Raw genomic sequence first — 209,888 nt, forward strand, 5'->3', positions numbered from 1 at the left:
CAGGCAGGGCCGAGAGTGAGGTCAGACTAGGGAGGCCCAGTGAGGGCCAGGTGTGGCAGGCGCCTGCTCTGCCTGAGTGAGGAAAGGCCTGTCTGGAGGAGCTGTGCACCAGGTGTTCCATCTGGCCATGTCCACCTCGGGATGGCCACTTGACCATCCCTTGTTTCCCCAGGGGAGGGTGCAGAGAGACTTATGAGATGAGCAACTCGGGAACTATGAGGAATATGGGGGAGCAGTTCCCCAAAGGGAGAGGAACACCATGCTGGAAGAAGCAGGGAAGGGACAATGCCTGGCAGACAGACCAGCCAAAGAGATGGGGGACACCTCATGAGATACCTGTATTAGTCCCTTTCCATACTGTTATAAAGAACAAGGGTGGCTGGGCACAGTGGCTCACATCTGTAATCCTGGCACTTTGGAAGGCCGAGGTGGGCAGATCACTTGAAGTCAGGAGTTCAAGACCAGCCTGGTCAACATGGTTAAACCCTGTCTCTACTAAAAATGCAAAAATTAGCCAGGCATGGTGGCTCACGCCTGTGATCCCAGCACTTTGGGAGGCCAAGGCAGGCGGATCACTGGAGGTCAGGAGTTCAAGACCAGCCTGGCCAACATGGTAAAACCCTGTTTCTTCTAAAAATACAAAAATTAGCCGGGCTTGGTGGCGGGCACCTGTAACCCCAGCTACTCAGGAGGCTGAGGTGGGAGAATCACAAACCTGGGAGGCGGAGGTTGCAGTGAGCCAAGATCACACCACTGCACTCCAGACTGGGTAACAGAACAAGACTCCGTCTCAAAAAAAAAGATAATGGTGATAATGCAAGTACCAGTGAATCAGAAGAAAACGGCAGAACTTGCACTTGTGTGGCACAGAGGAGCCTAGTGGCCACAGCACAGGTCTTGCTGATGAAATTGAACAAGAAGTCGAAAACACACAGCCCTGAAAATATCAGGAAGACTCTGAACATGGACTGACTTCCATGCTCATTAGTGCTGAGCTTTGAGCTTCGCTGTAAGTACGCTGCGCTTGGAAGTATTAGCTAATGTTGGTTTGCATATTTCAGTTTAAGAAAATATTCTCATTGGAAGTATGAGATGAACAATTTGTATTGATGGGTGTGCAAGATGGAAGGACGTTGCATCCTCCTCTCTAGAAAGTGAACTGGAGGGGCCGGAGGCGGTGGCTCACGCCTGTAATCCCAGCACTTTGGGAGGCCGAGACAGGTGGATCACGAGGTCAGGAGATCAAGACCAGCCTGGCCAACATGGTGAAACCCCATCTCTACTAAAAACTCAAAAATTAGCTAGATGCGGTGGCACGTACCTGTAATTCCAGCCACTCGGGAGGCTGAGGCAGGAGAATCTCTTGAACCCGGGAGGTGGAGCTTGCAGTGAGCTGAGATCATGCCACTCCACTCCAGCCTGGGGACAGAACGAGACTCCATCTCAAAGAAAAAAAAAAAAGTTAACTGGAGGAAACTGGACTGGCACAGGGAGAGAAGGAGCTGGGGTCCCCACAGCCATCCAGGGGCAAGGTGACAGTGGTGGTGAGATAGAGGCATTGAGGGGTTGGGTTGACAAGGACAGCTGCCAGATGGGAGGAGGTGAGTGAGTGTGAGGGCTACCTTTTGCCTCTAAGGACCAGGGAGGTATACAGCAAGCAACTGGATTCGTGGTCTGGAGATTTATTTATTTTATTTTATTTTTATTTATTTGTTTTTTAGAGACAGGGTGTCACTCTGTCACTTAGGCTGGAGTACAGTGGCATGAGATCATGGCTCACTGCAACCTTGACCTCCAAGACTCAAGTAATCCTCCTGCCTCAGTCGTCCAAAGGGCTAGGATTACAGTCATAAGCTACTGAGCCTGGCCATGGAGATTTATTTATTTTAGAAACAGAATCTTGCTCTGTTGCCCAGGCTGGAGTGCAGTGGTGTGATCATAGTTCACTGTAGCCTGGAACTCTTGGGTTGCAGCAAACTTGTAGCTGGGTCCACAAGTGTGCACCACCACGCCCAGCTAATTATTATTATTTTCTTTTTTTCAAGACAGAGCCTCACTCTGTCGCCCAGGCCAGAGTGCAGTGGCGCAATCTTGGCACACTGCAATCTCTGGCTCCTAGGTTCAAGTAATTCTCCTGCCTCAGCCTCCCGAGTAGCTGGGATTACAGGCGCCCCCCCGCCACCACACCCGGCTCATTTTTGTATTTTTAGTAGAGACAGGGTTTCACTGTGTTGGCCAAGCTGGTCTCAAACTCGTGACCTTGTGATCTGCCTGCCTTGGCCTCCCAAAGTGCTGGGATTACAGGCGTGAGCCACCACACCTGTCCTAATTTTTTATTTTATTTTTTATGTTTTATTTATTTTATTTTTTTCAGATGGAGTCTTACTCTGTCACCCAGGCTGGAGTGCAGTGGTGCGATCTTGGCTCACTGCAAACTCTGCCTCCCAGTTCACGCCATTCTCCTGCCTCAGCCTCCTGAGTAGCTGGGACTGCAGGCACCCGACACCACACCCAGCTAATTTTTTGTATTTTTAGTAGAGAAGGGATTTCACTGTGTTAGCCAGGATGGTCTCGATCTCCTGATCTCGTGATCTGCCCGCCTTGGCCTCCCAAAGTCCTGGGATTACAGGCGTGAGCCACCGCACCAGGCCTAATTTTTTATTTTTTATTTTATTTTATTTTATTTTTTTTTTGAGATGGAGTCTCGCTCTGTCACCCAGGCTGAAGTGCAGTGGCGTGATCTCGGCTCACTGCAAGCTCCACCTCCCAGGTTTACGCCATTCTCCTGCCTCAGCCTCCCGAGTAGCTGGGACTACAGGCGCCCGCCATCTCGCCCGGCTAGTTTTTTTGTATTTTTTAATAGAGACGGGGTTTCACTGTGTAGGCCAGGATGGTCTCGATATCCTGACCTCGTGATCCGCCCGTCTCGGCCTCCCAAAGTGCTGGGATTACAGGCTTGAGCCACCACGCCCGGCCATATTTTTAAATTTTTTGTGGAGACAAGGACTCCCTATATTGCCCAGGCTGGTCTCAAACCCTGGGTCTCAATGGATACCCCTGCCTCAGCCTCCCAAAGTGCTGGGATCATAGGCATGAGCTGCCACACTCTGCCAGTCTGCAGATTTAGATGTGAGGGTCTTGGGCATTCAAAGTGGTGGAGACCTGGTGTTCGTTTAGCCTTTGAGGCCAGGCGGATCCAGCTCTTTTACACTGGCTTTCACGTGACTGGCTGCGTGACCTTGGTGCATGACCTCACTCCCGAACCTTAGTTTACTTCTCTGTAAAGTGAGGGATAATAATACGACCTACCTCAGAGGGTTGTAAAGGATTCAATGAGAGGCTGTAAAATCACACAGCACCTGACTCCTAGTAAACACCCAGCCCTAGGAGGTGAAAGTTACTGTGGATGGTGGGTGAGGCCAGGAGAGAAGGAGATAGCTCCAGAGGAAGGGAGTGTGGAAGGAAGTCCAGAGTCCACACACAGCCCCAGGGAGGAGCTCACTGTACACTGGTGAGGAAAGCAGGCAACGGAAGTCAATGGGAAAGTGGGAAGCGGAGGGGAGAGCCAGGCTCGGGGGTGCGGCCCATCTCCCCGCATGTCGAGATTAGCCAAGCTGTTCCCTGAAGGTTGTTCAAGGTCAGAGCCAGGAGGGTGGAGCAGTGCAGCTAGGATGGAGGACTAAGGCTGTCTGGTTCCAAAGCTGATTCCAGCAGAGGCGCTGTGGAGCTCCACAATGTGGGCTCAGCAGAAAAGTGGGTATTAAGGGCCACAGGGCCTGGGCTTGGTCCTCAAGTCCATATTTACTGGTTATGTGTCCTTAAGCTACTGGGTTTTTTTTTTTTTTTTGAGACAGAGTCTCACTCTGTCGCCCAGGCTGGAGTGCAGTGGCAGTGATCTTGGCTCCCTGCAACCTACGTCTCCCAGGTTCAAGTGATTCTCCTGCCTCAGCCCTCTGAGTAGCTGGGACTACAGGCACATGCCACCATGCCCAGCTAATTTTTGTATTTTTAGTAGAGATGGGGCTTTACCATGTTGGCCAGGCTGGTCTCGAATTCCCGACCTCATGATCTGCCTGCCTCAGCCTTGCAAAGTGCTGGGATTACAGGCGTGAGCCACCACGCCTGGCACTTAAACTACTTTTTAATTTTGTTTTTATTTTTATTTTCAGAGACAGGGTCTCGCTCTGTTACCCAGGCTGGAGTACAGTGGCACAATCATGGGTCACTGCAGCCTTAAACTTCTGGCCTCTCACGATCTTCCCGTATTGGCCTCCTAAAGCGCTAGGATTACAGGCACACACCTGGCTCCTTAAACTACTTAACCTCTCCGAGTCATTTTATCATCTGTAAAATGTGATCCTATTTCATTCCTAAGGTTAGAGGAGGTTTAAATAAAGTGGTACTTGGGAAGGAAACTGAAGCTCAGAGGGTAAGAAGCCTGCCACACCCACTGAGCTGAGTGAGATACAAGCACCAGCCCGGGTCAGCAGAAAGTAGAAGAGGCACCCAGGCCAGGCACAGTGGCTCACACCTGTAATCCCAGCACTTTGGGAGGCCCAGGCAGGTGGATCACTTGAGGTCAGGAGTTCAAGACCAGTCTGGCCATCATGGCAAAACATTGACTCTACAACAAATACAAAAATTAGCCAGGCATGATGGCGCCCACCTATAATCCCAGCTACTTGGGAAGCTGAGGCAGGAGAATTGCTTGACCCGGGAGGGAGAGGTTGCAGTGAGCCGAGATCACGCCACTGCACTCCAGCCTGGGTGACAGAACGAGACTCTATCTCAAAAACAAAACAAAGCAATAATTAGCCAGGCATGGTGGTGTGCGCCTGAAGTCCCAGCTACTTGGGAGGCTGAGGCAGGAGTACTTGGAAGGCTGAGGCAGGAGAATCGCTTGAACCCGGGAGGCAGAGGTTGCAGTGAGCCAAGATTGTGCCACTGCACTCTAGCTTGGGCAACAGAGCGAGACTCAAAAAAAAAAAAAAAAAAAGAAGAGGAGGGCACCCAAAGGGACAGGAGATTGGACAGGGGCACAGAGCTGAAGAGCTGGTCCCGAGAGCCTGCAGAATGCATGATAGTGGGCCACCAAGGAACTCGAGCTCTGTTTGGAGTGATGTTAGCTCCTTATTTTTTTTTGAGACAGAATCTCACTCTGTCTTCTAGGCTGGAATGCGGTGGCGCAATCTCAGCTCACTGCAACCTCCACCTCCTGGGTTCAAGCAATTCTCCTGCCTCAGCCTCCAGAGTAGTTAGAATTACAGGCACCTACCACCACACGTGGCTAATTTTTGTATTTTTAGTAGAGACGGGGTTTCACCATGTTGGCCAGGCTGGTCTTGAACTCATGACTTAAGGTGATCTGCCTGCCTTGGTCTCCCAAAGTGCTGGGATTACAGTTGTGAGCCACCGCGCCCAGCCCAGCTCCCTTTTTTTTTGTTTTGTTTTTTTGAGACAGAGTCTCACTCTGTCACCCAGGCTGGAGTGCAGTGGCACGATCTCGGCTCACTGCAAGCTCCACCTCCCGGGTTCACACCATTCTCCTGCCTCAGCCTCCCGAGTAGTTGGGACTACAGGCGCCTGCCACCATGTCTGGCTAATTTTTTGTATTTTTTTTCGTAGAGATGGGGTTTCACTGTGTTAGCCAGGATGGTCTCAATCTCTTGACCTCGTGATCCGTAGGCCCAGCTCCTTTTAAATAAAACTTGTAGCCATTGGTTTGTACTGAGTTCCTGTGCTAGACCCAGTAAACCAAACCAAAATGGAGTCACTCTTGCTCAAGTTCCACACCACCAAGCTGAAACTAAGTTGTTTATCTGACCTGCCAAGAAATCGAGAGAGAGAGAGAGATAACAGCCAAATCCCCAAACAGGCCAGTTTTAGCCAGTGTGATAAGGAAGTCCCCTCTGTGTTAACCTTACAAGGAAAATCACTTTGAAACCATCCATCTGGGCAGGGCGCAGTGGCTCACACTTGTAATCCCAGCACTTTGGGAGGCCGAGGAGGGCAGATTACGAGGTCAGGAATTCAAGACCAGCCTGGTCAACATAGTGAAACCCTGTCTCTACTAAAATACAAAAATTAACTGGCTGTGGTGGCGTGTGCCTGTAATCCCAGCTACTCAGGAGGCTGAGGCAAGAGAATGGCTTGAACCTGGGAGGCAGAGATTGCAGCGAGCCAAGATCGTGCCACTGCACTCCAGCCTGGCAACAGAGCATGACTCCGTCTCAAAAAAAAACAAAACAAAAAACACCCACGTGCTTTCTGTTCTCTGTGTCTGTTTCCCTCGCCCCTTTTCTGTCTACAAAACCAGGCTCCTCTGCTCGGCTCATGAGAACATTCATTCTATTTTATATAATTCTATTTTATAGAATGAGATGTTGCCTTATTCTAGAATCACAAGTAAAGGTCAGTGAAGATCTTTTTTTTTTTTTTTTTTTTTTTGAGACGGAGTCTCGCTCTGTCACCCAGGCTGGAGTGCAGTGGCACGATCTCGGCTCACTGCAAGCTCCGCCTCCCGGGTTCAGGCCATTCTCCTGCCTCAGCCTCCCGAGTAGCTGGGACTACAGGTGCCCGCCACCGCACCCGACTAATTTTTTGTATTTTTAGTAGAGACGGGGTTTCACCGTGGTCTCGATCTCCTGACCTTGTGATCCGCCCGCCTCGGCCTCCCAAAGTGCTGGGATTACAGGCGTGAGCCACCGCGCCCGGCCACTTTTTTTTTTTTTAAACAGAGTCTTGCTCTGTCACCCAGGCTGAAGTGCACTGGTGTGATCTTGGCTCACTGTAACCTCCGCCTCCTGGATTCAAGTGATTCTTCTGCCTCAGCCTCCTGAGTAGCTGGGATTACAGGTGCACACCACCATACTGGCTCATTTTTGTATTTCTTTTTTTTTTTTTTTTTTTGAGACAGAATCTCAATCTGTCGCCCAGACTGGAGTGCAGTGGTGCAATCTCGGCTCACTGCAAACTCCGCCTCCCAGGTTCATGGCATTCTCCTGCCTCAGCCTCCTGAGTAGCTGGGATTACAGGTACCCGCCACCACGCCCGGCTAATTTTTTGTATTTTTAGTAGAGATGGGGTTTCACTGTGTTAGCCAGAATGGTCTCGATCTCCTGACCTCGTGATCTGCCTGCCTCGGCCTCCCAAAGTGCTGGGATTACAGACATGAGCCACCGCACCAGGCCGATTTTTGTATTTTTAGTAGAGTCGGGGTTTCACCATGTTGGTCAGGCTGGTCTTGAACTCCTGACCTCAGATGATCTGTCCACCTCAGCCTCCCAAAGTGCTGGGATTACAGGCCTGAGCCACCATGCCCAGCCTGCCAGCGAAGATCTTTTAACTAAATGTGTTACAATTTTTTTGACACTTCTCTCACATCCATTCTCCATCTGGGTCTTTGGAGCCAGACTGCCTGAGCTGGCATCCCAGCTCTGACACTCCCTAGCTGTATGCCTCCATGGTATCATCAGTAGAATGAATATCCTGATAGCATCTTCCTCTTACAGTGCTCTCAGGATTAAATAAATTCACAGAAAAGTGCTTAGATCCTGGCTAACATGGTGAAATGCCGTCTCTACTAAAAATACAAAAAATTAGCCAGGCGTGGTGGCAGGCGCCTGTAGTCCCAGCTACTCGGGAGGCTGAGGCAGGAGAATGGCATGAACCCGAGAGGCAGAGCTTGCAGTGAGCCGGGATCATGGCACTGCACTCCAGCCTGGCAACAGAGCGAGACTCTGTCTAAAAAGAAAAGAAAAGTGCTTAGAACATGATGCCTGGAGCATAAGAAGCTCTGAGGTGCTAGCTATCTGCTACTATTATTGTCGTTGTTTGTCCACGGCAAAACAGTGAACTCTCTGGCCGGGTGTGGGGGCTTACACCTGTAATCCCAGCACTTTGGGAGGCTGAGAGGGGCACATCATGAGGTCAGGAGAGCAAGATCATCCTGGCTAACATGGTGAAACCACGTCTCTACTAAAAATACAAACAATTAGCTGGGCATGGTGGCATGCGCTTGTAGTCCCAGCTACTTGGGAGGCTGAGTCAGGAGAATCGCTTGAACCGGGGAGGCAGAGGTTGCAGTGAGCTGAGATCACCCCACTGCACTCCAGACTGGGCGACAGAGTGAGACTACGTAAAAAAAAAAAAAACAAAAAAAAACAAAAAACAAACAAACAAAAACAGTGAGCTCTTTCTCTATGCTATCTTAATTTTTTTGTTTTTTGTGGTTTTGGTTTTTTTTTTTTTTGAGACGGAGTCTGGCTCTGTCGCCCTGGCTGGAGTGCAGTGGCACAATCTTGGCTCACTGCTACCTCTGCCTCCTGGGTTCAAGCTGTTCTCCTGCCTGAGCCTCCCAAGTAGCTGGGACTATAGGCGAATGCCACCACTCCCGGCTAATTTTTATATTTTTAGTAGAGACAGGGTTTCACCATGTTAGTCAGGATGGTCTCAATCTCCTGACCTCATGATCCGCCCGCCTCAGACTCCCAAAGTGCTGGGATTACAGGCAAGAGCCACCGCACCCAGCCTGGTTTTTGTTTTTGAGACAGGGTCTTGCTCTCTTGCCCAGGCTGGAGTGCCGTAGCACAATCACTGCTCTCTGCAGCCTCCATCTCCCAGACTCAAGTGATACTCACCTCAGCCTCCCACCTCAGCCTCCCAAGTAGTTGGGACTACAGGCATGTGCCACCATGCTCAGCTAATAATTTTTTTTTTTTTTTTTTTGAGATGGAGTCTCACTCTGTCACTGAGGCTGGGGTGCAGTGGCGCAATCTCTGCTCACTGCAACCTCTGCCTCCCGGGTTTGAGCACTTCTCCTGCCTCAGCCTCCTGAGTAGCTGGGTGTGGGCGGCAAGCCACCCAGGTGCCAAGGCAAGAGACCGAGGGCCAAGCTGTTCCAATGTAATAAAATACATAAAATAAGAATAGTTCTACTAGATATAGATCATAGATATGACTACATATGAATATCATTAATCATTAGTTTGTAGCAATTACTCCTTTTTTTTTTTTTGAGACGGAGTCTTGCTCTGTCGTCCAGGCTGGAGTGCAGTGGCCGGATCTCAGCTCACTGCAAGCTCCGCCTCCCGGGTTTACGCCATTCTTCTGCCTCAGCCTCCCGAGTAGCTGGGACTACAGGCGCCCGCCACCTCGCCCGGCTAGTTTTTTGTATTTTTAGTAGAGACGGGGTTTCACCGGGTTAGCCAGGATGGTCTCGATCTCCTGACCTCGTGATCCGCCCACCTCAGCCTCCCAAAGTGCTGGGATTACAGGCTTGAGCCACCGCGCCCGGCCAGCAATTACTCTTTATTCCAAAATTATAATAATCCTCGCTCTATAATCACACCCTAGGAAAAACCAGTCCATACAGAGATAGGAGCTGAGGGGACATAGTGAGAAGTCACCAGAAGATGTGTGAGCCGTCTGTTATGCCTAGACAGGGCCACCAGAGGGCTCCTTGGTCTAGTGGTAACGCCAGCATCTGGGAAGATGCCCTTTACCAAGTGGACCGTGGTCTAGAGGTAGCGTCACTGCCAAGGAAAAACACCCGCTACTTAGCAGACTGGCAAAGGGAGTCCCCCTTTCCCCAGGGGAGTTTAGAGAGGACTCTACTCTTCCACTTCTTGTGGAGGGCCTGACATCAGTCAGGCCCACCCACAGTTTTTTTTTTTGTTATTTGTTTTTTTTTTTTTTTGAGATGGAGTCTCGCTCTGTCACCCAGGCTGGAGTGCTGTGGCCGGATCTCAGCTCACTGCAAGCTCCGCCTCCCGGGTTCACGCCATTCTCCTGCCTCAGCCTCCCGGGTAGCTGGGACTACAGGCACCGCCACCTCGCCCGGCTAGTTTTTTGTATTTTTAGTAGAGACAGGGTTTCACCATGTTAGCCAGGATGGTCTCGATCTCCTGACCTCGTGATCCGCCCGTCTCGGCCTCCCAAAGCTCTGGGATTACAGGCTTGAGCCACTGCGCCCGGCCTACCCACCCACAGTTATCTAAAGGCCTAGCCGTCTCCCTGTGATGCTGTGCTTCAGTGGTCACGCTCCTGGTCCGCTTTCATGTTCGTCCTGTACACCTGGCTCTGTCTTTTAGATAACAGTAGCAAAGGCCGGGCGCGGTGGCTCAAGCCTGTAATCCCAGCACTTTGGGAGGCCGAGACGGGCGAATCACGAGGTCAGGAGATCGAGACCATCCTGGCTAACACGGTGAAACCCCGTCTCTACTAAAAAATAACAAAAAACTAGCCGGGCGAGGTGGCGGGCGCCTGTAGTCCCAGCTACTGGGGAGGCTGAGGCAGGAGAATGGCGTAAACCCGGGAGGCGGAGCTTGCAGTGAGCTGAGATCCGGCCACTGCACTCCAGCCCGGGCGACAGAGCGAGACTCCATCTCAAAAAAAAAAAAAAAAAAAAAGTAGCAAAATTAGCGAGAGTACTAAAAGTCGCTGATATGCAGAAATAATGGCATAAGCTGTCTCTCTGTCTCCCTCTCTCTGTCCGCCTCAGCTGCCAGGCAGGAAAGGGCCCCCTGTGCAGTGGACATGTGACTCACATGACCTTGTCAATCATTGGAGATGGCTCACACTCCTTACCCTGCCCCTTTTGCCTTGTATCCAATAAATAACAGTGCAGCCTGGCATTCGGGGCCACTACCGGTCTGCACGTCTTGGTGGTAGTGGTCGCCCAGGTCCACTTGGCTTTTCTTTTATCTCTTTGTCTTGTGTCTTTATTTCTATAATCCCTCGTTTCTGCACACGGGGAGTAAAACCCACCGACACTGTGGGGCTGGACCCTACAGCTGGGATTACAGGCATGAGCCACCACACCCGGCTAATTTTTGTATTTTTAATAGAGATGGGGTTTTACCATGTTGGCCAGGCCGGTCTCGAACTCCTGACCTCAAGTGATCCACCCACCTCGGTCTCCCAAGTGCTGGGATTACAGACATGAGCCACTGCGCCTGGCCTCCAGCTAATTTTTGAAAATTTTTTGTAGACACGGGGTCTTGCTCTGTTGCTCTGGATGGTCTGGAACTCCCGGATCAAGTAATCCTCAGCCTCTCAAAGTGCTGAGATTACATTTGTGAGCCACCATGCCCAGCCCACTGTGTTATCTGTGCTATAAGATACAAATCAGGCTGGGCATGGTAGCTCATGCCTGTAGTCCAGCACTTTGGGAGGCCAAGGTGGGTAGATCACAAGGTCAGGAGTTTGAGAACAGCCTAGCCTACATGGTGAAACCCCATCTCTACTAAAAATGCAAAATTAGCCGGGCGTGGTGGTGTGCACCTGTATTCCTAGCTGCTTAGGAGGCTGAGGTAGGAGAATTGCTTGAACCCAGGAGGTGGAGGTTGCAGCGAGCCGAGATTGCACCACTGCACTCCAGCCTGGGCAACAGAGCAAGACTCCGTCTCAAAAGAAAAAAAAATATACAAACCAACAGTGCACAAGTCATAGAAGACTCAGCAAATCCCCACAAACTGAACAAACAGCATCACCCATACCTCAGAGCTTCCTTTGTGTCCCCTTTGAGTCACTACTGACCCTGGGGGGACCACTCTGTAGATCACTTTGCCTGTTTTTTTTTTTTTTTTTTTTTTTGAGACGGAGTCTTGCTCTGCCTCCCAGGCTGGAGTGCAGTGGCCGGATCTCTGCTCACTGCAAGCTCCACCTCCCGGGTTCACGCCATTCTCCTGCCTCAGCCTCCCGAGTAGCTGGGACTACAGGCGCCCGCCACCTCGCCCGGCTAGTTTTTTTGTATTTTTTAGTAGAGACGGGGTTTCACTGTGTTAGCCAGGATGGTCTTGATCTCCTGACCTCGTGATCCGCCCGTCTCGGCCTCCCAAAGTGCTGGGATTACAGGCTTGAGCCACCGTGCCCGGCCCCACTTTGCCTGTTTTTGTACTTTATGTAAATAGAATGCAGTGGATACTCTTTCATGCCTGGCTTCCTTCACTCACCACTATGCTTGCAAGATTATCCATGTTGTTGCTGACAGCTGTAGACAGTTCTCAATGCTATGTACTAATCCGCCGGGTGAATACCTCACCCCTGTTCTGCTTCTTGCAGGAGAAACGAGTGCTCAGAATATCATTGTCCTTTGCCCCAGCACAGCTGGCAGTGGGGGAGTACAGCTTGCAGACATCTACAGGCTGAGGTTACCCGTGAGCTCGTAGTCCTTGGAACAGCTGCCTCCCTCTCCAGAAGGCTGCCTCCTTGAGCATGTAGACTGCAAAGGCCAGATCACTGTCAACTTGTTGCTCAAACCAGGCCTCTGGGCTGTGAACAGCCCTCTCAGGCAATGTGGGTGCTGGCAACAGCTACAACGAGGTCTGAGACTGGTTCTAGGAGGTATGCAGAGAGATGGGCGTAAGGCAGGTGTGGGCTGACAAGAGCGTTCTGAGGGAAAGTGCCGCAGTCTGGAATGTCACCTCCCCTGCTCCGTGCTGGGTGCTGCTCCTGGTGAGGAAAGGCCACAGCAAGCCGGTCAGCGGGGACATGGGGGTATGGAGGTCCCTGTGGGGCAGGTCACAGGCCTCACCTGGATGACTCATCTGATTCCATCGTGGGTCCCCTGAACCTGCCCCTGCACAGCTGCCTGGCCCCAAAGCCCTCAAGTAGCCGCACAAATCCTGCCCAGGTTTAACAGTCTAATCATCAAGAAACAGTCCTGACCGGGCGAGGTGGGTCACACCTGTAATCCCACCACTTTGGGAGGCCAAGTTGGGCAGATCACTTGAGGCCAGGCCTTCAAGACCAGCCTGGGCAACATGGTGAAACCCCGTCTCTACTAAACATACAAAACTAGCAGGGCATGGTGGTGCACGCCTGTAATCCCAGTTATAGGCTGAGGTGGGAGGATCACTTGAACCTGGGAGGTAGAGGTTGCAGTGAGCCGAGATCGCGCCACTGCACTCCAGCCTGGGCAACAGAGCGAGACTCCGTCTCAAAAAAGAAACAGACCTGCTCACACTGAATAGAGAGATGGGGAAGGATGAGAAAAGAGTGGTCTCAGAAAAGGAAGCAAAGTGGCTCTAAGAGCAGGAGAGCTGCTTATTTTCACAGAGAAATGAACTTAAAGAGGCACTGAGTTTATTTTTATTTTATTTTAATTAATTAATTAATTTTTGGGGGGATGGAGTCTTGCTCTATTGCCCAGGCTGGAGTGCAGTGGTGCAATCTTGGCTCACTGTAAGCTCTGCCTTCCAGGTTCACGCCATTCTCCTGCCTTAGCCTCCTGAGTAACTGGGACTATAGGCACCCACCACCACACCCGGCTAATTTTCGTATTTTTAATAGAGACAGGGTTTCACCCTGTTAGCCAGGATGGTCTCCATCTCCTGACCTCGTGATCCGCCCGCCTCAGCCTCCCAAAGTGCTGGGATTACAGGCATGAGCAACCGCACCCGGTCTATTTTTATTTAATTAATTTATTTATTTTATTTTTATTTTTTATTTTTTGGAGTCTCGCTCAGTTGCCCAGGCTGGAGTGCAGTGGCATGATCTCAGCTCATTGCAAGCTCCACCTCCTGGGTTCACACCATTCTCCTGCCTCAGCCTCCCAAGTAGCTGGGACTACAGGTGCCCACCACTACGCCCGACTAATTTTTTTGTATTTTTAGTAGAAACGGGGTTTCACCATGTTAGCCAGGATTGTCTCAATCTCCTGACCTCGTGATCCGCCAGTCTTGGCCTCCCAAAGTGCTGGGATTACAAGCGTGAGCCACCATACCCAGCCTTTATTTTATTTTTTAAAATTATTTTTTATTGATACATATTAGATGTACTTATTTGGAGGGTACATGTGATAATTTGATATATTCATATAATCAAAATTGGGGTATCTGTCACGTTATTTTTCTTTTCTTTCTTTTTTTTTTTAGGCTGAGTCTCCACTGTCGCCCAGGCTGGAGTGCAGTGGTGCGATCTCGGCTCACTGCAAGCTCTGCCTCCCAGGTTCACGCCATTCTCCTGTCTCAGCCTCCTGAGTAGCTGGGACTACGGGCACCTGCCAACATGCCCAGCTAATGTTTTGTATTTTTAGTAGAGACAGGGTTTCATCATGTTAGCCAGGATGGTCTCTATCTCTTGACCTCCCAAAGTGCTGGGATTATAGGCGTGAGCCACCACACCTGGCTATTTTTCTTTTTTTAATACTAGGAATATTTGAATCATTTTCTGTTGGGGTGATCAGACCCAACACCAGGTCATGGGAGTCACAAAGTCCATCAGAGTCAAAGGAATGAGAAAAAGACAGTTTGAGAGAGAAAGTGGGACCAGGGGGCCATCGCGATTGTGGAGGCTGCAAAGGCCTCTTACCTCTGGGAGCCCAGGCTATTTATTGGTGCTCAAATAAAGAAACCGGTGGTGAGGATGTGGGGGTTGAAAGGAAACAGTGTATCAAGTGAACAAGAAACATATGGCTACTTGAGATAATGGGAGTGCTAGAAGCAAGGAGCTCAAGTCTAGCAGACATGCAAGCCCTGTCTCAGCTTCTCTCCCAAAACTCAGCTTTTCTCCCAAGAGTTCTCTTCTAGCTACTTGGAAATGTACAATGGATTAATGTTATCTATAGTCATCCTACTGATCTATTGAACACTAGATCTTATTTCTTCAAAGCGGCACTGAAATTTTGTCATGTTTCAGAGTGTTGGAAAAGAATGGTGGTCTCCCCAGTTGTGGTGGTGGTAATATAAATCGGCACAACCTTTGTGGAGAAAAATTTGGAAACCTCAAAATTGCAAATGCATGTGCCCTATGGTGCAGCAATTCTACTCATAGTTGATTCTACGCAGATGCTGGCGAAATTCTATTCCAATATTGGCTGTAACTTAAGCAAAAGATGAGACGAAGGCAGGATCTACTTTTTTTTTTTTTTTTGAGAGGAAATCTTGCTCTGTCACCTAGGCTGGAGTAGGGTGGAACAATCTCAGCTCACTGCAATCTCTGCCTCCTGGGTTCAAGCGATTCTCTTGCCTCAGCCTCCTGAGTAGCTGGGGTTACAGGCATGAGCTACCACACCTAGCTAATTTTTGTATTTTTAGTAGAGATGGGGTGTCACCATGTTGGCCAGGCTGATCTTGAACTGCTGACATCAGGTGATCCACCTACCTCGGCCTCCCAAAGTGCTGGGATTACAGGTGTGAGCCACCTCGCTTGGTCAGGATCCACTTTAGATATAAAAACCTATCAATAAGGAATTGGTTCAACCATGGTGCATTTATTTGCAAGGAAGAGAGGGAGGAGAGAAGGGAGGAAGGCATGCTGGCTTTTTATGGTATTATTATGAAATCACCAGGTTACATCGTTAAGTGAAAAAGGCAAAGTGGAGACCCCTGAGCTACATAAGCTGCCACGTATGCTAAATGGGAAAAATATATTTGCTTTTCTCTGCATGGAAAGGTTTTTTTTTTTTTTTTTTTTTGAGACAGAGCTTGCTCTGTTGCCCAGGCTGGAGTGCAGTGGTGTGATCTCAGCTTACTGTAAGCTCTGCCTCCTGGGTTCACGGCATTCTTCTGCCTCAGTCTCTCCATAGTAGCTGGGACTACAGGCACCCACCACCACACCCTGCTAATTTTTTTGTATTTTTAGTAGAGACGGGGTTTCACTGTGTTAGCCAGGATGGTCTCGATCTTCTGACCTCGTGATCTGCCCACCTCGGCCTCCCAAAGTGCTAGGATTACAGACGTGAGCCACCACTCCTGGCCAGCATGGAAAGTTTTGCAAGGAAATATAGAAATGGGTAACCTCAGGGGAACACTGAGTACGCTGAGGGTCAGGAATGGGAGACTTTTATCTCGTGATGCTTGGATGTTTGAATGATGTGAATGTATTACCTGTTTTAAAAATAGGTATTTTAAAAACACACACATTGGGGCAATCAGGAATTTATGGGGTGTGGTTCTGTTCCATAACTCCAAGGATGTAGACAGGCATGTTTTACACCAGTTCAAGATGTACATTTATGGTTTATCCACTTTTCGGTAAATTGTATTTATTCCACGATTGAAAAGAACAAAAACCCTAACGACTCATGGAGTGCTGCCATGTGCCAGGGTGGGCCTGGTCACAGACCCCTGGAACCCCCAGAAGGAAGAGGTCCAGACAGGTTCTCTGGGCCCTTCCCTGCTGGGCAAGCACTGAAGTGGGAGTGGAGCATGGGTCCCCCTCAATCTGGCACGGTGCCAGGCTGGCCTGGCTGGCAGCGCCTCCTGGTGGCACGGTTGCCCTGTCCGCAGCTGCAGCGTCTCCTGTTTCCTGGGAGCCTCTGCTCCATTGTTGGCCGAGGGGGTCAGGACCCGCCGCCTTCTGCATTATTGATGGTCCTGTAAGGCGGGCACCCTGGGGAGTAGGAGGAGCCTGTAGCCCCTGCGAGAGCAGAGCCGAGGTAGTACACTGCACAGAGGGTCACCGCGGTCGGGCAGATCCCCAGGGAGGGGCGAGGACCCGGGCGTCGCGAAGCCCGTTTCCTCCGGGCCAGCCATGGGCAGGAACCAGGGCAAAACGCCCCAGCGCCTGGCGAGGCCCGGGAGGCCGGCCTCAGGGGAGCAGGAGTCGGGGTCGGCAAGCGCGGACGGCGCGCCCAGTCAGGAACGACGATCCGATCGCGGCCAGGCGGTCAGGGCGAGACCGGCCGCCGAGCCCGCCACCGCCGGGGGCCAGGGGACCGCTGGTGGCCGCAGGAAGCCCACCGCAGAGGAGAACGGCGGCTGCAGACGCCCAGGGGCTGGGTCGCCCCCAGAGGCCCAGGAGAGGCAAGGCAGCGCTCGGCGTCAGGGACGCGGGCCCAGGGGCGGCCGCAGGGGGCGCCTGGAAGGCAGCCTCTCCCGAGGAGAAGGGCGGGGCGGCCGCCGTAGGAGGAAGGGGAAAGATCGGGGGCCCTCGGCTCAGCGAGGCCGCCGGGCGCCCCGGAGCCTCGATGGGGACACGTCGGGTGGGAACGGAGGCAGCTCCTGTCCGGACAGCGAAGCCCGCGAGGCCCAGGAGAGCGGCAGCCAGCGCGGCGGAGCCCGGGAGCTGCGGCCCACCCTGGAGCCTACAGTCACGGGCTCGGAAGGGACAAAAACCGGGCCGGAGTCAGCGCTGGAGCCAAGCAGCGACGGCCTGGACAGCGACTGGCCCCGCGCAGATTCCTGGGGCCGGGAAAGGTCGTCGGGGACGGGGCCTCTTGGAGCCAGCGAGCATTCCGCTGGGGACTCCGACTCGAGTCTGCTGGAGACCGGACCTGGACGGGGCACCCGGGCAGCTATGGCCTCCAGGACCTTCGAGGGCAGCTCGGGGGCTCCTCGGGACACCGAGCCGGCCCAGGACGCGAGCGACAACCGGGCGCAGCGGGGCACCAAGCCAGAAACAATGCAGGCTTTGACGGCCCGGGATCCGCGCCACCCGGTTGGAAAGGCGGCGGGGCGGGTGCCAGCGGCGGCAGGGGAGGGCGAAGCAGGAGCCCCAGCGGGAGCGGGGCCGGAGGACCCAGCCCCGCTGGCGGCCCTCCTGGTGGTCCGCAGGCTCTTCGCGAGGTCCCCGCCAGGAGCCACTTCCCAGGCCGTGGGCCCCAGCCGCGCTGGCCTCAAGGAGCGGCTCCTAAATGTAGCGCGAGCCCTGGGCCTCTTGCGCTGGCTGCGGCGGCGGCTTCGGCTGCGGCCTCGGCCGCCAGAGGGCAAGGGGCAGGGGGCGGGGCCACGGGCGAGCGAGGGGTGGGGCCGCGGAAAAGCGTTCGAGGGGCGGGGCCGCGGGAAAGCGGACGACGGGCTGGGTCACGGGAGAGGAAGCGAGGAGCGGGGCCGCGGGACAGCGGATGAAGGGCGGGGCCACAAGCGAGGGGACGAGGGGCGGTGCCGCGGGAAAGAGGACGAGGGGCGGGGCCGCGAGAGAGCGGACGAGGGGCGGGACCGCGAGAGAGCGGACGAGGGGCGGGGCGGCGAGAGAGCAGACGAGGGGCGGTGCCCTGAGTACGGACTGCGGCACCGTGTAGCGTTGCGCCTGGCCGGCTTAGCAGGGCTGGGGGGTAGGCCGAGGGCTCCTCCTGGCGTCCTCTCGCGCCCCCCGCAGGTCCAGACAAGCCCAGTCCCCGACGACCCTTTCGATCAGGAGGACGGGACTCCAGATCCCAGGTTCGCAGTCGTGTTCCCCAGGATCCACAAGGCAGGGCGGGCGTCGAGCAGCCCCAGCTCTGAAGAAGCGTCCACAGATGCCCCCACGGGGGAAGGCCGAGGTTGGCCTCGTGCAGGGGCAGGGGGGCACAGTGAGGGGCGCAGGGCGAGTGGGGAAGGGGTGTCCGGGCTTCGTCGCGGCTCCCTCCTCGCCCCGCCTGCCCCCGACGGGCCCTCGCTCGACGAGAGCGGCTCCAGCAGTGAGACGGAGTCGGAGACCCTGGACGACGAGCCCCTGGTGCACTGGGCGCAGGGCTCCGGTCCCCGCAAGGGTCCTAGGCTTGGCGTCGCCGTGCTGCTGCCCCGACTCGCCCTGGAGACCCGCCTGCAGCAGGAGGGAGACCCGGGCCTCCGCGGGTCGCTGAGGGAGCGGTGGGAACCCGAGGATGAGGACGAGGCGGTGCTGGAGAGAGACCTGGAGCTAAGCCTTGGGCCGGGCCTGGAGGTGCCGCCCTTCCCGGGTGGCGAGGGCAGGAGCCTCGGAGACGGCCTAGAAGACATGGAGGACCTGGCCCGCCTGCGGTGAGCGGGCTCGGTGCCAAAGCTGCCATCCCCGGCTCACAGCTCCTCATAGCCACCCTGCCCTCATCTTTGTGAATTGCGTGTAGACCCTTATTGAATCCTTAGAAGGATGGGCTTGAACCCTCCTGGCAAGAAGGGGCAGGTGAGGGGCGACAGATGCTACCTCCCCAGGACTGCCTTTCTAATTAGTACAAAGCTTCCTTCTGGGTTAGCGCCAGCCCTACTTGTAGCCTCCCCATTACTTGACAGCCCAGCCCTCATTTTATGGATCAGGCTCTGGGAGGTTGAATGACTTGCCCGAAGTGTCCCTGTAGTGGGTAGCAGAACTAACTCACAACGTCCTGCAGCCACAATTTGTCATCCCTCCACCCTGTTGTCCCCACAGGCTGATGTGTGACAGCTCTGTGCTGCTGTGCCTCAAGAAGAGATTTCACCTGGGCCGAATCTATGTATGGGGAGCCACGGGGAGGGACAGTGGGCCGGGATCCCCTTTCCTCTGGGGACAGAGGGCTCCCCAGCACCCCTGGAGGTTCTCTTTCCTTTTCCTCCCCGGGCTGGGCGCTGAACCCTCTCTGGAGCCCTGCAGAGCAGGACTGGGGGGCTGGGCTCTGTTTACATTCCCCCTGCTCCCTCCACACTCTGATGACAGCTTGTTTTCCTCCCCAGACTTTTGGGGGGCCCCTCTTGCTTGTTTTGAACCCCCACCGGCCCTTGCCTCTCTTCTCACCTGAGGTCCGAGCAAGCTACCATCCCGGGAAGGCCCTCAGCACTACCCCGTATGTGACTCTGCCCCACTGACCCTCTGCTCACCTGCCAGGCAGCCCAGTCCCTGCATGTCCCCTTGACTGAGGTCCCAGGGCCTGTGAGTACCTCTGCTACACCTCGGAGGGTCCCAGGTCCCCATGTCTGGCAACCTTCTCATCTCCCTCAGACACATCTTTGCCATCGTGGCATCAGCCTATGACCTGGCTCAGCATACTGGGCAGGACACATGCATCCTCCTGCGGTGAGTGGTGGCCAACCTGCATGGCTGAACCCACGGGCCACGCTGAGGCTTGATGGGGTGGGGCCTGAGGTCTTCCCTGGAAGCCACTGGTCTGCTCCATTGCTGGGCTACAGTTCTGGACTCCACAGAGCCGAGCTCCCAGCTAAAATCATTGCATGAGCCCCTGGAATGTGGCATCTTGGGGACTTTTCTTTCTGTTGGGTCTGTCCATGCCCTGGGACTATCTTTCCACATTTCTGAGGGTCTCTCCAGGCTAGCTGTCACTTCTGGGTGGCACATCCCACTTCCTGGGTTCAGTGGGGTGGTCCTACGTGCCCCTCCCAGGAGACCCTACCAACCAACACATCCTTAGCTCCTCTCGCTGCAGTGGGCACAGTGGCTCAGGGAAGACAGAAGCCTCCAAAAAGATCGTGCAATTCCTAAGCAGACTGGAGCAGGATCAGACGGGGAACCGAGGGTGTCAGGTGAGGGCCAGGCTGGAGGCACCTCATGGGCCGAGCTGGCCCTCTGTCTCCCTCCAGGGACAGCTGACCATGTCTGAGGGATTATCTTTCTCCTTTCAGCCAGGAGATGGGTGGTCTCCAGGCCTCTGGCGTCTCCTGGGGTCAGCTGAAGGCACTGCCCTTTCTGATGGGACTGACGCCTCCCTGGACCTGCCCCTAGCTGGGATGCCTGCTGGTGGGGGCTACTGCTGCCCAGGGATGCTTAAAGAGCCCTCCTTGTACAGGTGGAGGATGTGCTGCCCATACTCAACAGCTTTGGCCATGCCAAGACCATCCTCAATGCCAATGCCAGCCGCTTCGGCCAGGTCTTCTGCCTCTACCTACAGCAGTGAGTGGCAGGGTTACAGGGGGCACCTACAATCACTTACCCTTGCTGGGTCCTTGGGCTGCTTCCCTGGGGTCCAGACCCTGGTAGGGCTTCTTGTGCACGGGGCCCCTGGGTGGTCTGCATCCTGGGCACTCACACCCATCTTCTGTGCCCACAGAGGGGTCGTTGTGGGAGCCTCTGTGTCTCATTATCTACTTGAGACCTCCAGGGTGGTGTTTCAGGTAAGGGCGGCCCTTCTATCCACCCTCCCCAGTTCCCAGAGTAGGAAGGGCAGAGGGTGCCACTGTGAGGGTGTGGCCTTTGAGTCCCTAGGGCACTGAGCCCTTAAGCCAGTCCTGCCCCCAAGGCCCAGGCTGAGCGGAGCTTCCATGTTTTTTACGAGCTGCTGGCAGGGCTGGACTCCATAGAGCGGGAGCGGCTCTCCCTGCAGGGACCGGAGACTTACTACTACCTCAACCAGGTATGGGGAGCCCTTGTGGTGCGGTGGGGAGAAGTCCTGCCCAGAGGAGGATCTTGGTTCAGGGGTCTGAGAAGTAGCAGGAGGCTATGGGGTGGCAGGCCCCGCCCCCTCACCCCTGCTGTGCCCTACAGGGCCAGGCTTGCAGGCTCCAAGGCAAGGAGGATGCCCAGGACTTTGAGGGGCTGGTGAAGGCACTGCAGGGGCTGGGCTTGTGCCCGGAGGAGTTGAATGCCATCTGGGCTGTGCTGGCCGCCGTCCTGCAGCTGGGCAACATCTGCTTCTCGTCCTCAGAGGTGGGCTTCCCGTGGGCAGGGGCCATCCAGGGTGCTAGGTCTGCAGAATCAGGGCAGCGGTAATGACGCCAAATGCTTGTGTGTAGGAGACTACAGAGCGCTGGGCTGCCCTGAAAAGCAGGTAGAGCCCCACTGTGTAGATGAGAAAGCTGAGACCTAGAGCTTCTCCACTCTCCCGATGTCTGTGCCTCTAAGCTGCCACCCCTAAGATGGCATTAGATGAACAGCTATGGTCAGGCATGGTGGGTCACTCCTGTGATCCCAGCACTTTGGCAGGCCAAGGCAGGAGGATCGTGTGAAGCCAGGAGTTTGAGACCAGCCTAGGCAACATAGAGAGACCCCATCTCTATTTATTTATTTATTTATTTTTTTTTTTGAGGCGGAGTCTCGCTTTGTCTCCCGGACTGGAGTGCAGTGGCTGGATCTCAGCTCACTGCAAGCTCCACCTCCCGGGTTTACGCCATTCTCCTGCCTCAGCCTCCCAAGTAGCTGGGACTACAGGCGCCCGCCACCTCGCCCGGCTAGTTTTTGTATTTTTAGTAGAGACGGGGTTTCACCATGTTAGCCAGGATGGTCTCGATCTCCTGACCTCGTGATCCACCTGTCTCGGCCTCCCAAAGTGCTGGGATTACAGGCTTGAGCCACTGCGCCCGGCCCCCATCTCTATTTTAAAAAAAAAAAAAAAAAAAAGCTGGCCGTGGTGGCTCACGCCTGTAATCCTGGCACTTTGGGAGGCCGAGGTGGGTGGATCACTTGAGCTCAGGAATTCTAGAGCAGCCTGGGCAACATGGCAAAACCTTGTCTCTACAAAAAATATCAAAAGATTAGGCCAGGCACAGTGGCTCATACCTATAATCCCAGCACTTTGGGAGGCCAAGGTGGGCAGATCACTTGAAGTCAGGAGTTCGAGACCAGCCTGGCCAATATGCTGAAACCCTGTCTCTACTAAAAATACAAAAATTAGCTGGGTGTGGTGGCACTTGCCTGTAGTCCCAGCTACTTAGGGAAGCTGAGGCAGGAGAATTACTTGAACCAGGGAGGCGGAGATGGCAGTGACCCAAGATCGTGCCACTGCACTCCAGCCTGGGTGACAGAGCAAGACTCCATCTCAAAAAAAAAAAAAAAATCAGACCGGACGTGGTGGCTCATGCCTGTAATCCCAGCACATTGGGAGTTCGAGATGGGCAGATCACTTGAGGTCGGGAGTTTGAGACCAGCCTGAGCAATATGGTGAAACCCTATCTCTGCTAAAAATACAAAATTAATCGGCCGTGGTGGCACATGCCTATAATTCCAGCTACTTGGGAGGCTGAGGCAGGAGAATTGCTTGAACGTGGGAGGCGGAGGTTGCAGTGAGCCGAGATCGCGCCATTGCGTTCCAGCCTGAGCATCAAGAGTGAGACTCGGTCTTGGAAGAAAAAAAAAAAAGATTAGCAGGGCATGGTGGCATGCGCCTGTAATCCCAGTTACTGGGGAGGCTGAGATGGAAGAATTACCTGAACCCGGGAGGTGGAGGCTGCGGTGAGCTGTGATCGTGCCACTGCACTCAAGCCTGGGTGACAGAGTGAGACCCTGTCTCAAAAAAAAAAAAAAAAAAAAAGAAGTGGGCCGGGCGCGGTGGCTCAAGCCTGTAATCCCAGCACTTTGGGAGGCCGAGATGGGCGGATCACGAGGTCAGGAGATCGAGACCATCCTGGCTAACACGGTGAAACCCCATCTCTACTAAAAAAATACAAAAATTAGCCGGGCGAGATGGCGGGCGCCTGTAGTCCCAGCTACTCGGGAGGCTGAGGCGAAAGAATGGCGTAAACCCGGGAGGCGGAGCTTGCAGTGAGCTGAGATCCGGCCACTGCACTCCAGCCTGGGCGACAGAGCAAGACTCTGTCTCAAAAAAAAAAAAAAAAAAAAAGAAGTGAACAAGCAGCTATTATGTACCCAGCACTGTGTAGATCACTTTGCATTTGTTTTCTAATTTAGTTTGTGAGACAACCCTCTAGCAAAGGTTACTGCTTCGCCTTTAGCAGTGAGGCCATGGGAGTGCAGGAAGGAAGGAGCCTGGCCAGAGCGGTCTGCCAGCGAAGCGGGAAAGTAGGACTCAAACTCAGGGCCCTGAGAACCACAGCCTGGCTCCTAACGGCCCAGATCTCCTCATGTGACATATCTCCCCTTTGGGTGACAGGGCCACTTGCCGGGCAAAGCCTGGCCTGCCCTGCCTGGGGAGTGTGTGCATTCCTGAAGCAGAGCTCTCCCTGTCCCTCCCTCTCTGTGTAGCGGGAGTCCCAGGAGGTGGCTGCTGTGTCTAGCTGGGCGGAGATCCACACAACAGCCCGGCTGCTGCGGGTACCACCAGAGTGCCTGGAGGGGGCTGTCACCAAGAGGGTCACGGTGAGCCCAAGGGTCCTGGGGAGAGGGGCCTGGCCTGGCCGACCCGCAGGCACCTTGAGAGCACCTTGAGAGCTGCGGGCCTGACATACTAGCTGTGCCTCCTCTGCCCTCCAGGAGACGCCCTATGGCCAGGTCTCACGATCCCTGCCTGTGGAAGGCGCCATTGATGCCAGGTGACCCTAGAGACGGGTGAGAGTCAGAGCAGGGCCCGGGGCACGGCTCTACGTGGCTCACCCTCCCGCCATGCCTACAGGGACGCCCTGGCCAAGGCCCTGTATTCGCGCCTCTTCCACCGGCTTCTGAGGCGGACCAATGCACGGCTGGCACCACCAGGGGAGGGAGGCAGCACTGGCACCATCACTGTCGTGGATGCCTACGGCTTTGAGGTCACCCCTTGGGGTGGGGCCCAGGAAAGGGGGCACGCATATAATTCTGATGGATTTCTGGGACCCCCACAGCTCCAGCTCTCCCTGGGGATGCTCGAGAGGTGCTTGCCTGTCTGGCAGGGCGCCTTCAGGGCTCCTTCTGCATCTGCTGGGCTGAGCCTGCTGGGGTGGGGTGCAGGGATGGAGAGGAAAAGGAGCAGGGCTGCCTCTGGAGATTTAGAGTCTTTTGAGGACTCCGACTGGCTGCGCACCTTGGAGTTCTTGCTTCCATTCACCTCCAGAGGACAGTGCCCCCCGCCCCACACCCACGTTCATCCAAGCATGGCCTCTGCTCCCTTCTCTGGTGTTGGGCTGGGCAGCCTGGGCTGGGAGCGCTCTTGGCTTCTCTGGGATGGCTAGAACCCACCACAAGCCCCAGCCTGGCCCGTGCTGTCCTCCTGCTGGGAGGAGTTGCTTAGTGCAGCAGACAGAGCAGAGGTTCGGAGTGGTCCTGCCACTCACTAGCTGTGTGGCCTTGGGCAAGTGAATGAACCTCTCTGAGGTCCAGCATTCCCATCTATAAAGTAGAAATCCCAGCAGGACCTACCTGGTGACTTTCAGAGGCTTAATAGAGATGGTCCATGAGAGAGCTGTGTGCTCCGGGGCAGCTGTTCTGTCCCACTCTGGCCGGTCCTGCCTTCAGCATGGACTGTCCTCCCTGGCCTTGCAGAGACACAGGAGCCTCAAAGGCAGTGGAAGACAGAGGCCCCAGGGTGGGCCCGCCCGCAACCCCACTTCCCACACGCTAGGAGGAAAGGGAAGAGGGAGAGTCCCCCATCTGTCTGAGTTGGCAGAGACTCTACATCCCTTTACAGAGGATTCTGCCGCCTCGGGACAGCCAGGAGGGGGCTGGAGGGAGAGGAGGTGGCCCCTGCCCTCAGTCTCTGGACGGGCACTATTCATGGCCCCCTGTTCTGTCCCACACTCTAGTGTGTCCTTGTGACCGTGCCCTCCCTGAGGCTGGTGGTGACGGTGGCCTGTGTGTGCAGCCCAGCTCCTGTGTGTGTGTTTCAAGGGTGCACAAAGCTGCATGAAGCTTCCTAGGAGAGTGCTGAGGGAGCACAGAGGAAGGCACCTGTAGTCCCTATAGGAGAAAGCCTGGAAGGCTTCCTGGAGGCAGCAGCCTGGAGTCCTGCTCATGAGGATGCGGGACTCTGATAGCCAGCCTGCTAGTTAGTAGGGAAAGGTGCCTTCCAAGCCACAGGATGGCCGTGACAGGAGGCCTGAAGGCTCGCAGGAGTGCTGCAGCAGAGGGCAGGGGTGTGGGCAACTAGAGGGACCTGTGGCTGGGCTAGGCGGGGCTGAGGTAGCCCATGTGCTGTGCTGGAGCCTTTGGACATGAGCCTGTTGGCTACACAGCACCAGCCCTGGGCATTACTCATCCCTGCGCCCTGGCCAGAATGAAGGAAGCCTCTGGGGTGGTGGGAAGGGCGCAGGCCTGTGTGCTGGCCCCTGCCAGCCCCATGTGCCCACCTCACTGCCGCATGCCCCCAGGCCCTGCGGGTGAATGGCCTGGAGCAACTGTGCAACAACCTCGCCAGCGAGCGCCTGCAGCTCTTCTCCAGCCAGATGCTGCTGGCGCAGGAAGAGGTAAGGGGATTGGGCGTGAACGTGTCAGGTGCCGCTTAGGCATTGCCCAGGCAGAAGCCATCCTTGGTGAAGGAAATTCAGGAACTGAGAGCTCTGCCTGGAAGACCCCTTTCCATGAGGCGTCTCAGTCTTCTGAGCCTCAATGTACTATTCCATAAGATAGGAGGGTTATCCCTGCTCCTGTGAAATGGCCAAATGCCGGCTATTCCCAGGAGGAGTGTCGGCGGGAATTGCTGTCGTGGGTGCCTGTCCGTCAGCCTCCGAGGGAGTCCTGCCTGGACCTCCTGGTAGACCAGCCCCACAGCCTCCTGAGTATCCTGGATGCCCAGACAAGGCTGTCCCAGGTGAGGCCCAGGGTGGTGACCCCCCATCCAGTGTCGGGAAGAAGGAGTGGTGGCCCTGGGTGTCCAGGCTATAGCTGGCAGAGCCTCCCAGAGGGGACCTGGTTATGGGATCCAGAGACCCTGCCCACAGTTCCTCAGCACAGCCTGGGACAACAGCAGTGAAGGGGAAGAACCCTGGGCTCCCGCAGAGCTGGATTCACATCTTGTCTCGGGTGATCTTGACCATGACATCTGTCCTCTGAGGTTCCTCGTGTACTTGCCACAGAAGGGGGACAATAGTGCCCGATGGGCAAGGTGGTGGGGACTGCACGGGGCTCATGAAGGGCCTCTGCGGGTCCCTCACAATTGTGGCCAGGTGGCTACTGAGGCTTCTGAGCAGTCCGGGACAAGCCCCAGGGCATCATGCCCCCCATTCCACAGAAGCTTCCTGACTGCCTCCTGCCTGCTCAGACTTAAATAGCAGGCTCGTCCCTGTTTCACGTTTTAGCGCGCATCCACATGCAGTCACAGCGTCCATTCATTCACTGACTCCTTCCCACACTAGACTGGGCTCCACAAGGGTGGGTGCCTGTCTGAAAGGTTTGAGCTCTATTTGCAGCAGGTGTTAAGGAAATAATGAATGAATGAATAACTGTGCCAGGAACTGTGCTAAGGATAAAAAGTGAACAAAATTAGACCCAGTCTCTCCCTTCTTACAGCCTGCAGTGCAGCAGGAGATAAATGTTAATTTTAAAAAACAGGCCTTGGCCAAGCTCGGTGGCTCACGCGTGTAATCCCAGAACTTTGGGAGGCCAAGGTGGGTGAATCCCTTGAGCCCACGAGTTTGAGACCAACATGACAAAACCCTGTCTCTACAGAAAATATAAAAATCAGCCTGGTGTGGTGGTGCGAGCCTATAGTTAGAGCTACTTGGGAGGCTGAGGTGGATGGATGGCTTGAGCCCAGGAAGTCAAGGATGCAGTGAGCCATGCTCATGCCACTACACTCCAGCCTGGGTGACAGAGTGAGACCTTGTTTCAAAAAAAATAATTAATTATGTGTATATATAAAAAAAGCACGCAGAGCCAAATACAAAATCACCCCTGCGCAGTTCTGTGGGTGGGTTTGTGGGACAGGGAGAGCTGGGGGGTCATGAACCTCTAGGAGCTGTGGCTGGAATGTGGTGCAGGGGTTTCTGTGGAAGCTCAATATAACTTCCACAGATCCTGAACACGGGGCGACCCTCCCACATTTTCCCAATTAGTGGTTGAGAATGAAAGGTGAGCCAGGCGCAGGAGGCTGAGGCAGGAGAATTACGTGAACCCGGGAGGCAGAGGTTGCAGTCACGCCTGTAATCCCAGCACTTTGGGAGGCTGAGGCGGGCAGATCACGAGGTCAGGAGATCGAGACCATCCTGGCTAACATGGTGAAACCCCGTCTGTACTAAAAAATACAAAAAATTGGCCGGGCGCGGTGGCTCAAGCCTGTAATCCCAGCACTTTGGGAGGCCGAGACGGGTGGATCACGAGGTCAGGAGATCGAGACCATCCTGGCTAACACGGTGAAACCCCGTCTCTACTAAAAAATACAAAAAACTAGCCGGGCGAGGTGGCGAGCGCCTGTAGTCCCAGCTACTCCGGAGGCTGAGGCAGGAGAATGGCGTAAACCCGGGAGGCGGAGCTTGCAGTGAGCTGAGATCCGGCCACTGCACTCCAGCCCCGGCTAGAGCAAGACTCCGTCTCAAAAAAAAAAAAAAAAAAAAAAAAAAAAAAAAAAAAAAAAAAATACAAAAAATTAGCCAGGCGTGGTGGCGGGCACCTGTGGTCCCAGCTACTTGGGAGGCTGAGACAGGAGAATGGCATGAACCTGGGAGGTGGAGGTTGCAATTAGCCGAGGTCGCGCCACTGCACTCCAGCCTGGGCAACAGAGTGAGACTCTGTCTCAAAAAAAACAAAAAACAAAAAATTAGCCGGGCATAGTGGTGGGCGCCTGTAGTCCCAGCTACTGGGAAGGCTGAGGCAGGAGAATGGCATGAGCCTGGGCGACAGAGCGAGACTCCGGGTCTCAAAAAAAAAAAAAAAAAAGAAAATGAAAGGTGAAAAATAATGGTAAAGTCGTGAAATATGTTATTTTAATAGTTCATTGATCCCTGTCATATTAATGTAATACATGTCTTCATGTATAATATAGCAGGTCACATTAATATATAATATATAATGTTCATTTATTAATACTTATACATATGTAAAATCTTGTAGTAAATAATTAAGAGCATGTTAATTTATAAATGATGTTTCTCCCAGTTCACATTTCATAACATTTTGTTAAAACTTGTCATGAGTGTCTTTGAGGTCCCACCACTTTTGGAATCCTCCAGCATGGTTTTCCAAGGCTCAGCAATATCACTTAGGTCTATCTTATGTGACATGTACCATTTTCTGAGTCTGAGGTGGGTGCTGAGCCTGGAATTGTTACCCTAAACTCAAGTTCTCATTTACGTAACATTAGGCAAGTCCCCCCATGCACTTGCTATTTTATGTTCACTAGCTCAGTAAAATAACGTCCAACCAAGCCACTTTTTAGTTTTATTTTTATATTTTAAAAAATAGAGGTGGAGTCTCGCTACGTTGCCCAGGCTGTTTTCAACCTTCTGGGCATAAGCAATCCTCCCACCTTTGCCTCTCAAAGTGCTGGGATTACAGGCCTGAGCTACTGCACCTGCCCTTGAGTTACTGTGTGTGTTTGTGTATGTGTGTTTTAACTGACTCTTACTGTCATTCCCAACTGAGTTACTTTTTGAAGGTGATTTTTTGTTGTTGTTGTTGAGACCGAGTCTCGCTGTTGCCCAGGCTGGAGTGCAGTGGCATGATCTCGGCTCACTGCAAGCTCCGCCTCCCGCGTTCACGCCATTCTCTTGCCTCAGCCTCCCAAGTAGCTGGGACTACAGGCACCCGCCACCATGCTCGTCTAATTTTTTTTTTTTTTTTGAGACGGAGTCTGGCTCTGTCGCCCAGGCTGGAGTGCAGTGGCCGGATCTCAGCTCACTGCAAGCTCCCCCTCCGGGTTTACGCCATTCTCCTGCCTCAGCCTCCCAAGTAGCTGGGACTACAGGCGCCCGCCTCGTCGCCCGGCTAGTTTTTTGTATTCTTTAGTAGAGACGGGGTTTCACCGTATTAGCCAGGGTGGTCTCGATCTCCTGACCTTGTGATCCACCCGTCTCGGCCTCCCAAAGTGCTGGGATTACAGGCTTGAGCCACCGCGCCCGGCCGTTTTTTTGTATTTTTCATAGAGACGGGGTTTCACCATGTTAGCCAGGATGGTCTCGATTTCCTGATCTCGTGATCCGCCCGCCTCGGCCTCCCAAAGTGCTGGGATTACAGGCGTGAGCCAATGCGCCCGGCCTCTTTTCTTTTCTTTTTTTTTTTGTACTTATTTATTTATTTATTTTAGAAATGGGGTCTTACTCTCACCCAGGCTGGAGTGCAGCGACACCACCATAGCTCACTGCAGCCTCAAGCTCCCGGTCTCAATCATTCCTTCCTCCCAGCTAATTTTACTTTTTTCTTTTCTCTTCTTTTTTTGAGACGGAGTTTGGTTCTTGTTGCCCAGGCTGGAGTGCAATGGTGCGGTCTCGGTTCACTGCAACCTCCACCTCCCAGGTTCAAACGATTCTCCTGCCTCAGACTCCTGAGTAGCTGGGATTACAGGCATAAGCTACCATGCCCAGCTAATTTTTTTGTATTTTTAGTAGAGACGGGGTTTCACTACGTTGGCCACGCTGGTCATGAACTCCTCACCTCAGGTCATCCACCTGCCTTGACCTCCCAAAGTGCTGGGATTACAGGCATGAGCCACCACGCCTGCCCCACCCAGCTAATTCTTTTTTTTTTTTTTTTTTTTTTTTTTGAGTTGAGTCTCGCACTGTCGCCCGGGCTGGAGTGCAATGGCACCATCTCGGGTCACTGCAACCTCCACCTCCCGGGTTCAATTGCTTCTCCTACCTCAGTCACCTGAGTGGCTGGGATTTACAGGCGCCTGCCACCATGCCCAGTTAATTTTTTTGTATTTTTAGTAGAGATGGAGTTTCACTATGTTGACCAGGCTGGTCTCAAACTCCTGACCTTGTGATCTGCCTGCCTCGGCCTCCCAAAGTGCTGGGATTACATGCGTGAGCCACCGTGCCTGGCCCAATTTTTAAATTTTTTGTAGAGACAGGATCTCACTATGTTGCCCAGGCTGATCTCAAACCCCTAACTTCAAATGATCCGACCACTTCAGCCTCCAAAGCTACTATAAGGGTAGCCAAACCTATCCTTATAGTCAGTGTAGGCAGTACTCGTGCTCACCGGGAGAGGGCACCATCCAGGCAAGGACAGCTTGTGCAGAGGCGTGAAGGGAGCGCGTCGCTCCTCTCCTAGGCCACGGACCACACCTTTCTCCAGAAGAGCCACTATCACCATGGTGACCACCCCAGCTATGCCAAGCCCCGGCTGCCCCTCCCCGTGTTCACCGTGCAGCATTATGCAGGGACTGTCACCTACCAGGTACCTGGCCTCAGGGACAGACCAGGGTGAATCAGCGAGGGCAGTGTCCCCTCCCATGCTGAGTCACCCAACAGCGGAGAGGAGTGGGTGTGGGGAGGCCCCTTGCAAGGCTTGGACACCTGCCCCTACCTGAGCCATGGGCCCTGCCCAGTTCTGAGCGTGGTTTACTGAGTTCTAGGTGACAATTATGGGGTCAGGGAGTGGAAGCCTTGGGGCCCTCCAGACAAGTGGGCAGAGCACAAGCATGGGACCTGATGACCTTGGCAGTTTACTTCACCTTCTGAGCCTCCATTTCCTCACCTGTGAAATGGGCATGGAGACCTAAGCTCTGGCATTGCTGTGAGGGTTAGATGTACTAATGTGGAGATGGCCTGGCAGGTGCCTGGCACATGGTAGGTGCTCACTAAATGAACCTCCCTTCCCCCTTCTGAGTTCTATGCCTACCAAGAAGCTGCACGCATGCCTACCCCAGGAGGAGAGGCACTGGGGATGGGGGAGTGGGGGCTGGAACAAAGGGAAGGACAATAGGGAGAATCAGTTCTCCCTGAAGGAGATGGCACACTTTGCTTGGAGAAGAAAAACTACAAACTACCCAGGAGTTGCCCCCCAAAAAAGAAATACAAGGAGTTCAAGAAAGCTAGAAAAATGTAGATCAAAAAAGTTTTAACATGGAGAGACAGGCAACGTTCTTGTCTAGTGAACCTATTGACTAGCATAGGTTAAAGCCCCAGTTGGGAGAGCGTGGTATTGCTGGGGACTGAACCTTTCCATGGAGTGGAATGGGAAGTCCAGTGACATTCCATGGCTAGCTAAAGGACTGGAAAATCACCAAGGCAGCCTTTCAGGTCACTTGGGGAGGGGGTGGATTCTTCTCCTCCATACCCAGCCTCCCCTCCTTGGTTCCTGCTCCCCTCCCTTTCTCCACTTCCCTCCCCACCTGTATGGTCTCTTGCAGGTTCACAAGTTTTTACACAGAAACCGGGATCAGCTGGACCCTGCCGTGGTGGAGATGCTTGGCCAGAGCCAGCTCCAGGTGCCCATCTGCCCTTCTAGGTCCCCACCTGCTCCATACTCTGTCCCCCAATTCTGTCTTTTTCCCCCTGGGTGCTCTTGCCCAAGGGTTGGCCCTCAAGCCTGCGGCACCCTTGCCAGGGCTGAGCTTGCCAGGGTCTGGATGCTGAGGGCTGGCCCATTCTGGCTCTCCTGGGCTGCAGGGTGGATGGGCAGGCCCCAGCAGCCAGCTGGCTCAGCTCTTCACTCCCACAGCTGGTGGGCAGCCTGTTCCAGGAGGCAGAGCCCCAGTCCAGGGGAGGGCGAGGCAGACCCACACTGGCCTCTCGCTTCCAGCAGGCCCTGGGGGACCTCATAGCCCGGCTGGGCAGGTGAGAACAGCGGCAGCCACACCAGACCCCGGGGAGTTATATGGGGCGCTGGTCTGTGCCCAAGTGACCCCCCTTTCCCTCATCAGGAGCCATGTCTATTTCATCCAATGCCTCAACCCTAACCCTGGAAAGGTGAGCTCCCCAGCAACTGGCCTCAGGGCCCTCCCCCGCCCTGCACCTGCCTCCCCACAGCTCCAGGCCCCTTGATTCCAGCTGTCTTTGGCTCTGTCTTGTGGCCACAGCTTCCAGGCCTCTTTGACGTGGGACATGTGACAGAGCAACTGCACCAGGCAGCCATACTGGAGGCCGTGGGCACCCGCAGTGCCAACTTCCCCGTGCGTGTGCCCTTTGAGGCCTTCCTGGCCAGGTGGGGCCCAGCACCTCAGGGCAGGACTGACAAGGAGGCCCCGGGAGTGACCGGCAACCCTGGGGGTCCTTCCGATTGGAGGTGGACTCACTTTGCCCAGGACTGGGCCTAGCACCCAACCCTCCCTGTATCTCCTCGTCCTCTCATCCTCTTTCTCTCTCTCTCCATCTCGCTCTCTTCTACCATTCACCATCCCTCCATGCCTTCATCATTTCTCCTCCTCTCTGCAAACCTTTCCTGTGCTGACGCCCCGGCACCAGAGATGAGGTGGAGCAGTACCTGCCCTGGGCGGGGCTCACAGTCTAGTACCCACAGCAGCTGTCCAGGAAATGCAGGCTGAAGCAGTGAGATGGGAGGGGGGACGGAGTGAGAAAAGAGCTTTTCAAAAGGGCAGGAGGGGCGGGGTGGCACACGGAGCTGCCAGAAATCCCGGAGGCGGCTTTGTTCCCGGAGTTCAGAAACCTCGAGAAAAGCTGGTGACATTGTCCGTTTTGTTGTTTGCCTATCTGGCCTTTGGCTATTGACTGGATGACCTCTTGGGAATCCTCTGAAGGGCTGGAGTTTCCCCCAAGGACAGGGACAGAGTGGGCAGGTGGAGTCACTTCTCGTTGATTCCAGCCAAGCTGGGCTGGCGGCTGCCCAGAAGGGAGGGGCAGTTGCTAGGAGCAGCTTCTCCCCAGGGCTCTGCGGACGTCCTTAGCCTGTGATGGCCTTGGCAATGAGGATGGCCTGGTTGGGGGACTGAGCCGAAGGCAGGCAGTAGGGATGGGTGTGCCCAGCCTTGAGTCAGACCCTGAGAGGCTCCAGGGCGGAGCATGTTCAGTCTCTGCCATCTGGAAACCTACCAGCTACGGCAATTGTCACCTCCAACAAGAAGTCCTGAGCCTGGAAGCTGGGTGAGAGGAACCTCGAGGTACAACTCTCCACCCAGCACAGACCAGGTCTGCTGATCTGTGCCATTCCCGGATGCACTGTGGCATCCCGTGACCACAGACTGTCACCCACGTGTCCCCAGAACCTGCAGAGTGCTTGCTTGGTACGGACTAACTACTGAGTGTCCATTGAGCCAAACTGGTACCATGATCTGGACCTGTGAAGTGTCCTTCAACACTCCCCCATCCACCCCTTCCTGTCATGCCCCTCCCTCCCTTCCACACCCCTCCCTCCCTTCCACATCCCTCCCTCCTTCCCACAAACTTGTCTTGAGACCCACTGTGTTGGGTGGCAAGGAGACTAAGGCCTTGGGAACCACATTCCTGTTGCTCCCGTGGCCCAGAACCAGCCCTCATGCCTCCTGGGCACACCGTGTTCACCTGGTTTCCCCCTGAGCTCCAGCACAGAGGCCCTCCCTGCCCAAGTTCACTGCACTGTCTCGGTGCCCAGCTGAGCACCTGGCATAGAGCAGGCACCTTCCAATTTTTTTAAAGATCTAGAAATTGAATAAATACCAAGGGACTCAGGGTGTCGCACAGCAAGTGTGAAAGGACTGGGCACGGTGGCTCACGCCTGTAATCCCGGAAATTTGGGATGCCGAGGCAGGCAGATCACCTGAGATCGGGAGATCAAGACCAGCCTGACCAATATGGAGAAACCCCATCTCTACCAAAAATACAAAATTAGCCGGGCATGGTGGCACATGCCAGTAATCCCAGCTACTCAGGAAGCTGAGGCAGGAGAATCACTTGAACCTGGGAGGTGGAGGTTGTGGTGAGCCGAGATCGCACCATTGCACTCCAGCCTGGGCAACAAGAGCGAAACTCTGTCTCAAAAAAAAAAAAAAAAAGTGTAAAAGGAGGTTCTGGCTGTTCTGACCTCAGCTTCATCCTTGGAGCAGGTTCCAGGCCCTGGGGTCGGAAGGGCAGGAAGACCTCTCTGACCGGGAGAAGTGTGGTTCCATCCTGAGCCAGGTGCTGGGGGCCGAATCAGCTCTCTGTCACCTCGGAGCCACCAAGGTGGGTGTGTGTATATCCCTGTGTGCAGAGGGCAGCATGAATGGGAAAGGAGAGATGCATTCTGGGCCCAAAGGGACAAACCCAGGATTTGGGGATCCATCCAAGTGGTGGGAGACAGAAGGACTGGGCGGCAGGCTGGCCCCAGCACCCCAGAAGAAGAAATGGTTTGGCTGGAAGGGAAGAGGCTGAGACCAGAGAAGGAGAGCAGGCGGGGCTGGCACCTGGCTCCTGCCTACAGCCTGCACCTCTGCCCACAGGTCCTGCTGCAGGAGCAGGGCTGGCAGCGGCTGGAGGAGCTCCGGGACCAGCAGCGCTCCCAGGCCCTAGTCAACTTGCACCGTAGCTTCCACACCTGCATCTCCCACCAGCGCGTCCTGCCCCGGATGCAGGCTCGCATGCGTGGGTTCCAGGCCAGGTCTGCAAGCACTGGAGCCAGGGCTGAAGTGGGTGGGGTGAGGCTGTGGGCTCATCCTCCAGGTGGTGGGGCAGGGTTGGGGAAACATAGTGCCTCAAGGCAAGTCATCCTGCCCCAGTGCCATCCCATCGGCATGTGACTGTCCTTGACGGCATTCCCCCCATACCCATGCAGCCTCTGCTTGAATACCCCAGTCACGAGAAACTCATTACCTGCTGAGGCCACCTGAACCTATGGTCCTGACTCCTTTATCATTCTCTTTTCTAGTCTGTTTTCCACACTGTGGGAACAATCTTTTTTCTTTTCTTTTCTTTTTTTTTGAGATGGAGTTTTGCTCTTGTTGCCCTGGCTGGAGTGCAATGGCACAATCTCAGCTCACTGCAACCTCTGCCTCCCGGCTTCAAGCCTCCCAAGTAGCTGAGATTTTTTTTTTTTTCTTTTCTTTGAGACGGAGTCTCGCTCTGTCGCCCAGGCTAGAGTGCAGTGGCCAGATCTCAGCTCACTGCAAGCTCTGCCTCCCGGGTTCATGCCATTCTCCTGCCTCAGCCTCCTGAGTAGCTGGGACTACAGGCACCCGCCACTTCACCCGGCTAGTTTTTTTAATTTTTTTTTCTTTTTTTTTAGTAGAGATGGGGTTTCACCGTGTTAACCAGGATGGTCTCGATCTCCTGACCTCGTGATCCGCCGGTCTCGGCCTCCCAAAGTGCTGGGATTATAGGCGTGAGCCACCACGCCTGGCCTTTTTTGAGTTTTTGTAGAGACGGGGTTTCACCATGTTGGCCAGGCTGGTCTCTAGCTCCTGGTCTCAAGTGATCCTCCCACTTCAGCCTCCCAGGTACAGGGATTACAGGTATATGAGCCACTGCATCCGGCCAATGATGTTACTTTTTAATAAGTTCTGCTTTTTTTTTTTTTTTTTTTACAAGACAGGGTCTGGCTCTGTCACCCAGGCTAAAGAGCAGTGACCCAATCATAGATCTTACTCAGCCTCCCAAGTAGCTAGAACTACAAGGACACGCCATCATGCCTGGCTAATTTTAAAAATCTTTTTTCTAGAGATGAGGTCTTGCTATGTTGCCCAGGCTGGTCTTGAACTCCTGGTCTCAAGCAATTCCCCTTCCTCAGCCTCCTACAGTGCTGAGACTACAGGCATGAGCTACCATGCCAAGCTAAGGGAAATGATTTTTTTTTTTTTTTTTTCTGAGATGGAGTCTCGCTCTATCGCCCAGGCTGGAGTGCAGTGGCCGGATCTCAGCTCACTGCAAGCTCCGCCTCCCGGGTTCATGCCATTCTCCTGCCTCAGCCTCCTGAGTAGCTGGGACTACAGGCACCCGCCACTTCACCCGGCTAGTTTTTTTAATTTTTTTTTCTTTTTTTTTAGTAGAGATGGGGTTTCACCGTGTTAACCAGGATGGTCTCGATCTCCTGACCTCGTGATCCGCCGGTCTCGGCCTCCCAAAGTGCTGGGATTATAGGCGTGAGCCACCACGCCTGGCCTTTTTTGAGTTTTTGTAGAGACGGGGTTTCACCATGTTGGCCAGGCTGGTCTCTAGCTCCTGGTCTCAAGTGATCCTCCCACTTCAGCCTCCCAAGGTACAGGGATTACAGGTATATGAGCCACTGCATCCGGCCAATGATGTTACTTTTTAATAGTTCTGCTTTTTTTTTTTTTTTTTTTTTACAAGACAGGGTCTGGCTCTGTCACCCAGGCTAAAGAGCAGTGACCCAATCATAGATCTTACTCAGCCTCCCAAGTAGCTAGAACTACAAGGACACGCCATCATGCCTGGCTAATTTTAAAAATCTTTTTTCTAGAGATGAGGTCTTGCTATGTTGCCCAGGCTGGTCTTGAACTCCTGGTCTCAAGCAATTCCCCTTCCTCAGCCTCCTACAGTGCTGAGACTACAGGCATGAGCTACCATGCCAGCTAAGGGAAATGATTTTTTTTTTTTTTTTTCTGAGATGGAGTCTCGCTCTATCGCCCAGGCTGGAGTGCAGTGGCCGGATCTCAGCTCACTGCAAGCTCCGCCTCCCGGGTTCGCGCCATTCTTCTGCCTCAGCCTCCCGAGTAACTGGGACTACAGGCGCCCGCCATCTCGCTCGGCTAATTTTTTGTATTTTTAGTAGAGATGGGGTTTCACCGTGTTAGCCAGGATGGTCTCGATCTCCTGACCTCGTGATCCGCCCATCTCGGCCTCCCAAAGTGCTGGGATTACAGGCTTGAGCCACTGTGCCCGGCCAGAAATGATTTTTTTTTTTTTGGTCAGTGTGCATACGGGGAACTGATCTGAACCCAGGTAGTCTAGGCCCAGAGTCAAAGTCAGATCTTAATCCCTCAGGCTAAACAGTCTCTCAATTTACTTGTTCTCCTCCCTCCCTCCCTCTCTCCTCCCTCCTCCTCTCTCTCTCTCTTTCCTTCCTTCCTTCCTTTTTTCTTTTTCTTTTTCTTTCTCTTTCTTTCTTTCTTTTTTCTTTCTCTTTCTTTTTCTCTTTTCTTTTCTTTCTCTTTCTTCCTCTTTCTTTCTTTCTCCCTCCCTTCCTCCCTTCCTTCATTCCTTCCTGACTGAGTCTTGCTGTCACCCAGCCTGGAGCACAATGGCGCAATCTAGGCTCACTTGAATCTCTGCCTCCCAGGTTCAAGCAATTCTCATGCCTCAGCCTCCTGAGGAGCTGGGATTACAGGTGTGCTGTAATTTTTGTATTTTTAGTAGAGACAGGGTTTTGCCATGTTGGCCAGGCTGGTCTTAAACTCCTGACCTCAAGTGATCCACTCGCCTCGGCCTCCCAAAGTGCTGCGATTACAGGCATGAGCCACTGCACCCGGCCCTTGCTCTTCTTTTGAAGTATCCTATTCTTTTCCTGTTGTTTCTGTGAAGCACCCAGGGTTTCTCTGGTCCAAAGTCAGTTTTTACATGAATGTCCAGGCTTAGGGGATTCCAGTGCCAGGCAGGAAGCATAAGTTTAGACTCTTCATTTCGCCCCCGCCCTCTCCCGGCCTCCAGGAAGCGGTGCCTCCGGCGGCGGGCAGCTCTGGGACAGCTGAACACCGTCTTGCTGGTGGCCCAGCCCCTGCTCCGGAGGCGGCAGAGACTGCAGGTACAGGGGCTTGGCGGGGGGCAGCTCAGGGTAGAAGCCAGGCTGCCTGAGCTGGCCGCACTGGCCAAATCCCAGCAGCATCGACCCTCTCAGCCCAGCATCTCAAGGACTGTGGCTTTGGACACAGTGCTCCTTGAACTCATCCCTTTTCCCTCCGGCCGGGGTAGGCTGGGGCCTTTGGAAGGTGCTGTCTTCTTCCATTCCTGCCCACTCTCCCCAGGGCCTGGCTCTTCCCTCTTGCCTAGGGCTCCCATCCCCTCCAGGCTTCCCCTGGGCCCCTTCCGCTCCCCTCTTTTGCCTGATAACTCTGATCTAAGGTCTATAAAGCAGCTCAAAGGTCAATGCCCATGTGCTACCCCCTCTCTGACCCCTCCCTGGCTGGACTTTGTCCCCTGGGACCATTTCTTCCCTTCTTCCTGCCCTCTTCCCGGTACCCTGGCAGATGGGCACGGACGCCCACAGCGCTAAGGCTGGTGAGGGCCCTGGAGGGCCAGGGGTGACCCCTCCTGATCTGTTCTCGCTCCTTTGCTGAGAACCTCCCGGGGCAGGAGGGGACAGCGGAACTTCAGAGCTGGGAAGGTGCCCCCAGGTGACTCACATGGGAGGCATCAGCTCTTTCCACTTCTCCTCCAACAGCTTGGGCACTGGCAGGGCTGGCACAGCAGCGAAAGGGCCGTGGAGAGAGTGCCAAGCATGGTAGGTGGCCTGGAAGGTGGGGGGTTCTACATGGGACTATGAACCTGCTGAGACTGGGACGGCTGAGAGGGCTGCCAGGGTGCTACTATGGGGTCCCGTCCCTCAGGGCCATACACTGCACCTCCTGAGAAGAGGACCGGGGTGCCCTTGGCTCTTGGTTTCCCTCAGAGGGTCCTTGGGGCTCTGTTTGTTTGAGTGTCCAGGGTCAGAATCCTTGGTCTTTGCCTGGGCGTGGTGGCTCATACCCGTAATCCCAGCACTTTGAGGCCGAGGTGAAAGGATTGCTTGAGCCCAGGAATTTGAGACCAGCCTGGGTAACATCTCTACAAAAACAATACAAGTTAGCTGGACACAGTAGCACATACCTGTAGTCTCAGCTACTCAAGAGGTTGAGGTGGGAGGGTCGCTTGAGCTTGAGCCTTGGAAGTCAAGGCTGCACTGGGCCATGATCGCACCACTGCACTCTAGCCTGGGTGACAGAGTGAGACCCTGTCTCAAAAAAAAAAAAAAAAAAACTTGGTCTCTGGAGGGGATGTTTATAATCTTGGGGGTGAGGGCATGGGGATGGACACTGGTCCCTAGGCCCCTCCTGTGGATCCTGGGTAAATGGGCCCCCTGTGCCAGGAGCTGGGGCGCTTGGAGATTCCGGCTGAGCTGGCCGTCATGCTGAAGACGGTGGAAGGTGAGTCTTGTTGGTGTCCTCTTGTTAGGACCCCCTCTCCAGTCCCTTTACTGTGGGATGTGTCTGTCCCTTGTGGTTCCTCCTTCTGATGCTCCAGGCTCCCCTGAGCTCACTGCTCGGGTCCCTGTGGACAGGGGCTGATGGCTCGTGGGGAGGGGTGGAGGTGGTCCCAGGGCCAGGTACCACACCTGGGTGTTCCTGGGCTGCCTCCCGGTGCTTGTTCCCAGGCCGTCAGGATGCCCTGGCTGGGAGCATCACAGAGTGCCTGCCCCCTGAGGTTCCTGCCCGGCCCAGCCTGACTCTTCCACCAGACATTGACCGATTCCCTTTCTCCAGCTTCGTCTCCATCGGCTTTCAGGTGGGCGCCCAGGCCTAAGCTCTTCCCACTGGCCTCACCGTTCTGAGTTAGCACCTGCCTGGCAGAAGCTGCGTTTTTTCCCCCACTTTCAGCTATTTCCCTCCTCCATCCCCAGCCTTTAGGGCTGTGAATAGCGCTGAATTGCTCTGAAAATAACCGTTGAATGTAAATGTCTCACCATAGAGTGTTATCAGTGTTATTGGATGGGAGAAGTTATTTAGATCCACAATGCCACACCTTTGTTGTACCTGCAGTAGTGCCCTGCTTTTGAAGTCATGACCTTAAATAATGTTTATTGACAAGGGAACCTGTCCAGACTTCAGCAGTAAATACAAATGCAGGATTCAAAACTGCACATACAGTCCGGGCATTGTGGCTCATGCTTGTAATCCCAGCACTTTGGGAGGCCGAGGTGGGTGGATCACCTGAGGTCAGGAGTTTGAGACCAGCCTGGCCAACATGGTGAAACCCAGTCTCTACTAAAAGTACAAAAATTAGCTGGGCATGATGGCAGGTGCCTGTAATCCCAGTTACTCAGGAGGCTGAGACAGGAGAATCACTTGAACCTGGGAGGTGGAGGCTGCAGTGAGCTGCATGATGGCAGGTGCCTGTAATCCCAGTTACTCAGGAGGCTGAGACAGGAGAATCACTTGAACCTGGGAGGTGGAGGCTGCAGGGAGCTGCATGATAGCAGGTGCCTGTAATCCCAGTTACTCAGGAGGCTGAGACAGGAGAATCACTTCAACCTGGGAGGTGGAGGCTGCAGTGAGCTGAGATTGTGCCACTGCACTCCAGCCTGGGTGACAGAGCAAGACTCTTGCCTCAAAAGAAAAAAAAAACAACCAGCATTAAGATGCATTTCTGTCCAGCCCTCTGCCTCTCCCGAAGTGCCTGCTCCGGTGGGGCTCCCCTGGGTCTGTCTGACAGCTGGTAGGCGTGGACTAGCCCTCCTTCCTTGCAGGAGCCATCCCTGCCCAGGCCAGGGCAGCCACTGGCGAAGCCCCTAACCCAGCTGGACGGAGAGAACCCTCAGCATGCCCTGGACATCAACAAAGTGGTGAGTGACACATTGGAGAAGGGACAGGATGGGCGCCTGGGAGCCCTGCACGTCTTGTCCTTACCCAGCTGTGTCGGCAGATGCTGCGGCTCCTGGGGGACGGATCCCTGGAGTCCTGGCAGAGGCAGACCATGGGCACATACCTGGTGCGGCAGGGGCAGTGCCGGCCAGGGCTGCGGAATGAGCTCTTCAGCCAGCTGGTGGCCCAGCTATGGCAGAACCCAGACGAACAGCAGAGCCAGCGGGGCTGGGTCCTCATGGCTGTTCTGCTCAGCGCCTTTCCCCCACTGCCTGTCCTGCAGAAGCCGCTGCTCAAGTAAGGGGCCTGGAAGGTGGGGACCTGGCAGGTGGGGTCGCTGGATCACCCTGCCTCCACTGCAGCCTGTGCCTGCCCTGCAGGTTCGTGTCTGACCAGGCCCCCAGGGGCATGGCAGCACTGTGCCAGCACAAGCTGCTGGGGGCCTTGGAGCAGTCGCAGTTGGCCCCAGGGAACACTCGGGCCCACCCTCCAACCCAGCTGGAGTGGATGGCCGGATGGCGGCGGGGCCGCATGGCGCTGGACGTGTTCACCTTCAGCGGTGAGGGCTGCCTCTGGCTGACGCCTCCCAGGCCTGAAGTGGGGCCAGCCCTACCCCTTTGCCCTCCCTGGAACCCCTTCCTGCCCCAGTCTTCCTGCTGCCCTGTCCTCAGTGACCCTGTTCTCTCTCCCCTCTGTCCTGCTTTTGAAACCCTCATGGGGACAGCAGCCCCTTCCTGTCAGGGTGGACCCTGCTGTCCCTCACTCTTGCCCCCGACCCCCGCGCCCTTATAGAGGAGTGCTACTCAGCCGAGGTGGAGTCCTGGACCACCGGGGAGCAGCTGGCTGGGTGGATCCTGCAGAGCAGGTATGGCGACCGGGGATGGGGGACAGTGTGGCCAAAGTGATCATTGTGCCCCCAGTCTCGGGGGGCAGGGAGGGGAGGTGCCCCGGGGTGGGCAGGGGCCAGACTGCAGATGGCGATGGGGAGCTAGGAGCAGATTAGAAATGAGGGGCATGGGAGCTCCCACGGCCCAGATTCTAACTCAGTAGGTCAGAAAATAAATGCCCACACTGAAGCCCTTGTGGAAATGGAGGGCCGCGAGGTGAGGAGTAGTCCCTGCTGCCAAGACAACCTGGGTCCCAGACCAGGTGGTTCCAGGGCCACCCTCCCTTCCCCAGTCCTCCGCCTTGTGGTCCTTGCCCCTTCTGGATGGCTGCCTGCCTCACTGACTGCTCCTCTCCCACCCAGAGGCCTGGAGGTGCCTCCCCGGGGCTGGTCCGTGTCACTGCATTCCAGGGACACATGGCAGGACTTGGCTGGCTGCGACTTTGTGCTGGACCTGATCAGCCAGACTGAGGACCTGGGGGACCCAGCTGCTCCCCACAGCTACCCCATCACTCCTCTTGGCTCGTAGGTGCCACCCAGCACCCCTCTCCCTGGCCTGCTCCTGCTGGGGAACCCCACAGCCACCCTGCCACACCCAGGGGTTTATAGGAGCTGCCACAGGCCCAGCCCTCCCACCCAGCCTCCTCCCAACCCTGGGGCGACCCCCACAGCCGCTTCTACCTCTTGCCCCAGCCTGGGTGACCCTCAGCTTTGGCCATCCCCTTAACTAGATCCTGTTTCCTGCAGAGCCGAGGCCATTCCCCCTGCTCCTAGCATCCAGGCCCCCTCACTGCCCCCAGGACCCCCTCCAGGTCCAGCTCCAACGCTGCCCAGTAGGGACCACACAGGTAAGGCTGGCATGGGCACATGGAGGTTGTCAGAGCATGGGAAGCCCCACGCCCCGGGCCATGGCACCAACCCTCTCCCTGCCCTACAGGGGAGGTCCAGAGACCAGGGAGCCTGGACGGCTTCCTGGACCAGATCTTCCAGCCAGTGATGTCCTCTGGCCTCAGTGTGAGTCCAGTACAGCCCCTGCATACCCCTGCCCCAACCCCCCGGGGTCTCTGCTGCCCCTTCCATTTTTCTCAGGGCTCTTGCTCTGACCTGTGACCATTGTCCCTTCAGGATCTGGAACAAAGCTGGGCTCTGAGCAGCCGCATGAAGGGAGGGGGCGCCATCGGGCCCCCGCAGCAGGGCTACCCCATGGGTGAGTGAGGAGCTGCTTCCTCACCCAGGGCCTCCGGGCCCGGCAGCATGGCAGGCATGGCCTGGGACCTCTCTGGCAGTGGCGATCGGTGCCCTGGCCAGCTCCCTGGTGCCTGATGCTCTTCTCTGTGCCTGGGGCTGGAGGGAGGTGGCATGTGGGTCCAGGCAGGGACTGACGGGGTGGGCGTGTTCCCTCAGTGTACCCAGGAATGATTCAGATGCCTGGATACCAGCCAGGCATGGTCCCTGCACCCATGCCCATGATGCCAGCAATGGGCACGGTCCCTGCCATGCCAGGTAAGGCTGGGCTGGGGGCACCACAGTCCCTTCTCAGGAGAGCAGTCACCAGCTCTGGGACTGGAGGAGGGAGGGTCCTGCTAGGAGTTGTGAGTGCACAGTGGGAGGAGAGCTTTTGGCCATGGTGCCCACCGCTCTGGCCACCTGCCGCCCTCACAGCCATGGTGGTGCCGCCACAGCTGCCGCTTCCCAGCCTAGACTCAGGGCAGCTGGCCATCCAGCAGCAGACCTTCATCAACCAGCAGGCACTGATCCTGGTGAGCGCTGGCCGGGCCCTGGGGCTACCTGGTGGAGGGAGGTCTATGGTTCGGGGATGAGGGTCTGAACCAGCTGCTCCTCCTGCTTCAGGCCCAGCAGATGACAGCTCAGGCCATGACCCTGTCCCTGGAGCAGCAGACACAGCAGCGGCAGCAGCAGGCTCGGGCCTCGGAGGCTGCGTCCCAGGCCTCACCCTCAGCCATCACCTCCAAGCCCAGGAAGCCCCCCACACCCCTGGAGAAGCCACAGCATGACCTGGAATCAGAGGGTGGCTGCCTGAGGGTGAGGAGGTGACCGTGTCCTCAGGAAGGGGTGTGGGGTGGGGGCTGCAGGGGCAGGGGACATGGGCAGGGTGAGTAGGCAAGCGCAGGGAAGAGGCTGCTGGCCCAGGACTGGAGACCCGAGGGGTGTGGCGAGTGTGGCACCCAGGCTGGCTGAGCTGCCGCTCACTTCTGCTCCTGCCAGGAGACCTCCGAGGAGGCTGAAGACAGGCCCTGTCGGCCCAAGAGCTTCCAGCAGAAACGGAACTATTTCCAGAAGATGGGTGAGGGCACTTGGGGCGGCAGGCCCCTGTAGAAACACGGCCAGTGCCCCTAGCCTGGGCCAGGGAGGGTGAGGTGTGCTCTGCTCCCCGGAGTTGGTGCGGCCCATCCAGGAGCCCAGCTGGGCTAGTGTGGTAACTTGGAAGGCCATCTGGACACTTGCAGGACAGCCGCAGATCACAGTGAGGACAGTGAAGCCTCCCGCCAAGGTCCAGATCCCCCAGGGGGAGGCGCAGGAGGAGGAGGAGGAGGAGCAGGAGGAGGAGGAGGAGGAGCAGGAGGAGCAAGAAGTGGAAACAAGAGCAGGTTGTGGGGAGCTGGGCAGGGCCTGGGGCTCCTGTGGCTGTGCACAGTGTTTAACGGTCTTTCCTGTTTTCTTGGTCAGTGCCGTCCCCTCCTCCTCCCCCCATCATGAAGAAGTCATTGAAGCAAGGTGGGGCCAAAGCTGCAAAAGAGGCTGAGGCTGAGCCAGTCAAGGAGACAGCGGCCAAGGGCTGTGGCCAAGGGCCAGCCCAAGGCAGGGGGATCGTGGTGCGCAGCTCAGACCCCAAGTCCAAGCGGCCACAACCCAGCAGGGAAATTGCCAACATCATCCGCATGTACCAGAGCCGCCCAGGCCCCGTGCCTGTGCCTGTGCAGCCATCCAGGTGGGCTCCCAGGGGGAGGTGGCCAGGGCTGTCCTGCTCCTCGGGGAATCACCCTATGAACTTAGTGACCTCTCGCTTCTCCCACGAGGCCTCCCAAAGCTTTCCTGAAGAAAATCAGCCCCAAGGACGAGGCTCTGGCCAAGCTGGGTATCAACGGCGCCCACTCGTCCCCGCCGGTGAGCACCCCAGCCCGTCCGCCCGAGAGTGTGCGCTGCTGCACTGGGGCGCCCAAGGCTCTCTGGGGTGAACTTGGCCTAGTGCTGTGAATCAGCCCGTGTGCTTTCTCTATATCCCCCCAGATGCTGTTCCCCAGCCCAGGAAAGGGCCCCCCGCCAGCTGTGGCTCCTCGACCCAAGGCCCCACTACAGCTTGGGCTCTCTAGCTCCATCAAGGAAAAGCAGGGGCCCCTTCTGGACCTGTTTGGCCAGAAGCTGCCCACTGCCCAGACACCCCCACCTCCACCAGCGCCACCACTGCCTCTGCCCGAGGACCCAGGGACCCTGTCAGCTGAGCGTCGTTGTAAGGAGCCACACTTCCCCTGCGCCGTGGGCTTCACTGGGGCAGAGGCAGGGTTCGCACAGACTCTCGGTGCCCAGGGCTGAAGGCATTTTGGTGTGGCTGAGGCCAGCTGTTCGGGCTTCTGGACTTTGGAGCCATATGTAGCTGAGGAGTCCCAGCTTCCGTGTTCCCACCCAGGGCAGGGCCTGGGCATCTTTGGGGCTGTCATTGAGAGGTTGTCACACACAGGGTGTTGTCCTTGACACATACCTGACAGCTCTGTGGAGGAGTCAGTGGCATCACACACAGGGTGTTACCCCTGACACATACCCGACAGCTCTGTGAGGAAGTTAGTGGCCTGGCTGACGTGGTCATAGAGGGCCCACGAGTCTCAGGGACTCCAGGGAAAGTTTAGGGCCAGAAATGGAGGCAGGAGATGGTGCCGTGGAAGGAGTAAGGCAGCTGGAGGCTGAGAGAGCCGGGCCCTTGGCGGGTTCTTGGGGACAAAGGTCTTCCCTCTCGTGCCCCCATCACTCTGGCTCTGAAGCCCCTCGCTGAGGCTCCTCACCCCTTCTTCTCTGCCAGGCTTGACACAGCCCATGGAGGACCAGGGGGTTTCCACCCAGCTACTCGCACCTTCTGGCAGCGTGTGCTTCTCCTACACTGGCAAGCCCTGGAAGTTGTTCCTACGCAAGGAGGTGGGCATGAGGGTGGGGCCTTGGCCTGGCCTCTTTGGGCTGGCAGGGAGGTGGCAGGCTTTGTGTGTCCCAGTGTGGGACCCCAGCATCCCCTCCCCACAGCCCACCATCTCAAGGCTGATTTTCCAGGCCTGGGAGGGCAGAGGCTGGCTAGGCAGAGGCACCAGACCCACCAATCTTTGCCGTTCTGTGCCCTCCTCCAGGTGTTCTACCCACGGGAGAACTTGAGCCATCCCTACTACCTGCGGCTGCTCTGTGAGCAGGTGAGAGCTGGCCCACCTGCCAGCCTGAGACATCTGCAGAGACAGCGTCCCTGGTGCTCTTTGTCTAATGGCTGGGCCAGGTTAACACCATGTAGGGCATGTTGGCAGCCAGCACTCGGGGGCACTTCTGTGTGCCCAGCCCTGCCTTCATTGAATCTTCACAACATCCCTAAGAAGTAGGGACCATGGCCAGGCGCGGTGCTCACGCCTGTAATCCCAGCACTTTGGGAGGCCAAGGCAGGTGGATCACGAGGTCAGGAGTTCGGTACCAGCCTGGCCAACATGGTGAAACTCCGTCTCTACTAAAAATATAAAAATTAGGCATGATGGTGCACACCTGTAATCCCAGCTACTTGGGAGGCTGAGGCAGAATTGCTTGAACCCGGGAGACAGAGGTTGTAGTGAACCGAGATTGTGCCACTGCACTCCAGCCTGGGTGACAGAGCGAGACTGTGTCTCAACAACAACAACAACAACAACAAGTAGGGACCATTATTCACATAGTTTTATAGATAAAGATTAAAAGCAAAGTGTGTACAGTGCACAACACAGGCTCTAGCACACAGTAGGTACTTAATAAATGGTTGTGACTTTGCCACCTCTGAACGCTCCCAGAAGTGAACCTCTGTTCCCCCAAATTCTGCAGTAGCAGCCGCTCCCTGCTCCGAACAATCATACACCTGGGCTGACCCAGGGGCAGTTACCATGGGGTCTCTGGGCAGTGGGTAAAAAGGGAGGGCTGGCAGTTGCAGGGGAGGGGACATGTGAGACGTGTGAATGGAGGTGGCCCAAGCCCTCCGTCCCTCCCTGCCCCACCTAGGCCTTCTGCTTAGCATACAGGCCGCGGGGGCCAGGGCGCCCTCCATCGGCCTCCCCAGCTTTTCCTTTATGCATGTTGATGGCTGCTCTGGGGGTGGGCTCTGTCTCAGGACCCAGTGGTGACTACCTAGCTCTGCCCCCAGATCCTGCGGGACACCTTCTCCGAGTCCTGTATCCGGATTTCCCAGGATGAGCGGCGGAAAATGAAAGACCTGCTGGGTATGGGTCCAGGGACCGTGGAGTTGGGAGCTTCAGTGCTGGGGGCTGCGCCTGCCCTGAAGGAGGGAGCAGCATGGCAGCAAACTCTAGAGCCCCCTCTGTGTGAGCAGAGGACAGCCCGGGTCCCTCCTGCCCACAGGAGACTTGGAGGTGGACCTGGATTCTCTCACCACCACTGAAGACGGCATCAAGAAGCGCATCGTGGTGGCTGCTCGGGACAACTGGGCCAATTACTTCTCCCGCTTCTTTCCTGTCTCGGTCAGTGGTGCTGGGATAGGGAGTTGGGATGCCAGGCCCCCAGCCTGGATCCTGGGGTGCATGGGCACAGACCCTCCACAAGCAGGAGAGCTGGGGGGCAGGCGCCTGGGGAAGCACAAAGCCCAGCCACCGGCCCTGGGCAGCTCCAGGGCATCTGGGGCAGTAGCAGGACCCAGGAGCCTGCCTGAGACCCACCACCTTCCTATAGGGTGAGAGTGGCAGCGACATGCAGCTGCTAGCCGTGTCCCACCGCGGGCTGCGACTGCTCAAGGTAACCCAAGCCTCCAGCCTCCACCCCGACCAGCTGAAGATTCTCTGCTCATACAGGTGCGCTGGCCCAGGACCCTGGGCTAGAGGTAGGGGCAGGTGGCAAGGTGACCCCAGCTCATGCCCGACTCCTGCGCAGCTTCGCGGAGGTGCTGGGTGTGGAGTGCCGGGGCAGCTCCACCCTGCAGCTGTCACTGAAGAGCGAGCAGCTGGTGTTGCACACAGCCCGGGCAAGGGCCATCGAGGCGCTGGTTAAACTGTTCCTCAGTGAGCTTAAGAAGGCAAGTGTGGGGTGCAGGTTGGGAGGCCGGGCAGGCAGCCCTCGCCAATGCTGCATCTCCTCATGTCCGTCTTCCCTGTGGGGGCAGGGGCTGGGAGTTTGGGCTAAATCCCTGGAAGTCTGGGGTGGTAGGTGGAGGGGGAGGCCAGCAGGGGGAGCAGGTGGGAAGGCAGGACAGGGAGGCGCAGGCAGGCTCCCTGCTCCAGGCCCTCACCCACTTGTCCGCAGGACTCTGGCTATGTCATCGCCCTGCGCAGCTACATCACTGACAACTGCAGCCTCCTCAGCTTCCACCGTGGGGACCTCATCAAGCTGCTGCCGGTGGCCAACCTGGAGCCAGGTATCGCCAGAGGCCGGCAGGGGCTCACACAGGGAGGGCATCCACTTGGCAGAGGCTGCCTGGGGCGGAGGGTCCGGTGGGTGAGCCACATCTCTGGGTGCCTTCCAGGCTGGCAGTTTGGCTCTGCTGGGGGCCGTTCCGGACTCTTTCCTGCCGACATAGTGCAGCCAGCTGCCGCTCCCGACTTTTCCTTCTCCAAGGAGCAGAGGAGTGGCTGGCACAAGGGTCAGCTGTCCAATGGGGAACCAGGGCTGGCTCGGTGGGACAGGGCCTCAGAGGTGAGGAAGATAGCAGAAGGAGAATCACAGGCAAGGCCTGCCTGAGACTGAGGAAGAAAAGGGGTTTGACCGCCCCCGAGGCTGCCATGCAGTGGGACCACCCTGCTGTCCGTCTCCTGTGGCTGCCCCTCTGCCCCCTCCTGATGGCTCGCCTTGTCTCTCCAGCAAAACTGTGCACTCCTTACAGGCAGGGCAGGGCAGGGCTGGGCTTGGCGCTGCTCTTGGGTCCCGTGTGGCACTTAGTTCAATGCTGCCCTAGCAGATGCTTAATAAACAGCTCTTCACTTTCCTGGCTTCTGGTCTTGCTCCTTTGGTGTCTGGCTGAGGAGGGATGGGGCTGGGGCAGGACCCCTGGGACAGGGCACTGGACACTCAGGTGGCACCAGGTTTCTTGTGCTCCCAGCGCCCTGCCCACCCTTGGAGCCAGGCACACAGTGACGACTCAGAGGCCACCAGCCTGCCCTCTTCTGCGTCCTATGCCTCTCTGTCCACCGACTCCCACAACTACACCATGCGGGAATTTGCCCTGCGTTACTTCCGGAAGTCTCAGGCCTTGTGAGTGCGCTGGGCAGACCCCTGTGGCTGTCTACCCTCAGTCTTCCCAAGAGGGAGCGCCCTGCTCTGAACCACTGGGCTGTGCTCTTAGCACTCTCCCTACCTGGCTGGCTGGGATGAGGGCAGGAGAGCCAAACAAGCTGGGCTGTCTCCCCCTGCCCCCCACAGGCTGGGCCAGACAGATGGAGTTGCCACAGGGAAGGACACAGACAGCCTGGTGCAGTACACCAAGGTGGGGGAGAGGCAAGGAGGGATCTGGCCCGTGGATCTGCCCTCTGACCCCCGCATCCCCCACACCCATGGCCTCCTCTCTTTGGCCACAGGCTCCCATTCAGGAGTCGCTCCTCAGCCTCAGTGATGACGTGAACAAGCTGGCTGTGGCCAGCTTCCTGGGTGAGTGGCCATGGGCATCCTGGGTCCCCATGTCTGCAGTGCCATGGACCTGGGTGTCTGGTCCCTTTATCTCCTTGAGCTCTGCCTGGCTCCATCCCAGTCTGCCAACTCCGGGAAGCTCACTGGTGGTTCCTGGACTCCAGGGCCCTCACCACCTACTACTCCCACCCAAGGGTTGTGGGTCGTGTGGAGTCTGGGGTTGGAAGGCAGTCCATGGTCCAGAGGATGCTATGTGCTGCTTGGGGCCTTGGGTACCCAGGAGCCTCAGTTTCCCCATGAGTCGAGCTGCAACCAGCTGCCCTGGCTGGCATCCATGCATTTTGAGAGTGAGGCATCAGATGGCAGGTGAAGGCCCTGCACAGCAACAGCATGAGCTGGGGCCAGCCCCAGCACAGCCCCAGCTCTGTGCCCTGCTTCTTATCCTGCTTGCAGCCCTGATGCGGTTTATGGGGGACCAGTCCAAGCCCCGGGGCAAGAATGAGATGGATCTGCTCTATGAACTGCTAAAGGTAAGCCTGGGCTGTGTGACCCCCAGCACCTGTGCCTGTCTTCCTGTCTGGGCCTGAAGGAGATCCCCTTCTCTTGGTCACTGTCCTTCAAATCATTCCAAAGTATTTACTGAGCACCCACTGCGTGCAGGGGGCGTGGCTGTGAAGCCAGCAGGCTAAGTCTCTGCAGTGCTTACGATAACTTATGTGTCTGGGAGTGACAGGTCACTGGAGAGTAAGAATGCAGGGAAGGGGCTGCTGGAGTGGAGAAGGCTTTGTGGCAGGAGCCCTCCTACAGGGAGGGAAGGAGTGAGCACGGGGTGACACAGAAGGGCAGGCAACAGTTCAGATGTGGTGGGAAGCCTCGGCATCATCACGCACCAGCAAGGCCAGTGTGGCTGAGCCTAGTGAGCAGCACAGAGAACAAAGGATGAGGACAGGGAGCAGACGGTGGGTCCAGGCCACCACAGGCCTTGTAGCCATCATTGGCTTCTGATTTTTGGAAAGATGGGAAACCACCAAGAGGATTCTGGAGAGAGACTCGGCTTACATTTCACAGGGTCACTCGGCTGTTGTTTGAGATTCTGGGGGTCTAAGTTTAAAAGCAAAAGGAAGTTATCACAGTGGTCCCAGGTGAGGGATGGTGCTGACAGCAAGGGAGAAGCAGAAGATTCAGACCCAGCAGAATGTGCTGATCAATCGCATGTGGGCTACGGGAAGGAGGACAACTACTGTCTTCAAGGAGCAGGTCTTGGCTGGTGGAGGAATCTGTTTTGAACACGTGAAGTCTGAAATCCCAGACTTCCCAGTGGAGGAGTCCGGGGTTCAAGAGAGAAGGCTGGAGGCAGGCACCTCATCAGATGGGAGCAGCTGAGGCCACAGGAGAAGGGCAGACAGAGAGAGGTTCAAGGGCACGGCACTGCTCAGAGGTCAAGGAATTAAGGTGAAGCCAGCAGAGATGACTAAGAGATCAGAGAAGCAGGGGCTGGACATGTGGCTCACGCCTGTAATCCCAGCACTCTGGGAGGCCAAGGTGGGTGGATCACCTGAGGTAGTTCTAGATCAACCTGGCCAACATGGTGAAACCCCGTCTCTACCAAAAACACAAAAATTAGCTGGGCGTGGTGGAGCACTCTTGTAATACTCAGAAGGTTGAGGCAGGAGAATTGCTTGAACCCAGGAGGGTGGAGGTTGCAGTGAGCCGAGATGGCACCACTGCACTCCAGCCTGGGCGACAGAGCAAGACTGTCTCAAAAAATAAAATAAATAAATGAAAAGGCCGGGCACGAAGGCTCACACCTGTAACCCCAGCACTTTGGAGGCCAAGGCGGGCGGATCATCTGAGGTCAGAGATTAAACCTGGCCAACATAGTGAAACCCCACCTCTGCTAAAAATACAAAAATTAGCCAGGTGTGGTGGCGCGCGCCTATAGTACTCAGGAGACTGAGGCAGGGGAATTGCTTGAACCTGGGAAACAGATTGCAGTGAGCCGAGATCACGCCATCGCATTCCAGCCTGCGTGACAGAGGGAGACAGGGAAGCAGCAAAGAAAGTGACTGAGTAGCCAGTGCAGTGATGCTCTTAAGCTGAGGGAGACATCTTGACCCAGCCCCCGCCCATGGCCTAGCAGGATTTCTCCAGGGCTTCAGACCCCAGGCTCACCGCTCCCATCCCTCACCCCACCTGCCCTTCCTATCCCCACAGCTGTGCCAGGAGGAGAAGCTGAGGGATGAGATTTACTGCCAGGTTATCAAGCAGGTCACAGGACACCCCCGGCCGTGAGTGGGGACCGGTGGGGTGGAGAGGCTTCTGGGGGCAGCTGGGCACCGTGGCCTGGCCAGCCTGAAGCCCGAGCTCTCTGCCCTGCAGGGAACACTGCGCTCGAGGCTGGAGTTTCCTCAGCCTTCTCACAGGCTGCTTCTCTCCGTCGACCAGGCTGATGCCCTACCTGACCAAGTTCCTGCAGGATTCAGGCCCCAGCCAAGGTGCCCATGGGAGGGGGAGATGGAGGAGGGGCAGGGGTTTCTAGGACTGGGAACTTGGAGGGCTTGGGGAGGCCTGGCCACCTCATAACCCCAGCCTGGCTCCTCTGCAGAGCTGGCCCGGAGCAGCCAGGAGCACCTCCAGCGCACAGTCAAATATGGGGGGCGCCGGCGGATGCCCCCACCGGGTGAAATGAAGGCTTTCCTGGTACTGGGGGTGGCGGATGGGCATTGTGGGACACCCTGGGGTGGGGGGTGTCCCCCACAGGAGACCACTGGCCAACTGACCACTGGCCGACTGACCCTGCAACCTGCCTTGGCAGAAAGGACAAGCCACTCGCCAGCTTCTTATTCACCTGCCAGGGGGTGTGGATTACAGGACGAATATCCATACTTTCACGGTGAGCTTGGGAGCCACCGAGGGAGGCGGCCTTGGGCATCAGTTCTGGGCCCCCCAGCGTCCCTCCCCCTCATCACAGCCTGTCCACATGCCCAGGTGGCAGCAGACGTGCAGGAGGAGCTATGCCAGCAAATGGGCATCACAGAGCCTCAGGAAGTGCAGGAATTCGCCCTCTTCCTCATCAAAGAGAAGGGTGAGCTTGGGGACGGAGCCTCACTGTGGGGCCACTCCTCCGCCCGGGGTGAGGTGGTTTGGTTTCTGCTGGGGTGGCAGGGTGGGGTGTGCGTGGTCTGAGCCGTGGTGGACCTAGGCTCTCCATGCAGGCAAGCTGGTGCGGCCCCTGCGGCCTGCTGAATACCTCAACAGTGTGGCAGTGGCCCAGGACGTGAGCCTGCACAGCCGGCGGCTCGGCTGGGAGACACCACTGCACTTCGATAACTCCACCTACATCAGCACCCACTACAGCCAGGTCAGCCTGCCTGCCTCCGAGCCGCTGCTGCAGTTTGAGGGCGCGGCTTCCTGCCTGGGCGACTTCCAAGCCCCCCTCCCCACAAGGGTGTGGGTCTGTGGTGGCTGGGGGGTGACGGTGGCAAAACTAGGCTTGAGCCCCTAGAGCCACCAACTGATGGGGGCTTTGGGCCACCACTGCCCTCCTCACCATGCTCCCCACACAGGTGCTGCGGGACTACCTCCAGGGGAAGCTGCCGGTCAGCGCCAAGGCGGACACGCAGCTCGCCAGGCTGGCCGCCCTGCAGCACCTCAGCAAGGCCAACAGGAACACTCCCTCAGAGTGAGTGGGGGCACCTCCCGCCCCTAAGCCCCTCCCCTTCTCCAAGGTCAAGGCCATTTGACTGGTACCCTTCCTGGCCCTAACTGGACTGGCCCAGAGCAGCGGGGCCTGGTGGACATCTGTCCTCTCCACCCCACCGGGAGCTCCTCTGGTTCAGGGCCCTCACCTCATTTATGTGTATGGATCCCTAGTCTTGCCCACAATAGGCACTGTTTCAGTTATTTGGCACATGCTGTATGCCCAGCCCTGTACCAGGTGGTCAGGGGCCAAACTGACCCTGGCCCCGCATCCTAGGCAGGACCTGCTAGCTTATGTGCCACAGCAGCTGCAACGGCAGGTGAACACGGCCTCCATCAAGAACCTGATGGATCAGGAGCTGAGACAGCTGGGAGGACACAGCCCCCAGGAAGCACAGATCAGCTTCATTGGTGGGTCTGGGGCTAGGGACCGCTGGGGTGGGGGCTGGAGGCCAAGAGGGAAGGAATGCAGGTAGAGGGGCGAGGAGGGGTCTGCACCTGCCCTGTCCCTCTCAGCTGACCTGAGGGGCCAAGCAGCGCAGGTTCCAGGGCCCTAGCAGTCAGAATTCCTGCCTGCGCCCTCTCCACCTGCAGAGGCCGTGAGCCAGCTGCCCCTCTTCGGCTATACCGTCTACATAGTGCTGAGAGTGAGCATGCAGGCCCTGTCGGGACCCGCTCTCCTGGGGCTCAGTCGCCAGCATCTCATCCTCATGGATCCCAGCTCCCAGGTGGGCAGCGCTCTTGTCCCAGCTCTGGCCTAGGGACCCTTGGGCCATTCCATCACCCACAGTGACCCCTCCCTGGAGAGGAGACCAGCCCTGCTCTCTGCTGCCCCCAGAATCTGTACTGTCGCATTGCCCTGAGGAGCCTGCAGCGGCTCCACCTGCTAAGCCCACTGGAGGAGAAGGGGCCCCCTGGCCTGGAAGTCAACTATGGCTCAGCTGACAACCCCCAGACCATCTGGTTTGAGCTGCCACAGGTGAGCGGCCAGGCCTCTGGCCACCTTGGGAAGGTGGATGTGAGGGCCTCGCCCCGGCATGGCATGCAGTAGGAGCCCAGGCCCAGGCCGATGCCCACTGCTCCGGAGTGCTGTGGGCTGGGGCAGAGGCGAGGGGCTGGTTGGGGAGCCCTCTTGTCACAGGCCTTTCTCTGGGCAGGCCCAGGAGCTGCTATACACCACTGTCTTCCTGATAGACAGCAGTGCCTCTTGCACTGAGTGGCCCAGCGTCAACTGAGAGGAGTGTAGGCCAGGGAGAGACGAGGGTGAGGCCTCCCCTGGCCCAAGTCTCACCCAGATGGTCTGCCTTGGATGCTATCAGATCACTGTTCCAGAACCTGCCACAGCACAGCACAGCCGGCCCACATGCAGGCCATGAGGCAGGGGCTGCTATCATGTCACCAACAGGCAAAGAAAACAGCCAGACCCCCTCCAGGATGGCCTGGGCCCAAAGAGGGCTGCAGGAACTCGCCTGGGGAATCTGAGGTTGCCCAGTCTGAGGGAGATGCCCACCGGCCCCAGGCTCCGCCCAGGCCCCACATTAGCACAATCCCAGGCATGGGAGAAACAGCTGCTGAGGAAATAAAACTCCCTGGAGAAAAGGGCTGTGTGCACGAGTGCATGCGCCACCACACGACTTTATTCCTCTCCCAAACACCTCGTCAGGCCTGGCCTTCCTGAGCAGGAGCTGAGCAGAAACGGGGCCTGGCTGCAAGGAGAGCTGTGCAGAGCTCTCCTTGCACAGCTCTGACCTGGGCAAGGCTGGAAGCTGGCATCGTAATGGATGGGGAGTGGGTGGAGGACCTGAGATTCCCCTGAATAGGTCCCAATACCTTGGACAGGTGGGCCTTGTCCTGACTTAAAACTCGGGGAGGGGCCACTCTTCCTTCGCCGCCTTCTGGCAGCAGCTCCACCATTCTCCACCTTGTCCCGGACATGTGTCCTAGAAAACCCAGCCATGAGGGCCAGGAGAGGCAGGGAGGCTCTGAGGAGGGTCTATAGGCTTTGCAAGCAGAAAGAAAGGTGGGCTGACCTCTGACCTGGATTCAGGGGGTGTCTGGGGTCATCCCCAAAGCCAAGTATGGTTGGAAGGGAGGACTGAGAAAAGGCGATGGCACTGGCATCAGCAGGCGAGGCCCAGGCTGGCCCATGCTAGAATCTGGTGGAGGACGCGGGCCTTGCCCAGCCACCACTTGGTCATCTCTGGGGGTCACACAGGCTGTGCCAGTCAGTTTCACTCTCACACCGAGCCCGGCCATGGAAGAAGTGCCTGATGAGGTTCTGGGCCTCTTCTTCCACTACAGATTCAGGGTGGGGGCATGAGGTGAGTGTCAGCCTCCTCCCTGTAGACCACCCTCCCGAGTACCTCCTGGCCCCGGCAATGCCAGCGCTCACCGCTCCTTCCAGGAGAGGTCTTCTGAGTCAGCAAGTGTGAGAGGTGGCGGGCAAAGCCTTTAAACAACTCCTGGAAGGGAGAGGGAGAAGAGAAGCAGAGAGCAGGACCCTGCCCTGACCCCCAGAGCGACCCACAGCCACGACCCGACGGCAAGGCAGGCCCCGGGGAGGACGGGCGCGGGACTGGCCCTGGCCCAGCCTTCTCTGGCCCACCGTGTTCTGGGGCTCACACTCCCTGCCTCCCGTCCCCACTACACCCACATACCCCAGGCCTGGGAGAAGGCAGAGCCCACCCACTCCCCCTACCTTGGAAGCAAACTTGCCCTCCTTGTAGAAAGGGGTCAAGCACTTGACCACAACATTTGCAGCCTCCTTCAAGGAGATGCCAGGAGCTGAGAGCTGACAGGGGTCTTGAGCTATGGGATTCAAGGTGCCCTGATCGCTGGCCGAGACGCTGCCCTTGACCTCGGCTAAGACGGAGGGCTTGGCTGAGGAGCGCAATCTCTTCTGAGGCTGGCTCTCTGGGTTCTCCTGAGAAGGGCCACAGCAGAGGGTCATTCCTGAGTTCCCTTCCACTGACCTGCTCCCCTCCTCCAAAGACTAGGCCCCCACACCAGCCCAGCCCATCTGCCGCTGGGTGTGGAGAGCAGCGCTGATTTTCCCTGACCCCTTGACCAAGGCACAACAGCTCCTAGCCTCGCCCACAGCCCTCCTCTCCTTTCCAACGGCCTCATTCCTGCCGGCACCTGCTGGGATGGAGGCCGCTTGCCCTTCCATGTGTCCTTTGCAGGGGTGGGCTGGACTTCAGGGGTGCCCTGATCTCTGGGCAGGCAGGTGCTGGTGGAGGGAAGAGCAGACATCACAGCTCTGGGTCCTAGCGGCTCCCTCATCCTAGGAGGCCTAGGAGAGCCCATCTTAGGGGTGAGCTCTGAGCTTCAGACGCCCAGTGAGCAAAGGGGATGCTGCCATGTGGATTCCAGAAGGTTCTATGACTACCTCTACCCTTACCTTGGCCTCTCCCTGAGGCACTCTTCAGTCTGGGGAGGGGCAGGCAAACGTCCCCCGGCTCCATCTTCCTCCCCTGTGTATTTCTCTGGGGCCATCAGCGGTCCCTGAACCCCCTCACAGGAGGGGCAGGCACCTTCTGCCTCTGGGGCTGATGCCAGCGGAACTGGGCTTTCCACCCTTCGGCAGAAGAAGCGGGCGATGCTCTGAGAATCCTTGTGGGCCGCTGCGGCTAGGAGCTGCTGTTTCTTGCTAGCCCGGCCCTTGGCAAGGGAACTGCCCCCAGAGGAACTTTTTGCCTTCTTCTCAGGGGAGGGCCCCCCACAGTGAGCACTGCCTCCGGGGACCTCCCCTCTGGGCCCAGGGAGGGGCTCACTCCTGTCCTCATCCAAAAGGCCACAGGGCCGGCTCAGGGGCTCGTGCTCGCCTCCCCGCTTGGGCTGGCGGGCTTGCTCCCTGATCCGAGTCGTCTCCATCAGTTCCGTGGCCGTCTGGAACGGGCGGGAGCCTTTGGGGAAACCAGCTCCCACCCGCTTGGGTTTGAGCTGTAAATGTGAGCAGGAGGAGAGGAGATTCAGCCCACCAGGCCTCCTCAAGGGCTCCACTGGCTGGACCAGTCGCTCACATTGGGCCAGGGCTCTCGGGAGTGTGGGAGGGAAGAGGCAGGCAGGACCCTGCTGGGGAGCCAGGCCATGGCAAGAGGTGCACCCCTGAGGGCAGAGGGGAAGTGGAGCCTTTCCTGGTCACAGGTCTGGAGGCCACTGGGCCACAGCTCACCGAGTACACATGGGAGGCCGGTGGGATGTCATACTCATTGGGCTCGGAGGGCTCAGCTTGGGCACTGCAGCTCTTGGCACTGCCTCCCACGTCATAGGGCTGCCCATCCTTGGAGGCTCTGTGGATATCGGCCACCTGGAGAGGGATGGGCAGGGAGGCTGTGGCACCCGCCAGCTCCTCCTGACATGCCCCACCCAGCCCTCCTTTTCCACTAGGCACTAGAAGTGGGTTTCTGTGGCCAGTGGCTGCGGACAACTAACCACTGGGCAAGTTTTAGGCCTCCCATCCTCACAGGGTTGGCTAAAAACACCTCCGGCTAATGGAGAATGGAGCTCTACCCCCATAAGCTGTCTCTGGGGTAGGCTGGGGAGGGTGGGTTCTGGGGTGCCCGTGCCCGGAGAGCTGGCAGACAGCTTCTGCCTCAGAGCATGGAGAGGCCCCTGCAACGACCCTTGGTCCGCCTGCACCAGGCTCACCTTCTTCAGCACGCTGGCCTTGTACAGGTTGGCCACCTTAGCATTCCGGAATGTCTCATGTTCCAGCTCCACGGCCTTGGCCCGGAGGTCAGCTCTGTGGGTGCAAGGTAACAGGCACAAGGTATCAGGTGGGCCTGGGCTTCTCCCTGCTAAGCTCCTGTGGGACTTGAGGCCTGGTGGGGTAGGCCTTGGGCACAGGGATTCTGACTAGGACTCTCTGGGCACCCTGTGGTTTACTGTCCCTCAGCAGCTGCTGGCAGCACCTAAGTTGCAGCCATGCCTGGCTCTGGTGGGGTTTAGGGGCAGTCCCCTGGAGTAGGAGAGGTACAATCTGGGGAGAGGTGGCCCAAAGAGGCCAGGGTTGATAGGGTCCTGCAGTCTCCAAGGGAATGAGAGCTTGGAGGGCTCCTCTGCCCAGTGACTGTGGAACTCACTCATCAGTGGTGCGTGTGGACTGGCGGTTACTGCTCAGCGCCTCCTCCAGAAGCCCCAGGCAGTGTTCCCGTGCCTGGCACAGGGGAGTAAGATTGGTCACACGGCCTCGAGGCTGGGGGAGGGCCCTAGGGGGTGTCTGAGGAGCTGCCCGTCTCTTACCTTCACAGTCAGCCTGGGGATCCTCCTGCTACAAGCCTCTTTCAGGGGACAGTTCTCATCTGTTGGCGGGGAAGGTCCTTGGTCCTTTCATTCCACCTTCTGCGCTCTGAGGTCCCCCACGCCCCAGATGAGAATCCTCCCTCCATGCCCCGGGAAGAGCCCACAAGCCTCTAGGAACATTTTTGTACTGACCTGGGGGTACAAATTCTTCTATCTTGGGGTCTTTGCCCTGGAGGACAACATGAAGGGTCCATGAGGCGTCCTGCCCTGCCACTGGACAGTCTCATCCAGCACCAGAGAAGGGGCTGAGGTGCGAGCAGGGGGCCACCAGGGGCCCCGCACAAGCCACCGAGCACCGCCCCTCACCTTGCGCAGCTGCATCTGCTTCTGATAGAAGAGGTTCCACTCCCGCTTGTGGGCCTCATCTCTGCCTTCATCCCCGCTGCCTCCAGAACCTTCGTCATACCTAGGGACAGACTAGGCATGAGTGGGCCTGGCCTGGACTCTGCCCTCCCCATGTGTGCTGCTGCTAGGACGGCAATGTCCCTGATGTCCTACCAGCTCAAGGGGGGATTGCAGCATCGTAGCACCTCTGGTCTGGGCTTAGCGCCAAGGGAATGCCGGACGATTCCAGTGGGTCAGAGTCCCTGGCTTCTTGGCCCCTTACCTGCTGAAGCCCCCGTAGCCCTTGCGGCCTCCCTCATACAGCTCGGGGTCAAAGCCATTCCCCTGGGAGGGCCCGATGCAGGTCTTGCTCCAACTGCTGCTGCGCTCCAAGGCCTCCAGCTGCCTCCGCACGGCCATGGGGTTCTGGCAGTGGTCGCAGCCTTTGGTGCAGGCAGGCGGCGCATCCCCGAAGTACTTGGCAATGGCAGCATGGCGGCACCTGGAGCAGGAAGCACCGCAGAGGTGAGGGGCGGAGAGCCCAGCCGGCTGGCGTCTGTTCACCCGAGCCCTAATCGCTGGCCGAGCGAGCATGCCGTGTCTGGCACCATGCCAGGAGCCCCACACCCCTCATCTCATCCAAGCCGCACCGGGCATCGTTTGGCTCTGCCCACTACACAGATGAGGACAATGAGGTGAACAAACTTTCCCAAGGTCACGCAACACATGGGGTCTCCCGGGAAGCAGGGTATGAACCCCACTCTGTCCAGTTACTCCTCTGCTCCTTCCCTCTGTCCTCTGGCAATGGGATGTACTGCACAGAGTTCAGACTCTGGGTGCAGATGCTGGCTCTGCCATGAAGGCTGTCTTTTGGGTGACACACTTTACCTCCTAAAGCCCATGCATTCCCACCAGTAAGATGGTGCAGGCCGGGCGCGGTGGCTCAAGCCTGTAATCCCAGCACTTTGGGAGGCCGAGACGGGCGGATCACGAGGTCAGGAGATCGAGACCATCCTGGCTAACCCGGTGAAACCCCGTCTCTACTAAAAAATACAAAAAACTAGCCAGGCGAGGTGGCAGGCGCCTGTAGTCCCAGATACTCGGGAGGCTGAGACAGGAGAATGGCATGAACCCGGGAGGCGGAGCTTGCAGTGAGCTGAGATCCAGCCACTGCACTCCAGCCTGGGCGACAGAGCGAGACTCTATCTCAAGAAAAAAAAAAAAAAGATGGTGCAGCAAGGCACCGACCTCACGGACTGAGTGAAGATGGCTGAGATGTCTGAAGTGCATTGCAGTGTGGTCACACCCCATGGAATGACTGCATAGCCAACGGTGGTCCCCTGATTCTAACACTGTATTTCTACTGTACCTTTTCTATGCTTATGTGTGCTTAGATATGTGAATACCACCGTGTTACAACTGCATATGGTACTTGGGACAGTAACATGATGTACAGGTTTGTGGTCTAGGAGCAACAAGCTGTCCCACATGGCCTGGGTGTGTAGGAGGCTATGCCACTTAATATTTTTTTTCCTTCTCTTCCCTGGAATTGCCATTTGATTTCTTTAAGTATACTATATGACTGTGCAATGACAAGTTAAATTTCTCAAAACTTATTTGCATTGCTACGGCAGGCATGACTGTGTAGTAATATGTCCCATCATCAATCTCTGAGGGTGTCCCAGGTGGGGCCTTTAGCCAGGGGGACGCAGCCTTGCCTGGAGTCCTCCTCTCGTCTTCCTCTGTCTCAACCCTGCTGCAGCCCTCCTGGGGTGAGTGGCCTCTGCCCATGCTGGGAGCAGGGAGCAGCCTCTGGCTGGCCCACGAGGCTCTGTCGCATCTCTGTTCCCTATGCATGGGGGTGGCTGTCGACCCTTGGGGCAGGTGCAGAGGCTGCAAGAGGGGCCATAGCTCTCTCAGGCTCCTTACAAACAGCCACTCCTGCCCCCAGGAACGTGGCACAGGGTAGGAAAGCCCAAGAGGAGATGCTGGAACAGAGGCAGGACTATCTGGGGTGCCACATCCCAGGGACGAGAATAGCTGGTGTTAACTGCTGTAACTAGAACTCCTCCCAGTGTGAGCACTGCTGGGGCTGCAAGAAGCCCTTTGAGGGGCTGCGACCCCAAGGTGCAGGCTCAAAGATCCAAGGCTGATTGTAACACCCCCCTAAGGAAGCAGGGCCTGGCTGACTTTCCTTTAGCTGAGTGAACGCAGCTCTGAAGCCTGACCTGGGCTGGGACAGCCGAGGCGGCCACCAGAGGGTGCTCCTGCCCCTGCTCTGCCCAAAGAGTAAATGCGACAAACGGTCCACCCCCAGGAGTCCGTGAGTCTGCACAGCGGCCGCCTGTCCAGCCTTCTGGGAGGCTCTGGCATCCAAGTGGTGTGACCACATGGCTGGCTTCCTCCCCCTGCCCTCCCCAAGCCCTGACTCACTGGGGTTTTGTGCTCGGACTCAAAGAACTCCATTGACAGCGGGGCTGGGGTCAGTTTCTCTCCACACAGCCTGGCCTGCTGGGTGGCACAACCAGGCAAATGTCACAGGGCCCGGCCCCTGGACTCTGGAGCCCTGCCCTGACAGCTGGGCCAGGAGTGCGGTCACAGCCCCGGCAGAAGGCCCTCACCTCACGAGGAACATGAGGTGCCTTGCCGGGCGCGCAGGCCACTCCCGGGTCACTCAGGATTCCAAATTCTCCCCCAAGATGCCTTCAGACGCTGCAAAGCCTCCTGCTCGGCTTGGGAGGGCACCAGCTCCCCACTGTTTACTCTTGTTCCTGAGAGGCCAGAGGGAGGGGCCAGCTAGGGAGTGGCCAGAGGGACAGAAGGGGTGGCCTTCCCGTGGGCAGGGTGGGTGCCCCAGACCTGAGAGCACCGCAGGACTCCCCTCCACAGGCTCAGGTGGCGCCTCCCCAGGGTCCTCCCGGCCAGGGAGGCAGAGAGCGGACTTCCTTCTTCAGCTCCCAACTCAGGCCCAGCCCACAGCATGGGAGTAGGGGAGAGGGAGAGGAGGGGGAAGGAAGAAGGAGGAGAGAGGGAGCTCATCCCGTCCCCGAGCAGCCCTCTCAGGGCAGAGGTGAGACACCGGGACATGAAGTTGGAGGGCAAGTTCCCACGCAGGGCTTCCTCGGGCTCCCCCTCGCGACGGTAATTTGACACTTGGATCTCCAGGACGACCAACAACAAAAAAGCCAGGCAGAGACAGCAGCTGGCTGTCAGCAGAGGGGCTGGGCTGAGGCGCCCAGGGGAGCTGCGGCACCCACGGAGGAAGTACGAGGACAGCACGTGGAGGCTCCGCGCTGGGGCACTGCTGCTCAGCCGCCGACACCTGAGCTCCCAGGTGAGTGGAGATGGCCACAGAAGAAGGGAGGATGGTGAGGGAGCAGCAAGGGCCTCCTGCCCCCAGGGTGAAGGGCCACAGTCTACCATAAACACGGAGACGTCTTGGGGGACATGCTGGGCCACTTTCCTGCAGGGAAATCTTATGAGTGACAGCCAGTGGGGTTTCCAGGCTCACCACTGTGCCCTCACCCCCACCTGGCCTGACTCTTCCCTGCTGTGCGCCTCCCAACACCACAGCCTCCTGCACGCACCTGCCCTCTCCCTCCTGCTGGGACCCTGCACTAGGGGAGGGCCGGGGGCTCTGCTCAGAGCGCCTCCCGCTCCGCCTGCTGTGCAGCAGAGGGGCCCCGAGGGCCTGCTTATTCTGCAAGTTCATTTCAGCTCTTTCATTCAGGGGGCTTAAAAGAGGGATTTGGCTGTCCAGCTTGGAAGAGAACGGCTGCTGGCCTGCTGAGCCTCCCTTTTTCCCAGGATTAGGGCAGAGCCCTGTCGAGGTCAGTGCGGGGTCTGCCCAGCCAGTGTGTGGCACCCCCAGGATGCAGCAGGACTCCACCCATCTGTGTCCGTTCGGGGGCTTGGCCCACTCACTGCCGGTGTTCTCAGTTCAGGGCTCGGCCTGGGTCCTCCTCCCTGGGCCCACCTAGAACTGCATGAGCTTCCAGATCTCCCTTTGGTGATGAGCCTTGAACACCAAACCAGGAACCTGGATGACTGACTTTCAACCCAGGCTCAGGTGGGGAGAAGGTCACAGAAATGAGGCTGGGAGGGACCACGCTGGCAACCGGGACTTCTGCTGTGCCACTGTGACGCACAGGTTGATGTGACACCGCCCCTAAGGAAGCAGGGCCCGACTGTTTGGTTCTTTGGGGAGCACTGAGAGCAGCCCTCCTGGGCAGGGCCCGTGAGTCGAGGCTGCCTGCTCCTCCTGCCTCCCTGTCTTCAAGCCAGCATTAAAGCCACCACCTCCCATACGTTTTCCTCAAAGCAAACAAGCTGGCATCTAGTAAGAAAGGAAAACAATGACCCAGGGAAATGTGGAAACCAAGGACCAGCCCACGTGTTCCCAGCTCGGCAGAGGCTGGGGGCTTCGGCTGGGGCTGGTGCCTGTGGAGACGAGCTCCTGTGGTGTTGGGAGGCGCACAGCAGGGAAGAGTCAGGCCAGGTGGGGGTGAGGGCACAGTGGTGAGCCTGGAAACCCCACTGGCTGTCACTCATAAGACGCCCCAGGCAGGCAGGTGGGGATCCCTGTCCTGCATCCACAGGACACAAGTGGACAGGGTCTCTCCAACATAGTTCCTGCACCAGGACGGAGGGGAATGAACGGCCAGTTTCTGTAGCTGCAGAAGGAACGCCTACTGTTTCTAACACCAGCAGCAGAAAGCGCTTCCTCCTGTCCTGGGTGGCTACAGGAGCAGGGCCTGCCAGGGGTTCAAGCACCACTTTCTACTTCTAGTTGGAGCCAGGGCAAAAAGGGGAGTCACCCAAAGGCTCGGTGCCAGAAACGGGCATCCCCCCGGCTGCTCAGGCACAGGACCCTGCAAATCTCCCACAAGTGTCAGTTATGCCTCCTTCTAGTTGGACCTCAAACAAGATAATGCCCGGGAGGGCAAGAGTGGCTGAAACCCACCATGACGAAACGACAGGGCAGAGCAAGCACCCCTCTGGGGCCCCGCGCCGCCAGCGCACCTCACGTATCACTCTCAAACACGCCGCCTGCTGCCAGCCCTTCCTTGTGGGGCGCCTGGGGTTGTAGTATCAGCTCTGCGAGGAGGAAACAGGGAAGCTTCGGGACCAAGTGGCAGCTGTCTGGCCTGCGGGATGCCTGCCTGTCGCAAGGCTCCGTGTGCCAGGAGATGCCACACAAAGGAATGCTTCCCATCCCTCCGGCTCTGTCAGCCTTCTCTGCCCTGCGCGTTTCCCCTGTGCCGACCACTACTGCAGCCAGGGCGCGCCCTCTGAAGGCTCCAAGCAGGGCTGGCTGGGCAGCCTGGGCAGCAGGATGGCCTGGTGGCAGCTGGGCTACACTCCCTCTTAGGGCCAGAGGAAGCCACCACTTGCTCTGGCAGCCACTCAGGAATCCCTGAGGATCCTGAGAAACCTCCAACCAAGGCACTACTGAGCGTGGGGCTGGGAGGGATTCTAGTTGCCCTGGTTCACAGGTGGGCACTACCGAGCATGGGGCTGGGAGGGATTCTAGTTGCCCTGGTTCACAGGTGGGCACTACTGAGCGCAGGGCTGGGAGGGACTGGTTGCGCTGCTTCGTAGGTGGGAAGGGTGGTTTCGGAAGGTGTTGGGTGAACCTGAGATAGAAAGACTGGAAAAATACAGGATCATCAGTAGCCCTCCTGGGTTTCCCTGCCTTCCTCCTGCCAAACCTAGGAAGGGAAAGGCGAGGAGAGGTGGCCAGCCTCAGCGCTCCCATGTTCCCCTCGCCACAGCTGGGAACACTAAGGTTCCCTTAGGAGCAGCGGCTGGGGCACATGCCACACAGTCACCTGACGGCTGCTGGTTATATTGGGCACCAAGCGTCAGGCACTCCTTGGCCTGGCTTTAAATAGCCCGCTGGGAAGACCGGCTGGGGACTGGCTGGAATGCGCGTCCGCCTCTTTAGAGAACAGGAACCCCCTGTTCCCCCACCTGCTCCATGAAGGTTCAGTCGCGGGCTTATGCTCCAAAGGACAAGATATCAACTGCAAAACAAAGGGAGTCCTGGGGTTCCTCTCCAGCTCTCTGGGGGCAGAACAGCCACGTCCAGCGGTCCCACTTCTGCTCACTGTGTGACAGGATATCGTCTGAGTACCCCTGGGTCAGACCCTAGGGCTGGGTGAAGCTGGCCATGCCTGGCTGGCAAATTCAGCCTCCAGTCAGCCCCCTAGGGAAGCCCTGGGCACAAAGCGATGCCACTATCCACAGCCGCAGCCTGCTGCTGCTGGGAACTGACACTTTTCCCAGCTGGGGGCCGGGGTCCACCCAGCATGAGTCTGCAGCTCTCCCACTTTGCAGACCCTGGAGGAGGCTGGCCAGAGCTCCTCAGCAACAAACCCCACTTTTCCCGCACCAATAAATTTAGCCTCAGTCCAACCATCTTCCTCCCTGTTCTGGTGAGCATGACCCCAGGTCTCCATGCCACCTCTCGCTCATAAGGAAAAGCTCCCTGCTGCAATCTCTCCCTGCCTGCGTCCTCTTTTAAGGAGTGTCTCTGCTGGGCTACACGAGGCCATGTAGGCACAGTGCCAATCAAGCTGAAAACGCCAGACCAAGTGCAGAGAGGGAGGGGAGAAAGGCAGCCGAGCTCCTGAACCACGCACCAACTGTCCCGTAAGGGACACTGTCAGCACTGTCGTCCCTCTAAGAATGAGGGAACCTGGAAAGCTAGGGCGTGAGGATGGCACGGAGGTACCGGAACCAAGAGGGGACCACTGTCCTTGTGCAAGCCTGCTCCACCTGGCCAGAAGAAATGTCCCATTCGGTCTGACCAGAGGGGACAGTCCTACGCTCAGGCTGGCTAGGCACACAAGACCTGTACCTGTGGTGACAAGGACTCCAGGGAGTCTCAAAGGGCCTGGTGTGGCCCCGGCCTGGTGGTGATATGCTGATAAAAGCAGCTTCAGATCCACAACGTGGGCTGGGGCTGGCTGAGCACAGCCAGTTGGCTTCCAGGGGGCTCTGGGCCCTCGCTGCTGTACTAAGCCCACTGCAAGGGCAGTGCCCTCAGGGGAGCTGCTCCTGGCTATCTTGCTGGTCTAAGCTGCAGACAGACCTCCATGGGGAGATAGCGTGGGGCACCAGTGGGGGTGCTGGCTGGGGCCCTGTCCTGCTGTGTAACCTCAGAGAAGCTGCTTGCTCTCTTGGGTCTCAGTTTCCCCATGTGTAGAAGGAAGGAGGCGGGAACGGATGATCTGTGGCAGTCTAGGACCCTATGCCTCTCAGTCCATTTGAACACTGAGATCCTCACCTCTGCAGAAATGCAGTCACTCCAGGTGAGGTGTGAGAAGCTGGGTGGATTGAACTCAGGGAACCTCCCGCTTTTGACAGGAACTCACCTAATTTTCCACGGAGCCATCTTCTGCCTGCCACCCTCATTGTCACTTAAAAAAACAGCTCCCCAGGCCAGGCGCAGTGGCTCACATCTGTAATCCCAACACTTTGGGAGGCCAAGGAGGGCGGGTTACCTGAGGTCAGGAGTTTGAGACCAGGCTAACGTGGTGAAATCCCGTTTCTACTAAAACTACAAAAATTAGCTGGGCATGGTGGCACATGCCTGTAATCCCAGCTACTCGGGAGGCTGAGGCAGGAGAATCACTTGAACCTGGGAGGCAGAGGTTGCAGTGAGCTGAGATCATGCCATTGCACTCTAGCTTGGGCAACAAGAGGGAAACTCCATCTCAAAAAAAACCAAAACCAAAAACAAAAACATAGCTCCCCACCTCCAGCTTGCCTACCTTCCTTCAGGGCACACACCACAGACATCCTAGGACAGACACCTAAAAGGTGTTGGGGGTGCTAGTGACGGTGCACAGGGGTGACAGCCCCCAAAGCCAGTGAGATCCCTCCCAGGGGGGCATTCTCATGTGCTGGGCACTGCCCCCCTGGCTATCTACAACATGCTGCTAGATGGTCAGTCCTCCCAACAGCCTCAAAACATGGGCATCTCATTCCATATCAGAGACATGAAGCAACCTGTTCATGTCCCAAAAGGAAGAAGTGGAGGTGGCCTTCAAGGAGGGGCAGCTGGAAACACTAGAGCAGGCCCCTGGTAGAGAAGGAAATCCAGAAGGTACATGCCGGCTGCCATCTTGCTTCTGAAGGATTATGAGGCAGAAGAGGGGGCAAGGTCTAAGTGACCACAAGTGGGACTAACTGGGGGCCAGCAGGGAGTCCGACCTTCTGCAGTGGGTGGGCTGCCTCAGCAGGCGGGGGTTCCTCACCATCCTGGGTGCTCATGCAAACGCCACATGGCCTCAAGGATGGCCGCAGGCCAAGTGCAGGGTGGAGGGCTCCGTTCAGTGACCTTCACGGTGGTTCTAAACCAGCTCTGCCAAGGCAGCAGCACTGGGAGTGACTGGCCTCACTGACTGCAGCCATCCCAGCGAGAACCGGCTGAGACCCGGGATGAGGCAACGATCATTACAAGGGCACGAGCCCCTGGCCACCTGTCCCCACCACCACCCTGGATTAGAGCAACTGCCTTGGTGAACTGGATCAGGCTGGGTTGGGACAAGGCTGTCTCTGGCCCCTCTCTAAAGAGGCACCAGCTCCCTCATGCCCACAGGAGAGGCAGAAGGGGAAAGCGGCTCAAAGACACAACAGCCCGACAGCCTCAGCCTGGAGCTGCACCTTGGGCTTCTTGGGCACCCTGAGACAGGAAGAGGCTCTTCTGGGGCAGGGGTGGGAGTGGAGAGGACTTTCCTGGTCAGGCCAGAGAAACAGATGAAGGCAGCAGGGGAAGGGCTGGCTTGACATCCTGGGCCTCCTGACCCCCTCCCAACAGACAGGACAGAAACCCTGGCAAAACCTGGAGGGACAGGGTGCAGCCTCCTGCCTCCAGCAGAACACGCATGAGTGCAGAAACTGGGCTGGTGGGAGAGGCTGGGCAGCCTGGGAGACAAGGGGGGGCAGTTTTCACCTCTGACTGACCCTGGCCAGAAGCCCCATGAACCTGCTCTTGGGAGAACCTGCTCCTTCTGTCCCCACATTGATGGAAGGCAAGATAACCAGTTTGGCATCCTATGCCAGTCTCCCCACCCCGAGGGGACCCGGGTGACAGCAGGGAGCTGTGCCAGTCCCAAGCACCTGGGCAAAACCTAGGAGTGGTACCTCAAGACAAGGGAATGGAACGGCGAAGACAGAAACCACCACCAGCCTCGGCCTTGGCAGGCAGCCCCCGAAGCAAGCCCTTGGTCTCACTGTCCTCACCGGTTTCCTCCACCCTGAGCTGTGTCAGCTGGGTGGGGACTGAGGGCCACCACTAGGTGGAAGTCACCAGGGGTGCAATGTGCGAGACCTGACAAACTTGTTCTGCGGGCTGCGGATGGGTATGAGGGTAGAATCTCAGTGCTGCAGCAAGTGTGGGGCCAGCCGTGGAGGCTCCAGGTGTTCTCTCTGCCCCGGCACAGCCCGGCAGGAGCCCCGACAGGAAGCCAGAGCAGCATGGCCGCCACCGACTTCGTGCAGGAGATGCGTGCCGTGGGTGAGAGGCTGCTGCTCAAGCTGCAGAGACTGCCCCAGGCTGAGCCCGTAGAGATCGTGGCCTTCTCAGTCATCGTCCTTTTCACAGGTTAGTTGGGGCACTCAGAACCCTATGGCTCTCCCTGGCATCTGGGAGAGACCACACCATGGTGCCAGCCACAGGGCTGGCAGAGGTGGCAGGTGTCTCCCGGATCAAGAAGGAAAACCAGTTGTCCTTTGGGGGAAGCCAAGGGAGTCCCCTCATCCTCTGATGTGCTGCTTGGGTGATGGGCGGTGCTGGGGACTGGGCCCCGCAGTACCCCGGGATCCCAAGCGTGGGGATGATGGGAGCCAGGCTTGGGCAGCGAAACAGAAGATACAACATGGAGGAGGTTGGCCCTGGCGGCTGGCATGGGGACCATCGACACCTCTCACCAGCCTCTCAGGTCTTTCTGACCTCTCCACCAGACCTGTGGGGGAAAGACCCTGGCACGCAATGGGTTTCTCTGGGAGGAGGACGGGCATCCTTTCTCTCCCCAGCCTGAGTCCCGTGCTCTCACCCGGCCCTCCAGCCACTGTTTTGCTGTTGCTGCTGATAGCCTGCAGCTGCTGCTGCGCTCACTGCTGCTGCCCTGAGCAGAGAGGCAGGAAGGTCCAGGTGCAGCCGACACCACCATGACGGACGGGGGATGGCTGAGGAGAAGCTGGAGAGGAGATGACCAACGCTATGACACAGGCCATCAGCCTGGCCCTGCAGCCCTCACCCCTCAAGACCAGGCTCCCCTGGCCCCAGCTCTGGCCCGGCCCAGGTACCTGGACACTGACAACTTGAGCCCTACCAAGGAAACCAAGGCTGGTATAGGTGCAAACCTCTCATCTGCCAGTGGACACTGGGTGCTGGGGAGTCAGCTGTTTCAAAGACTGGGTCAACTGCCTGGGCTTCTTCGCCTACCTGCACTTTTTAACAAAACAAGGAAGTAGGGGTCCCCATACCTTGATGGAGAACAGCCCCCACCTGTGGGCAATTGGCCCTTGGGGCTCTGCTGATCCATGCCAAAGAGGAGCAAGGCAATCAGAGGGGCTTTGTGCAATAGCTTCTGCATCCGAGCTCCCGCCAGAGCGTAAGCATGTCAGTATTCTAGTCCAGTATTTGCCGGTTTCCAAGTAAAAGCTTTTGTGTTATGTTTCTGCGGTGCCGGACTCCCTGAGGTTGGGCTGGGCTCTGTGCATCGGGAGGGCGTATAGCTGGTGCCTGTCCTTCCCAGGCCTCTGCTCTCCCTGTGCCCACAAAAGCTAGAAAACCACGCGGAGAAGCGTGCCACACAGGCAGTAACACCATGGGACCCGTGGATGGTGCCATGAAATTCCTGTCATGCATCAGCTGCTAATGAGCTCTGCCAGGCCGAGGCACTACTCTGCAGAGTGGCAGAGACTGCGTTTGCCCAAAGGCAGCAGCTAGGCTTGGGAACAGCACTTCACTCTGTCCACTGCCTGCGCCTTTGGCCTGCACACCCCACACTTTCCAGAGAACTTTCCAGGTAGAGCTATGAACCCAGGAGTGAGGGGAGGCTCCAGAAATGCCAATGGGTCCAGACAGAGCATCCTGAGGTGCCTCCCCGGGGCTTCCCCAGAGTCACGAGAAGTCTGTGTTTTTCACAAGCTTCCATCATCTTGGCCTGCGTAGCTGTGCTCTGGCACCTGGGAGCAGAGCCCTGTCTACCTGGGAAACATGTCATGGACAGGGAAATGCCGACCCGCCACACCCCGCCATTTCCAGCTGGCAGTCCAGGCCACACTGGCAATAGCGGGCAGGGAGGGGAAGCTCTCACCCTCTGGTTTCACTTTCTAGTGTCCACGGACTTGTCTGACAGGTTTAGGTTAAAGACCTGGAGAGTAAGTGTTTTCATACAAAAGAAAAGAAATTCAAAAATTTGCCCATTCTCAGCCCCCTCCAAAGAACAGGATTCAGAATGATGATGATGATGAAGATGGCTAAATTTACTGAGGGGTTACATATACTCAGCATTGTCTTCAGCATTTTGGTGCAGATAAACTCATTTACTCATCACAGTACCTCCACGTTGAAGATACCACTGTTACCCCCATTTTAGAGATGAGGAAACTGGGCCTCAGCAATGCTGGGTGACTTGTCTAAGTTCAACTAGCTGAAAAGCAGCAGAGCCTGCCTGAGTCCAGCCTATCGGGCTCCAGAGCCTCTGCTTACCACACCCAGGGCTCCAAGACCCAGAACTTGGCCTCCTGGATGCAGGACAGATAACGCTCTAATCCCATTATCCTCCATCGACCAACCCTATACCCAAAACACCCCCACCCCAAACTCCGTCTCAAAATAACCTTCACAGGAGTGGGTGGGACCCAACAGGTAAGAGCTGGGGTGGTGCCCAATGAGGCATCCCTCCCAGAAGAAAAACACAGGGGAGTGGACGGACAGGAAACCCCGCATTTTTCATTCCCAGCACCAAGGGCTGGGGGGTCTCTGGAAGCCTTCTGTTTGGGAGATGGTCAACAGGGAAGCAGCCTGGGTAACTTTTTCATAAGCCAGTTTTCATCAGCATAAGAATAGCCCTGCTCCAGGGCAGCTGAGGCTGAGGCCCTTTGCTAGAAAATATTCTGCTTCCCCAGCCCAGCTGCTCGAGGTGGGAACCACAGACAGCCCCGGACACGGACAGGCCAAATGGCCGCTCCAGGGCAGGCGGTACACAACTGCTAAGTCCACACAGGATTCGGTCCCTGCCCTCACAGGACTCACTCCTCTCTGCTCCTTCGCCAACTGGCACACACCGGGCCTGGCTCTCAGACCAACCCCTTTGCAGGCTTCAAACCCACAGAGATTAACCAGACCTGCTCTCCGACAATAGCCTGGCCCACTCCTTCAAGAAGCAGCTTCTCGTGCCGGTCTTCCCTGGGGAAGACGGGCATGGAAAGGTGGCAGCAGTTGCCCGACTGTGGGAAAGAATAAACAGAAAGATGCTGCAGACCTGGGCAGCCCGAAGATGGGCGAGAGCCATGGAAGGCGTGGCCATCAGGCTGGTTTCAGGTTCAGAGGACGTCTGACTTGGCCACCACCTCTCTGTTCCCGCCACTGTGCCATCCTGGACCACGCTGCCATCAATGCTTACCTCTGGTCACTGCAGCAGCATCCTAAGAGGTCCCCACAATCATTTGGCCAGCCTCTTCATGCCCACCCCCAGCTATGCCCTCCGCTTCCACCACAGGGCAGGCTGCTCTTGGCTCCTCAAAAGGGCTGCACTCTACTCTGAAGACCTGTGTGCCGTACTGTCTGTACATCATGCCTGATTAAAAGCTACAATCGTGGCTCCTGCCTGTAATCCCAGCATTTTGGGAGGCCGAGGCAGGCAGATCATTTGAGGTCAGGAGTTTGAGACCAGCCTGACCAACATGGTAAAATCTGTCTCTACTAAAAATACAAAAAAATTAGCCGAGTGTGGTGGTGCATGCCTGTAGTCCCAGCTACTCGGGAGGCTAAGGCAGGAGAATTGCTTGAACCCAGGAGGCAGAGGTTGCAGTGAGCTGAGATCATGCCACTGCACTCCAGCCTGGGTGACAGAGCGAGATTCTGTCACAAATAAACAAACAAAAAACTACAACAGACCAGCACAGTATATCACATGCATGTAATCCCAGCACTTTGGAAGGCCAAATGAGGTAGGATCCTTGAACTCCGGAATTTGAGACCAGCCTGGGCAACATGGGGAGACCCTGTCCCTACAAACATAAAAAAAAATTAGCCAGGCATGGTAGCACACACCTGTGGTCCCAGCTACTCCTGTGGAGGTTGAGGCAGGAGGACTGCCTAGGCCATGACAGTGCCACTGCACTCTAGCCTGAGTGACAGAGCAAGACCCTGTCTCAAAAAAAAGAAGAGACAATAAAGCCACGGATACAAGAATCTCATTAGAAAAACTTGGCAGACAGTATATATGTTTTCTCCCAGTCGGGCATGGTGGCACACAACTGTAATCCCAGCTACAAGGAAGGGTGAGGCAGGAGAATCGCTTGAACCTGGGAGACAGAGGTTGCAGTGAGCCGAGATCACCACTGCACTCCAGCCTGGGCTATGGAGTGAGACCCTGTCTCAAAAAAAAAAAAAAAAAAAATATCCAACTGGGGCCGGCAGTTAATTGAAAGAGCTGGTCAAAGCAACCTTCGTTAAAGAGCACCTAAGTTCTCTAAACATCTATTACTTTTTTACATATCTCACATTAAATGGAAATATACACACACCTATTCCCTGGCCGGTCTTCCTGGCCTTTTCTCTGAGTGTGGGCTTGCCAGCCAGAGTTCCTGTATTGTTACTTTCTAGTTTTGGTTTCTTTAAAGCAGAACAAAAACTTAAAGTCATCGGAACCTAAAGGCAAAGGAATCTGGGTGTGAAAGCCTTCTGGGTTTTTACAAAATGTCCCCAATGTTTAGTTATCGTGTCTGCACCTTTTTCAACAGGAACATTATCTGAGTGATTCCAAAGTCATCCCAAAGTGGTCAACAGGTATTTCTAGAAACAATTTCTTTCTCCACTCGCTCTGAGGTGCTTTAGAGCTCAGACTGTGTGCTGCTGGATTCAAACTCCAACTCAGTTACTTACTAGCTGATGACCTTGGCTAAGTTATTTAACCTCTCTGTGCCCGCTCCCCACATGTAAAATTGGGGTTTCAGCTGTTATTGTTGCTTCATTGGTTCCCGGGATGTTAAATTCAATTATGTAATTACAAGTACAACTGCCATGAACAGGTTTGGGAACCAACACCTGACTCTTGATAAGCATCTGACTTAACTGACGGAGCTGCACACAAAGGGTGAGCTAGAGACTGGCCCACTGCTGTGAGCATTCAGCATGCCAAGGGCCTTAGTCAGTAAGTTTCACACAAGGAAACGGAAAACATCAGGTAACCCGGGTCAGTGACGCCAATGATAGTTAAGAACGACTGTTCTAAATCTGCCATCATCTGTCATCCAACCCTGGCCACACCTGGGGAGAATCACCTGGGGATGTGTAAACAATATGACGTCCTGGCACCCCCCAGAGGCTGATGTAAGTGGTACCAGGTGGGGCCTGGGCATTTCTAAAAGCTCCCAGATCTTTACCAGCTGTGATAAGCACCCGAGGGCTAGAAGGGAAGTGCTTGGAGGGCAGGGCCCGCCTCTCTGATCTCACAACTGGACACACAGTGCCTGTTTCCTGGCCACAGTGAGCCCTCACATCCTAGCTTTTAAAGGAGTAAATGGTGGCCATTAGGTTTCAAGCACCAGGGCACAGGCTTGATTCCCTCTTCCCAGCTTCCCTATTGTGCCAGTGGGCAGAAACCAACCACACAATGTTGCTGAGGCTGTGCCCGAGGGGCAGACAAAGGCACCAATGGGAAGCCTCAGCGGGGAGCAACCCTTCCCCCAGAAACAGTTCCAAGAGGCACCAGGCGCCAGCCAGGGCTGCAGTTAATCATTCACCCCACAACACAGGAAGTGAGCCCTACGCCAGTCCCAGCCCCAGGGCTTCCTGAACTCAGGGCAAGTCCGCAGTCCACACATCATCCAGACAGAGGACAGCCCAGCCCAACTACAGGTGAGGTGGCCCGATGGCCTGGGGCAAAGGCCCTCGGTCCAATCTCTTCCCCGTCCACCCCAAGTCTGACTTCTCTCAGGAGGGACTAATGAACATGTGCACTGAGCACCCCCAAAATGACATCACACAAGGGCAGAAAGGAGCCAAAGGGGGAATGTGAAAGGCAGAAAGGGAGCCGTGGTTGCCAGGCAACCAGCCCTAGCCCACCTTTGTTTGCTTTGGTGATAGCAACGAAGGGTCTGGTCAGGGCCACTTGGCCACGCTCACACCTTTTCCTCTCAACAGTTGCTTCTTTGAGTCAGGGTGCAGCTCTGGTCACCTGGCGGCCTCTTCAGCTCAGCCTCCCGCAAAGTGTGAGCCTGAAGGACCACCCTGAATTGCCCTTGTAGGACCCAGAATAGGTACCAGCCGAATCGGGTAATGGCTCCCTCCTCCTTCACCTGGGCTGCCCTCACCTGGCTATGGGCTTGCAGTCTGTGATAAGGAGCTCCACTTCTAGAAGACTGGTAAGTTCTGTTCTCGGCTGCTCCAAGGAACCCACCAAGGCCTCAGCTAGAGTTGGCCACTCCTTTATGCTCTCTCGAACGCCTCCCAAATGTTTGGCAGTTGGTGCAGGAAAAACAGTGAGGCTCTATCGTGATGCTTTTTAGATTTTAAGCCAAGTAGGTTTCAGGGATGAGAGAGAGTCCTTGCTCACACTTGCTACTCAGGAAAGAAGGACTAGAGAATCCAGGGGCAGCCCCCAGGAAAAATCCAGGGCCCCACTCCTTACGCCAGTCCTGGCTTCTGTATCTAGAGCGGGGGAAATGCCATTTGCTGCTGGCTGCAGGCATCGAGCACAGACTCCAGCTCTTTCATGTCCCCTGGCCGCCAGGCGGGCCGGCTGCTCACAGAAGCTGCTACAGAGGCTGGAGTCAGCGGGCAGAGCATAGCGCCTGGGACAGGGCCTGGGAGGGCTGCCTGCGCTCAGGTCCTCTGTCCCTCTTTTCCAGATTCTCATGGACCAACTGGTATTCAAAGAGACAATCTGGAATGATGCGTTCTGGCAGAACCCCTGGGACCAGGGGGGCCTGGCAGTGATTATCTTATTCATCACCGCTGTCCTGCTTCTCATCTTATTTGCCATCGTGTTTGGTTTACTCACTTCCACAGAAAACACTCAGCATGAAGAGGGTGAAGAGGAGTGACCTGACTTCCTGGGGACTGAGACGGCAGCAGGGGAGGCAAGCTGACCTTCCCCATTCCGGTGGTGGGCCCTCCATGGTCCCCTCTGGCTCAGGGACCAGGCCCTGGTGCCTTCCTTTCCCACCAGGAAAGAGTCTAGTAAAATATTCCATCTGGCTTAGGGTTGGTCAGACTAGTAAGATGGGGAGGCTGGTCTGAGACCAATTCTGGCTCCTTGATCCTATTGGTTTTCGGGTTCCCCGACCAGAACCCTAAAAGCACAAGGAGAGGACGGCTCCGCTGCCTCAGGTGGAAGGAGCGATGGCTAACAAGGTTCTCTAACTGGCTCACAGGCCCAGCCAGCAATTTCACAAATCCTTGACAGAGAAAGACACAACCAAATGAAGTAAAAATTCCTTTACAAATCTGCTAACTTGTGAGAGCTCATTTTTAATCCAGATAGAGCCACCAGAGCACGCTTCCCGAACAAAGCCTCACCAGGGCCTGCACAGTCTGGCCTGTCTCCAGCCATCTCGCCCACCCCACCCCACCCTGCCCCTGGGTTCTCAGCGTGTCTTTTGGTTCTTGAATATGCCGTGTTCTCTCCCACCACAAGGCTTTTGCGCATGCTATTCTCATTGACTGGGATGCTCTCCCTCACACCACACTTGACTCCATGGCCTAGTTAGTCCTTCCTCATCCTTCATATCTCAGTTTGAACCTGACTCTCTCAGGTAAATCTTCCCTAAGCCTCGAGGATTAGGGTAAAGCCACCTGTTTTATACTCTCGAAACACCATTTACAGGACTTATATGTCTTTTTTGTTTGTTTTTGAGACGGAGTCTCGCTCTGTCGCCCAGGGTGGAGAGCAGTGGCATGATCTCAGCTCACTGCAAGCTCCGCCTCTCGTGTTCATACCATTCTCCTGCCTCAGCCTCCCAAGTAGCTGGGACTACAGGTGCCCACCACCATGCCCGGCTAATTTTTTTCCTAGTTTTAGTAGAGATGGGGTTTCACCATGTTAGCCAGGATGGTCTTGATCTCCTGACCTCATGATCTGCCTGCCTCGGCCTCCCACCAAGCCCGGCCTTTTTTTTTTTTTTTGGAGATGGGGTCTCACTCCTGTCGCCCAGGCTGGAGTGCAGTGGCACAATCTCAGCTCACTGCATGTTAGACTTCTGAGTTCACATGATCCTCCCATCTCAGCCTCCTGAGCAGCTGGGACTACAGGCGTGTGCCACCCATGCCTGGCTAATTGTGTGTTTTTTGTATTTTTAGTAGAAACAGGGTCTCGCCATGTTGCCCAAGCTGGTCTTGAACTCCCAGGCTCAAGCGATCCTTCCACTTCAGCCTCCCAAAGTGCTGGTATAACAGGGGTGAGCCACCATGGCCGGCTCTGGGACTCACATGTCTCTACTGTGACTATCTGCAGTGCTCTCTTCCCCACTGGACCAAGCACCATAAAGCAGGGAACGGGGCTATTTCTGCCCACCAGTGTATCCCCTAAGTCCAATGTGCCTGGCACAGAGCTGGCATCAGTCAATATTTGTCGGCTGAATAAATGAATGAATGAGTAAACACACAGATAAACAAGAAGATGCGGGGCTGTTGGGCACCCCCAGCCCCAAGATCCCAGGAGACAACAGGGCCCAACACAAGCCAGGTCTAAACACAAGGCTGCTCTTCCACCTCAAAATGCCGAGGCCTCAAGCTGGAGGTTGCTTCAAACCTAATAACTGTTCCCTACGACACTAAAAGACACTCATGGTCATGAATAATCAAACACTGCTTTTTCAAGGTTATAGCCCAGAGAAAGTAGCTACAGATAGAGAAGAGAGGAAAACTGCTGGCTGCCACAGCCCTGCCTCATTAGTTAACTGACCTGAGTATCTTTTTTGCTGGTCCCACTCCCATGCGCCTCAGACCCCACAATAAACCGACCGGAAACTTACAGCTTCCTTTGCAGAAATGTACCCACTTCTGCTGAGCCCACCCCACTGGCTCTGTCCCTCGCTGCCAGGTGCCTACCCCAAGGGAACGCTGGTGGGAGGCTGCTTCGACCTCAGCCTCCAACGAGAACTATTCTTAGGGAGCAAATATCTGGTGGAGAAGGGGCTTTTTCTTTGTGCTACACACCAGTTCCGAAATAAACAAACATTCCCTTATTCAAAGAACAGTAGCCAGTACAGACATACCAGCAGTGTTTATTCCAGGCTGCCGCCTGGGTTTCAGAATCATCACATGTAGCAAAGGAGACATCTACAAGGCTGCACAAGAGGCAGCACGATGCTGTCACCTGGACTCCTTGGGTCCAGAGATGCCTAGACCCCAGCCCCTGGCAACCAGGCCACTGATGCACTAAGTCCCAGCTCCCCGGAAGGTGACGGAGAAACAAAGGCAGAAGCCCTTGGGAGGACCTGTTCCCTTGCCTGGCAGACTGAGCAGACCCTGGGGACGGGCGGAGTTAACCCTCCAGAGAGCATTCTAGAGCCTCGGACAGCCCCAGAGCTTTTTTCAGCAAAAAGGACTCACAATGAACAGGAACACTTGGCCCTTTCATTCCTCACCAGAAATGGGAGCTCTACTCAAGAAGCCTAAGAAGGCCAAATTTAGCAACTCCCGTATTAATTGTGCTTGAAAAGGGCTCTGGTTGCAATGGCTGCAGGCAAGGGTGGTCCTGGCACTGCAGCCGACCACTTCTGCTGGGCGTGGTCTTGCCACAGAGGCCAAATTAGAGGCGGCAGTTTGGAGAAGAAAATAGCTTCAGTCCAGAAGCCACCGACTCACTGGTGAACAGGAGGAGGTGGAAATAAAAACACACAGCCCAAAGAAGAGCTTCTCTGATTTCCTTGGTTTTTTCTTGCAAAAACCAAGATGGCCTAGGTGTATGAAAATGAGCATGCCGCTGAAAACCAGGAGCCGGGTGTTTAGTGGCCTCAGTCTACCACGAGCTGCGTGACTGTGACCTCTCTGGACCTCGATTTATTCACCTCTAAGTCTGAAGCAATCACGTCAGCGTCATCCCGACAGGATTATTCCATGAGATGAGATGAATCCAAGAATTTTTTAGATCAAAATGTAAAGACTCCTCCCGGGTGTCTCTCACCCAGGCACTCATAGCTCCGCATGCCTGGACATGACCTGACTACACTGAGCAGCCCTTGGGCTCTTCCTGTGGCCCCTGCCCCATCGCCTGCAGATGCAGCTAAAACAGATGCGTGGGTTCAAAGCACATGACTCCCCAAGGTAAGCGGGGCCACAGGCTTCTGTGTGGGTCCTGGATAAGGGTGAGGACTACTCAAGTGATGCCAGAAGTCCCAGCTCGGTGGCACATGATGACCACAAAACCGACAGCTCAGAGCTGGTGACATCCCTTGGAACTGAGTGGCCTGTGAGGCCAGCCATTCCAGAAGAGGGGGGAGTGGAGGGAAGGATACCACTCAGAAGACTGAGCAAATCCCCACACTGCCAGAGATCCTGGGGACTCCAATAGAGAAGAGCAAGGTCCTGACTTCCACACTGCCCAACACAACAGCCTTTGCAGGCAGGGGTCCCTTGATAGCCTACGGGCTGTCTTATGTCAGCTGCTTAACTAGGGGGGCCAGGGGAGTAAATGATCTCACTGACACTTTGCTCCACACACGAAATAAGTTACTTACCCCAGTTCTTCACAGAAGGTCACCAGGGCATCAAAGGCCAGGATAGTGGCTTTATCAGATGCTTTGTTCCCTCTCTTTTCCTGCGGACAAAAAATGACACCTTAGCAAATCTTACAGAATTGGACTACCTTAGAGGCACAAAAAGTAATGAGGAGGCCGAGCACAGTGGCTCACAGCTGTAATCCCAGCACTTTGGGAGGCTGAGGCAAGAGGATCATTTGAGGCCAGGAGTTCGACACCAGCCTGACCAACAAGGTGAAACCCCATCTCTACTAAAAATACAAAAAAATTAGCCAGGTGTGGCGGTGGGTGCCTGTAGTCCCAGCTACTTGGGAGGCTGAGGCAGGAGCATCACTTGAACCCAGGAGGTGGAGGTTTCAGCAAGCCAAGATCATGCCACTGCACTCTGTCTCAAAAAAAAAAAAGTAAGCCGGGCGCGGTGGCTCAAGCCTGTAATCCCAGCACTTTGGGAGGCTGAGACGGGTGGATCACGAGGTCAGGAGATCGAGACCATCCTGGCTAACACGGTGAAACCCCATCTCTACTAAAAATACAAAAAACTAGCCGGGGAAGGTGGCGGGCGCCTGTAGTCCCAGCTACTCCGGAGGCTGAGGCAGGAGAATGGCGTAAACCCGGGAGGCGGAGCTTGCAGTGAGCTGAGATCCGGCCACTGCACTCCAGCCCGGGCGACAGAGCAAGACTCCGTCTCAAAAAAAAAAAAAAAGTAACAAGGGAGAAAAATATTAAATGACAGTAATAAAGCCATTTACAAAAGTGTCCCCAAACCTGACTATTTATCATAACCCCCAGAATACTGAACTGAATTTTCTGGGATGAGCTTTTGAGAGTTTCCCAAAAGCTTCTCAGGAGGTTCTCGTGCAAAGGGCCCACAGACTAGCATCTAGGAAGCACTATAACATCACCTATTTTAATAATAGTAAACACATGCATAAATGTTGTAAACTTAACATATATGAACATACATACTGTGTATATTGGAGGGAGATACATTAATGTTAAGTGATTATTTTTGACAACCTTAAAACATGAATTTAAAATACAATTTAAAACCTGTAATCCCGGCTGGGCCCAGTGGCTCACGCCTGTAATCCCAGCACTTTGGGAGGCCGAGATGGGCGGATCACGAGGTCAGGAGATTGAGACCATCCTGGCTAACACGGTGAAACCCAGTCTCTACTAAAAATACAAAAAAATTAGCTGGGCACAGTGGTGGGGGCCTGTAGTCCCAGCTAATCAGGAGGCTGAGGCAGGAGAATGGCGTGAATCTGGGAGGCGGAGCTTGCAGCGAGCCAAGATCACGCCACTGCACTCCAGTCTGGGCAACAGAGCGAGACTCTGTCTCAAAAAAAAAAAAAAAAAAAAAAAAAACAAGAACAAAACAAAACAAAAACCTGTAATCCCAGCACTTTAGGAGACTGAGGTGGGCGGATCACCTGGGGTCAAGAGTTTGAGACCAGTCTGGCCAACATGGTGGAACTCCATCTCTACTAAAAATACAAAAATTAGCCAGGCATGGTGGCACACGCCTGTGATCCCAGGTACTCAGGAGGCTGAGGCAGGAGAATCACTTGAACCCGGGAGGCGGAGGCTGCAGGGAGCTGAGATTGTGGCACTGCACTCCAACCTGGGCAACAGAGCCAGACTCCGTCTCAAATAAAATAATAAAGTAAAGTAAAATAAAATAAGGCTTGACCTGCCGCCTCAGAAACCCATGTGGGGTAGGGGTGGGCAGTCAACTGCATCAGGAGAGCAAGATTCCCAAGCCCTTCTGTTGGCACCCAAGGGGCCAGTGTGTACCCCTTGGATCACGCAATCAGAAAACAGGAGGACCGAAAAGGTTTCCTGAGTCTCTACTTACCAGGGAGGCTAGGTGTAGCCCTGCCAGCTCATCCCTGAGCACAGCGTCCCAGATGGGGCCGAGCAGGGTATGGCGGGGCAGGGCAGGGTATGGCGGGGCCGAGCAGGGTATGGCGGGGCAGGGCAGGGTATGGCGGGGCAGGGCAGGGTATGGTGGGGCAGGGCAGGGTATGGTGGGGCAGGGCAGGTGGGCTCTGGAAGGTGCTAATGGTAGCAGACAGGGTGTTGCCTCCTGCCTGCAGGTAAGGAGCACCCTGAATGAGTGGGTTGAGCCGGGCTGGCCACCAGGCCTGGACCCACAGCTCCTTTGGCTATGGACTAATATCAGAGGAGTGGCTTATGGGGAGTGGATAGCAGGAAGCTCTGAGGCCTGGCTCCTAGGCACAGGATAAAGCTGGGGGAAGGGGATGGTACTGTGAAGGCAGATAAAGGGACAAGAGCCTCAGGTTTCTGTCCCCCACCCCATGTCCCTGGGGCTTTCTAAGCCAAAGCCTGCAACTAACGTAAAAGGAAGAAAAAGCACTTAAGTTACCAACCACTACCAAACTCCCCCAAAGCCCCTCTCACAAAATCCAAATCATTTTCTCATCTCCACTCCTGCCTCCCCTAGTACAATAGAGTTTCCTGTTTTCTTTTTAAAATGTTGCCTACCACCTCCCCACCTGGGAAACCCAAGGCATGACTGTTGGTGGCTGGTGACAAGCACACAGCGGGCAAAGCCCCACCTCTGGTGGTGGGACGGAAGGAGGTGGGGGCACCAGTCCCTGCCACATCCTCAATCCGCAGACACTCATCAGCCAGCCTTCCCTTTGGCTCCCACTAGCGGGGAGTAGGGCAATAGCAGGTGGTCCCCACAGCTAAGCAACAGCTCCTGGCCTTCCCACCAGGAAGATCTCTGCACCCTTATCCAATTGAAAAGACAGTCTCACCTTGGGCCAGGAACCACTATTAGGTGAGGAATAGGCACTATACATTTCAAGTGTGGGCACTTGGTCAGGGCAGTGGAACTCTAAAGATGGCAGCCAACTTCCTTCCTTGCCCACTCCTGGAGGTAATTCCCCTCTTACTGACCAAAGCTCTGGTGCAGCTCTGCTCAGAGACTGTTCCTGGCTTCACTCTGTTACAAGCTTGTCTATGGACTTGTGGCTGAATCAACTAGCAGAACAGTGAGCATTTGTGAGTGATGTGATTATGCATCAGTGGCCTTTTTTGTGTACATATCTATTTGCCAACATATCCTTTTAAAATACTGTGAATTATTTAATACAGAAAAGGAAAAAAAAAAAAAAAAAGCCCAGGCATGGTGGCTCATGCCTGTAATCCCAGCACTTTGGGAGGCTGAGGTAGGTGGATTACTTGAGGTCAGGAGTTTGAGACCAGCCTGGCCAACATGGTGAAACCTGTCTCTGCTAAAAAATACAAAAATTAGCAAGGCGTGGTGGCAAGCACCTGTAATCCCAGCTACTTGAGGGAATGAGGCATGAGAATTGCTTGAACCTGGGAGGTGGAGGATGCAATGAGCCGAGATTGCACCACAGCACTCCAGCCTGGATGACAGAGGCTCTGTCTCAAAAAAAAAAAAAAAAAAAACCAAAAAAACAAAAACCAGACACTGATATCTGAGACATCGTCTATCAAGTGTATGCTTTGGGCAGGTAACTCATCCCCACCAATACACACACACGCACACAGATTCTGTACCCCCAACTTCCCAATATGTTTACAACACAATTTCTTATTAAGTTCACATTTTCCTTATTATGATTATGTCCACAGAGTTCACAGCTAAACCGAGTGATTGCATTTTTATATTTGCCGTGATCACATTTCCTTTCTTGTGTAACTGTGTTTCCCCTGAAATAACTTTTTTTCTCCATTTACTGAGATTTTAGTATGTCATTCATTCACCTCTAACTATCCTAACATAATGAACAATTCATTTCGATAGGAGCCAGAGATGCCAGCTTCCACTCTGATTTTTGGAACCTACCTTCCTGGAGTCTTCTGCCCCCTAGTGCAATCTGGACCAGTTTTCCCTAGGCCTAGGACACAGCTATCTTTCCGGACTACCCTCCAATATCGTCCTGTGCCAAGACTTACTCCTGGGTGAGTCTCCATCTTTGCTTTCCAGGTTTACTGCCTCTCTACAATGGAGAACATCCTTTAATAGCTTCTGAGACATGACATACCAGGGGAAAGTTTTTGAAACCTTTGTGGCCGGGCGCGGTGGCTCAAGCCTGTAATCCCAGCACTTTGGGAGGCCGAGACGGGTGGATCACGAGGTCAGGAGATCGAGACCATCCTGGCTAACACGGTGAAACCCCGTCTCTACTAAAAATACAAAAACTAGCTGGGCGAGGTGGCGGGCGCCTGTAGTCCCAGCTACTCGGGAGGCTGAGGCAGGAGAATGGCGTAAACCCAGGAGGCGGAGCTTGCAGTGAGCTGAGATCCGGCCACTGCACTCCAGTCCGGGAGACAGAGCGAGACTCCGCCTCAAAAAAAAAAAAAAAAAAAAAAAGAAACCTTTGTATCTGAAGATGTCTTTTATTTTTTTCTTTCAAGTTTCCACATACAGGATTTCGAATTTTTATTTATTTATTTATTGGAGATAGGGTCTTGCTGCCCAGTCTGGAGTGCAGTGGCACGATCATAAATCACTGCAGCGTTGAATTCCTAGGCTCAAGCAATCCTCCTGGCTCAGCGTCCTGAGTAGCTAGAACTACAGGTACACATCACCATGCTCAGCTATTTTATTATTATTATTATTATTTTTTGAAACAGGGTCTCACTCTGTTACCCAGGTTAGAGTACAATGGTATGATCTCAGCTCACTGCAGCCTTGACCTCCTGGACTCAAGTGATCTTCAAACCTCAGCCTCTCGCGTAGCTGGAACTGCAGGTGCACACCAACACACCCAGATAATTTTTAAATATTTTGTAGAGATGAAGTCTTATTACATTGCCCAAACTACTCAAACTCCTGGTCTCAAGAGATCCTCCCATGTCATTCTCCTGAAGTGTTGGGATTACAGGCATGAGCCAGCCGCCTCACCCAGCCTAAACTTTGAGTATGTTTAAACATGTCATTTGATAAATTTTTCTGGGAACTTTCTTTTCATATTATTTGCTTTTCATATCCTTTGTTCAAGCGATTCTCCTACCTCAGCCTCCTGAGTAGCTGGGATTACAGGTGCCCACCACCACACCTGGCTAATTTTTATATTTTCAGTAGAGTCGGGGTTTCTCCATGTTGGCCAGGCTGATCTGGAACTACTGGCCTCAAGTGATCCGTCCACCTTGGCCTCCCAAAGTGCTGAGATTACAAGCGTAAGCTCCCATGCCTAGCCTTTTTCTTTTTTTTTTTTTTTTTTTTTTTTTTGAGACGGAGTCTCGCTCTGCCGCCCAGGCTGGAGTGCTGTGGCCGGATCTCAGCTCACTGCAAGCTCCGCCTCCCGGGTTCACACCATTCTCCTGCCTCAGCCTCCCGAGTAGCTGGGACTACAGGCGAATGCCACCTCGCCTGGCTAATTTTTTGTATTTTTTAGTAGAGACGGGGTTTCACCGTGTTAGCCAGGATGGTCTCGATCTCCTGACCTCGTGATCCGCCCGTCTCGGCCTCCCAAAGTGCTGGGATTACAGGCTTGAGCCACCGCGCCCGGCCTGCCTAGCCTTTTTCTGTATCACTTTGTCACCCAGGCTGGAGTGCAGTGGTGCGATCTTGGCTTACTGCAACCTCAACCTCCTAGGTTCAAGTGATTCTCCCACCTCAGCCTCCCCAGTAGCTGGGACTACGGGTGTGCGCCACCATGCTTGGCTAATTTTTGTTATTTTTTGGTAGAGACAGGGGCTTCACTATGTTGGGCAGGATAGTCTTGAACTCCTAACCTCAGGTGATCTGCCTGCGTTGGCCTCCCAAAGTGCTGGGATTATAGGCATGAGCCACTGCTCCTGGCCCTAGAGCTTGTTTTCTCTTGATGAGATTTTAGTTTTCTTCATCTAAATCAGTGGTTGTCAACCCTGGCCATATATTCAAAGCAACTGGGGAGCTTTTTCTTTCTTTTTTTTTTTTTTTTTTTTTTTTTTTTTTTTTTTTGAGACGGAGTCTCGCTCTGTCGCCCGGGCTGGAGTGCAGTGGCCGGATCTCAGCTCACTACAAGCTCCGCCTCCCGGGTTTACGCCATTCTCCTGCCTCAGCCTCCCGAGTAGCTGGGACTACAGGCGCCCGCCACATTGCCTGGCTAGTTTTTTGTATTTTTTAGTAGAGACGGGGTTTCACCGTGTTAGCCAGGATGGTCTCGATCTCCTGACCTTGTGATCCGCCCGTCTCGGCCTCCCAAAGTGCTGGGATTACAGGCTTGAGCCACCGCGCCCGGCCTCTTTTTTTTTTTTTGAGACCAAGTTTTGCTCTTGTTGCCCAGGCTGGAGCGCAATGGCGCAATCTCGGCTCACTGCAACCTCTGCCTCGTGGGTTCAAGTGATTCTCCTGCTTCAGCCTCTCCTGAGTAGCTGGGATTACAGGCATGCGCCACCACACCCAGCTAATTTTAGATTTTTTTAGTAGAGACAGGGTTTCTCCATGTTGGTCAGTCTGGTCTCAAACTCCTGACCTCAGGTGATCTGCCCGTCTCGGCCTCCCAAAGTGCTGGGATTACAGGTGTGAGCCACTGCACCTAGCCTACTAGGGAGCTTTCTGAAAAAACTCGTTAACAGCTTGTAACACCTATTCCTAGGTATTTTATAAGTTTTATTGTTGCAAATTAAGTTTTTTGTTTGTTTGTCTCTATTTCTAGGTATTTCTGGTACAGTGGAGAAAAGCTACTGTTTTTTTTTTTTCCTTGGCGCTCATCTGACTAGAGAAAAGCTACTAATCTTTAAACTATTTCTCTTATATTCAGCCAGTTTGCCAGGTTTTCTTACGAATTTGAGTAGATTTCTAGTAGGGTCTTTGTGTGTCTAGGCACAATGTGTTATCATTTCTACCTGCTGTTGTCTTCTCGCCTACTATCGTTATCCTTGTGAATTTATATATATTTGTCCCTTTATTGTCATCTTGGCAGAGATTAGAAATAAGTACTTGGAGGCTGGACAAGGTGGCTCACGCCTGTAATCCCAACACTTTGGGAGGCCGAGACAGGCAGATCATGAGGTCAGGAGATCAAGACCATCCTGGCTAACATGGTGAAACCCCATCTCTACTAAAAATACAAAAAAAATTAGCTGGGCATAGTGGTGGGCGCCTGTAGTCCCAGCTACTCAGGAGGCTGAGGCAGGATAACGGTGTAAACCCGGGAGACAGAGCTTGCAGTGAGCCAAGATCGCGCCACTGCACTCCAGCCTGGGTGACTAAGCAAGACTCCATCTCAAAAAAAAGAAAGAAAAAAAAAAAAACCCCATATCTGCAAAAAAATTGAAAAAAAAAATTAGCTGGGCATGGTGGCACATACCTGTGGTCCCAGCTACTCAAGGTGGGAAGATTATTTATGGCCAGGAATTAGAGGCTGCTGTGAACCATGACTATGCCACTGCACTTTAGCCTGGGTGACAGTGAGACCTTGTCTCTTAAAACAACAAACAGGAAAAAAACAAACAAAAAAAGGCTGGGTGCAATGGCTCATGCTTGTAATCCCAGCACTTTGGGAGACCAAGGCAGGTGGATCACGAGGTCAAGAGATTGAGACCATCCTGGCCAACATGGTGAAACTGTCTCTACTAAAAATACAAGAATTAGCTGGGCGTGGTGGTGCATGCCTGTAGTCCCAGCTACTCAGGAGGCTGAGGCAGGAGAATCGCTTGAACCCGGAGACGGAGGTTGCAGTGAGCCGAGATCATGCCATCGCACACCAGCCTGAATGACAAGAGACTCTGTCTCAAACAAACAAAAAGAAGAAACAAAAACAAAAAAAATCCGGTGTTAAGATAATTTAAATATTTAAATATTTATAAAGGAAAAAGTCTAGTCTAGTTTGTGTAAGCTGCCTACCTATCCAACATGCCATTTCCCCTTGCTATACTTACAGGTTGGGAGCAGCCTTCTCTAGCGTATACAAGCATCATCTGAGTTCAGAAATCAGCTTCACAAAACTAGAGAGTGGTGGGTCAGACTGAAAGACCTTCTACTGCCCAGGCCTTACCTGGAGTTTTGCTACTTCCTTCCTGATCAGGAAGCTGACTTGATCCCGGTCATTTCTGGAGTAATAGAGACGGCACCAGGAAGGCTTCCCATCCCTGCCAGCCCGGCCAGACTCCTGGTAGTATCCAGCCATAGACTTGGCAATATTCCAATGAGTGACAAACCTGTAGGATCCAAAGGGACAAGGAGCATGAGATGGTGGAGAAACTGAGTGTCCTTTGGAGGAATAATCATGAGTAGGAGAGCAGGGAGGCCAGTAGATAGGGAGGGAGAGGGATAGTCCCAGAGTTAGAATGGTTAAGATACTGGCAGCCCGTCTCCCTTCTAGGAGCAACCCAGGTAAGAGGCCACAGCAGGAGTGAAGGGTGGCAATCAGCACATATGAGGGACCAAAAAACTCAGCCAGGGCCCAGTGGAAAAAATACTGGACCTAAAGAAACAACATGAGGCTCTGCCACTTATGAGCTCTGCAAATTTGAGTAAGTTATTTATAACTTCTTTGAAGTGGGAAACGAATAATATTTATTAAAGCCCTACAATGAGTCCGTTTCTATATGTCTCATTTAATTGTTAGTCACCATCACGTGAGGTAGCCCATTCTCCAGAATATGAACTGGAGATTCAGAAAGGTCAATTTGTACAATGCCACACAGTAAAGGGACAGCAGAGCTAGAATTTGGGCCTAGGGGTGTCTGCCTTCAAAACTAGCTCTTAATAAGATACCACAGACCCAGGATTCATTTTATTTATTTTGTTTTTTGTTTATTTTATTTTTTTTTATTTTTAGATGGAGTCTTGCTCTGTCACCAGGCTGGAGTGCAGTGGTATGATCTCAGCTCACTGCAACCTCCGCCTTCCCAGTTCAAGTGATTCTCCTGCCTCAGCCTCCTGAGTTGCTGGGACTACAGGTGTGCACCACCACGCCCAGCTAATTTTTGTGTTTTTAGTAGAGACGGGGTTTCACCACGTTGGCCAGGATGGTCTCAATCTGTTGACCTCGTGATCCGCCTGCCTCAGCCTCCCAAAGTGCCAGGATTACAGGCATAAGCCACCATGCCCAGCCTTGTTTTTTTATTTTTTAAGACAGGGTCTTGCTCTGTTGCATAGGCTGGAGTACAGTGGCACAATCATAGCTCATTGCAGCCTCAGCCCCCTTGCCTCAAGCAATCCTTCCACCTCAGTTTCCCAAGTAGCCAGGACTACAGGCACATGCCAAGATACCTGGCTAATTTTTAATTTTACAGAGATGGAGTCTTGCTATGTTGTCCAGGCTGGTCTCGAACTCCTGGGCTCAAGCAATCCTCCCATCTGGTCCTCCCAAAGTGATGGAATTATAGGTGTGAACCACTACACCTGGTTGCAGACCCAGGGTTCGAACTGATTCTAAAGACGGTATTCTTTCTTTCTTTTGTTGTTGTTGTTGTTGTTGTTAAGACGGAGTCTCGCTCTGTCGACCAGGCTGGAGTGCAGTGGCCAGATCTCAGCTCACTGCAAGCTCCGCCTCCCGGGTTTACGCCATTCTCCTGCCTCAGCCTCCCGAGTAGCTGGGACTACAGGCGCCCGCCACCTCGCCCGGCTAGTTTTTTTTTTTTTTAGTAGAGACGGGGTTTCACCGTGTTAGCCAGGATGGTCTCGATCTCCTGACCTCGTGATCCGCCCGTCTCGGCCTCCCAAAGTGCTGGGATTACAGGCTTGAGCCACCGCGCCCGGCCAAAAGTCGGTATTCTTTCAAACTGTAATGCACTATAAAATTTCTGCCCTAAGTCAGGGTTACTATGAGGTTCACCAAGACCATGTACGCAAACATGCTCCGTAAATCATACAAGGTATTATTACTTGGTGTTAATCAGACCAAAGGGCTTTAGGCTGTAGCCCAAAATGCCTCTTGACGATCATGGCCAGGTAAAAAAGACTTCCTAACAGTTGCCAGTGTGGGGCTAGGAGGCTGGGATGCACCCCGACTCTTCTAGACTGTTAGTAAGCAATAACAAGGAATTATGGTCCTAAGAGCCTTGCCTTTGACCTTCCACAGGGAGTAGCTTAAAATACAGTCACACATTACTTAACGATGGGGATACATATTGTGTATTTTTGTTTTTTGTTTTTGTTTTTTCTTGAGACGGAGTCTCGCTCTGTCGCCCAGGCTGGAGTGCAGTGGCCAGATCTCAGCTCACTGCAAGCTCCGCCTCCCAGGTTTATGCCATTCTCCTGCCTCAGCCTCCCGAGTAGCTGGGACTACAGGCGCCTGCCACCACACCTGGCTAGTTTTTTGTATTTTTTTAGTAGAGACAGGGTTTCACCATGTTAGCCAGGATGGTCTCGATCTCCTGCCCTTGGAATCCACCTGTCTCGGCCTCCCAAAGTGCTGGGATTACAGGCTTGAGCCACCGCGCTCGGCCTGTTTTTGTTTTTTTTAAGACAGGGTCTTGGTCTGTTGCCCAGGCTGAAGTGCAGTGGCATGATCCCAGCTCACTACAACCTCTGCCTCCCGGGCTCAAGCAATCCTCCCACCTCAGCCCCTAAAGTAGCTGGGACTACAGGCACGCACCACCACACCTGGCTAATTTTTATGTATATTTTGTAGAGATGGCGGTTTGGCCACGTTGCCCAAGCTGGTCTCAAACTCCTGGACTCAAGCGATCCACCTGCCTTGGCTTCCCAAAGTGCTGGGATTATAGGTATGGACCACTGTGCCCGACCAGGGATAGGGATACATTCTGAGAAATGACTTGTTAGGCGATTTCATCATTGTGCAAACATTATAGTGGATAATCTTTACATAAACCTAGATGGTACTGTAGCCTACACAGCTAGGCTGTAAACATGTATCATGTGTTACTATACTGAATATTGTAGGCAACTGAAACGCAAATACTATAACACAAACACTGTAACGCAAATCACTAGGCGATAGGAATTTTTCAACTCCGTTACAGTCTTACAGGATCTCAGTCTATGCAGTCATTGACCAAAACATTAATATGAGGTGCATGACTACAGTTCCTTTATTCCCACCTCCTCATAGGAACCACCTACTGAGATGTGAGTGAACAGGGCTGTGTTAAAGGACAAGCCTGATGGACTGCATGCTGCCCCGTCCTGGGCGAAGGTGACAGAATCATGCTGAGCAGTCACCTGGGAGCAGGCCGCACAGGAACTGTCAGCATTCAGGCTGTATTCTAAGGACTGTCTCCTGGAGCTTCCTTCCCCTCTGGCCCTCGAAGGAGTACATGCACCTCGTCCTTTGGGCATAGCACTAGGCAATCCACCCTGAGCCAGGCCCAAACCAGAAGGCAGGGCAATAATCAAAGCTCACCTGACGTTGGCTTTATCCACTCCCATCCCAAAACTAATGGTTGCAACAATTACAGGGAACTTCTCCTCCATCCAGTCGTTCTGCACCAGCGTTCTTTCAGAGGCCTTCAGCCCTGTAAAGAAGGGAAAGATGGAGAAGGGAACTCACATTTCCCTTGGGTTTACCCGGGGTCTATTTTGGGTTTGACACTGTGTGCTAGGCACTTCACAAACCCTGAATATTTCACTTCCCAGCTGTCCGACCTTACATCAGGCGCTTAACTTTACTGAGCCTCAGCTGACAGGCACAAAGACCCTAGCCTATGTGTGGCACAGAGCATTTGGCAAAGGTTTGGGCCATGATTCAAGCCCAAGCCTGCTGGCCTCCAAAGCCTGTGCTCTTCCTACAACAGCATTACCTTGGTTTGTAAAAACTTATCACCTGCTGCTGGGGAGGCATATACAGCGGGAAGAACTCAGGAGTCACAATTCTCATTTTAGACCTCATTCATGTCTAGACTCATTTTAGGGGATTTAAGTGAATCACTTTAGCTCTGCCTGAGTATCTGTAATAAGATGGTGGGTCACCTGATAATCAGGATCTGTAAAGAACAAGAGACCCACCAAGAAGCCTCTGAGGGTGAAGAGAACCAAGTGGCCTGGGCGCCCCTTACCTGCATGGTAAGCCTTGGCGTTCACACCCCTACAGCTGAGCTCTATGGCCAGCTGTTCACAAGCCTCTCTAGTCCTGCAGTAGACAATGCCGCAGCCCGACAACTGAATGGGGAGATGCAGGAAGAAAATAAGCATGGCAAGAACAGAACAATAGGCCCAGTGTAGTGTACCCTGCTCTAAAAGCAGCTCTGTGTTCCTTCCCTCGTCAGTTTTAGTCTCCTCTGAGGCAGGACACCCAGTAAGTCTCTCTCACTTTATAAAAAGCAGGACCAGGCTGGTTCATGCCTGTAATCCCAGCACTTTGGGATGCCAAGGTGGGAGGATCACTTGAGGCTAGGAGTTAAGACCAGCCTGGGCAACACGGAGAAACCCTGTCTCTGCTAAAAATACAAAATTAGCTGGGCGTGGTGGCGCATGCCTGTAATCCCAGCTACCTGGGAGCCTGAGGCAGGAGAATTGCTTGAACCTGGGAGGCGGAGGTTGCGGTGAGCCAAGATCGCGCCACTGCGCTCCAGCCTGGGCAACAAGAGAGAAACTCCACCTCAAAAAAAAAAAAAAAAAAGGCAGGCCAAAAGCTGCTCAAAACTCAACCTGTTTAACTTCTCTGCCTCCTCTTCACGAACTTTGCATGGGTCTGCAGAGGCCTCACACAGAGGGGCTGGCTGCTTGCCTTCCACAGAAGGATCCAGGACAAGGAAACCATGGTAAGGAGGACAATGCCAGGAAACCAAAGGGACAATTCTTTTGTGCCCGAGTTTTAAGAAGCCTGGCTGAGAAAGCTAGAAAAAGCAAAGGTCTTAGAAGACCAATCTCCATCTCCATGCTGCATGTCACACCCCACTGCTCTAACAGCTGCTTGGCCTCCACTTCAGTGCCTCACCCCTTTATCAGCCTCCTGTCCAAGAGCCTTAAGGCAGAAGTCCTTCAGGTTCCCATAGGGATCAGAAATGAGTTCCTTGAATTGCACATCATAGAAGAGGTTGGCCCGGAAGCAGGGAGTCTTGAAGATGGCAACTGGTTTCTTCAGGTGCAGGGCAGCAAACACGTCCTCTTGGACCTGTGGGGTGGCTGTGGCAGTCAGAGCCACACAAGGGGCATGTCCCAGGCGGGAGCGCAGGGCACCCAGACGCAAGTAGTCAGGACGAAAGTCATGCCCCCATTGGGAAACACAATGAGCCTCATCCACCACCAAGTAAGACAACAGGTGGCGGGACAGCAGGGAGTTCAGGCTGGGCTGGAAGGAGGAGGAAGCCGCCATCTCCGGGGTGATGTACAGAATCTTGGTCTGGGGCTTTTCTCGCTCCAGGTCAGCAAGCAGCTCCTTCCTTTCCTGTGCAGAGAGCTTTGAGTTCAGGGAACTTACTCGTACCTTTAGGGCTAGCAAGTGGTCCACCTGGTCCTAAGAAAAGAGAAAGGGGCTATAATTGGCCCTCAGGACTCAGGTAAACGTCACTGCAAGTCCCTGGAGGATTTCCCAGTCATAAACTGTGCTGCTCCCACCCTCCACTATGTCTTTTCTTTGCATAGAAGTAGTATAGGTTGAATATCCTTTATCAAATGCTTGGGATCAGAAGTGTTCTAGATTTCAGATATTCCCAGATTTGGGAATATTTGCAGATTGCATATACATAATGAGATCTCTTGAGGATGAGACCCAAGTCTGAAAAGGAAATTCATTTTTTTCATGTATACCTTATATATATAGTCTAGGTGTAATTTTATATAATATTTTTAATAATTTTGTGCATGAAAAAAGAGTTTTGACTGAATTTTGACCGCAGTCCATCACATGAGGTCAGAAAGGTGTGGAACTTTCCACCTGTGGCGTCATGTCAGCACTAAAATTTTTTGGACTTTGGAGCATTTCAGATTTCGGATTTTTGCATTGGGGATGCTCAACCTTTATGGAAGGTAAAGTGGTTTAGAGGACAGGCTCTGAAGTCAAACAGACTTCAGATTTAGATTCATCCTGGCTCACTTAATCACCACATGCTCGCTGGCTGTTTCTTACCCTCTGAACAATTTATACAATTCTATCTAACAGAATTGTTGTATAACTTAAAATTTACATTTCAGAGGTGACATTAATGTATGTAAAGCACTTAGCACAAAGCCTGGGGCCTGGTGAACACTCACCAAGTTATTGCTGTTGTTCCCTGTCTCTCTACCTTTCTTCATGGTGGATGACTCTTACCCATACAGCCACACTTCCTCAATTCTGATTCTATCAGCCCATCTGCAGGCCTTAAATAGTCAGAACACCTGTAGAGCAGATGTTAATAAGGTCCCAGCCAGTTTCTCATCTTTTTTTCTGTTTCACATACTGTGCCCTTACCAAAATAAGCAGGACACCAGGGATTCCCCATATCAACTTAGCTATCTATCCATCTGCAACCTCTATCCCAACATCACAAGTGCACACGTGTATATACGTGAGACTGAGTGTATATGTGTGTACAAATACAGTTTCATACTCCTCTGGACAAAAAATAACAAGGGAGGGTGAAGGACCTCAGAGGAGTCATTCATAACCCCCCAGAGTCATATGCACCAGTGGAGAACACTACATTGGGGAAAAACAGAAACCCAATACAGCAAATGAGATAGGCAAATCATAGAAAACAAGAGGCAGGCGCGGGTGCAGCGGCTCACGCCTGTAATCCCAGCACTCTGAGAGACCCAGGCAGGCAGATCGCTTGAGGTCAGGAGTTTGAGACCAGCTGGCCAACATGGTGAAATCTCATCTCTACCAAAAATACAAAAATCAGCCGGACATGGTGGCATACACCTGTAATCCCAGCTATTTGGGGGGCTGAGGCACAAGAATTCCTTGAAGCCGGAAGGCGGAGGCTGTAGTGAGCCGAGATCGCACCACCACACTTCAGCCTAGGCGACACAGTAAGACTCTGTCTCAAAAAAAGAAAAGAAAAAAGAAAAGAAGAGGCAAAAGACCAATAGAGAAGTGAAATTTCCAGCCTCAAAAAACCTTCCCCAAATCTTTTTGGGCTACCATCCTCACCTGAATCAAAGCAATGAGAGGAGAGACTACAATGGTGATGCCTTTGGCCAACAGAGCAGGGAGCTGATAGCACAGGGATTTTCCTGCCCCTGTGGGCATGCACACAAAAACATCCTTGTTACCTGCAAAAATACAAGACAACAATATCTCAGTGCTTCCTGCCTTTTCACTGAAGTTGCTGAAAATTAAATGAGAATGTAGGAAAAGTACCTAGCAAAGTGTCTGGCACATGGAAGGGTCTCAATGCAATGCTAATACCTCTCCTGTCCTTTCTATGAAAAAGGCAAGGATCCTGGGAAATTTGGATACATGCCCAAACCATTTCTAGTAATGGTTACAAACAAGATTTAAAAAGTCTGGGGCGGGCGCGGTGGCTCACGCCTGTAATCCCAGCACTTTGGGAGGCCGAGGCAGGCAGATCACAAGGTCAAGAGTTTGAGACCAGCTTGGCCAACATGGTGAAACCCTGTCTCTACTAAGAATGCAAAAATTAGCCGGGCATGGTGGAATGTGCCTGTAATCACAGCTACTCGGGAGGCTGGGGCAGGAGAATTGCTTGAACCTGGGAGGCGGAGCTTGCAGTGAGCCGAGATTGCGCCACTGCACTCCAGCGTGGGTGACAGAGCAAGACTCTGTCTCAGGGAAAAAAAAAAAAAAGAAGTCTGAGTCTGCTGTGACATGGATGATTTAACTAAACAGCCATGAAAGCAGAGTACTGCTAGATGAGTGGGCACATCTGTGTAGACATGGGAGAACATTACTCAGACAGCTTTTGTTTAGACATGTATCATTAATATTACATTGCTGCTCGCCTCTTGGCAACTTCCATTTGTCACCATATCTCAGGTTTATAACATTATTACTCTTTCCTTCTCTATCTGGGACCCAGGCCACTCAATCTTCAACAAGGGAATTACCTAGAAGGCCAGTGACCAAGTTAAGTTACTACTGCCACCCTCACTGTTGCTGTTCGTTTGTGTGTACAAACGAACAATAATGAGAATCTGAAGTGTTTTCAAAGACCATGTGTAGATCTGGCTATGAACTATAGACCAGCCGGGTGGTTCTGCCATTAAAACTACAAGCTTTGGGCCAGGTGTGGTGGCTCATGCTTGTAATCCCAGTACCTTGGGAGGCCGACGTGGGAGAATTGCCTGAGCCCAGGATTTGGAGACCAGCCTAAGCAACATGCCAAGACCCTGTGTCTCTAATTAAAACAAATAAATGAAACTACAAGCTTTGGGTGACAACTCTAAAGATTTCCAAATCCAGTTATGGACCAAAGGTGAGGCAGTGCGAAGGATCAGGAGGAGGGTGTTCTGCCACAGCATTATGGTATAGCCAGCATAAATTTAAAGGAAGGTACCTTGGTAATGTTACCTTTTACTACAGCCATGGTCGCGCTCTCCTGTAAAGGCGTCTTAAAAGAGTCAAACCCAAAGACCTTCTTCAGCGTACTCCGGACTCGCCGCTCAGGGTCAAGAGGAAAGGTGGTATGGTGGCTGCTCATTTTAGCCAAGAACAGTGGCCAAAGGTTAAGGCAAAGGTGGTAAAAGGTTGCCACGAGAACCCTCTGTTTTGCTTTAAAAATACAGCTTATTTTTCTGTAACAAATTGCTATGTTATACTTAAATAATATATTATTTTTAAGTATTAAAGCTGAAAGTGAACTGCCTCAAGCTAATACATTCCTGGGTAATTAACATCTCCACTTTTACGCTCAATGAAAATAAATACATTGAACTATTCCAGGCCACGGTATAGCACAGAGCTAGAAATCAGATCAAGAGAAGAAACACAAATGTCTTCAGAACAGTTTGGAGAACGGGGAACCGTTTTCCTAAGATCCACCACCTGCTCCTTCTTCTATAAGTGCAACCACGACAACCATTATTCCACCCTGGGACCCCGACCCCCTTCTCCCTTCTTCCTGAGCCCAAGATCCGCAATTTTCTCTCTTGGCCGGCCGACACCTCCCTCTCTTCACCCTAAGATATCAGAACCGGCAGTGGTCGGCCCAAGAATTAAAGGCCCTTACTGGGCCGCTGCAGCTGGCTGGTTCCGGAACTATTCGAAGACCCCTGTACACAATCCCAACTCAGAGAAGCCAAAGCGCTGGGAATTAAGCTTTAGCCAGAACCCACACAATCTTATATCCGTCGCGCAGTGATGACGTGCGCGAGCGCTGGCATGAGGGCGGAGCCAGGCGCAGGAAACTGCCGTTTTCATTGGTTTCCAGTGTGCCGCGGGGTCTCCTGGGATCCGAGAGAACCTGCCTTTCCGCCCGGAAGTCGGCGTCTTTGAGTCATAGGAGTGAGCCACGCCGGGGCTGTGGGAATAAGATGGCGGGGAAGAAGAATGTTCTGTCGTCCCTTGCAGTTTACGCGGAAGATTCAGAGCCCGAGTCTGATGGCGAGGCTGGAATCGAGGCGATGGGCAGCGCGGCTGGTAAGGCCCAAGTGGGAAGCTGGGAGAGGGAATCTGGTGTCTGCGCGGAATGCTGTACCCCTCGCTGGGCGGGAGGGAACTAGATGGTCATTGTGCTCCAAGCACCGGACCCCGAAGAATGGCCCGGGGTCCTAGATGAGATAGAGCATTAGAGACTCTGGACTAAGAATGAAGAATCTCCTTTCTATTGTTTCGATTAATCTGCCTAAACTTACTGAAAGTCTCCGTGCCGGTTATAGTGATGGACAGAGGGATGGACGAAGAGGGAGTGGCTGCTAGCCTGTTCCCCCTGGGCTCGTTGTTTGATGAGGGAGAGCGATGAGTAAAACATACGTGGAAGATGGTAAAGATTGTGTTTGTTAAATTTATAGCTTTTAGTTAAGAATGTGCCCTAAACACATCTTGGAGCTTTTAAAAATAAAAACGTATCTGATCCCCAAAGCGAGAGAATCTAATTCGGTAGAACTGGGGTAGGATGTGGGCATTTGTGAACTTTTTAAGGATCCCGGGTGATTTTTCTTATTTTGTGAGTTTTTAAAGCCTATCGGTGATGTTCTCCTCCTCAGGTTGAGAAGCACAATGTTAGACAATGGAAATAGATTTCTTTGGGAGAATAGAGCACAAGTTACCTAACAACATATATGGACCTTAGCTTCCTCATCTGGAAAGTGAAGGGGATTGGATTAGGTTAGATACTTTCATGTTTTGTGATTTTGTGGGGTCTCTTCCAGTCAGAAAATTCTCTGATAGTTTGCTGTAAACACTATAGTGTTTGCTTAGTGTTTATAGCATTAGAAACAGAATTTAGTCCTTGGTTTTGTTCCCTGACCTTTTAAAGATTTTATTCACTAAATAATGCCCTTCTCAGAGAGCCGAATCTGGGCCTGTTGTCACTTAACATGAGATTTAGGTTCCCCTTGTATCTTCAGAGATAGTCTTGGCCACTCAAATCTCTAGACATTTTTTCTTGCATTGTAACTCTTGATTTTTTTTTTTCCTGCTTTTTTTTTTTGTTTGTTTTTTAACCTTTCAGAGGAGAAAGGCGGATTGGTATCTGATGCCTATGGGGAGGATGACTTTTCTCGTCTAGGGGGTGATGAAGATGGTTATGAAGAAGAAGAGGATGAGAACAGTAGACAGTCGGTAGGTAAATCTCCCAGATCCAGAGCTACTGAAAGCGCAATTTCATTCGTCAAATTTTGGAACTGTGCCAACAGTGTTCCATTTCACGGCTAGCTTCATCCCTTGCGCTCCACTTTTGTTTTAGTATTACTGGAAGAAACTGGGTTGGATAACAGTTCTGTTTGAAAATTTATTTTCACATGGATCTTTTTTTATTAATCTTTGAGTTGAAATTTGGGGGGAAAGATAGTGGATTATTTTATTTAACCCAGATATCAACGGGTGTTTTATGTTGATTTTTCCCAGTTTAAATTATTTACTCTATTTATAGCAGGCATTCATCCTAATTGGTGTATCATTTATATCTACAATCAACTCTGCATTGTTTTTAATCTTGGTTGGGGCTCATTTAAATTTTGTCAGTTTGTTAACAAGATAAGAAAGGAAAATTCGTTTTCACCTGCTTTTTCTTCTTTTTTTTTTGAGGTAGGGTCTCACTCTGCTGCCCAGATTGGAGTGTACTGGTGTGATCATAGATAGTTCACTCCTGCCTTGAACTCCTGGGCTCAAGTGATCCTCCCACCTCAGCCTCCCCAGTAGCTGGGACTACAGGTGGGCACCACCATGCCTAGCTGACTTATTATTAATACTCTTATTTTGTCGGAATCTTGCTCTTTTGGCCATGCTAGGATGCAGTGGTGCGATCTTGGCTCACTACACCCTCTGCCTCCCAGGTTCAAGCGATTCTCCTGTCTCAGCCTCCTGAGTAGCTGGGATTGCAGGCACCTGCCACCATGCCTGGCTAATTTTGTATTTTTCATAGAGGTGGGGTTTCACCATGTTGGCCAGTCTGGTCTCTTAACTCCTGACCTCAGGTGATCCACCCACCTCATTCTTCCAAAGTGCTGGGATTACAGGCGTGAGCCACTGCACCCGGCCAATTTTTAAAATTTTAAAATAATTTTTTTGTAGAGACGACATTTCACTATGTTTCCCAGTCTGGTCTCAAACTGGCCTCAAGTGATTCCCCTGCCTCACCCTCCCAAAGTGCTGGGATTACAGGTGTGAGCCACCATGCCTGGCCTTCTTCTTTTTTTTTTTTTTTTGAGACGGAGTTTCGCTCTGTCACCCAGGCTGGAGTGCAGTGGCCGGATCTCAGCTCACTGCAAGCTCCGCCTCCTGGGTTTACGCCATTCTCCTGCCTCAGCCTCCCAAGTAGCTGGGACTACAGGCGCCCACCACCTCGCCCGGCTAGTTTTTTGTATTTTTTAGTAGAGACGGGGTTTCACTGTGTTAGCCAGGATGGTCTCGATCTGCTGACCTCGTGATCCGCCCGTCTCGGCCTCCCAAAGTGCTGGGATTACAGGCTTGAGCCACCGCGCCCGGCCCTGGCCTTCTTCTTTCTTGACATTTTACTTGGCACTTTTTATTATGATGCCCTTAGATCTTGATCACAAATCTTGCCTGAAATTCAGTAGGTGCTGGAGAAAGGAGAATCTGTGCTATTATTAACAAAAAAGGTTTTAGACACATAATCACCTGAGCAGCATGAGTCAGAATTTAAGTTTGCAGAAAATGCAAAGAAATTGAGGCTGGTTCTTAGCACGAGACACGCAGAGTTGAGTCTCGATGTCGAATCTGACTACTTAGCAACAGTTTTAGTTGAAACACTTAAAATATATTATTTGTTTGAATTTTTTGTTACATGTTGGTATGTAAATGTTAGCATTTAAAATTCATTCCAGCCAAGCAGGGTGACTCGCACCTGTAATCCCAGCACTTTGGGAGGCTGAGGTGGGCAGATTCTGAGGTCAGGAGATCAAGACCGTCCTGGCCAACATGGTGAAACCCCGTCTCTACTAAAAATACAAAAATTAGCTGGGCATGGTGGCGCGCACCTGTAGTCCCAGCTACTCGGGAGGCTGAGGCAGGAGAATAGCTTGAACCCGGGAGGCAGAGGTTGCAGTCAGCCGAGATCACGCCATTGCATTCCAGCCTGGATGACAGAGCCAGACTCTATCTCAAAAAAAAAAAAAAAATTATTTCCACAACAAACAGAAATGCATTTTGTACATTATGCATTTTGGGAGATATTTTTATGCCTTTAGCCCCATCCATTAATACTGATAATTCAGAGTTGGCTGAAATTATTCAGAAAAGTTTTGCAAGTTGTTTTCTGACTTTTCTGAAGTACACACATTCTGGCTTAATATTCATAACTCCTTAGTACATTTGCATAATGTGTTTTTGAAGCGTTTCATATTTGCTTTGCTTAGAATTTTCATCATGTTTAAGCTTCATTTCATATTTTAGTAAAATCCTCTCATCAGCTCTTATTGTAGAGATTCTGAAATGTGATTGTATTTGAGCTCCATCTCTGTTTATTTGGCATGACTGATTTCATTTTAAGGAGATTATGGAGATTGCATTTAAAGCCTTGGACTCACTGGCACCTTACAGGACAGTTAAGTCTCCAAATCATCAGTCTAGTTTGTTCAAATCTCAAGTGGTATTTATATTAATATATGGAGTGCTCTGTAACATTTGGGCTGAAGTGTAGCTTTGTTGAAAATAGCAGTTTCAAATGAAACCGTTTTTTCCTGGGTATTTAGTTAAAGGTTTCTGTGCATTGGGAGTGTTCTGGGCAGTGAAGGTGACATGGATTTAGCCAGCTAATAAGGTAGTTGGTCCAGCATCTGCTCCTGACCTTTGACCTTCATAGCATCAGTGTTAGTATTCAGTGGAATGGCGGGCTCACTTTGGAGAATGTCTTACCATGTGTGATCCTTTGTGTCAGGCTGACCTCATTTGGATAAGGAACAGGACTGGGTAGAATGGGTCTTTGGCAGTTCTGGGAGCACTTGGGTGGAGGCAGAGCCCACTCAACTGGGACTCCTGAAAGGTTGGGCATTGCCCTTTAGTCCTGCCTTTCCCAGGTCACTTGCTCTGGTCATTTGATGCCTACCTTCCTGTGTTGATGTTAGTGCAAATGCTGGTTGTGCTGTGATATAGCTGTGTGTAAGCCTTGGCACTTGGTGTTGAACAGTGTTACAGTAGGTCTAAGTCTGATGTACATATGTATAAGAAACAGAAAGAAGGCTCATAATCCTGGTTTGAAATAACTGATATTTCAGTGGAAACATGATGCCTGTTTTATTGTATGGCCTGATCTTACTCTTTCCTGAAACATATTGCAATCTTTCTCCATTTTTATGTACGCAATTTTTACCTCGGGCATCTTCATTGATGTGGACTGTCTCACCACTAGAGTAACTTGACTTTGAGCTACTGATGCTTTTTTGGTTCCCCCCCTCCCCCCCAGAATATCTCTTTTTCCCCTTATTTTTCTCTGGTTCTGAGTTATATAGTAGGGGAGGGATTCTTGGTGGGATGACCCCAGCTGGGTAAATGGGCTGTTTGCTGCAGCCTCTAGTTATGCATGTGAGACTCCTCAGGCCCGCTCCTTTAAGCTTAATCCTCTAAATTCTTTGTCTTGTAGGAAGATGACGATTCAGAGACTGAAAAACCTGAGGCTGATGACCCAAAGGTATTTGGTGTTGGCTGTGGTGGGTGGCTGGATGCAAACAAGGTGTTTGAACATTATGGCTCAGTTCGTATGTCTGGTCAAGATCTGTCTCACTGACAAACTGTGCAACTGTGTGGACATTTTCTGGGATAAAATAAACTATAAAGAAAGAACCTGGAGACGACTCGGGAATGAACAAATCCTGAGACACATTGGATTTCCAGCCTTTCAGATTGTGCCATATCTCCTGACTAGAAAGGCGAGAGGCTTGGCTGAGTCCAACAACCCACTTGCATTCTGCATCCCAGGTGGGGCTTTAAGTGTCTCTGCCCTGCAGGTGGATTAGTCTGTTTCTAGACTCAGGAAGGTGTAAGGGCCGCCTCGCGTGCTTTGGGTTCTCTTTAGTCATCTAGAAGTGAACAACAGGCTATAAGAAGGTCAGACCAAAATGAGGCCTCTCCCCAGCTCTCGGGAATGGTGGGTCTCATTCTCATTTTCCCGGGGGTGTGTCCATCCGCTTTTGGGCAAGCTGTGCGGAATGGTCTTTTTCAGAACAACATAACTATTCTCATAGTTCCATCCTAGTAGCAGCCAAGAGTAGTTTGTAGCAATTCCTATCACATTCCTTAATGATCTGTCGTGAAGGTTAAGACACCCTTGTGTTGGTTAAGCTGCTGTGCTGTGCATTGGCCATTAGAAATGTGTACTTATTGAAGAGTCATTTCTTTATGAGGAAAAACTCCCCCCCCCCCCCCGTGCCCCCAAAGAAAAAGACTTAATTCTATCACTCTAGAGCTCCGGGGAATAAGGACCACGTTTTGCAGTTAAAAACTGCTTTGAGGCCGGGCGCAGTGGCTCACGCCTGTAATCCCAGCACTTTGGGAGGCCGAGGTGGGAGGATCACTTGAGGTCAGGAGTTCAAGACCAGCCTAGCCAGTGTGGCGAAACCCGTTCTCTGCTAAAAATACAAAAATTAACTGGTGAGACTGGTGGGTGATGCGCACCTGTGATCCTAGCTACTGGGGAAGCTGAGGCAGGAGCATTACTTGAATCCGGGAGGCAGAGGTTGCAGTGAGCCAAGATCTGCCAATGCACTCCAACCTGGGCAACAGAATAAGAATCTGTCTCAAAAAAAAAAAAAAAACTGCTTGGAAACCAGCTGTAACTTTCAAGATGACCTAATAAAATTTAGGAGATGTATGCCAAATTATAATCTAAAACAGTAATATACTTGAAAATATAGTGTGAGCTGTTCCATATTTGAGCTGATTCTGTTATTGGATAGAACTGTGTGTAGCCACTAAAATTATGAGAGGTTGTGAGTGAGAAAGGTAAGAGTGTGTTTTACCAAGAAAGAAAGTTTTGGCACGAGCATCCAGGAGGGAAAAAAAAGAACCCCTGAAAACTGTAGATGCAACCTACTTTCTATGCTGAGTGAAAAACCTGAAACCCAGGCCAAAGAACTCGCCCTGCCTGAGAACTGGCAAGATGGTATGGCCCCATAGTTCAAAGTCAGTCACAGCTCTGCTCGGGCTTTCAGAACGAAAACACTCAGTAGTGATAGTCTTATCTGTCCTAATATTTAGGGTATATAGGACTTGGAGCCTGCATGGAAAACATGCTCAGGGAGCCATTAAGTGTTTGGGCTTCAGTTGTGGAGGGAAAGGAGGATGTGGGTCCTAGAGTCTTTCTGGGTACAGTTGCATCTTTTTCTTAGGGCTGGAAGGCCTCCTGGGGAAGTTGGCTGGAGAGAAGGGTACGTACACTTAACGGTCACCCCTTCTAAAATCCTGTGATACAGGCATCAGATCCTTGGGGAAATGACATGGCTTTGTGAGTCAAGGTAAGGGCCACATGAAAAACAAAATAGACTTGACTACTGTCTGGTAGCAGTCACTAAAGAACGAGGTGGGAGGGACCCAGAAAAGGTGAAGCTGGAAAGATTGTGGAAATACCTTTGTGCTTAGGCTTCCCTTCTCAGCCCCACATCATGGCTGACAGCCCCGTCGTTCCTGCCTCCTCCCTGACCGATGTGCTCCGCTGTTCCTCATTCACTCCTGTGCATTTCAAGTCTTACTGTGGAATGAAACGTTTTCATGGAATAATTTCCATTCCTCTTGAGGAGCCCTCAGAAATCAGAACACAAAATCCAACCCTCAAAGTCACTTGATTTAGTTCTTTCGGAGGGTGATGGAGAAGGATTTAGATAGAGCTTGCCAGCTTCAATGTTCTCCAATCCCCAGTGGCTGCCAGGCCTTTAGGAGTCCTCGTGTCTTCTCCAAGGACTACAGATGATCCCCAGCATGAATCTTCTGTGATATTCTTATCTTAGTCCTGGCCCTGTCATCTTTCTGCTTGAGCTGGCCTCAGACTGTCTTCCACATAGCATATACCTGAAATCCAGAGCTCTCTGGCACATTTACATTTTATTTTTATTTATTTTATTTTATTTATTTATTGTTTTGAGACAGTCTTGCTCTGTCGCTCAGGCTGGAGTGCGTGGTGTGATCTCGGCTCACTGTAGCCTCTGCCTCCTGGGTTCAAGTGATTCTCCTATCTCAGCTTCCTGAGTAGCTGGGATTACAGGTGTGAGCCGCCACGTCCAGCTAATTTTTTGTATTTTTAATAGAGACAGGGTTTCACCATGTTGGCCAGGCTGGTCTTGAACTCATGGCTCAAGTGATAGGCCTGCCTCAGCCTCCCAAAGTGCTGGGATTACAGGCATGAGCCACTGTACCCAGCCCACATTTTAAAAAATTGATGTGTAACAATATTTTTTACATTAAAAACTCTTAATTTTGAACATTCTGCTTTAAGCATGTGAAGTTTTTTGGGTTTTTTGTTTGTTTTTTCAGATGAAGTCTCACTCTGTCACCTAGGCTAGAGTGCGGTGGTGCCATCATAGCTTACTGCAGCCACAACCTGCCAGGCTCAATTAATCCTCCCACCTCAGCCTCCCAAATAGCTGGGACTACAGGTGTGTGCCATCACACCTGGCAATTTTTTTTATTTTTTGTAGAGAAAGGGTTTTGCCATGTTGCGCCAGCTGGTCTTGAACTCCTGGGCTCAAGCAGTCTGCTGACATTGGCTTCCCAAAGTGCTGGGATTACAGGTGTGAGCCACCAGGCCCAGTGCACATGAACATACGAAGTTTCTAACAATAGAATATGTTACAAGTGTGGATCTTCGTTAGAAGTGTCGTTTATTTTAAGAATTAGATTACTGTCATAATTGTCGTCTCCACTAGATGGCATTCTCCTTTCTACTTTGGTTTTTTGTTTTGTTTTTGAGTAGGAGTTTCGCTCTCGTTGCCCAGGCTGGAGTGCAGTGGCGCAATCTTGTCTCACTACAACCTCCACCTCCCAGGTTCAAGCGATTCTCCTGCCTCAGCCTCCTGAGTAGCTGGGATTACAGACACATGCCATGTCGCCCAGCTAATTTTTGTATTTTTAGTAGAGACGGGGTTTTGCCATGTTGGCTAGGATGGTCTTGATCTCCTGACCTCATTATCTGCCCACCTCAGCCTCCCAAAGTGCTGAGATTACAGGCGTGAGCCAACACGCCCGGCCTCTACTTTGGTTTTTTAAGATCTTTTAATTTTTTTTCAGTAGTTCTCAAAACATTACACAATTAAAAATTGAAGATTTCAGAGTTTTTGTTCATTTTGGTTTTATCTATTGATGTTTACTATTTTATAAGTTAAAACTGAGAAAATTTTAAATTATTTATTTTAAAATAACAAACCCGGGCGGCCACAGTGACTCATGCCTGTAATTGCAGCACTTTGGGAGGCCGAGGTAGGCAGAGATTGGTTGAGCCCAGGAGTTTGAGACCAACCTGGGCAACGTGATAAAACCCCATCTCTATAAAAAATGCAAAAATTAGCCGGGTGTGGCGGCGCATGCTTCTGGTCCCAGCTACTCAAGAGGCTGAGGTGGGAGGATCACTTGAGCCTGGGAGGTAGAGGTTGCGGTGAGCTGTGATCTTGTCACTGCACTCCAGCCTGGGTGACAGACTGAGACCTTGTCTCAAACAAACCTATTACGTGTTAACATAAATAACATTTTTAGAAAAACTAAGCATTTCCCAAAAAATGTTAATGCAGAGTGGCACTGTGTCACCATTTTACAAATCTTTAATGTCTGGCTTAATAGAATATGACTGGGTATGTATAAATGCTTTTACATTCAGGTCATTATAGGTATTCTTCTTTGATACTTTATCAGAACTCAACAGGTGATAGTTTCCTTGAAAGATTAGTTACATCATGGAATGTGAACCCTTACCAGTGAACTTTGTATTCTGCTTCCCTAAAATCCAATAGTCTGTCTTGCCCTTTGAATGGGTCTTTTACCCATAAATGATTTTATATCATCAGGCACTGGTGATTTGAAAATTGATGGTTTACTGAGTTATACAGATCTTAATGTTGACACGTTTTGTTCTGTGGTATCAAAAAAGTAGCATTTTTTAGTGACGTAACTAATCTCATCGGAAAATCATTAAATGTTAGAAACCTTTTAGCAAGCCCACAATAAGGAGCAACACATTTTTCTTTTTTTTTTTCTTTTTTTTTGAGACGGAGTCTCGCTCTGTCGCCCAGGCTAGAGTGCAGTGGCGTGATCTCGGCTCACTGCAAGCTCCGCCTCCTAGGTTCGCACCATTCTCCTGCCTCAGCCTCCCTAGCAGCTGGGACTATAGGCGCCCGCCACCACACCTGGCTAATTTTTTTTTTTTTTGGTAGAGACGGGATTTCACTGTGTTAGCCAGGATGATCTCGATCTCCTGACCTCAGGTGATCCGCCCGCCTCGGCCTCCCAAAGTGCTGGGATTACAGGTGTGAGCCATCGCACCCGGCCACACATTTTTCAAGATAAAGTGTTTCTAATAATTTTTGTTTGAAAACTTGAGTTTTATCATTTTCAATATGTACTATCAGAGTTTTCCTTGAAGTAACAGGCTTTGGTCTTGAGAAAATGTCTGCCAAATAACCAAGTCTAGATAACTAGTTTGTCATTCTTTCAAATATAAGTGGTGTTTCCTGAAGAAAAGTGCCAGTTCAACTGGTAACTGAAATAATCACAAACGGTAGTCCATCCTATTCCGTGGCTTCAGTAACCTGAGGTCAGCTGCAGTCTGAAAATATTACATGCAGTAAGCTATTTTGAGAGAGAGTTCACATTCACGTAGCTTTTATTACAGTATATCTTTCTAATTATTGTTGTTAGTCTCTTACTAGTTTACAAATTAAACTTTATCATAGATATGTATGTATATGGAAAAAACATAGTATGTGTAGGGCTCAGTACTATCAGAGGTTCCAGGCATCTACTGGGAGTCTTGGAACGTATACCCCAGGGATAAGGGGGCGTTGCTATGTGTACTTTTCCCTGAGACATTTATCTGACTTTGTTATGCCTCAGAAGTGCTTATGCATGCCTCTCGTGTCAGTGCCCAAAATATTAAGGAGATGTATTTTCCAATGTCAAGATGTAATAAAACTAATCATTTTTGCTGTTCTAGCAGAACTTTTTTTTTTTTTTTTTTTTTTTTGAGACACTCTGTTGCCCAAGCTGAAGTGCAGTGGCACAATCTTGGCTCGCTGCAACCTCTGCCTTCCAGATTCAAGCGATTCTCCTGCCTCAGCTTCCAGAGTAGCTGGGACTACAGGCACGCACCACTGTGGCCGGCTCATTTTTGTATTTTTAGTAGAGACAGGGTTTCACCATGTTGGCCAGGCTGGTCTCGAACTCCTGACCTCGTGATCTACCCTCCTCAGCCTCCCAAAGTGCTGGGATTACAGACGTCGCGAGCCACCATGCCCGGCCTATGGCAGACAGTTCTTAAGTGAAACTGGCTTTTTTTTTTTTTTTTTTTTTGAAACGAAGTCTCGCTTTGTTGCCCATGCTGGAGTGCAGTGGTGCAATCTCAGCCCATTGCAACCTTCACCTCCCAGTTCAAGCGATTCTCCTGCCTCAGCCTCCCGAGTAGCTGGGATTACAGTCATGCACCTCCATGCCTGGCTAATTTTTGTATTTTTGTTTTTTTGTAGAGTTGGAGTTTCACCATGTTGGTGAGACTGGTCTGGAACTCCTGGCCTCAAGTGATGTGCCCACCTCAGCCTCTCAAAGTGCTGGGATTACAGGCATGGGAATCCCATGGGATTGCATCCAGCCGTTTTTTTAAAATCAACTGAGCATATAACGACTACGGCTACAGTTTAGTACTGCCGCCTCAATTTGTTCTAAAGTTTAGCGGTTTACCCACCATTGCTTGTGCAAATGTCAACACGATGAAAAAGACAAAATAATGACTTAAAACAGTTTTGACATTGCAGACCCCTTAGAAAAACTACTATTATTCTAAAACGGAAATCATGGGTCAGTGATTCAATAGTTGTTTGAGAACTGTTTTTATTGCTCTGAAAATGTCTGTTAGGTTGTTAGCCTTATGGGGTCTTGAGCCATTTTGAGGATGGGTTAGTATTCAGAGTAAGATGATTCAGCCCTGGCATAGTGGGGGGAGATCAAACTCTGGAATGAGACCGGGGTTTTCTTGGTGAAGTCCCTTAACCTCAGTTTTTCTCATCGGGAAAATAATCATCATAAAATCTGTCTCATTGATTTTACAAGGTTCAACTAAGTAAAAGTAAAACGCAGCTGTCCCTCACTATCTGTAGGGGTTCCAGGACCCCCCACCAGATGCTCAAGTCTCTGGTATAAAATGGTGTAGTGTTTGCATTTAGCCTTGGGAATCCTTTTGTGTACTTTAAATCATCTTATACTACTTGATATAATGTAACTGCTTTGTAACTAGTTGTTAGACTATGTTGTTTAGGGAATAATGACACAAGCAAAAAAGTCTGACATGGTCAACACAGACGCGATTACACACACACGCGTGCGATTACACACACACACACACACACACTTTCAACTGGAGGTGAGTTTTGGCCATGGATTCGAAACCACAGATCCAGCGGGCTGGCTGCACTCAGCTCAATATGTCTGGAGTGTCTTTGTTCAGTAGCATTGGCTGAACTGACCATCATTTCCAGTTCCTCCTGTGCACACTTCCCAGGGTGGTCACACCATGTCGTCGGCCTGTTTTGGAAGAGCAGATTCCATGTTTTAAACTGGAGTGCACTCAGAGAAGAGCAGTCATAAAGATGAGGGGACTCAAAAGCACATCACCTGAGGAAAAGGTAGAACTGGAAGAGAGAAGACTCGGGAAGAGCCGGGGTTGCGCTCTGGTGTCTGAAGGTCTGCTGAGGGAAAGCTAAGGCAGCCTGAGGCAGACTGGAAGCTATGCGTAGAATTCCACAGTTTACCTTCACGTAACGAAGGACCTTTTGTGATCTCTGGCCAAAAGTGGTTGAGCTGTTTCATAAGGTAGTGAGCTCCCTGTCTCTAGAGGTTTTTCAGGGAAGTTTGTTGTTGTTGTTGTTGTTGTTGTTGTTTTTTGAGACAGAGTCTCACTCTGTCGTCCAGGCTGGAGTGCAGTGCCATGATCTTGGCTCACTGCAAGCTCCGCCTCCCAGGTTCACGCCATTCTCCTGCCTCAGCCTCCCTACTAGCTGGGACTACAGGCACCTGCCACCATGCCTGGCTAATTTTTTGTATTTTTAGTAGAGACGGGATTTCACCGTGTTAGCCAGGATGGTCCTGAACTCCTGACCTCGTGATCCACCCGCCTCAGGCAAGTTTTAAGAAATGACTTGTCATCAACATCATAAAAGAAATGCGTGGGTAGAGATTGGATTAAACGCCAAGGAGTTCCCTGGGAACCCCCTAGGAAAGGACTTGGGCATTATACATAAGCAAAGTTGAGTATTCTCTGACTTTATTATAATCTGATGACTTTAAAATATGCACAGACTGGGCCGGTGCAGTGGCTCATGCCTGTAATCCCTGCACTTTGGGAGGCTGAGACGGGCAGATCACGAGGCCAGAAGATTGAGACTATCCTGGCTAACACGGTGAAACCCCGTCTGTACTAAAAATACAAAAAATTAGCTGGGCGTGGTGGCGGGTGCCTGTAGTCCCAGCTACTCAGGAGGCTGAGGCAGGAGAATGGCGTGAACGTAGGAGGCAGAGCTTGCAGTGAGCCGAGATCGCGCCACTGCTCTCCAGTCTGGGCAACAAAGCGAGACTCCGTCTCAAAAAAAAAAAAAGCACAGACTGTGGAATTGCCCTAGCTTGTATTGCTCTGATGTTTGGGGTTACCTGTGAACGCAGAGTCCCACGTTTGGGAGCGTGAGTAAGAGCTAACCCTGGCCCACCTGTGCAGGGAGCCTTTGGTCCTGTCCTTTAGGTTGGGGCAACAGGGATTGGGCTCTGCAGGTGCTGAGTTTGCCCCAAACTAGTGAACAGGAGATTGGAGAATGAGGCTGGGCGTTGCATAGGAAACAAGCCTTGGTACTTCTGTTCCATTATTTTTTGTCTCTGACTTCAAGTTTCTGGTTTTACCTTTTCGGTAAGCAGCAAATTAACAGGAGGTGGCACTGCTGTTCTGGAAAAAGAGCAGAAGTGACAGTCTTGGGCCTAGCCCCTCACTCCGGGAAAGGTGTGCCTGCCTGATGGCTGAAGTGCTTCCTCCCCCCGTTTACCTTTGGCACCCGAGCATCCCTTTTGCCACTCTCCTTTGTCCATTTTTACCTCGGTTGCCCTGGCTGGTTTCCCTTGTTTATTTTTTTCTCCACTCCTACAGTTCCTGTGGATGAAGCTGTTTCCACTCACTCATTGTCCCTGACACACCCTTCCTTTGAAAACAAACATGGGGATTGAGGGCCTGGAGCAAGAAAGATGGAGCAGCCTATTGCCAGCTAACTGGGAGGAACTGGGATCGCCGGCCTCCCTGAGGTGCTGATCTAGGAAAAGAATCCTCCCGGCCCAGGAGTGCACATCTGTAAAAACAAAGTTCCGTTTTCTGGGTCAAGGAGGTGGCATCAGGTGGGGGTTGGGGGGAATTATTCTGGCTTTTTTTTTAAAGGCGTGTATAACCCCAGTTAAAAGAAGACATTTTTAAAATTCTTAGATCCCTAAAGTAGTACTAAAATGTGGAGTTCACAAACAACTTAGAGCTGGTCTGGTGGACTCGTGGTCTGAAGACCTGGGTTGTGCCCTGGCCTCTGGCTGTGGAACCACAGGCCTATAACTTAAGCTTCACTCGGCTCCATCTGGGCAATGAGGGCCGTGAGACCTGCTTTACAAGGTGGTGATGACTGCAGCGTGAGAGAATGTACATGAAGGTGCTTTTCACAGTGTACAGTGCACTTGTTAGCAGTGCTTGGCCTTTGCAGTGTAACTAAGTCCGATTATATGCCCTCATCCTGTAGGTCAGAAGGTGCCACAGTTTCTTGGCTCACTGCCCTTTGTGTCTCCATAGTTTTTCACAGACCTCCAGAACCAGAAGAAATGCCTGACGGCTGAGCTCACACCTGTAATCCCAGCACTTGGGGATACCCGAGGCAGGAGAATTGCTTGAGCACAGGAGTTTCAGACCAGCCTGGGCAACATGGTGAAACCCGTCTCTACAAAAACTACAAAAGTTAGCTAGGCATGGTGGCGTGTGCCTGTAGTCCCAGCTACTTGGGAGGTTGAGATGGGAGGATCATTTGGTCCTGGGAGGCGGAGGTTGCCGTGAGCCAAGATCTGCACCACTGCACTCCAGCCTGGATAGCAGACCAAGACCCCGTCTGAAAAGAAAAAGAAAAAAAATGCCTAACGAATGGTTCTGTTTCTTACATCATTAGCTTCAGACAATAAGTACTGCAGTCCTCACAATTCAGTAGCTGCTTAAAAAATATATATGTAAGTGTGTGTGTGGTATGGGACATGTGGAGTAAGGCTGTGTTTCCTGTAACAGTTTTGTTAAATATCCTGTGGCACCTTTGTGAGTTTGCTGGGTTACCCCAGGTAACAATTTGGGAACTGTGGCAGCAGATTGTCCTAGACTTCCAGATTGGGGCCTTGATTTTTGTTTGTTTGTTTGTTTGTTTGTTTGAGGCGGAGTCTCGCTCTGTTGCCCGGACTGGAGTGCAGTGGCTGGATCTCAGCTCACTGCAAGCTCCGCCTCCCGGGTTCACGCCATTCTCCTGCCTCAGCCTCCCGAGTAGCTGGGACTACAGGCGCCCGCCACCTCGCCCAGCTAGTTTTTTTGTATCTTTAGTAGAGACGGGGTTTCACCCTGTTAGCCAGGATGGTCTCGATCTCCTGACCTCGTGATCCACCCGTCTCGGCCTCCCAAAGTGCTGGGATTACAGGCTTGAGCCACCGTGCCCAGCCGATTGGGGCCTTGATAAGTCCTCACTTAGCCTTCTCTGGAGGCTCAGCCGAGTGAGTGGTTCTCTGCCTCAGTGGCTGTTCACATCCACCCTGAAGAAGACCAGGTCTCCCAGTTGACTGGAGTGACTGACTCACAGTCTAGACGAGGATTTGTTTTGGGCAGAGCTGACTCGGTAATTCCCTCATCCACTCTCCTCTCAACTCCTTCCCACTGTCCTTGCATTACTACTGATCTTTTGAAGTACCAAAATCAGATATCTGAAAACTGCCTGAGGGGCTAATCTCCCAGGAATTTGTTGTTGACTGCTGATTATAGGAAGAACTTTGAGGAGCCTGCCAGCAATTGCATGCAGGCAGCATTGCAGGTTGAAATCTTACCTTCTCTTTATTGAACACAGGCTCCAGAACATGGGCAGCTTCTGCAGGGTGGCTGCAGGGCACAAGTGTTTCCCATCTGGGCTCCTGGTGTATTTGCTGCCCTTCCAGGACTCTGGGATCTGAAAGGAAGATGCTGTTGCTTTTCATAAACAAGCAGCAAAGGGTTGCATTCCTCCTGATATTGAAGGATGTTTAGGAGGGTATGTGATGTGGTAGGAGATAGGAGTCCCGAGTGCTTTTGCAGCATTGCCTTTGTTGATGCACTGCTGGAGAGCCCTGAGAACTGAGAATTACTCTGCCCAACGGAAGAGCAAACTGGAGCTCTCAGAGCTTAAGCTTGGACTTTGTTTTTAATGGACAGAGTTACATTTTTATAAAAATACAATTTGTGTTTATTTTTATTTTTGTCAAATTATTGTAGCAAGATTGAGTATGTTGCGAAAGGATAAAAATCACCTAATCCCATGGTGCTAACCATACAACTTTTTTTTTTTTTTTTTTGAGATGGAGTTTTAATCTTGTTGCCCAGGCTGGAGTGCAGTGGCATGAGCTCGGCTCACTGCAAGCTCCACCTCCCTGGTTCAAGCGATTCTCCTGCCTCAGCCTCCCGAGTAGCTGGAATTACAGGCATGCACCACCACACCTGGCTAATTTTGTGTATTTTTTAGTAGAGACACAGTTTCTCCATGTTAGTCAGGCTGGTGTCGAACTCCTGACCTCAGATGATCCACCCGCCTCGGCCCCCCAAAGTGCTGGGATTACAGGCATGAGCCACCACACCCAGCCTCGTACAACCATTTTTATTCTTCTTTTATGTTTGCCAGTAATAACATATGTTTTGCATCCAGCTTTGTCTCTATCTATATATAAACATTTTCAGTGTTGCTGTACTGTGTAATTATAATAGCAATATGACACAAATGAACAGTTAAAAACGAACACTGAAGAATTGTATGGTATATGAGGCCAGGCGCGGTGGCTCATGCCTGTAATCCTAGCACTTTGGGAGGCCAAGGCGGGTGAATCACGAGGTCAGGAGATCGAGACTGTCCTGGCCAACATGGTGAAACCCCGTCTCTACTAAAAATACAAAAATTAGCCGGGCACGGTGGCACAAATCCTAGCTACTCAGGAGACTGAGGCAGGAGAATCACTTGAACCAGGGAGTCGGAGGTTGCGGTGAGCCGAGATCATGCCACTGCACTCTAGCCTGGTGACAGAGAGAGACTCCGTCCCAAAAAAAAAAAAAAAGGAGTTGTAAGGTATGAATTATATCTCAATAAAACTGCTGTAAGAAAAAATAAATTTTTTATTTTTTATTTTTTTTGAGACGGAGTCTCACTCTGTCGTCCAGGCTGGAAGTGCAGTGGTGTGATCTCAGCTCACTGCAACCTCCTTCCTGGGGTTCAAGCAATTCTCCCGCCACAGCCTTCCCAGTAGCTGGGACTATAGGTGCACACCACCACGCCTGGCCAATTTTTGTATTTTTTTAGTAGAGCTGGGATTTCACCATGTTGGCCAAGCTAGTCTCAGACTCCTGACCTCAAGTGATCTGCCTGCCTCAGCCTCCCAAAGTGCCGGGATTATAAGCATAAACCGTGGTGGCCGCCAAAAAAAAAAAAAAATTAATTTTTAAAATATTCCAAATGGAGATTTTTTTAAAAACCTCCATTGCAAACAGGTTGTTTGTGTGCCTTTGTTGATGTACTGCTGGAGAGCCCTGAGAATTGAGAATTACTCTGCAGAATGGAAGAGCAAACTGGAGCTCTCAGAGCTTAAGCTTGGACTTTGGATCTCAAAAGTTGAGATCCACCAAGTTTTGTTCTAGTGGTGACGCGAATCATTAGCCCCACAGATTTTCACATCATTTCCCTCATTCTCATATTTTCTTCAGCTATATAGGTTAAATCCAGAAATAAGCACATTACACTAGCAAAATCTGAATGGGTTTTTATAGTTGGATGCTCTGTCTGCAGTTTCCCTCTAATGAAGTTCTCTGATGAACAGGAAACGGGCCATGTTCTTTACTTGGGTCAGAAGGAATAACTCATCCTTTAAGCTCGTGTTCTTATTGGAAGTCCACATGGTTGTTCACCCAGGAAGGGAGAAGAACTGAGTATAGAGTTCAGGATTTCGTAGCATTTTTTCTGTGAGTCCCCAGGAAGTTTCTAGGCTAAGGATAGGGGGTGGTAGCACCCACGGTTTGTGTGATTAAACCTGCAGGACCAACCCATCTGAACAAGTTAACTCAGATGTGACTTACTGGGGCCCCATGGACTCTAGAGCTGTTTCCCCTGATCGTCATAGCTGAAATATAATAATTCTGGCTGTCTTCCCTTAAGTCCAGGGTTTTCATACCTGCTTCAGTCTGACCTGCTAGAGAATCATTCCTAGAGAGGTGCTATTCCTTCTTGGTCTTTGTTGTTGGCTTACGCAGTGGTTAAACCAGCAGCTTCCTAGAGACTGCTACCCTTTGCAGCCTCTTAGTCTAGAGAGAGAAGGTGGGAAGTTGGGAAGCTGGATAACTGGGCTTTGGAGCCAAACAGATTTGGCCTTGAATTTCAACATTGCCATTTATTGGGTCAGCTGCTTCATTGTGTTTTACCTCAGTTTACTTGTGTGCAAAATGGAAATAATAATGTCTACCTCATAGGGTTATTGTGAGACTTGAATAGTGGTTAGCTTGTAGTGGGTTCTATGTTTAGGGTGTCATATGGGGTGCTATGTGAGTGGGAGAGTATATGCTTCATCCTCAGTCTTGGTTTTATTAGTCCACCTGCCCCTGTGTTCTATCTCCCATACCCTGTAATCTCTTGTTGTTGTTGTTGTTGTTGTTGTTGTTGTTGTTGAGACGGAGTCTCACTCTGTCGCCCAGGCTGGAGTGCAGTGGCCGGATCTCAGCTCACTGCAAGCTCCGCCTCCTGGGTTTATGCCATTCTCCTGCCTCAGCCTCCCAAGTAGCTGGGACTACAGGCGCCCGCCACCTCGCCCGGCTAGTTTTTTTTTTTTGTATTTTTAGTAGAGACGGGGTTTCACCGTGTTAGCCAGGATAGTCTCGATCTCCTGACCTCGTGATCCGCCCGTCCCAGCCTCCCAAAGTGCTGGGATTACAGGCTTGAGCCATTGCGCCCGGCCCTTTTTTTTGTTGTTGTTGTTGAAACGGAGTCTTGCTCTCTCTCCCAGGCTGGAGTCCAGTGATGTGATCTCAGCTCACTGCAAGCTCCGCCTCCCAGGTTCACGCCATTCTCCTGCCTCAGCCTCCCGAGTACCTGGGACTACAGGCGCCGCCACCACACCTGGCTAATTTTTTTGTATTTTTAGTAGAGACGGGGTTTCACCATGTTTGCCAGGAAGGTTTTGATCTCCTGACCTCATGATCCGCCTGCCTCGCCCTCCCAAAGTGCTGGGATTACGGGCGTGAGCCACCGTGCCCGGCCCATACCCTGTAATCTTTTGAGTGCTGATTAGAAGGGAACAGAATGACAATATGACTCACCCAGGAACAGAGAAGGAAATGGCCCTTGATCATTGCTGATTTGTGACCCATCTACCACCCTTCTCTTGGAAGTGTAATGTGGGCCTTAAACTGTTGAGAATGCTCAAGCCTGCCTAGCATTTGGCACTTCTCTGCACTCAACACGATGGATGGTCTTTTTTAGACTTTTCCTCAGCAACACTAGGGTTGCCTTGCACAACTGGGAGACACGGAACTTCCAGAAGCTCGTGGAGTGACCTGCTGGGTGGTGACCACATCTGCGCAGGAGACAGAAAGGCAGGCAGGCCATGAAAGTCACTCTTTGATTGTCCCAAGGGAAAGAAATCCAAGCCTGCTATGACTTTGTCCTGCCACCTTCCGAGGAAGTCCTCACTACATCGTAAGCTGAACACTGCTGGTAGAAACTCTGGTAGTTGTTGGAAGTTGTGATTTCATGCAAAGCGGAACAATGACCATTATTCATTATTCTCCCTCTGACCCCTCCCTGGCTCCATTGCACTGCCAGAGGGACCTTCTTGATGGCAGTTGATCCAAGTAACCTGAAGCTGACACTCCCAGAAGCCCCACCTCACTCCTGTGGTTCCGCAGCCCACGGGGAGCTACCGCTATGTCTGGTCCACCCTCCCGGCAGCCGTGCAAGTCCCAACAGACCACCTTCCCTTCAGGCCAGATGCCATGGATTGCTAACTGAGGTGTGGCTGGGCCCCTCCTTCCCCATCTGGGACTCATCTTTTTGAAATTATATGATGCAGAGAACTGCCTGTCCTTAGGGATCCAGCATTTCCGACCTTCATTCTGTATTTTCATCCATGTCTCCTGAAATGCTGTTGTGTGATTTCTGGGTTGGATAGGATTCTGCTCATTTCTATTCCTAACTTTGGAATTAGGTAAATATTTTCTGGGCTGTGCTTTAAAGATGCTGGCGTTCTTTTTGGCCCTCTCAGTGACTCAGTCCCCTTCCTACCCGTGTCAATGATGACCAGTTTGCATTTCTGCCACCCTGACTTTCAGGGACTGCGAGTATATTTGCCTGAGATGTTGATGTAACTAACTCTTCAGCTTGTCAACCAGCCTCTCAGATGGAATGCTTTTGTAATTTGGTAGCCATGTAGAATTGTGTGCCTTCCAGACTTGCATTCTCAGCCTCACAAAGCTGTCTTTTGTCCTTTTCTGGCTCCCCCTAACCCCCCAAATATATCAACCTAAAGCACAGAGATACTGTTCTTGTGGAAGTCTTGAAGGGAAAAAGCCTGTCGTAGCCTCACTACCAAGGGTTTGACTCAGATCCTTGGTGTGAGGCAACCTCTGGGCCGAGATACAGCCGTTCCTGACACCCTGGGGATGAGACAGAAAGGGAATGGTTCTCTTTAACCATCTTCTGTAATTTTCAAAAAACTAAAAATCTTTTTTTTTTTTTTTGAGACGGAGTCTCGCTCTGTCGCCCAGGCTGGAGTACAGTGGCCGGATCTCCTCTCACTGCAAGCTCCGCCTCCCGGATTCACGCCATTCTCCTGCCTCAGCCTCCCGAGTAGCTGGGACTACAGGCGCCCGCCACCTCGCCTGGCTAGTTTTTTGTTTTTTTTGTTTTTTTGTTTTTTTTGAGGAGGAGTCTCGCTCTGTCGCCCGGACTGGAGTGCAGTGGCCGGATCTCAGCTCACTGCAAGCTCCGCCTCCTGGGTTTACGCCATTCTCCTGCCTCAGCCTCCCTAGTAGCTGGGACTACAGGCGCCTGCCACCTCGCCCGGCTAGTTTTTGTATTTTTAGTAGAGACGCGGTTTCACCATGTTAGCCAGGATGGTCTCGATCTCCTGACCTCGTGATCCGCCCTTCTCGGCCTCCCAAAGTGCTGGGATTACAGGCTTGAGCCACCGCGCCTGGCCGTTTTTTGTATTTTTAGTAGTGACGGGGTTTCACCGTGTTAGCCAGGATGGTCTCGATCTCCTGACCTCGTGATCCGCCCGTCTCGGCCTCCCAAAGTGCTGGGATTACAGGCTTGAGCCACCGCGCCCGGCCAAAACCAAAAATCTTAAAGTGTCTTGAATCAAATGTAGATTGCACTTAGAATAGTCGAATAACAAAAGTCTCCTCTTGGAAACTGCTCCGTGCATTTACATTGAAGTCTAGTTGATGGCAACATGTTCCATGTAACAGAACATCAGGAGCTATGCTGAGCCATGTGGGCTTTGTACATTTAGCTGGATTTTTCAAATAGAGAAACTTTCCCTTCCCCTTGCCTACCTTGTCTTCACTCTACAAGGCCAATTCTATAGCTGGCAAACTTGGCAAACTCCTGTTTCACCCATTCGTAGAGAAACCTTCTGTGGTTGGGGCCAGGCGCAGTGGCTCACACCTCTAATCCCAGCACTTGGGGAGGCGGAGGCGGGAGGATCATGAGGTCAGGAGATCGAGACCATCCTGACTAACAAAGTGAAACCCCATCTCTACTGAAAATACAAAAATTAGCTGGGCATGGTGGTGGGCACCTATAGTCCCAGCACTCTGGAGGCTGAGGCAGGAGAATGGCATGATCGCGGAGGTGGAGCTTGCAGTGAGCTGGATTGCACCACTGCAGTCCAACCTGGGCAACAGAGCGGGACTCCATCTCAAAAAAAAAAAAAAAAAAGAAACCTGTGGTTGAGAGCAGAGTCTTCCTGTCAATAAGCGGTCTAAGAGCAAAGGCAACCCCAATGTGTCCCAAAGGGCCCCACCAACTTCCGCCCATTTTTCTGATAAATGGAGTATTTCCATTCCCAGGCAGGCAGTGTGCCCACGGCAGTGGCTTAGTCCTGGCCGACAGGATACAACTAAAGGAAATGTGCTAGCGATGGGCTTTCTCTGGGGCTCTCCAGTGGGGGTGGCTGGCATCTGGCCCCCAGGGTGTGATGTTCCCATGCAGCACTGGGTTTGGAGGCTTTACTGAACTGTTGACAGCTTTCACTCCTAGCCCCCAGCCATGTCTCTGTCAAACCAACATCATTTTGTTCTGGAACTTGGAGGTATTTTATAAAGGCAATCCAGCATTATTGCCTTCTTGGCACCCTGAAGTGACTCACATTGATCTCAGAAAACCTTGTTTTAACTATTACTTTGATGCCCCCGCAAGAGGGTTTCTAGAGGATGGCATAGCAGTTGTTCTGAAGCAGTCGTATTGCCTGATGGTTAAGAGCACGGTTTCATGGGACTGTTGTGAAAATTACATGAGATTCTTAATTGAAGAGCTTAGCGTAATACCTAAACTTATTCCCCTAGATTGAGTTTTCATATTTTATCCTCAATGTTTGGCCCATTGCTTGGTGTATAAATCATGCTCAATAAATTATCTTGAAAAAATAAATGAATTAACTGTATAGTAATTCTTCTTGTCTTAAGATTTAAGAGCATTAGGCCCAGTGTTCAGAAACAGGATGCAGGGCCAGATGTGGTGACTCACACCTGTAATCCCAGCACTTTGGGAGGCTGTGGCAGGAGGATTGCTTGAGCCTACAAGTTCAAGAGCAGCCTGGGCAACATAGTGAGACCCCATCTATACAAAAAATTTAAAAATTAGCCAGCCATGGTGGTGCATGCCTGTAATCCCAGCTACTTGGGAGGCTGAGGCAAGAGAATTGCTTGAGCCCAGGAGGTCAAGGCTGCAGTGAGCTATGATTGCGCCAGTGTACTCCAGCCTATGTGACAGAGTGAGACCCTGTCTCAAAAAAAAAAAAAAGGATGATGCAGAAAGATAAATAAAGAATTGGGTTTGAAATTTTTTTGTAATTCAGCATTGGTGTCGCCTCCCCACCTTCTCCTGCTCCTTGGCAGACTTTTATTGCAAGCCTAGCCCTTTTGTTAGCTGCTCTTCTACTGCCCGTCCATCTGACATTTCTAGTGAATCTACACATGAAACTCGCTGTGGAGTTGACCAGGCTGGGAGTCTGAAGTTAAAACGTAACAGCTGAAGGTAGGTGTGGAACCTAAACTTGACAAGACAAACTGACAATGTTTGGGTGGGTGTGTGTGTGTGTGTGAGAGAGAGAGAGAGAGAGATCAGTGCTTGAGCACCTTTTGTGGGCCAGGCAGACTGTTACAAGTGGTGATTTTTGTGAGTACACAGAGTAGGGTAGTTTCTCTTCGTTGGCCAAGTGGGCGTGAGGGTAGAGGAAGGCTTCCCTGGGCTGGGCTGAGGCCTACACAGGGCTTTCTAGGCAGGAGTGGGGAGAAGGCAGTTTCCGGGAGTAGGCATTGCAAAGATCCTAGGTGCAGAAAGGGAAGGAAGAGGCTGAAATGGCTGGCAGGGGATCCTCAGGGCTCATGGGCCACAGTGAGGATCTGTTTTTAAGGAGCCACTGTGCTCGTGAAGTGAGATCTCATCAGGCCATGGGCTGTCCCAGGTGTGAGAGAATAAAGGTTTGAAAGGAGTCATTTTACTAATCTGCCTCCCTAGCTGCCACGTACTTGTAAGATGCAAGATTACGTTGTCCAACAGGAAACCCCCACTCTGTAGCATTCTCGCTCATGGCCTCAGGGCTGGCTGCCCTCTGCCCCTGTTGAGAGTGCTTTCTCTGTGCCGACTGCTCCCCAAGCTGGAAGGAAAATGTGACATTTAGATTTGGCGGGATCTAGATGCTGGTGGCTGCCATTGCGGAACTCAAGTTTGACACTGGAGCTTTGTGGGGCCGGTTTCAGGAAGGATTGAGGAAGCATTGTTGGCTGTAAATGAACCTCCATTCTCTTACTCAGGACTTGGTACTTCTCTGCTGAGTAAATCCTCCCAGCTCAAATGGCAGCTTGTCCAGTTTCGTGGGTCTATATTGTTGTTGCTTCCTTCCTGCACTCCAGTCAGCTTCATCAGTGGCTGGACTTTTGTATTCTCTGCAGGAGGAACCATATTGCAGGTTCTGTAATTCCTGAGAACCTACATCCATGGCTGTTGCATCTTCCAAGTCTCAGTCACAGTTGGTTAAGAAACCAAATTGGCAGGTTGAGATCACTATTCTTCTCCAGGGACAGCCCCCAGCCTGCTGCAGCCGCCTTCCGCTCTGGTTGTTGGGCCTTTAGTCTCAGGTGGGGTCTGGGTAGATAAGGGGTGCAGGCGGAGGAGGAGACCTCGGCTCAGATTAGTGTTGTCCACCAGCTCAGCATTTAAACCATACTTCCTCTTTCCTCCCTTCTATTTTCTAACTTGGCTTTTGTTTTTGTCTTCTTGTTTTTCCTTGTGTCTTTTTTTTTTTGGAGACAATCTTGCTCTTTCAGGCTGGACTGCAGTGGCGCGATCTCGGCTCACTGCAACATCCACGTCTCAAGTAGCTGGGATTACAGGCATGCACCACCATGCCCGACTAATTTTTGTATTTTTAGTAGAGAGGAGGTTTCACCGTGTTGTCCAGGCTGGTCTCAAACTCCTGGCCTCAAGTGATCTGCCCGCCTCAGCCTCCCAGCACGCCCAGCCTATTTTTCCTTGTGTCTTGATTGGAATTGAATGAGGGGCTGTGTTTTCTGCCAGGAGCGGCCCTCCTTTCCTAGGTGAGGCGCTTTGTTTTCACCTTCCTTAGGAACGAGGTGAAAAGCCCTCAGCCTGTTCTGGCTGTGGTGTTGCTCATGTGTCTGGGCTGCGGGTTCCATGCCCTCTGGCTAATGTAGACGGATGCCTGGTGAGTAGACATCCAGGATGAGTTCATTACTTTAACCAACTGAGAATTTCTACCTGGAGGCCAGTGGGTGGATTCGTACGAGTCAAGACAGGTGTTTCCTGTGCATTTCAAAAGGCTGCTGGCGGGGAAGAGATGAACAGTGCTTTCTTGTTGCTTTTTACTTGTATCCTCATAGCCCTTCTTCCCACTTCCTGCCTCTTTAAGGGCATAGTGAGACTCTCCCCCTAGAGCAGGTGGTATAACACCAGTGCCTTGGACAACTGGCAGTTTAATAATTGAGCCTTTTTTCCATCTCCTTAGTTCTATCATTTAAAATATTTCATTAGGAGGGACGTGAGGATTGAAAAATTACCTACCAGGTACAGTGTTCACTTTCTGGGTGACGGGTACACCGGGAGCCCAAACCTTACTTAACATTACACAATGGCCGGGCGCGGTGGCTCAAGCCTGTAATCCCAGCACTTTGGGAGGCCGAGACGGGCGGATCACAAGGTCAGGAGATCGAGACCATCCTGGCTAACACAGTGAAACCCCGTCTCTACTAAAAATACAAAAACTAGCCGGGCGAGGTGGCGGGCGCCTGTAGTCCCAGCTACTCGGGAGGCTGAGGCAGGAGAATGGCGTGAACCCGGGAGGCGGAGCTTGCAGTGAGCTGAGATCCGGCCACTGCACTCCAGTCCAGGCGACAGAGCGAGACTCCGCCTCAAAAAAAAAAAAAAAAAAACATTACACAATGTATCCATGTAACAGACCTGCACATATACCGCCAAATCTAAAAATAATTTTTTTAAATTATAAAATAAATTGTTCATCACAGATTTTTTTCTGATACGTGGCTGGCTTCCATGATAACTGTCATGGGTGCTTGGTTCATTTTTCTTTTTTTTTTTGAGGCGGAGTCTCGCTCTGTTGCCCGGACTGGAGTGCAGTGGCCGGATCTCAGCTCACTGCAAGCTCCGCCTCCCGGGTTTACGCCATTCTCCTGCCTCAGCCTCCCGAGTAGCTGGGATTACAGGCGCCCGCCACCTCGCCCGGCTAGTTTTTGTATTTTTAGTAGAGACGGGGTTTCACCATGTTAGCCAGGATGGTCTCGATCTCCTGACCTCGTGATCCGCCCGTCTCGGCCTCCCAAAGTGCTGGGATTACAGGCTTGAGCCACCGCGCCCGGCCTCATTTTTCATACTGAATACCTGGTATCTGAGACATGACTGGTAAGAGGGTATCTCTTTAGTCCTGTCCTCCCTGTGGTGGAGGTTGTTATAGAGGAATGTCGTTACTGTTTGAATAGAGGTCACTTTCATTGAATGAAACTTGATTCCGTGGATAGTTGTGTGTAAATGGTGCTAAAAAGCAGCTCTGGGGTATTGCAGGTTCTCCCTGTGTCACCCAGGCTGGAGTGCAGTGGCATAAACATAGCTCACTGCAGCTTCAGCCTCCCAGACTCAGGTGATCTCGCCTCAGCCTCCCAAGTAGCTGGGACGACAGGCCAGTCCCAAACTCCTGGATTCAAGCAGTCCGGCCCACCTCAGCCTCTCAAAGTGCTGGAATTACATGCGTGAGCCACTGCACCTGGCCAAGTGGGCGCTTCAGGATCCAGAGAACTTAGGTTGTTGTCTTTCTTCTTCAGGAGAAGCTCGGCACAGTGACAGAGGCGCCCAGGGCTCAGCAAGCTCACGACCCAGCTTGTTGTACTCAAAGGGCAGAAGAATCACGTTCTAAACATGACAAGGTATAGCCAGCAGGAGGCAGATTCCCAGCTTGATTCTCCAGAGCCGTCTAGGCCCCAAGGGTGCCTGACACCAGTGGGAATCTAAACCAGCACAGACTCCAGAGTCTTCTTAGGAGACCCTAGTGCAGCAGCTCTGGCCGCCTCCTGAGCGTGCATGCTCGTATGGCTTCTGAGCTGGCCAGGCTACTTCATGCGTTTGGTTTGATGGGTTCTCGTAAGGCAGGAGAATCTTCTTGAACTTGGAGTTGGGTCTGTGGTCCATCGGTCATTACTTTGTTCAGAGGCACTGAGGGTGGGAGGGCCCGTGGAGCTGGATTCTGCTGCTGGGAAGTTGGGTGGGCCTTGTTTCTGGGCCTCAGGTTCAGTACTGAATGAGAGTCCTCTTGTTGCGAGCTGAAGGGGTGCTCTGGGCATGCCATGCCCTTTCTTTGTGCTAAGAGGTTAGAAAAGCAAAGACCAGACTAGTTGGCAAATTGAAACCCAACTATCCAGTTTATTTATTTCTTAGGCATAGAAGGAATAATTGAGGGGGGACGGAAGAGCCAAGCTAAAGGGAAAGACGAAAATAAAGGGATAAAATCCTTCCTGTGATTTTGCCCCATCATCTCTTTTTTTCCAGAGACGTGACTCAACAACCTCAGCTGAGCCTGGCAGCACACACACCCCACACACCTTTCCATCTCCAGGGTCACAAAAGCCACAAGAAGCCACGGGGAGGCTCCTGGCCTCTTACTTGACCTAAGGAGCCTCTGAAGTGGCAAGTGTGTTTCCCTTTGAAGAGCCGTTGCGTGTTTGGTGACTAACTTCCTGTGGCTCTGGGTAGACACGGTAGACTCCCCGCGTGATGACTGGGCCTCGGCAGTTGAGTCCATGAGAAGGGGCGGGTGTGGTGTGGTGCGGAGCCTTGGGGAAGGGTGAGTGGGGGCTGGAGGGAGAGTTAATGAACGGTCAGTCCCTGTATGATCAGCCAGCTGGCATGTGGAGGAAGAGCTGATGTTTTCCCACAATCAGCACCCAGAAAGCTGTTCTCTAGAGGGAGAATGTAAGGACATTTTACAGTCCCATGTTTTGTTACTAACACTTGTGAACATTGGTTTCCTCAGAGTCACTGCTACAAAGGGATTGTTGTTTGTCCCCTGAGAGACTGGCCGTCTCTAGAGAGCCGCTGATTTATGACTGCAACCTGAAGTTGGTGTGGCAGTCCTCCAGGCACGCCTCCCTGCCCGCTCCCACCCTTCTCTTTGCCCACCTGATTGGCAGGGGGCAGTGGCTCAAAGAGATGGGTTGCTAAGCAGCCTGGCCTGGACGCAGTGCCCTGCCAGGTTGAATGAATAGCTGCAGTGTTCTGAGGAATGGGGAATTTGGCCTGTCCCAGCATCAGGAGGGGCTTTTTGGGAAGGGGGCTAAGACTGAGTCTAGGCTCGGTGTGGGGAACTGGGTGGCCTTCCTGGCCCCTTCCTTTCGGAGCCGTGGCGTGGTGTGCCATGTCTGTGGAAGTGGAGCCGGCAGAGCTCTGCACCTGTCCTCGAGGTCTTGTTGCAGGGTCTTCCTGTCTCATCTCCTCCCTTGCTCATCAGAGGGAAAGGACATGGGGCCCGACAGCTTTCTGTGAACTCCGCTTCTGCCGTTTTGATCATGAGCACGGGTGGCCCTTGAGATTGTTGATCTGACTGGGTTTGAGGGGCTGGATGTCAGCAACCCAGAAATGGGGGAAACGTGTGTTCTTGCCTTTTTACACTTGAGACAGTGGAGGCAAGGGAAGACTTGTGATGTAGGACTTGGACCGTGGCTTTCTCAACGTTGACTTTGGTTTAGATGAAACATTTGCTATGGAACAGTGAAATCCAAAAAACGTCTCAGAAGCCTTTGCTGTCAGGTTTCTGTAGGACTTGTGGACGTGGCTGTCATGGGATGCTGTTTGCATTAGGGATTGGAGGAAGCTTTTCTTTGGAGGGAGTATAAAGCCAGTGGAAAGGGAGCTGAGAGCCAGGGAGAGGCTGCCTTGATCCTCGGGCCTCTCTCGGATCCCCATTCTGCCGCTTATTCAAGGTTCGCTACACGTTTGCTCAGGTTCTGTGAGCTGCCCCTTTATCCTCATGATGAAGCCTCCCTTTTTGAACTAAAAATCAGAGAAGTATCTTGGGAGCGGCTAGTCTGCATTTTCATCTCGGGAGTCTGCTATTAGAAAGCAGTCCCCTCTTGCTTCCTTGGTACCAGCAGTAGAGGTGGTGATGTCTGGGCTGGCCGGGGCCTTGAACGCTGCACTCCATTCAGGCAAGCTTCCTCGGACCCAGAGGAGAGCAACAGGCAGGGTATGCGTTGCCCAGGTGGCCGCAGCAGGCTTGCTGGCGTGTGCTCTCCTCAGTGATGGTGGGTTTGGTCACTGAAGAGGTTTGGAGGAGAGACCGGCGTGGGGCTCCAGAGCATCCGGCTGCTGCGACGCAAGAAGAAGAGGCTTCGGAGGCTTGAGGGTGCCAGAGGCCCCTGAAACATCAGCTTACCCTTAGTGTTCCTGGCAGTGCTTTTACTTTTTCTCCTTCCTTAAAAACCCTGAGTGGTCTCAGTGGAGAGTAGCTGGTTCAGGAGCCGCAGTCTTACCTCCTCGTGTTTGTTTCTCTTTTGCAGGATAATACAGAAGCAGAAAAGCGAGACCCCCAGGAACTCGTGGGTGAGTATTGGGGGATCCTGGGGGCACGTTTCTCAGCCTTGCCACTAGCAGCCTGGCTTCCGGCCATGCCAGGCCTTCCGCCCCACAGGGCTTCTGTCTGCTGTGAGCACCATGTCCCTTCGGCTCCCTCTCAGGGCCTTTGGCATTTCCTAGGATGCCCGGGTGAGACGCCCAGGGAACAGTTCTTTGAAAATCGTATTTGTGGTGTGTTTTATTGGGCTTGGGTCGGTTGCCCGCACTGTCAAGAGGGAGTTCAGGGCCCCTCAGCTGGGAGCGTGTCTTGGTCTCTGCTTCCCCTAGTGCCCTAGGCTTGTCTTCTGTCTTTGCACCCTCTCATCCACCTCTCTGCTGGCATATCCGAGCTGCTTAGGGAGTCAGCGTGTGGCCTGTGCTGGCACTTTGCTCTGTCCCCAGGCAGGAACATGCCTCACAGCCCTGGAGTCTGGGGCTCTTTGAGATTTGGGAGGAGCGGGGACACTATGTTTCTGGAAAACAGCACACATCATCCAAGTCCTGTGCTAGCCCCAGCCTTTTAATCCTTTTAGAAAGTCCCCCAGCTCCTTTCATGTGGCTCCCAAAACCCGACCCAGGGGAGTTCCCGGCAGCTGAGTCAGAGCTCTTGGTGGAGTTGGCCCTCCCTCTCTGTGGCGGCCATTACTGGCTCTCAAACAGGCTCCTCCCTCCTGCCGTCTTGCCTCGGTGGCTCACTGGCTCCAGCCCTGGGGGTTCCGAGCCCAGGGACCACCTGGAAGCGCTGCCCCAGTAGTCAGTCCCTCCCACCCAGGCTTTCTCCCAGGAAGACCTTTCTGCTGGGAGTTCTGCTACGGAGCCTGTTCTCCTTTTCCCGAACTAAAGGAGCTAGGAATCGTTGATTCTGTTTGTCTTTTAAAGAAGGATTAGGGGCCGGGCGCGGTGGCTCAAGCCTGTAATCCCAGCACTTTGGGAGGCCGAGACGGGCGGATCACGAGGTCAGGAGATCGAGACCATCCTGGCTAACTCGGTGAAACCCCGTCTCTACTAAAAAAAAAAAAAAAAAACTAGCCAGGCGAGGTGGCGGGCGCCTGTGGTCCCAGCTACTCAGGAGGCTGAGGCAGGAGAATGGCGTGAACCTGGGAGGCAGAGTTTGCAGTGAGCCGAGATCCGGCCACTGCGCTCCAGCCTGGGCAACAGAGCGAGACTCCGTCTCAAAAAAAGGATTGGGTGGGAACACAGTAACGCTGAGCAGCCCAGACCCTCAGCAGGAGGGCCTTAATTCCTGGCTTCTCTGGTGGAGTTTCAGTCTTTCAAATCCTATACAAACCAGGACTTTCCTAAAACCTAGAGTTTGTTCTTTAGAAAGTGGCACCGTAGGGATGCAACATTTGGCTTTGAGGGCAGAGGAAGCAGAGTTCACATCTGCTGGGAAGCTGATGGCCTGCCCTAAGGAGGCGATCCACCAGCAGGATGTGGACAGGAACCTCGGCCTCTTACCCCACCATCACCTGAGCCAACCGTGCATTTCACTGTGAGAAACTGCACGGCCGGGGATCAGAGAGCAGCCTGTCGCGTGCCAAGGCAGAGATGCCGTCGCTCTTGCTAGCAGTGCTGAGCAGGCAGTGGAATGTGTGTGGGCATCAGCCATCTCAGCCCCCAGTCGCTTCCAAAGCCAACTTGTCACTTTTCCTCCCTGTGCCGTTTTTTGGAAATAGCTTTTTTGAGGTATAATTTACATAGAGCAAGACTTGCCAATTTTAGGTGTGCCATTTGATGAATGTTGACAGATGCATATCGTGGTGTGAGCCCCACCGTAATCGTGATGCAGAACGCGCCCATCACCCCAAAATGTTCCCTTCTGCCCCGACCCTGTTACAGCTGATTCCCTCCCTCAACCTTGGGCAAGCTGTGATCTACACTCTCCTCACTATAGCTTTACCTTTTTTTAGAATTTCCTGTAAATCAGGCCGGGCGCGGTGGCTCAAGCCTGTAATCCCAGCACTTTGGGAGGCCGAGACGGATGGGCCGATCACGAGGTCAGGAGATCGAGACCATCCTGGCTAACACGGTGAAACCCTGTCTCTACTAAAAAATACAAAAAACTAGCCGGGCGACGTGGCGGGCGCCTGTAGTCCCAGCTACTCAGGAGGCTGAGGCAGGAGAATGGCGTGAACCCGGGAGGCGGAGCTTGCAGTGAGCTGAGATCCGGCCACTGCACTCCAGCCTGGGCGACAGAGCGAGACTCTGTCTCAAAAAAAAAAAAAAAAAAAGAATTTCCTGTAAATCAGGATCTCCCAGCCCTGGCCCTGCTGACATTTTGGGCTGGATAATTCTTTGTGGTGGGGCTGTCCTGTGCTTTGTAGGGTGTTTAGCAGTGTCCTTGGTCTCTACCCACTCACTGCATGCCAGAGGCACTCTTCCTCCCCCAGATGTGACAGTGATCAATGTCCCTTTGGGGCAGAATCACCTGCCGTTGAGAAGCAGGGGTAGAAAGGGAACTAGGGTTTTTGTCTGGCTTCTTTCACTCAGCACGGCGCTTGCGAGGCTCATCCATGTTGTTGGGCATGTCCAGAGTTCCTTTTTGTAGCCAAGTAATATTTCACTGTAGGGATACACCACAGTTTGTTTTCTCATTCACCCGTGGAGGACAAAAATGGATCTTTAAACGGCATCATTTTGATTACTCGCCATTCCTCAGTAACAAGTAGCTAGTTTAGCTCCCCTTACTAAAGACGTAATTAATTGAAGGACAGTGGCTTCCGTTCATGATGCGGTGCCTGTCAGCCTGTCTGCCTAAGCTGCTTTTGTCTGCTCTGGTGTCAGGACTCAGGTTGCTTACCAGGTATGGGAAGCATGTCCATGCATGTAGACAGCCCCAGCTTTAAGAGAACAAGCAGGAGAGCAGAGAAGCCAAGCCACAGGCGTCTGCAGCACTGCAGCCCCTTGACAGAGCCGAGCATGCACACCCTCTCAGTGCCCTCCAGGGCCTCACCGATGCCCACGGCTGAGCCTGGAGCAGTGGTGCTAGTGTGGCAGTGGGCGTGGGTTCTCTGTGTCACTTAGGAGCTGGAGATACTCCACTGTCCCCTGGAGCCCCCCAGCTCACTCACTCCCTGCCGTCCCATGAGCCCATCCAACTAGCTACTCCTGCCCAGATCCCTCCATGGCAGCTGTGGGTACTCTGGGTGTTTTCTGACTTGGGCACGCACCAGGGCAACTCACACTGACAGCTGGCTTCTCAGGTCCTAACTGCGGCTGCCTCTGAGAACACCCCCATCAGGCCCAGGCAGCAGCCACAGACCCAGCACTGCTTCCAAGAGACTGTGGACACATTGCTCTACGGATGTCCTGGGGACATGGCTTGAGGCTCTGTCTGCTCACAAGAAATGTGGGGCTCGGCTGGTCTGGTCACGGTGGCTCACACCTATCATCCCAGCACTTCGGGAGGCCAAGGCAGGCGGATCACGAGGTCAGGAGTTCGAGGCTAGCGTGGTGAAACCCCATTTCTACTAAAAATACAAAAAAAAAAAATTAGCCAGGCATGGTGGCACGTGCCTGTTGTCCCAGCTATTCAGGAGGCTGAGGCAAGAGAACTGCTTGAACCCAGCAGACGGAGGTTGCAGTGAGCTGAGATCACGCCATTGCACTCCAGTCTGGGTGACACAGTGAGACTCCATCTCAAAAAAAATAAACAAATGTGGGGCTGGCATCTTCCACATGAGATTCATTCCAGGACTCAGGAAGGAGAGGGTCACTGAAGGCTGCTTCCACGCTCTGTGTCGTATACTTGTATCTAGTTTTCCTGAATGTGTCTCTTTATTTGACAGTAACTGCCTAGGAATTATCTTGTTTCAAGCCCCAGGCTCAGGAGGGGCTCCCCTCCTCTTACACTGTACACCATGTGAGCCCCAGAGTGTGGCTGGGTTGCTGTGGCAACAGGGTCACACCCTGTTTTTCCAAAAGGTTTTCCTGGCAAATGCCAAAGGGCACTCTTTGTCTCTGTCACATGCACACATACGCACTCTCCAGCCGAGGGAAGAAGTTAACCCTGCTTATTTATGTACCCAGCGCCTGCCAAGGCTCTCCTTGCTTTTATGGCTGCTGCTTGTGAGCTAGGACTAGCTCCCTGCAGCTGATTCCACTCTCCACCAGCTTCTGCAACCTCAGGCTTAGCACTTTCACGTATTCCAGGGCTGGGAGGAAGGAGGAAGTTGGAGGAGAGTTGAATTCCAGCCATATTTGAGTGTCAGCTTTGCTTGAGGAGTCAGGAGACCACAGGAAGGTGCTGGGCAAAGAGAAGCACCTCGTCCCCGGCTCCTGGGCTGCACTGGCATCTGGGATCCACAGCAGGACCTCTGATGAATGTGTCAGCCAGTCTCTGTCCTCTTGCCCTCATCCAAAATGGCAGATTGGTGCTCTGTTCTTGGGGCGCTTCCAGTGAGAATCCACTGACAGCAGTGCAAATCAGCACATGACCTCATGTTTTTAGGATGGCCCCAGGCTCGACCCCTGTCTCAGAGTGTATTTGCAGTGTGCACAGGCTTGTCCTGCAGCAGCTGGACTGGCAGAGTCTGGGAGCCTTGTCCCCAGCCCTCCTCAGCACTGTGTTCTTTACAGTAACTTGAAACTCCAGGCAGAGATCAAAGCACCTTATGTACTAAGCAAACATTAACCCAGCCTGGGGAGAGGAGAAGGGACTGGCCTTGCGAAGCCAGCCCAGGCAGCTCAGCAGTGGGTTAGCAGGCCTGCACACAGTAGGTGCCCAGTAAGTGCTTGCTGAGTGTTATTGGTGGTTTGTTCATTCTTTCTCTTCATCCTGCCCCACCCTGCCTGCCTGCTCTTTGCTTATTGTATGATCCTTTTCATGAGAGAGTGTTTTGAAGAGCAGACAGAATTTTAACAACAAATAGCACATTGTCCCAGCGAGCCAAAGCAAGACTGCAGTGCCCGGGTGGCCCAAGGCTGCGGGGTGGCCCGAGGCCACGGGGAAGGGGCTGGAGAGAGCAAGGCCTGCCCGCCCTGGCAGATCTCTGAGGAAATTGTCCCCTGGGGGTTGTGGTTCTTCCCACCAGAACGGGCCTTTTGTTCTCAGGAATGAGGTGGGCTAAGAGAGAGTTGATTTGTTTATTTTTAAAAGATCCTCAGCTGATAACGGTAGTAAGTATCATTTATGCATTAAGGCCATTTTGTTTACTTTGGGACCCAAAACTTAGGGAACCCTGAATTCTGTTTCTCCTGTAGCCTAGGCAGGTTAGCCATAGACGAGATGGGTGACACCAAGCACCTCTGAGTTTCCAAAGTCTTGCAAGTATTTTAGAGACATATCCAGTGGTGGCTGGAGCTGGTTTAGAGACATGCAGTGGTGGCTGCAGCTGGCTCACGTCGTGAGCCTCTTGTGTACATCTCTTCCCAGCCTTGAGTTCAGTGACTTTACCTTGGTAGCTTGAAATTGGCCATGGCAGAAGAATTTACACCACAAGAAATGGCAAATGCCAGAGATCATGGCGCCTCCCCTCTTTCCCCATCCCCACACCCAGCTGGTGATTAAACGTTTACCAGCACACTGCTGACTCTTCCTTAAAAGTTAACTGTTGTGGGCCAGGCACAGTGGCTCATACCCATAATCCCAGCTCTTTAGGAGACCAAGGCAGGAAGATGGCTTGATCCAGCAGTTCCAGACCAGCCCGGGTAACGTAACGAGACCCTGTCTTTACCAGAACTTCCGGTGAGCCAGGCATGGTGTCATGAACCTGTAGTCCTAGCTACTTGGGAAGCTGAGACGAGTTTGAGGTTGCAGTGAGCTATCATTGTACCACTACACTCTAGCCTGGGTTGCAGACTAAAACCCCTGTCTCTATTTCATTTTCTGTATTGTATTTTCCTTTTTGAGACAGAGTCTTACTCTGTCACCCAGGCTGGAGTATAGTGGCGCAATCTTGGCTCACTGCAGCCACCACCTTCGGGTTCAAGCAGTTCTCATTCCTCCGCCTCGCGAGTAGCTGGGTTTACAGGCATGCATCACCCTGCAAGTTGATTTTGTATTTTTAGTAGAGACAGGGTTTCGCCATGTTGGCCAGGCTGGTCTGGAGCACCTGACCTCAAATGATCTGCCCACCTCAGCTTCCCAAAATGTTGGGAGTATAGGTGCGAACCACCACACCCAGCTGACCCCGTCTCTTTTAAAAAAAAAAAAAAAAAAGGGAAAAGTTAATTACTGTATACATTTATATCCTCTGTCTGAACTTTTCTTCTCCCAAGCTGGTACACGGCCCACCTCTTCTGGTCATTCACTCTCAACTGAGATAACACCTCACAGAGGCCACATCTGAACACTCAGTTGTACTGTTTTCATAGTGTTTATCCCTACCTGATAACATTTTATGTGTTTATGTTTTTTTGTCCATGTCTGTCCCTTGTTTGATCCCCACCTACAGAATTCTTCTTTCTTCCCTCAATAGCCTCTTTTTCTGAAAGAGTTCGGAACATGTCGCCTGATGAAATCAAGATCCCGCCAGAACCCCCTGGCAGATGTTCAAATCACTTACAAGTAAGCATGAGGTTTGGCTACTGAGGTCGGATAGATTAGATAGCCTGGGTTATGTGTTTGGTTCGGTCTTAACCTTAAGAGACCATGGGAGGGAAAGGGACTGAGGCTTCTATAAAAGAAACTGACAGGTGGGAAGGATCCTGCAGTCCCCTTTACCTCCTATTAGCCTCATCTCAGGAGTTGGCTCCTACACCCACCACCATGTACCCTGGTTCTGCTCCAGCAGGGCGGCCCTGGCTTGCCCTCAGTGAAGTCCTAAGCAGAGACAGAGAAAAGAACATAACCTTTTCTCTGCAGCCCTGCTGGGCCAATGGGAGCTTCTGAGAAAGAGCTTTGCTAAGAAACAGGAACCCTCAGAATGTAAAATAAATTACAGAAATGAAAAAATCACAAGCGTTTATATATACATTTTTCTATGCTAATCTATTTCTAAAATGCTGATTCAGTGGCTTCTTGCTTGACAGAATGTGCAGCACTGACGGGAAGTTTTCAAATCCCAAGGAGTCGAAGCTTTTGTGCAGTTACACTCCCTGCGGGGACAGCTGGGGTTCAGCCCGTGGCTCTCCTTGTCCCTCTGTGGGTTCCCTTGTGATGAACAATAGAACAGGCACCCAAGGCTGCACAGTCATGGCTCCTGGTCCACCTGCTTCACCTTTGATCCTGGAGCTTCCACTGGGGGCCTCTGGCTGCACAGCAAGGCTGTGACACCACCCTAACGGATGGATGACTAATGGGACCTGAGGCTAAGGAATGCAGCAAGCTGGGGGAGGGCCAGAGTCAGAACTGGGGGTGCAGGGCAGATTATCTTCCCTTCCCGGAAGTCTCCTCCCATTGCTGAGTCTTCTCCCCACCACCGCCCTCCAGAATCACGTCACCCTCCATGCCAGACAACCAGACAGCAAGCTCTAGCCTGTAAGGACAACTCCAGCAGCCCGCCAGGCAGAGACAACTGGCGCACAGCCTGCAGTGCCGAATGTGCCTCCTCTTTAGACCCTCCTGATGGTGGAAACCATGGCATTTGAGCAAACATTTTAGTTCATCTGGGGTGGTAGAACTGATCTTACCACCCAGGAGACGCAGCCAGGTCATCTGTATGACATGGGTTCTCCTCAAGTTGCTGAGCCTTCTATATATGGCTCCCTCCATGACCCTGGAGGAGATAGCTTGGAGGACAGAGGTTCTTCAGTCTCGGCGATGATATCACAGACCTCCCTCTGCGGTTCAGCTCTTGCTCTGGCCAGTCTCGGTAGAAAGATTTGGCTTCTAATACGGGGAGCGGATCACCCCTCCTGACATGTCCTAAATGCTGTCACCTGGGCCCTCCAGGCCTGCCCGCCCGCTTTGCTGGCACAGTGCCTCAGGTGTTTCCCTTCTGGAGAATCTCAGTTTAAGCCCCACTGCAGGGGAAGGCTGCAGGTGGATCTTGCCCTGGACCAGTGCCCGCCTTCCTGGCTGAGACTGCTCTTTCCAGAGGTGGCTCTGGTGTCTTGGCCCTCTTCATTGGCACCGGGCCATGCTGATGCCATCTACTTTGGGCATCATGTCCATGGGCTGGGGAGGACCCCCTTCCTGAGGACGCCTGTGGCACTGGCCGCAGTAGGTCAGCCTGCATCCCCCCAGGTGGTTCTCCACTCTCCCACTGAAAGCCAGGCATGACCTGTGGGGAAATTTGGGTGAGAGAGAGGCAGTTAACCCTTGATGCCCGCGATAAGCCAGCGTGGACCAGCCACCTGTGCGCCTCCCCGTAAAAGACACATTCTAAAAAGTTTGCAAGACCGAATCCAAAAAACTATTCCTACCTCCCATCAAAAGGCCATAGCCCTTCTGAAGTCTCCTGTGGTTCACAGTTCTGCTGGGGACCTCATGTTAAAATTTGACCTCATGTTAAAATTTAAAACCAGGATTCATTCCCTGCATATCAACACCAGTACCCTACACCCTGCTTCGGATGATTCTGGAACTGATTAACCAGTTGGGGCTTTGTTCATTATTTTCTCCATGGCTCCTCTGCTGTGATCTTTTCACTGCTCACTATACTGTCATCCAGAGAGCGTCAGGAAACCTCAGCAGTGAAAGCGGCCTGGTCTTGGTTTATCTTACTTGTGTGCAGTTCTGGGCAAAAGGTAGGGTGGAAAAAGAGAATAGGTTAATTTTTTGTTTTGTTTTGTGTTTTTGAGAGAGTCTCACTCTGTTACCAGGCTGGAGCGCAGTGGCATGATCTCAGCTCACTGCAGCCTCCACTTCCCAGGTTCAAGCAATTCTCCTGCCTCAGCCTTCCAAGTAGCTGGGATTACAGGCGCGCCCCACCACACCCAGCTAATGTTGTTTGTGTTTTTAGTAGAGACGGGGTTTCATGTTGGCCAGGATGGTCTCAATCTCTAGACCTTGTGATCCACCCACCTCAGCCTCCCAAAGTGCTGGGATTACAGGCATGAGCCACCACGCCTGGCTGAGAATAGGTTAAATTCTCCACCTCCTGGGTTCACGCCATTCTCCCGCCTCAACCTCCCAAGTAGCCGGGACTACAGGTGTCCGCCACCATGCCCAGCTAATTTTCTGTGTTTTTAGTAGAGATGGGGTTTCACTGTGTTAGCTAGGATGTTCACAATCTCCTGACCTCGTGATCCACCCACCTTGGCCTCTCAAAGTGCTGGGATTATGGGCATGAGCCACCGCACCCGGCCAAGAATAGGTTAAATTTTAACATGAGGTCAAGTTGGGCTTTGCGTGGCTCTGGAGCCTCACGTTCATGCTGCACACATAGCTGGTGACCAGGGGCTGGGATGGTGGAGGGGTGGGCTTCTGTCATACACCCCCTCTGCTCTTCTTCCATAGGACAAGATCCAGAAGCTTTATGAACGAAAGATAAAGGAGGGAATGGATATGAACTACATTATCCAAAGGAAGAAGGAATTTCGGAACCCCAGGTAAGTTTCCCTTGAGCCTGCAGAGTTTATTGAGTTATTAATGTTGGATTAAGGACGAAGACGTCCCCAAGGAGGTGGTGAGGAAAAGCCCTGAGCCCAAACCATCACCCAGACTTGTCATTACACTGAGTGCCTGCTGGACACAGCAGACTATGCTAACCCAGCCAGAGGCTTGCCATTTCAGATCCTGACAAAACACAAAGCAATCCATACCAAGACCCAGACGGGGATGAGGGAGACCTGGCTGAGTTCTCGTCCCTGCTCTGAGCCTAAAGCACATGACCTCTCAAGGCCCCTGTCCTCATGGAAGGAATTGGACTAGACAGTTACCACAGGTTCATCTTACAACTCTAAAAAGCTGATTTTTGCATATAGGTGAGAGGTCTTAGGACCAGAGCTATGTCTGGTCTTATTCCATTTAATGCTCAAGCTAGTGACTTACGGGGGAAAGAGTAGGCCCTTTCCCTTGTGTGGGCCTGAGTGTGGTGAGCCCAACCCAGCCATACAGACTGAAGGTCAGTGGGACAAAACTCAGCCATCACCTTGACCCCATCTCCTCCCGGCCCTTAGTTAACAGGTCCATCTCCCTGGGAGGGTGTAGGGCCATCAGGAAGCTTGCTTAGAGCAGCTGAGCTGGATTTAAAGGTTTTGAAGGTTTTGTGTCAGCCCCAGGAGCTGGATGGTTCAGGTCCTACGCAGGGACGTGGACTTGTGCCTGCTCAATGCCTGTGCTGTTTTTTCAGCATCTACGAGAAGCTGATCCAGTTCTGTGCCATTGACGAGCTTGGCACCAACTACCCAAAGGTGCGTCTGGCACACGGGGCTGGAGGGTGATGGGGACACCCGGGGTCCTGTGCTTGTTCCATGGGATTTGACCTGCAGCCACAGAAGGGTCCATGTAGTGGCACCACTAGTTTGAAAGCACAGTCCCCATGTCTTGTGTTTGAGTCCCTATTGTTCTGAAATAGTCCAATAAAGAGATTCCAGTGGCCGACCTGGTGTCTGGCCCCTGACTGGTGGGGACATGTGTGGACCTGCTGCTCCTGGGGGTCACTGGATGGGGGCTTCATGCTCCCTTGTTCTTCAGCACTTGCCAGCTGCCCCTTGGCTAGAGACCAGGGATGACAGCCAAGCCCCAGGTAAGGGGACCCCAGACCACGAAGCTCTGTGGAAAGACTCAGGCAAGGAACTTGGGTTTCTGAATCATTTGTCATCTGATGGTTCCTAACTGCAACTGTCGCCTTTTCCTTTGCAGGATATGTTTGATCCCCATGGCTGGTCTGAGGACTCCTACTATGAGGCATTAGGTAGCCTTTCATCCCTCCTTCCATATATCTCATCCGCCCACCCAACTGTCCCTTTATCCAGTCAGTTGGTTATCCAGGCAACACACACTTCAGGGTCTCCTGTGCGTCAGGCCGCGTTCAAGGGGCTGGGTACAGACCTGAATGAGACAGACCCATCCCTGCCTTAAGAGGCTTATGCCACAGCAAAGAAGACAACGTCATGCCAGTAATGCCAGCATCGATGAAGTGTTGGTGATGACAGAGCTGCTGAGGACAGGGGAGCTTTGGCAAGCATGGTCATCTAATCTGGCCAAAGGGATGGGAAGGTCTCACTGACAAAACTGTGTTCAAGCTGAGGTTTTAAGAGGCAGAGGGGCCAGGCAGGTGTAGGCAGAGTGTTCTGAGGCCAGTGAGAGGATGGCTTATTCTTAAGGCACCAGTTTGGGAGAACTGGGAGGAATGTCAGAGGGCCCAAACCCCTGGACTATAGGTCTTTAGCCCGCAGCCCATGGCCCAGATCTTGGCCTATAGAGGTGCTTTGTTTGGCCTTCATGAATTTTGTTGTCTTTTAATTTGAATTCATTGCCAACATTTTACATAATAATCTCTGATTCCAGCTTCTCTCAGTCAGTAGGAAGGTAGTTCCCATTGGGCCTGTATTTCCATGTGCGGCAGTTCACAGGAGCTCAGGAGTAGCTGACCCTTCCATACACAGACACGGGGCATGCAGCCCTCCAGTCTGGAGCTGAAGGCCCCTGCCCTACGCCAAGCAAGGGCTGGCTTCGTTTTGCCTAGCACAAAGAACACAGCGCCCATGAAGACCTTTAGCCCACTGAAAAGAACGCAGGGATCAGAGTCGGTTCCCTCAGCCCAGAGCTGCTCGGGGACCGCCTTTGTGACAGCTTCTCTTGTCTTCATAGCCAAGGCCCAGAAGGTTGAGATGGACAAATTGGAAAAGGCCAAAAAGGAGCGAACGAAAGTAAGTGATGGCAGACCTCCTAGATGAAAAAGGCAGATGTGGAATGCATGGGTCCTGCTGGCTGCGCCCAGAGGTTGTCCAGGCTGGCCCCTGCCCTGGCCCCATGTCATCGCCTGGCAATGCTCTGAGCCCCTCAGCAGGGCCTGTGCACTGAGCGGGCCTGCTGGGTTCATGGCGCTCGCCTGCCGCCTTGCCCTTAGAGTCTTGCTTGCTGTGTTGTGCCCCCCTCCTCCCCCCAATTGCAGAACCTTTGGGGGCTTTGTCTATTTCGGGTCATGGGTGCCCTCTGTGGCCTGAAGGGAGGGAAGTAACTCCCTAAGAGAGTGCCGGGCCCAGCTTCCTCTGCTCAGTGAGTTTCTTGGCCTCCAGAGCTGCCCTCAGTGGCCCGCCTGGGTGCTACCTATTAGGTCCCATGTTAGGGCCCTGAGTGCCACTTGTTCCCCAGCAGTGTGGTCTGGGTTCTTCAAGGAACATCAGTTTGGCTGTGAGACCCAAGTGTTATCTCTGGGCCTTGTTCCCTTTGTGAGCAGTCTCGGAGCCAGGCATCAGGACACCAGCTCCTCCCACGTCTGGCTTGGCCTGACCATCCTCAAGCAGCTGCGGCCTCCAGACTGTTTCCCTCACCCCAGGCAGAGGGGCTGTGGGGCATGGGCATGCTGGTGGCCCTCTGGAGTCACTGGCTGCTGGGCCAGGAGCATGGGAGCTGGTGCAAGGGGATAATCGGGGTTTCTCATTCTTAACCCTTGATTGAATCTCCCTTCTCTCTCTTTCCCTCTCCCTTTCAAACCCCAGGCTTGTTGCAGGGACGTGTCTGCAGCGCCTGGGGACCGGAGCTGTCCTTCCCCTGTGCGGGCGGGCGCCGCCTCCTCCTGGGTGTGAGGAGGAGGGGCCTGGCCAAACGGTTCTGGGCATGTGAGGTGGGGCGGTGGGCCGGGGGTGCCGGGCATGTGCAGCGACCTGGTGATGCCGGGAGGGATCCAGTACTGTTTGGAAAGTTCTTTTACGAGCGAAAAGCCCCTTTGGGTTCTTCTTAGACACCTCGCCCTCCCCCAGATGGTCAGAGCAAAGTTCATTTCCAATGCCTTTTTTGTGTAGTGCCAAGCTCCTGTCCCCCAGGAGCTGACGGATGGCAAAAGGCTGTGGACACCCAGCTTTGCCCAGCCTTATTCTCTTCCCTCTCCCTCTCCAGATTGAGTTTGTGACGGGCACCAAGAAAGGCACCACGACCAACGCCACGGCCACCACCACTACCACCGCCAGCACAGCTGTTGCAGGTAGATTGCAGAGCTGCCCTGCCTCCCTGCCACACACATGGAGCCAGGCTCTCCCTGGCTAGTTTGGGCGACAGACAACACATGGATCCAGGCCTAGGCTCAGCCTTGCTCTTTTCTAAGCAAGGACTTTGAGAACCAGCTTTGGAGTCTGGGGTGGGCCCCTTTGGTTTCTGCTCCCTAGGCCCCTGCTGGCCTGCAGGGGGAAGGGAAAGAGGGCACTGCTCATGAGTGGATCATGATCCTGACTTCTGCTTTATCTCCAGATGCTCAGAAGAGAAAGAGCAAGTGGGACTCGGCTATCCCAGTGACGACGATAGCGCAGCCCACCATCCTCACCACCACAGCCACCCTGCCAGCTGTCGTCACAGTCACCACCAGCGCCAGCGGCTCCAAGACCACCGTCATCTCTGCTGTGGGCACCATTGTGAAGAAGGCCAAGCAGTGACCTGAGGGGCCACCCTAGGACTCGAAAGAACTGTGCAGCCCAGTGACCACCGCCCAGTGGGAGGCGCCACTTTGTATATTTCAGGATTGGGACCTGCTCCCCTGATGGCACCTGAGAGGAGCTCCTATGTGGCACTCCAGATGGAAGGACAGGCAGCACGGGAGACAGGCGCTGTGGACAGGGTCTGTCCACGCCCCTCCTGGGGTCTGCCGCCCATTAAAAGTACCGTTTTCTTACCTCTTGGCATCTCAGATGCACTGGCCTCTCCTGCATTCTGTTTGCAGGCAAATGCTTCAGCTCACATGTCCCCCCATCTTGGTTTGGGACTACTGCCTCAGGGTTGACGATAGGCTGATGCAGGCCTGGGACGCTGTTCAGAGGGGTGGCCCAGGAAGTCACCGTTGTTACCCGTGTACGCCTCTGGACATGGACAGGCGGGAGCCCCCAAGCTCCATGTTCGCTCCATGTGCCGCCTTGATCCCAAAACCCAGCCAGTTCTTGGGTGATGGTGGAGCTGTGCTCCCTGGGGTGCACTTGAGCACTCCCCAGTCCAGATCACTTCTTGGACACACCCAGGCTTTTGAAGTCAAGCCAGTTGCAGAAGGGCTGGGGTGAGAGCCCGACCTGTGCAGGGAGTGGGGAGGCGTCAGCGCCTGGCCAGGGCTTCCCCAGTCCCTCGGTGCCCGGTGAGCGCAGCCAGCCAGGAGCTGAGCAGCGGGGGAGATGAATCACCTCCTGCCCTGGCCAGGCGGCAGCTCATTGTTTACGGGCAAGCCCTGCTCCTGGGAGGGCTCCTGCCACCCCACCCTTCCTGTGTGTGTTATCTCTGCCCCACAGCAGCCCCTGGGCAGCGCCAGTGGCCACTGGGCTCCCCCCCGGGCTGAAACGGGTTTCCCAGACCGGAGTCCAGAGGAGACTGTTTTCCCTTCGTGATCTTTGGCGACTCTCCACTGGAGCGGAAGAGCTGTGTGTCAAAAGAAGGAAGCCGGGCTGTGAAGGGCCCTGTTGCTTTCAGTCGGTGAGCAGAGGTTTAGAAAGGTGGTTCTGAAATTGCACCTGGTATTCTTGTGGAACCTGAGGAATATAAGGAACTCTGTGCGTGAGGTTTCAAAAATAAAAATTGAGTCCACTCCCCTCATACACACACTCGGCCACTTCAGCAGGTCAGTTCTCAGCCCTTCCTTGATGGGGCTTTGAAGCTCTGGGGAGCAGAGCCGCTCCCCACTCATGCCCCAGAGGGGCTCTGAAAAGGCTTCCTGTGGCCTCCGACAGGGGCCCTCATTAGCCAAGGACGCTGTGGGTGTTTCGTGGGAGGCAGCGTGGTGCTGCGGAAAGGGCAGTAGACGTGGAGCCGGCACCTCTGGCCAGTTTCTGTTTAAAACCAGTTGAGTGGTCTCCAACCCTTACCTCTGTAAGCCTGTTTCTTGTCTGAAATCACGGTAATAAAGCGTCATAAGTTGGTTGGGAGGAACCAGAGGTGGCTTATGCAAAAGCTTTATAAACTGTAAAGTTCCTGCCAGTGTTTGTTTTTGGCTAAATCCAATTTTGTTTTGTTGTAGACCAAGGAGAGAAGCATGGCCTGTCCCCCGCCTCATGCTCTGTCAGGGAGGATGGGGTTTGGCAGGTCTCTCCCCTACCCGCTTTCCTCTGCGCAGCCCCGGCCCTGCCATTTATCTGTTCAGTTAAAGCAGTGATGACTGTCTCTTGCGGGCCCCCAGAGGTGGGGGGCCTGGAGAGGGAACACAGGCCTAGAGTTGGGCCGCCACAGGCCAAAACTGCTGCCCCACTTGGCCTCGTGAGTTGGGTCAAGGTTTGTAATCCTTCTGGACTTTCCTCTTCTCTAAAATGGTGCTTGCCCACCTTAGTCCCATCAAGGATGGCCCAGAGGTGTGTGAACAGTTCCTGCTGTGGGTGGATGGCCCAGGCACTGGGGGCCAAAGTTGTTTCTGACCAGTGTGTGTCTGCTCACCAGAGAACAGTGTCCAAACTGAGCTCTGTCCACGGCTCCTACTGTCCCCCACTCACACACCGGCTGCCTCTCCCTAGGGCTCTGATCTTGGGTGGGCCTCGGGAGGGCCTCGGGATTCATTTAGCTCCGCACCTTGCACATGTAGTACCGCAAGATGTGTCTCAGCTTTTTATAATCCCCTCCTGACTCCTGCACAGCGAGGCGCTCCATTCTCAATGCTTGCAGCACCCCCTTGCTTTTAGGATCACACTTCACTGCCTTGTAACCTCTGCCCACAAATGGGGATGAGACAGCTCATGTCTCCTAGTTCTTGTAAGCAGGAACAAAGCAGGCGTAAATAACACTGTGCCCCAGTGCCTGGCATGAGATAAGGACACAAGTGATTCAGGGGATGGAGGGATGAAAGGAGAGGTGAGTTTGCTTATCTTCTGAAGGGGTGCTCTCTGCTCCTATGGTCACTGAAATGAAAGTTTCCAGCTCCCAAACCTGTGCTCGCAGCATCACTCAAGCCACCTAGGGCTGGATTCTGAACGGCTGTTGTCACTTGGCACTGCATTGACAATTACTGAGGTTCGGTGATAGGTACAGGAGGGTTCAGTGTTTTTAATTTTGTATCTATTTGGAAATCTCTGTAATAAAGGATTTTTTAAGGGCTGTTGAGCCTGGCGTGGTGGCTCACGCCTGGAATCCCAACACTGGGAGGCTGAGGTGGGTGGATCACCTGAGGTCAGGAGTTCGAGACCAGCCTGGCCAAGATGGCGAAACCCCATCTCTACTAAAAATACAAAAATTAGGCCGGGTGTGGTGGCTCACGCCTGTAATCACAGCATTTGGGAGGCCGAAACGGGCAGCTCATGAGGTGGGGAGATCAAGACCATCCTGGCTAACATGGTGAAACCTTGTCTCTGCTAAAAATACAAAAAAAAAATTAGCCCGGGCATGGTGGTGGGCGCCTGTAGTCCCAGCTACTCAGGAGGCTGAGGCAGGAGAATGGTGTGAACCCGGGAGGTGGTGCTTGCAGTGAGCCATCTTGCCACTGCACTCCAGCCTGGGCGACAGAGCAAGACTCCGTCTCAAAAAAAAAAAAATACAAAAATTAGCCGGGTGTGGTGGCAGGCCCCTGTAATCCCAGCTACTCGGGAGGCTGAGGCAGGAGAGTCACTGAGGCGGAGGTTACAGTGAGCCTAGATGGCGCCATTGCACTCCAACCTGGGCGACGAGCGAAACTCCCTCTCGGGCTGAGGGGGTTGGAGGGCTATTAAACCAGGCAAAAAAGAACAAGGGGCCAGGTGCGGTGGTTCACGTCTGTAATCCCAGCACTTTGGGAGGCCAAAGTGGATGGATCACATGAGGTTGGGAGTTCGAGACCAGCCTGACCAACATAGTGAAACTCCATCTCTACTAAATAATTTTTAAAAGACTACCTGGGTGTGGTGGTGCATGCCTGTAATCCCAGCTAGTTGGGAGGCTGAGGCAGGAGAATAGCTTGAACCCGGGAGGCAGAGGTTGCATTGAGCTGAGATTGTGCCATTGCTCTTCAACCTGGGCAACAAGAGCAAAAACTCCATCCCAAAAAAAACAGAAGGGCCGGCGCAGTGGCTCACGTCTTTTAATTCCAGCACTTTGGGAGGCCAAGGCAGGCGGATCACGAGGTCAGGAATTCAAGACCAACCTGGCCAACATGGTGAAACCCCATCTCTACTAAAAATAAAAAAATTAGTTGGGCGTGATAGCAGGCGCTTATAATCCCAGCTACTCAGGAGGCTGAGGCAGGAGAATTGCTTGAACCCGGGTGGCAGAGGCTGCAGTGAGCTGAGATGCGGCCACTGCACTCCAGCCTGGGCGACAGAGCTAGACTCTGTCTCAGAAAAAAAGAAAGAAAGAAAAGAAAAAAAGAAGGAAGGAAATACTATACAAAATAAAAAATAATTGGCTGGGCGTGGTGGCTCATGCCTGTAATCCCAACACTTTGGGAGGAGGCAGGCAGATCACTTGAGGCCAGGAGTTCGAGACCAGTCTGGCCAACGTGGTGAAACCCCATGTCTACTAAAAATACAAAAATCAGCCAGTCATGGTGGTGCACACCTGTAGTCCCAGCTAGTTGGGAGGCTGAGGCAAGAGAATCACTTCAACCTGGGAGGCAGAGGTTGCGGTGAGCCAAGATCATGCCACTACACTCCACCCTGGTCAACAGAGCGAGACTTTATCTAAAATAATAATAATTGCCAGGCGTGGGGGCATGCACCTGTAGTTCCAACTACTCAGGTGGCTGAGATGGGAGTATCTTTTGAACCCAGGAGTTGGAGGCTGCTGTGAGCCAAGATTTCACCACTGTACTCCAGCCTGGGCAACAGCTCCTATTGTCCATTGCAAGGAGCTAGGACCTCCTGCTTTGTGTATGGTGAGTAAAAAAAAAAGACCTGAAAGCAGTGACACCCTGATAGCATCCAGCACATAGTACTCCCATCGTGGTCTCTAATACCATTCTCTGCTGAAAGGAACCACACCGGGGCCCCTTGGAGAAACAGCAGATCCTGAAATCTAAGTAGGACTGGGACGGTTCTGGAAAGCAGGGAAGACACGGAAGTCAGATGGAAAGGTCAAAGAAGCTAGGGTGAAGGGATCTCCTACTGGCCAAATTTGGTTGCATTTGAACATGAAGGAAGAATGATTACAATGAGTTGTGTGTTCTTTGGGGTTTTTTTTTGAGACAGCATCTCACTCTGTTGTCCAGGCTGGAGTGCAGGGGCACGATCCCAGTTCACTGCAACCTCTGCCTCCCGGGTTCAAGCGATTCTCCTGCTTCAGCCTCCCAAGTAGCTGGGATTACAGGTGCCCACCACCACGCCCAGCTAACTTTTGTATTTTTAGTAGAAACGGGGTTTCACCATGTTGGCCAGGCTGGTCTCAAACTCCTGACCTCAGGTGATCCACCCTCCTCGGCTTCCCAAAGTGCTGGGATTACAGGCATGAGCCACTGCGCCTGGCCTACAATGAATTATAAACTTTTGAGCAAATAAAAATCCTTTCATTCATAGTGATAATTTGCGGGAAAAAAATGTATTTGCCACCATTAGACTTGAATATATCTACTCCTTATTCTGAAATTGATAATTAGCTGAGAAGAATTAACCATTGTGCACCGTAGATGGGATTTTGAAGTGGTGCAACTGCTGTGGAAGCAGGATGGCAGTTCTTCAAAACTTTCTTTTTTTTTTAAGACAGTCTCACTCTGTTGACCAGTCTGGAGTGCAGTGGTGCCATCTTGGCTCACTGCAACCTACTCCTAGGCTCAAGCAATCCTCCTGCCTCATCCCCCAAAGTACCTGGGACTATATCCATTGTAGTAGACTATATCAATGTCCATTGACAGATGAGTGGATAAACAAATAATGATATATACATACAATATACATAACTCGCATATGTAAATATTCAGCCTTAAAAAGGAAGGAAATTGTCACATTCAACACATGCGTGAACCTCAAGGACATTATGGTAAGTGCAATAAACCAGTCACAATAAGAAATACTGTATAATTCCACTTATATGAGACATCCAGAGTAGACAAGTTCATAGAGACAGGAAGTAGAATGGTGGTTGCTGGGAACTGGGGATGCAGAAGGGTGAAATGGAGAGTTGCTTAATGGGTACAAGATTTTAGTTTTGCAAAATGAAAAGTTCTGGCGATCTGTTACCCAACAGTACATATATTGAACTGTACACTTAAAAAATGGTAAAAATGGTGAACTTTAACGTGTTTTTACCATCTTTTTATTTTTTATTTTTTATTTTATTTCTTTATTTTGAGACGGAGTCTTGCTCTGTCACCCAGGCTGGAGTGCAGTGGTGTGATCTCCGCTTACTGCAAGCTGCGCTTCACAGGTTCTCGCCATTCTCCTGCCTCAGCCTCCCGAGTAACTGGGACTACAGGCACCCGCCACCATGCCCGGCTGATTTTTTAAATATTTTTTTGTATGGCGGGCGCCTGTAGTCCCTGTTACTCAGGAGGCTGAGGCAGGAGAATGGTGTGAACCCGGGAGGCGGAGCTTGCAGTGAGCTGAGATCCGGCCACTGCACCCCAGCCTGGGAGACAGAGTGAGACTCCGTCTCAAAAAATATATATTTTTTTTGTAGAGACAGGGTTTCACCGTGTTAGCCAGGATGGTCTCGATCTCCTGACCTCGTGATCCGCCTGCCTCAGCCTCCCAAAGTGCTGGGATTATAGGCAGGAGCCACCACGCCCAGCCTATCTTTTTAAAAAAATGTTTTGGGTTGCTTTGCAATAGTGATTTTTTTTTTTTTTTTGAGACCGAGTCTCGCTGTCGCCCAGGCTGGAGTGCAGTGGCCAGATCTCAGCTCACTCTGCAAGCTCCGCCTCCCGGGTTTATGCCATTCTCCTGCCTCAGCCTCCCGAGTAGCTGGGACTACAGGCGCCAGCCACCTTGCCCGGCTAGCTTTTTGTATTTTTTAGTAGAGACGGGGTTTCACCGTGTTAGCCAGGATGGTCTCGAACTCCTGACCTCGTGATCCGCCCGTCTCGGCCTCCCAAAGTGCTGGGATTACAGGCTTGAGCCACCGCGCCCGGCCTGCAATAGTGATTTTTTAAAGTTTCTGTAACTCAAAACTTTATTTAAAAAAGCATTTACCCTGCATTTTTAGGGGAACATAGTTCATTCCCAGTTGATTAAGGGAACCTCTATTTATTTATTTTTAATCAGAAAGACACTTATTAAATGTAGAAAGGGGCTGGGTACAATGGGTCATACCTGTAATCCCAGCACTTTGGGAGGTTGAGGTGGGAAGATCACCTGACGTCAGGAGTTCAAGACCACCTGGCCAAATGTCAAAACCCCAAGTCTACTAAAAAAAAAAAAAAAAAAAAAAGGCGGGGCGCAGTGGCTCACTCCTGTAATCCCAGCACTTTGGGAGGCCAAGGTGGGCGGATCACGAGGTCAGATCAAGACCATCCTGGCTAACACGGTGAAACCCCATCTCTACTAAAAATACAAACAATCAGCCAGGTATGGTGGCGGGGTCCTGTAGTCCCAGCTACTCGGGAGACTGAGGCAGGAGAATACCATGCACCCGGGAGGCGGAGCTTGCAGTGAGCCGAGATCACACCACTGCACTCCAGCCTGGGCGCCAGAGTGAGACTCCATCTCAAAAAAAAAAAAAAAAAATCCAAGTGTGGTGGCATGCACCTGTACTCGGGGGGCTGAGGCAGAACAATCACTTGAACCCAAGAGGTGGAGTTTGCAATAAGCTGAGATCACGCCACTGCACTCCAGCCTGGGCGACAGAGTGAGACTGTCTCAAAAAAAAAAGAAAAAAATTAAAAGTTAAAAAAATAGGGCCGGGCGCAGTGGCTCATGCCTGTAATCCAAGCACTTTCGGAGGTCAAGGTGGGTGGATCACGAGGTCAGGAGATCGAGACCATCCTGGCTAACACGGTGAAACCCCATCTCTACTAGAAATACAAAAAAATTAACTGGGCGTGGTGGCGGGCACCTGTAGTCCCAGTTATTCGGGAGACTGAGGCAGAAGAATGGCGTGAACCCAGGAGGTGGAGCTTGCAGTGAGCCGAGATCGTGCCACTGCACTCCAGCCTGAGTGACAGAGCGAGACTCCGTCTCAAAAAAATAAAATAAAATAAATAAAAATGTAGAAAAGAAGGTAGAAACAGAAAATTGCAATTTTTCAGCCCCCAAAATAATACAGGTGCCCTTAGACTTATGATAGGGTTATGTCCAGATAAACCCATTGTAAGTGAAAAATGTAAGTGGAAGATGCATTTAATACCCTGATAAATCCATAGTAAAGTAAAAAAAAAATCTTAAGTCAAATCATTATAAGTCCAAATGCTCAACTTATGATAAGGTTACATCCCAATAAACCCCATCTTAAAAAATTCTAGGCCGGGCGCGGTGGCTCAAGCCTGTAATCCCAGCACTTTGGGAGGCCGAGACGGGCGAATCACGAGGTCAGGAGATCGAGACCATCCTGGCTAACACGGTGAAACCCCGTCTCTATTAAAAAAAAAAAAAAACTAGCCGGGCGAGGTGGCGGGCGCCTGCAGTCCCAGCTACTCGGGAGGCTGAGGCAGGAGAATGGCATAAACCCGGGAGGCAGAGCTTGCAGTGAGCTGAGATCTGGCCACTGCACTCCAGCCTGGGCGACAGAGCGAGACTCCGTCTCAACAAAAAAAAAAAAAAAAAAAAATTCTAAATCAAATCATCTAGGTTGGGGACAGTCTAATTGATTCAAGCCAGGGTTACCAATGAGTGCTAAAATGATTCAGTGAAAGCTTGTTGGGAGATGGACAGGAGACAAAGGATCATCCTCCTCTAGATCACCTTTTTTTTTCTTTTTATTGTTTAATTATATTATTATTATTTTGAGACAGAGTCTTGCTCTGTTGCCCAGGCTGGAGTGCAGTAGTGCAATCTCAGCTCACTGCAACCTCCACCTCCTGGGTTCAAGCAATTCTCATGCCTCAGCTTCCCAAGTAGCTGGGATTACAGGTACATGCCACCACACCCAGGTCTTTTTTTTTTTTTTTTCTGAGATAGAGCCTTTCTCTGTTGCCCAGGCTGTAGTGCAGTGGCGCGATCTCTACTCACCACAACCTCTGCCTTCCGGGTTCAAGTGATTCTCCTGCCTCAGCCTCCTGGGTAGCTGGGACTATAGGCGCCTGCCACCCTGCCCAGTTAATTTTTGTATTTTTAGTAGAGATGGGGTTTCACTATGTTGGCCAGGCTGGTTTCTAACTCCTGACCTCATGATCTGCCTGCCTCGGCCTCCGAAAGTGCTGGGATTACAGGCATGAGCCACAACGCCCAGACTTTTTTTTTTTTTTAGTAGAGACGAGGTTTCTCCATGTTGACCAGGATGGTCTTGAACTCCTGGCTTCAAGTGATCCACCTGCCTTGGCCTCCCAAAGTGCTGGGATTACAGCCGTGAGCCACTGTGCCCGGCTTATTGTTTAATTTTATTTTTTTTTTCTTTTAGAGAGACAAGATGTCACTCTGTCTCCCAGGCTAGAGTGTCGTGGCTTGATAGCTTGCTGCAACCTCGAACTCCTGGGCTCAAGGGGTCCTCTTGCCTTACCTCACAGGTGCATGGCACCACACCCAGCCAATTTTATTTTTATTTTTTGCAGAGCTGGGGCCTCCCTGTGCTGCCCAGGCTAGCTTTGAACTGCTGTCCTCAAGCGATCCTCTAGCCTCAGCTTTCCAAAGTGCTGGGATTACATGTAGCTTACTTTTTTTTTTTTTTTTTTGAGACGGAGTCTCGCTCTGTCGCCCAGGCTGGAGTGCAGTGGCCGGATCTCAGCTCACTGCAAGCTCCGCCTCCGGGTTTATGCCATTCTCTCGCCTCAGCCTCCCGAGTAGCTGGGACTACAGGCGCCCGCCATCTCGCCCGGCTAATTTTTTGCATTTTTTTAGTAGAGACGGGGTTTCACCGTGTTAGCCAGGATGGTCTCGATCTCCTGACCTCGTGATCCGCCCGTCTCGGCCTCCCAAAGTGCTGGGATTACAGGCTTGAGCCACCGCGCCCGGCCTGGTAGATTACTTCTTAATCACAAAGTAAAAGTTGGTGTTTTTACATTGGGAGAGATGGCAGTCACTTCCTTAACCAAGTGATTGGCTTAAACCTCACTACTAGGCACCTGATATCAATTGCCACCTACAAACCACACAGCACCACCTGTGACCATCCTTGCCAAAAATATTTAACTTAATTCTAATCTGACCTTTAGTCGTATCCTTCAGTTTACAAGGGGCTGAAAGAAAGGCCCAGCGACACCATGAAGGAAGCCTCCCATGAGGAACACAAGTCCAGAAAGGGGAGCGTTCTGCAGGACAGCTGGCCCAGCTCCTTAAAAGGCCAATGTGGGGGCCGGGCACAGTGACTCATGCTTTTAATCCCAACACTTTGGGAGGCTGAGGTGGGTGGATCACTTGAGGCCAGGAGTTCGAGACCCACCTGGCCAATATGGCGAAACCCCGTCTCTACCAAAAAGAAAATACAAAAATTAGCCAGGTGCAGTACTGCACACCTGTGGTCCCAGCTACTCGGGGGGCTGAGGCAGGAGAATCACTTGAGCCCAGGAGGCAGAGGTTTCAGTGAGCCAAGATCGTGCCACTGCATTCCAGTCTGGGTGACAGAGCAAGACTGTCTAAAAAAAAGTGAATGTGGGGAAGGGGATGGGATGGTGAGGGTTCTATTTTAGAATAACAAAGAAAGAAATGCAATAGGCAGCATGGATTGGACTCAAATTCAAAAGGAAACCTTTATAACAGACATTTTGGAGACAGCTAAGAAAATTTGAATATGAACTGAATCACACATCATTTAATGGAGACATTATTAATTTCCTTAGACGTGAAAAGGGGCCAGGCGCAGTGGCTCACACGTGTAATCCCAGCATTTTGGGAGGCCAAGGTGGGCGGATCACCTGAGGTCAGGAGTTTAAGACCAGCCTGGCCAACATGGCAAAACCCCGTCTCTACTAAAAATACAAAAATTAGCTGGGCATGGCGGCGGGTGCCTGTAATCCCAGCTACTCGGGAGACTGAGGCAGGAGAAGCGCTTGAACCCAGGAGGCGGAGGTTGCAGTGAGCCAAGATTGCACCACTGCACTCCAGCTTGGGCGACAGAGTGAGGCTCCGTCTAAAAAAAAAAAAGAAGAAGAAAAGAAAAAAGAAAAAGAAAAATGGAGCCCTTTGGGATCATGGAGCTCCTTGAGAGGCTCTGACCTGAACACCCGTGGTAACTAGTGGCACTTGAGAGACTGCTCTCAGAGGACTGACTGGAGGGAGGGAGCAGCTCCGTAACCAGCTTGTCAAGAACAACTGTAACAAGGCATCGAGTGCCAATCCATGCCAGGTCGGCGCGGGCCTCTCCAGGGTATCATTGTTCACATTGTAAGGAGGTTTAAGTAGCTTGTTCAAGCGTGCACCGAGGACCCGACCCTTCCTCGGATCTCCCTCTGGACACAAAGTGAGGTTAGGGGGTAGGAGGCTGAGAGGACCCCGTGAACTGCAGAGCAGAGCTGGGACGGGGAGTCAGGCCTCGCGATCGGGCCGGGGACACTCCCTGGGCCCATGCCTCGCGCTGGCACGGGGAGCAGGTAGTGGGGTACGCGGCTGACGGCCGTCGGGGCAGCAGCAGCACAGCCCGGCGGTGGCTCGCCGCCCAGACTCGGGGCAGGGAAGGTTCCCGTGCGGGCGGGGGGCTAAGAGGCCGCCTCCAACCCGGGGCAGCCCGTGCACCCGAGCCTGGAGCCCGGAGCCTGCAAGGGTGAGGGGACCCCGAGCTCGGGACCAAACTGGAGGGAGAGGGAGAGCGGTGGCTCCTCCCCCAGCCCCCGCCGCCGGCCGATCGGAGCGCTGGGCGGGCGCCGCGGGAGCCGCAGCCCTTTCCGGGGGGCGGACCCGGCAACAGCGGCACCCAGCTCCTGCCCCGACAGGTGCGCGCCGCGCGAAGGAATGCGGCCCGCCTGACTCACCAGCGCCTCCTTCCTACCTGCGCGCCCGCCCCATAAAGCGCTTCCCGCCCCGTCCTCCCCCTCAACCCCCGTGCCCGCCCTCGGACCGTCCCGGCTCGCCCGCGCGCTGCAGCCCCATCTCCTAGCGGCAGCCCAGGCGCAGAGGGAGCGAGTCCGCTCCGAGGTAGGTCCAGGACGGGCGCACGACAGCAGCAGAGGCTGGCCCGGAGAGGGTGAGTGCCCGCCCCAGCTGGGCAGCCGCGCAGGGGAGCTAGTCGGGCAGGGCCGGTGGCTTTTATCTCCCCTTCCCCTCCCTGAAGGCTGGCAGGCCCGGGTCCCTCCGTCCACGCTGCCCAGGACAGGGGTCCAGCCTCCCTGGAGTGTGCCGGGGGCAACTGGGAGCTGAGGGACAGGGCAGCTAGAGAAGGGTGGTGCCCATCAGATCTCCAGGCCAGAGGAGCGCCTTGGGTGCGCCTGCGGGAGAAGTGGGCAGAGGTCAGTGGCTGGGAGGCCTCTGGGGCCGGTCCCTCTGGGGTTTGCGAAGAAGGTGGAGGAGAAGCCACCCTGAGCAATGGGCCCAGCCCGTCATGGCGCATCTAATGATAAACCCACATTCCTGACTTTTATGTGAAGTTTCGTTGTTTCCAACATTGACTGCTACTTTTAAAAGCCACCCTGAGAGGCAGACGCCCTCCCGGCTCCAGGCAGGGCTGCTCTGTGTGGTGCCACAGTCCATCTGGGGCTGGGGACTCCCTGATTTTCCTTTTCTCTTGGCCAGGCACAGGCCTGCCTTCCTCCCAAAGTCAGCCCTAGGCGCCTTCCTTCAGGAAGCTCTACTGGCCTCACCCACCAGCCCTGGGGCTGTGCCCAACACTGCCACCTCCTGCAGCATCGGCCCTCTTTCCCACGGCTCGGCCTCTGGGGTGGCCCTCTGGCTGGGATTGGGGCTCTGGGGCTCCTGGTGACTCCCAGGGGCAGGGACAGGGCTCCTCCTCCACCCCTGTGGCCTTGCCACACCCTGAGGACAAGGACCAGGCACAGGTGGCATGGTTGTTGCTGTCTCCAACAGAGCTGGCAGTGAAGGCTTGGAGTCTCCATCCTGGGGACGGAGGGAAGGACAGCAGGAGGGACAGCTGGGGAGGTATGTCTGTCTACTCAACCCTGATTGCTCAGGGATGACACAGCAGCCAAGGGTCTAGGGTCCCCAGGCTTCTGGCCAGCTGCCTCTGGGGGGCAAGGGAATGGCCTGGGTCCCTGCGGGGAGGAGATGTGACAGCGGGAAGGGATGGTGGGCAGCAACAGATGTGGCCAGAGGGGTCCCTAGGGGTTGGGATGGGGGCCAAGGGAGCTCTGAGCCCATGGGTGGGTGGGCATGGCCTGTATGTGTGTGTGTCCCTGTGTGTGGGAAGCTGCCTGTGCTGCAGTGTGATGGCATTCAGGGTGGCAGTCACACACTTCAGGGAACTGCTGGTACATACAGTTGGGGCAGCCTGGTGGGGTCCGGGCCACCTGGAGAGTGGGTGTCCTGAGCACTGGGCCCAGCCCATCATGACGCATCTAATGATAAACACGAATTCCTAACTTTTATGGGAAATCTCGTTGTTTCTAACATTGGCTCCTACTTTTAAAACTTTCTAAACAAGTTAAGTCCAGTCAGACACTCTTGGGTGCCTCGCCAACCCTCTAACCGCCATTTTGTAGCCTCTGCATGGAGGCTGCCATGGAGGTTGAAGGCAGGGCCTGCAGAGCAGGGCCCTGTCCTGGCCTTCCCAGTGCTGGCCGTGGGATGGGGAAGCTCCACAGCCTTCTGTGCCTGGTCTCTCATCTGGGAAACGGGCAGAATGTAAGCATCTCCCCACCAGGTCCTGTGCTGAGCAGTCACCTCCGTGAAGCCCTGGGCACATGTAGCAGTCACTGCGTGGGAATCAGCACTGCCTGCGGGGCTGTGGCTGGGGCAGTGGGAGGAAGAGCTGGGCTCAGCTCTCCGGGCCTGTACCTGCCTGTGTAATGATGCCTGGGAGGCCTGAGCCTGCAGCCCGCATTGTGTAGCATGTGGGTGTGGCGCCTACACCCCGAGGCCGCAAGGAAGTCATTTCCCTCTAGGAACCCTGCTGTCCCCACCCTTTCCCTGCTGGCTCAGGGCTGCCTCCTGGCCCTTGTGCCACAACTGCCCTACCTGTGTTGTCACTGCTGAGGCCTCCTCCAGGCTGCACGCCTTAGAGGCAGGCTACACCCTCCTGCCCTTGGCCTGAGAAGGTCTTCTCCAGCAACTCAGGGACCCCAGCCCCCAGCCCCTGGGGTGGCCAGTGCCCCAGAAGCCGGGCTGAGAAAGGATTCGATGGGGAGGGCCAGTGGGCAGGGCAGAGGCTTGGGCCCCTGGGAGACCTGGCCCTAGAGAAAGAGGCAAGGTGCTCACCTTTGCTCCGGCCCTGCAGGCCTGGGTGGCTCTGCTGCCAGCCTCTTTTCTTGTCCAGGCTTCAGGCTGAGCATCTCTTAGAGGGCCTCAGGGATGCCCAGGCCTGCCCTGAAGTCTGCTGAGGACTTGGGATGGTTTAATACTGAACCCACAGCCACCGGGGGTGCCTCGGGGCAAGCCACAGTGTGTGTGTGTCTCACTCTGGGCTAACTTGTGAAAGGGTGAACAGCTCAGGGGCCTTGAAAACTTAACTCTGGAGCAGGCAGAGGTACAGGGTAGGGCAGAGGATTCAGACCCCACCCTGATGGGCCAGGCAGTCACCGCAGAACCCAACCCGGTGCAGTAAGCCACTGCGTGCAGCTGTGGCCCAGCCCCAGGCCCCAGATATTGGGAGGGGCCCCTCTCCTCCTGGCCGTGCCACCCTCACGAAAGGGTAAGTGGACCAGGACAAAAGGAGCAGGAGGCAGAGCCGTGGCCCCCTCTCAGGGTGAGTTCTCACTGGGGCCTATCATGGCCAAGCCTGACCCAGGCCCACTGGGAGCTAAAAGGCAAAGAAGAATAAACCCGGATCTGCCCTCAGGAGCCCAGGCTGAGAGGCCCAGCACTGGGACAGACTTGCAAACCAAAGTCCTTGAGGGCTGGAGGGGCCTCCCTGGGCAGGGCATCCGGCCACTGCAGGGATGGCATGGAACAAGGCAGTGGAAAAGGCAGGAGTCAGAGGCCCAGGGCCCTACCTCTCGCAGCTGGACGCCCTTGGTCCCATCCCTGGCGCTCAGAGCCTCAGTTCCCACAGCTGTGCAGTGAGAGGGCGCTGAAGGCACCGACCATGGCTGTTGAGGCCTCGTGTGTCAATTGTTGTTGTTCTGCAGGAGGAAGAGGATGGCAGGGCCACGCCCCAGCCCATGGGCCAAGCTGCTACTGGCAGCCTTGCTCAGCGTCAGCCTCTCTGGGACCTTGGGTGAGTCCACGTTGCCCTGCAGCCCCTTCCTGGCATACCTTGGGCAGGCATTGCCCTTGCACGGATTCTCACAGAGTCTCACCTAAACATCTTGGCCATTCAGCAACTGACCACTGCCCACCTTCAGAGCTGGAAAACCTGAGGCGCCAAGCTCTTCAGCCTAGAGAATCTTGAGCACTGGCCACAGGGCCTGAGAATAGGAGGGAAGGAGGCTGTGTCTAGAGGAGACAGCAGACGCCCACCCAGGACTGAGGCACCCAGAGGATGCACTGAGGCCTCAGAGGCAGAGTCGAGAGGGTTATAGGAATTTGGAGAAGAGAGGGACTGCTGACATGTCACCTGCTGAGTGTCACTAGTGGACAAATCACTGGAGCAGGCTCCTACCACTTGAATTTTGTCTGTCAGAGGGGGTCCTGCTGGTGGCTTGAAATAGACCACGACAGAAATGTCTACACCACAGAAATTGGCAAACGCTATAGGTCAAGCACCAGAGACCAGAGCCGTTGTTATTTATTTATTTATTTATTTAATTCAATGTATATGTAGAAACATGCTCTCACTCTGTCGTCCCGCTGCAGTGCAGTGATGCCATCATGGCTCACTGCAGCCTCAACTTCCCAGGCTCAAGGAATCCTCCCACCTCAGCCTCCCGAGTAGCTAGGACCACAGGCGTGCACCACCATGTTTGGCTAATTAAAAACAATTTTTTTTGTAGAGACAATCTCACTGTGTTACCCAGGCTGGTCTCAAACTCCTGAGCTTAAGTAATCTTCCTACCTCGGCCTCCCAAAGTGCTGGGATTACAGGTGTGAGCCACCTCACTGGCCACCAGAGCTATTGTTAAACACTGACTAGCACACCATTGCCTGAAACCTAGGAGACCTCTTACTGTGTATACCAGGTGTACACAGTAGGTCCTCACTGTGATTTTTAACTGAGCAGAGTCAATGGGGCAATCTAGAGTTTTACTTCATTCGTTACTGAGGACCCACTGTGTGCCGGGTGTGCTGGGTGCTAGGGCTACCATGATAAACAAGACACCGTTCCCTTCACCCTAGAGGAGGCTCAGAGGACAGACAGGCCGTGTGGCAGTGGTCTCACTGTGAGGCACAGGCTGTGATGGAGGAGGGACCTGGAAAGCTCCCAGTGTTAGGTGCAGCTCATCAAAGGTCATGGGGAAGGCTGAGGAACGTCTGCTGGACCTGAGGAGGCAGCAGGCCAGGGGCTGACCAAGGTGTGCCAGCACTGAATGTGCCAGTGCCACTGTCTCAGTCCCCACCTTCTGTCCTTCTGGCTTGAGTGGGAAGTCCCAGGTTTGAAACCACAGCTTGTTTTTAGCTGTGCTACCTGGGGTAGACCACACACCCTAGCCTCTGTAAAATAGGGAAGGGCTGGGTGCAGTGGCTCACACCTATAATTCCCAGCACTTTGGGAGGCCAAGGTGGGAGGATTGACTGAACCCAGGAATTTGAGGCCATCCTGAGCAACACAGGGAGCCCCTGTCTCTACAAAAAATAAAAAATTAGCTGGGCTACTTGGGAGACTGAGGTGGGAGGATTGCCTGAACCCAGGATGTCGAGACTGCAGTGAGCTATGATCATGCCACTGCACTCCAGCCTGGGCAACACAGTAAGACCGTATCTCAAAACTAAATAAAATTGAAATGCAGACTGGGCACAGTGGCTCACACCTGTAATCCCAGCACTTTGGGAGGCTGAGATGGGCAGATCATTTGAGGTCAGGAGTTCGAGACCAGCCTGGCCAACATGGTGAAACCCCATCTCTACTAAAAATACAAAAATTAGCCAGGCATGGTGGTGCCCACCTATTATCCCAGCTACTTGGGAGGCTGAGGCAGGAGAATCACTTGAACCTGGGAGGCAGAGGTTGCAGTGAGCTGAGATCACACCACTGCACTCCAGCCTGGGCAACATAGCAAGACTGTGTCTGAAAAAAAAGTAAAATAAAATAAAAATACAACAAAAACAAACCAAAATAAATACGTAGGCCAGGCACGGTGGCTCCCGCCTGTAATCCCAGCACTTCGGGAGGCCGAGGCGGGCAGCTCACAAGGTCAGGAGATCAAGACCATCCTGGCTAACATGGTGAAACCCCATCTCTACTAAAAATACTAAAAATTAGCTGGGCGTGGTGGTGGGCACCTGTAGTCCCAGCTACTCCAGAGGCTGAGGTGGGAGAATGGCATGAACCAGGGAGGTGGAGCTTGCAATGAGCTGAGATTGCGCCACTGCACTCCAGCCTGGGCGACAGAGCGAGACTCCATCTCAAAAAAATAATAATAAATAAACACATAAATGCATAAATACATAAATAACATAGCGAGGGAATCCCCACCTCTCCAGGTGAGGGTGCAGGTGGGAAAGTGCTTGCCTTTGCTGAGCGCCTCCCCATTCATGTGCCCACCTCCGCCCCCCAGCAAACCGCTGCAAGAAGGCCCCAGTGAAGAGCTGCACGGAGTGTGTCCGTGTGGATAAGGACTGCGCCTACTGCACGGACGAGGTGAGGACCTGGCCTGGGTCGGTGTGGAACGGGCAAGGGTCAGGAATAGCTGGTGGGAATGAATCTGGGGTTGGGGCAGCCAGGGAATGGGTGCTGCCCCCACTGACCCCCTGTCCTTCTGGCCAGATGTTCAGGGACCGGCGCTGCAACACCCAGGCAGAGCTGCTGGCCGCGGGCTGTCAGCGCAAGAGCATCGTGGTCATGGAGAGCAGCTTCCAGATTACAGAGGTGCCTGGTGCGGGGACTGGGGTGGGGGCTCCCCATGCTCAGCCTGGCTATTTATGGGGGTATATAGTGCCCCTTGGCTGGGCTGGGCCCCCATCGGGCCTCTGGAGTGACCCTCCAGCCAGCTGTCCCCTTCCACTGGCTGCAGGAGACCCAGATTGACACCACCCTGCGGCGCAGCCAGATGTCCCCCCAGGGCCTGCGGGTCCGGCTGCGGCCCGGTGAGGAGCGGCACTTTGAGCTGGAGGTGTTTGAGCCCCGGGAGAGCCCCGTGGACCTGTACATCCTCATGGACTTCTCCAACTCCATGTCCGATGATCTGGACAACCTCAAGAAGATGGGACAGAACCTGGGTGCGGCGGGGCCAGAGTGGAGGACAGCAGGACAGGAGGGGGACAGGGTGGGCGTCTGCTTGGGAGGCCAGGACTCAGGACAGCTGTACCCACCCAGAAGGAAACACAGGACATTTGAGCCCCCAAAAACCTTCCCTTCCATTCTCAAGGGAATAATCTCAGCCAGACCCTATTCACCGCTGGGGACTTCTGAGAAGGCCAGGGCAGGCAGGCAGTGGAGCCAGCTGGCCCTGACAAGGAGGGTACCCCTTGCCACGAGGCTGTGGGGAAGCTTCTGCTCCTCCGAGCTGGGTTGCATAACCAGCCACCCTGCCCCTGCCGTGTGTGTAACTCCAGACCCCCAGGCCCATTTCCCTCATCCGTAAATAGGAAGAGACGATGTTGTGAGCCTTTGTCCAGCATGCAAAGTGTTAACTTCCCTCTTCCTCCCTTCTGAGCCAGGCTTTGGTGCGGGGAGCCCGTGTTTATGCTGGGCATCGGCTCAGCTATCCCCTCTCTGTCTTGTTCACATCCAGCTCAGGTCCTGAGCCAGCTCACCAGCGACTACACTATTGGATTTGGCAAGTTCGTGGACAAAGTCAGCGTCCCGCAGACAGACATGAGGCCTGAGAAGTAAGTGATTGGGTGCGCCCCGTGGGTGGGCAAGGGTCCAGGCCATGTGACCCCCACTCCTCTGTCACCCACAACTTAAAATTCTTCTACGGCCTGGCATGGTGGCTCACGCCTGTAATTCCAGCACTTTAGGAGGCAGGGCGGGCAGATCACCTGAGGTCAGAAGTTCAAGACCAGCCTGGGCAACATGGCAAAACCCTGTCTCTATTTAAAAAAACAAAAATTGGCCGGGCGCGGTGGCTCACGCTTGTAATCCCAGCACTTTGGGAGGCCAAGGCAGGCGGATCATGAGGTCAGGAGATCGAGACCATCCTAGCTAACACGGTGAAACCCCGTCTCTACTAAAAATACCAAAAAATTAGCCGGGCATGGTGACGGGCACCTGTAGTCCCAGCTACTCAGGAGGCTGAGGCAGGAGAATGGCATGAATCTGGGAGGCGGAGCTTGTAGTGAGCCAGGATCGCACCACTGCATTCCAGCCTGGGTGACAGAGCGAGACTCCGTCTCAAAAAAAAAAAATTAACTGGGCGTGGTGGGGCATGCCTATAATCCCAGCTACTCGGGAGGCTGAGACAGGAGAATCACTTGAACCCAGGAGGCAGAGGTTGCAGTGAGCTGAGATCGTGCATACTGCACCCCAGCCTGGGCGATAAAGCGAGATTTGGTCTCAAAAAATAAAATAAAATAAAAAATAAATTTTCCTTCTAGTTGAAATGGGCTGGGGGCACTGGGATCTGCAGTGTCTTCCCCCTGTGACACTCTCTCTCCCTCCCACCTCTGCCCAGGCTGAAGGAGCCCTGGCCCAACAGTGACCCCCCCTTCTCCTTCAAGAACGTCATCAGCCTAACAGAGGATGTGGATGAGTTCCGGAATAAACTGCAGGGAGAGAGGATCTCAGGCAACCTGGACGCTCCTGAGGGTGGCTTCGATGCCATCCTGCAGACGGCCGTGTGCACGGTGGGCACTGGGAAGGGCGTTGCCAGCCCAGGTCAGGGGTGAGCACTTCTGGGCAAGGGCCTGAGCTGCCCCCTGGCCTGCTCTGGCGCCAGGCTCACAGGTCCTGCGGGAAAGCCTGGGAGCCTGCAACCCCTTCGCCCTAAGACAAGCTCAGACTCTGTGAGTAGGTCTCAGTTACAATCTGAGTTCAGATGTGCCGGGAGCCACGGTCCCCTGGCCTGAGCAGTCACAGCCTGGTTTCGTGTCAGCTGGGCTTTAGGGTTCTGGAATCTTTAGTACCCTGAACCCACCAGCTGCCCAGTCTCCACCTGTTCTGGGCATCCAAAGAAGCCATTACCTTTGATATGTACATCCATTTGTTCATTTTTAAAATAACATATCCATATTACTTAACGTTAGAAAACAAAAGGCCGGGCGCGGTGGCTCAAGCCTGTAATCCCAGCACTTTGGGAGGCCGAGACGGCGGATCACGAGGTCAGGAGATCGAGACCATCCTGGCTAACACAGTGAAACCCCGTCTCTACTAAAAAATACAAAAAAAAATAGCCGGGTGTGGTGGCGGACGCCTGTAGTCCCAGCTACTCGGGAGGCTGAGGCAGGAGAATGGTGTAAACCCGGGAGGCGGAGCTTGCAGTGAGCTGAGATCCGGCCACTGCACTCCAGACTGGGTGACAGAGCGAGACTCCGTCTCAAAAAAAAAAAAAAAAAAGAAAACAAAAAGCAAGGATCACACCTGTAATCCCAGTACTTTGGGAGGCTGAGGTGGGTGGATTGCTTAAGTCCAGGATTTGAGACCAGCCTGGGCAACATGGCAAGACCCTGTCTCTATAGAAAACACACAAATTAGCTGGATGTGATGCACACCTGTGGCCCCAGCTCCTTGGGGGGCCGCATCCTCGGCTCCTGTTTCTCAGCGTTATCACTCAGTCATCGTCACATGCATCTTGCATGAGGGTACTTGCTGTGAATCCAGTGGCTTAAGCCCAGCCCCATGTTGGGACCTGCGTTCCCCGTCCTACACAATGCCGTGACGCGTGTCAGCAGGCAGCCTGCTCAGTGGGCACGCCCCACCTTGCCTTCCCCAGAGGGACATTGGCTGGCGCCCAGATAGCACCCACCTGCTGGTCTTCTCCACCGAGTCGGCCTTCCACTATGAGGCTGACGGTGCCAACGTGCTGGCTGGCATCATGAGCCGCAACGATGAACAGTGCCACCTGGACGCCACGGGCACCTACACCCAGTACAGGACACAGGACTACCCGTCGGTGCCCACCCTGGTGCGCCTGCTCGCCAAGCACAACATCATCCCCATCTTTGCTGTCACCAACTACTCCTATAGCTACTACGAGGTGCGGGGCCTGGGCCCCACGGGCGGGGGGTGGTCAAGGCAGGGGGTCCACGGAGCTTCTCAGACATCTCTCCCTTCCTCCCTTCCTCCCTTCCCTCCCTTCCTCCCTTCCTCCCTCCCTTCCTCCCTCCCTTCCTCCCTCCCCCCTTCCTCCCTCCCTTCCTCCCTCCCTTCCTCCCTCCCTCCCTTCCTCCCTCCCTTCCTCTCCTTCCCTCCCTTCCTCCCTCCCTCCCTTCTTCCCCCTTCCTCCTCCCTCCCTTCCTCCCTCCCTCCCTTCCTCCCTCCCTTCCTCCCCCCCCTTCCTCCCTCCCTCCTCCCTCCCTCCTCCCTCCCTCCCTCCTCCTCCCTCCCTTCCTCCCTCCCTCCCTTCTACCCTCCCTCCCTTCCTTCCTCCCTTCCTCCCTTCCTCCCTTCCTCCCTTCCCTCCCTCCCTCCCTTCTACCCTTCCTCCCTCCCTCCCTCCCTCCTCCCTCCCTTCCTCCCTCCTCCTTCCTCCCTTCCCTCCCTTCCTCCCTCCCTCCCTCCCTCCTTCCTCCCCCCTCCCTCCCTCCTCCCTCCTTCTTCCCTTCCCTCCTTCCTCCTCCCTTCCTCCCTCCCTTCCTCCCTCCCTTCCCCTTCCTCCCTTCCTCCCTCCCTCCCTTCCTTCCTTCCTCCCCCCTCCTTCCTCCCTCCCTCCCTTCCTCCCTCCCTCCTCCCCCCTCCTTCCTCCCTCCTCCCTTCCCCCCTTCCTCCCTCCCTCTTCCTCCCTCCTTCTCCCTTCCCTCCCTTCCTCCCTCCCTCCCTTCTTCCCTTCCTCCTCCCTCCTTCCTCCTCCCTCCCTTCTCCCTCCCTTCCTCCCTCCTTTCCTCCCTTCCTCCCTCCCTCCCTTCCTCCTCCCTCCCTTCCTCCTTCCTCCCTCCTTCCTCCCCTCCCTTCCTCCCTCCCTCCTCCCTTCCTCCCTCTTCCTCCCTCCCTCCTTCCTCCCTCCCTCCTTCCTCCCTCCCTCTCTTCCTCCCTCCTTCCTCCCTCCCTCCCTCTTCCTCCCTCCCTTCCTCCTCCCTCCTCTCTTCCTCCCTCCTCCCTCCCTCCCTTCCTCCCTTCTCCCTCCCTCCCTTCCTCCCTCCCTCCTCCCTCCCTTCCTTCCCTCCTTCCTCCCTTCCTCCCTTCCTTCCTCCCTTCCCCCCTCCCTTCTCCCTCCCTTCCTACCCTCCTCCCTTCCTCCCTCCCTTCTTCCTCCCTCCTTTCTCCCTTCCTCCCTTCCTCCCTTCCCCTTCCCTCCCTCCTCCCTCCTCCCTTCTCCCTCCTCCCTCCCTTCCTCCCTCTTCCTCCCTCCCTCCTCCCTCCTTCCTCCCTTCCTCCCTTCCCTCCCTCCTCCTCCCTTCCTCCCTCCCTCCCTCTTCCTCCTCCCTCCCTCCCCCTTCCTCCTTCCTCCCCCTTCCTCCCTCCCTCCTCCCTCCCTTCCTCCCTTCCCCTCCCTTCCTCCCTCCCTTCCCCCTCCCTCCCTTCTTCCCTCCCTCCCTCCCTTCCTCCCTCCTTCCTCCCTTCCCCCTCCCTTCCTTCCTCCCTTCCTCCTCCCTTCCTCCCTCCCTTCCTCTTCCCTCCCTTCCTCCCTCTCCCTTCCTCCCTTCCTCCCCTTCCTCCCTTCCCTCCCTCCCTTCCCCCTCCTCCCTCCCTTCCCTCCCTCCTTCCTCCCTCCTTCCTCCCTCTCCTCCCTCCTTCCTCCCTCCCTCCCTTCTCCCTTCCTCCCTTCTACCCTTCCCCCTCCCTCCCTTCCTCCCTCCCTTCCTCCCTCCCTTCCTCCCTTCCCCCCTTCCTCCCTTCCTCCCTTCTCCCTCCCTCCCTTCTACCCTCCTCCCTCCCTCCCTCCCTTCCTCCCTCCCTCCTCCCTCCCTTCCTCCCTCCCTCCTTCCTCCCTTCCCTCCCTTCCTCCCTCCCTCCTCCTCCCTCCCTTCCTCCCCCTCCCTCCCTCCTCCCCCTTCTTCCCTTCCCTCCTTCCTCCCTCCCTTCCTCCCTCCTTCCTCCCTCCCTCCCTTCCTCCCTCCCTCCCTTCTTCCCTTCCTCCCTCCCTCCCTTCCTCCCTCCCCCCTTCCTCCTCCCTTCCTCCCCCCTTCCTCCCTTCCTCCCTCCCTCCCTCCTCCCTCCCTCTCTTCCTCCCTCCTTCCTCCTTCCTCCCTCCCTCCTCCCTCCTCCCTCCCTTCCCCCTCCCTCCCTCCCTCCCTTCTTCCCTCCCTCCTCCCTTCCTCCCTCCTTTCCTCCCTCCTTCCTCCCTCCCTTCCTCCCTCCCTTCCTCCCTCCCTTCCTCCCTCCTTCTCCCTCCCTCTCTCCCTCCCTTCCTCCCTCCCTCCCTTCTCCCTTCCTCCCTCCCTCCCTTCCTCCCTTCCTTCCCTCCTTCCTCCCTCCCTTCCTCCCTCCCTTCCTCCCTCCCTTCCTCCCTTCCTCCCTCCCTCCCTTCCTCCCTCCTCCCTTCTACCCTTCCTCCCTTCCCCTTCCCCCTCCCTCCCTTCCCTCCCTTCCTCCCTCCCTTCCTCCCTCCCTCCTCCTTCCCCCTTCCTCCTTCCTCCCTTCCCTCCCTTCTACCCTTCCTCCCTCCCTCCCTCCCTCCTCCCTTCCTCCCTCCTTCCTCCCTTCCCTCCCTCCCTCCTCCCTTCCTCCCTTCCTCCCTCCCTCCCTCCCTCCCTCCCTCCCCCCTTCCTCCCTTCCTCCCTTCCCTCCCTCCCTCCCCCCTCCCTCCTCCCTCCTCCCTTCCCTCCCTTCCCTCCCTTCCTCCCTCCTCCTCCCTTCCTCCTCCTTCCTCCCTTCCTCCCTCCCTCCCTCCCTCCCTTCTTCCCTTCCTCCCTTCCTCCCTCCCTTCCTCCCTCCCTTCCTCCTTCCTCCCTTCTTCCTTCCCTCCTTCCTCCCTCCCTCCCTCTTCCCTTCCCCTCCCTCCCCCTCCCTTCCTCCCTCCCTCCCTCCCTTCCTCCCTCCCTCCCTTCCTCCCTTCCTCCCCCCTCCCTTCCTCCCTTCTCCCTTCCCTCCCTTCCTCCCTTCCTCCCTCCCTCTCTTCCTCCCTCCTTCCTCCCTTCTCCCTCCCTTCCTCCCTCCTCCCTTCCTCCTCCTTCCTCCCTCCTTCTTCCTCCCTCCCTCCCTTCCTCCTCCCTCTCTTCCTCCCTCCTTCCTCCCTTCCTCCCTCCCTTCCTCCCTCCCTTCCTCCCTCCCTCCCTTCCTCTCTTCCTCCCTCCTTTCTCCTTCCTCCCTCCCTTCCTCCCTCCCGCCTCCCTTCCTCCCTTCCTCCTTCCTCCCCCTCCATCCCTCCCCTTCCTCCCTTCCTCTCTTCCTCCCTTCCTCCTCCCTCCCTCCCTTCTTTCCTTTCTGCCTTCCCAAAGCTTTTAGACTCCACCAAAAGTGGGCCCTGGTGGGAAGGGGAGGTGATGTGTCCATCCTCCACCCCAACGCCCAGGCAGGTGGGGGCTAACAGGGCAGGCTCTGCAACACCACAGCAGGTTCCAGGCCTCAGTTTCCCCATCCTCAAAGTACGAAGAATCCTAGAGCCATTCAGATTCATGGAGATGCTTAGCCTGAGACCTGGCCTTCTCTCCCACAGAAGCTTCACACCTATTTCCCCGTCTCCTCGCTGGGGGTGCTGCAGGAGGACTCGTCCAACATCGTGGAGCTGCTGGAGGAGGCCTTCAATGTGAGGGCAGCTCGGGCTCCAGAGTCTGAGCCCTTCTGGGGCAGGGCAGGAGGTGGGCAGGGTGGGCAAGAGGTGTCTTGGGTCATGGTTGCAAATAGGGTCTGGGACAGGCCAGTGAGGAAGGGTCTCTGGTTATCCCTGAAGTCCCAAGGGGCCACCTGAGCCTGGCCCTGGCTCCTGCAGGCTCTATAGTACCCCACATGATGCCTGTCGCACTTGGGGGTTGGGGTGGAGCACAGCCAGGCCCCCCACAGAGCACTGACCAACCTCCTTCCTCCTTTAGCGAATCCGCTCCAACCTGGACATCCGGGCCCTAGACAGCCCCCGAGGCTTTCGGACAGAGGTCACCTCCAAGATGTTCCAGAAGATGAAGACTGGGTCCTTTCAGATCCAGCGAGGGGAAGTGGTACGCCTCTGTGGGGGCAGCGGGGTGGGGGACAGGCATAGCGCCCCGCACGGAGTGGAATCGTCTAAAACAGCAGTCAAGAGCGTGGTCCCTGGAATCAGGCAGGCCTGGGTGCAGATCCCTGGGCCTGGCCGCTTGGATGAGCCTGGCATGCTCCTCTGCTTGTTGGCTTCCTCGGCATGCGAGCGTCGAGCCCCGAGGCTTGCTGGGGCAGTAAATGGGTTAGTGTCAGGAAGCCCAGAGGCCCTGGCCACTGTCATTGTCGCTGTGATTGTGACTGGCTGGGAAGGAGGGATTTTTCAGCCCTGAGGGAGGTGAGCAGGAGCTCCTATCAGGGATCCAGACATCTCCTAGGAACTTGGTGATTGAGGGCCTTCAGGCATCAGTGGCCCTCTGGTCCTTGGGGCTGGGCCTGCCTTGGCTGACCACGGGGCCCCTGCAGGGCATATACCAGGTGCAGCTGCGGGCCATCGAGCACGTGGATGGGACGCACGTGTGCCAGCTGCCGAAGGAGGACCAGAAGGGAAACATCCATCTGAAACCTTCCTTCTCTGATGGCCTCAAGATGGACGCGGGCATCATCTGTGATGTGTGCCCCTGCGAGCTGGTATGACGCAGCCCCGCTGGGTGGGAGGGGAGAGCTGAGCCAAGCACCCCAGGGACCCGAGGAATGAAGCGGGACTCCTGTACCTGTGCCCCATCTCCCTTGTGGGATGTCCTGAGGAACACAGGGCAGCAGAAGTGTCCAGTGGTCCCGGTCCTGCTCCCCCAACACACCCCACCATGGTCTTTCTTATTCCAGCAAAAAGAGGTGCGGTCAGCTCGCTGCAACTTCAATGGAGACTTCATGTGTGGACAGTGTGTGTGCAGTGAGGGCTGGTGAGTGGGGAAGAGAGTTGGGCATCGAGGACACCAGTGGCCCCTGATGGGAAGGCTGGGCTCCTGCAGGGACTTCACCCTGGGTGCACCTTGTACACCCAGCCGGGGGTGGGGCGACAATCAAAGAAATGGCTAAGGGTGGGGCACACCCAGTTGTTGATCAAACCCAGCTCAAAGCACTTTCAAATAGAGAGATAAATGGGCTGTCTCTAGAAAGAGATGCGAGGATTGAGACGGGAGTGACTCTTGGGGCTGGAGTCTGGATATTGGGGAACAGGCACAGGAGGAAGACTTCCTTTTTGCTCCGTGCCTTTGGTATTCTGAGTCCTGTGTCATATTGCCTGATCAGAAGAGAGCTCATAAATGCATGGCAGTAAGGACTTTAGCTTCACAACACTGGACGAGCTTGTCACAACTTGAGGCAGAGCAGTGAGGAAAGGACACTGGAAGGGATGGCATGACAGGGCACTGGGGTTTAGGTCTCAGCTCAGCCACTTCTGTCTGCATGACTAGGAGCTGCCTCAGCTTCCTCATCTGTGAAATGGGACAGCAGGCCAGGCAAGGTGGCTCACGCCTGTAATCCCAGCACTTTGGGAGGCCGAGGTGGGTGGATCACCTGAGGTCAGGAGTTCAAGACCAGCCTGGCCAACATGGTGAAACCCCATTTCTACTAAAAATACAATAGCTGGGTTTGGTGGTGCATGCCTGTAATCCCAGCTACTTGGGAGGCTGAGGCAGAATTGCTTGAACCCGGGAGGCAGAGGTTGCAGTGAGCTGAGATCATGACACTGCATTCCAGCCTGGGTGAGAAGAGCGAAACTCTGTCTCGAAATAAAAAATAAATAAAATAAAATAAAATGGGACAGTAAAAGCCCCAGCTTTCCTTCTGGGCTGTTTCGGGGAAGTGACCAGTTCCTCCTTCAGGAGTGGCCAGACCTGCAACTGCTCCACCGGCTCTCTGAGTGACATTCAGCCCTGCCTGCGGGAGGGTGAGGACAAGCCATGCTCGGGCCGTGGGGAGTGCCAGTGCGGGCACTGTGTGTGCTACGGCGAAGGCCGCTACGAGGGTCAGTTCTGCGAGTATGACAACTTCCAGTGTCCCCGCACTTCCGGGTTCCTCTGCAATGGTGAGCACAACAGCTGTGGCCAATGCTGACGGCGGGGTAGGTAGTGGACAGCGAGCATGACCTTCCCGTCATGACCCAGGTTGGGAGAGCCAGACTTGGAATCAGAATCCCCAAGTTCAGGCCCAGCCCACTCTGGATGCCCTGAGGGCTGCCCCCGAGTCCTGCCCCAACCTGGGCCTCACTTCCCTCATCTGCAACGTCCATGCCACTGCTGGCAGGAATTTCCCCTGGTTTTAAAAGTCCAACTCCCCTGAGGTTCTCTCTGGCAGTTCCGTTCTATGCCCAACCCCCTTCTCCACACCCCTAGCTCATTAGAGTGGGTGCCCCCTGCTCAGTCCTCCAATGGCTGGCAGATATATGGCATTATGATCTTTCCTCTCTCCAAAGATGCTAAATTTGTGTGTGTGTGTGTGTGTGTGTTGTTGTTGTTTTGGGACAGAGTTTTGCTCTTGTCATCCAGACTGGCGTGCAATAGTACAGTCTTGGCTCACTGCAACCTCCGCCTCCCCGGTTCAAGCAATTCTCCTGCCTCAGCCTCCCTAGTAGCTGGGACTATAGGCATGCACCACCATGCCCAGCTAATTTTGTATTTTTAGTAGAGACAGGGTTTCACCATGTTGGCCTGGCTGGTCTCGACTTCCTGGCCTCAGGTGATCTGCCCGCATCAGCCTCCCAAAGTGCTGGGATTACAGGCGTGAGCCACCGCACCCAGTCCAAAGATGCTAAATTTCTAGCTGGAGGGCCTGGAGCTTCCTCTGTATTCCCATGGGTCCAGGCCATAGGCACACAGTCTGGCCAGGAACATCAGATCTAGGCAGGGTCACAGGACTCAGACACGGCGGCATGTGGAAGGATTGGTAGTTGAATGGAGGAGGATGAATGAAAATCTACTCATCAAACACTTATGAAGCCCTCACTGTATACTTTCCAAGCCCCTGCTTTTCTACTCTTTCTTTTTTTTTTTTTTTTTTTGAGACAGAGTCTCGCTGTGTCGCCCAGGCTGGAGTGCAATGGCCGGATCTCAGCTCACTGCAAGCTCCGCCTCCCGGGTTTACGCCATTCTCCTGCCTCAGTCTCCCGAGTAGCTGGGACTACAGGCGCCCGCCACCTCGCCCGGCTAGTTTTTTGTATTTTTTTAGTAGAGACGGGGTTTCATTGTGTTCGCCAGGATGGTCTCGATCTCCTGACCTCATGATCCGCCCGTCTTGGCCTCCCAAAGTGCTGGGATTACAGGCTTGAGCCACCGTGCCCGGCTACTCTTTCTTCCGTTCTTGCTTTTGTTCACCATTTATTCTCTTCAACTGTCTGTTCCTGAGTGTGCTCAGAGAAACAGAAGAGAAAACTGGGCACCACTGGAAAAAGGCAGACAAGTGGCACAGAGGGAGGTATGAGAGAAGAAGGGAGGAAGGTGCCTCTGGGAAAGGAGGCAGGGCCAGAGTACAAAGGGCTTCAGTTCTAGTTCAGAGCAGGACTTCATCCTTTGGACAAAAGGGAGTCACTGGAGGTTTTAATTTCATTTTCTAACTATTTATATATTAACCTTGTATCCAGCCACCTTGCTAAGCACACTTATGGAACCTAATAATTTATCTGTAGATTCTTCTGCATACTTTGTGACATGTTCTTGATACTTGCAAACAATGACAATTTTATTTATTTATATATTTTTGAGATGGAGTCTTGCTCTGTCACCCAGGCTGGAGTGCAGTGGCATAGTCTCAGCTCACTGCAACCTCTGCCTCCCAGGTTCAAGCAATTCTTCTGCCTCTGCCTCCCAAGTAGCTGGGATTATAGGGGCCTGCTAATTTTTGTATTTTTTAGTGGAAACAGGGTTTCACCATGTTGGTCAGGCTGGTCTTTTTTTTTTTTTTTTTTTTTTTTTTTTTTTTTTTTGAGACGGAGTCTCGCTCTATCACCAGGCTGGAGTGCAGTGGCCAGACCTCAGCTCACTACAAGCTCCGCCTCCCGGGTTTATGCCATTCTCCTGTCTTGGCCTCCCAAGTAGCTGGGACTACAGGTGCCCACCACCTCGCCCGGCTAGTTTGTTTGTTTGTTGTTTTTTTTTTTTTTTTTTTTGAGACGGAGTCTCGCCCTGTCACCCAGGCTGGAGTACAGTGGCGCGATCTCGGCTCACTGCAAGCTCCGCCTCCCGGGTTTACGCCATTCTCCTGCCTCAGCCTCCTGAGTAACTGGGACTACAGGCGCCCGCCACATCGCTTGGCTAGTTTTTTTGTATTTTTTTTAGTAGAGACGGAGTTTCACCGTGTTAGCCAGGATGGTCCCGATCTCCTGACCTCGTGATCTGCCCGTCTCGGCCTCCCAAAGTGCTGGGATTACAGGCTTGAGCCACCGCGCCCGGCCCAGGCTGGTCTTGAACTCCTGAGCTCAAGTGATCCTCCCGCCTCGGCCTCCAAAGTGCTAGGATTACAGGTGTGAGCCACCACGCCCAGCTGACAGTTTTATTTCTTTTTCTCTTTTTTTTTTTTTTTTTTTTTTTGAGACGGAATCTTGCTCTGTCACCAGGCTGGAGTGCAGTCTTGGCTCACTGCAACCTCCGCCCCCCGGGTTCAAGCGATTCTCCTGCCTCAGCCTCCTGACTAGCCAGGACTACAGATATGCGCCACCACGCCCAGCTAATTTTTGTATTTTTAGTAGAGATGAGGTTCCTCCAGGTTGGCAAGGATGGTCTCAGTCTCTTGACCTCGTGATCCGCCCGCCTTAGCTTCCCAGTGCTGGGATTACAGGAGTAAGCCACCTTGCCTGGCCTTCTTTCTTTCTTTCTTTCTTTTTTTTTTTTTTTTTTGTGATGGAGTCTCACTCTGTCACCCAGGCTGGAGTGCAGTGGCACAATCTCGGCTCACTGCAAGCTCCACCTCCCAGGTTCACGCCATTCTCCTACCTCAGCCTACTGAGTAGCTGGGACTTTAGGCACCCGCCACCACGCCCGGCTAATTTTTTTGTATTTTTTAGTGGAGGCGGGGTTTCACCCTGTTAGCCAGGATGGTCTCGATCTCCTGGCCTCATGATCTGCCCGCTTCAGCCTCCCAAAGTGCTGGGATTACAGGTGTGAGCCGCCGTGCCTGGCCTTTCCTGGCCTTATTTCTCACCTTCTAAAGCTTGTACGTCTTATTTCTTTTTCTGACCTTATTGCATTGGCCAGGACCCATTAGAGGTTCTCAGTCAGGGGAGCAGGAGCCACATGATTGGATTTGTTTTGAGATGATTACTCTGGCTGCAGAGTGGAAGGTAGGCAGGATGGAGGCAGAATCTCCAGGGAAGGAGATTCCAGGAAAGTGAGGAAGTGATGACTTCTACCCCAGGGTAGTGGCATCCTAGTTCCCACAGTTCTGCTCCCACAGGTCTTCCCTGCCAGGTGGGCAGCCTGGACTACAGGTGCAGATGTAGCTCTCATCTCCCTTCCCTGTCCCTCTCTGCAGACCGAGGACGCTGCTCCATGGGCCAGTGTGTGTGTGAGCCTGGTTGGACAGGCCCAAGCTGTGACTGTCCCCTCAGCAATGCCACCTGCATCGACAGCAATGGGGTAGGCCTGGGCATAAGACAGATGGTGTCTGTCAGGACGACCCACCCTCTCCGGAGAGAACCCTATGGAGCGAGGAGAGGGAGCAGGCAGGGATGGGGCACAGCTGGCTCACGGGTGCCCCTCCTACCCCAGGGCATCTGTAATGGACGTGGCCACTGTGAGTGTGGCCGTTGCCACTGCCACCAGCAGTCACTTTACACGGACACCATCTGCGAGATCAACTACTCGGCGGTGAGGCCAGGACCTACGGGGTGTGGGCGTGGGAACCCAAGGCACAGGCCAGGGTGGGCAGGAGGGGCTAAGCCTGATGCCACAGGAGCTGGCCAAGGGCAAGAGGTTTGGGGAGCAGCGGGGATCTGGCAGAAGCCCACCCAACACAGTGCCTATCTGCCCTGCCTTTCCCCACCAAGATCCACCCGGGCCTCTGCGAGGACCTACGCTCCTGCGTGCAGTGCCAGGCATGGGGCACCGGGGAGAAGAAGGGGCGCACATGTGAGGAATGCAACTTCAAGGTCAAGATGGTGGACGAGCTTAAGAGAGGTAGGGGCAGGGGCTGAGGGTTGGAGGTGCTGAGAGCCTAGGCAGGGAGCATCCAACAGGGCAAGGATGTCATCACCTGGACAGGGGTTTGCAGTCTGGGCTAAGGCTACACAGTCCGGACTGGAACTCCAGAGCTGGGAGGGACCACAGAACCCAGATAGAGGACACCAAGTATCAGAAAAGGGTAAAAGCCTGAGCAGGAGGCACAGAACCCAGGCGATGGGACACAGTCTGGCCCAGGAAGGTACCAAGAGTCTTGGTGGGAGGCACCTGACTTGGGCAGGGGCATGCACACAGCAGGGGCACATGGTCACGCTTTGGAGACACGCAGCCTCCCCTCCTTGAGGTCAGATATGTTTTCTGGACACTGAGCTTCTGGGTGATGTCCAGGTCAGGGAAGTGGGGGAGGTAGGTTTCTAGACTCTGATGCTCCTGATCAGGGGAGCCCCTGCCTCACCCGTCCCTGTGCCAGGTGAGAGCACGGCTTTGCAAGGACTTCCACTCTTCCCCAGGAGGCCCTGCTGTGGGTGAGGCAGGTCCCAGAGTAGACCTGGGGTCCTCCGGGGCGGAGGGGTGTGACTGGGGTGCCCTGCTGACTGGCTGTGGGTACAGCCGAGGAGGTGGTGGTGCGCTGCTCCTTCCGGGACGAGGATGATGACTGCACCTACAGCTACACCATGGAAGGCGACGGCGCCCCTGGGCCCAACAGCACCGTCCTGGTGCACAAGAAGAAGGGTGAGCTGGTGGGACCGGGTGCAGGGAGGGGGCGTGTTGTCAGAGCTTGGCGGGGAGGGCAGGCACCACCTCCCCCTGCCTCTTCTCTCCAGATTGCCCTCCCAGCTTCTTCTGGTGGCTCATCCCCCTGCTCCTCCTCCTGCCACTCCTGGCCCTGCTGCTGCTGCTCTGCTGGAAGTACTGCGCCTGCTGCAAGGTAAGAGCCCAGGGTCCCTCCCAGGGCCTCACCTCCCCAAGGTCCCCACCCCAAGAGGGCCCCCACCCTCCACCCAGGTCCCCAACCCCCTCCTGGGTCTCCACCTCCCCAGAGTCCCCACCCCAACAGGGCCCCCATCCTCTACCACGGTCCCCACTTCCCCAGGGTCCCCAACCCCATCCTGGTTCCCCACCTCACCAGGGTCCGCAACCCCGTCCTGGGTCCCCACCTCACCAGGTCCCTCCCTGACAGGGTCCCCACCTTCCATCAGGGTCCTTCTCAGGATCTCCAACCCCCATCAGGGTCTCCGACCTCCCTATGGTTCCCCCAACAGCCCACCACCATCCCCACCCCTGCAGCTTTCTAGCCAGAGCCTTCAGCCCGTGGAGCCCAGCTGTCTGGATTCTGGTCCCAGCTGTGTGACCTTGGGCAAATTACTTAATCTCTCCATGCCTCAGTTCCCTCATCTATAAAGTGAAGGTCATAGAATTGACCTCAGAAAATGGAGCTGAAGCTTAAATTAGTGAAGTTCAGAAGGGACTGACCTGTAGCATGTACCATCGCCCCTGCCCTGCCTTGGCAAGACCCACACCAACCCCATCCAGCTTCCCAAGTGACAGTAATGATGGTGACGCCTATGAGCTCCTAGCCCGAGTCATCCTGGAGCCCCAGCCCCCAGCTCAGCCCTTGCCAGCATCCACTCTCTGCTTAGCTCAGCGTTCTTCTTTGTGCTGTCGCCACAGCATGTCCATGTGACTCCATTTCTCCGCCCCCATCACCCCATGAGGCCAGTGGGGCAAGGTCACTATGCCCCATGACAGATGGAGAAATTGGGGCTGAGAGGCAGGTGATAAATGCACAGTCCTCAGAAGGGGCTGAGGCAAGCTGAGCCCACATCTTCCCCAGCTCTAGCGCCTGCCCAGGACCCCCTCAGTCATCGGTGGGCAGATCCCTGAGAGTACCTGTTCTGGGGTCAGCCACGTGCGAAGGGCCTGGGAGCCACAACAGGGAAGGAAGGGCCCTGCCCGCCAGGAGCTGGTGGTCCTTGGGGAGAACAGATAAGAGAGAGGAAAGTGTGGAGGATGGCATGGCTGAGTGGGGACTGTAGGCAGCAGACCACACTCCGTAGTAACCACCAGTATTGTGGGTTATTAGTGTGCATTACGTAGGAAAGGAGATATGTGATCAAATAGGTTTGAGCCAGGCACAGTTGCGCATGCCTGTAGTCCCAGCTACTTGGAAAGCTGAAGCAGGAGGATCGCTTGAGTCTGGGAGTTTGAGGCTATGATTATGCCACTGCACTCCAGCCTGGGTGACAGAGTGAGACTGTCTCAAAAAGAAAAAAAAAAAAAAGATTTAAGAAACAAGTTTCTTAAACTTATTTAAGTTACAGCGGCTCACGTCTGTAATCCCAGCACTTTGGGAGGCCAAGGCGGGTGGATAACTTGAGGTCAGGAGTTCAAGACCAGCCTGGCCAACATGGTGAAATCCCATCTCTACCAAAAATACAAAAATTAGCTGGGCATGGTGGCGTGTGCCTGTAATCCCAGCTACTTGGGAGGCTGAAGCAGGAGAATCACTTGAACCCAGGAGGCGGAGGTTGCAGTGAGCCAAGACCACATCAGTGCACTCCAGCCTGACAACAGAGTGAGACGCCGTCTCAAAAACAAAAAAAAAAAAGAAATACAAAATTAGCTGGGCATGGAGGCGGGCGCCTGTAATCCCAGTTACTGGGGGTGCTGAGTCAGAAGAATTGCTTGAACCTGGGAGGCAGAGGTTGCAATGAGCCAAGATCGCACCACTGCATTCCAGCCTGGGCAACAGAGTGAGACATCGTCTCAAAAAAAAAAAAAAAGAGGCCGGGCGCGGTGGCTCAAGCCTGTAATCCCAGCACTTTGGGAGGCCGAGACGGGCGGATCACGAGGTCAGGAGATCGAGACCATCCTGGCGAACACGGTGAAACCCCGTCTCTACTAAAAATACAAAAAACTAGCCGGGCGACGTGGCGGGCGCCTGTAGTCCCAGCTACTCGGGAGGCTGAGGCAGGAGAATGGCGTGAACCCGGGAGGCGGAGCTTGCAGTGAGCTGAGATCCGGCCACTGCACTCCAGCCTGGGCGACAGAGCGAGACTCCGCCTCAAAAAAAAAAAAAAAAAAAAAAAGAAAAGAAACAAGGTTCTTCTCTGCAGGACTTCTCAGAGGCTTTGATATAGTCCTGTGCCTAATGAACCTGCAGGAGGGGCATGAGGAATGAATCCAGTGCTTCCGAAGTGAATCTGACCACAGAACCTTTACAGGGCACCTGGCAGGATGAGGGGTTCCACAGCACAAACTTTGGGAGCCCTCTGCCCCCATCCCCCTCTATGTCCTTATGTGCCATGCTTACACCCTGCCAACACCTGGATATTCTGGTGTCTGGGGAGGCACTGTCACCCCTCTGGACCATTGGCATGGGGCGGGGTGGCTGGAAGGGCTTACCTGGGCCAGGGCAGTTGTCTCAGGCCTCACCTTCACCCACCTTGTCTCCTAGGCCTGCCTGGCACTTCTCCCTTGCTGCAACCGAGGTATGGGCCTGGCATCGCAGGGGCAGCGGGGGCTCTGACTGCTCTCTTTCTCTGAGCTGGGATGGAGGGAAGCTGAACCTGGAACGGCAGAGGCTGGAGGCTCTGGGGTCCCATCTGATGAGGCTGGGCTGTGCGGGTCTAGGGAGGGGTGCCATGCTGAGGACCCCATCCTGCAGGTCACATGGTGGGCTTTAAGGAAGACCACTACATGCTGCGGGAGAACCTGATGGCCTCAGACCACCTGGACACACCCATGCTGCGCAGCGGGAACCTCAAGGGCCGTGACGTGGTCCGCTGGAAGGTCACCAACAACGTGCAGCGGCCTGGCTTTGCCACTCATGCTGCCAGCATCAACCCCACAGAGCTGGGTGAGGACAGGGCTGGGCGCCACAGCTCTGGGCAGTGTTCCTCAGGCCCTCTGTTCCAGATCTGGGATCACAGCACGCCTCTTCTCTGGGTGTGGGGTGCAGGGACAGGGCTCAGCCACCTTTTGCCCTGTCCTGATGACGCTATGAACCTCATGCCACTAGGCCACGCATCCCCGGATCCTAGCATGGTTGCTGGAGGGATGCTCTGTGGTGCCCGTCATGCAGGGAGCTGACCACATCCATCTCACTCCCTCCCACTGCCTTTCCCTAGTGCCCTACGGGCTGTCCTTGCGCCTGGCCCGCCTTTGCACTGAGAACCTGCTAAAGCCTGACACTCGGGAGTGTGCCCAGCTGCGCCAGGAGGTGGAGGAGAACGTAAGGACCCAGGAGCTAGGCCTGGCCAGAGATGTGGGTATGAGGGCGGGTGGGGTGGGCAGGGCAGAGCGAACACAGTCGTGGCACCAAGATTCGTTCACTAGGGGAGAAGGGCCTCTCTGGATCTGTGCCTGGCAGGGGGCATCCTGGTATCTGTTTCCAGAGGGCAGGAGGCCAGAGCCTGGGCCCAGGATGCGGCCCCATGGGGCATGCCCCAGCCAACCCTGAGGGCCTCTGGGTACAGAGGCTGCCTGGGTCCCCAGCCTGAGGGCTTACCATGGGGTGGCCTAGGCCCAGTCTCATACCCCTCCCTTGCCTGGCAGCTGAACGAAGTCTACAGGCAGATCTCTGGTGTACACAAGCTGCAGCAGACCAAGTTCCGGTGAGTCCCAGGGTGCCTGGGTTGGGTTGGGGAGCCACTCCTACCACCGACTCCAGGAGCTGAAGCCCCCAGGCTCCACTTCAGGGCTGTCTAGCTCACAGCACCCTCTTTGTCCCCACAGGCAGCAGCCCAATGCTGGGAAAAAGTGAGTAAAAGACTGGCAGGTGAGACAGCCCCCACTTCCTGCCCACCTGTCCCCCGCCCAGCCATCTGCCTCGTCCGTCCCTGCTCCATCTCCATCCCATAGGAAGGGAGGGCCAGATGTGTCCGTCGGGTTTGGACCTTCATTCGTTCCTTTGACCATTTCTTCAACAAATGCTAATGTGAAGTGCTTGCTATGAAGTGGCCCCTGGACTAGAGCAGGCAAAAGCAAATCAGCCCCATCCCTGCCCTCATACAGGTGATCATCCAGCCCCCCACCCAGTACTAGCGATAGCAGGTACCCATCTCCATCCGCTCCAGGGATCCTGGGTGCACCTCTGGAGGCCAGGCAGGTTACACACCTTTTTCCCCAGGTCCTACTCCAAGTCCTGGCCCTTCAGGGGGAGAGAGAGGGAGTGAGGAGGGGGTCTCGATGCAGGGACAGCAGAGCTAGAATCACAGCACATGGCCATCAGTAAGAACCATTAGCTGGGTGTGTGGCTTACACCTGTAATCGCAGCATTTTGGGACGCTGAGGCGGGTGGATCACCTCAGGTCAGGAGTTCAAGACCAGCTAGGCCAACATGGTGAAACACCGTCTCTACTAAAAATACAAAAATTAGCCGGGCGTGGTGGTGGGTGCCTGTCATCCTAGCTACTTGGGAGGCTGAGGCAGGAGAATCGCTTGAACCTGGGAGGCAGAGGTTGCAGTGAGCTGAGATCACACTACTGCACTCCAGCCTGGGCGACAGAGCAAGACTATCTTGGAAAAAAAAAAAAAAAAGAATGGCTGACCAGCATTTCTGATCCTGCTACCGGCCAAGCATGGTCCTAAGGGCTTTCCCTGTGTGGTTATCTTGTGGTTATCTTATCCAACCCTCTTGTCAAGCCTGTGAGGTAGATATCACTGCTGTTCCCATTTTGCCGATGAGGAAGCTGAGGCTCAAAAGGGTTAAGTGACTTGCCCAAGGTTATCCAGCTATCGAGAACTAGAGCCAGGGCTGGGGCTGCAGCAGCCTGGCTTGAGCACTCACACCCTTAGCATCTTTGCTGTCCAGCCCTTGATGAGGTGGGCAGAGAAGCCCATTTCACAGAGGAGGACGCTGAGGACAGGGAGGTGCCATGGCTGGGCTGAGGCTGCAGGGCAAAGGGCATAGGGCTGGCATGGGCCTGGAGCACTGCCTGCCTCTGAAGACCCTGCACTTCTTGCTGTCTTACATCCTGGCCCCTGAAGGGGAGAGGACAGGCAGGAGGGATAGGGCAGCAGGTGCCAGCCTGACCCCTCCCCTGCCTGAACCCTCCACCCTCAACCCAGGCAAGACCACACCATTGTGGACACAGTGCTGATGGCACCCCGCTCGGCCAAGCCGGCCCTGCTGAAGCTGACAGAGAAGCAGGTGGAACAGAGGGCCTTCCACGACCTCAAGGTGGCCCCTGGCTACTACACCCTTACTGCAGACCAGGGTAGGAGGGCGGGTCCCCTGTGCCACTGCCTTGTATCTCCTGCCCGTGTGGCCCTGTGACCCACCTCTGACCACCTCCCAACCCACCCAGACGCCCGGGGCATGGTGGAGTTCCAGGAGGGCGTGGAGCTGGTGGACGTACGGGTGCCCCTCTTTATCCGGCCTGAGGACGACGAGGAGAAGCAGCTGCTGGTGGAGGCCATCGATGTACCTGCGGGCACTGCCACCCTTGGCCGCCGTCTGGTAAACATCACCATCATCAAGGAGCAAGGTGGGTCAGGGTGGGGAGAGTGAGGGAGGCAGACGGGGGCTCAGGGTCACTGGTTCCTCCTGCGTAAGTGGAATTGCGACCTGGCCACGTGGCCTGGGCTAGTCACTTAACCTCTGCAAGCTTTGGTTTCTCCATCTGTAAAATGGGTAAGGGCTCTTTTATGGAATATGGGGCTGTTCACCTTGCCAAAGTGCCTGGTGGTGAGCGCTCAGTAAATGGAAGCTTCTGTTGCATCCTCATAAGGGCCAGCCCCTTGCTCCTCTCTATCTAGAGGAGGGGTTGGCCAAGACATGGCACCGTGGACATCTGACCCCTCCTGCCACCTGCGCCGGAAGCCACAGGCCTCAGGCCTGTTCCTGCTCTGCTCCAGCCCTGGGGCTGAGGGCTCCGTCTCTGGTCCTGCCTGTGCCTGGCCTCCCTCCTCTGCCTGGCCCTTCCAGGATGTCTGCTGGACACTTTGTTCCACACCCACTTTTTTTTGTTTCTTGAGATGGAGTCTCGCTCTGCCACCCAGGCTGGAGTGCAATGGCACCATCTCGGCTCACTGCAACAGCTGCCTCCCAGGTTGAAGTGATTCTCCTGCCTCAGCCTCCTGAGTAGCTGGGATTACAGGCGCTGGCCACCATGCCTGGCTAATTTTTCTATCTTTAGTAGAGATGGGGTTTTGCCATGTTGGCCAGACTGGTCTCGAACTCCTGACCTCAGGTTATCCACCTGCCTTGGCCTCCTAAAGTGCTGGGATTACAGGTGCAAGCCACTGCGCCCAGTCCCTCACCTTTCTCTGGAAGGATTTTCCATTTCGCTCCTGTGCTTTTCCCAGAGGGCAATGCATGGAGGGAACCAAGTGGACTCCTGGATTCTGGGCTGGGCTGGGCCGGACTGCCGGAGAGCAGAAGGTGGGAAGGGACTGGGCCCAGCATGCACTGACCAGTGCCCGGGCTCCTTGCAGCCAGAGATGTGGTGTCCTTTGAGCAGCCTGAGTACTCGGTCAGCCGTGGGGACCAGGTGGCCCGCATCCCTGTCATCCGGCGCGTCCTGGACGGCGGGAAGTCTCAGGTCTCCTACCGCACGCAGGATGGCACTGCGCAGGGCAACCGGGTGAGGCTCTGCCACGGGGTCGAGGGTGCAGCCCAGGGGGCTGCGTGGGCGCTGCATTGGGTTCCCAGGACAAAGCAGTACATGGCAGCTGCTTGAGTCCCCGGATGCTGGCCATGCCCCTGGCTGGCCTCCCAAGGACATGTTCACCTGCTCCTGCCACCCTGTGGCAGGGGAGTCTCACCTGCCCAGGGTGCCAGTGACACCCTGGGTGAGGCTCCATTGCTGCCAGGGACTCAGGCCAAGAGGGCTCTTTCCTCCTTCATGGGCCAGGGACCTGCCCAGACCATTCCTGTCCCCTCCTGCAACCCAGGATCCACAGGGCAGCCAAACCTCTTGGAGATAAACTCCCGCTATATGCCACAGTCCTGAGGGCTTTGGGCTTCTTGAGCTGGGATCAAAGACCCCATGTCCCCGGGCCAGACTCGTCAAGGGCTGTAACGATTTGCCCTCCCCTCGTCCAAGCAGCAGGAGCAACCATTCAAGGCAGGGAGTGCTGTGGCTGGGCCAGCATCACCTTCACTGCTGAGCCCCAGTGCTGGGGTACAGCCAAATCCAGGTGCACACAGGCTGGACTGGGTTTTAGGCTTCAGAGTTTTGTTTCTTTTGTTTGTTTCATGTGGGGTTTTTTTGCTTCTTAATTTTTTGGGGAGTCAGGGTCTTGTTATGTTGCCCAGGCTGGTCTTGAACTCCTGACCTCAAGTGATCCACCCACCTCGGCCTCCCAAAGTGCTGGGATTACAGGAAGGAGCCACCATGCCTGCCCTAGCTTTTGTGTCTTTAGTAGAGATGGGGTTTTGCCATGTTGGCCAGGCTGGTCTTAAACTCCTGATCTCAAGTGATCCGCCCACCTTGGCTTCCCAAAGTGCAGGGATTACAGGTGTGAGCCAGTGCACCTGGCCTTTCTAGTTTTTAAATGTTGGCAACAAATCCATAATTAAAAACAAAGGCCGGGCATGGTGGCTCACACCTATAATCCCAGCACTTTGGGAGGCTAAGGTGGGAGAATCACTTGAACCCAGGTGTTCGAAACCTGTCTACACATATAATGTAAACATGAGCTGGGCACAGTAGTGCATACTTGTGGACCCAGCCACTTGGGAGGCTGAGGCAGGAGGATCACTTGAGGCCAGGAGGTTTAGGCTGCAGCAAGCCATGTTCATGCCACTGCACTTCAGCCTGGGCAACAAAGTAAGACCCTCTCTAAAAAAAAAAGTTAATTAAAAAAAAAATCAAACAAAGAAACAAAACCTGGTTCAGTGCAGTAGCTCATGCACATAATCCCAACACTGTGGGAGACCACAGTGGGAGGATCCCTCTAGCCCAGGATTTGGAGACCAGCTTGGGCAACACAGTGAGACCCTGTCTCTACTGAAAAAAAAAAAAAAAAAAAAGGCCACGCGAGGTGGCGTCTGCCGGTAATCTTAGTATTGTGGGAGGCCAAGGCAGGCGGATCGCCTGGAGTCACGAGTTCGAGACCAGCCTGGCCAACATGGTGAAAACATGTCTCTACTAAAAATACAAAAAAATTAGCTGGGCATGGTGACACGTGCCTCTAATCCCAGCTACCCGGGAGGCCGAGGCAGGAGAATTGCTGGAAACCAGGAGGTGGAGGCTGCAGTGAACCGAGATCATGCCACTGCACTCCAGCCTGAGCGACAGAGCGAGATTCTATCTCAAAAAAAGACAAAAAAATTCTCTCAAAAGTAATAAAGTCTTGCCTCCCTGGGCCCACAGGCCTGTTCGGCAAACATAGGGGAGCATGTAGTCAGCAGGCCCGGGCTGCCAGGCCACATCCTATTTTTATTTACTTCTTTTTATTGATAGGAACTGTTCTCATTATTTTTCCAATGTCCCCCCATAAAAATTCCAAAGAAGAATTTTTTTTTTTAAGAGACAAGGTCTCCCTCTAGCCCAGGGTGGAGTACCGTGGCACAGTCCTAGCTCTACAATCTTGAACTCCTGGACTCAAGCAATCATTCAACCTCAGCCTCCCAAGTAGCTGGGACTACAGATGTCCACCACCACACTGGCTAATTTTGTGGTTTTTTTTTTCTTTGAGACAGAGTCTTGCTCTGTTGCCCAGGCTGGCGTAATCTCAGCTCACTGCAACCTCCACCTCCAGGGTTCAAGCGATTCTCCTGCCTCAGCCTCCCGAGTAACTGGGACTACAGGTGTGCACCACCACGCCCAGCTAATTTTTGTATTTTTAGTAGAGATGGGGTTTCACCATGTTGGTCAGGCTGGTCTCGAACTCCTGACCTCATGATCCACCCACCTCGGTCTCCCAAAGTGCTGGGATTACAGTGTGAGCCCCCGCGCCTGGCCATTTTGTATTTTTAGTAGAGATAGGTTTTCTTTTTTTTGTTGTTGTTGAGACGGAGTCTCTGTCTGTTGCCCAGGCTGGAGTGCTGTGGCCGGATCTCAGCTCACTGCAAGCTCCGCCTCCCGGGTTTACGCCATTCTCCTGCCTCAGCCTCCCGAGTAGCTGGGACTACAGGCGCCCGCCACCTTGCCCGGCTAGTTTTTTGTATTTTTAGTAGAGACGGGGTTTCACCGTGTTAGCCAGGATGGTCTCGATCTCCTGACCTCGTGATCCACCCGTCTCGGCCTCCCAAAGTGCTGGGATTACAGGCTTGAGCCACCGCGCCCGGCCGAGATAGGTTTTCGCCATGTTGCCCAGGCTGCTCTCGAACTCCTGGGATAACATGATCCTTTTGCCTTGCCTTCTGGCTATCCTGTTACACTTGTATAAAGATGCTTTGAGGCCGGGTGCAGTGGCTCATGCCTGTAATCCCAGCACTTTGGGAGGCCAGGGCGGGCGGATCGCTTGAGATCAGGAGTTTGAGACCAGCCTGGCCAACATGGCAAAACCCTGTCTGTACCGAAAATACAGAAAATGATCTGGTGGTGGTCCCAGCTACTTGGGAGGCTGAGGTGGAGCCCAGTAGGTAGAGGTTGCACTGAGCTGAGATTGCACCACTTCACTCCAGTCTGGGCAAAAGAGCAAAACTCCATCCCCAAAAATATATATAAAATAAAATAAAATTGGTCCATATTCCGATGTCCCCTTGTTTGGATGTCCCAATAATGTCCTTTATAGCTTTTTTTCTCCCAATGCAGGAACCAGTCAAGGATTTGGCATTGAATTTTTTCACGGGTCTTGACTCCTTTTATCTAGAAAAGTTTCCTGGCTTTGTCTTCCGTGATGCTGACTTTTGTTAAGACAAGGTCTTGCTCTGTTGCCCAGGCTGGAGTGCAATGCCTTACTGCAACCTCTGCCTCCTGGGTTCAAGCATTTCTCCTGCCTTAGCCTTCCAAGTACCTGGGATTACAGGCACCTGCCACCATGCTGGGCTAATGACACTGACACTGACATTTTTGAAATATCTATGTAGGTGGTTTGCAGGCAGCTCCCTGGTTTGTTTTTTGTTGTTGTTTTGTTTTGTTTTTGTTTTTGTTTTACAACTATGGACCTCACTTTCTGAGTTGGGTGGCATGAGATTGCCTCCCCAGCCATGGCCCTGGCTGCTGCGCCTGGAATTGAAATCTTGCCCTGAAGTGCCACCTAGTGGTCTTCTATGTGAAGGATTTTCTTTTTTTCCCTCCCAGTTCTTATCCTGGAAAGCTCAGGCAAGTTCCACTGCATTGAAAGGAAGCTGGGTGGCTCACACCTGTAATCCCAGCACTTTGGGAGGCCAAGGTGGGTGGATGGCTTGAGGCCGGGAGTTCAAGACCAGCCTAGGCAACATAGGGTAACCGTGCCTCTACAAAAAAAAAATTAGCCAGGTGTGGTGCACACCTGTAGTCCCAGCTACTCAGGAGGCTGAGGGAAAGGATGGGCTGAGCCCAGGAGGTCAAGGCTTCAGTGAGCCGTGATTGTGCCCCTGCACTCCAGCCTGGGTGACAAGAGTGAGACCCTATCTCAAAAACAAAAACAAAAACACAGAAACGTGGCTGGACATGGTGGCTCACGTCTGTAATCCCAGCACTTTGGGAGGCCAAGGTGGGAGGATCACTTGAAGTCAGGAGTTCGAGACCAGCCTGGCCAACATGGTGAAACCCCATCTCTACTAAAAAGACAAAAATTAGCCGGGCATGGTGGCAGGTTCCTGTAATCCCAGCTACTCGGGACAGCTACTCGGGAAACTGAGGTGTGAGAATCATTTGAACCCAGAAGGTGGAGGTTGCAGTGAGCCGAGATCACGCCACTGCACTCCAGTCTAGGTGAAAGAGTGAGATTACACCTCAAAAAAAAAAAAAAAAAAACCCACAAAAACCTGAAGCTGATTTAAGTACTCCACCCAGCAAGCAGGGATGATCTCTGCAGTGTCCATGAGGTTGGGAGGGAGCATGTGGCCGTGACTCTTGCCTCAGCCCCCAACCACGACCCTGACCCTGACCCCCTCCACTCCCAGGACTACATCCCTGTGGAGGGTGAGCTGCTGTTCCAGCCTGGAGAGGCCTGGAAAGAGCTACAGGTGAAGCTCCTGGAGCTGCAAGAGGTCGACTCCCTTCTGCGGGGCCGCCAGATCCGCCGTTTCCATGTACAGCTCAGCAACCCTAAGTTTGGGGCCCACCTGGGCCAGCCCCACTCCACCACCATCATCATCAGGGACCCAGGTAGGCAGATCCTGGGGGCTGGCTTAAGCAGGAGGAGAGGGAAGACTGGGGGGTCTCTCAACTAGGTCTGCCAGATTTAGCAAATCCAAACACAGGACTCCCGGCTAAATCTGAATTTCAGATAACAACATACACATTGGTAGGATAAGTGTGTTCCATGCAATATTTGGAACATACTTATCCTTTTTTTGCAAAATGGGCTGGGTGCGCTGGCTCATGCCTGTAATCCCAGCACTTTGGGAGGTCGCGGTGGGAGGATCACTTGAGCCCAGGAATTCTAGACCAGCCTGGGCAACGTAGTGAGACCTCTACAAAAAATAAACAAATTAGCTTGGCGTAGTGGTGCGCACCTAGAGTCCCAGCCACTCCGGAGACTGAGGTGGGAGGATCACTTGAGCCCAGGGGGTCTGGGCCGCAGCAAGCTGTGATCACACCACTGCACAGCACCTGAGCCATGGAATGAGACCCTGCCCCTCAACAACAAAAGAAAAAGCTTGTTTATCTGAAATTCAAATGTCACTAGGCATCCTGCGTTTTATCCGGCAACCCTACAGCCAGAGAGGCTGAGGTCATGTTGTCACCACACAATAGGAATTCTCCCATCAGACCCTGGCCCTTTGGCTTCAGCCTCAGTTCCAACTAACATGCAGGTGCTTCTGGAAGGGGTGGGCCAGTTAGTTCCTATCAGCCCTCAGCCTCCCCGCTGGGAGAAGGCCTGCCAGGAAGATGGGAGAGGAGTGAGATACTCAGGGTATGGTGTGGAGATGGGACGGGGAGCAAATGTTCTCATGTGGAATGTTCCCTGAGCTGCCAAGGGAGAAAGGAGCAGACCAACTCCCTCCTCCTTCTGTTCCTCCAGAGACCCTCCTGGGTCCTCCGCCAGGCTTGGCAGGATGCTCTGTGTGGCAGCAATGGGGCACCAGGTGTCCAGAGACGCGGGTGGGCAGGTCTGAGTTGAATGCGCTGGGCAGAGCGCCCTGGGTGTTTAAGTGGGTCTCTGGCGCCCCCTGGTGGCAAAGCAGGATCTCAGTGGTTGCCCTGCCCCGGCTTGTCCCATTAGATGAACTGGACCGGAGTCTCACGAGTCAGATGGTGTTATCACAGCCACCCCCTCATGGTGACCTGGGCGCCCCGCAGAACCCCAACGCTAAGGCCGCCGGGTCCAGGAAGATCCATTTCAACTGGCTGCCCCCTTCTGGCAAGCCAATGGGGTACAGGGTAAGGCGGGGGGCTGAGGGCCATGGCAGGTGGATGGGCGGTCTGGTACCAGTACTCACGGAAGAGGTGGGCCGTCTGAGGCCAGGGCCCGCTGAGAGAGAGCAGACAGTGGAACCTAGCACAGGTGGTCAGAGGGAAACCCGGTCTGTGCTGGGGAAGAGGGAAGACCCTTTCCCGAGCTTATTAGACATCTGTCCTTCCTAAAATGGGGCCCCCTCCCACCCCCGCATGGGAGACACCTCCACCTGCTCTGCCCCCGTCCTGATGTGTGCACGTGGCAGATCTTTCAGCCCCTCCCTCGGGCCTTAGTGTCTCTCATCTGTGCAAAGAGGACAGTAAGGGCAGAGGTCAGCAGAGGGACAGGCAGCTTGAGTGCCTGCTGCTCCCTGCTGACCAGGACCCGTCCCTGGGGGCAGGTAAAGTACTGGATTCAGGGTGACTCTGAGTCTGAAGCCCACCTGCTCGACAGCAAGGTGCCCTCAGTGGAGCTCACCAACCTGTACCCGTATTGCGACTATGAGATGAAGGTGTGCGCCTACGGGGCTCAGGGCGAGGGACCCTACAGCTCCCTGGTGTCCTGCCGCACCCACCAGGAAGGTGAGGCCTTGCCATGTCTGTCCATTTGTCCCCTGGCTGCCCTGATGCCAGTGTGTCCAGCCCTCCCCTCTGCCACTGACAGCACTCTTCCTGTATCCCCCACTCCCTAGTGCCCAGCGAGCCAGGGCGTCTGGCCTTCAATGTCGTATCCTCCACGGTGACCCAGCTGAGCTGGGCTGAGCCGGCTGAGACCAACGGTGAGATCACAGCCTATGAGGTCTGCTATGGCCTGGTCAACGACGACAACCGTAAGAACCACATCTTCCTTCCTGCCGGCAGAGAGAACAGCCACGGAAAGGGAGGGGACAAAGTGGGAGGGAGCTCTGGGTCACTCCCTGGACCTGCTGAGCAGAGCACTCGAGGCCTTCATTCTGGTTAGCAGATAAGCCTGAGGCATCGTTAGGGTTTTGGCCAGATTTTGGGCTAGGTTGCATTCTAAGACCAAACCCAGAAGGTTGCAGGGTGGGTGGTTACCTATGTGGAGTGGGGTCACAGGCTCAGGGGTACCCCTCCCCATGCAGGTAACCAGGGAGCTCACACTTGCATGGTTTTCTTAGGGCAAGAGGAAAGTTACCGGATTTAGCAAACAGAAATACAGGAGGCTCTGAATTTCAGATAGCACTTTAAAAGATTATTTTGTACACTGAGAGGCCGAGGCAGGTGGACTGCTTGAGGTCAGGAGTTCAAGACCAGCCTGGCTAACATGGTGAAACCCTGTTTCTACTAAAAATTAGCCAGGCATGGTGGCTCATGCCTGTAGTCTCAGCTAGTCAGGAGGCTGAGGCAGGAGAATTGCTTGAATCCAGAAGGCTCAGGTTGCAGTGAACCGAGATCGTGTCACTGCACTCCAGCCTGGGTGACAGAGCTAGACTCCGCTGCAAAAAAAAAAAGATTATTTTATACAGTGTTTTATCTGGCAGCCTGAGATCAGAGTGCCTGGCAGAACAGTTATTTCTCCAGTCCTGGAAGGGAGGCAGGGGTGGGCAACCCCCTATGCGTGCCCTTGCCTCTTTGGGAGGCACCATGGATATATGGGTAGAGGTGACATCGAGGCCAACTTGAAGTTGACTATAGCCTTGGCTCTGCCACTTACTCAGCAGAGTCCCTTGGAGGGCTGGTGACACATGTCCACACCAGTCATGCTGACGCTCGGGGCTCCACAGGCAGCAATTCAGCAGTGGCTGGCTTTGCCTTGCTCCCCAGCCCCTGGGTGCTGTCCAGGGGATGCACGACTGTCCTGTGTCAGGGCTGGTGTTGGGACAAGGCTGGGACCTGGGTGACCCTCTGAAGCACTCTCCCTGCCCCAGGACCTATCGGGCCCATGAAGAAGGTGCTGGTTGACAATCCTAAGAACCGGATGCTGCTTATTGAGAACCTTCGGGAGTCCCAGCCCTACCGCTACACGGTGAAGGCGCGCAACGGGGCCGGCTGGGGGCCCGAGCGGGAGGCCATCATCAACCTGGCCACCCAACCCAAGCGGCCCATGTCCAGTGAGTGGTGGGCAGGGAGGTGAGGGGCAGACGGGGTAGGGGGACAGAGGGCAGCAGCCAGGGCCCTGGCTCACTCCCCCACCCTGCAGTCCCCATCATCCCTGACATCCCCATCGTGGACGCCCAGAGCGGGGAGGACTACGACAGCTTCCTTATGTACAGCGATGATGTTCTACGCTCGCCATCTGGCAGCCAGAGGCCCAGCGTCTCCGATGACACCGGTGAGTGGAGACCTGGGACCCACAAGAAGACAGTGGGGGTCTTGGGTACAGAGGGAGTCCACTGGGTCCAGAGAGAGGGCAAAGGGGCCAGCAACTAGAGGACATGGAGGTTAAGTCAGCCTTGGACAGATGCAATGGTGTGCACATCTGTGCACGGGGCACAGGAACCAGTGCCTGGGGGCAGACGCACACAGCCTTGTGCAAGCACACACGAGTTCATGCCCACAGGACCATGAAGAAACACAACTTCACAACTTGAAGGTTCAGCAGCTCTGCCATGCACACAGGACACTCAGGCCATCCCCCCGGGGCCAGGCCTGGCCCAGAAGCCCTGGGCAGCCACCAGGTGGCCACCTGGCAGGGGTAGGGGAGCCAAGGAGACAAGAACACCCCCCAACGGCTCTGTCCTTCCTCCTTGATTCCCAGAACAAAGTGGTGCAGAGCCCTTAGCTGGGCCTCCTGAGTGCTCAGTGTCAGCTCTGACTCCACCTGTGGGACATCAGATGAATCATTTATCCTCTCCTTGCGTCAGTTTTCTGCTCTGTATAATGGGATACCAATCACACAGTACCATGAGTGGAAAAGCCTCTGGGGCATGTATATCATTTTTATTTTCTTCCGTCCCTGCCTATGCCCTAAGCTGCCCCCAGTGAACACATACTGGCCCTCACGGGGCTGAGCTTGGGCTTAAGGAGCCATTTTAAGGGGTTCAGGTGGAGTGCAGCTGGTGTGACTCTGGAACCCCAGCTCAGCTGCTTCTAACACTACCTGTGAAGCGCTCGGTGGCTTGCGGAACAGTCCCTGGGAGGCAGGCAGGGGCGAGATTCCTCTCTCCATTGTACAAATGGGAAACTGCGTCTCAGAGAGGTTAAGTAAGGCAAGGGAGATCTCACAGCTGGTGACAGAGCCCAGGCTTCCCCCAGGTCTCCTGGTGGGTCAGGGGTCTCTCCTCTCCAGCTGTGCCAAGGCTGCACTCCTTCATCTGGAAAGGCTCCAGCCGCGCGAGGGTTTCACCTGCGTTTCACCTGCCGCGGGCCTTCCCCATCCGGCCTTGCGCATCTACTCTCCCAAAACACACCCTGAGATCCCGGGAGCTGGAGACAGGCTCCCCTCGCAGCGCCTCCGGCCTTCCCCTGCCTGACCCTGCTCGGCCCGGCGCTCCCAGGCGGTGCCAACGCGGCCCTTCGTTGTTCCCAAGGCTGCGGCTGGAAGTTCGAGCCCCTGCTGGGGGAGGAGCTGGACCTGCGGCGCGTCACGTGGCGGCTGCCCCCGGAGCTCATCCCGCGCCTATCGGCCAGCAGCGGGCGCTCCTCCGACGCCGAGGCGCCCCACGGGCCCCCGGACGACGGCGGCGCGGGCGGGAAGGGGGACAGCCTGCCCCGCAGTGCGACACCCGGGCCCCCCGGAGGTGACAGGCTCACCCGCCGCGCCCCGATCCGCACCCACCCAGCCTCACTCACGCCCGCGGGCCTGGGGGCCTGGGGTGGGTGTCTGCCCTGCCTCGGGGCCCCAGTTTCAGCCAGGCTGGGGCCTTGGCGGCTGGGGGACACAGCTGCTCAGAGGCAGGGCCCAGTGCCAGGGGACACCCGAGGCGGGCGCTTGGGCCCTTATGGTGCCTGCCTGGCCAGGGAGTGCAAATTCAGAAGTCTGCTCGGGGAGCGGACCCTGGCACCCAAGTAGACCCGTCAGGGGCCTCAAAGGACAGGAGGGAAGGCTTCGGGATTTCCCCAAGGCAAATCCCCCACTGCTGCCAGGATCGGCTGTGCTCATACCGATATTGTGGCCAGCCAGAGGACATGGGCTGTGGAAGCCTGGGTGGCCCTTGGGCTCCTCCAGGGACAGAGGGCCTCTGTCCCTAGTGGTTTGAGGGAAACTGGTTGTATTTAAGCAAAAGCCACCCAGAGGGTGGATGACCAGGAATGTGCAGGGCCAAACCTGCTCCTTGGGGCCTGGGTCTGGGGCAGGCCTGACCAAGGGGCCCTGCTCTCCCCCTGCAGAGCACCTGGTGAATGGCCGGATGGACTTTGCCTTCCCGGGCAGCGCCAACTCCCTGCACAGGATGACCACGACGGGTGCTGCTGCCTATGGCACCCACCTGAGCCCACACGTGCCCCACCGTGGACTAAGCACATCCTCCACCCTCACACGGGACTACCACTCGCTGACCCGCTCGGAACACTCACACTCGACCACAATGCCCAGGGACTACTCCACCCTCACCTCCGTCTCCTCCCACGGTGAGTGACCTCAGCCAACCCTGCCTCTCCCACTAACCCTTCCTCTCTTCCAGCTCCTGGAGCCTCGGGCTTCTGCCTGCTGTCCCGACGGTCCATTCTCCAACACACACACATGCATGTACACATGCACGCACACATGCACGCATGCACACTTATGCATGCACACTCCTTGCTCCTCTCACTCTTGTTTTGTCCTGCCCTAGGCCTCCCTCCCATCTGGGAACACGGGAGGAGCAGGCTTCCGCTGTCCTGGGCTCTGGGGTCCCGGAGTCGGGCTCAGATGAAAGGGTTCCCCCCTTCCAGGGGCCCACGAGACTCTATAATCCTGGCTGGGAGGCCAGCAGCGCCCTCCTGGGGCCCAGGTAGTACAGGGGTGGCCATCCTGTCTCCACAGCTGTCCTGCTCCATCTGTCATCCAGCCACCATAGCAGCCACCAGCTGTGCCCACTGCGTCCCCTCCATTCCATCCACAGGACCCCCGCCTGCCCACAGGCGCTAACCACCTGCCCTACCATCAGTGCTGATGCCTAACACTGCCTCTGCCCTTCCAGGGGGCGGGGCTATGGCTGGGGCAGGAGAGGGGCCAGGCCAGCTGAGGAATTGAGGGGGTGGGACTGGCAGACTCACGGCTCACCCTCTCTTGGCACAGGCAGGGCCCGCACCCTCCTGGAGGATGTGTGGTAGGTGCTGGGCAGCCTGGACAGGGTGTTGCAGGGTGAGTTGTCCAGCCAGCGATCAGTGTAGATATGCTAGTCAAGGGAGGGAGGTCGGGGGCAGCACTGTGACTCCCGCTGAGACCCTAGCCCCTGCATCTCTGACTGCAACCTCCTGTCCCCAGACTCTCGCCTGACCGCTGGTGTGCCCGACACGCCCACCCGCCTGGTGTTCTCTGCCCTGGGACCCACATCTCTCAGAGTGAGCTGGCAGGAGCCACGGTGCGAGCGGCCACTGCAGGGCTACAGCGTGGAGTACCAGCTGCTGAACGGCGGTGAGACATGGCGACTGCTGGGCTGTGGGGTGCAGCCCCGCGAGCCCTGGCCCCAGGGTGACACACAGGGCACCTCGGCTGTGTCAGAACCCACCCAAATCCCTTGAGCGCGAAAGCCCCCATCCAGGCTGAGAGGGTCTCCCACCCCACTTCTTTGCCTCCCCTCCCACTTCTTTGCCTCCCCTTTTCTGAGGCCTCACCCATCTCCCTGGGCCTCTCTCCTGGTCATTCTCTGCTAGGTCTCACCTAACAAGGCCTCTTTGGGCTGCGATCCTAGAGCCCGAGATGCCTTTGGGGGAACGAGGAAGTGGCACTTCCCTGGGCAAGGACATTCAAAGCAGCATGACCAGGGCGCAGGATTTTACCCAAACATGAGTGGGATTACAGGCTCCACTCTTGTATAGTACACAACCTGAACAACCAGCCATACCATACTGTACCCAACCTGTACCCAAACCACAGCTAGTTCTGGGTGGGTGATAACCAGGTCTTGATGGCAACTTAGGGAAGAGGGGGATCAGGCCAGGGGTGGGAGTAACACTGTGCTACTCTCTGCCCCCACCTGACCCCTCAGGCGAGCTACATCGGCTCAACATCCCCAACCCTGCCCAGACCTCGGTGGTGGTGGAAGACCTCCTGCCCAACCACTCCTATGTGTTCCGCGTGCGGGCCCAGAGCCAGGAAGGCTGGGGCCGAGAGCGTGAGGGTGTCATCACCATCGAATCCCAGGTGCACCCGCAGAGCCCACTCTGTCCCCTGCCAGGTGAGTTGCCTCCCCCAGCCCCACAGCTGCCCCCATCATGCCCACCACCCACCCACATGCTGACGCTCTTCCTCTACTGCCCCCAGGCTCCGCCTTCACTTTGAGCACTCCCAGCGCCCCAGGCCCACTAGTGTTCACTGCTCTGAGCCCAGACTCGCTGCAGCTGAGCTGGGAGCGGCCACGGAGGCCCAATGGGGATATCGTCGGCTACCTGGTGACCTGTGAGATGGCCCAAGGAGGAGGTGCTGCCCGCCCCGGGGGCAGGGGTGGCCAGGGGAGGGGTAGACAGGGGGCTGTAGAGGCTGAAGGCAGCTTCCCTGCTCAGGGCCAGCCACTACATTCCGGGTGGATGGAGATAGCCCTGAGAGCCGGCTGACCGTGCCGGGCCTCAGCGAGAACGTACCCTACAAGTTCAAGGTGCAGGCCAGGACCACTGAGGGCTTCGGGCCAGAGCGCGAGGGCATCATCACCATAGAGTCCCAGGATGGAGGTAGGCACCTGTCCTTTCCTTCACCTCCCACTCCTCTTCGGGCCGTGCCTTCTCCTGGCACCACCCTCTGACCAGCCAATCTGCCCACTCCAGGCCCCTTCCCACAGCTGGGCAGCCATGCCGGGCTCTTCCAGCACCCACTGCAAAGTGAGTACAGCAGCATCACCACCACCCACACCAGCGCCACCGAGCCCTTCCTAGTGGGTGAGCACTGAGGGCCAGGGGGTCCCGGCTCTCCCAGGACAGGGAGCTAGCAGAGGGAGAGGGGCAGACCCCAGGCCAGGTCATCTAATGCCTCCTCCTCCACAGATGGGCTGACCCTGGGGGCCCAGCACCTGGAGGCAGGCGGCTCCCTCACCCGGCATGTGACCCAGGAGTTTGTGAGCCGGACGCTGACCACCAGCGGAACCCTCAGCACCCAGGTGGACCAACAGTTCTTCCAAACCTGATCCCACCCTGCCCCACCCCCACCATGTCCCACTAGGTGTCCTTCCAACTCCTCTCCCAGAGCCTCCTCAGCTATTCCATCCTTGCACCCTGGGTGCCCAGCCCACCCACATGCACAAGAGCAGGGGCTAGGTGTCTCCTGGGAGGCATGAAGGGGGCAAGGACCCCCTCTCTGGGCCCAAACCTATTTGTAACCAAAGAGCTGGGAGCAGCACAAGGACCCAGCCTTTGTTCTGCACTTAATAAACAGTTTTGCTACTGCTAGGCCCTGCCTTGCCCATTCTTCTGGGGCCTGAGAGGTGCTCGCCTAGGGTAGGGGAGCGGTTCTGACATCCCCCATTCTCTGACACCCAAGCATACACCCACCTCTAGAGGCAGGCAGGTACCACGTTGGAGGCACAAGTTTATTGAGCACCCAGATACGGAAGGTGGCACCAGGCACAGAGCCATGGGACTGGCCTGCAGGCCCTGCACCCTCGCCGTGTGCTGTCCTGGAGCCTCCTCACAAGCGCAGCACCTTGGCTCCATCGGCCGCTTGAGAGAGGTAGAAGGTGGCAGTCCCGCCATAGTGCTCCTGTGAGAGGCGGGCTGGGGGTGAGTGGCAGGGCCCCGGGAAGCCGCCGCTCCTGCCTGCCCAGGCCCTGGTGCCCGCCCACCTGGATGTGCTGCATGGCGTGGGGAGCAGCAGAGGCCTCCAGCAGTGTCACCGTGCAGCCACCGAAGCCACCGCCCGTCATGCGGCTGCCATAAACCCCAGGCACAGCAAGTGCGGCCTCCACCAGCTGGTCCAGCTCCGGGCAGCTCACCTCATAGTCGTCTCTGCAGAGAGGATATCGAAGGGGTGGGTCCGGGGCCAGCCTGTGCCTGGCAGGAGCGGGGCGCCCAGAGGGCCTCACCTGAGTGAGCGGTGGCTCTCCACCATGAGGCGGCCAAAGGCTCTGTAGTCACCGCGTCTCAGGGCAGCCGCTGCCTGGGCCGTGCGCTGAATCTCCCCCACCACGTGCCAGGCCCGCCGGAAGCCCTCTTTGCTCACCAGTTCCCGGGCAGCTGGGGAGGAAAAAGGAGTCAGCAGCCGCTTCTCACTGCCTGGGACCGCGACGGCTGTGAAGGCCAGCAGGCAGTGATGGCAGTGGCCCTGGCTGGACAGTGAAGGGTGGGAGGCCACGGGGACGGGGCAGCCTGGCTCTCTCAGACATGGGTCTGAAGAGCCCCTTTATCACAGTGCCTCCGCCCCCAACTGTAAAATGGGACACCTTGGTCCTCCAGGGAGCAGTGAGGGTTGAAACACTTCACACTTCCCAAGGTGAGTGCTGCCCTCAAGGGGCCCCCACAGCAGGAGGAGAAGAAATTCTGCGGAGCCACATGGAGCCTCGAGGGCTGGGACTCCAGAAGAGGGGGCAGGAGCAGCCAGGGACCAGCAGGCCATCCCATCTGGCTGGAGCTGAGGCTGGAGGGGTACCTGGGTCAGTACCGGTACTGACTCAGTGTACTGCGCCCAGCCAAACCTGCAGGTTTAAGTGGGAAGCTTGTTATAGGTGGCATGATGGGATAGACGGGCAAGTAGATGCAAAGGACTAAGAAATGAATGAGCAGGCGCGGTGGCTCAAGGCCTGTAATCCCAGCACTTTGGGAGGCCGAGGCGGGCGGACTGCCTGAGGTCAGGAGCTCTAGACCAGCCTGGCCAACATGGCAAAACCCCGTCTCTAATAAAAATACAAAAATTAGCCGGGCATCGTGGCAGGCACCTGTAATCCCAGCTACTCAGAAGGCTGAGGCAGGAGAATTGCTTGAACCTAGGAGGTGGAGGATGCAGTGAGTGGAGGTCATGCCACTGCACTCCAGCCTGGGTGACAGAGTGAGGGTCCCTCTCAAAAAAAACAAAGAAAGAAATGAATGGAAATGAGACAACGGGCGGTGTTTTAGGCGGGAAGAAAACTGAGCATGTCTTGGAGGCTGAGGGAAGGCGCCAGGCATCCAGGCAGGGGATGGAAGGAGAGGGATTGGGGCTTCTAGGGCAGGACTCTGGAGGAGACAGGGCAAGCTGCTCCCAGGCAGGAGACCTGGAGGAGGGGCAAGGGGAGGCTAAGGTGGGAAGGAGGGCCCAGCTTATTCCAGTGTGAAAACCTTGGCCAAGGTCATCTGCACAGAGCAAGGAGGGCAGGGCTGAGCGCTGCTCTGGAGAACGTGACACAGTTCACAAAGGAAAAGGACCCAGAGGTCCCTCGGAGCTGTCTAGTGTCCCTGAGATAGGCACACCTACACTGCCAGGAAGGAACAACTCAGTGTAGACAGCATGGCCGGGCAGTCAAGAGCACGGGCCCTAGAGCTAATCTGTCCAGATAGGGTTCAGATCCCAGCACTGCCTCTCACTGTAGATTCCCCCATCAAAAATATGAGAATTATGGTTAACAGAATGTGCTTTATAGAGTTTGGGGGGGAATTAAATGAGATAATATTGATATGACCTTAAAACTGTCCAATAGACTATCTTCCTGGCCATGGGTAGCAGGAGCTTTAAGGATATTTGTATCTTTTTTATTTTGGAGACAGGGTCTCACTCTGTGGCCCAGGCTAGAGTGCAGTGGTGCAATCACAGCTCACTGCAGCCTCAACCTCCTGGGCTCAAGCGATCCTCCCACCCCAGCCTCCTTAGTAGCTAGGACTACAGGCACACACCACCACGCTCGGTTAATTTTTGTATTTTTTTAGAGATGGGGTTTCGCCATGTTGCCCAGGCTGGTCTCAAATTGCTGAGCTCAATCAATCTGCCTGCCTTGGCCTCCTAAAGTGCTGGGACTACAGGCACAGACGTGAGCCACCGCACCCAGCCTAGAATGCCTGTGTCTCTTGACTCTATAACCCTACTCCTAAGAATCCATTCCTAAGAAACTATTAAGAGAATGCAGATAGGACAGGCGTGGTGACTCACGCCTGTGCCTGTAATCCCAGCACTTTGGAAGGCCGAGGCAGGCGGATCACTTGAGGTCACGAGTCCAAAACCAGCCTGGCCAATATAGTGAAACCCCATCTCTACTAAAAATACAAAAAAAAAAAAAATTAGCTGGCTCTGGTGGCACGTGCCTGTAGTCCCAGCTACTCGAGAGGCTGAGGCAGGAGAATTGCTTGAACCCTGAAGACAGAGGTTGCCGTGAGCCGAGATTACGCCACTGTGCTCCAGCCTGGGCTACAGAGCAAGACTCAGTCTCAAATAAAAAAAAAGAGAATGCAGATAAACCAGGTGCCTTTGGTCGCAGCTACCCAGGAGACTAGGTGAGATGACTTGAGCCCAAGAGTTCAGGTCCAGCCTGGGCAGCATAGCAGAACCCATCTCTTTAAAAAATAAAAAAAGATGGCCAGGCGCAGTGGCTCATGCCTATAATCCCAGCACTTTGGGAGGCTGAGGCTGGCGGATCACGAGGTCAGGAGTTCAAGACCAGCCTGACCAACATGGTGAAACCTCGTCTCTACTAAAATTACAAAAATTAGCCGGGCATGGTGGCGCATGCCTCTAATATCAGCAACTCAGGAGGCTGAGGCAGGAGAATCACTTGAACCTGGGAGGCAGAGGTTGCAGTGAGTGAGATCGTGCCACTGCACTCCAGCCTGGGTGACAGAGCGAGACTCCATCTCAAATAAATAAATAAAAATAAAAATAAAAAATTATTTAAACAGTTCATCACAGTGTGAGGTGTATCAGAAAACAGTTAAGTAAATGACAGGGCACCTGAATGCTGAAATATTGTGGAGCTTTAAAGAGACACACTGAGGCCAGGCGCGGTGGCTCACACCTGTAATCCCAGCACATTGAGAGGCTGAGGCAGGCAGATCACGAGGTCAGGGTTCGAGACCAGCCTGGTCAATGTGAAACCCCATCTCTACTAAAAATATAAAACTTGGCTGGGCATGGTGGTGGGTGCCAGTAATCCCAGCTACCTAGGAAGCTGAGGCAGGAGAATCATTTGAACCCAGGAGGCGGAGGTTGCAGTGAGCCAAGATCGTGCCACTGCACTCCAGCCTGGGCAACAGAGCGAGACTCTCTCTCTCTCACAAAAAAAAAGAAAACGCCACACTGAGATGGGCCTCTCGTGGCATAAGATAGGGTTCTGAGATTACGTTAAGTAAAAAAAAAAAAGGCTGGTGCGGTGGCTCACGCCTGTAATCCCAGCACTTTCGGAGGCTGAGGCAGGAGGATCACCTGAGGTCAGACATTTGAGACCAGCCTGGCCAATATGGTGAAACCCCAGTATCTACTAAAAATACAAAAAATTTGCCAGGCGTAGTGGTGGTGCCTGTAGTCCCAGCTACTCTGGAGGCTGAGGCAGGAGAATTGCTTGAACCTGGGAGGCAGAGGTTGCAGTGAGCTGAAACTGCACCACTGCACTCCAGCCTGGGTAACAAGACTGAAACTCTGTGTCCAAAACAAAAAACAAAACAAAACAAAAACATGGGCCAGGCGCGGTCGCTCAAGCCTGTAATCCCAGCACTTTGGGAGGCCGAGACCGGCGGATCACGAGGTCAGGAGATCGAGACCATCCTGGCTAACACGGTGAAACCCCGTCTCTACTAAAAATACAAAAACTAGCCGGGCGAGGTGGCGGGTGCCTGTAGTCCCAGCTACTCGGGAGGCTGAGGCAGGAGAATGGGGTAAACCCAGGAGGCGGAGCTTGCAGTGAGCTGAGATCCGGCTACTGCACTCCAGTCCGGGCGACAGAGCGAGACTCCGCCTCAAAAACAAAAACAAAAACAAAAACAAAAACATGGCAAGTGGGCTGGGCCCAGTGGCTCATGCCTATAATCCCAACACTTTGGGAGGCCAAGGCAGGAGGACCACCTGAGGCCAGAGTTCAAGATCAGCCCGGGCAACATTGCAAGACCCTGTCTTTTTTTTTTTTTTTGAGACGGAGTCTCAGTCTGTTGCCCAAGCTGGAGTGCAGTGGCCGGATCTCAGCTCACTGCAAGCTCCGCCTCCTGGGTTTACGCCATTCTCCTGCCTCAGCCTCCCGAGTAGCTGGGACTACAGGCGCCGCCACCTCGCCCGGCTAGTTTTTTGTATTTTTTAGTAGAGACGGGGTTTCACTGTGTTAGCCAGGATGGTCTCGATCTCCTGACCTTGTGATCCACCCGTCTCGGCCTCCCAAAGTGCTGGGATTACAGGCTTGAGCCACCGCGCCCGGCCAAGACCCTGTCTTTACAAAAATAAAAATGAGCCGGGCATGGTGGCACACCTGTAATCTCAGCTACTGGAAGGCTGAGCTGGGAGGATCCCTTGAGCCCAAGAGTTCAAGTTTGCAGTAAGCTATGATCACAGCACTACACTCCAGCTTGAGTAACAGAACGAGATCCTGCCTCTTAAAAAAAAAAAGGGGGCAGGGTGGGGGGCAAGTGATGATATATTACATATACTCAGCTTTGAAAACAGATGTGGAAAAATACTGAAAGGAAAAATGTGAAAATGTCAAGAGTGGCTGTCTCTGGGTAGTGGCCTTATAGCTTGTTATTTTCTACTTTGTACTTTTCTACATTTTCCACAATAGAAATATGATTTTCAAGGCCGGGCGCGGTGGCTCAAGCCTGTAATCCCAGCACTTTGGGAGGCTGAGACGGCGGATCACGAGGTCAGGAGATCGAGACCATCCTGGCTAACACGGTGAAACCTGTCTCTACTAAAAAAATACAAAAAAACTAGCCGGCGAGGTGGCGGGCGCCTGTAGTCCAGCTACTTGGAGGCTGAGGCAGGAGAATGGCGGGAACCCGGGAGGCGGAGCTTGCAGTGAGCTGAGATCCGGCCACTGCACTCCAGCCTGGGCGACAGAGCGAGACTCCGTCTCAAAAAAAAAAAAAAAAAAAAAAAGAAATATGATTTTTCAGATTAGATAAGACCATTTTAGGATTTCAAGCAGCCCTGCTGAGGTTGGAATCCTGGGTTTGCAGTGTTTGAAGGGACTGGGGAGAGCACGGCAGAAGGCCCTGGAGATCGGGATCCCAGGCAGGGCCAAGGCCACACTGAGGTGCCAGCAGGGAGCACAGCCGCCTCCAGGACAGAGCACCCCGGCAGTTCTCACCCTCTAGCTCTTCCAGCTGCACCTCCCGGAGGCTTTCCTTGCCCAGCGCCTGGGCCACTTCTTCACACTGGCGCCGCCGCACAGGGTACTCACTGGAGCCCAGGGAGTGGCGGACATTGGAGTTGGTGATGAGCACGGCCAGCTTGGGGTCTGAGAGTGGCACCAGGCTGGTCTCCAAGGACCTGGGGTGGAGTTACAATGGGGGAGATGACGAGGCCAAGCGTGTACTTGCTGCGCCAGGCAGTGGGCACACTCCACTCAGGAGCACCTGAGTGCAGGGCGGGAGGGGACGAGGGGAGCAAGCCCAACCTGCAGTCAATGAGCAGCGCGTGGCCCTTCTGTCCCATGAGTGAGATGAACTGGTCCATGATGCCACAGGGCGTCCCTGCGAAGCTGTGCTCAGCCTGCTGACACACCTGGGCGCGGGCAGCTATTGTGCCCGAGTCTGCAGTACAGGGTGAGGTGGGGAGGCTAGGGCTGGTGAGAGCAGCAGTGGCTCCAATGGCACTCCAGAGAGATTCCCTGCCACCCCCTCCACAAGGCATAGTAGAAGCTGGGAGCACCTGGAGACTTCAGGGAAGGAGGGCTGGGTCAGGGCTGGGGCCTAGCTGGTACCTGGACAGAGCTGCTGGAGGAAGGTGTACATGGCCACTTCCAAGGATGCTGAGCTGGACAGGCCACCCCCCAGGGGCACTGAGCTGACCACCACTGCACTGAAGCCAGGGAGGGGGGCAGCTGCAGGGGAAAGAACAGGTGATGGTAAGAGGGGCTGCCTGGGAGGATGGCACAGGAAGGGCATGTGTCCTGGTGGGAAGGGCAGCAACGGCCTAGCAGCTGTTTCTAGGGTGCCTGTCTCAGTTGTCAGAAGCCACCAACCTGCTGGTCTAAGGGACCCACTGCCCTCCATTTTCCCACCCTCTGAGGTTGCTGGGACACTTCTAATTGTCCTCCTGGTTTGGGGCTCTGAAAGGAAAAAAGGCTAGGGTTTGAATCCTGGCTCCTCCAATCAGGTCATGGGAAACCCAGGGCAAGTTCCCGACCTTCTGGGGGCATCAGTTTCCTCATCTGTACAACAGGATGCTCCACTCTGCGAGTCTTCCCCAGTGTATCAGACAAATGAATGGGCTCTGTGGCTGTGAGGTGGCACTCCTAGTATCGGTGAGGACTTGGCTCAGGCCTGGGCCCCATACCTGGGTAGTACTGAATCACTCCCTTCACATAGTTGGCCCACCGAGGGGTCCCAGGCTCCAGCGAGCGCTGGGCTGTGGGCAGTGGAAACTGCAGCCGCTGGGGCTCATCGGCACCCTCAGAGGTGGTGAGGAGAGACACCAGCCCGTCCTTTCGGGGGCTGCCCACCACCACCGTCACGAGCTCCAGGGCCTGGCAGGACAGACAAGCAGTGGGTGAGGCTTCCGCCGGCTGATGGAGGAAGCCCCGCCAATGACACTGCCTCCAGCCGAGGTTCTGATGCCTCCGCAGTCATCAGGTTCTGAACTTCCAGGTTCAGCTTTGCAGGGAAGATCCTGAGGGCCAACTGGCCTTGGGGGCTTGAGCCCTGCCCCCCGGGTCTTCAGGGGCGGGGCGGCTGCTGCTGGAGCACAGACCTGGACTCTGCCCTGAGCTGTGGGGCAAGGGGGAGAGCTAGCCCAAAGGGAAAACAGATCACCGGAGCTCCAAAGCCTTTACATTTTGGGGTGGCCCTGGACACCCTGTACCTGTGCACTCCCCAAGCTACAGATGGGGCAGAAAGCGCCCCACACTGAAAGCTGGGAGTCCTCCTCATTTCCAAGTCGCAGCCCCGCCAAGAACCTGCTCTGACCTCCAGCAGTTCACTGGGCCTCTCTGGGCCTCAGTTTCCTCCACTGTGAATTGAACGGGCTGGGCCAGAAGGCTACGTTCGCCCAAGTCTGCGGTTGGGGCCCCACGGTGGCCAGAGGCGTGGAGTGTCCCCTTCTGCGTGACACACAGGGCCTCAGTTTAAGGGGAACATGCTCCCAGGTTGAAGGCGAGGAGCCGCAGCCCACAGAGGGCGGGCTTGAGCGAAGAGGCGGCCGCGCACCCTCTCCCGGCCACTTCCTCGCTTCCTCCCTTCCAACGTGGGGAACAGCCCGTCCCGGGGACTGTTCCGTGCGCCGTTGCTCCAGGCGCAGCTGCCCGCCCCACATCTCCCGCGGGAAGAACTCGCCCCCAGCGCCCCCGAGGCCCGCCCTCCTCGGCGGCCGGGACAGGCGGCGGCGGGCTGGGGGCTCGCCGCCCAGCCCCTCACCATAGGCAGCACCAGGCCCTGGTTGTAGTCCGTGTGTTCCCCGATGAGGTTGACACGGCCCGGCGCGGACACGGCCAGCTCGGGCTCGGCCCCGAACTCCTCCCGGAAGGCTCGCCGGGCCTCGGCCAGCAGCTCCGCGACCTGGGGCTGTCTCAAAGCAGCCATGACGCGCGCCTGCAGCGCTGAACAGCAGCTCCGGCGCAGCCCCGTCGGCGCGGGATGCTCGGGCGGGGCCACGGGCGAGGGTGCGCACATTCCCGCCAGCCCCGCCCCGCGCCCGGACGCCCCGCCCCCAGACCGCAGCCGGTTCCGCCCCCACCCGCAACTCCCGTTGGAATCCAGCTGCTGGGTGGTGGGTGGCAGGGGCTCATGGCGCCGGGTGGGATACAGCGCCCCCGATGGTGTCCTTCTCTTTGGACTTGGGGAAAAACCAATGGGCACTCACTAGAGTGAGAATAGCCCTGAGTGGCACTTGGCATGACCGGGATTTCTGAGCTGCCCTTCCCTGGCATTGGTGACTTTCTATGTGCCTCACCACCCACAACCACCCACACAGCCAGAGCAATGGAGCTGGCACCCGGTTGACCTGGGATTCCCAAAGGGATCGCCTAGGTCCCCAGGGCCAGCAGCTGTGAGAGGTCATCGGCCTCTGGTCACCGGTTTCCAAGAGGGTGACCTGACACCTCACTATAAGTAGAGAATAAGATAGACAAGTTTGGGCCGGGCGCAGTGGCTCACGCCTGTAATCCCGGCATTTTGGGAGGCCGAGGCGGGCGGATCACCTGAGGTCGGGAGTCCAAGACCAGCCTGACCAACAGGGAGAAACTCCGTCTCTACTAAAAAATACAAAATTAGCTGGGCATGGTGGCTCATGCCTGTAGTCCCAGCTACTCGGGAGGCTGAGGCAGGAGAATCGCTTGAACCTGGGAGGCAGAGGTTTCTGTGAGCTGAGATCACTCCACTGCACTCTGGCCTGGGCAACAAGAGCGAAACTCCGTCTAACAACAACAACAAAAAAAACAGACAAGTTTGGTGGTGACCAGAGAGTCCATTTTATAAGCTCCTTTTCTAGGTAACACACAACAGCTCCTAGCAGTGGAGAACTGGACTAGGGTGGCAGTGGCCAGCAGTGGACCCAGCCCCTCCCTTAAGGACCTGCCACACCTGTCCAGGTAGGTTGTGCTCTTGGCCCCAGCAGGCACTTCTTCACCCAGAAGCCCTTGTCTCAGAGGCGTCGCCTTGTTCCCAGAGTCAAGCACTCTTCTCTTGCTAGCCTGCATCCTAAACCTGCAGGCCGACCTCAACTGCTACCTTGATGCCTGTCCACAGCTGCCCACTCTACATGGAACCTTGAAACTGAAAGACTGAAATGTAAGCAGCTTGCTTGGGGTTAGGGTGGGAGTTGTGTGGGGAGTTATGGCCAGGGATGTAGCTTGGGGCCTGCTCAGGGGTGTGCCCAAAGAGTGGGAAACTGCATTTCAAGGGCAATTCTGAAAACTTTTAGAAGAAAACATAGGGGTACAGCTTTGTGACATTGGTTAGGCAATGTTTTTGTTTGTTTTTTGTTTTTGAGACGGAGTTTCGCTCTTGCTGCCCAAGCTAGAGTGCAATGGCGCGATCTCAGCTTACTGCAACCTCTGCCTCCCAGGTTCAAGCAATTCTCCTGCCTCAGCCTCCCATGCAGCTGGGATTACAGGCACGTGCCACCAAACCCGGCTAATTTTTTGTATTTTTAGTAGAGACTGGGGTTCACCATGTTAGCCAGGCTGGTCTCAAACTCCTTACCTCAGGTGATCCGCCCACATCGGCCTCCCAAAGTGCTGGAATTATAGGCGTGAGCCACTGTTCCCAGTCATGTTTTTTTATTTTTATTTATTTACATATTTATTTATTTGAGACAGAATCTTGCTCTGTTGCCCGGGCTGGAGTGCAGTGAGCCATCTTGGTTCACTGCACCTCCACCTCCCAGGTTCAAGCAATTCTCCTGCCTCAGCTTCCCCAGTAACTGGGATTACAGGCACCCGCCACCGTGCCTGGATAATTTTTGTAAAGGCAGGGTTTCACCATGTTGGCCAGGCTGCTCTTGAACTCCTGACTCAAGTGATTTCCCTGCCTTGGCCTCCCAAAGTGCTGGGATACAGGCATGAGCCACCGCGGCCGGCCAGGCAATGGTTTTTTAGATATGACGTCAAAAGCACAAGTGACAACAGAAAAATAAATTGTACTTCATCAAAGTGAAATACTTTTCTGCAACAAAGAACTTCACGCACGTCCCTGTGAAGAGACCACCAAACAGGCTTTGTGTGAACAATAAGGCTGTTTATTTCACCTGGGTGCAGGTGGGCTGAGTCCGAAAAGAGAGTCAGCAAAGGGCAGTGGGATTATCATTAGTTCTTACAGGTTTTGGGATAGGCAGTGGAGTTAGGAGCAATGTTTTGCGGGCAGTGGGTGGATCTCACAAAGTGCATTCTCAAGGGTAGGGAGAATTACAAAGAACCTTCTTAAGGGTGGGGGAGATTACAAAGTACATTGATCAGTTAGGGTGGGGCAGAAACATCACAATGGTGGAATGTCATCAGTTAAGGCTATTTTCACTTCTTTTGTGGATATTCAGTTGCTTCAGGCCATCTGGATGTAGATGTTCACGTCACAGGGGATATGATGGTTTAGCTTGGGCTCAGAGGCCTAACAAGAACACCATCAAGAAAGTGAAGGGCCGGGCGCGGTGGCTCAAGCCTGTAATCCCAGCACTTTGGGAGGCCGAGACGGGCGGATCACGAGGTCAGGAGATCGAGACCATCCTGGCTAACACGGTGAAACCCCGTCTCTACTAAAAATACAAAAAACTAGCCGGGCGAGGTGGCGGGCGCCTGTAGTCCCAGCTACTCCGGAGGCTGAGGCAGGAGAATGGCGTGAACCCGGGAGGCGGAGCTTGCAGTGAGCTGAGATCCAGCCACTGCACTCCAGCCCGGGCGAAAGAGCAAGACTCCGTCTCAAAAAAAAAAAAAAGAAAAGAAAACAATGGGGCCCAGCTGTGGTGGCTCACGCCTGTAAGCCCAACACTGGGAGGCTGAGGTGGGCAAATCATTTGAGCCCAGGAGTTCAAGACCAGCCTGGGCAACATAGTGAGACTTCATCTCTACAAAAAAATGAAAAATTATCTGGGCACCGTGGCTCATGCCTGTAATCCCAGTACTTTGGGAGGCCGAGGTGGGTGGATCACTTGAGGTCAGGAGTTCAAGACCAGCCCGGCCAACATGGTGAAACCCCATCTTTACTAAAAATAGAAAAATTAGCCCAGTGTGGTGGTACAAGCCTGTAATCCCAGCTACTCAGAAGGCTGAGGTGGGAGAATCGCTTGAACCCAGGGGGCGGAGGTTGCAGTGAGCCAAGATCACACCACTGCATTCCAGCCTGGGCAACAGAGTGAGACTCCATCTCAAAAAAAAAAAAAAATCAAAAATTAGTCAGGCTTGGTGGTGTGTGCCTGTGGTCCCAGCTACTTGGGAGGCTGAGGCAGGAGGATCACCTGTGCCCAGATGTCCAAGGTGCAGTGAGCCGAGATCACGCCACTGCACTCCAGCCCAAGCAATTCCAGATTTCATCGGATGACCTTCTCCTTTTGAGCACACTTCAGTAAAGCATTTTTTGGCACTGCCAACAACAAACAAATACCATGAGTGGCCTTTGGGCTGGTTGAAATGGAATGAAACTCACAAACCATACCTCCCTACAAGGGCCCATTCTATCAGGGCAGAGGTGAGCGACGCAGCCTCTTCTCCATGCCTTTTACTCACCTCACCTCTGACATCTAACAGTGTTGAACCCTAATCTCCACTCTTACTATAATATGATCTCAGGTAAATGATACGACCTTTCCAGGCCTCAGTTTGTTATGTGTAAAATGGGGCTGGACATTGCTCCCAGATATGCTGTTGTAAAAGGAACTGAGGGCCGGGAGCGGTGGCTTACGCCTGTAATCCCAGCACTTTGGGAGGCTGAGGTGGGCGGATCACGAGGTTGGGAAATCAAGACCATCCTGGCTAACAAGGTGAAACCCCGTCTCTACTAAAAATACAAAAAATTAACTGGACGTGGTGGAGGGGGCCTGTAGTCTCAGCTACTTGGGAGGCTGAGGCAGGAGAATGACATGAACCCAGGAGGCAGAGCTTGCAGTGAGCCGAGATCGTGCCACTGCACTCCAACCCGGGCAACACAGTGAGACTCTGTCTCAAAAAGAAAAAAAAGGAACTGAATGAGATCATCTTCGTAAAGTGCCCAGCCCAGCAGCTGGCACTTGGTACGCACAGAATAAATGTTTGCTATTCTTATCAGTTGTCTATTAATTCAACAGGCATTATGGTACTCTCCTGTATGCAATTGGCCAGAAAGATAAATGCCTCAGGCTCTCACAGTCTGATTGGGAGGCAGACAGTCACAAATCTGACCCCCTCTGTCTGTGATAAATGCTCTGAGTAGAGCTTTCTGAATAAGAGAAGAGAGAGCAGAGATTCTGACCAGTTAGAAGTCCACACCCTTATCTTTATTTCCATTGACTCATTTTAATTGACATAACTTTTTTTTTTGAGATGGAGTCTCGCTCTGCTGCCAGGCTGGAGTGCAGTGGCGCAATCTCGGCTCACTGCAACCTCTGCCTCCCGGGTTCAAGCGATTCTCCTGCCTCAGCCTCCCAAGTAGCTGGGATTACAGGCACGTGCCACTACGCCCAGCTAATTTTTTGAATTTTTAGTAGGGACAGGGTTTTGCCATGTTGGCCAGGCTGGTCTCAAATGCCCAACCTCAGGTGATCCATCTGCCTCGGCCTGCCAAAGTGCTGGGATTATAGGCATGAGCCACCTCACTCGGCCAGCATGACCATTTGACCCATCTTCATCCTTTGTGTTGTTTTAGTTGTTCTTTCTTTCTTTCTTTTTTTTTTTTTTTTGAAACAGAGTCTCACGCTGCAGCCCAGGCTGGAGTGCAGTGGCGTGATCTCGACCTCGGCTCACTGCAAGCTCCGCCTCCTGGGTTCATGCCATTCTCCTGCCTCAGCCTTCCGAGTAGCTGGGACTACAGGCGCCCGCCACCGCGCCTGGCTAATTTTTTGTATTTTTAGTAGAAACGGGGTTTCACCGTGTTAGCCAGGATGGTCTCGATCTCCTGACCTCGTGATCCGCCCGTCTCGGCCTCCCAAAGTGCTGGGATTACAAGCGTGAGCCACTGCACCCGGCCTCTTTTTTTTTTTTTTTGAGAGTCTCTCTCAGTCACCCAGGCTGGAGTGCAAAGGCATGATCTCAGCTCACTGTAACCTCTACCTCCTTGGCTTAAGCGAGTCTCCTGCCTCAGCCTCCCAAGTAGCTAGGACTACAGATATAAGCCACCACGCCCGGCTAATTTTTTTGTATTTTTAGTAGAAACGGGGTTTTGCTCTGTTGGCCAGCCTGGTCTCAAACTCTTGACATCAAGTGATCCACCCACCTCGGCCTCCCAAAGTGCTGGGATTATAGGCATGAGCCACCACACCCAGCCTGTTTTAGTTTTTCTTGGAGAACCTTGATTTAGGCTGGATGAGGTGGCTCATGTCTGTGATCCCAGCACTTTGGGAGGCCGAGGCGGGTGGATTACCTGAGGTCAGGAATTCCAGACCAGCCTGGTTAACATGGTGAAACCCCATCTCTACTAAAAGTATAAAATTAGCCTGGTGTGGTGGCACACACCTGTAATCCCAGCTACTCAGGAGGCTGAGGCAGGAGAATCGCTTGAACCCGGGAGGCAGAGGTTGCAGTGAACCAAGATTGCGCCATTGCACTCCAGCCTGGGCAACAGAGGAAGACTCCACCTCAAAATAAATAAATAAATAAAAATACAGAGGCCGGGCGCGGTGGCTCGAGCCTGTAATCCCAGCACTTTGGGAGGCCGAGATGGGCAGATCACGAGGTCAGGAGATCGAGACCATCCTGGCTAATACGGTGAAACCCCGTCTCTACTAAAAAAATACAAAAAACTAGCCGGGCGAGGTGGCGGGCGCCTGTAGTTCCAGCTACTCCAGAGGCTGAGGCGGGAGAATGGCGTGAACCTGGGAGGCGGAGCTTGCAGTGAGCTGAGATCCGGCCACTGCACTCCAGCCTGGGCGACAGAGTGAGACTCCGTCTCAAAAAAAAAAAAAAAAAATACAGAAATTAGGCTTGGCACAGTGGCTCAAACTTGTAATGCCAGCACTTTGGGAGGCCAAGGCAGGTGGATCACCTGAGGTCAGGAGTTTGAAACCAGCCTGACCAACATGGTGAAACCCCATCTCTACTAAAAATATAAAAAATAGCCGGGCGTGGTGGCGTGCGCCTGTAATCCCAACTACTCAGGAGGCTGAGGCAGAGGTTGCAGTGAGCCGAGATGGCACCACTGCACTCCAGCCTGAGCTGCTGAGTGAAATTTCGTCTCAAAAAAGGAAAAAAAAACTTTGGCGTAAGGGGAAGCATGTCCGTTTGTTCCAGATGGACTCTGAAACATTGATTGTATTTGGGAAATGTGTTTACTGTTTTTTAAAAATCCCATCTAGTGTGTTACTGAAATTTGTTTACTGAAGTCTCCTTTGACCTTTGACCTTCCCCCCATTTCCTGGCCAGATGTCTCAGGATTAGCGGGGAGGTGGCACTGTAATGGAAACGCTTCACCCTGAGGTTTGTCCTGTGCTCTGCTGGCTGAGAAACTTGCTTGTATCTTGCTGATTATCAGGTAGGGCTGAGGCGTCTGGATAGAATTCCGGGTTATATCCACCACAGGGACACACTAGCCAGTGGTGGGAATGCCATGCATGCCAGCCAGGTGTCTGCTGACCTAGACCAGGCTGGAGTGCAGTGGCGCCATCTCGGCTCACTGCAAGCTCCGCCTCCTGGGTTCACTCCATTGTCGTGCCTCAGCCTTCCGAGTAACTGGGACTACAGGCACCTGCCACCACCCCTGGCTAATTTTTTGTATTTTTTTAAGTAGAGATGGGGTTTCACTGTGTTAGCCAGGATGGTCTCTATCTCCTGATCTCGTGATCTGCCCGCCTCAGTCTCCCAAAGTGCTGGGATTACAGGCATGAGCCACCGTGCCCAGCCCTTGTTTTTTTTTTGAGACGGAATCTCACTGTTGCCCAGACTGGAGTGCAATGGTGTGGTCTTGACTCACTGCAACCTCCGTCTCCCAGGTTCAAGCAATTCTCCTACCTCAGCCTCTCAAGTAGCTGGGATTACAGGCACGTGCCACCACACCTAGCTAATTTTCGTATTTTTGGTAGAGACAGGGTTTCGCCATGTTGGCCAGGCTGGTCTTGAACTCCTGACCTCGTGACCCGCCTGCCTTGGCCTCCCAAAGTGCTGGGATTACAGGTGTGAGCCACCACTCCCGGCCATGTTTTTTTTTTTTTTTTGAGGCGGAGTCTCGCTCTGTCGCCCAGGCTGGAGTGCAGTGGCGCGATCTCGGCTCACTGCAAGCTCCGCCTCCCGGGTTCACGCCATTCTCCTGCCTCAGCCTCCTGAGTAGCTGGGACTACAGGCGCCCGCAACTGCGCCCGGCTAATTTTTTTTTTGTATTTTTAGTAGAGACGGGGTTTCACCATGGTCTCGATCTCCTGACCTTGTGATCCGCCCGCCTTGGCCTCCCAAAGTGCTGGGATTACAGGCGTGAGCCACCGCGCCCGGCCGTTTTTTTTGTTTTTTTTGTCAGGGCCTTGCTCTGTCACACAGGCTGGCGTGCAGTGTCACCTTCACAGCTCACTGAAACCTTCAACTCCTGAGCTGAAGCAGTCCTCCCACCTCAGCCTCCCAAGTTGCTGAGGTTACACGGGTAAGCCACTGCACCCAGCTCTAACAATGTTTGTCCAGGCCGTGGCAAGACCTGGCCTTGGCCTAGCACTGAGGACAGGCACTCCAAAATGCCTCTTCTCCATGAGAGTCAGCGTCTGTCTTCCACACAAAAACCAAATCCTTGTGCCCTCCTTGCTCAACTTGACCTTTGTTTATGTTTCACAGAACTATACACTTGATGCAGACCTGGCTTCTGCATTGCAGTCACAGCCTGATTCCCTGATGGCCTTAGGTCTACGGCTCCCAGTGTTTTCAGAGACTGACATCTTGCTCCCAGCAGATGGCTCACCATCTCACCCGTTCTGGGAGATTCTTTTTATTGTTTCCTCTAGAGGGTTAACCTATTTCCTGATCTGGGCTCCCTTTGCCCTTCTATAATATTCATAACAGTGTCTGGACTATTGATAATAATATTGAGCCCATGGTAAGCCCAGATCGCAGGGCTGTTATCTCACCAGGATGCACCTGCGGGGCAGCACTGCTTGTTTACTACCAGCTTCTTTTTTTTTTTTGAGACGGAGTCTTGCTCTGTCTCCCAGGCTGGAGTGCAGTGGTGCGATCTCGGCTCACTACAAGCTCCGCCTCCCGGGTTCACACCATTCTCCTGCCTCAGCCTCCCAAGTAGCTGGGACTACAGGCGCCCGCCACCATGCCTGGTTAATTTTTTGTATTTTAGCAGAGACGGGGTTTCACCGTGTTAGCCAGGATGGTTTCGATCTCCTGACCTTGTGATCCGCCCGTCTCAGCCTCCCAAAGTGCTGGGATTACAGGCGTGAGCCACCGCGCCCAGCCATTGTTTTTTTGGGGGTTTTGTTTTTGTTTTTGTTTTTGAGATGGAGTATCATTCTGTTGCCCAGGCTGGAGTGCAATGGCGTGATCTCAGCTCACTTCAACCTCCGCCTCCCAGGTTCAAGCAATTCTCCTCTCTCAGCCTCCCAAGTAGCTGGGATTACAGGCATGCACCACCACACCTGGCTAATTTTTGAGTTTGTAGTAGAGATGGGGTTTTGCCATGCTAGCCAGCTGGGTTTGAACTCCTAGCCTCAAGGGATCCACCCACCTCAGCCTCCCAAAGTGTTGGGATTACAGGCATGCGCCACTTCGCCCAGCCCCTGAGCCCATTTTCTCAGCCTGTTTCCTGTACTGCTGCAGCCCCGCTCTACTGGCTTCTGCTTACGAAAGTGTCAAGAGTTAAAGCTCAGCCTCTTGGTGACGGACAGGAGGGGCAGCTGCTCTCTCAGACTCAGTTCCTACACAAAACACTCTCGGTTTGGAAACCAGGCCAGTAACCAAAGCTTTTGGGAACCAGACTGATTCTTTGCCACCAATACTGGAAGCAGATCCAGCCAGCTGTGCTTGGGGGCTGCTGGGGCCATTTGGTTTGGTCAGCAGTCACTCCTGGAACTTCTGCTATGTGCCAGGCATGGTTCCAGAGGCAGACACACTCATTCCCTGCCTTCGGAGCACCGGAGCTGCTCGTCCCCCTCCGGTCTCAGATGCCCCTGCTCAGATAACCCAGCTGCAGGTCTTGTCTCTGTGTGCTGCCCCAACTCTGTCCCTGAAGTTCCGCCCTCTAGGTTGACAACCACCCTGCTGCTGGCCAAGGAGCATGTCCAGACCTACGAGGTGCAGCTGACAGCTTAGGGCCGAGGCTGTCTCCTCTTGCGCCTCACACTGGCTGGAAAGCTGCTGGCTGGCACTGCAGCTGCCCACGCCTCAGGCCGCTGGCAGTGGGCAGGTGGATTGAAACTAGCTGCAGGTGCAGAACTGGGGAGGGCGAGCCCTGTGAGCCGTGATGCCTGGGCTGTGGACCCAAGCCCCTCCTGACCCCTCTGCTTGGCCCCTGGCTCAGTCCCTGGCAGAGAGGAGCTTATGGAGGGAAAGTGTGGCCAACGTAGGAAGTGATATGTGAATAGGGATTTAACGAAGCCCAGGTTCCACCTCCATGGGGACAGGCACAATCCCTCACACACCCCTCAGCAAAGGCCCCCTGCCCTGAGCCTGCAGCCCATCTCCCTCTCCTTCCCCGGAGCCCTCTTGTCCCTGGTCCTGGTGATGTCTGAGATGAACCTCTCCCTTTCTGCCCACCCTCCATCCTACTGTGTGTATCCCCAGAACTGCAGCTTCCTGATGAGAGCTAGCAACTGCCAGCGAGAAGGCCCCAGACCCTGGCTGCCTCACCATGTCCCTCTCTCTGCACCCTTTTCCAGATGACACATGGCCTTACTGCTCCTCCACGAGCTACAGCCTCACTGAAGCCCCCACTTCTTGCTTTCCCAGTAGGGGGTGACTGTAGGACCTCTTAGCTTTCTCCATGGGGAGGGGTCATGAAGTAGGAGGCAGGCTGGGCTCGAGTGGAGAGACCTCTGCTCGGGAGACAGCTAAGAAGCGCTGCTCCCAGGTGTGCGTGATCTGCAAGACTGGCCCCTGCTGGCCACTGGGCATAGTGCTCAGATGAAGACACTAGGACATGCTGGGGCGCATCCCAGAGAAATCCTGTGACTCTTTGCTTGGAGGGAGAGTGTCTGGTGGGATCACTGATAGCCAGGGGCTACTGGGCCATCAGCAGGACCACAGGGAGCAGGAGTACCCTGCCCCTTCTCACCCCACAGCCACTTCTCACCCCACGGCCCCTTCTCACCCCACAGCCCCTCTCACCCCACGGCCCCTTCTCACCCCACGGCCCCTTCACCCCACGGCCCCTCTCACCCCACGGCCCCTTCTCACCCCACGGCCCCTTCTCACCCCACGGCCCCTTCTCACCCCACGGCCCCTTCTCACCCCACGGCCCCTTCTCACACCACGGCCCCTTCACCCCACGGCCCCTTCTCACACCACGGCCCCTTCTCACACCACGGCCCCTTCACCCCATGGCCCCTTCTCACACCACGGCCCCTTCTCACTCCACGGCCCCTTCTCACACCACAGCCCCTCGCAATAGAGGCCTTGTGCAAACTCCTCTGTGCATAAACACAGAGCTGTGTCAGCTGCACCAACCTTGGCCTGCAGCCTCCCTCATTTCCCAGACCTGCTGACAAAGGGATCAGGGAGGGAAAAGGCCAGCCACCCAGCCCAAGAAGAGGGCATCCTTAGTCTTCTGAGGGTGCCGTAGAATTTGGGTTGGCAACCCGACAGGGGCCTACCCCTTCTCCCCTTCTTCTAGCCTTGCCTTGGAGGAGGACGCTGGAAGGCCAGCTTTTGTGCAGCTGTTGCTGGTCAGAAGCCAGGCCCAGCTTCATAAGAGTGGTTCAGGCTGGTGACATCCTTGTGATCAGGGCATCTCCCTGAGGAATGCCCACAGAAGCAGGCAGGAGCACCATAGGGGTGAGGGAAGAGGCTGTGAGGGCCCGGGCAAGGTGCAGCCAGCTCAGCGTCAGTGGGACTGATCAGTGCCTGGGGTGGGGCTGAGAGAGGTGGGCTGCGATTCCTTTGGCAAGATGATTAAAATGCTCCCGCCCCAAGGGATGGGGAGAGAATGCCCAGGATAGGGGCTCAAGGATCTCATGCCTGGTGGACCACAGCACCCCCTGTAAGACAACTGCAGAAGGGGTGAAAACTCCCCACCTGATGCTTCTCTATGGCGGGCTAGACTGGCCATAGGCCTCAGTCTCTGAATCTGAACACAGGCCAGGACCATCTTGCAGAAACCATAGGGCAAGCCCTTGTTTCCTGCTGATTGAATTGCAGGCAGCTGACCGGTGTTCCGCAGTGTTCCTCCCTCTACTGACCTACCTGAAGGTGATTCAGGAGAAAGGGACTCTTTTCCCAGGGCTGCAAGACCCCACCCTGACACCTGACACCAGGCAGTGCGTGCAAGGAGCCAGGCAGGGGGAGCTGAGCAGCAGAGACCGCTGTTGGGGAATCA

The 209,888-nt window shown here is 54.2% G+C and overlaps 7 protein-coding genes across 29 annotated transcripts; 5 read left to right on the forward strand and 2 right to left on the reverse strand.

Moving 5' to 3' along the window:
- The first annotated feature begins 15,897 nt into the window (after positions 1–15,897).
- Positions 15,898–54,527, forward strand: MYO15B (myosin XVB). Of its 9 annotated transcripts, none has more exons than XM_033182189.1 (64): positions 15,904–18,665; positions 19,051–19,114; positions 19,332–19,441; positions 19,597–19,671; positions 20,024–20,135; positions 20,399–20,502; positions 20,660–20,723; positions 20,849–20,962; positions 21,094–21,255; positions 23,527–23,640; positions 23,755–23,813; positions 23,894–24,026; positions 25,560–25,655; positions 25,868–25,999; positions 30,397–30,522; positions 31,478–31,555; positions 31,789–31,904; positions 31,991–32,036; positions 32,147–32,271; positions 34,106–34,223; positions 34,481–34,638; positions 37,641–37,734; positions 38,371–38,430; positions 39,055–39,112; positions 39,340–39,470; positions 40,432–40,527; positions 40,608–40,843; positions 40,927–41,105; positions 41,339–41,411; positions 41,796–41,957; positions 42,180–42,280; positions 42,370–42,446; positions 42,558–42,639; positions 42,837–42,935; positions 43,095–43,192; positions 43,284–43,475; positions 43,659–43,737; positions 43,901–44,041; positions 44,121–44,382; positions 44,471–44,558; positions 44,682–44,901; positions 45,466–45,578; positions 45,782–45,841; positions 46,804–46,879; positions 47,019–47,137; positions 47,346–47,464; positions 47,544–47,685; positions 47,913–48,024; positions 48,133–48,302; positions 48,706–48,857; positions 49,026–49,089; positions 49,181–49,250; positions 49,683–49,759; positions 51,444–51,517; positions 51,609–51,724; positions 51,835–51,929; positions 52,045–52,122; positions 52,218–52,314; positions 52,445–52,590; positions 52,796–52,911; positions 53,206–53,339; positions 53,523–53,656; positions 53,767–53,907; positions 54,086–54,527. In XM_033182189.1, exons 1-64 carry the CDS (start codon positions 16,477–16,479, stop codon positions 54,161–54,163), a joined length of 9,306 nt encoding a protein of 3,101 aa, XP_033038080.1. In that variant the 5' UTR covers positions 15,904–16,476; the 3' UTR covers positions 54,164–54,527. The 9 variants fall into 9 exon arrangements, 7 of the variants coding, with proteins under 7 accessions (XP_033038080.1, XP_033038081.1, XP_033038083.1 ...); XM_033182190.1 differs by having other exon boundaries at positions 39,058–39,112; XM_033182192.1 differs by having other exon boundaries at positions 31,870–31,904.
- RECQL5 (RecQ like helicase 5) lies at positions 54,523–95,634 on the reverse strand. 3 transcript variants are annotated; one of them, XM_033182198.1, is made up of 20 exons: positions 95,476–95,634; positions 94,859–95,002; positions 93,479–93,600; positions 91,340–91,858; positions 90,459–90,561; positions 89,807–89,918; positions 86,492–86,654; positions 78,483–78,562; positions 58,840–59,058; positions 58,539–58,638; positions 58,365–58,401; positions 58,173–58,231; positions 58,013–58,086; positions 57,579–57,672; positions 57,103–57,237; positions 56,329–56,870; positions 56,067–56,157; positions 55,627–55,851; positions 55,321–55,390; positions 54,523–55,223 (listed from the first exon to the last, which is right to left on the reverse strand). In XM_033182198.1, the coding sequence occupies exons 2-20, from the start codon at positions 94,986–94,988 to the stop codon at positions 55,123–55,125; spliced, it is 2,976 nt and encodes a 991-aa protein (XP_033038089.1). In that variant the 5' UTR covers positions 94,989–95,002; positions 95,476–95,634; the 3' UTR covers positions 54,523–55,122. The 3 variants fall into 3 exon arrangements, 2 of the variants coding, with proteins under 2 accessions (XP_033038089.1, XP_033038088.1); XM_033182197.1 differs by having other exon boundaries at positions 56,067–56,220; XR_004430449.1 differs by lacking the exons at positions 54,523–55,223; positions 55,321–55,390; positions 55,627–55,851; ... (1 more) ...; positions 56,329–56,870; positions 57,103–57,237 and having other exon boundaries at positions 57,580–57,672; positions 58,173–58,278.
- Positions 61,752–69,247, forward strand: SMIM5 (small integral membrane protein 5). Of its 2 annotated transcripts, none has more exons than XM_033182209.1 (3): positions 61,752–61,890; positions 68,009–68,169; positions 68,633–69,247. In XM_033182209.1, the coding sequence occupies exons 2-3, from the start codon at positions 68,043–68,045 to the stop codon at positions 68,737–68,739; spliced, it is 234 nt and encodes a 77-aa protein (XP_033038100.1). In that variant the 5' UTR covers positions 61,752–61,890; positions 68,009–68,042; the 3' UTR covers positions 68,740–69,247. The 2 variants fall into 2 exon arrangements, with proteins under 2 accessions (XP_033038100.1, XP_033038099.1); XM_033182208.1 differs by having other exon boundaries at positions 61,764–61,890; positions 68,004–68,169.
- SMIM6 (small integral membrane protein 6) lies at positions 73,945–75,252 on the forward strand. Its single transcript, XM_033182207.1, has 2 exons — positions 73,945–74,165; positions 74,652–75,252. The coding sequence occupies exons 1-2, from the start codon at positions 74,121–74,123 to the stop codon at positions 74,844–74,846; spliced, it is 240 nt and encodes a 79-aa protein (XP_033038098.1). The 5' UTR covers positions 73,945–74,120; the 3' UTR covers positions 74,847–75,252.
- On the forward strand, positions 95,565–139,706 carry SAP30BP (SAP30 binding protein). Of its 7 annotated transcripts, none has more exons than XM_033182206.1 (13): positions 95,718–95,926; positions 96,960–97,069; positions 100,548–100,595; positions 121,992–122,093; positions 124,719–124,761; positions 131,193–131,281; positions 134,117–134,208; positions 134,952–135,012; positions 135,464–135,515; positions 136,415–136,473; positions 137,266–137,346; positions 137,663–137,747; positions 138,011–139,706. In XM_033182206.1, exons 1-13 carry the CDS (start codon positions 95,821–95,823, stop codon positions 138,190–138,192), a joined length of 1,110 nt encoding a protein of 369 aa, XP_033038097.1. In that variant the 5' UTR covers positions 95,718–95,820; the 3' UTR covers positions 138,193–139,706. The 7 variants fall into 7 exon arrangements, with proteins under 7 accessions (XP_033038091.1, XP_033038095.1, XP_033038096.1 ...); XM_033182199.1 differs by having other exon boundaries at positions 95,734–95,926; positions 137,266–137,319; XM_033182200.1 differs by lacking the exon at positions 137,266–137,346 and having other exon boundaries at positions 95,565–95,926; positions 138,011–139,659.
- A 9,743-nt stretch (positions 139,707–149,449) lies between these two features.
- Positions 149,450–190,112, forward strand: ITGB4 (integrin subunit beta 4). Of its 6 annotated transcripts, none has more exons than XM_033182212.1 (42): positions 149,450–149,887; positions 150,724–150,795; positions 152,940–153,028; positions 155,466–155,548; positions 155,675–155,776; positions 155,922–156,126; positions 156,642–156,738; positions 157,524–157,695; positions 158,781–159,044; positions 162,603–162,692; positions 162,976–163,098; positions 163,541–163,705; positions 163,901–163,977; positions 164,902–165,104; positions 168,542–168,645; positions 168,778–168,876; positions 169,056–169,185; positions 169,798–169,920; positions 170,013–170,116; positions 172,646–172,679; positions 172,856–173,047; positions 173,319–173,422; positions 173,746–173,804; positions 173,926–173,949; positions 175,261–175,409; positions 175,500–175,679; positions 176,629–176,777; positions 181,193–181,397; positions 182,458–182,615; positions 183,032–183,212; positions 183,323–183,460; positions 184,520–184,702; positions 184,792–184,923; positions 186,122–186,331; positions 186,921–187,160; positions 187,364–187,522; positions 187,999–188,148; positions 188,723–188,911; positions 188,998–189,153; positions 189,237–189,401; positions 189,495–189,548; positions 189,711–190,112. In XM_033182212.1, the coding sequence occupies exons 3-42, from the start codon at positions 152,950–152,952 to the stop codon at positions 189,848–189,850; spliced, it is 5,571 nt and encodes a 1,856-aa protein (XP_033038103.1). In that variant the 5' UTR covers positions 149,450–149,887; positions 150,724–150,795; positions 152,940–152,949; the 3' UTR covers positions 189,851–190,112. The 6 variants fall into 6 exon arrangements, with proteins under 6 accessions (XP_033038103.1, XP_033038101.1, XP_033038102.1 ...); XM_033182210.1 differs by having other exon boundaries at positions 149,458–149,887; positions 189,495–189,605; XM_033182211.1 differs by having other exon boundaries at positions 149,458–149,838; positions 189,495–189,605.
- A 119-nt stretch (positions 190,113–190,231) lies between these two features.
- On the reverse strand, positions 190,232–198,917 carry GALK1 (galactokinase 1). The gene is made up of 8 exons (XM_033182216.1): positions 198,177–198,917; positions 197,101–197,290; positions 196,526–196,645; positions 196,220–196,355; positions 195,911–196,092; positions 190,745–190,895; positions 190,505–190,667; positions 190,232–190,422 (listed from the first exon to the last, which is right to left on the reverse strand). The coding sequence occupies exons 1-8, from the start codon at positions 198,429–198,431 to the stop codon at positions 190,351–190,353; spliced, it is 1,269 nt and encodes a 422-aa protein (XP_033038107.1). The 5' UTR covers positions 198,432–198,917; the 3' UTR covers positions 190,232–190,350.
- Positions 198,918–209,888: the final 10,971 nt, after the last annotated feature.

This window comes from Trachypithecus francoisi, unplaced genomic scaffold (genome assembly GCF_009764315.1).
Source record: "Trachypithecus francoisi isolate TF-2019V2 unplaced genomic scaffold, Tfra_2.0 Lachesis_group20, whole genome shotgun sequence".
Lineage (NCBI taxonomy): Eukaryota > Metazoa > Chordata > Mammalia > Primates > Cercopithecidae > Trachypithecus > Trachypithecus francoisi.

Excerpts from the sequence above, each read along its gene's own strand:
- MYO15B (XM_033182189.1), top strand. The coding sequence starts at position 16,477 with ATGGGCAGGAACCAGGGCAAAACGCCCCAGCGCCTGGCGAGGCCCGGG. Across the intron at positions 34,639-37,640 it reads ATGCGTGGGTTCCAGGCCAG|GAAGCGGTGCCTCCGGCGGC; the intron begins GTCTGCAAGCAC and ends CCCGGCCTCCAG. Across the intron at positions 49,251-49,682 it reads GGCTGTGGCCAGCTTCCTGG|CCCTGATGCGGTTTATGGGG; the intron begins GTGAGTGGCCAT and ends TCCTGCTTGCAG.
- SMIM5 (XM_033182209.1), top strand. The coding sequence starts at position 68,043 with ATGGCCGCCACCGACTTCGTGCAGGAGATGCGTGCCGTGGGTGAGAGG. Across the intron at positions 68,170-68,632 it reads AGTCATCGTCCTTTTCACAG|CCACTGTTTTGCTGTTGCTG; the intron begins GTTAGTTGGGGC and ends CCGGCCCTCCAG.
- SMIM6 (XM_033182207.1), top strand. The coding sequence starts at position 74,121 with ATGGGCTTGCAGTCTGTGATAAGGAGCTCCACTTCTAGAAGACTG. Across the intron at positions 74,166-74,651 it reads GCTCCACTTCTAGAAGACTG|ATTCTCATGGACCAACTGGT; the intron begins GTAAGTTCTGTT and ends CCTCTTTTCCAG.
- RECQL5 (XM_033182197.1), bottom strand. The coding sequence starts at position 94,988 with ATGAGCAGCCACCATACCACCTTTCCTCTTGACCCTGAGCGGCGAGTC. Across the intron at positions 58,402-58,538 it reads AGCAGATGCAGCTGCGCAAG|GGCAAAGACCCCAAGATAGA; the intron begins GTGAGGGGCGGT and ends GTTGTCCTCCAG. Across the intron at positions 57,673-58,012 it reads TCCACACGCACCACTGATGA|AGCTGACCTCCGGGCCAAGG; the intron begins GTGAGTTCCACA and ends TTGCACCCACAG.
- SAP30BP (XM_033182206.1), top strand. The coding sequence starts at position 95,821 with ATGGCGGGGAAGAAGAATGTTCTGTCGTCCCTTGCAGTTTACGCGGAA. Across the intron at positions 134,209-134,951 it reads AAGGAATTTCGGAACCCCAG|CATCTACGAGAAGCTGATCC; the intron begins GTAAGTTTCCCT and ends CTGTTTTTTCAG. Across the intron at positions 135,013-135,463 it reads TTGGCACCAACTACCCAAAG|GATATGTTTGATCCCCATGG; the intron begins GTGCGTCTGGCA and ends TTTCCTTTGCAG.
- ITGB4 (XM_033182210.1), top strand. The coding sequence starts at position 152,950 with ATGGCAGGGCCACGCCCCAGCCCATGGGCCAAGCTGCTACTGGCAGCC. Across the intron at positions 172,680-172,855 it reads TCTCCCTTGCTGCAACCGAG|GTCACATGGTGGGCTTTAAG; the intron begins GTATGGGCCTGG and ends CCCATCCTGCAG. Across the intron at positions 175,410-175,499 it reads CACCCTTACTGCAGACCAGG|ACGCCCGGGGCATGGTGGAG; the intron begins GTAGGAGGGCGG and ends CAACCCACCCAG.
- GALK1 (XM_033182216.1), bottom strand. The coding sequence starts at position 198,431 with ATGTGCGCACCCTCGCCCGTGGCCCCGCCCGAGCATCCCGCGCCGACG. Across the intron at positions 197,291-198,176 it reads AGGGCCTGGTGCTGCCTATG|GCCCTGGAGCTCGTGACGGT; the intron begins GTGAGGGGCTGG and ends CTGTCCTGCCAG. Across the intron at positions 196,356-196,525 it reads CCTCCAGCAGCTCTGTCCAG|ACTCGGGCACAATAGCTGCC; the intron begins GTACCAGCTAGG and ends CCTGTACTGCAG.